Source organism: Aedes albopictus, chromosome 1 (genome assembly GCF_035046485.1).
Source record: "Aedes albopictus strain Foshan chromosome 1, AalbF5, whole genome shotgun sequence".
Lineage (NCBI taxonomy): Eukaryota > Metazoa > Arthropoda > Insecta > Diptera > Culicidae > Aedes > Aedes albopictus.
The window spans coordinates 154,316,938-154,590,951 of NC_085136.1; the positions used below are offsets into that span (position 1 = coordinate 154,316,938).

General features: G+C 40.8%; 1 protein-coding gene across 2 annotated transcripts; it reads left to right on the forward strand.

The window, feature by feature from the left end:
• The first annotated feature begins 98,688 nt into the window (after window positions 1–98,688).
• LOC115260665 (homeotic protein ocelliless) lies at window positions 98,689–239,231 on the forward strand. Of its 2 annotated transcripts, none has more exons than XM_062845614.1 (4): window positions 98,689–99,872; window positions 177,928–178,208; window positions 222,546–222,700; window positions 236,666–239,231. In XM_062845614.1, exons 2-4 carry the CDS (start codon window positions 178,034–178,036, stop codon window positions 237,638–237,640), a joined length of 1,305 nt encoding a protein of 434 aa, XP_062701598.1. In that variant the 5' UTR covers window positions 98,689–99,872; window positions 177,928–178,033; the 3' UTR covers window positions 237,641–239,231. The 2 variants fall into 2 exon arrangements, with proteins under 2 accessions (XP_062701598.1, XP_029717673.1); XM_029861813.2 differs by having other exon boundaries at window positions 98,690–99,872; window positions 177,928–178,217.
• The last annotated feature ends 34,783 nt before the right edge of the window (window positions 239,232–274,014 follow it).

Sequence of the window (274,014 nt, forward strand, 5' to 3'; positions counted from 1 at the left end):
AATTCCTGAGAAACATCTAGGAGATTTTTCGAGAAACTCTTGGAGGATTAACTGAGGAACCCTTAAAGGAATTCCCGAGGAACTTGCAGAGGAATTCCCAAGGAGCTCCAGAAGAATTCCCAAGGAACTCATTGAAGAAATTCTCGAGGAATTCTTGAAGGTATTCTCTAGGAACTTTTGGAGGAATGCACGAAGAACTCCTGGAAGAATTTCCGAGGAACTCCTAAAATAATTCTCGAGGATCACCTAAAGAAATTCTCGAGGAACTTCGGAAGGAATTCCCGAGAAACTCTTGGAGGAACTCCAGGATGAATTCCCGAGTAACTCCTGGAGGAATTCCCGAGGAACTGCTGAAAAAAAAAGATTCGGCAAACTCCTGGAGGAATTCCCACGGAACTGAAAGAATTCCTGAGGTACTCCAGGTGGAATATCCGAAGAGCACCTAGAAGAATTCCTGAGAAACTTTTGAAGGTATTTCTGATGAAATCCTGAAGAAATTCTCATGGAACTTCTAGAGAGATTCCCGAGGGACTACTGGAGAAATCTTAAAAGGCTTGGATAAATCTTCGGACAAGTCTGCGGAAAATTCTGGATGAAGCTCTGTTTAAAATTCAAACAAAGTTCTGGGGAGAATTTCCGAAAAAAAAAACCTTGGTAATATTCTAGAAGCAACCTCTGTTTTTGGAGATTTTTGAAAAAATAGAATAGGGTCTGGGACCATTTGGGCAGGAGCACCTATTTTGGGCACTTGCTGCTATAACTCAGTCAATTTTGAACCGATTGACTTGATTTTTGAAACACGATCAGGAAGGCGCAGTATCTAGCTATGTGCAAAAATTCAAGTCAATCGGTTTGAAATTGATTGAGTTATAGCAGCAAGTGCCCAAAATAGGTGCTCCTGCCCAAATGGTCCCAGACCCTACTCAGTTGAATTTCCAGAGGAATTTTGTTGATGAAAATTTTATTTTCTATAAACAATTGCTGATAAGAAATTAATTCAATAGTTCAGCATACTTCCTAAAATTTCCATGAAATGGTGGTCATCTAATTTGATTTGTATTTTAACTAAAAACTGCTTAAAAGTTTCCGCCAATATGAAGACCGAAAAATTATAAATTAGTAAGTTTAAAGTTTTAAAAGTTTAAAATTTCATCTACAAAAATCATAACGCATTTCATCTGAAATTGTTCCAAGATTTGAAATATTGGTTTAGAATAACAACATAAATAAATATTATTTTTCAGCTTTCAAAAGTCTTCAAAAGTCTTCACAAAATTTAAAATGTCTTCTATATGTCTTCACAAAAATAAATGTCTTCACAGAACTTCAATTGTCTTCAATTTGAAGACATGTCTTCACATCTGGCATCCCTGCTGTCAAATCAAAGTAAATTTATTGCAAGAATACACTTTTAAGCAAGATGACCACAAAAGCTACTGGTATGGAGGTGGGTTTGTTGCAGAGTTGGTTGTCTTGTGTTATGCAAAATAGTTTTTTGAATGATGAAAAAAGTTTTATATAATCAATGAAGTTTGATTTATTGCGAGTTTGTATAAGAAAACGAGAAGTAATGGCGTTTTCGCGAGTTTTTCTGTGAGAAAAGCGGTAGACATGTTTTGATTTGCGAAGAAAAATTTGTTTTGATGCTTTTATTATTCATATTTTGTTGTTTTAAACAGTAAATGGTAACAAAAATAAATGTTCAACCCAACAATATCATGCACATCGCTACAGGTTTCAGAAATTGATAATCATTTATTCGGTTAAATGACTATTTTTTCCACAATTTCATCATATTTTTGAAGGGAGATGCTATTTTTGTAAGTTTTACGTATATGTTCACCGAATATTTTTCACGGCACGTATTTCACGAGTTATAAAGCGCAAAACTATCTTGTCTAAAAATTGCGTCAATGGCATGATATAATTAAATCACAACTTCTAATTTTGAGAGATAATCCAGTCTTGAAATTGATTTGTGTTAGGGCATTTTTTTATGGATCAGCTAAAGTTTTCGATCAATAAATACGATTAAACTTTTCCTACTCTGAATTGACTGCCAATTTAAACTATCAATTTTATAAAATGCTTATAGTGACTTCACGCTACTCTGTTAAACCAACACAAATCATTTTGAGCAAAACTAACAAGCTTTGTAGAGTTCTTCGCACCATATCTTAACAGTATCTTGTAGCGTGGGCCAAATCGGATTCATAAGTGTTTTGTATTTGTTTTATGATAGCGCTGGAGTAAAAATAGATTCAGCGTTAGTTTTATTGAGTTGAACTTGTGATTTTCTCCAAGTAAATGATAAAATAAAAATTGTTACTTGGGTACTGATCACTCTTCTCTTCTACTCTCGTCTATTAAAAAAAATCTTCTGTTATTTTATATTTTTATTTATTCATAATAATGACAATATTTGTCTGTTGATTAGATTTATTAAGGCGAAACTGGAAGCATTTTCTCATTTTTTCGGTTTTTGATTTTTTATTGAATAATAAAGCAATATTTTCAAAACCGGTTTTCGTACACATGTAGAGTATGGATCAAGGTATCTCCTGATTTTTTTTTTTTTTTTTTTGAGATGGAAAATGTTTTCCATTTTTGCAGAAACCATTTTTTTGTGAAATTTTGCTCAAAAATGGTTTCTGTAAAAACAAAATTTTTTCACTAAGGACTGTATCAGAAATTAACTATATACCGTCGTTGGGGTGAGAATGGGTCAAAAAAGGATACTCAAAGATTGTTTGTTAAATAACAAATGCAATTGAAGTCGGAATAACTTTTTATTTGGTATGTATACTCTTCTATGTGGTAATGATAGTTTAGCAAGAAAGTATCACATTACATGAATTGCTTACTAAACTACAAATGATTGAAAATTGACCCAATCTCACCCCTTAGAGGGGGTGAGAATGGGTCAAAGTTTTCGAAGTTGCCTATTTTAGAATATAAATTCATTTTATTGATCGTATCTAGTAAAACTACTTTAAATACAATGTAACCATGACGAATGAAAACTTAGGTAATTTCAAAAGATGATTAATTCTCCTAAAAGGGCTAATACAACCGAAAAAATGGTTGAAATTTTATAAAATAACGTTTGTATGTTGTATCGTCATTTTAGCCACCATAATCATCATCATTTAAAGTTTCAATCTCCATGAGAGGAGAGGGGTGGATTACAATGAGGGAGGGACGCATTAAAAGATTGATTGAAAAAAAAAACATGATATTTTTAGTATAGGTACTGTATAAGAAATGATTAACCAAACCCTCCGTTATAAACTCTTATGTGCATGATCATTGGCCTCTATATTGCCAAAGCAAATCACTTCATCTCAAGATAGAGGGTCGTTCAAATATTATGTTACACAACATTTCACATTATTAGACCCTCTCTCGCTATTGCGCTAAATGTTATTACATTTAAACGGATTTTTTAATAAATTTTATATGAGTTCTAGCACAACGGTAGACTTATTCTTCTTTCATTAGTATTTTTATGTATTTTATGAATGATCCTTATATGGCACCCTTAATTCAAAAAATTCAAATTAAATATGTAATCAATAAGCAATCTCGTATGCCACAATTCGACGTTCGTTCGCTTTTCGACTTTGTGCTTTATTACCGGTTAACCGTTAACCGGTTTAAATTTTATAGCCCCCGTATTTCCTGGATCCCACTACCATCTGGTAGTTTCACGATATTTACTTAAAATTTCAAAATGAGTGGAGAGGAAGAACGCTATTAAGTCTATTTTGTTAGCTTTCGATATTGCAGTACACTAAAGGCTAGATGATGATTAGAGGAGCTGTCCAAACGCATGGGTTTATTGTTATAAATGATTTTAGGCACTAAACCTATGAATACACTCGCTTGACACTTCTTCGACATATTTTCGAAAAAAAGCGTGCTTTTATGATGATACGGTAAACATGGCACCTCTTTAACGACAAATGGGGACTGGATAACAAGTTGAACTAAACTAAACTTAACTAAAAGGTTATGTACACTCGATAACTTGCTTGACCCAATCTCACCCCCATTCTTAATATTTAGACATAGGGCCGAAAATATTGAATTTTTTAATAAAAAGTGCATTGGCAGCCCACTTTTTTCGTTGCATCAACCAGGTAATACCTACAGCTAATAACTTATAAGAAAATTTATGGTTAGGTGCTTCTGTGAAACATTGCGAAGGAGAATTTTTTTCAGGGTGATTTACTAGTAGTTTGATCATATAAGTTTAGCCACAAATTTAACAAAAAACGATTATTGCTAAACATCTTATTCTGCATCATGACGTGTAAAAACATCTCCTCTTTGAAATAACATAAAGTTTTCTATATAGATTAGCGATAGTTGATGAGCTATTTCAAATTTTATGTTTCTCCGTTTTGACCCAATCTCACCCCCCAGACCCATTGTCACCCCCATCGACGGTATGTTCAAAACATCCTAAAAAATAATTTATTCAAGTTATAAATAATTTTATTTTTGGAGGTACTATATAAATTCTCAGAAAAAAGGAATGGCACTATTGCTTTTGTAAAAATAATTATGGTCATCAATCTCAAAGTTTAAACGCATGATCTTGAAATTTTGGACACTTCTTAAAAATTTGAAATTGCGGAAAACATGAAAATTTTTTTGATTTTTTAAAATATATTAGCGCAAATATATTCTTCCCCAGATTGCTCATAATATAGATAAAAAATTTTTTTCAAGAAAAAAATCGATTCCATTTTAGCGAAATTCTTAAAAATAAAAATAGGTCATTTTTCAGGGATCCTATTTTTTGATGCTCATTCAAAGCACGATTACGCAAATAAAAAATACATCAAATTGATGATTCAATTTTTTTTATTGGAAATGTTTTTAAACTTTACGACGAGGTAGCTTTAGTGGAGAACGGAATTGTATAACCTTTGAAGATATTTAAAACAGACTGTCAAAGTTCGACAAAAAATTAGTGTTTTTTTAGGATTAAATGTTGAGGGTTTTTCGATCATAAATATTTTTTTTTTAAGTTGGTGTTCAGTGAAATGTTATGTGTACATAACTGCTAACAATAATTAATATTTTTTGGATTTTTCGCCGTACAAGTTTTATTCGCTACAGGTTATTGAAACGCTGAAAAATCTTTAAAAAACAACAATTTGTCCAAAGCTTTAATTTGTGAGATGTATTCATTCCACAATATTTTCAATAATGCTAAACATTTTTCAATTTTTTTCAGGCTGTTCAAAACTTGACTGTATTGTGAAGATTTGATAGAAGAACCGAAATGATAAGACCAAACATGCTTCGAGATAGAGCATCCTGAATGTTTATAGTTAATTTCCGATACACTCCTTACAAAAAAAAAATCAGAAGATACCTTGATCCATACTCTACATGTGCACGAAATCCGATTTTGAAAATATTGCTTCGCTATTTAATAAAAAAAATCAAAAACCAAAAAGTGAGGAAATGCTTAACAATGCCTTGAGGAGGCATTGTTAAGCATTTATTAAAAAAATCAAAAACCAAAAAGTGAGGAAATGCCTTGACAAAAGTAAAAAAAAATCTTTCATTCATTGCAATTCTATCCAATTCCATTGAATTCTTTTCAAATATAATTAATTCCATTCAATACTTTTCAATTCTGTACAATTCTATCCAATTCTATGCATTTCTATTCAATTCTAAACCCGCCGTCTCCGGTTTGGCGATCCATAGCCTTAACCACTAGGCTAACTGGAGACCCCGACATCGCATTTCAGATCATAAATTTGCGGTTGTCAAGGTAAGCACTTTTTTGTGCACTGTGCCGCACATTTAAATCGAAATTGTAAGAAAACGATAAGAGCTAGAAGTTTGATGTCAAAGAACGAATTGCAGAGTGGAACAGAGGCCACAACTTTGCCTAAAAAGAATGTTAATTTAATATTCGTTTTTCAATGACAATTGACAACAACAAATTGAAAAACTCTACTTTCGAGCTATTTGTTTTAGAAAACTTTGTTATTTAACCAAACCAATCGATTCAAAGATGCCATTTGATAGAAAATTCAATAATCTTTCGATAAGGGTAAAAAAACTGCGTTAAGCTTCACCATTTTAAAGTTTTAAGCCAGTTAAGGCAATAATAATAAAAAACATGGAAAGTTCAATAACTACGTAACGGTTGAGATTTGATCACATGCATAGAACACTTTTTTTCACTATTTATGGTTTTCTGTCACCCTTTTAAAAGTTTGCACTCACGAACCTAACACCCTGTATATAAAAATGAGTATAAAGTCCATTTGAGGCAACAAAACTCACGAACGGATGAACCTACCAATGTCGTGTTCGCTTGTTATGCACTACAGCCAGCGTGCATGATATTGGAGCTGAGGGGCCAAATCCACATTGGCGTAGCTAGAGGGGGGCCTGGGGGGCCAGGCCCTCCCCCCCCCCAAATCCGACAGGCCCCCTCCAGAAAATTTTCATGACTATATATGCAAATAAGAAAAAAAAATCTGAAAACCATTGTCGTGGTGACAAACATAGATCTATAATAGACATTTATTTGCCATAATACAGGGTGTTTGCTTCCTGATTGTACATATTTTAGGGGTAGCTAGAGGACCTCGAGTCATGAAAAAGTGCCCAAGGAACATGGGGTCGGAAATCACTGCTAAGTGAGTTATTCATAATTCGATGTTTTTAAAAACGCCAAATTTCAAAGACCTGTAACTCAGCGATCTTTGATCAAAACGCAAAAGTTTTTTTATGAATCGAAAGCTTGAACCTTTGGGAATTTATGCTTCTTGGACAAAAACTTGATCAAAAGTCTTTTTCATTCATAAATTTTGAAATGTTTGTGGTGTAAGCCCACAAAACAGCTTCTTTTTTAGCTATTATTGATGTAATTTATAGGAAAATAAACTTAACTTAAAAAGTGTTCTTCTACAAAATGTTGTTTATAAAATTTTCTAACAATCTCTCTTTGGGACCAACATTGAATGATTTGTAGTTTAGCCACAATACTTAATTAAAAGTTGTGTAGAAAAGTCATCGAATTGCGAAAATCATCGCACCGATTTCACTGAACCGTGCTTTGGCAGCACTTCCCTTTTGGTACTCAGACGTACTCTCCCGAAAGGCAGGCAAGAGAAGCGAAGGCCAACCCGCACACCAATCGAACGGTTGTCACACGACCAACCAACTCACTCAGATTGGTGCTATGTGTAATCGTGTATGATAAACATTGCACCAATCTGAGCGAGTTGGTCGTTCGTGCGGAAAGTTGGCGTAGTATGTAAATTGCTCAACGCCGTGGTTATCGTGCATGCGAGTAATGCGCGTGCCTTAGAAAGCCGCATCGAATCCCCGCTAGAAAGAATACGGTGACGCGGCGACTGTGTGGCAAAGGAAGCGCACAAAATTGTAGCAAGTTAGTGCTAGCCGCAGCAGTACTAATGACGGCCGTGGTGAGACTGGTGAGAGGAGAGCAAATGGTGAACGAGCAACGCGGGGTGTTTAAAATCCTTTGCCGTTTTTGGATTCCTCGCACTCGCAGTCATACTGCGGTGCTGATCGGGTGGGGTGGTGTGCGCTGCCGAGTTTTATTAGTATTTTTTTCACAAACTTGTTAGAAATTAAAACCATTTAATGTTTTTTTTTCTCTAAATTGAAGATAGATGCTCTGCGCTCATGAAAGTAAAAATGGGCTGTTGTTAATTATAGGGTCTGTTTGATATGATGAGGAAGCAAGAATCATAGACGTGCTCAAATTTATCATTTTATTCTTGGGAACAAATAATACTGGGGGCAATTTGAAAGAGGATGGGATGTTAGGGTTACATGGATTTTTAGGAGATGTCAGGGTGCATTCCAGGGGATGTTTGGATTTTCTAAGATCATGTTGGGATTTTTATGAGATACTGTAACTTGGGGCAGTTTGAGAGGCTGGGAATAGTTTGAGGATTTTTTGGGAGATGGGGTGCATCCCAGCGGATGCCGGGGGTTTCTAAGGAAACTTCAGTGTTTTTATGAAATACTGAAGGCAGTTTGAAAAAGGCTGAAATGTTGAAACGAGTTTAAAGGATTTCAAGTGACTGTGGGGATTTCTATTTTTTGTTTGTTTGTTTAAGACGATTCGGGCAGCTTAAAAAAGCTGGGATCCTTTAAGAGTATAATGGATGTTTAAAAGATGTCGAGGAGCATTCCACATGTACTGGGGATTTGAAGAAAAAGTTAGGATTTTTATGCGATACGGGAACAGTTTGAAAAAGGTCTGTACATTCGGAATTTTACGGTATGACGGTAAATTATTTTAGTAATTTTTAGCAGATGTTAGGAAGCATTTTTAAATTGCTAGGATTTTAAAAACATTCTTTTGGCAGTTTAAAAAAGCTTTAATGTTGAAAAGAGTTTAATGGATTTATTAGTAGTTTAATGGAATTCAAGGGGGTAAGGGGAAAGAGGGGTTGGTATGGTGTCAGTTTGAAAATGGCTGGGATCTTTGAGAGTTTAAGGGATTTTTGGAAGATTTCGGGTGCATTCGAAAGGATGATGAATATATCCAAGACAACTTTAGGACTTTTGAAGTTACTGGAAGCCGTCAGGAAAAAGCTAGGAAGTTTTTTAGAATTGAATGATATCAGGAGAGTTTGAGCTACATTTCAAGGGATGTAGGAGATTCCCAGAAAAAAAAAAATGATTTTCATCAAATGCTAGGGGCATTATGAGGAGAGCTGAGAATTGTGAAAAGTTTTGGGGATTCTAGGAGATATCGAGGTTCTTTTCATGGAATGTTGGGGATTCATAAGGAAACTTTAGATTTTTATGAAATGCTAGGGGCAAATCCTTAAAAGTTTTAAGGATTTTAGGAGATTTCCAGGTTCGTTTTAAGGAATGTTGGGGTTTCATAAGGAAACTTTGGATTTTAATGAAATGCTATGGGCAGTATGAGGAAAGCTGAGAACTTGAAAAAAGTTTAAGAGTTCATTTTAAGGAAAGTTGGGGATTCCTGAGGTAACTTTGGGTTTAAATGCTAGGGGCAAAATGAGGAGAGCTGAGAACTTGGAAAAAGTTTTAAGGATTTTAGGAGATTTCCAGGTTAATTTTAAGGAATGTTGGGGATCCATATGGAAACTTTGGATTTTTAAGAAATACTAGGGGCAAATTGAGGAAAGCTGAGAACTTGGAAAAAGTTTTAAGGATTTTAGGAGATTTCCAGGTTAATTTTAAGGAATGTTGGGGATTCATAAGGAAACTTTGGATTTTAATGAAATGCTAGGGGCAAATTGAGGAAAGCTGAGAACTTGAAAAAAGTTTAAGAATTCATTTTAAGGAAGGTTGGGGATTCCTGATGAAACTTTGGGTTTAAATGAAATGCTAGGGGCAAAATGAGGAGAGCTGAGAACTTGGAAAAAGTTTTAAGGATTTTAGAAGATTTCGAGGTTCATTTTAAGGAATGTTGGGGATTCATAAGGAAACTTTGGATTTTAATGAAATGCTAGGGGCAAATTGAGGAAAGCTGAGAACTTGAAAAAAGTTTAAGAGTTCATTTTAAGGAAGGTTGGGGATTCCTGAGGTAACTTTGGGTTTAAATGAAATGCTAGGGGCAAAATGAGGAGAGCTGAGAACTTGGAAAAAGTTTTAAGGATTTTAGAAGATTTCGAGGTTAATTTTAAGGAATGTTGGGGATCCATATGGAAACTTTGGATTTTTAAGAAATACTAGGGGCAAATTGAGGAAAGCTGAGAACTTGGAAAAAGTTTTAAGGATTAAGGGAGATTTCCAGGTTCATTTTAAGGAATGTTGGGGTTTCATAAGGAATCTTTGGATTTTAATGAAATGCTATGGGCAGTATGAGGAAAGCTGAGAACTTGAAAAAAGTTTAAGAGTTCATTTTAAGCAAAGTTGGGGATTCCTGAGGTAACTTTGGGTTTAAATGAAATGCTAGGGGCAAAATGAGGAGAGCTGAGAACGGGGAAAAAGTTTTAAGGATTTTAGGAAATTTCGAGGTTAATTTTAAGGAATGTTGGGGATTCATAAGGAAACTTTGGATTTTTATGAAATGCTAGGGGCAGTATGAGGAGAGCTGAGAACTGGGAAAAAGTTTTAGGGATTCTAGGAGATATCGAGGTTCTTTTCATGGAATGTTGGGGATTCATAAGGAAACTTTGGATTTTAATGAAATGCTAGGGGCAAAATGAGGAGAGCTGAGAACTTGGAAAAAGTTTTAAGGATTTTAGAAGATTTCGAGGTTAATTTTAAGGAATGTTGGGGATTCATATGGAAATTTTGGATTTTAATGAAATGCTAGGGGCAAATTGAGGAAAGCCGAGAACTTGGAAAAAGTTTTAAGGATTTAAGGAGATTTCCAGGTTCATTTTAAGGAATGTTGAGGTTTCATAAGGAAACTTTGGATTTTAATGAAATGCTAGGGGCAAAATGAGGAGAGCTGAGAACTTGGAAAAAGTTTTAAGGATTTTAGAAGATTTCGAGGTTAATTTTAAGGAATGTTGGGGATTCATATGGAAATTTTGGATTTTAATGAAATGCTAGGGGCAAATTGAGGAAAGCCGAGAACTTGGAAAAAGTTTTAAGGATTTAAGGAGATTTCCAGGTTAATTTTAAGGAATGTTGGGGATTCATAAGGAAACTTTGGATTTTAATGAAGTGCTTTGGGCAGTATGAGGAAAGCTGAGAACTTGAAAAAAGTTTAAGAGTTCATTTTATGGAAAGTTGGGGATTCCTGAGGTAACTTTGGGTTTAAATGAAATGCTAGGGGCAAAATGAGAAGAGCTGAGAACGGGGAAAAAGTTTTAAGGATTTTAGGAAATTTCGAGGTTAATTTTAAGGAATGTTGGGGATTCATATGGAAACTTTGGATTTTTAAGAAATGCTAGGGGCAAATTGAGGAAAGCTGAGAACTTGAAAAAAGTTTAAGAATTCATTTTAAGGAAGGTTGGGGATTCCTGATGAAACTTTGGGTTTAAATGAAATGCTAGGGGCAAAATGAGGAGAGCTGAGAACTTGGAAAAAAGTTTTAAGGATTTTAGGAGATTTCGAGGTTAATTTTAAGGAATGTTGGGGTTTCATAAGGAAACTTTGGATTTTAATGAAGTGCTAGGGGCAGTATGAGGAAAGCTGAGAGCTTGAAAAAAGTTTAAGAGTTCATTTTAAGGAAAGTTGGGGATTCCTGAGGTAACTTTGGGTATAAATGAAATGCTTGGGGCAAAATGAGGAGAGCTGAGAACTTGGAAAAAGTTTTAAGAATTTTAGGAGATTTCCAGGCTCATTTTAAGGAATGTTGGGGATTCATAAGGAAACTTTGGATTTTAATGAAATGCTAGGGGCAAATTGAGGAAAGCTGAGAACTTGGAAAAAGTTTAAGAGTTCATTTTAAGGAATGTTGGGGATTCATAAGGAAACTTTGGATTTTAATAAAATGCTAGGGGCAGTATGAGGAAAGCTGAGAACTTGAAAAAAGTTTAAAAGTTCATTTTAAGGAAGGTTGGGGATTCTTGAGGAAACTTTGGGTTTAAATGAAATGCTAGGGGCAAAATGAGGAGAGCTGAGAACTTGGAAAAAGTTTTAAGGATTTTAGGAGATTTCGAGGTTAATTTTAAGGAATGTTGGGGATCCATATGGAAACTTTGGATTTTAATGAAATGCTAGGGGCAAATTGAGGAAAGCTGAGAACTTGGAAAAAGTTTAAGAGTTCATTTTAAGGAAGGTTGGGGATTCCTGAGGAAACTTTGGATTGTAATGAAATCCCAACTAACAATCACACATTTAACAGGCACCATTATGACGAATTAATTCAGCATAGTGTTGAATAACATTTGAATTATTTTCACGTACAACCTATGTTCGGGTTTTGTTCACACAAATTTGGAGAAGTTATAAAGCATCATGTTGTGCACCAACTTAATTTTTTGTTGTTCAAAGCGTTTTACAAATGACAAGAAAGTTGTTGTTAAGCTTTGGCAAAAATGACTGAAAATAAATAAAATGCAAAAATGTTGAACTCTCACGAGAGTAATGATTTGCTCTAATGTTGAGAACACCTATTATGAAATAAGAATTACATATAAAATTACCTAAATCCGGATTAGAACTCGAGACCTGTAGATTACCAGCCGCATGCCTTTCTGTCTGCGCCATCCTAGAGATGGTGAGATGCAGCACCCAAAGCAAAACATAATCTTCCCATGACTCAATAATGATCACTCCTGAACTTGTGTTCAGCAGTGGTGAATTAGCACAGCACGTGGTAATCAACTGAACAACGCCTCATACTTCAACAGCTGTTCAGCGCAAAACACGTGTTTTCCATTCTGATTTCGCTGTCAGTATTTTTATCGCACGGTGAGAAAACTTGTATCGAATGCGGCCAAAAAGTGTTGGTCCTTATTGATGATATTGTTTCCAGACGAACTAATTGCGATATGAATATGTTTTTATTTTTTTTTATTAAATGTAAAATGTAAATGTGAATGTATGACAATATGTGGTGCGGTATGGTGTTGGACATGGTACATTCACAGCATCTGTTCAGGTAACCTACTCATGCTCAGTCGAAGATTAGTTAAGCATTTTTTTTATTTATGCTTTTGTCATGGAATCTTGATATTATGTTCAATAAATAGTGCATAAGGATGTTTAGGGATACTTGAAATGTGTCGAATTCTGAATGCTGTTTGGTTATCTAGGTGACTGTGGGAACAATATTCAGTAAACACGACAGCACTGAAATGTCAAATGCATCGATTAAAGCGTCTCGTACAATCGAACTGCTGCGGAAGATAAAAAATATATAATAATTAAGGTATAAGATATCTTGTTACAGACTAATAATAATAAATAAATGCCTCATTTTTACGTTGATTACGTCTCTTGGCACTCAGTGTTAAACTACATAATTCTGTTTTATTTTATGTGATTCGTTTATTATTTTGGTTCTTTAATAACTTGGTTGTCTAAACAGTTTTAGCCATGATTTATCCCTTAATCCGAACAAAGTTCCGAGTCAAACTATGACGGGCTGAAGGCGTTTATTTGACAAGTGAAAAGCACATTGTTCAGGAGTATATGCTTATCGATACATCAGCTTAATAAGATGCAGGCAAATGTTTTGTTAAACTCTTTTGTTAAGGAATCAATGCTTGTCGAATAAATTTCTTGTTAAACTTTTGAAAAGTGTTTAATTTATCATTGTTGATACCGATGAGGAAAGTCGAACATTGACTATTTTCTCAATTGAAAAATCATTTAAACAGTAATGTGTAGAGCATAATTTTTGTTCAGCTATCATTACCATTATTAAGCAACAATTCAGCAAGCTTGCTTGTTTATGACTTGCAATTGTTAGTTGGGATGCTAGAGGCAGTATGAGGAGAGCTGAGAACTTGGATAAAAGTTTTAATGACTCTAGGAGATTTCGAGGTTAATTTTAAGGAATGTTGGGGATTCATATGGAAACTTTGGATTTTTATGAAATGCTAGGAGCAAATTGAGGAAAGCTGAGAACTTGGAAAAAGTTTCAAGGATTTTAGGAGATTTCCAGGTTCATTTTTAGGAATGTTGGGGATTCATAAGGAAACTTTGGGGTTTTATCAAATGCTAGGTGCAGTATGGGGAAAGCTGAGAGCTTGGAAAAAGTTTTAAGGATTTTAGGAGAACTCGAGGTTCATTTTAAGGAATATTGAGGATTCATAAGGAAACTTTGGATTTTTATGAAATGCTATGGGCAGTATGAGGAGAGCTGAGAACTGGGAAAAAGTTTAAGGGGTTCTAGGAGATATCGAGGTTCTTTCCATGAAATGTTGGGGATTCCTGAGGAAACTTTGGATTTTTATCAAATACTAGGTGGAGCATTTACTTATTTATTTATTTATTTGTTTATTTATTTATTTATTTATTTATTTATTTATTTATTTATTTATTTATTTATTTATTTATTTATTTATTTATTTATTTTTTATCTGTTTTAACGAGATTTGTAGCCCTAGACTAGTTCATCTCGGGACCCACGATTTATTTCCCTTCCGAAGGAAGAGCTCACATTTTGCGAGTTTGTCGGGAGTGGGATTCGATCCCAGGTCCTCGGCGTGATAGTCAAGTGTTCTAACCCTCACGCCAGGTCCGCTCCACAGGTGCAGTATGTGGAAAGCTGAGAACTTGGAAAAAGTTTGTAGGATTTTAGGAGAACTCGAAGTTCATTTCAAGGAATGTTGAGGATTCCTGAGGAAACTTTGGATTTTTATGAAATGCTAGGGGCAAATTGAGGAAAGCTGAGAACTTGGAAAAAGTTTAAGAGTTCATTTTAAAGAAGGTTGGGGATTCCTGAGGAAACTTTGGGTTTTTATCAAATGCTAGGGGCAAAATGAGGAGAGCTGAGAATCCGGAAAAAGTTTTAGGGATTCTAGGAGATATCGATGTTTATTTTAAGAAATGTTGGGGATTCATAAGGAAACTTAGGATTTTTTTTATGAAATGCTAGGGGCAGTGGATTTTATGAATTGCTAGGGGAAGTAGGAGAAGAGCTGAGAAAAAGTTTTAGGGATTCAAGGAGATACCAAACTGTTTTCATGGAATGTGGGGGATTCATAAGGAACTTTGGATTTTCATCAAATGCTTAGTAGTATGAGGAAAGCTGGAAACTTGGAAAAAGGTTAAGAAATTTAAGCAGATGTTGAGCTTCATATCAAAGGATGTTGAAGATTTCTAAGGAAACATTAGACTTTCATCGAATGCTTAGGACAGTAAAAGAAAAGCTGGGAACGTGTTAAAAGTTTTAGAGATTTAAGGAGATGTCAATATCTCCTTGAATCCTTAGATTTTTTCTTAGTTCTCAGCTTTCCTCATACTGCCCCTAGCATTTCATAAAAATCCAAATTTTCCTCCGCATCATTCCATAAAAAAGCTCGATATCTCCTAGAATCCCTCAAACTTTTTCTCAGATCTCAGCTCTCCTTATACTGCCTCTAGCATTTCATAAATATCTAAAGTTTCCTCAGGAATTCCCATAATTCCAAAAAAGCTCCATTTCTCCTAGAATCCCTAAAACTTTTTCCGAATTCTCAGCTCTCCTCATTTTATCCCTTGCATTTCATAAAAATCAACATTCCTTAAAATGACACTTGATAACTCCTAGAATCCTTAGAACTTGTTTCAAGTTCTCAGCTTTTCTGAAACTGCCTCTAGCATGTCATAAAAACCCAAATTTTCCTCAGGAGTCTCTATCATTTCATAAAAAAAGCTCAATATCTTCTAAAATCCCTAAAACATTCTCCAAGTTCTCGGTTCTCCTCATACTGCTCCTAGCATTTCATCAAAATCCAAAGTTTCCATATGAATCCTCAACATTCCGTAAAATGAACCTCGAAATCTCCTAAAATCCTTAAAACAATTTCCCAACTTCTCAGCTTTCCTCATTTTGCCCCTAGCATTTCACAAAAATCCAAAGTTTCCTCAGGAATCCCCATATTTCCATAAAAAAAAAGCTCAATATCTCCTAGGATCCCTAAAACTTTCTCCCAGTTCTCAGTTGTCCTCTTACTGCGCCTAGCATTTCATAAAAATCCAAAGTTTCCATATGAATCCCCAACATTCCTTAAAATTAACCCCGAAATCTCCTTAAATACTTAAACTTTTCCAAGTTCTCTGTTTTCCTCATTTTGCATCTAGCATTTGATAAAAATCTAAAGTTTCCTCAGGATTCCCCTACATTCCATGAAAAGAACCTCGTATCTATTAGAATCCTTAAACTTTTTCCAAGTTCTCAGCTCTCCTTATACCGCCCCTAGCATTTCATAAAAATCCAAAGTTTCCTTATGAATCCCCAACATTCCTTGAAATGTGCCTGGAAATCCTAAAATCCTTAAAACTTTGTTAAAGTTCTCAGCCTTCCTCATACTGCCTCTAGCGATTCATAAAAATCCAAAGTTTCCTCAGGAATCCCAAACATTCCTTGAAATGAACCTCGAAATTTCCTAAAATCCTTAAAACTTTTTCCCCGTTCTCAGCTCTCCTCATTTTGCCCCTAGCATTTCATTTAAACCCAAAGTTACCTCAGGAATCCCCAACTTTCCTTAAAATGAACTCTTAAACTTTTTTCAAGTTCTCAGCTTTCCTCAATTTGCCCATAGCATTTCATTAATATCCAAAGTTTCCGAAAACCCTTAAAACTTTTTCCAAGTTCTCAGCTTTCCTCAATTTGCCCTTAGCATTTCATTAAAATCCAAAGTTTCCTTATGAATCCCCAACATTCCTTAAAAGAAACTCTTAAACTTTGTTCAAGTTCTCAGCTTTCCTCATACTGCCTCTAGCGTTTCATAAAAATCCAAAGTTTCCTCAGGAACCCTTAACATTCCTTGAAATGAACCTCGAGTTCTCCTAAAATCCTTAAAACTTTTTCCAAGTTCTCAGCTTTCCTCATACTGCCCCTAGCATCCAAATCCAAATCCCCAAATCCAAAGTTTCCATATGAATCCCCAACATTCCTTAAAATTAACCTCGAAATCTCCTAGAGTTATTAAAACTTTTATCCAAGTTCTCAGCTCTCCTCATACGGCCTCTAGTATTTCATTTAAACCCAAAGTTTCCTCAGGAATCCCCAACATTCCTTAAAATAAACCTCGAAATCTCCTAGAATCCCCAAAACTTTTTCCAAGTTCTCAGCTTCCCTAAATTTGCCCCTAGCATTTCATTTAAACCCAAAGTTTCCTCAGGAATCCCCAACCTTCCTTAAAATGAACTCTTAAACTTTTGTCAAGTTCTCAGCTTTCCTCATACTGCCCATAGCATTTCATTAAAATTCAACGTTTCCTAAAATCCTTAAAACTTTTTCCAAGTTCTCAGCTTTCCTCAATTTGCCCTTAGCATTTCCTAAAAGTCCGAAGTTTCCATATGACTCCCCAACATTCCTTAAAATGAACCTCGAAATCTCCTTAAATCCTTAAAACTTTTTCCAAGTTCTCAGCTTTCCTCATTTTGCCCCTAGCATTTCATTAAAATCCAAAGTTTCCTTATGAATCCCCAAACTTCCTTAAAATAAACCTGGAAATCTCCTAAAATCCTTAAAACTTTGTTCAAGTTCTCAGCTTCCCTCAATTTGCCCCTAGCATTTCATAAAAATCCAAAATTTTCTTATGAATCCCCAACATTCCTTATAATTAACGTTGAAATCTCCTTAAATACTTAAAACTTTTTCCAAGTTCTCAGCTTTCCTCATACTGCACCTAGCATTTGATAATAATCCAAAGGTTCCTCAGGAATCCCCAACATTTCACGAAAAGAACCTCGATATCTCCTAGAATCCCTAAAACTTTCTCCCAGTTCTCAGCTCTCCTCATACTGGCCCTAGCATTTCATAAAAATCCAAAGTTTCCATATGAATCCCCAACATTCCTTAAAATGAGCCTGGAAATCTCCTAAAATCCTTAAAACTTTGTTCAAGTTCTCAGCTCTCCTCATACTGCCCCTAGCATTTCATAAAAATCCAAAGTTTCCTTATGAATCCCCAACATTCCTTAAAATGAACCTGGAAATCTCCTAAAATCCTTAAAACTTTTTTCCAAGTTCTCAGCTTTCCTCAATTTGCCCCTAGCATTTCTTAAAAATCCAAAGTTTCCATATGCATCCCCAACATTCCTTAAAATTAACCTCGACATTCCCTAAAATCCTTAAAACTTTTTCCAAGTTCTCAGCTCTCCTCATTTTGCCCCTAGCATTTCATTTAAACCCAAAGTTACCTCAGGAATCCCCAACCTTCCTTAAAATGAACTCTTAAACTTTTTTCAAGTTCTCAGCTTTCCTCATACTGCCACTAGCACTTCATTAAAATCCAAAGTTTCCTTATGAATCCCCAACATTCCTTAAAATGAACCTGGAAATCTCCTAATATCCTTAAAACTTTTTCCAAGTTCTCAGCTCTCCTCATTTTGCCCCTAGCATTTCATTAAAATCCAAAGTTTCCTTATGAATCCCCAACATTCCTTAAAATGAACCTGGAAATCTACTAAAATCCTTAAAACTTTTCTCCAAGTTCTCAGCTTTCCTCAATTTGCCCCTAGCATTTCTTAAAAATCCAAAGTTTCCATATGAATCCCCAACATTCCTTAAAATTAACCTCGAAATTTCCTGAAATCCTTAAAACTTTTTCCCCGTTCTCAGCTCTCCTCATTTTGCCCCTAGCATTTCATTTAAACCCTAAGTTACCTCAGGAATCCCCAACTTTCCTTAAAATGAACTCTTAAACTTTTTTCAAGTTCTCAGCTTTCCTCATACTGCCCATAGCATTTCATTAAAATCCAAAGTTTCCTTATGAAACCCCAACATTCCTTAAAATGAACCTGGAAATCTCCTTAAATCCTTAAAACTTTTTCCAAGTTCTCGGCTTTCCTCAATTTGCCCCTAGCATTTCATAAAAATCCAAAGTTTCCTTATGAATCTTCAACATTCCTTAAAATTAACCTCGAAATCTCCTAAAATCCTTAAAACTTTTTTCCAAGTTCTCAGCTCTCCTCATTTTGCCCCTAGCATTTCATTTAAACCCAAAGTTTCCTCAGGAATCCCCAACCTTCCTTAAAATGAATTCTTAAACTTTTTTCAAGTTCTCAGCTTTCCTCAATTTGTCCCTAGCATTTCATAAAAATCCAAAGTTTCCTTATGAATCTTCAACATTCCTTAAAATTAACCTCGAAATCTCCTAAAATCCTTAAAACTTTTTTCCAAGTTCTCAGCTCTCCTCATTTTGCCCCTAGCATTTCATTAAAACCCAAAGTTTCCTCAGGAATCCTCAACCTTCCTTAAAATGAATTCTTAATTTTTTTCCAAGTTCTCAGCTTTCCTCAATTTGCCCATAGCATTTCATTAAAATCCAAAGTTTCCATATGAATCCCCAACATTCCTTAAAATTAACCTCGAAATTTCCTAAAATCCTTAAAATTTTTTCCCCGTTCTCAGCTCTCCTCATTTTGCCCCTAGCATTTCATTTAAACCCTAAGTTACCTCAGGAATCCCCAACTTTCCTTAAAATGAACTCTTAAACTTTTTTCAAGTTCTCAGCTTTCCTCATACTGCCCATAGCATTTCATTAAAATCCAAAGTTTCCTTATGAATCCCCAACATTCCTTAAAATGAACCTGGAAATCTCCTAAAATCCTTAAAGCTTTTTCCAAGTTCTCAGCTCTCCTTATTTTGCCCCTAGCATTTCATTAAAATCCAAAGTTTCCTTATGAATCCCCAACATTCCATGAAAAGAACCTCGATATCTCCTAGAATCCCTAAAATTTTTTTCCAGTTCTCAGCTCTCCTCATACTACCCCTTGCATTTCATAAAAATCCAAAGTTTCCTTATGAATCCTCAACATTCCTTAAAATGAACCTGGAAATCTCCTAAAATCCTTAAAACTTTTTTCCAAGTTCTCAGCTCTCCTCATTTTGCCCCTAGCATTTCATTTAAACCCAAAGTTTCCTCAGGAATCCCCAACCTTCCTTAAAATGAATTCTTAAACTTTTTTCAAGTTCTCAGCTTTCCTCAATTTGCCCCTAGCATTTCATTAAAATCCAAAGTTTCCTTATGAATCCCCAACATTCCTTAAAATGAACCTGGAAATCTCCTAAAATCCTTAAAACTTTTTCCAAGTTCTCAGCTCTCCTCATTTTGCCCCTAGCATTTCATTTAAACCCAAAGTTTCATCAGGAATCCCCAACCTTCCTTAAAATGAATTCTTAAACTTTTTTCAAGTTCTCAGCTTTCCTCAATTTGCCCCTAGCATTTCATTAAAATCCAAAGTTTCCTTATGAATCCCCAACAATTAACCTGGAAATCTCCTAAAATCCTTAAAGCTTTTTCCAAGTTCTCAGCTCTCCTCATTTTGCCCCTAGCATTTCATTAAAATCCAAAGTTTCCATATGAATCCCCAACATTCCATGAAAAGAACCTCGATATCTCCTAGAATCCCTAAAACTTTTTCCCAGTTCTCAGCTCTCCTCATACTACCCCTAGCATTTCATAAAAATCCAAAGTTTCCTTATGAATCCTCAACATTCCTTAAAATGAACCTGGAAATCTCCTAAAATCCTGAAAACTTTTTTTATGAAATGCTAGGGGCAAATTGAGGGAAGCTGAGAACTTGAACAAAGTTTTAAGGATTTTAGGAGATTTCCAGGTTTATTTTAAGGAAGTTTGGGGATTCATAAGGAAACTTTGGATTTTAATGAAATGCTAGGGGCAAAATGAGGAAAGCTGAGAACTTGGAAAAAGTTTTAAGGATTTAAGGAGATTTCGAGGTTCATTTTAAGGAATGTTGGGGAGTCATATGGAAACTTCGGACTTTTAGGAAATGCTAAGGGCAAATTGAGGAAAGCTGAGAACTTGGAAAAAGTTTTAAGGATTTTAGGAAACGTTGAATTTTAATGAAATGCTATGGGCAGTATGAGGAAAGCTGAGAACTTGACAAAAGTTTAAGAGTTCATTTTAAGGAAGGTTGGGGATTCCTGAGGAAACTTTGGGTTTAAATGAAATGCTAGGGGCAAATTTAGGGAAGCTGAGAACTTGGAAAAAGTTTTGGGGATTCTAGGAGATTTCGAGGTTTATTTTAAGGAATGTTGGGGATTCCTGAGGAAACTTTGGGTTTAAATGAAATACTAGAGGCCGTATGAGGAGAGCTGAGAACTTGGATAAAAGTTTTAATAACTCTAGGAGATTTCGAGGTTAATTTTAAGGAATGTTGGGGATTCATATGGAAACTTTGGATTTGGGGATTTGGATTTGGATGCTAGGGGCAGTATGAGGAAAGCTGAGAACTTGGAAAAAGTTTTAAGGATTTTAGGAGAACTCGAGGTTCATTTCAAGGAATGTTAAGGGTTCCTGAGGAAACTTTGGATTTTTATGAAACGCTAGAGGCAGTATGAGGAAAGCTGAGAACTTGAACAAAGTTTAAGAGTTTCTTTTAAGGAATGTTGGGGATTCATAAGGAAACTTTGGATTTTAATGAAATGCTAAGGGCAAATTGAGGAAAGCTGAGAACTTGGAAAAAGTTTTAAGGGTTTTCGGAAACTTTGGATATTAATGAAATGCTATGGGCAAATTGAGGAAAGCTGAGAACTTGAAAAAAGTTTAAGAGTTCATTTTAAGGAAAGTTGGGGATTCCTGAGGTAACTTTGGGTTTAAATGAAATGCTAGGGGCAAAATGAGGAGAGCTGAGAACGGGGAAAAAGTTTTAAGGATTTTAGGAAATTTCGAGGTTCATTTCAAGGAATGTTTGGGATTCCTGAGGAAACTTTGGATTTTTATGAAACGCTAGAGGCAGTATGAGGAAGGCTGAGAACTTTAACAAAGTTTTAAGGATTTTAGGATTTCCAGGCACACTTCAAGGAATGTTGGGGATTCATAAGGAAACTTTGGATTTTTATGAAATGCTAGGGGCGGTATAAGGAGAGCTGAGAACTTGGAAAAAGTTTAAGGATTCTAATAGATACGAGGTTCTTTTCATGGAATGTAGGGGAATCCTGAGGAAACTTTAGATTTTTATCAAATGCTAGATGCAAAATGAGGAAAACAGAGAACTTGGAAAAGTTTAAGTATTTAAGGAGATTTCGGGGTTAATTTTAAGGAATGTTGGGGATTCATATGGAAACTTTGGATTTTTATGAAATGCTAGGCGCAGTAAGAGGACAACTGAGAACTGGGAGAAAGTTTTAGGGATCCTAGGAGATATTGAGCTTTTTTTTTATGGAAATATGGGGATTCCTGAGGAAACTTTGGATTTTTGTGAAATGCTAGGGGCAAAATGAGGAAAGCTGAGAAGTTGGGAAATTGTTTTAAGGATTTTAGGAGATTTCGAGGTTCATTTTACGGAATGTTGAGGATTCATATGGAAACTTTGGATTTTGATGAAATGCTAGGAGCAGTATGAGGAGAACCGAGAACTTGGAGAATGTTTTAGGGATTTTAGAAGATATTGAGCTTTTTTTATGAAATGATAGAGACTCCTGAGGAAAATTTGGGTTTTTATGACATGCTAGAGGCAGTTTCAGAAAAGCTGAGAACTTGAAACAAGTTCTAAGGATTCTAGGAGTTATCAAGTGTCATTTTAAGGAATGTTGATTTTTATGAAATGCAAGGGATAAAATGAGGAGAGCTGAGAATTCGGAAAAAGTTTTAGGGATTCTAGGAGAAATGGAGCTTTTTTGGAATTATGGGAATTCCTGAGGAAACTTTAGATATTTATGAAATGCTAGAGGCAGTATAAGGAGAGCTGAGATCTGAGAAAAAGTTTGAGGGATTCTAGGAGATATCGAGCTTTTTTATGGAATGATGCGGAGGAAAATTTGGATTTTTATGAAATGCTAGGGGCAGTATGAGGAAAGCTGAGAACTAAGAAAAAATCTAAGGATTCAAGGAGATATTGACATCTCCTTAAATCTCTAAAACTTTTAACACGTTCCCAGCTTTTCTTTTACTGTCCTAAGCATTCGATGAAAGTCTAATGTTTCCTTAGAAATCTTCAACATCCTTTGATATGAAGCTCAACATCTGCTTAAATTTCTTAACCTTTTTCCAAGTTTCCAGCTTTCCTCATACTACTAAGCATTTGATGAAAATCCAAAGTTCCTTATGAATCCCCCACATTCCATGAAAACAGTTTGGTATCTCCTTGAATCCCTAAAACTTTTTCTCAGCTCTTCTCCTACTTCCCCTAGCAATTCATAAAATCCACTGCCCCTAGCATTTCATAAAAAAAATCCTAAGTTTCCTTATGAATCCCCAACATTTCTTAAAATAAACATCGATATCTCCTAGAATCCCTAAAACTTTTTCCGGATTCTCAGCTCTCCTCATTTTGCCCCTAGCATTTGATAAAAACCCAAAGTTTCCTCAGGAATCCCCAACCTTCTTTAAAATGAACTCTTAAACTTTTTCCAAGTTCTCAGCTTTCCTCAATTTGCCCCTAGCATTTCATAAAAATCCAAAGTTTCCTCAGGAATCCTCAACATTCCTTGAAATGAACTTCGAGTTCTCCTAAAATCCTACAAACTTTTTCCAAGTTCTCAGCTTTCCACATACTGCACCTGTGGAGCGGACCTGGCGTGAGGGTTAGAACACTTGACTATCACGCCGAGGACCTGGGATCGAATCCCACTCCCGACAAACTCGCAAAATGTGAGCTCTTCCTTCGGAAGGGAAATAAATCGTGGGTCCCGAGATGAACTAGTCTAGGGCTACAAATCTCGTTAAAACAGATAAAAAATAAATAAATAAATAAATAAATAAATAAATAAATAAATAAATAAATAAATAAATAAATAAATAAATAAATAAATAAACAAATAAATAAATAAATAAGTAAATGCTCCACCTAGTATTTGATAAAAATCCAAAGTTTCCTCAGGAATCCCCAACATTTCATGGAAAGAACCTCGATATCTCCTAGAACCCCTTAAACTTTTTCCCAGTTCTCAGCTCTCCTCATACTGCCCATAGCATTTCATAAAAATCCAAAGTTTCCTTATGAATCCTCAATATTCCTTAAAATGAACCTCGAGTTCTCCTAAAATCCTTAAAACTTTTTCCAAGCTCTCAGCTTTCCCCATACTGCACCTAGCATTTGATAAAACCCCAAAGTTTCCTTATGAATCCCCAACATTCCTAAAAATGAACCTGGAAATCTCCTAAAATCCTTGAAACTTTTTCCAAGTTCTCAGCTTTCCTCAATTTGCTCCTAGCATTTCATAAAAATCCAAAGTTTCCATATGAATCCCCAACATTCCTTAAAATTAACCTCGAAATCTCCTAGAGTCATTAAAACTTTTATCCAAGTTCTCAGCTCTCCTCATACTGCCTCTAGCATCCCAACTAACAATTGCAAGTCATAAACAAGCAAGCTTGCTGAATTGTTGCTTAATAATGGTAATGATAGCTGAACAAAAATTATGCTCTACACATTACTGTTTAAATGATTTTTCAATTGAGAAAATAGTCAATGTTCGACTTTCCTCATCGGTATCAACAATGATAAATTAAACACTTTTCAAAAGTTTAACAAGAAATTTATTCGACAAGCATTGATTCCTTAACAAAAGAGTTTAACAAAACATTTGTCTGCATCTTATTAAGCTGATGTATCGATAAGCATATACTCCTGAACAATGTGCTTTTCACTTGTCAAATAAACGCCTTCAGCCCGTCATAGTTTGACTCGGAACTTTGTTCGGATTAAGGGATAAATCATGGCTAAAACTGTTTAGACAACCAAGTTATTAAAGAACCAAAATAATAAACGAATCACATAAAATAAAACAGAATTATGTAGTTTAACACTGAGTGCCAAGAGACGTAATCAACGTAAAAATGAGGCATTTATTTATTATTATTAGTCTGTAACAAGATATCTTATACCTTAATTATTATATATTTTTTATCTTCCGCAGCAGTTCGATTGTACGAGACGCTTTAATCGATGCATTTGACATTTCAGTGCTGTCGTGTTTACTGAATATTGTTCCCACAGTCACCTAGATAACCAAACAGCATTCAGAATTCGACACATTTCAAGTATCCCTAAACATCCTTATGCACTATTTATTGAACATAATATCAAGATTCCATGACAAAAGCATAAATAAAAAAAATGCTTAACTAATCTTCGACTGAGCATGAGTAGGTTACCTGAACAGATGCTGTGAATGTACCATGTCCAACACCATACCGCACCACATATTGTCATACATTCACATTTACATTTTACATTTAATAAAAAAAAATAAAAACATATTCATATCGCAATTAGTTCGTCTGGAAACAATATCATCAATAAGGACCAACACTTTTTGGCCGCATTCGATACAAGTTTTCTCACCGTGCGATAAAAATACTGACAGCGAAATCAGAATGGAAAACACGTGTTTTGCGCTGAACAGCTGTTGAAGTATGAGGCGTTGTTCAGTTGATTACCACGTGCTGTGCTAATTCACCACTGCTGAACACAAGTTCAGGAGTGATCATTATTGAGTCATGGGAAGATTATGTTTTGCTTTGGGTGCTGCATCTCACCATCTCTAGGATGGCGCAGACAGAAAGGCATGCGGCTGGTAATCTACAGGTCTCGAGTTCTAATCCGGATTTAGGTAATTTTATATGTAATTCTTATTTCATAATAGGTGTTCTCAACATTAGAGCAAATCATTACTCTCGTGAGAGTTCAACATTTTTGCATTTTATTTATTTTCAGTCATTTTTGCCAAAGCTTAACAACAACTTTCTTGTCATTTGTAAAACGCTTTGAACAACAAAAAATTAAGTTGGTGCACAACATGATGCTTTATAACTTCTCCAAATTTGTGTGAACAAAACCCGAACATAGGTTGTACGTGAAAATAATTCAAATGTTATTCAACACTATGCTGAATTAATTCGTCATAATGGTGCCTGTTAAATGTGTGATTGTTAGTTGGGATTTCATTACAATCCAAAGTTTCCTCAGGAATCCCCAACCTTCCTTAAAATGAACTCTTTAACTTTTTCCAAGTTCTCAGCTTTCCTCAATTTGCCCCTAGCATTTCATTAAAATCCAAAGTTTCCATATGAATCCCCAACATTCCTTAAAATTAACCTCGAAATCTCCTAAAATCCTTAAAACTTTTTCCAAGTTCTCAGCTCTCCTCATTTTGCCCCTAGCATTTCATTTAAACCCAAAGTTTCCTCAAGAATCCCCAACCTTCCTTAAAATGAACTTTTAAACTTTTTTCAAGTTCTCAGCTTTCCTCATACTGCCCCTAGCATTTTATTAAAATCCAAAGTTTCCTTATGAATCCCCAACATTCCTTAAAATGAACTCTTAAACTTTTTCCAAGTTCTCAGCTTTCCTCAATTTGCCCCTAGCATTTCATTAAAATCCAAAGTTTCCTTATGAATCCCCAACATTCCTTAAAATGAGCCTGGAAATCTCCTAAAATTCTTAAAACTTTTTCCAAGTTCTCAGCTCTCCTCATTTTGCCCCAAGCATTTCATTTAAACCCAAAGTTACCTCAGGAATCCCCAACTTTCCTTAAAATGAACTCTTAAACTTTTTTCAAGCTCTCAGCTTTCCTCATACTGCCCCTAGCACTTCATCAAAATCCAAAGTTTCCTTATGAAACCCCAACATTCCTTAAAATTAACCTCGAAATCTCCTAAAATCCTTAAAACTTTTTTCCAAGTTCTCAGCTCTCCTCATTTTGCCCCTAGCATTTCATTTAAACCCAAAGTTTCATCAGGAATCCCCAACCTTCCTTAAAATGAATTCTTAAACTTTTTTCAAGTTCTCAGCTTTCCTCAATTTGCCCCTAGCATTTCTTAAAAATCCAAAGTTTCCATATGAATCCCCAACATTCCTTAAAATTAACCTCGAAATTTCCTAAAATCCTTAAAACTTTTTCCCCGTTCTCAGCTCTTCTCATTTTGCCCCTAGCATTTCATTTAAACCCAAAGTTACCTCAGGAATCCCCAACTTTCCATAAAATGAACTCTTAAACTTTTTTCAAGTTCTCAGCTTTCCTCATACTGCCCAAAGCACTTCATTAAAATCCAAAGTTTCCTTATGAATCCCCAACATTCCTTAAAATTAACCTGGAAATCTCCTTAAATCCTTAAAACTTTTTCCAAGTTCTCGGCTTTCCTCAATTTGCCCCTAGCATTTCATTAAAATCCAAAATTTCCATATGAATCCCCAACATTCCTTAAAATTAACCTCGAAATCTTCTAAAATCCTTAAAACTTTTTCCAAGTTCTCAGCTCTCCTCATTTTGCCCCTAGCATTTCATTAAAATCCAAAGTTTCCTTATGAAACCTCAACATTCCTTAAAATGAACCTGGAAATCTCCTTAAATCCTTAAAACTTTTTCCAAGTTCTCGGCTTTCCTCAATTTGCCCCTAGCATTTCATTAAAATCCAAAATTTCCATATGAATCCCCAACATTCCTTAAAATTAACCTCGAAATCTTCTAAAATCCTTAAAACTTTTTCCAAGTTCTCAGCTCTCCTCATTTTGCCCCTAGCATTTCATTAAAATCCAAAGTTTCCTTATGAATCCCCAACATTCCATGAAAAGAACCTCGATATCTCCTAGAATCCCTAAAACTTTTTCCCAGTTCTCAGCTCTCCTCATACTGCCCCTAGCATTTCATAAAAATCCAAAGTTTCCTTATGAATCCCCAACATTCCTTAAAATTAACCTCGAAATTTCCTAAAATCCTTAAAACTTTTTCCCCGTTCTCAGCTCTCCTCATTTTGCCCCTAGCATTTCATTTAAACCCAAAGTTACCTCAGGAATCCCCAACTTTGCTTAAAATGAACTCTTAAACTTTTTTCAAGTTCTCAGCTTTCCTCATACTGCCCATAGCATTTCATTAAAATCCAAAGATTCCTTATGAAACCCCAACATTCCTTAAAATGAACCTGGAAATCTCCCTTAATCCTTAAAACTTTTTCCAAGTTCTCAGCTTTCCTCAATTTGCCCCTAGTATTTCTTAAAAATCCAAAGTTTCCATATGGATCCCCAACATTCCTTAAAATTAACCTCGAAATCTTCTAAAATCCTTAAAACTTTTTCCAAGTTCTCAGCTCTCCTCATTTTGCCCCTAGCATTTCATTTAAACCCAAAGTTACCTCAGGAATCCCCAACCTTCCTTAAAATGAACTCTTAAACTTTTTTCAAGTTCTCAGCTTTCCTCAATTTGCCCCTAGCATTTCATTAAAATCCAAAGTTTCCTTATGAATCCCCAACATTCCTTAAAATGAACCTCGAAATCTTCTAAAATCCTTAAAACTTTTTCCAAGTTCTCAGCTCTCCTCATTTTGCCCCTAGCATTTCATTTAAACCCAAAGTTTCATCAGGAATCCCCAACCTTCCTTAAAATGAATTCTTAAACTTTTTTCAAGTTCTCAGCTTTCCTCAATTTGCCCCTAGCATTTCATTAAAATCCAAAGTTTACTTATGAATCCCCAACATTCCTTAAAATTAACCTGGAAATCTCCTAAAATCCTTAAAACTTTTTCCAAGTTCTCAGCTTTCCTCAATTTGCCCCTAGTATTTCTTAAAAATCCAAAGTTTCCATATGGATCCCCAACATTCCTTAAAATTAACCTCGAAATCTTCTAAAATCCTCAAAACTTTTTCCAAGTTCTCAGCTCTCCTCATTTTGCCCCTAGCATTTCATTTAAACCCAAAGTTACCTCAGGAATCCCCAACTTTCCTTAAAATGAACTCTTAAACTTTTTTCAAGTTCTCAGCTTTCCTCATACTGCCCATAGCATTTCATTAAAATCCAAAGTTTCCTTATGAATCCCCAACATTCCTTAAAATGAACCTGGAAATCTCCTAAAATCCTTAAAACTTTTAAGGATTTGCCCCTAGCATTTCATAAAAATCTAAAGTTTCCTTATGAATCCCCAACATTCCATGAAAAGAACCTCGATATCTCCTAGAATCCCCAAAACTTTTCACAATTCTCAGCTCTCCTCATAATGCCCCTAGCATTTGATGAAAATCAATTTTTTTTTCTGGGAATCTCCTACATCCCTTGAAATGTAGCTCAAACTCTCCTGATATTATTCAATTCTAAAAAACTTCCTAGCTTTTTCCTGACGGCTTCCAGTAACTTCAAAAGTCCTAAAGTTGTCTTGGATATCTTCATCATCCTTTCGAATGCACCCGAAATCTTCCAAAAATCCCTTAAACTCTCAAAGATCCCAGCCATTTTCAAACTGACACCATACCAACCCCTCTTTCCCCTTACCCCCTTGAATTCCATTAAACTACTAATAAATCCATTAAACTCTTTTCAACATTAAAGCTTTTTTAAACTGCCAAAAGAATGTTTTTAAAATCCTAGCAATTTAAAAATGCTTCCTAACATCTGCTAAAAATTCCTAAAATAATTTACCGTCATACCGTAAAATTCCGAATGTACAGACCTTTTTCAAACTGTTCCCGTATCGCATAAAAATCCTAACTTTTTCTTCAAATCCCCAGTACATGTGGAATGCTCCTCGACATCTTTTAAACATCCATTATACTCTTAAAGGATCCCAGCTTTTTTAAGCTGCCCGAATCGTCTTAAACAAACAAACAAAAAATAGAAATCCCCACAGTCACTTGAAATCCTTTAAACTCGTTTCAACATTTCAGCCTTTTTCAAACTGCCTTCAGTATTTCATAAAAACACTGAAGTTTCCTTAGAAACCCCCGGCATCCGCTGGGATGCACCCCATCTCCCAAAAAATCCTCAAACTATTCCCAGCCTCTCAAACTGCCCCAAGTTACAGTATCTCATAAAAATCCCAACATGATCTTAGAAAATCCAAACATCCCCTGGAATGCACCCTGACATCTCCTAAAAATCCATGTAACCCTAACATCCCATCCTCTTTCAAATTGCCCCCAGTATTATTTGTTCCCAAGAATAAAATGATAAATTTGAGCACGTCTATGATTCTTGCTTCCTCATCATATCAAACAGACCCTATAATTAACAACAGCCCATTTTTACTTTCATGAGCGCAGAGCATCTATCTTCAATTTAGAGAAAAAAAAACATTAAATGGTTTTAATTTCTAACAAGTTTGTGAAAAAAATACTAATAAAACTCGGCAGCGCACACCACCCCACCCGATCAGCACCGCAGTATGACTGCGAGTGCGAGGAATCCAAAAACGGCAAAGGATTTTAAACACCCCGCGTTGCTCGTTCACCATTTGCTCTCCTCTCACCAGTCTCACCACGGCCGTCATTAGTACTGCTGCGGCTAGCACTAACTTGCTACAATTTTGTGCGCTTCCTTTGCCACACAGTCGCCGCGTCACCGTATTCTTTCTAGCGGGGATTCGATGCGGCTTTCTAAGGCACGCGCATTACTCGCATGCACGATAACCACGGCGTTGAGCAATTTACATACTACGCCAACTTTCCGCACGAACGACCAACTCGCTCAGATTGGTGCAATGTTTATCATACACGATTACACATAGCACCAATCTGAGTGAGTTGGTTGGTCGTGTGACAACCGTTCGATTGGTGTGCGGGTTGGCCTTCGCTTCTCTTGCCTGCCTTTCGGGAGAGTACGTCTGAGTACCAAAAGGGAAGTGCTGCCAAAGCACGGTTCAGTGAAATCGGTGCGATGATTTTCGCAATTCGATGACTTTTCTACACAACTTTTAATTAAGTATTGTGGCTAAACTACAAATCATTCAATGTTGGTCCCAAAGAGAGATTGTTAGAAAATTTTATAAACAACATTTTGTAGAAGAACACTTTTTAAGTTAAGTTTATTTTCCTATAAATTACATCAATAATAGCTAAAAAAGAAGCTGTTTTGTGGGCTTACACCACAAACATTTCAAAATTTATGAATGAAAAAGACTTTTGATCAAGTTTTTGTCCAAGAAGCATAAATTCCCAAAGGTTCAAGCTTTCGATTCATAAAAAAACTTTTGCGTTTTGATCAAAGATCGCTGAGTTACAGGTCTTTGAAATTTGGCGTTTTTAAAAACATCGAATTATGAATAACTCACTTAGCAGTGATTTCCGACCCCATGTTCCTTGGGCACTTTTTCATGACTCGAGGTCCTCTAGCTACCCCTAAAATATGTACAATCAGGAAGCAAACACCCTGTATTTCAAAGCTGGTGCTGCAATAGGTAATCTTGAAAGTATTCATGATTGAACTTCTTAAAGATTTATCGGAGATAATTGTAAAATAATTCCTGGATGACTTCTTGGAGAATTTCTTGGCTTCTTTGTCCCTCTAGAATTATCTGAAAGAATTCCAATACCAATCTCTGGAGGAATTCCTCTAGAAATCCTTCAAATTATTCAAAAAATCTACAAGTAATCCTAAAAACAACCCTGGGTGAATCCCTGAAAAGGATTATGAACAGATTACTGAAATTTTTGAACTAACCGCTGAATATTTTTTTGAAAAAATCCCGAGAGAAATTTAGGAAGAAATCATTATAGGAATTCCTGCAGGAATCCCTGGAGAAATTTCTGAAAGTATACCTGGATCAATCCGAAGAGCAATTAGGCGAGGAATTTCAGGAAAAAATATTTGAAGAATCCGTATCAAAAATCCCTGTAGAAATTACTAGAAAAAAAATTAGATGAATCCTTGGAGGAATTTCTGGACGCATTCCTGGAGGAATTCTTCGAGAAATCACAGGAGGGATTTCTAGATGTATTTCTGGAGGAAGTCCTGGACTAATGCCTGGAGCATTGGGGGATTTTTTTTATTATCGTACAAATTGGTACGAAGGTTCTGAAGGTTGATCAAATTTTTTCATAGTTAGGGATCATATATATATATGAACAAAAATAAAATTGAAAAAAAAATCAGGGTCGCCTAATTTTTCGGAAAACTCCAGTGGCAAACAAACATTTTCCACAGACACCACCTTCTTTGAAAAAACATAACTCAAGAACGAAGCATCGTGGAAACATTTTTTTTTGTGAAATTATAAGCAAACTTTCTCAGCAATTCCTAGATGTATTACTGGAGGAAATCCTGGAGAATTTTCTGGACAAATTCCTGGCGGAATCTCTGGAGAAGCTAATGAAGAAATTTCTGAAGGAGGCATCCCTGGAGAAGTTCCTGGAGTAATGCCTGAAGCATTAAAGAAATTTCTGATGAAATCCCAAGATACATTTCTAGAAGAATAAACAGAGGAATTTCTGGAGGAATTACTGGAGGAATCTCACGGAAGAATCCTTAGAGGAATCCCTGAAGGAATTTCTAGTATATTCCTGGAGGAATTTCTGGTGGAATTTCTGGAGGAATCCGTGAAATAACTCCTGGACAGATTTCTAGAGGAATCCCTGGAGTTCAAATTCATGGATTAATTCCTGGAGGAAACCTGCAAGAATTTCCGGAGGAATCCCTTGGAAAATTTCTATAGATTTTCCTGAAGAATCTCCTGAAAGAATATCTGCAGCAATCTCTGGAGGATTTGCTATAGAAATTCCTGGAGGAATGCTGTTGGAATTTTCGAAGAAATTCATGGAAGGATTCCTGGATCAATTTCTGAAGAAATTCCTGTAGGAATTCCTGAAGAAATACCTGGGGTAAATCTTGGTGGAAATCCTGGAGGAGTCCCTGGAGAAATGCTTGGATGAAATCCTGGAGGAATACCTGGGATAATTCCTGGATAAATTCCTAGAGAAATTTCTGGGGGAATTTGGAGGATTCCTGAAGAAATCCTTGAAAAAAATCCTAGAGGAATCTCAAAAGGAATTCATGCAGGAACCCTTGGAGGAATTCTTGGAATAATTCCTGTAAAAACTCCGGGAGGAATGTCTGGGGGAATTTTTTAAGGAGCCCCTAGGAAATTCCTGGAGAAATTTCGGTAGTAATTTCTGAAGGAATTCCTATATGAATTCCTGAAAGACTTTCTGAAGGAATTCCTGGGGTATTTCTGAAGAAACCTCTTAAGGAATTCATTGAAACATTCTTAGAGAAATTATTGGTAAGAACCCTGGAGGAATCCATGGAAGAACCTCAGGAGGAATTCCTGGAGCAACTTCCGAACAAGTTCCAGGCGAAATCCCAGCAGAAATTTCTTAGGAAATCTTGAGGAAATTCCATGGAAGAATTCCAGGAGGAATCCCTTAATCAACTATTTGAGGAATCCTTCAGTGAATTCCTGGAAGAATTTTTGGAGGAATTCTGGAAGGAATCCATGGAGAGATTTCTGAAGAAATTCCTAAAAAAAAGTCCTAGAGGAGTTCCGAGAGGAATTTCTGGTGGAGTTGCAGGAGAAATTTCCAGAGGAATTTCGGGAAAAAAATCCTGGAAGAATGTGTAGAGGAAACTGTGGAAAAGAAATTCCTGGACTGATTCTTGGAGGAAACCCTGGAAGGATTGCTGGAGGAATTCCTGGATCCATTCTTGAATAAATTCCCGGAGGTATTCCTGAAGAAATACCTGGGATAATTCCTGGTGAAATTCGTGGTAGAACTCCTGGAGGAGTCCCTGGAGAAATGCCTGGAGGAATACCAGAAATAGTTCTTGAATTAATTCCGGAATGAATTTCTGGGGAATTTTTTAAAAGAATCCCTTGAAAATTTCTTGGAGGATTCCTGAAAAAATATTTGAGGGAATTCCTAGAGAAATTCAGATCTAAGAATTATGGAAATATATCTTGGATTAACTCTGGGAGGAATACCTGGGCGGAATTTCTTAATGAATCCCTGGAGGATTTCCTAGATAAACTCTTGGAGAAATTGCGGTAGTAAATTCTGAAGGAATCCTGGAGGAATGCCTGGATGTATCCCTATAGAAATCTCTGGAGGTACTTCTGGAGGAATGCCTGGAGACACCCCTGGATAAATTCCTGGAGACATGCCTGTATCAATTTTTGGAGGAATCTCTCGAAAAATTCCTTAAGAAATCCCTGGAGGAAACCCTGGAGAATTACCTTGAAGAATCCCTGGAGAAATTCCTGGACTAATACCTGGAGCAATCTCTGGATAAATTCCTAGATGAATTTCTGGTGGAGGTTTCAGAAGAATTCTGGGAGGGACCTCTAGAGGAACCCCCGTAGCAATCCCTAGATGAATTCCTAGAGAAATCCTGGGATGAGTTCGTGGAGTAACTCTGAGGAGTAATTTCTGAACCCTCTACGGTCTGTGAAGATCACAAGAGGAACCCCTTGGTGGAACTCTGATCTGGCGGAACTCAGGAAACAATGTAGAAAGAGTTGGAACAGACGACGTTCGGCTGGTTCGGAGGCTTTCAGGTCGGCTCGCAAGGCCTACAGGAAAGCTCTCCGGTCTGCTGAACGATCCGGCTGGAAAAACCTTTGTACAAATGTTTCCAGCTTGAGTGAAGTCAGTCGGTTAAACAAAATCCTTGCGAAATCTAAGGATTTCCGGGTGAACGAACTTCGTTTGCCAAATGGCGATCTGACTTCCTCTGATGAGGAAGTTCTGGAATGCTTATTCAGCACACACTTCCCTGGATGTGTGGATATTACATCTTCGGATGATCCTGATGTCTTTTCTTGTAGTTATGATTCTTTAGCTTCGGCTCGGAGTATTGTAACTATAGAATCGATTGAGTGGGCTCTTAATAGCTTTGCTCCTTTCAAATCTCCTGGGGCAGATGGGATTTATCCTATTTTGCTTCAGAAGGGATTTGATTATTTCAAACATGTTTTGAAAAAACTACTTGTTTGCAGTTTTGCTACAGGGTATATTCCCAAATCCTGGAGGGATATTACTGTAAAGTTTATTCCGAAAGTGGGTCGTGCGTCGTATGAAGAAGCAAAGAGTTTCAGACCTATCAGTTTGACCTCTTTTCTTCAGAAATGCTTAGAACGCATTGTGGATCATCATATCCGTGATGTTCATCTGGCCAACGTGCCTCTTCATGTGAACCAACATGCCTACCAATCTGGTAAGTCCACTGTGACTCTTTTACACAAGGTTGTTTACGATATCGAGAAAGCATTCGCTCAAAAGCAATCTTGTTTGGGTGTTTTCTTAGATATCGAGGGTGCCTTTGACAACGTGCCTTTCGATGCCATATTGGAAGCCGCACGGAGTCATGGTATATCTCCAATGATTTCCAATTGGATTCACCAAATGCTCAAAAACCGATATCTCTTCTCGACATTGCGTCTAGCAGGGATTAGGAAATTGAGTGTTTGTGGATGCCCCCAAGGGGGAGTCTTATCACCGCTTTTGTGGAATCTCGTAGCAGATACGCTATTGAGGCAACTCAATAATAGCGGTTTTCCTACTTATGGTTTTGCCGACGACTACCTAACATTGTTAGTTGGTATGTGCATCAGCACCCTTTTCGACCTGATGCAAAACGCCCTTCAGGTAGTTGAGGGTTGGTGTCGCCAATATGGCCTTTCGGTTAATCCGAGTAAAACATCTATTGTTCTTTTCACGGAAAGGCGAAACCGTAATGGCGTTCGACCTTTGCGTCTCTTTGATTCTGAAATCGATGTGACTGAACAGGTAAAGTACGTTGGAGTCATTCTTGATTCCAAGCTTTCCTGGACACCTCACATTGAGTTCAGAATCAAGAAAGCTTGTATGGCCTTCGGGCAATGCCGGCGTACTTTTGGTACAACTTGGGGTCTAAAACCCAAGTATATCAAATGGATTTACACAACTGTGGTTCGGCCAATATTGGCTTATGGATGTCTTGTGTGGTGGCAAAAGGGTGAAGTGAGAACGGTCCAATCAAAATTAGGCCATCTCCAAAGGATGTGCTTAATGGCGATGTCTGGAGCGTTCTCTTCAACTCCTACGGCAGCGCTAGAAGTTCTCTTTGACGTTGCCCCACTACACATTCATCTCAAACAAGAAGCCCTTTCTTGCACTTACCGGTTACGGGTACTCGGTCTACTAGAGGAAACTCCTGTGAACCGCAGTTCAACACACACCTCGTTGTTTCCACTTTTGGTGAATTGGGACAAAATTGTCCTTGCTCCAAGTGATCTTACAATTGCTTGTAATTTTCCATATAGGACATTTTCCACGAAATTCCCTTCCCGGGAAGAGTGGACATCTGGTTATCTGGAAAGAAGTATTTCAGACGGCATCGTATGTTACACTGATGGCTCCCTTCTCGAAGGTCGAGCAGGTGCTGGTGTTTATTCTCGTGAGCTAAGGCTGTATCAGTCTTATTCACTTGGTAGACACTGTACCGTTTTTCAGGCCGAAATCTTTGCTCTTATGTGCGGAGTGCAATCAGCACTTCAGCAGCACGTAATGGGCAAAGTAATATACTTCTGTTCAGATAGCCAGGCTGCTATTAAAGCACTTGCTTCGGCCAACTCCAGGTCTAAGATAGTTATCGCTTGTCGAACTCAAATCGAGGAGCTGAATTCAGCCAACGCTGTTCACCTTGTATGGGTACCTGGTCATTCTTCCATCGCTGGAAATGAATTGGCTGATGAGTTAGCTCGCTCTGGAGCATCACATGACTTCATTGGCCCTGAGCCAGCTATTCCGATATCGAAGTGTTGGATTAAGCTTCAGATTCACACCTGGGCTGTCACTCAACACAGACAATATTGGAATAGTTTGGAGTCATGTCGTCAAACCAAATTGTATAGTGCTGAGCCATCTCTACGGGTGGCGAAGTATCTAACTAATCTGTCTAAGCAGAATTGCAGCATGCTGGTCAAAGCATTGACTGGCCACTGCCGACTCAGCTATCACATGGCGAATATTCAGCAAGCTGATTCATTTGCCTGTGATAGCTGTGAATCCGATTATGGAACTTCGTATCATTTGATATGTAACTGTCCAGTTTTCGCGCAACTGCGTTTCCGAGTATTCGGTAAACACTTATTAAGTGAAACTGACTTCAGAAACCTGAATCTTCAGGATATTCTGTTGTTCTTAACCCGCTGTGGTAAAGAGCTATAGGCTCTCTTTCGCTTTATGCGTTATTACAGTGCCCTTTTCAGGGCGCTGTTTGAACCCATTGTGGTACGCTTGTGCGTTAGTACCCTCTTCCAGGGTATTTTTCCTATTTCCCTACCTGTCCCTATCCCAATCCAAATCCTTTTTCCTTCCTTTTCCCTCAGGTAGATGATGAAATAGGCTGTTATTTTGGCGATGGCACAAATGTCCCAAATGGAGGATAACGTGCCTCTGGAGCCGGCCTTCTGATACCTGGAGCAATCTCTGGATAAATTCCTAGATGAATTTCTGGTGGAGGTTTCAGAAGAATTCTGGGAGGGACCTCTAGAGGAACCCCCGTAGCAATCCCTAGATGAATTCCTAGAGAAATCCTGGGATGAGTTCGTGGAGTAACTCTGAGGAGTAATTTCTGAAGAATCATCTTGAAAAATTCCTAGAGGATTCCTTAGAGAAATTTCTAGAGAAATTCTTGGAAGAATCCCTGGGAAAAATTCTTGGAAAAATCCCTGGAGGAATCCCTGAAACAATTTCTGGAGGAAACTCAGGAGGAATGCCAGGAAAGTTCTGGAAAAATTCCTGCAGAAGGTTTTGGACAAAACCCTTGCGGACTCCCAGGAAGTATTCCTGGATAAATTTGTAAAGGAATTTTTGGGGAAACTCTGTGGAACTATCCCTGGAAGAATTCCTGGAGGAATTCTTGAATGAATTCCTGGAGGAATCTCGAGAGAAATTCTGAAAGCAATAACTGGAGGAATTTCTGAAGAAATTTCCTGGAGAAATTTCTAGTTGAATTCCCAGAGGAATTTTTGTAGGAATTCCAGGAGGAATTGCGGTAGTAATTTCTGAAGGAATTTCTATTGGAGTTCTTATTGGAGGATCAATTCTGAAGGGATTCTTGGGGTAATACTTTCGAAACCTCTTGAGGAATTCCTGGAGGCATCCTTAGAGGAATTTCTAGAGAATTACTTGGAAGAATCCCTGGGGGAATTCTTGGAAAGAAACCTGGAGGAATCCCTGAAGCAATTTCTGGAGGAACCTCAGGAGGAATTCTTGGAAAAATCTTTATAGGTAATAATCTCTAAGTAAAATTTTCTAAAATATTTTCAGGAATACATTCCTGCAGAAATACTTCGAATTATTCCAGATATAATTATTGGAGCAATCTCTAGGGGAATTCTGGAAGGCATATATGGAGAAATCCCTGTAGAAATCTCTGAATACCTGCAGAAATACCTTCCGGTGAAATTCCTGAAGGAAACCTCGAAAAACGCACTGGAACAATTACTGTAGCTGTTGTAACCGCTAAAGATATCTCAGGACAAATCCCCGAAAAAAAATGTCTAGTGGAATCCCTAGATGAATTCTTGATTGAATTTCTGGAAGAAGCCATGATGGATTCACTGAAGCAAGCTATGGAAAAAAATCTTGGAGGAATTGTTCGTACCATATAGTTTACGAAACTATGAACAAATCTAAGACAGTCATTTTGTTTACCCAAAACTACAATAGAGTAATGCGGGGCAAAAGTTCGCACGGGGCAAAAGTTCGCAGTGGGTCTTTTTCTGAGCACGAGTTAAGAACCCAAACAAATCTGTATGGGTTAGACACATAATCAGGTCAGTTACTCGTCAATAAAAATTGGAACGATTTCGTTATGGTTTGGCAGAGTTATGCGAAAAAATGTGTTTCTAGGTGTTTTGATAGAATTTTTGGACCTTTTGGAATAAGAATTTGTAGTAACAGGAAGAAGAAGAATCACATAATCTTTTGATGTCGGAGAATTGTTATTCCATAGTAGTTCGAGAGCCGCACTCGAATAAACAATATACTACTAGTGCTTCTTGCAGAAAGGGACATTGTTAAAACCTCGACAGTGGGGCAAAAGTTCGCAGTAGCTGTGGGGCAAAAGTTCGCACTAGATTTCTGAATCAAGCACATCAATTTAATTACAGAATCTTTGAAGCAATGATGATTTCGTATAGATTCTTCTATATATGTATAATATGTATGCACCCTGAAATCGTTCCGGCAGGGGGTTTGAACTTAGTTTTGTAAGAAGTTCCATTGTAAGGCAAACACTATGTTCACCAATTTAAATCAAGAAATGAAAAATGGCTAAAAACATTTTAAAACATTTTCTTAGTCATCCTTGTCGTGTCTTTTCGTATGTTTCTGAAGTTCTTATGTTTCTTTACTTTACCGGGGCCTTTCATAGCTTAGTTTGTAAATTGATTGCTATAACTCATCGCCATACTGACGGGGATAAGATTCGATTAGGTCCCGTTCAACAGTTTTGCTGCATATTTGTTTTTTTTTCATGTATTTTCTGCAACACGTATCCCTATGATTACCCCACAAAGTATTTTGACAACTTCAGTAACGCTGGAAAGGACAGCTCTTAGTTAATAGTTGTGGAAGTCTTCATAAAACACATTCTATACATAAGCTGAACACCAGGTCGTATTCCAGTTGGGCCGTAATGCTAAGAACAGAAAGAAACAGATTTCATGGCTAGAAAGAAAAGACGAACATGAATTAACATGGGATAAATGAACATCACACCAAAAAACTACCCTGTACAAGGTGCGAACTTTTGCCCCGCATAATGCGAACTTTTGCCCCCACTATGGGGCAAAAGTTCGCATTGGAGTACTTGTTTTTAAAATTGTATTACTAAAACTACAAAAGAAACGCGAAAAAATCTAGTACTACAATTTGAAGGCAACATGATAGGAACCCGTTTAACGAAGAAAAATGATATTGTTTTCTTTTCGTTTATTAGTTATTTTGTGAAGTCTGTTAGGTGCGAACTTTTGCCCCGCATTACTCTACCGATTTGCATATTCACATATCGGGCGCGCATCCCGCCTAAAATTCATCTCAAGTCAGGCCCCCCCTGGGCCCCCTACAGGAAAAAATCCTAGATACGCCAATGCAAATCCACTGTAGTTACGCGCATGCCGATCAGCATGGTTCTTACACGGTTCGAGTCGAATTCATATTGGCTGTGTTTATATGTAGAAAAGGTTGCGAAAATCAACTAAAAAGTAAGAAAATTGATAAAAAAAACCCTAATTAATCCACCTAGCGGTGATGGCGCCTTTCTCGTGCCTTCGAAAACACATTTCAACACAACTCAAGTGACATGTTGATGGATATTGCACTTTCATACATTCATGGCATCAGAGACCATATCGTTTATCTGGTTTTTGATTTTTAAGCCGCCGTTTAGGATTAAAGTCTGGCAGCTTGGAAATTCTGGTCGCTATTTTTGGACTCCAGACTTCTTCCCCATATAAGATACACCCATATTGTACGGTTTTAGAGCCCAAAACTCCATTAAATAGAAGTCATTTTAAGTTTTGAACTGTCATCTTGGATTGTAGACCACCATCTTTGATACTCTGTTTGTCATTTTTGGAGAAAAGATTTCTTCTCCACCATTGCATGGTTTCAAGTCCTAAAACTCCATTAAACAGTCGCCATCTTGAGTTTTGAGACGCGATCTCGGATATTTTGGTCGCCATCTAGGATATTTTAATCGTCATTTATGGACTTCCCACATCTTTCCAATACCAAATATTGCATGGTTTTAAAGCCTGAAACTCCTTTAAACAGCCGCCATCTTGAATATTAGGATGCCATCTTGAATTTTGGACCGATATCGTGGAATTTCTGGTCTCCAGTTTTCATTTTCGCATAAAATTCGTAAACCATGCTAAAAGTTACAAAAATCGCCGCAGTTTGATAAGTCGCATAATGGGGCTTGGTTCAATTTTATATACGGCCAGTTCCACCGGTGCTGATCTGAATCACTGGTATGGCCATAACTCCGGAACGCCTCGATCTATCCGTATCATTTTTAATAGCAATACACAATAGACTAGATCAACAAAGTCGATTTTTTGGAACACAGCTTTTTCGATTCCTTTTGGCATCCAAAACAACAGTGCAAAATTAAGGAGCGATTGGTTGCGTTCCCGTATTCTGCATTGCGATTGAAATTTGTATGGAATTTAGTATGAAAAAACGTGTTTATTTTTTGCATTTTTCTCCTAATTTGATTTTTTTTTGTCTAAAACGATCCAACTAATGACGTTGAAGTATGGCCTAGCCTACATGCTGAAAAACTTTGCCGAAGACCGCAAAATAATCCGACACTTGTGAAAAAAGTTATAACGTGCAGATTGTCCAGTGGTGCTTAACATTTAACATGTAAAGGAATAACATCAATAAAATCTCAACTTTTGGCCTAAGTTACCGAAAAAATAACTTTTTTCACAAGCGTCGGATCACTTTGCGGTCTTCGACAAAGTTTTTCGGCATATTCTAGGCTATACTTTAACGTAATCAGTTACATGGTGTTAGACAAAAGAATTCAAATTGGGAATAAAATGCAAAAAAGTACGTTTTCCCATAATAAATTCCATACAAATTTCAATCGCAATGCGGAATACGGGGACGCAACCAATCGCTTCCAAATTTTGCACAGTTGCTTTGGACGCTAATACAGATTGAAAAAGCAACGCTTTTTCAGCTCCATACAATGTTGACCCACTCTAATACACACATACAGACATCATCTCAATTCGTCGAACTGAGTTGATTGGTATATATGACTTGACCCTCCGAGCCTTCTATCGGTCTGCACTTCAGTGTAGGAGAAAGGCAAAATTATACTTTCGAGCTTATTTGCTTTAGAAAACTAAGTTATTTAACTAACCCAAAAGATTAAAAGATCTTTTTTGAAAGAAAATTTATTAAACCTTCGAATGAGGGTTAAAAAGCTGCGATAAGTTTGACCATTTTCAAGTAATAGCCAGTTTGAGGCATGCAAAGTAAAAATCATCTTCTTCTTCTGTTTTTCGGCTCGACGTTCGCATTGGAACTTGGCCTGCCTCTCTTCAACTTAGTGTTCTTAAAGCACTTCCACAGTTATTAATTGAAGGGCTTTCTTCGCCCACCATTGCATGAATTTATACATTGTGTGGCAAGTACAATGGTACATTATGCCCAGGGAGTCGAGAAAATTTTCCCAACCGGAACGGGAATCGAACCCGCCGTCTCCGGATTGGCGATCCATAGCCTTATCCATTAGCCTAACTGGAGACCCCTCTATCACTCCTTAAAAAGTTTGCATCCACCCATCGGGACCCCCCAGAACCGGTTCCGGAACACTACCGGTTCAGATATGGTTTGATACTGTTTTCCAGCTAACCGTTCATCAGGTTACCGAAAATGCCGCTGTTTGATGTGTCGCATGAATGAGTTATGTTCAATTTTGGCCTCTAATATTTGGCCACTTCCAGCGGGACACCCAGAACCAGTACCGGAACACTACCAGTTCAGATATGATCTGATACTATTTTCCTGCTAGCCTTTCATCAGGTTATCGAAAATGTCGCTGTTTGATGTGTCGCATACATGGGTTTGGTTCTCTTTTATATTTGGCAACTTCCGGCGGGACATCCGGAACCGGTTCTGAAAAATTCCTGGTTCTGATATGGTCTGAGACTATTTTCCTGCTTAGGTAATCGAAAATGCCGCTGTTTGATGTGTCGCATGAATGAGTTATGTTATATTGTATATTTGGCCACTTCAGGCGGAACTCCCAGAACCGGTTCCGGAGCACTACCGCTTCAGATATGGTCTGAGACTGTTTTCATGCTAACCGTTCATCAGGTTATTGAAAATGCCGCTGTTTGATGTGTCGCATGCATGGGTTTGGTTATCTTTTATATTTGGCCACTTCCGACGGGACATCCGGAACCGGTTCCGGAACACTACCGGTTCTGGTATGGTCTGAGACTGTTTTCATGCTAACCGTTCATCAGGTTATCGAAAACGCCGTAGTTTGACGTGGTGCATACATGGATTTCGTTATCTTTTATATTTGGCCACTTCCGGCGGGACATCCGGAATTGGTTCCGAAACACTTCCGGTTCTGATATGGTCTGAAACTATTTTCCTGCTTACCGTTCATCAGGTTACTTAAAACGCCGCTGTTTGATCTGTCGCATGAATGAGTTATGTTCAATTTTATATTTAGCCGATTCCGGCGGGGCACCAAGAACCGGTTTCGGAACACTACCGGTTCAGATATGGTCTGAAACTATTTTCCTGCTAACCGTTCATCAATTAACCGAAAATGCCGCTGTTTGATGTGTCGCATGAATTAGTTATGTTAAATTTTATATTTGGCCACTTCAGGCGGAACACCCAGAACCGGTTCCGGAACACTACCGGTTCAGATATGGTCTGAGACTGTTTTCATGCTAACCGTTCATCAGTTTATTGAAAATGCCGCTGTTTGATGTGTCGCATGCATGGGTTTGGTTCTCTTTTATATATGGCCACTTCCGGCGGGGCATCCGGAACCGGTTCCGGAACACTACCGGTTCTGATATGATCTGAGACTATTTTCCTGCTAACCGTTCATCAGATGATCGAAAATCCCGTGGTTTGATATGTCAAATGCTTGGGTTTGTTGCATTTTCATGTCTGGCCCAAGGTCTGGCCCCTTCCAGGGGTACCGGTCCGGAACACCTAAATGGCCATAACTCCGGAACGGCTGGACCGATTTGAACCATTTTCAATAGGAAACAATGGGACTGTATGCCGCGTCGAATGAACCGTCGGTCATTGAAATCGGTTGAGGTTTACTGCCAAAAAGTGATGTGAGTTTTTTGTACACACACATACACACATACACACACACGCACACACACACATACACACATACACACACACACAGACATCACCTCAATTCGTCGAGCTGAGTCGATTGGTATATGTGACTCGACCCTCCGGGCCTTCTATCAAAAAGTCATTTTTGGAGTGAACATATAGCCTTTCCAGTACACTTAGTGTACGAGAAAGGCAAAAATCGGAAGGAAATCAACACGATCGAAATTAAACCAATCGAGAGTGCGGTGCTGCAATGACCTCAATAGTTATCAAGTCACTACAACTTCGCAAGACAAAATTTGCCGGGACAGGCGTAGTTTATAATAATTAACGATTTTTAACGATTCTATACAATTCTGTACGTTTCCAAATGTTTTTGTTGTTGCAAGGCGTCTCAGAAGGATTCCATGTGGCCTCAGAAGTGCTTTAAGGGGTCTTAGTGGAAGTTCAGGAGGGTTTCAGGGGCATTTAAGAGAGTTTTAGGAGGTCCCGGTAGATCTCAACGGCGTTTCAAGGAGGCTCCAGCTGGTGTCTAGGGCACTTCAAGGTGTCTCAGGAGCATTTCAGGGGGCTTCTAAGTGGCCACAGGGATGCTTCTCAGGGAGTTCCAGGGAAGATCTCAGGGCAACTTAGAGGAACATGAGATTTCAGGGGGTACCAGAAGGTCTCAAGGGCATTTAAGGTGATCTCATGGTCATCCGAAAGGGTTTTAGGGGAAAGAGACGAACCAGCCAAGGGCTGATAGTCTCTCTAATAAAGACAAATCAATCAATCAAGGGTTTTAGGGGGTTTTCGGAGGCTACCAATGAGATCTGTTGGGGCTTCAGGGGCATTTCTGCAGGTATCATGGGGGATCCATGGGGCCTCAGAGGCAAGGATGGAAAATAGTGGAGATTAAAGCTGAGCACATTACAGCACAAACACAAAGCAAACCTACTCGTGAACAACAGAAGCCTGAATATACTCGTACTTCTTCACTCGCGAGTTAACGAAGCTGGTATGCACTCGTCTTGATTCACGAAGCTGCTCTTAGCATTTCTTAGTTTAATGAAAAACACATTTACACGGCCGACAATTCTGCTTTCCAGGAACAATGAAGCACAAAACATTACTTTCTGATGCTTAAATACATGCTTTGCTATTGAAATCGCTCCACTAGTTCTTCGCGAATAAAATATCATGAGTGTTTTTGTTTTGGTTCAAACTCATGAAGCAAGCGAATGCGAATAAACTCTCACATGGCTTACTCTCGGAACCATGAGTACCTAAGGTTTTGTTGGATTTTCACTCGCGAGTTGCTTCACGATGCGGGCAATTCCATCCCTGATCAGAGGCATTTAAAACGGTCTCAGGGAGTTCCGTGGGGCCTCAGGAGCGCATCAAAGGGCCCCAGGGGCGTTTCAAGGAGTCTCATGGGCGTTTATGGCGGCCTCAGTGGATACCAGGAAATCTCAGGAGCATTTCAGAAGGTCACAGGGGGTTTCATGGAGTCACATGTGAGCTCAGGGCATCTAAGGATTTTCAGGGCCTTCTCATGTGGTTTTAGAAGGTTCCAGGGGGTTTCAGGACCGCTTCATGGATGTCTGGGGTGTTTCAGAACGTCTGAGAGGGTTCTAGGGGGCTCATGGATGCCTCAATGGGTCTTGAAATTGGGCGTTGAAAGAGGCTTTCAGGTAGCCTCAGCGACGCTCCTCAGTGTGTCCCATGGAAATTTCAGAGGGTTTCAAGGGGGCACTCGGAGATATCAGGGTCATTTCAAGGGATCCTAGAGAGTTTCAGCGGTTACCATGTGGTCTCAGGGTCGTCTCACGGGTTTCAGTGGGTTCCCGGGGGCTCCAAGGAGTATCAGTTTCAGGGGGTCGGATAGAAAGTAATGAAATATCAGGGTGGATAAAAACATAAGCGAGCGTAAAGAAAAATTGAACGGAATTTGAAATAACCAGAAGGCCATTGTTGATCAACACAATCACAACAACGATCTACTTGCCTAAAGTCCTGGTCCTGACGGCTCAGAAACAGTAGTTAGATAAATACTACTTCCCCTAACCCCTATACAGCAAAACGATCGTGGTCGCGATCTGTTAAATATTGTTCGGCTATATTTTCAGCTCTAACGATCGGTGGCACTTTCTCAACAGTTCCTTCAAGATTCCGATAATCTATATCTATATATATATATAAATGAGTTTGAAGTTCCTTTGAGGCAACAAAACTCAAGAACGGATGAACCGATGAGCATGACTCTTGCACGGTTCGGTTCGTGTTGGTGGTGGCTGTGTTTATATGTACAAAAACTTATGAATATCAACTAGAAAAATAACAAAATTGATAAAGAACTGATTTTCCATGAGCTGCGAAGGAAATCAACACGACCGAAATGAAATCAATCTAGAGTGCGGTGCTATTTTGAGCTCAACAGTTGTCAAACCACCACAACCGGGCAAGACAAAGTTTGCCGGGACAGCTAGTAATTTATAAAATTTAATGCGATACCTTACAATTGTATTCGATTTTTCGTTTCCATATAATGTTACACGCTGTTTTACGACTCTTAACGGTTTTTTTCTGGATGTGCACTATTTTGTACGATTTTTAACGAATATACATACATAATCGCAATATATACAACAGCCATTCCATAGAAAAACAAAGTAGTGCAACTCCGATCATCGTGAAGCTTGGTTTGTTTGTAGTTCATCAACAATAATTAGACCCGTATTTTTTTATTTCGTCATTAGGATGACCAATTTTCAGATAGGGTGGTCCTGAAAATCAAGGTTTATAAAAACTAAAAAAAAAAAACAAAAAAAAACCATAACTTTTAAACCAGTCAATCTATTTTAAACTTTTTTTTTGTTTGAAAGCTATTGAATTCTAGTTTCTAGGAAAAATACGTTGAATGGGATAAATTGACGCAAAAAATTTGCAAATATATTAGTTTTTTAATGTTTTCAAGGCCTCGAGACCAAAGAGGTACGATAGTTTTATATTTTGATCAGAAATTTAAAAAATTTGGCATAACATATAAAAAAATCAGAGATGTATGTTTTTTTTTAGTTTTTGTTATACGATTATTTGCAGTTATAAATAAATGATGCTTTACAGCATTGTACTATACTAAACGATTTTACGGCTATCTACTATTCTATATGATTCTATGTGATTTATATGATTTTAAACAATTTTGTGTTATTTCAAACTGTTTTGATAATTGGCAACGCAGTCTTTATCAATTATAACACGTGTTTTATTATAGAAGCAGTCATTTTTGCGCAGGTATGGCGTCTTCTTCAGGGGAACCTGCAATTATGATTATAGGTTTCAATAAATTTCTGATCTCCAGTAACATTTTGATGACAAATTAGTTTTGTAGAGGTTTTGAAAACCGGCATAAAATTCCTTTTATTTTGCTTTTGTTATGTTTTTTAAGAATCTCTTTTAGTCCATTTGACTAAAAAATCTTACTTGAGATGAACTGGTAATTCGAATTTCAATGAATCACTATGTCCAATTTTTTCCGATGATTGGAAGCCATACAAACCAGAATTAGCGACATTTTTGCTTTCTTGAATGTTGGAAGTGGTTGCTGTGTACTACTGTATCCTGACTACTTCCAACGCCGTGTTTAACGTATATTTATTTGATTGATTTGTCTTTAAGAGACTTTCAGCCCTTGGCTGCCAAACGTATATTTAAGAAAAGTATCGGAAATAAAAGAAACAAACGTTACAGTATCGGTTTTGTGCTGTAGCCATAACAAAATTGACAAGTTATACTGAAATTTCATCTTATATAAGTTATCGGTACATTATGTTAGTAAGAGATGAGGCCAAAATTAAAATTCTAAGATTAGAATGAGGTCACCTTCACTTAGTATTATGAAATATTTGCGTGGTCTAAAAGCAAAACACTTTTCTGATTATTAGGATGCGTACCAACGTTCTCGTTTCGTTGGTGTCAGAGGGTAACGGATGAGAAGAATGTCGCCAGAAGCCGGATGCTGGTGGCTGGGACCCGGCAGAGCAGGGAGCGATATAGGGAAGCGAGAGCAGCCGAAAAACGAATGCACAGCAGAAAGAAAAAATACCATGAGGAAAATGTGACTGATCAGGCGCTGGAAAGTATGGAGCAGAATAATATGCGGAGGTTTAACGAAACTGTCAATGGCGTGCGGAGAAAAACAGCGCCTTCTCCCGTCATGTGCAACGACCGTGCAGAAAACTTGATGACAGACAAAACAATGGTGACTGCCAGGTGGAGAGAGCACTTCGAGGAGTTGTTGGACGGTGGGAATGGAATGGAATGGAGCGACAGACAGAATTCGAGTTGACGACGACGGACGAGCTGTGGAACCTCCAACGCTAGACGAGGTCAAGACAGTCATTAGAGGGCTGAAGAACAATAAGGCTGCTGGGATGGTCGAACTCCCGGTCGATCTTCTCAAGCACGGTAGTGAGCAGCTGTATCAACTCTTACACCGTATTATATTGAATACATGGGAAGAGGAAGAACTGCGTGCTAGTTGGTTGGATGGTCTCATTTGCCCTCTATACAAAAAAGGGCGTCGACTGGAGTGCGCGAATTGAAGAGGAATAACACTTCTTAATTCAGCGTACGAAATTTTGTCGGAATTCTGTTTAACAGATTCTACCCCATTACCCCGAATGCCATTACTCCGAATAGGCCATTACCCCGAAAGCCATTACCCCGAATGGGTCATTACCCCGAACGCCACTACCCCGAAAGCCATTACTCCGAATAGGCCATTACCCCGAAAGCCATTACTCCGAATGCATATTTTAAAATGGGTTATTCTGATAATGGATTCGCTGGTTGAGTCACGACTGCGCCCCGATTAGTAAACCGTGTTCGTTCGTTGGGGCAACTGACAACTGATATCAATGCTCAAGACACAGTGACAAGAAATACGTCACGAAACTCTTACATACTTGCATAAACGTTTTGTATGTAGGAGCTGCGATGCGATGGTAAAGGATATAGGTAAACGGGGGGCTTCCTTTTACCACTTTCTCAGTTTCTTTTTTCGCACTTTCAATAAAATTGTGAAATAAAGTGAACGTTAGGAAAATGTGGCTCAACACCCTATGATTATTACACTGTGTTTCGCAAACCCACTGAGTAGACGGCGGTAGTGAGCAAATGTCAAACAGGAGCAAAAACGACGCAAGCGCCATGAACGACAGATTTGCGAGCCACAAAATATTTGAATAGTCCGTTGAAAAAGGAAACGATGGAAAGTGAGTAGAGCGAGACGTCTGTTTGTCTGTGGAGCAGCCATTGTTGAAAGAAGGAAAAATTCAATATTAATACATACTGACAGTTTTAATACCAGAAAATACATTTTTAAAAAAGAGCTTTCAAACAAAATAGAGGAATAACACGTGTTAGATCTGATCTTGTATGAGATAAAGCTTTCAGGGTCCTTATCTTTAGGCTAAAAAATAAGACCGATTGAAAAATTGGCCTCAAAAGAACAGCGTTTTGCTAGAAGAAGGCAACATCTCTAAAAGAGGAATAGACGGTTTGGTAATCAAACAACTCTGTAACAGTGTAACTTAAAAAAAAATAATATCACCTTTTTGAAAAGAGAAAAATGTAGTTAATACATTGACCGCCAATAAGGTCTGCAAGGGCATAACTAAAAAGAACAGCCTATAAATAGAAGAAGGGCAAATCTCCTATGGGACCATTCGTAAACCACATGGCTACCAAACAACTCTATAATAAGCCCTCTATAATAAGCCGAAAACAGCCCATTTTTCAAAGAAAGAAAATCACCAGATGGAATTAATAGATTTGTCGCCAATAAACCCGGTAACGATGTAGCTAGAAAGAACAGCCTATAAATTGAAGAAGGGCAAATCACATTTAGAGTTGGCAGTTCAATTTCCAGTATACTATATAGGTGTACCTAGAAAAATAGCTTCTGATAAAAAGATGTAGTTAAGTCGCCAATCAAAAAAAAAAAAAACAATTAGTACAACGATGGCTCTACTTTGGTAAGTGAACTGAACTGAAAATCAGAATTCCAGTCAATTTATAAGTGCCGCAACCGAAAAAATATTGAGAAAACAATTTTAGGGCTTGATGTTCTGGAAACTGATCATCAACTGTTATGAGTAATAAGTTAATATGTCAACTGGATCGCTGCAGACAAGTATCGCCACGAACATTGAACGGAGTGGCTATGGATCAGTCGAATAGCAGGCCTCGGAAGAACAGTTTATTCTCAAAAGAAAGAAACATAGCAGATCAAATTGTCATTTCGGCCACCAATTAATTCGGAACAATTTAACTTGTAAGAACAGCCTATTATTCAAAGAAGAACAAATTCCCTATGGAGTTATAAATTCGTCTGCAAAAAAAAACTATATAATATTCTTGTTATGACCGGTACCTGCGATAGAGACCGGCCAGACATGCACGCGATACGGGTTAACACAATAGACGGGTGTGTGATATGACCGAGTAAAGAAACGGTACGCGCGCGTTCGCAGTCAGTTATAAACTGATTTTATTATACTTTTTGATATGGCTGAGCCAGCAGCCAACATAGAACGTTAGGGTAGGTCACCACAGTTCTCCCCCTTTTAGAGTGAGAATACACTAAACAGAAAACATAACAAAAACTTTCAGGAACAACGTAGAATCTCGAACACAGCAAAACAGTACTGTTGTAGACAACACAATCTCGGTAAACTAGACACCGAAGATAAACATCAAATAAACAAACTCACTGATTCGAAATCAGTAGTAATAAAACTCCTCGTCTCTTCTGAAACGCTTGACTCGCCTCGAACGGCGTAAACTTCCTTTATGACGATCCGAGCTCGATGATATTCTCGATGACGGTCCTTCCATCGGGTCAACCTGGTCAGCTTGTTGAAATCCCCTGTCAGGAACTCCACGCACCAACTCTTCATCCAACATCGCTCTTGGTGCAGCTTCTACTGGACTCCGATCTAATACACCTCCGGAACCATCTCGACTGTCATTAAACTGGTAATCACGATTATTCCTAAACACAAAAGAATCTGCTGGGAAACCGTAAAAGTCTTCAGCATCGTCAGAATCACTCTCTACGTCGTCCTCTCTAGTACGTTTTCTGGTGTGACCATTCTCCTTACCCCTCGAAAAAGTTACATACCGTCGACTCTTGTCTTTTCCAGCCTGCTTCAACTGATTACGGTGTGCCAGATACACACGACCTCCTACTGAAACTTGGTAGGTATGTAGGGAAACACACTTCAGGAATTTGGCTTCAAGCCATCGTCTGATGTCAGTTGTTCTAAAATTTTTGTAATAAACGATGTCTCCTGGGCACAACTTATCTGTCCAGTCAGGCTTACGGTAATCTTTGGTAACTAGCTTAGGATTTTCCACACTTACAGGTTTCGTCACAAGGTTCTTAAAACTATTCCTTGGATGGATCAAGTCCAACAGCGTCTTAGGTTTAAAACTAAACAACCTTTCAGAAGGAAACTTGCTGTCTTCTTCCAAACACGAATTCCGGTAACCAAACAGAAAGTACGAAACTAAGTCCTCGGTACTAGCACTGCTCAACTCTGGATCCAACAAAAACTTCTTCAAACTCTCCTTGACAACTCGCACCATGCGCTCAGCTTGACCGTTGCTTGATGGATTATACGGTGGACTCTTCATGACTTTCACTCCATGTCTCTCCATAAAATCCGTAAACTCCTTCGAATTGAACGGTGGTCCGCCATCAGTAACGACTACATCCGGTAACCCAAACCTAGCGAAAACACTCATGAACGTCGAGTTGACTTTCCTGACATCTGCTCCATACTTCATGTATTCTACTTCCAGCCATTTGGAAAAACTGTCTACAATGACCAGGAAAACCTTCTTGTCGAAGTAGAAGAAATCGGCGTGAATGCGTGAAAACGGTTTTGTAGTAGGGATCCAAGGTGAATGAGGAACTTGCTTTGTTACTGCAGAGCGATTCCAAGCAACAGCATCAAAATTAAGGAAAATTTTTAATTCATGATTTTCTATTGAACTGAAACTTTGCACAGTTTTTCAGTTCCATCTAAATCGCCATTTTTCGATATCAAATTTTTATTTAGAGCCACGACTAACTTTTCAAAAGGGTGTATGTGAAAATGGTTCAAAAATATTCAAAAATATGCACAGCAAAAACAGATTGTTCGATTGTTATGAATTTTTCAGCAAAGTTAGATAGCTAAATGGTGATTTCTAAGAAAATATACACTGTGAAAAAAAAATCTATTTTATCATTGAAAAACATCATTTTTGTCACAAAAACTCAAATATCTCAAAACCCTATCTTTTTACCAACTTGAATTTTTTAGGGAAAACGGTCCATTGTATTAGCAATCTACCATAAAAATTTGGTGATGGTAAACTAATAAACAAAAAAGTTATAACATTTCAAAAATTTCACAATTTTTACATTTAGTAAAAAAAATTTTTCTGAGTAAATTATTTCGGCCGGGAATCGCGATTTGATGCTGATTTTATTGTTCAGCAAAGTTAGATAACTAAATGGCGATAACTAAGAAAATATACACTGTGAAAAAAATCTTTTTAACATTAAAAAATATCATTTTTGTCACAAAAACTCAAATATCTCAAACCCTATCTTTTTACCAACGTAATTTTTTAGAGAAAACGGTCCATTGTATTAGCAATCTACCATGAAAATAAACAAAAAAGTTATGACAATTCAAACATTTCACAATTTTCACATTTAGTAATAATTTTTTTTAGTGTAAATTATTTCGGCCGGAAATTGAAGTTTGATGCTGATTTTATTGTTAATGGCCTTGGCGTGAGTAAAACAAGTTGTTTTTATTATATATTATATATACATATAATATACTATTTACAGTAATGTTCCGATTTTATCACGCCCTCCGCGCATTAGTCGTTTATTCATTAATTTGCTGTTACATTTGAGGACAACAGTTTTCCCTCTTCTTCAAGATGAATGTTGAAAGCGTGTTTTGCAACGTTAAAAATATTGAAATGGGTATAGATGTTGAAGAATATTACAGGGCATTTTTGAAAAGGGGCGTAATTAAATTGTTTAAACAGATGTCGCTGATGGCAATTTCTCAGTTGTTGTCGTTTTCGAACTTCCTGCGCCCTGCTTTACCGATGATATACAGATGGCTCGTTTGTCAAATTCTAGACGGCAGGACGTGCAATAGACTATTCCCGTCTGACCTAACCCCCCTTTTTTATATTTTTCTTCAAAAGACAATTGCTTTTGATGACTATTACCGCTTTCAGATTTTTTTTATATGCATTCCTGATTTTCATACAAATTTTCAAAAACTGGGAAATTCACCACATTTTGAAATAAAAATCACCATGCGAAGTAATTTTTAGCTGTTTTTGGCAACCCTGAAAAGGTGAACTTTTTTTTTCACCTCAGAAAATAAGCAACGTCTGGGACCCCTTTTTTTGTTGACATTTAGAAATGTCAGTGCAGTTTGGTTCAATCGATTTGATGTTTCAGGATTTCATCAGGATCATGGTAATTTTCACCGTGATCAGGAGTAACAGCAACGGAACTTGAGCCGGCCGGCTGCTTAAACGGGTGTTCAGTGTGCCATCTCCGTGATACTGGTGGACTTACACTAACCGGGCAGAAATCGCCGGTTGATGTGGATTTGGTGGTCGTGGACAAGGCGAAAGACTGCTACGCGCTTCGCCTATACAGATGTACGGCTACCTCCAGCGCGAACCATAACAAGTTACTGGTAGTTGCTGTCACGGTCAATGACCCCGGGTCGAACTCTAGAGGATGCTTCCATCGACGTTCCTTCGCAGTCCGTGCATCTTGAAGACGGAAATAATCGAACGGAGGAGGAATACCTATTTTGTGACGGAAAATTCGCAGAATAATGGTGTGATAGTGGTACGGAAAGAATCCGTTAATGATTTTACGGGAGCAGGAGGAGGAGAGTTAGCGATGTACGAACGGAGCTGTGTAGCTGGAGAAGGATGAGAGTATTGATTTTTAACGTAGAAAGTTTGTCATCTTGTAAAAGATATATCAACCCCTGAGACTCAGATCAAACCTAGTTAAGTTGCATGAAACGTCTTTTTAAAGTTTCTTCATGTTTTGATGCAATGAAGTTGCTCACCAAATTCATCAGAAATTTCTTCCAGGGGTTTGCTTTTTTTGTTTGTAGGAAATTTACTTGGAATCGTGATTTTGAAAAATTATACATTTTATTCTTTCAAACTTTTGATTATCCGTAGGTTGTTTTAAAATAGCCTCTGAAGTATTAGTATGTTTTTTTGCATTAACCCCTGCATCCCACAATAGTTTCACCTGATTTTTTTTTCATTCAGTAAGTTTGATCAAGAAATTGATTGTTATTGTAATTTTTATCAAAATAAATCATAAACTTGTATCGACAAGCGACTTATCGTAATAAATTTTCAATTTGGACACTTTGGGATGTTTAACGCCAATGCCCTTTCTTTCTCGCCCCTTGCCGGCTGTACCATTCCGTTTGTCCCTACCGTTACCTTTTCACCTTTTCTCCTCACTTAATACCACCAACGAATGCCTTCCGTACTTAAACTGCAGCTCGTTTAGAAAAGCCCTAGCCATCCTGAAACCGTTGCTGTTACGTGATCGTGATGTACCAACCGCAGTTTAAATTTTAACTTGCCTACAAACTATATTTTAGGCCGGTAACCTCAGCACGTATGGGTCCAGGATTGTTATGTACTGCTTCCGGGTCTGGGACAGCTTCAGTCCAAACTGAATCACAATCGTATGGATGTTCTTTGCTTAGGCCTTGGCGTAGCATCGCTCCAGTCAAACGGATAAATATCCATTAGGTACTGGGTGCTCTGTGTCTTGTCCGTTGTGTACCGTCAAGGCACCATTCACCGTGGATCTAAGAGGATTCAGGGCAAATAAGGGCTGTCATTTGACACCAGTCTTATAAACATTGTTGGTGCCGCTTTTAATTGCCTTCATTATAGGTTAAAATTAAAGCAATATCCACAGAAGTAGAAATTTTTTCACAAAATTTGGTGATATAGTACAATTAGTAAAGGGTAGTAGGGTCGCCTAATTCCGTGGTAGGTCACCATCCACCGTGGTAGTAGGGACCCATTCACCGTGTATGAGAAATTTTATTCTACTTTGTTTAAACATGATCAAAACAACCCAGCCAAGGGAATTTTCTTCGTTTAAATTCATTTCAAGTAATAACTTGCAAGATTTTATTACAAAAACGAATGTTCAAATTTTCGATTTTTTTTCTAGATATATGGGACAATATGGGGCACGGTGAATGGAGACCATTGATTTTTAGGGTACCCATTTACCGTGCCTTTTTGTTTTAATTAAAAAGTACGAGTAATCGTACTTTCTTGTTGAACTTATTTCGGTAATGCAAAATACATACCTGATAAGTGAATTTAATTGCTTCTTAGTGGAATAAAAACGTTACTACATTTAGTTTATCGCTTAAATCACCTTAGCGCAGTTTTCGTTTTTTCACTACGAATGCAGTGAACGAGCAGAAACCCGCTTCATGTAAACACACTTTAGTGTCAAAATGATACTTATAAATGTTTCTAATGAGCGTTTTGACATGGTAACAATACATTAGTGTTGTATTGGTGAAATTGAAGGGAAATTGTCATATCATTCAATCATAATATGGAAATAATGAAAAAATATTCGAAGGCACACGGTGAATGGAGCCCCCACGGTGAATGGCGACTTGACGGTAGTATATTCTTCCGTATTTGGAGCGGATCTGGTATGATGGTTAAGATCCGTGACTATCACGCCGCGACTGGGATCGAATCCCACTCCCAACATACTGAGTGTGAAATTAGTAGTTTACGCAACAAGCTGCAAAATGAAGATTTTTACAGCACGAGTCGTACATTTATCCAACGAGGCTTGCCGAGTTAGATAATTACGACGAGTGCTGTAAAAATCAGGTTCTGCACCGAGCTGCGTACAACGTTTTCTTGCAATTTCATGAATTACCGCTTGAGGATAGTTTTTCACGAAACTTTTTCATCTAACTGCACACTGATGTTCATAGCCATGTTTAACCATTTGAAGCCGGAATTTTTCCAAGCGTTATTGTACAGTGTTTTCGACGTATTTCAGTAGTTTGGCTCTCAACAGCATAAAAAGGGTAGAATATGATGCAGAATATTTTTTTCTGGATATCCTAGATCATCCAAACTGTTCTTGAGTTTGGATCCTGAAGTCTACGGGTGTAACGGTAACTTCTTTCATTATACAAAGCGATTTGTATTCTATCATGTCCAGTAAGCCTTCTGAAAGTTCAAAAGACAGTATTAGATCTGTCGGGATATCCTAGGTCATCCAAACTGTTTCTGAGTTTAGATCCACGGTAACTCACCAGGGTGCGATGACGTCACGTTTTCGATTCCCGCATCTTGTACTAATATTTAGGGAACCCAAATGCATTATCAATGGGGGAACCCAATTGATGTTGGCTGCAATCAATCCTATTGGATGGGAATAGGGATGTCATATACGTGCGGTAACTTCTTTCATTATACAAAGCTACGCTTTGTGGTTTATCATATCCGGTAAGTCTTATCAAAGTTCAATAGACAGTGTCAGATCAGTCGGGATATTCTAGGTCATTCAAACTGTTCTTGAGTTTAGTTCCTGAAGTCTGCGGGTGTAACGGTAACTTTTTGTCGAAGCTACGATATGTAATCTATCGTGTCCAGTAAATCTTCTTCAAGATCAATGGACATCATCAGATCAGCTGGGGTCATTCAAACTATTATGATACCTAAAACCTAGCATCTACAGCAATGGAAGTTTCTATTTTGTCTATATAGAGTTATGTTTCATAATCGATTATACTTACTAGAGCTCACAGAATATAATCAGAGACATTGACATAGTTTCGGGATATTCAGAATCGTACACACTGTCCTGAAATATATTACATGGAGTCTACTGCCGTAATAATATCTTTTTTGCTGTTTTGCGTTACACATCAAGTGCAGGCCTGAAGCTATGGTATCCGGTGTACTTTGGTTGATCTGGAATATCTCAAAAGTATCTTGGAATGACTCATGAAATGCCAGGAGGATTACAGATTACAGTTGAATGAGTATATTACAGTTCATTGTGAGAATAACTACTGTTACTGTCAAGTGCCAAACTTCAGGACAGTTTGGAAGACTCCCAAAGGTTTATAATAATATCTAGTAGACTTCAGGTTGGTCCAAAAACCGCGATGAACTATGCAACGCTACTCAATATATCAGATATGTTTGTTGTTACGAGGGTAGACCTGATGTTCTGAATTATAAGATAGTTTGACTGACCTGCAATATCCCTATGGAGAATCTAAATGACATTTGAGGTTTCAAGAGCTTCAAGGATCCCTGCAGATTATGCAATGCTATTATTTATGGCAAAAACATACAATTATACTTGTAGAGTTGGAGGGCTTCATTATAGGGCAGTTTGGACGACCCTGAATGTCTCAAAGGTTTATAATAATATCCAGTAGACTTCAGGTCGGCCCAGAAACCGATTATGCAACGTTATTCACTATAGTAGATATGGCTACTGTTACGAGTGTAGACCTGAAGTTCGGAACTCCAAGGTAGTTTGGCTGACCTGGAATATCCTTATAGTGTCTATAAATGACTTTATAGAGTTATAATCTTCACAGACCCCAGTGGATTATGCAATGCTATTATTTATGGCGAAACACATAAAATTATTCTTGTAGATGTGAAGGACTTCACTATAGGATAGTTTGGACGACCCTGAATGTCCCAAAGGTTTATGAGAATATCTAGTAGATATCAGATTGGTTCGCGGTTGATTATACAACGTTACTCAGAATAGCAGATATGACTACTGTTACTAGTGTAGATCTGCAGTTCTGAACTCCAAGGTAGTTTGGCTGACGTGGAACATCCTAAGTGTCTCTAAATGAAATTTGTAATTTCAAGAGCTTCACGGATTCCAGTAAATTATGTAATGTTATTATTTATGGCGAAAACACATAAAATTATTCTTGTAGATTTGAAGGACTTCACTATAGGACAGTTTGGAACACCTAGAACATCCCAGAATATAAAACACCATTTGATCTTCTTGACGACGGGTCAATGAATACATATGAACCAAACCCATAGCCAAATTCAGTTTTTAGAACACCTGGTATGTGAATTATTTCGTTTCTCCAAGCTTCATGGTGTTCAGGTTGTCAATGAAGCCTCAAATACAAATATTTCCATTTTTCGTTAATAGAGGACTCAATTTGCAACAACTTTGCCGTAGTCAGTGTTCTGTTTTATTAACCCTCCTTTGGCATTAGGGTTATTTTTGACCCAAACCGTACACTACGTCTGCGAGCTGCTGTCAAAAAGAAGGTTAAATGTGTGAATTTATACAGCCGTTTTTATGTTGGGGTCTTATATGACCCCTCCGGCTCCAAAGGGTTAAGAAAGTCTGATCATAGCAGGTTATACCACCGACGAACCGACGTGACAGTGGTGTTTCAAAACTGTCCCCCCTCAATTTAACGGTCGATCAGCAAAGCGAGCGAACCCTTCTGTCAAATCAGCGTAGACGCGAACCTTTTCCTATGTTAACACACGAGGGTTTGGTATCAAGCTAGCTTACCAACGCGGGCCGTTATAGAGGTGGCGATAGTGTTCGGCTATTTTTCATCATGGCGTCGCGGACAACAAATTTGAATTTGTTTGTTCTAGCTGTCACGTCGGTTCGTCAGTGGTTATACTGTGCAGTTGTCACAATTTTTCAAAACTGCGTCCAGAAAGCATTAAGATTGATATAAACTGAAAACAGTGCTGTAATAGTTCATTACGGAACGCAAATACAGTGCGGTTATGAACCATTACAGCACTGCTAATTTCGTGTGGGAAAGTAGGCCTTTTCCTGGCAGATTTGCGTGAGGTAAAAGAGCCTATTACCATGAGAAATTGCAAAAAGTTTTTACAGTATGGCCCATAAAAAAATGCGATAATATTATTTTTCGCTCTTCGGTAATTTTTGACGTAATACTTTCAATTAATTCAGCTGTTTCAGATAAGGCGGCAATAAGGAGGTGGTTGTCATATGAAATATCTCAAATTTGTGTCAAAATATGCATAGGTTACGTAAATGGGATACCTAATAGTTGCCAACAATTAATAAAATAAATCAATTCTCCCTCCCATTTCTAGGGCTTAACAAATTAGGATAAAAACTTTTAAATACCTACATTTAAATCCTACAGAAACATGTATGCACCTTTAAAAACGCTCACATTTGGAAAACTTTTTGAAAACAATATCAGATGCTCAGGAACCAAAAACTAAAAAAAGTGCTTTTCTTTAAATCAAATTTAATTGAATGTGACTGGGAGCAATTAAACGAAACATCAAGAAATCCCATTGTAATTTTGCATACAAACTTTAGAGGCACAAATCTGTCGAACGAAGCATCGAACCAAGCCGCACTTGTTTATCCTGGCTTTCCGCACTTGCAAGAAGAGGAAACTTTTCCAAATTGAGCGCATTTGTTTACGAATTTTTAAAATTGGTGCTCTTGAAAACGTGAGTAGGGGTTCAAGGCGGCCATTATGGCAGCCATATTTGTATCCTCTGATGTTTCTCCTTAAAAAATGCCACCTGGCGCGTGGACGTTTTTGAGATCCATCTGTTCAACGTAATTTTTTCAAATGAATATGATTTAAATGAGCCAATGTTTATATGGCATTGTTAGATTAATGTATCAACAAAGATTTTTAAGTACAAGATAACCCACTCTGGCATTTTTCATACTATCGGTTGGCGAACAGATTCGTTCGACGACAACGCCACATGCAGCGGGAAATCGAACCATTTGAACGAAAATAATCGAGGTAGCTATGGTTTTTTTTGCTGCGTAGTAGACGTCATTTGAGAGAGTCGGAGGTTAACGTTGCAAAAAGTCAAAATCCTTTGAAACAGACCTTAAAACTCGTTTTGTTTCTGGTGTGTATGGGAATTATCTTAAGCTTTTTTTTATAAACCTTTATATTGGTTGATGCACGGGGTGAGGTCCGGATAACTTACACTGTGGTGATCATCAGAACACTCACTGAATTAGAAGTGCCGTGATAATTTTCGATCTGCGTTCTAACATCAAGATTAACATTAAACCCTACCGTGCTATTGTTGATGCTGGTTATTCTCGTTGTACCAACAAAATTAATTGAGGCGCTGTAGACTTTGGCCAAGCCCTTCCGCCCCCAACAGAGTCTTCGTAGTTTATGGACAGGCTCTGAGTAGGGACTTCACTGATCTCGGTTGGGATGTGAGTTTTTGCTATGCCAGACGACTAGTTCTGGTCACGCCAAAGCTTGGTGTAAGCATTTACATAAAACTAATAGGAGAGTAACACATTTCAATCTGGTCGCAACTTAATGTTGTTGGAATATCCCTCGATAAAGTTGTCTCAAGGGAGAAACCCTTGTGGAACATGGGCTGGAAGAGCTTTTTTCTGTTAAAACAATTTAATGTTTAGTAAGCGACCCAACGTTACCAATGTACTTTCAAGGTATAATCACCCAATGTAACCCAACGTGGCAAACTTCCACAAAAAATTGCATTGATGTATCCCACACACTTGGACGTGGCACTGCGGAGCACCAAGAAAATGACGTCTGGAGCTCGTTCAAAATTTTCGTTGTTTATCCTTTTCTTTTTCAATCATAGCCACCCGTCGGTTTGCGGCAGTAAATTAGTTCGACCGCGAGTCAAGCGTGTCGCTGCTGTCGGTAAAATGCGTTCGCCAATTCAGCGCCAGAGTGGGTCATATTCTTAATTTATTATATTTGGTATCAACTATACATATTATGCAATAGATAAATGCGAGACTTATCGGTTGGAAGCAGGTGAACAAAACTTCATTGGTCCAGAAAATATCAAGTATCTTGAGACATACCCACTACGTTCTTATTTAGAATTCTAGAATCTTATCTTAGATCAGCTGATTCTTATAATGTTTTATCAGTACACGACAAATTTTGTTCAAATCTGAATGGCAAACGCCTTTTTTGTTCAATGTTTGGTCATTAATTAATTGGATTTAAGATAATAAAGATACAATCGAACAATGTATTGAATATTTGGAAATTTACAGCGATAATTCAGGGCGCTCATTATGCCCCACCTACTCCTAATTTGCATCGATACATTTTATATTTCTTCTACATGAAATAAACGCGTAATAATAATAATGGCTTGCTTTTGAGAATGTAATAGATAAATAAATAAATAAGCTACTTTCATCCTGGGTGTCTTAAATTAGATTACTTTGACGAGTATAAATCCTCTTTTTGGCGTTCCTCGTTAGTTTCCATGAAAAAAAAATCCTGGACCGACCGGGAATCGAACCCGTCACCCACCCACGCCTTTACAGCTGTGGCTGTAGAGGCCCTTACCAGTATAAATCATGCAGTACATAAAAAGGTCGACTCCAATAGCAAGCTTCGATTCAACGAAAGGAAATAGTTCCAAGAATCTTCGGTAAAAAGAATAATTGTTATCGACGAACCACCTTCGTCAATGCTATGGTCAGATCCTCGTTTACGATCGGCGTTGTCAGTAGGTGAACATGGATAACCGCGCTTCCGTCGTTAAGTGCACTATTGCTGGCGGCGCTGACAATGTTCAACTGATACTGATGCATCATAAGACTGGCATGCTGGAGGTTCCCTGGTTGATGGCAGCTTCATGGGTGGCGGCGAGTACTGTGTCGATTCTGGCTGCGATAGTGCTCCAACATGGCATCATTTCTGGAAGGCGGAAGCAGAAATGGTGATGAAATTTTATATGCACTGAGTGGCTTGCGGATAAATTTTCTCACAATTTTCTCATACCTATCTTACAAATTTTTTAGCCACAGAAAATTCGCATGAAATGCAACTTATTCTAGGTACCTAAACTGCCGTGAATCGCATATCTATCCTATTTGCATAGGAAATCCAACAAAGATGGGACTGATATGCGATTCACGGCAGTAAATAAAACCATTAAAATTTATCATACCTATTTCGAAACGTAAAAACACAATCACTCTCATACTTGTTTCTGGACGTGCCTATCACACTTAAATTCAGAAATTGATCTCGGTAAACGGTTTACCGAGAATCCAACAGCTGATATCTCGGTAAAATATTTACTGATTCTCGGTAAAAATTTTACCGAGATTTCGGCAAACCATTACCGAGTCTCGGTAAACTTTGCCGAGATCTCGGTAAAAAGTTGGATTACCGAGATCTCGGCAAAGTTTTGACGACATCTCGGTAAAACTTTTACCGAGATTCAGTAAAAAATATTACCGGATTCTCGGCTGTTGGATTCTCGGCAATCCGTTTGCTGAGGTCGGCGATTTAATTTAAGTGTGATCTGCAACGTGAATAATAATATACGTTCGAAAGTGGGTTTAAAAAACAATAATCAGTTTCAGTTGTATTTTTATTTTAACTTACGCACTTGTTCAGCTTCCTGCTGCTGACGAGATTTAATCTTCGCGAATTGCCGTTGAAAATGGTCAGGTTGTCGAATTCCAGCTCATCTCTCGCAAATGGTAGGATTCCCGTAGTTGTTGGAGATATTCTTCCTCGATCCGCTGACAAATGGCGTTGTGCAGTTGTAGGACCAATTCCTGATCCTGTTCCTCCCGAAATATACCATTGAATAGATATTTTCCGTTCTGAACTGGCCGGACCCCACATTGGAACCAGATTAGAGGTCAACGGAAACACCGACATGCGATCGTTGCTATGTTTTGCTTGAGTAATGGCATTTTCTGATCCGCGAACGTGAACTAGCAATGGATCAGCGTAACACTTTCTCCGTCGGATAACAATGGCGACCGCCCCTGTAAAGCCCCAACACAGTTGGCAGCAACACCAGTCAGTCTCGGAACAACGGCTCCTGATTATCATCCACCAGCTGTTGCAATACAGAACACTTCCATCGGTTGTTCAGTGATTAAACTGACCGCTCCTGGACTGGAGTGATTAAACTGGAATCCGCGGGAACTGCTCGCCATCGATTCGGCACTACTAAATAGTCAAGAATAGTCAAATTTTGACTTATTTTAAACAACAAATAACGCAAATAACTTAGAATTTTCGGATTTGGCTGCTAGAGGCTGGTAGTCAAGCAATCAAAACAAAACAAATTTTGACAATCACGTTGACGGTTCGCTGAGTAGAAACTCACCACATCGCTGCTGTCGCACCATAGCGGAGAAAGGGGTTTCATGGACATTGGGGTGAAATAATAAATAGGAGACCGTGGGGAAAAGTGTTACTTCGCAGGTTTTTCATTGTTTTTCAATAGTTAGAGGCCTCAAAACACATGGGTTCCTTGGGAAAGTTTGCTCAATAAATTGTCGGAAAGCCGTAGAGCACATAACAAAAATTCACGGGAATGGTCTATTGCGTAATTTTGTACACAATGTGGACATTTGGGCATAACCAGTCTCTTTCAGTTTATCTATGGTGCTTTCGGTGAGATTTCGTAACTCTTTTGAACATTTTTTTTCATCAAACGGTCTACAAGAGAGCGTTGAGTTGAAGACCTTTGAGAAAGCGACTGTTCATCTTGTTCGTTAGATTATAATAAACAAAATCACTTATTAATTTTAACTTACTTGTTTGGTGTTGGTGGCTGAAGAAAAAAATTACTATACAATTTTTAATATTCATAGCGGTAGTATTTTTTTGTTTTTTTCGGGAGCATTGTCAGGTATGTATACAGACAAACAAACGTAACACTGGCGAAATTTTCATTGACCACGCCTTCAACGATCATTTTGAATCTTGGTTGTGGCTTTCATAACAAGAAGAGCGCCCATCGTTTTTCTTTGCGTTTGACGTTTCACACTAGCGCCTTCTGATGACGATATTGCACAACGCAGTGTTTCGTGAAACATTTCCACCAGCTGGTGATAGTGTGAACTGGGCGATGAATTTTCACTAAAATTGTTCTAGGCGTTTCGTCTGTTTGTCTGTGGTATGTACCTCTTATGCATTTGTTGTTGTTGAAGTTACTCGCATTCTTCCGATCATAAAGTCTGTTCTCTACACACTTAATTTTGATTACCGAGTTCGGTAATTTTTTGACGAGATTAAAACTGCTGAGCACCGAACTCGTTCAGCAAAAATGCATTGTTTACCTTTTCCATACGATTTTGACAGTTGTTTTACTGAGCCTCAGTAAAATCGATTACCGAAACTACCGAGATCGTACTGCTGTTATAATCTCGTCGAAAAAGTACCGAACAGGCAATTTAGAAATAAGTGTGTAAGAGGGATTTTTTTTGCGGATAAACTAGACGTATACGCGTATATAAAACTTTTATTATACAGCTTTTGTCTCAAAAATAAATTCAATTCCATTTTTCTTATAATCAACAGCTTTTCAACACTATCAAGGGATTTTTTCACCAGTCACGTACAATAAAAAGTATGACAATCTCAATATTTTTGATCACAACACTGGATCGCGTCTAAGTTTCAAATAGATACTATAGTAATTACGAATAATCAAACTAAAGTATCATGAAAACAACTTGTTTAATTCAGGCGGTAGCCTTTACAATAAAATCAGCATCAAAATATAATTCTCGAAATAATTTACACAGAAAAAAATTTTTTTTTGTTACTAAATGTAAAAATTGTGAAATGTTTGAAATGTCATAACTTTTTTGTTTATCAGTTTACCATCACCAAAATTTTATGGTAGATAGCTGATATAATGGGCCATTTCCCCTAAAAAATTGAAGTTGGTAAAAAGATAGGGTTTTGAGATATTTGAGTTTTTGTGACAAAGATCATATTTTTTCAAAGTAGAAAAAGAAATTTTTTACAGTGTATATTTTCTAAGGAATCATCATTTAGTTATCTAACTTTGCTGAAAAATTTATAACAATCGAACAATCCGTTTTTGCTGTACAGCTTTTAGAATATTTTAGAACTATTTTCGCATACACCCTTTTGAAAAGTTAGTCGTGAGTGAATATGAAGGTTTAATATCAAAAAATGGCGATTTATATGAAATTAAAAAACTGTGCAAAGTTTCAGATATTTTTGAAATGGTCGCTCAGGATCGACTGACATGACACCGTGGAATTCCTCTGCATTCGTTTGACAACAAACACTGCATGACTTAACGAAACTCTCAATATCGCTGTTCATGCCGTACCAATAAACTGTCCTTCTGGCTAACTGTTTGATCTTGGTAATACCTGAATGGTTCTTATGCAACAGCTTCAGGATCGGCTTTTGTAAACTTGCTGGTATAAACACACGATCTTGGTACAATAAACATCCATCGACTAACTCCAAATCCTGATGATGAGCATAAACATCCAACAAACTCCGCTCCAACTTCCTTGGCCAACCATTTTTCAGGTAATAAACAATCTGCTGTATAAACTCGTCCTGCTTGGTTTCTTCTGCAACTAAAACATAATCCAATGGTAGCTCTTTGGAAACATTCAAACTTTTGATGAACTCTTGTTGTAGTGAAACTGGTACTTCTTCTGGTAAAGGAAATCTTGAGCAAAAATCTGCGTTACCCATTTTTGATGACGGCCTGTAAACAATGTCAAAATCGTAGATGTTCAGTTCCATTACATATCTCTGCAGACGCGTCACGAATAAACTATTCTTTCCTTCCTTACCAAAAATTCCAATCAACGGCTTATGGTCTGTATACACAGTAAACTTTTTGCCAAACAGAAACTTATGAAACTTTTTAATGGTACTCACAACGGCCAACGCTTCCAAGTGCAGTATCGGGTAGGATTTCTGTGCTTTTGTTAAACTGAAGGAGGTAAAACTAATGGGCCTCTCTTCTCCATCTATGTCATGTGCTATGACTCCACCTAACCCGTAGCTACTAGCATCCGTCACGACAATGACAGGCTTGCATGGATCGAAAAACTCCAACAGGTTTGACTTCAACAACGAGAGCTTACAGTCTTGAACACACTAGTGCACTCATCAGTCCAGACAAACTTAACATCTTTCCTGAGTAAACGATACAGACAACTAAGGCGAGACGACCAATTGGGAATAAACTTACCGTAGTAATTGATTAAACCCAAAAATGCCTTCAACTCGGAAACATTATTCGGAACACTGGCTCTGCGAATCGTTTCCACCTTCTCTGGGCACGGCAACAAACCTTTCTCCGTCAAAACATGACCCAGAAATGGCAAACTAGTAACAAACCATTTGCATTTTTGCAGATTAACTTTTATATTGGCATTAGAAAGTCGCTCTAAAACCAAATAAAGTTTCTGTAAACAGTCTTTCTCGTCTTTCCCTGCTATCAATACATCGTCGAGGTAGCAGTAAACTCCGTCAATACCTTTCAAAACCTGATCCATGACACGTTGAAAAATCGCTGCACTTGAAGAAGCACCTTGTGGTAAACGATTATACGTAAACAAACCTTTAACCGTATTAATCACCATTAGCTTTCTCGACTTTTTAGACAATTTAAGCTGTGTATACGCTCCTGCCAGATCTAGAGAACAAAACACTTTAGCTCCAGCTAAAGATGCAAACATGTCTTGCGCCAAAGGTAGAGGATACGTGTTAGGGATTATGACTTTGTTGATCGAGACTTTACAGTCAATAACCATCCTAATGTCACCGCTCTTCTTCACAACGACGATCACCGGCGATGCCCACTCACTCGCATCGACTGGGGTTATGACGCCATCCTTCTCCAAACTGTCCAGATGCTCCAAGACCTTGTCCTTCAGCCTTAACGGAACGTCGTAGGCGCGTCTAAAAATCGGTGAATGATCTTTCAAAACTAGATCCGCCTCAAAACCTTTGATTGGGGTCGATAGGGACTTATCGAAAACATTGGGAAATTTGCGCTTAATATTCTCTAGAAACTGGTCATGAGAAACTGCCAATTGATTGATACTACGAGTTGCAAAAACACTACGCCAACTAGGTATAAACAAATCCAACCAATCGCGTCCAAGCAAAGGTATAAACTTGCTCTCACTTTGCAAAACTATCAGATTAACAACTTCTGATTTTCCGTTCAACTCAACTAAAACTTGTATTTGTCCAAAAACTTTTAAACGACTTCCATTAATCACGGCTAATTTCTTGTCACACACTTAATTTTGATTACCGAGTTCGGTAATTTTTTGACGAGATTAAAACTGCTGAGCACCGAACTCGTTCAGCAAAAATGCATTGTTTACCTTTTCCATACGATTTTGACAGTTGTTTTACTGAGCCTCAGTAAAATCGATTACCGAAACTACCGAGATCGTACTGCTGTTATAATCTCGTCAAAAAAGTACCGAACAGGCAATTCAGAAATAAGTGTGCACACGGTTCTATCGGTATGTGATCGAATTCTTCCTCGTACGTTGATGAATCAATGACGGAAACTGCAGCACCACAATCAACTTCCATTTTTAAACGAATACCGTCAACGTAAACTGTTCGAAAACACGGCTCATTGATCCTGTTGACTGAAAATGTTAAACAATCTGTTTCCTCATACGACAACTTTGACTCGTACGTTAAACTATTGGAAACATTTGATTTTTGTGGGTGGGCTACTGAAGAATCGACAAACTTTACCTTAGCTCTCTTTCGATCGAAACAAAAACGTCGAATATGTCCATCTCTGTGACAAAAACTACAAAACAACTTGCGTGATTGTGAAGTAAAACTGTTGTTGTTAATGTGCAAAAGTGATTGCTTCCTATTGCTGGATAAACTACGATTAAACTGTTTTTCTGAAACTCCTTGGATTGAACTGTCCTTCGTGTCCGATTGTGTTCCATCAAACCGCTTCCGTAATGCATCCGTAATTTCTCCAAACGAAACGTCCTTCAAGCTCCTTCCTTCGAAAATCTGCTTCAACTCGCTGAAAACTTGAGTACCACACGAAGCCAGGAACGAAACTTTTTGTTTTTCCAAACTGTAAACTCCACGATGCAAAAACTCACGATTTAAATCCTCCAAAAACTTCTCAAACGGGATTGATCCGGGAACAAACGGCTTGACTTGACTTGTAGTTGTAGTTGACATAGTTCTTTTAAACAAAACAAACTCCAAAAACAAAACAAACTTCAACTTATTGATTTTTTTCAGTGTAAATCATAAACTCTAAACAAACGTTTGATTTTTTGTCAGTGTAAATCATAAACTGTAAACAAACGTTTGATTTTTTTATAGTGTAAATCATAAACTATTGAAACTAAACAAACGACTGATTTTTTACAGTGTAAATCATAAACTGTCGAAACCAAACAAACAAACAAACTTTAGCAAACAGACTGAAACAAACTTTTTGTGTGCATGGAGCATAAAACTGATTCCTTTAATTTGCGGGACAACTCTATTTCTCGCAACATCCAACATACAACAAATTCAGGCGATGCAACATTCACCGCGCGACAACGATCTTGTATCGTCAAATTGTATGTCGCAAACTAAAGTTGTAGCAACAAAAAACTATTAATCAACACAAACACAAACTCGTTTGATGTTGATAAAACTGTTTCGTGGATGTGAAACGGAATAAAGATAAACAAAATGAAACTTTTTCTATCGCTTGCTAGGCGAAAGAAAATGGATCGCAAAACTGTTTCAATGTTCCACAGTAAGCATGCAGTTTTGGAACTTTTCTCTGCTTTATTTCTAGCTTTACATGCACTGCCTATGATCGCATAATTGTCCCATATGAATAGGAAACCCAGCAAAGATGGGACTGATATGCGATCATGGGCAGTGCAGTACTTACGTGAACCTTTCAATCAAACCTGTGATTGAGTGTGAAACGGCGATACCAACCAGATCAGCTGCTCCTCCGACGGCTAACAACTCCGTGGAAAACACACACAAAAACAACTAATTAATGGCAAGAAACAGCCAACTGCTTTCACAAAAGCATAAACTATTCCGGTATTGAAGCACTCCGGAATTCTGGAACCACTCCAAGGCACACACAAATCACACCGGGAATTGTTTTTGGTTGCTTTCCGACCGACCGAACGACAACGCGAAACGCAATTAATTTCAATCGCGAGAAAAAAAAACACCACCTCGTTCGCCACTGTTATGACCGGTACCTGCGATAGAGACCGGCCAGACATGCACGCTATACGGGTTAACACAATAGACGGGTGTGTGATATGACCGAGTAAAGAAACGGTACGCGCGCGTTCGCAGTCAGTTATAAACTGATTTTATTATACTTTTTGATATGGCTGAGCCAGCAGCCAACATAGAACGTTAGGGTGGGTCACCACAATTCTAACCACAATGAACAGCCTCTGATGAAAAGAAGGAAACATGTCTATAGAGAAGTTAACAGTTTAGCGGCCAAAAAAATCTGCAGCAGTACACGGTTGGACACTAAAACTCTAAAGAACAAACTACTTTTAAAAGAAGACAAACATTTGAAGAAGTGCAGATTGGCCAGCAGCACAACTGTTAGCCTACATTTTATGAAAATTATGCTAAGTACAGCACATCACTTCTTGATGACAGTTTGCATTTACCCTCATGCCTTTCGGCCTAAATGATTTTTTTTGGTCGAATGGCTGGAAATTTTTTCGGTCATTCTCACCATCAAAAAGCATTTGTTTGACATGGTCTGGAATAAGTACATATTCAGTACTAAATGATGTATGTTTAAAACGAATGTTGTGGGGGTAGGTTACTAGGCGATTGGACAGGAAACTTCTAAAAGAAGGGTAAATGTCAGATTGAAATACTTGTAGTTTTCAAAGCATTAACTATAAGTTCAAAAGAACGGCTAAGTTAAAAGAAGGAAAATTTTCGAACAAAAGCTTGGACAGCTAAATTTCGGTCAGTCCATGCTATGATGGACGATCAATGGTCCGTTGAAAATAACAGGTAACGTTTGAAAGAAGGTGAAATTTCTAATTGGAATTCAAGCAGTAGTTTCTATGATAACAGTTATACTGATATATCAGAAGACACTCAAAGACACAGCCGATATTTAAAAGAAGGAAAAAAATATTATTGAAATATTCACTGTTTTATTGTCAATCAATATTATTGAAGAAGATTTCGAAAGAACAGCACGCTTTGCAAGAAGGCAAAATACTGATGAAAATATCAATTTGATAGTTTTTTTAACTACCGTTTTTCAGGAAAGTGCTATGAACTCACAATCCCATCATATCGTCACATTATTTCTGTTCTCCTTCAAAAAACCTTATCATTGTTGATGACTATTTATCATAGTGATCAATGTGATCATAATAACATTCCTAGAACACTTACTCGTAGGAATATCCTATGAAAGAAGAAAAACTGCTTGATGTACAATATTAGGGTTATTCACTGAACAGATTAAATAACTGCAAAAACCATGATTAGCTGTTTATTGAAAAGTTTCATGTAATTGCAAATGAAAGAATCGAAGATTGCCTTGGTAATCTCAACTTTAAGTAACTCAGGATTATATTTAATCAGCGATTTACGCTGTTTATAGGATTTAGAAATTTCATCACTAACAAATCACATGAATACATAACGAGATAGAATTAGCCTATTGTTAAGAGCAAAAAATATCTTTAAGCAGTTAGAATACTTAAAAGCTCCTTTCATAATAAATTAGAAAGAACAGCCTTTTTTCAAAGAAGGGAAATCTTTGATTAACATGCTTGCATTTCTATATGCATATTTGTATCAGCTGTACAGACTCACATCATATTTTCTCACACTACCTCAAACCTAACGTTCATCGTTGAACGAAATTGAGTGCCACCTATACAAGTGTCTCTCTTATTACTGACTCATTTTTACAATGTTCATTAGCATGGGACACGCTTGTATGGAAAAAATAAATCCTCGCTCCAGTTGACTTTTTAGATCCCATTTAGGTCCCATATGAACTGTACAACATTTCAGGACAATCGGTGAAACTATAATTTAGCGCAAGCGGTTCAAAGTTTGCATAGGATTTACTATGAGAAAAGTTATACTTTCAAACAAAAAATCCCAGAGGTCGCCCTTTGTCTCCTTAATTCTAATATTTCAACGCTTCTTGTAGAAAAATCATTTATGAAACTTTCCTTCGAAGACCGCAAAACGATTGGGTGCTTGTAGAAAAAGTTATTGATTTATTACCAATTAGTTTTCTAACTGTTTTGTTTTATCAGCAGCACTGCTGCTGGCGTTGTTGCATGGGGTGGCGGGAGGCATCACCACCCCCAGAAACAGCAGCAGCCAAGGCAGCAGCTACAGTGCTGCTAATAAAACAAAACAAAAAAACGTTCGTGAGATATCTAGTCGGTAATAAATGAATAACTTTTTCCACAAGCATCCCATTATTTTGCGGTCTTCGAAGGAAAGTTTCAAAAATGATTTTTCTACAAGAAGCATTGATCGATTTAAATTAAGGAGACAAGGGGCGACCTCTGGGATTTTTTATCTGAAAGTGTAACTTTTCCCATAGTAAATCGTATGAAAACTTTGAACCGCTTGCGCTAAATTATAGTTTCACCGATTGCGCTGAAATTTTGCACAGTTCATATGAGACCTAAATGGAATCAAAAAAGTCGACTGGAGCGAAAATTTGATGTTTGTCCCATACTAATGTTCATCTATATCCGATTGCTTTCTCTACCAGTTCAATCAGATATTGGTTCTCTCGCTTACCGACTAGTCGTTTTTCTTCTGACTCAGTTTAATTACAATGGTTTCTAGCGAATCCGAAACGTATCATAGCTTCTCCGATGGCGCAGAATATTCTACCCACGAAAATCTGTCTCTAAAAACCCGTCGTTCATACTGCCGCATCCGCATACGGTCAAGTTCAGAATCCGATGATTCTACGCTATCTTCGAAACACCAGCAGCCAACAATCAAACACCACGTGTTGACCAATGAGGTTATGTTTAACAAAACTATCATGGAGGGTAAGTAGATCGCATAAACTCAAGATTGACGTAATTTATGAGTATATTTGTCACCATTGAACCAGATCCAATCACACGGAAGCGAACAATTGGATTAACATCCGACTCCGATGGTTCTGGGGAGCCAGATAACCAGAACGAAAATTCTAGACTGTCTCAAAGAAAACGTAAAAGGTTGCACAGAAAAAAGTTCAGGAGCATGATAATGCATAATCGACGATCTTCTTTTGCACGGAAACATGCTGATAAGAATGAGGCCCCGAAAACTACGCCATCAACAACCACTGATGAACCCACAGCAGGTGACACATCCGACCAGCATATCAAGTTTCTTCGGACAGTGAGAGGAAAGCTAAAATGTTGCTGCGATGGATTTACATACCATCTAAACAAAAAGGTTTGGCATTTTATTTATTCTAACATTTCTAGTTTATTAAATTCACTGTTTACGCTAGACTGAAGATACCAAATATTGGGACTGCTAGCTACGCAGAACACCTGGCGCTGCTGGACCATGCGGTGGTCGCGCTATAACACGTGGCACGGAGCAATCAACGTTCATCATTACCAAAGAACATAACCACGAACCAAGCTCTCTGCGAGTCAAGTCCGCCGATCTTCGATCAAAGTTAACAGATCGGGCCATTGCAACATCAGACAAACCCGAAAAAATCATGCGAGATGTTTCGGAATCCACAGTACCCGAGGTAATCGCAGGAGCATTATATCACAATTTTCATGATTCGCTTCACAACACAAACACTCAATTCATTATCTTTTCAAACATATACACACCCATTGTTGTTTTGATCAAAACTCAAGTAGTAGTATTGTCGTTTGCACACATTAGCAATAGAAGCGGATCATCCACACATCTCTATGTCATAAAACAGGAATAGGGGAACAAAGCCCAAAATGCCAAGATGGGATAAAATGGCCCAACTCATAAAATCATTCCTGAATGGGACTTGATCATTACTATAGGTGAATGGTGTCAAGATATGTTTGCATCGAACATTCTTCTAGAAGCTAGGCCACCAAACCCACGAAAATTATTTTGATTTCCCAATGAAAACTGGCAACTTCCGGTTTTTCGTGCTTACAATTAAGGTTTTCTGGTGATTTTGTTACCAGCCAAGTGTTTCCAAGGAGATTGAGACACACATGGAGACGCATGGTTGTTGATGTCTACGCTTTCCATGTTAGGGGTCATTCAAATATTACGATCATCGTTTTGCGGAGAGGGGGGTAACACTCCATTTATTGAGTACACGAAAAAAGCGGACAGAGGGAGGAAAAGGAGTCGGAAATGCCCGAAAACTGATGGACGTAATTTTTGAACGTTTTCATGAAGTGGCATCTTACCCCATGGCAGATGATCGTTTTGCACCACTTCCGTTTTACGAATCAGTTTTTGAAATCGCTAAAAATCGATGAAAATGCAATAGTTTAGTGAATAGTTTTGCTGAAGTATCGAGCAAATATTGTCTAGCTGCTGTTACCACTTTGAAAGCCTAACAAATGAGACTAATTATCATTGAAAACGATGAAAGTTTGAAAAATGGCATTTTACCCCACTTGACCCTACTCACACGTGCATCGTTTTGCTGAAATACTCAACAGGTTCAAGCATCGCTTAGTCGTAATGCTCAGCGTAAAATTATCCAAAGACGCAGGAGAGGCGATATGCCGCAAGACCCGGAAGATATTGGCGATTGGGATAATATAGACGACCGCTACAAACTAAATCTAAATGGTGAACCGTTTCTGCGACGTGTGCTCAACACCAAAGATGGGCCGGTGCTCATATTTGTATCCCATAAACAGCTGCAGCTTTTGTCAAAAGCAGAAGTATGGATTATGGATGGAACGTTTGTGACAGCGCCACGTAGCTTTAAGCAAATTTTTACCATTCACGGCAGTATCGGTGATGCAAAATCGCGACGATTTATTCCTCTCGTGTGCATGCTGCTGCCCAAGAAAAACGAGCCGACATATACTACGGCGCGCTCCCAGCTTCTGGAAATCGCTGAGGAGCACAGCCTGGAGTTAGATCCAGAACTAATTTTAACCGATTTTGAACTCGCTGAGATCACCACGGCCAGAGCGTTCTTTCCAGAAGCAGCATTCCATGGCTGCTTCTTTCACCTTAACCAGAGTCTGTTTCGGAAAATTAAAAAACTCGGGCTGCAGCGTGAATACGGGAGGAATAAATCGATAGAACTGTCGTTCAAGCAGGTTGTGGTCTTGGCCTTCTTGCCAGCCAAAGAGGTGCCAACGGCTTTCAAAAAGCTACAGAAACGTTGTCCACCTGCTTTGAAGGACTTTTTCCGATATTTTGGCGAATTTTATGTAAATGGACCACCAAAGAAGCGAAATAAGCGACCAAAGTTTCCGCCAAGATTGTGGTCGGTGTACAAAAATGTGTTGCGCCATCTTCCTCGAACCTCCAATTGCATCGAGGGATGGCATACGAAGTGGAACGGACTTCTAAGAGCGGACAACCCATCGTTTTACACTGTTCTGAAACAGTTCCAACTTGAGGAGCGCAATGGTAACGTTGAGTTTTTACGCGTTTTAAAAGGCGAGTCCGAGTCGAAGTGACGAAGAAAGGATATAATACGAGATGAGAAGCTTGAAATACTCGTTAAATCCTACAATCGAAGAGCTGACCAAATTGACTACTTGACAGGTATCGCTTTACTTATGATTAACACCTAGTTTAAGCTATTTTGTATATTTATCAATAAACATTTTGTTTTTATTTGTGCTAAAAATTGAGAATAAAGTATGAAAAGAAATTACGCAATAGGATTTTCGGGGTAATGACCCATTCGGGGTAATGGCATTCGAGGTAGTGACCCATTCGGGGTAGTGGCTTTCGGGGTAGTGGCGTTCGGGGTAATGACGTTTGGGGTAATGGGGTGGAGCCGTGAGACCGATTGAGGAGTCCTTCGTCGGCGAATATCAGGCGGGTTTTCGTAAGGGCCGATCAACGACGGACCAAATGTTCACCCTGCGGCAGATTCTCGATCAATTTCGGGCCATGGAAGAGGCGTTCATACCGTCCGATCACGGACACTAGGTTAACAACAGAAGGGCCTACTCCTTCCTCTGAAGGTGTGCCAGCAGCAGAGGATTACACTCCGGTGGAGGAAAGGAAAAATAATCCTGATAGGGTATGTGTGCCATCAATAATCTCACGCTACCATTATCATCCTATTCGAAAACAAGCGATTACTGCACCGATTGATTCCATTCTTTTTGTTTTCATGGGTGCTCACTTCTAACAAAAAATACAAAAATAATAAACAAAACAAACAGTGTTTCAATCCTTTGTTTTTCGAGCAAAGTGTTCTAAGGCTGGTTTTGTAATCTTCCAGAATTACCATTTTCTGACAACTTCAAGCAATACCAGTTTATATTCCAACTTACCGCCCAGAGTAGAATAATATAGGGTATTGGTTCCCTTATTAAGCATGTGGCTCCCATTTTCATCCTACGAAAAGCAAAGGAATGAAGCACTGTTTGTTTTGTTTCTTATTTTTGTATTTTTTGTTAGGAGTGAGCACGCATGAAAACAAAAAGAACGGAATCAATCGGTGCCGTGATCGCTTGTTTTCGATTAGGATGAAATTGGGAGCGTGAGATTACTGATGGAACACAAACCCTATTGAAATTAATTTCGATTTTCAGACACCAGCAATTTCGACAGAATTCAATAAAAGCATTATAAATATTTCATATTATTTTATGAATTCTTTCTCTCGCAACACGGCGCGGCAGCACCGAAGTTACCGATCAACCTTCTTCTCCAAGCATCCAAAACGTGTCCCCAATCAGACACCTCCATTATTCGAGCCGGGTGCGAACGACCCGCACACACTTTGAAGAGGGTGTACCCATGATATTGGTACGTACGTAACTTATACCTACATGTAGCGCTAGATATGCATGTCGCCTGATGTTGGCTCAGGCTGCTGTTGGCTGAGAGTTGAGTCGGGTTCGTGACCGTGTGATGCAAAGCACGCCGCGCGCACACGGTAGCAGTTTTGAATAAATTAAAGCGAAACTTTGATTACCTCGTGCCGTGCATCACCTCCCCCCCCCCCCTGCGCACCAGTCAGTGTTGGGTTGGGGAGCTCCTTTCGGCATGATTGGTCTGTTCCTCTCTGGACCATTCCCAACCAGCAACCAAGCCTGGTTGATGTGCGGCACTTGGGATTAATGCTGAAGGAGAAGTCCCGTCTAGAGCTGGCGACGGACGTGGATGGTGGTGAACCTAAATTGAACGAACAGCACCTTGGTCGCCGCTTTGGCGGTCGCTGGCAATAATTTACCGTAAGAAGGAGTGAAATTTATCACATTTCACGTATTTTGGTGTATTCTTGTTCTTAGTTTCATTCTTCAATCAAAAATGCATCTTCAAAGTGCACGGAAGAAGTCCGCAAAGATGTCTAGTTAATGCTCCATTTTGATAACTTCCATTTTCTAACTTCTATAAATGTAACATTTGGAACTTAAGGTGAGGTTGAGGAAGATTGAGTCCACTGAACCCTCTCGAACTCCCTTGAAATGCCTTGCAACCACATCTGAACCTTCCAAAAACTTATCTGAATCTCTAAAGCCCCTCTGAGACTCTCGGGAACTTCTCTCAAATTGAATCCCATTGAAACCCCTCTAAGATCCTCGTGGACAGAAGCCCCCTAAACCCTCTGCAACCCTTCTCAAACCCACATTACATCCCCCGTGAACTTTTTTTTTTGTCTGTATTAACGAGATTTTTAACCCTAGGCTAGTTCATCTCGGGACCAAAGCTTTACTTCCCTTCCGAAGGAAGAACCCACATTTTGTGAGAATGTCGGGAGTGGGATTCGATCCCCCTAAGATCTCTGAGAACTTTTGAGCACTCCTGAAACTACCGGAAGTACCGTGATTTCGGGTGAAATTGATCACTTTTCACAGTTTTTGGCTTCTAATTTTTGAGTTGTTATCAATATGGTCAAACTCAATGCTTTAAAACAAGTACTACCACTTTTTCTGCAACTCATTTTATTGCAATAAATATCATTTAAAATAAAAAATCAGAAATTTTAGTTTCGGGGTGAAATTGATCAGTCAGTGAAATGTCTTTGTAAGTTCTGAAAATACATCTTCCATATGAATTAACCACCCCAGAATGCGAAAAGCTTTGTAAAACTTTTACAGGTTTAGTAAATTCTTAATCATTTAAATTTTAAGTTTAACAAACCTAAAGCAAACGCCTAAAAGTATGCAATTTTCATACTAAACAAGTCATTACTTAAGAAAAAGTGCAATTGTATGCATAAATTTCGATATTTATAGAACTTTTGATGACGAAATCGGGTTTTGCGAACACTTGGCAGCTATAAACATTCATTCGAATATTTATCCCATGTGCGATACAGCTACGGTAACAAAAGTTTGAAAGTGTCTTTCAAATTCGCCAAACACGCAGTTTCGGAAAATATTAAATTTAATACAGAAATATGTGACTAATTAGCTGTAAAACATGTAAACTCATCATGCAATAACCCTTGAGCTAGATGATGGTCATTATCTACAAATTGTTTTGAGTTCCTTTCTGAAACCCTTCTATGACCTCCGGGTACTGCTTTTAAACCCCAGAAAACACCCCCTGAAGCTCCCTAGAGTCCCTCTGAGGGCCTTTGAAATCAACCGACACGCTTTGAAACTTATCTTAAGACCCACTAAGTTCCTCGTAAGTTGCTCATAAACTCTCCAGGAGTTCCTTCAAATCTTCTGAAAACTACTTAAACACCTTGAAACCTCTCTGAAACCCTCAGAGAGACCTGCGAGTTTTTTTATATAGTCTCTTATAGTGAAAATCGTTACATCCCCTCAAATCCCATGAAATGCCATGATATCCCTCTAAAATCCTTTTGAGACCCCTAGAAACTTATATGAACCCCTAGGGAGTCTTATTGAAACCACAGGGGGCACCCCTTAGACCCACAGGATTCCTCTAAAACCCCTTGATATAACACTCCTGAAGCCTCCTGAAAGCCCTCGAAGAGTCCGATAAGCTTATTTTTCAAAATTTAAAATATTACCCATTGTCCTAAGTGTTTTACACGTAAGATGTAACACTGCACATTTATCAATTTCAACCTGAATAATTTCGCTCATATCTACGGTACCGCCTCACGCGACAGAACAACCAAAGGGCGAAACTTTTTCGTGCATGTGTGTATATTCGGGTTCTTAGCATCACTACTAGCTCCTCCACTCCACAGCGTGGTGAGTTTTCGTTGGTTCATAAAATCAGATTAAAGCTATCTCCCGTGTGGCTGATGCGAGCTAATAAAGCTCTAATCCTGGAGTCAATAAGCGCACCAATGTGCTACTGTTTTGAGGATGGTCGGATACGGTTCGGATGCGGAGAATATATCCGTTGCAACAGATAACCACCACCGTCCAGCAGGTTCTCACTTCTCACCGCTCGAGTCCGGTACCACCCATGTGTTGATTGTTAAGATACATAGTTGAAGAATTAGTGGGATCAATAAATTGTTGGATTCCTTTAGAAGTTATGGTAGGAACTTGCTTATGCATATTAGAATGTCTGGCGGATGCAATGATCTGTTATGATATGAGGCAATATTTCTAAGGTTAAACGTTTGATAGGAGTTTCGAGACCATTTATTCTAATACAAATGCATATTTAAAACGGGTATCTACCGAAAATGCAGATATCTAGGAAATTGTATGTTTCAGTAACATTGTTATTGAGATAAGAATGTGATGTACTGACAAGGTGCCAAAAATAACTATTCGATTTATCGCGTAATACCCGCAAAAATATGTTATGCCATGTCATTATCATCGCAATTCTATGAAAAGAAAGTATAGGCGATTTTTGTCGGGCAGGTATATACATAAGCCATATAGTGGAAGTCTATTTTGTTTATGTTGGCATCTTGGATTTGGATTATCATTTAAACACATTTCCGGCTTCTCTGACAGCCTCACCACTCCCTTTGGCATCTAAGGTCGAGACAAGGTTGACACCAAGCCTGCTTTCCACTGCATGTCAAGTATCTGAACCAATACCCCGTGCATCTAAATTTGATCTCTTGAAGGTGAGAGCATATCAGCTAGCACACAGAAGGACATACTGATACCGGTATGACCACGGACCCATATCGCAACGGCAATTAGGTTGCGGGTGTGTCCAAAAAAATGGCGGCGGTATGGATGATGGGTAAATATCCCGTCCAGAGGTTGTTGGTGTATACTACCTACGAGGGCGCCGAAGTAAACGGAGGATTGGAGCAGCACGGATAGTGCGAGGCCTGACGAAACCCCCCCCCTGCTTGCAAGTCACCCAGAAAATGGCCCTGTTGTGACTTCGTAAGTAGATGGACGATGCCAAGCAGATTCACGTGCGACTCGTGAGGACTGCAGCACGGTAAAGGCTGGGTATGCTGCGCAATTCAGATCCCATTGTGATCCACTATCCTCTGCCCAGCAACTCCTATCCCTACCTCCACGCGGTACCGGCCAGAAACTACGAGCAACCTTAGGGAAGATCGGGTAACCAACCCCGGTGGGAACTTTGGTCGTAGGCTGACAGGGAAAGGGGGGTTTGCTTCGGTAAACCTGAGCGTCTGTTCTCCAGGAGGAGCGGCTCACAACAGCGTCTGATCCCCATGTTAGGGGCGGCTGATCTACGTCCGAGTGCCAGGGAAGGACTCTAAGCTCAACTGTGCACTATGGTCCTCCGGAAAGTAGGGGGTTGGTGTCAGGCCCTACGACCCAGCCGTAAAAAACCATTGTAACGGAAAATCAGCAACAGAATAATACGAACCGAGACCAACGGCAACGACCCCAGCGAACAAAAAGGACTTGCGATTGGAAACTCGGTACGTGGAACTGCCGATCTCTCAACTTCATTGGGAGCACCCGCATACTCGCCGATCTACTGAAGGACCGCGGGTTCGGCATCGTAGCGCTGCAGGAGGTGTGTTGGACAGGATCCATGGTGCGAACGTTTAGAGGTAATCATATCATCTACCAGAGCTGCGGCAACACACGCGAGCTGGGAACAGCTTTCATCGTGATGGGTGATATACAGAGGCGCGTTTAGGTTGGTGGCCGATCGACGAAAGAATGTGCAGGTTGAGGATCAAGGGCCGATTTTTCAACTTCAGCATAATAAACGTGCACAGCCCACACTCCGGAAGTACTGATGATGACAAGGACGCATTTTACGCGCAGCTCGCTGCCCAAGCCACGACGTCAAGACCATCATAGGAGATTTGAACGCTCAGGTAGGCCAGGAGGAGGAATTCAGATCGACGATTGGTAAGTTCAGCGCCCACCAGCAAACGAACGAAAACGGCCTACGACTCATTGATTTCGCCGCCTCCAAAAATATGGCCATACGTAGCACCTTTTTCGAACACAGCCTCCCTTATCGTTACACCTGGAGATCACCACAGCAGACAGAATCTCAAATCGACCACGTTCTGATTGACGGACGGCACTTCTCCGACATTATCGACGTCAGGACCTATCGTGGCGCCAACATCGACTCCGACCACTATCTGGTGATGGTCAAACTGCGCCCAAAACTCTCCGTCATCAGCAATGTACGGTACCGGCGACCGCCACGGTACAACCTAGAGCGACTGAAGCAACCGGATGTCGCCTCAGCATACGCGCAGAATCTCGAAGCCGCGTTGCCAGACGAGGGCGAGCTCGATGAGGCCCCTCTAGAGGACTGCTGGAGTACAGTGAAAGCAGCCATCAACGACGCAGCCGAGAGCATCATCGGGTACGTGGAACGGAATCGACGGAACGAATGGTTCGACGAAGAGTGCAGAACGGTTTTGGAGGAGAAGAACGCAGCGAGGGCGGTAATGCTGCAACAAGGGACTCGTCAGAACGTGGAACGTTACAAACAGAAGCGGAAACAGCAGACCCGCCTCTTTCGGGAGAAAAAGCGCCGCCTGGAAGAAGCGGAGTGTGAAGAAATGGAACTGCTGTGCCGTTCCCAAGAAACACGGAAGTTCTATCAGAAGCTCAACGCATCCCGCAACGGCTTCGTGCCGCGAGCCGAAATATGCAGGGATAAAGACGGAGGCCTCTTGACGGACGGACGTGAGGTGATCGAAAGGGGGATGCAGCACTTCGATCAGCACCTGAACGGCGTGGAGAACGTAGGCACGGGAGCCCACGGCAACGGATGGAACGACGACGCCAGTGCAGCGGAGGACGGAAATGAACCAACTCCCACGCTGAGAGAAGTTAAGGATGCCATTCACCAGCTCAAAACCAACAAAGCAGCTGGTAAGGATGGTATCGCAGCTGAACTCATCAAGATGGGCCCAGAAAAGTTGGCCACCTGTCTGCATCGGCTGATAGTCAGGATCTGGGAAACCGAACAGCTACCGGAGGAGTGGAAGGAAGGGGTAATCTGCCCCATTCACAAGAAAGGCGACCATTTGGAATGTGAGAACTTCAGGGCGATCACTATTTTGAATGCTGCCTACAAAGTGCTATCCCAGATCATCTTCCGTCGTCTGTCACCTAAAACAAATGAGTTCGTGGGAAGTTATCAAGCCGGCTTCATCGACGGCCGGTCGACAACGGACCAGATCTTTACCGTACGGCAAATCCTCCAGAAATGCCGTGAATACCAGGTCCCAACGCACCACCTGTTCATCGACTTCAAAGCGGCATACGATAGTATCGACCGCGCAGAGCTATGGAGAATCATGGACGAAAACGGCTTTCCTGTGAAGCTGACTAGACTGATTAAAGCAACGATTGACGGTGTGCAAAACTGCGTAAGGGTTTCGGGTGAACTATCCAGTTCATTCGTTTCTCGCCGGGGACTGCGACAAAGTGACGGACTCTCATGTCTACTCTTCAACATCGCGCTGGAAGGTGTGATGCGACGAGCCGGGCTCAACAGTCGGGGAACGATTTTCACAAAATCCGGTGTGTGCTTCGCGGACGACATGGACATTATCGCTAGAACATTTGGAACGGTGGCAGAACTGTACACCCGCCTTAAACGCGAAGCAGCAAAGGTCGGACTGGTGGTGAATGCCTCAAAAACAAAGTACATGCTGGTAGGCAGAACCGAAAACGACCGGATCCGTCTGGGTAGTAATGTTACGATAGACGGGGATACTTTCGAGGTGGTGGAGGAATTCGTCTACCTCGGATCCTTACTGACGGCTGACAACAACGTGAGCCGAGAAATTCGGAGGCGCATCATCAGCGGAAGTCGGGCCTACTACGGGCTCCAGAAGAAACTGCGGTCGAAAAAGATTCACCCACGCACCATGTACAAAACGCTAATAAGACCGGTGATCCTCTATGGGCACGAGACATGGACCATGCTCGAGGAGGACCTACAAGCACTCGGAGTTTTCGAGCGACGAGTGCTAAGAACGATCTTCGGTGGTGTGCAGGAAAACGGTGTGTGGCGGAGAAGGATGAACCATGAGCTCGCTGCACTTTACGGCGAACCCAACATCCAGAAGGTGGCCAAAGCCGGAAGGATACGTTGGGCAGGGCATGTTGCAAGAATGCCGGACAACAACCCTGCAAATCTGGTGTTTGCAACGGATCCAGTTGGCACAAGAAGGCTTGGAGCGCAGAGAGCACGATGGGCGGACCAGGTGGAGCGTGACTTGGCGAGCATTGGGCGCGACCGAGGATGGAGAGCGGCAGCCACAAACCGAGTATTGAGCGATTCCAAGCAACAGCATCAAAATTAAGGAAATTTTTTAATTCATGATTTTCTATTGAACTGAAACTTTGCACAGTTTTTAAGTTCCATCTAAATCGTCATTTTCCGATATCAAATTTTTATTTTGAATCACGACTAACTTTTCAAAAGGGTGTATGTGAAAATGGTTCAAAAATATTCAAAAATCTGCACAGCCAAAATGGTTCGTTCGATTGCAATAAATTTTTCAGCAAAGTTAGATAACTAAATGGTGATTCCTAAGAAAATATACACTGTGAAAAAACATCTTTTTTAACATTAAAAAATATCATTTTTGTCACAAAAACTCAAATATCTCAAAACCCTACCTTTTTACGAGCGTAATTTTTTTAGGGAAGACGGTCCATTGTATTAGCAATCTACCATAAAAATTTGGTAATGGTAAACTAATAAACAAAAAAGTTATAACATTTCAAACATTTCACAATTTTCACATTTGGTAAATATTTTTTTCTGTGTAAATTATTTCGATCAGAAATCGCAGTTACATGCAGATTGTATTGTTCAGCAAAGTTAGATAACTAAATGGTGATTCCTAAGAAAATGTACACTGTGAAAAAAAAATCTTTTTTTAACATTAAAAAATATCATTTTTGTCACAAAAACTCAAATATCTCAAAACCCTATCTTTTTACCAATGTAATTTTTTAGGGAAAACGGTCCATTGTATTAGCAATCTACCATAAAAATTTGGTGATGATAAACTAATAAACAAAAAAGTTATGACAATTCAAACATTCCACAATTTTCACATTTAGTAATAATTTTTTTTAGTGTAAATTATTTCGGCCGGAAAGCGCAGTTTGATGCTGATTTTATTGTTAATGGCCTTGCGTGAGTAAAACAATCTGTTTTTATTATGTATTATGCATATTATATGTACAGTACTGTTCCGATTTTATCACGCCCTCCGCGCATTAGTCGTTTATTGATTAATTTGCTGTTACATTTGAGGACAAGTGTTTTCCCTCTTCTTCAAGATGAATGTTGAAAGCGTGTTTTGCAACATTAAAAATATCGAAATGGGTATAAATGTTGAAGTATATTTCAAAGCATTTTTGAAAAGAGGCGTGATTAAATTGTTTAAACAGATGTCGCTGATGGTACGGTGGCATGACTCTCTGCACTTAGCACTTCTGGCAATTTCTCAGTTGTTGTCGTTTTCGAACTTCCTGCGCCCTGCTTTACCGATGATATACAGATGGCTCGTTTGTCAAAGTCTAGACGGCAGGACGTGCAAATGCGTAAATTTGTATTCAATTTGGGCATAACCAGTCTCTTTCAGTTTATCTATGAGATTTCGTAACTCTTTTGAACATTTTTTTTCACAAGCGGTCTACAAGAGAGCGTTGAGTTGAAGACCTTTGAGAAAGCGACTGTTCATGTTGTTCGTTACATTATAATAAACAAAATCACTTATTAGTTTTAACTGACTAGTTTGGTGTTGTTTGCTTGGACGAAGAAAAAATTTACTATAAAATTTTTAATATCCATAGCGGTAGTATTTTTTTGCTTTTTCGTGAGCATTTTCATGGTATGTATTATACAGACAAACAAACGTAACACTGACGAAATTTTCATTGACCACGCCTTTAACGATCATTTTGAATCTTGGTTGTGGCTTTCATAACCAGAAGAGTGCCCATCGTTTTTCTTTGCGTTTGACGTTTCACACTAGCGCCTTCTGATGACGATATTGCACAACGCAGTGTTTCGTGAAACATTTCCACCAGGTGGTGGTAGTGTGAACTGGGCGATGGATTTTCACGAAAATTGTTCTAGGCGTTTTGTCTGTTTGTCTGTGGTATGTACCTCTCATGCATTTGTTGTTGTTGAAGTTACTCGCATTTTTCCGATCATAAAGTCTGTTCTCTAAGAGGTATTTTTTTGCAGATCAACTAGACGTATACGCGTATATATAAAACTTTTATTATGCAGCTTTCGTCTTCAAAATAAGTTTAATTCCATTTTTCTTATGATCAACAGCTTTTCAACACTATCAAGGGATTTTTTCACCAGTCACGTACAATAAAAAGTATGACAATCTCAATATTTTTGATCACAACACTGGATCGCGTGTAAGGTTCAAATAGATACTATATAAGTTATGAATAATCAAACAAAAATATCATGAAAACAACTTGTTTAATTCATGCGGTAGCCTTTACAATAAAATCAGCATCAAAATATAGTTCTCGAAATAATTTACACAGAAAAAAAATTTTTTTTTGTTACTAAATGTAAAAATTGTGAAATGTTTGAAATGTCATAACTTTTTTGTTTATCAGTTTACCATCACCAAAATTTTATGGTAGATAGCTGATATAATGGGCCATTTTCCCTAAAAAATTGACGTTGGTAAAAAGATAGGGTTCTGAGATATTTGAGTTTTTGTGACAAAGATCATATTTTTTTATAGTAAAAAAAGAAATTTTTTACAGTGTATATTTTCTAAGGAATCATCATTTAGTTATCTAACTTTGCTGAAAAATTCATAACAATCGAACAATCCGTTTTTGCTGTACAGCTTTTAGAATATTTTTGAACTATTTTCGCATACACCCTTTTGAAAAGTTAGTCGTGAGTGAATATGAAGGTTTGATATCGAAAAATGGCGATTTAGATGAAATTGAAAAACTGTGCAAAGTTTCAGATATTTTTGAAATGGTCGCTCAGGATCGACTGACATGACTCCGTGGAATTCCTCTTGTGGCGTACTATTGTTGATTATGTCTTATCTTAATGATGTTGAACAAATAAATGTATGTATGTATCGTGAGGACTGCAGCAGCGGTGGAACCTGTGAAAGTAAAGATTACGAAGTCTACCCAGACGGAGGACTTCGCTTTCGCAGGTAGTCCAAAAAGTGTGGTGGATGCTACTACTCGTGATAAGCACTCACGCAGAAGCGATTAAGGCAGCCGTCAGGGAGCTATCTGGCGGTGCCCGCAAGGCCTGAAAGATACTAACTGCGTCGGACCCCAGTCAGGAGTCCCGGAAAGCTGGGAAGGGTGGGCCTGAAAAGGCTGGCCCGTCCCGGAAGGATGGGACCGTTGTTAGACCCTCAGCAAGCACAGAGTAGGGAGAACTAAAGGGAGGACCTCCCTTGCACGAAGGTCGAGCTGAAGAAGAAGATAAAGCCACGGGTCGAGGTAGCTAGGGACGTCAAATCAAAGCGTAAAAGAGTAAAGGCCAAGCGCGAGAAGGGCGACAGGCTCGTCATCAAGACCGAACAGTCGAAGTACTCGGACGCTTTGAATGCGATGTGAAGCGACGCCAAGCTCGTGGATCTGGTAGCCGACGTGCTCAGTATCAGATGTACTCGTCCGGGCGAGATGATGCTGGAGCTGAAGTGCGATAAGGAGCGCAAGGGCGCCGCCTACAAATGTCTGGCGAAAGAGGTCCTTGGTGAAGGGCTCTCACACAAAAGGCTACTATGAAGATGAAAAACCTAGACGAGGTCACCGAAGTGGAAGAGATCGTAACGGCACTGACTGCGGCAACAATGCGAAGTGCAGGTGGTAGGCTACGGAAGGTGGGGTGGTGCGTATATCATCTGACGTTTCTCGAGCCACCGGAGGTTTATTTCAGGTATCTGGAACCAGGACACAAGTCATGGGACTGCAAAGGTTCTGATAGAAGCAAACTGTGTACGAGATGCGGCGCCGAAGATCATAAGGCACAAGGCTTCACGAGTCCACCCATTAACCCGATTTGTACCGGAAATTCCGTGAACAACAGGCATCCAACGGCTGGCCTTCAAGAAATCCGCAGTGAACAAATCGCAGTGCAGGTAACGCAGTTAAACCCGAACCACTGCACTGAGACGCGACTCAGCAACTGCTTTGTCGGGTGGTTTTTGACTGGGAGATGGATTTCACCAGTTTAGCAGACCCATACCAAGTACCCGCGGCAACGGCAACTAGGTCGCGCATGGGTCCAGAAAAATGGCGGCGATATGGACGACGGGCAAATACCCCGTCCAGGAGTTGGTGTATAATACCTATGAGGGCTTCGTGGTCACCAAAGTAAACGGGGACTTCTTCTGTAGCTGTAGCCTCCGCGGTGTCTGATCGAGCAGTTCACGCAGATGTTGGACCGCATGACGACCGTGCTAACAGGGCGAAGGGCGGTGGTAGTAGCGGGTGACTTCAATGCCTAGTCCGTGGAATGGGGTAGCCGTTTTACGAATTAGCGGGGTCAGATCCCGCTAGAAACACTTGGTCATACAAGGTGTCGACCACGCTAATGTCGGTGCCAAGAATACTTTGGTCGGAACGGTGCGGAGTCCTTGTAGTCCTGGCCTACCAAGTAGTCCAAACTGGAGAGTAGACGTTAGCTACACTCACTGAGATCACCGTACGGTTCGTTACAGTAAGGAGTGTATCGGAAATTAACTATAAACATTCAGAATGCTCTATCTCGAAGCATGTTTGGTCTTATCATTTCGGTTCTTCTATCAAATCTTCACAATATAGTCAAGTTTAGAATAGCCTGAAAAAATTTGAAAAATGTTTAGCATTATTGAAAATATTGTTGAATGAATACATCTCACAAATTAAAGTTTTGGACAAATTGTTGTTTTTTAAAGATTTTTCAGCGTTTCAATAACCTGTAGCGAATAAAACTTGTACGGCGAAAAATCCAAAAAATATTAATTATTGTTAGCAGTTATGTATACATAACATATCACCGAACACCAACTTAAAAAAAATTATTTATGATCGAAAAACCCTCAACATTAAAAAAATGGCCTATCCTAAAAAAACAACTAATTTTTTGTCGAACTTTGACAGTCTGTTTTAAATATCTTCAAAGGTTATACAATTCCGTTCTCCACTAAAGCTACCTCGTCGTAAAGTTTAAAAACATTTCCAATTAAAAAAAATGAATTATCAATTTGATGTATTTTTTATTTGCGTAATCCTGCTTTGAATGAGCATCAAAAAATTGGGTCCCTGAAAAATGACCTTTTTTCATTTTTAAGAATTGCGCTAAAATGGAGTCGATTTTTTTCTTGAAAATATTTTTTTACCTATATTATGAGCAATCTGGGAAAGAATATATTTGCATTAAAATATTTTAAAAAAATCAAAAAAATTTCCATTTTTTCCGCAATTTCAAATTTTTAAGAGGTGTCCAAAATTTCAAGATCATGCATTTAAACTTTGAGATTGATGTCCATGCAAAATAATTATTTTTACAAAAGCAAAAGTGCCATTCCTTTTTCTGAAGATTTATATAGTACCTCCAAAAATAAAATTACTTATAAATCGAATAAATTATTTTTTAGGATGTTTTGAACATATATAGTTAATTTCCGATACACTCCTTATCAACTACAACACCAGCAGGCAGCGGGTAGAAGAAGTGGCGGTTAGGCCAAGGCCAAGCACTTGCAGGTGGAAGACATCATACTTCGACGAATGGGTATTTAGGGAGGCGCTCTGCCGTGAGCGAAACCTACTCGGTTTAGACGGCGACCAGCTGATAGCGGTGCTCTCTCATGTGTGCGATGCGACCATCTCTAGGTGAGTCCACTGTAGAAAAACTGGGAGACCACTGGCTTACCAGTGGACTCAGACGGTCGCGGATCTGCGCCGCGCCTGCCTAAGGGCTAGGCGGCGGATGCAGCGAGCATGATCAGAGGAGGAACGGAACGAATGGCGGGTGGTATTCGTTGCTTTGAGTGTAGAATAAGCAACTAGTTAAAATACACAAAAATAAAAACAAAAAAAAATATTCGTTGCTGCAAAAGCCGCGCTTAAGACCGAGATAAGAGCAAGCAAAAAGGCCTGCTTTGAGGGTCTCTGTCAGAGTGCTAATGTGAATCCGTGGAGTGATGCCTACAGGATCGTGATGGCCAAGACGAGAGGTGAAATGGCTCAAACAGAGCAATTATTATTGGGAAAAAATACTTCGGAAATACTATATTGATTTGCTAATACATAATTATTAGTGTTATTATGCATTTACTCACAAAGTTAGGCATTTGAAATCTATCATGAAAAAACAAAAAAGAAAAACGATGACAATTCGACTCCCGTGCTAACAAATAATCTATCTGTTATCGGCGCGAATATGTGTGACCGGCGGCGGTGGCACTGGCACTCCGCCGCCCCATGGTTATGATTTTATCCATTTTCACACACGTCGTCACAGCTTTGTTCACCAGCTTACGGTCACGGAAAGCTGTTTTAATTAATAATGAACTTACGAATTTTATTCAATTTGGAAAACTTTCTCGTTTGTGCTTCCATGGGCCGTATCTTTTGTTCGATTATATCGGTCGGGTTGGATGATGCATGTGTGATGCGTGGGGGAGGCGTTAATTATTTTTTGAGTGCTGCTGTGCCTTTCAGACATAATCGAAGAGAATCATAAATGATTGAACCATTTTTGATACTTTCAGATACCAAATTAATTGCGAAAAATAATTATTTCATATCATAGAAAGCATGGAAGCAATCCATCTGGGCTTATGTCGTTGTTATGAGACAGTCTTCTTGTAAATAGTTTTTTTGAACTACGGCATAAACTTTTGATAATTAACCAAAAAAGTCAAAATTTTTATTTCAATCATCAACATTAACAAATGCTCATGCAAATTATCCACTATTTTAATACAAATATATGTATAGAGCAAAAAACTGCAGAGAATTTAACGAGCAGTTATTTTGGAAAGACCTTTCCGATTAATTCTATTCTATTTTATATCCCTTTCGTGACGAACCAGCACATATGTGCTGTTGAGTGGTAACAGTTTTGCATATTTTTTTCATCTGTTTGGACTTTGTTTCATGTGATGTAAACTATTTCAATAATTCAGCCATTACTTATACTCGAATGTGCGCAAACAAACTTTAGTTTACGTTGCCTGTGCAATTTACCACAACAAAGTAAACAAAAAGTGGGCAAAAACCGTAAAACATGAAAAAAAATGTCTGTCGCATATTTTTTTATTTCCGATTCATCCACGTAGCCAAAACTAGAAATCGAAAGATAAATAGTAGTTGTTTTAAATGAGGAGAAATAATTGTTGCTTTTTTGGGAAATCTGAGAGTTCTAGAGAGCCAAAATTGAGCAATTTGAATGGAAATTTCACTTTTTTGCGCCCCGTCCCGAAAGGGGTATAAATAAATAATCATACATCTTCTATTATTCGCTATTTATACCATCCTTCCATCTATCAAAAAGTGTTTTGATTCTGGACGATTTCTATGTTGATGGTTGGACTTCTATAGTAAACATGCTGCAATGGACTTGTCCAGGTATATATTGATGAGTGGGGCTATGTTATTGCAAGCACAGTAGACGTTCGATAAGTGCAACATGTTTACGTTTCACTCACCGAATGAAATTCGATAAGTGTAACAACTGACAGACGGCACGTAACTGTCAGTTGCTGCAGAATGCAACCAATATGTGCATTCGAAAAACATCGCATTGCGACAAAAGTACATGCTAAAAACATCGCATCGTTATTGACATTTCATTCTGACGGATAGTGGTGCGATGACTGCAAAATTGTTGCACTTAGCGGACTTGCAGTTAAAAATCATTGCAGTTAAATCGTTTGCACCGAGCGAACCTCTACTGTAGTTGCGTCATCTGCAATGACGATAGATATACTTATTTCTGCAACTCCATCTACTATTTCCGTAATTGGTGAGTATTCATGCTATGCTTTGCTAATAAACAATGCAACTCAATGGATCGATTCTGTTAAATAATATTCCTAGCCATTTCACTATTCTACCTCTTCACATCCCGTGTAGACGTGAACTTCAAAGGTCACCATCTACACGCCCATTTTCCCCAAAAACTTTCAGTAGACAATAGCATCTGATTAACCTTGAGACGTAGAGGTAGCGACTTTGCTGCGGTCATATAATACCGTCCATGACAATGGGGTCGATAATGGTGAAACAGGCAATTTTCATACATTTGAACCATTAAGCGATCCTGGTCAGGCTGCTAAAATTAATCGGTAGGACGCGCCTGTGCCGTAGAAGTTAAAATTTGCATTTCGGCTGCAGTAAATGGTGTTTGTCGTTAGGTTAGACAAAGACAGCTCATTCTTCGGATGAATTGACTTTTTAATCCGCCTTAATCCTTTACGCACCTTTATAACATAAACTTTTGAAAGAATGATGCAATGCGTCTGGCTACCTTGGGTTGTACGACTTTTATGGCAGCAAAGAACATTTTTGTCAAGAATTTTTATCATCGTTTGCTAATTAAAAAGTTCACATATAAGTTTTTGGGATCTATTTCTATTTTCCAATCAGCACCCTGCTCGGTATTTGCTCATAAGCAATTCAAAAAAAGTTTAACCTGCATACAATCGAAATCAAACAAACGAATCAGAATGCTCCCGTGTTACGTCTCCGCTGTAACCTTTGCGGATGCGACCACGGACCACGACGTTCTCTCCATTCTCTACACGCATTTACATAAGTCAGGGGATTAATATCAGGCAGGTAGGTATTTAGAGTTCTCGTTCGCTCTGGTTCGTTAGCGTGAGTGACCGGTTCAGATTGAACCAAATAAATCTAGCTCCGGGGCGATGCAGCAGCAACCTTACATTGGACAAAGATGATGCTGCTCTTCGGGCTTTAAATTCCTTCGTTGAATGATGAGTGGAGAATGTGAATGCTCTAGCGATGGCACAGCGATATGCGTAGGTTCATCACAAACAGTAGCTAAATTATATCTTTGGAGAGGTAATCACGTTAATTGTGTTATATGATTAGAAAGGTATACACGTTAGCATTAAAACACACATTTTTACGGAGCACAAAAAAGTGAAATTTCTATGGAAAATGCTAAAGTTTGGCTCTTCAGAACTGAGCCCATTTCTTTGTGTGTCAGAAAATGTCCTTCCTTGTTTTTCAAATTTTATTAATGATGTACCTACGGATCATCGGATCATACAAAGTCAACAGCATACTCGCCGATCTACTGAAGGACCGCGGGTTCGGCATCGTAGCGCTGCAGGAGGTGTGTTGAACAGGATCCATGGTGCGAACGTTTAGAGGTAACCATACCATTTACCAGAGCTGCGGCAACACACGCGAGCTGGGAACAGCTTTCATCGTGATAGGTGATATGCAGCGGCTCGTGATCGGTTGGTCGCCGATCGACGAAAGAATGTGCAGGTTGAGGATCAAGGGCCGATTCTTCAACTTCAGCAAAATAAACGTGCACAGCCCTCACTCCGGAAGCACTGATGATGACAAAGACGCATTTTACGCGCAGCTCGAACGCGAGTACGACCGCTGCCCAAACCACGACGTCAAGATCATCATAGGAGATTTGAACGCTCAGGTATGCCAGGAGGAGAAATTCAGCGCCCACCAGCAAACGAACGAAAACGGCCTACGACTCATTGATTTCGCCGCCTCCAAAAATATGGCCATACGTAGCACCTTTTTCCAACACAGCCTCCATTATCGTTACACCTGAAGATCACCACAGCAGACGGAATCTCAAATCGACCACGTTCTGATTGACGGACGGCACTTCTCCGATATAATCGACGTCAGGACCTCTCGTGGCGCAAACATCGACTCCGACCACTATCTGGTGATGGTCAAACTGCGCCCAAAACTCTCCGTCATCAACAATGTACGGTACCGGCGACCGCCACGGTACAACCTAGAGCGACTGAAGCAACCGGATGTCGCCTCAGCATACGCGCGGAATCTCGAAGCCGCGTTGCCAGACGAGGGCGAGCTTGATGAGGCCCCTCTAGAGGACTGCTGGAGTACAGTGAAAGCAGCCATCGACGACGCAGCCGAGAGCACCATCGGGTACGTGGAACGGAATCGACGGAACGAATGGTTCGACGAAGAGTGCAGAACGGTTTTGGAGGAGAAGAACGCAGCGAGGGCGGTAATGCTGCAGCAAGGGACTCGACAGTCGGGTAACGGTTTTCACAAAATCCGGTCAATTTGTGTGCATTGCGGACGACACCGTCCCGTATAACCATGGCGGGGCCTTAAAGAACGTTCCTAGCCTGTGCCCAACTTAGGCAACTAACTGGGTGGCAGTAGGTTCAGATGAACAAACCTGATTAACGCTGATTAGGCTCTGGGCTTAGTCCCTATAAGGGCCTGGACCAAAGTTAGGGTGGCCTGCCTGCTTGCATAGATAACCACCAGGATCATTGGGGACTACTTCATTTGCAGTGAAGGATATGCTCTACCCGAGCAAAGTCTGACAGCAAATCGAAAACAAATTTTGATGTTGTGATATTGCAAATTATGATTACTCAGGTTGATGTCGTTTTGGTCGTTAAAACGGTTAAAACAACAAAAATGAAAGCAGAAAAATGTTCCTGTGAGAGCAAGTTGAAAACAATTCCTGCTATCAGTGATGGCAAATTGATTACTGCTTTTGCTATCAGTGTGAAAAAATGGATAAATCGTTAAATGTAGAGTTTTTTCCAATAATATGGAAACCTAAATGCAATACGTTAATTGCACTGATGGTATACTGCCCCTATTCGCATAACAGTCCCATGTTTGCTGGGTTTCCTATTCACATGGGACTACGGGCAGTATATCACTAGATAGTTTATACAAGGTTGCCTAGAAGTTTTGAAATGACTTAAAAACTCAAAAACATTTATAATAATTTTGAATGACAGCAAAATGATATCAAAATTTGAAATCGAAATTAATCAAGATAATTTGACATCAAAATATGATATCAATGTGCTGGTGATTACAAATCGTGTTTTCGATTTGCTATCATTTTGTTGTTAGACTTTGCTCGGGTTAGGGGGACCCAACAGAAATGACAACTACTGCTAAATCCAACAATGTGATTGAGAGTGGGAAGACAGGGAACGGCGTTGAACCCTTTCGCGCAAGGAGGACTGATAAGATCGTCACAACGAGGGTCTGGTGTACCCACCAACGAGCGGATGGCAGGAGGTTCACAGTATATTATGGGCATACGAGATGGCGCAGCACCGGCCGAGGAAGCGTAGATAACAAACGTGGACCTAACGCGGATGCTGCACCGCAACAGGAGTGGTCTACCAAAGGTGTTGGTAGTCGCTGAACAGCTGGACGAGCTGATCGGCTACACGAGCTGGCGGACTACCACTAGCAAGGACCTGAAACAGGACCTGTCTTCAAATCGCTGGCTCTGGCCAAGAAGAAGTATTGATCGGCTGATGCTATCAAGGAGGAGCGGTCCACCCAAACGGACAGCTTCTTCTTTTCTGGCAACGCAACGATGCAGCACGAAACCATGCAGCTCGTCGTAGCCATAGCGGAGAGGTAAAACCGCCTTACGGCTCGAGCTGAATGGTCGAAACCTGCAGAGGAGATGCGACCCAAGAAGCGTCTGGCAATGACGGGCTATAAGTCAAAGAGGAAGAAGGGGACGGCCAGGGTCCCCGAGCTGCCAAATCGGTTCCGAAACGCATAAGGGCAGAGAAACCAAGCCCCAAGAGGCCAACCATAACAGGAGCGGTGGCCAACCGGGCCAAGGGAAAGAGAGCCCTTGGATTACGGTCGAAAAGAAGAAAGTTATGAGGAAAGTAAAGTCAACCTGAAAACGCGAACGGAGCGAACCGTTGGTCATCAAAACCGAGGCAGACACGTACACCGAGATGCTGAAGGCCATGCGAAGCGAAAATCGTCTCTCACCGCTGGGCGCGGATATAAAAAGCATCTGACGCACCAAGACAGGAGAGATGATGCTAGTGCTGAAAAAGGAGGCGGATAAAAAAGGCGCATCCTACAACCCAAGCAACACGACTTGTTGCTAATCCAGTAACAGCAACCTTAGTGCAATTTATTCACTGTCCGTATCACGGACGACAGAACACAATTGCTTCTTCTATGAAACCCAAAAAGCGCAGATTCTGAATTCTTATGCAACATAAACGAGGAGGAATGATAAAAAAGTTGGGAAAAGATTTTGTCCAGACTCGAACCATGGACACCAGGGGTATTATCTACTCACCTTACATACTACACCGAAAGCTCTGTGAGAGAATCGATGTTCAACACACCATAAAAGCTACTGAAGTTACTTGTTACTTTATTGCACCTTCTTTGTCACAAGCTAGAGAACTGTCAAAATGAAAAGACACGCAAGTTTTCTGTAACGCATATGGAACCTAATCTGAACAAACAAACCAGAGTTAGATGTTTCATGCATGTCACATAACACATTTAATGTAAGCTGACTGTATTATCACTTGCGAGCAACATGTAAGCTCCGCCTCCACAGATCCATGTCAAACACGTGGTAATTTGTGATTTCTATGAAACAAAGCCGCAACTTTACGGATTTCGGAGTTTAAATGCAACTCAACTGACAAGATGGAAGTTTCGTGTGCTTCTAGTGCAACTCATTTAGACCAAAGCATAGAAAGCCACAATCTGCATGATGTTGCAGGTGCTGCTTGGGAAAGCACTATCCCAGGAGGTACTTGGCGAAAAAGTACAGGTAAGAGCCGAAACAGCGGAAGCAACTCTTCAGTGTAAAAACCTGGACGAGATGGCCGTCGCAGAGGAGCTTGCAGCCGTAATCAAAGAGCAGTGCGAGATAGATGTCCCAAATGCATCGAAAGGGCCCGGTTGGCACGCAGATTGCCACGTTCAAGCTCCCCGTGGGGGAGGCGAACATGGCGATTGCAGTCGGAAAGATCAAAGTAATTTGGTCAGTGTGCCTGCTCAGCATATACGAGCCACCAGTGGCGTTCGTCAAGTGCTTTGAGCAAGGATGCAGGTTACACAACTTCACCTGAACCAGTTGCTGTGGCAGTCAGTCTCGAAGTCAACTACAGACATCGCCTTACTAGCTGACCCCTACCACATCCCCCCGATACCGGGAATTGTCTAACGGATAAGGCTCAGCATCATTGATGTGACCTTCTGGAGCCCGGGTCTTAAACCTTGGCTCGGACTGGAGAGTCGACGATGGATACACGCGCAGTGACCACCTGGCTATTCGATACAGAGTGGAACACGGAGGAAGGCAGTCACAGCCAAAGGTCATCGACCGCCTTTGGGGATGACTGACCTCACGCTTCAATAAGGTGGTATTTGTGGAGCGATTGCTTATTAAGGGTAACACCGACGGTCTAGTCGGAACCCTGAGCCGTGCATGTGAGCTGCAATGCCATAACGATCCCTACCTAGAAATGGACGGAAAGTGGTATACTGGTGGTGTCCAGAAATCGTAGAACTCTGCGCATCCTGCATAAGAGCTAGAAGGAGGGTGCAAAGAACTCGCACCGATGAGGGTAGAATAGAACGAAGTGAGGCCTACTAGATGGCTAAACTGGAACTGAACAAAGGGAGTAAGGCGCTTGAGCGGGCGTGTTTCGAAAATCTCTGCCAGGCAGCCAGTGGGGTGATGTCCACAGAGTATCAGCGGTAGCTGGTGGAACACCAACCAATAGAGAGTACTAATGTACGCCCCCCTCCCTTCCTTCCCTTCTACTGGAAGTCATCCCTGGTGTCGGTCTGCTAGGTTGGATCCTAGCCCGTGGTTGGAAAGGGGTCCCCGGTACGGGCCAAGGTAGGTTGAGACCCCACTCCTGATAAGGCCTGAGCTTTCAGCTGGTCAAATCGCGTTGCACGCAATTATCAGTTCTTGATGCTTGCTGAACGACGGTTGAGCGTGGGCCTGGTGGTTGATCCTGCCCGCCTTCCGAGGAGTGGTACGGACCACTCGGGAAACTGGCTAAGCACCAGCATGCTACCTTGAAGGACTTCCCAAAGCGAGTCATCGATGTTCATTTCTGCAGGCTACGCAGCTAACCTCGAGAGTGCGATGTGCACTAGTCCCTCTCTGAAGCAATGCTTTTTTGATGATTTCGGAGAGACGAAGGGTTTGGCGGCCATTGGGATATTCTTTAGTTGGTCGAAGAAATAGTAGTCCTGCACTATCTTTCGTGTAGAAGGCGGTTTCTTACCCTACACTACCTGGACCTCTCTGTCCAGGTGTCGAGCGCAGATTATCCCTTTGCACCAAAAAAAAAAGCTCTAGCTTGGAGAGTGGAAACGTGCTTTGCTCTAAGGAAAGTTCCATCTTTGAATGTCTAAAGTTGCTGTATGGTACTTATCGGGTTGTCATAAGAAGGCATGAAACGCAGAGTGATCGCTGGGTGAACCAGGTGGAGCGAGTATTAGGCGGGAGTGAGGATGGAGAGCGGCAGCTACAAACCGAGTATTCTGGTTTACTATTGTTGATTATGTGTTATCCTAACTGAGATGTTTTTCTAGTTAATTGGCCGAATGGAATTATAATTGGAAACATTTATCACATTTCTGTAAAGCGCGAAGAGGGTGAAAACTTAATTCCCAAAACAGATATTCCAAACATGCTCATACTTAACATCCTAGCATGTCCTAACTATCCTGTGTAGTCATTGTTATCAATAATTTTATATTTGATTTGAAAGTGATTAAACTTGACATTTAATATTTGACAACACAGTCGAGTATGAATACGACACAAGAGTCTATATTATTGAATAAAAAATGACATGTGCATGTAGGTTCATGCACATGCTATTCAATATTAATATTATAATGGTCAGGACAATCACCAGAACTTCGTTCGTCGCAATATGTTGATAACTTTTATGGACCAAACAACATTAGTAGATAAAACACGGTAGAATGTGACCAATCAATCAACGATAACAACATAAAAGGTAAAATTTGCAAAGATCGTGCTTTTATGATTACTCCGAAAACGATCATTAATAAATGACAAACAAAAAACAAAGACAGCAAAATATGAACTCACTTAGGTATGGAATAAGAAGGAGGTTTCTATCTGAGATGTGGGACTGTACATGTAAGTTTAGTTGTTGTTTTCGAGGCCGTGGCTTCTTTACTACTACCACAGTTCAATATAATTTTAGCGTGAGCAGGAGATTTTATTTAAATTTGAGAGATTCAATTCATCTTCACAATTCCATTTCGCTTTTTAAGAACAATATTATGTAAAAAAAAATCTGTTAATAGCACATAATGTTATCAATTGAACAAGCTCTTAGAAAATCATTCATTTTGGGGCAAAAAAACAACCGGAAAGCTTTGTCCACTCCAGGCTACAATAAAGTACATAGAAGTAATATCAGTTTGAGGAGAGAACTTGAATTCAAGGACATTAAACATCTTTAGTTCAAATTCCTCATTTACATGTTTGCAGAATTGGAAAAACTGTTATATCAACTCTGTAAAATTCGACTTAAAATTACACAAGTGTGAGAAATACCACCTTTCAAGGGACAGCTTTCATGTTAACTTTAGGTGACGTTTTTCTTTGTCATTGGTATACACATTTGACATATAAAACACTCAGCACACCGGAGAAACTGCGATACCACTAAACACAATGCAATCTCCTCTGAAGAAAGGATAATCATTAACTTTTACCCCCGTTTATCGTCGGTTCATTTGTAAAACAAATGACGCACAATTACCGACGCCAATGACTTTCCATAAACGTTCCTGCTTTACGACAGGACCATCTCGAGAGCAAAGTCAGCCGCTTCGCCATCCCAAACTGCAAATGTTAATTTAACAGCCATCCTTTTTGACAGATAATTAGGTAAACTTTGAACTTAACGTTCCACCACAGAGGGCGTGAACCAAGCCGTCGTCTCCTATGGCCGGTAAATCCTTTATGACCCCCAATATAACGACCCAACACAAGCTCTAACGTATTTGGTTCAATGTCACCTTCCTACCTGGGGATCAACGGGGAACGCATTTCGAGCTGTACGCCGCTTATCCTGAAATTCTTTCTATGTACTATCATAGGACGACGAGCCCAGTAGAGCACCCATGGGCCATGGCTGGCCGCTTGACAGACGAATCGGCCATTCGAAAGGACGAATCCAAAAGCGTTGAATTATTGATTTTTCCACATTTTCCAGTTGAAAAGTTTCCAATGGAACTTTTTTTTTCAATTAACGATTTAAAAATCTAATTATTCAGCCAGTAGCCGGGAGCAATCTAATTCCATCATGGAGAACGAACGGGACGGGCACAAAGCGAACGGAGCAACGAAATCAATTCACTCCTCTCGTACCGCGCTCGTAGCCTTTAGGCTGGCTGGGGGCAGCAGTAGCACATCAAAAATTTTACTTACATTTGCCCTGTTTTCAGCAGTGTCCCCTCTACGGTGAAAAACTGTGGCTGTAGTAATACGGGTGCTCCGTGCTTGATGGTTCCCAAGTGATGCGGATATTTTTTATACTTTTTCCCGGTTTTTTAGTAGAACAACGAGTAGAATTGGTCATACTCAGACCAACAATTTCCCAATAAGCTCTAAGTGATCCTAAAAATCATTTTTTTTTAATATTAAGGTAGCAGTTTGTGTTTACTTCTAGGTATAAGGTTCGACCGCAATGGTCAAATTGTGTATTTTTCCTGAAGACCCACAATATTCGAAGACGTTTTGCACTTCACCTTCGACTTAAAACGAAAAACGTGTGATATCTGCCATCAACAGCATGACAGTTCATTTCCCATTCATTTATTGAACAAAAAACCATCAAAGATTCATTGATTCATGTTCTATTCATACATAAGAGGTGGATCGTCAATAAACCAACTTGGGACCAGCTGAAATGTTCCATCGTTCGCTCGCTCGATAGCGATGACGACCACTATGTGTGTAGTACACACAAAGACAACTCAGAGGTTTCTCTCTTGAAAAATTGAAAGTCTGGCTGGTGTTCAAATCGTTTTATTTTTTTCGTTTGTCGTACGCCAGCAACGAAAGAGAGGAACGAACGGTGAGGTGAGCGAATGCTCCGGGAGCGAGAGTCGTCCGCCAGGAAGACAAAAAACTTTTCTACTGGATTGGCGAGCCCGCACACTCATACAGCTACGAGCTGAAGAAGGCACAGCCAAACTGAAAAGCGGGTTGTTGTTGGTGGATTGTTCTAAGGACGATGAAGTGAGATGCGGCGCGCTCGTTGCCCGTTCGAAAGGGTGTTTCGTGCGAGATGGAAGAGGATGACTATAGTTGCAAGGAACCGGAATGTCTCGCTGGTGTGGTCGTGATACCTGCTGGTTTTCGGCTGGGATGTGTTTGTGAGACGGCAATTCTTCTCCGGTGCCTTTCATTGAAAAGTTATGAGGTATGGTTTGTTTTTCTACTTAGTTAGATATAAACATTCGTAAGGAGTACATGTGCACAGCGGATTAACATTAATTATAATTTTTATTGTTGTTTGTTTAATTAATAACAATAATAGGTGTAGTGCGTAGTGCGCGAGGCCAGTGTCGTGCGAGAGCTAGTAACCGCGAGAGTTTAGAGTGTACGCGTCCGCTGCTGAGCTAGACCAGCAACAAGCCCGGCAAGTCGAGTCTCGTGTGTCCGCTGATCCGGCTTAAACGTCACGCTCGATCCGCTCCGGCCGTCGATCAGCTGTTTAATCCTCTCCCGCGGGTTCGCTGTTTTGCTCCTAGGGATCACTGGCAGACGTATCGGTCATAGATCGAACACCTAATCGGAGCATCCTTTGCCGTGTTTTGAAATCTACCCGAGTGCGGTGATACGCATTAACTTGGATAAGGCCAGCATGCTTAAGCCGTTGTAAAGGTGTGTGAACAAGATCAACAGAAGCGGAACGAAACGATCACTATGACCCAAGTGCAGTGCTAATTACGCAAATCAATGAATGGGCCAGCCGTGTAGAGCAAGTGATATCTGATGACACCTCCTGGAGTTCAGTGATAAAGTGTCACCTAGGAACGGGTTGTGGGTTGATAGCTAAACCCCCAAAAAAAGAGTTGTAACAGTGTGTTGCTAACAACCAGTAGTGCTGTGAAGTGTGATAAATCAGTGAGATCAAGTGTTTCCCGAACAAACCCCAGTGAGAATACAGAGAATTTTGTGGTGACCAGTCCAGAGAAATAGCCGTGAAAATTTTTCCCTTCGGAGAGCTGCATTCGTCGATCGGGAGGTGAGTTCAAGTTTTACGTATTTCCAAGAAGAACGATACTCATCGCGCCCTGGCGGTTGGCGCCCGTCGGACTAGTATGGATTTCTGGGGAATCGTCAACACGCAAAGCAATTTGACCGCAGCCGCCGATAATAATGCAAGCTATCATGTCAGCGATTGCGGCGGAAACCTGTTGACGGATTAGTGACGAAGTAATTTGAGTGGAAGTGATATGTACCTATTGTTTTGATTCGCTGCGTTGATAAGCAAATATGATCAATTGTATTGATATTTAACTTATCGGGCAAATAGGCCACACATCTTTCGCAGAGCGTTTCTTACTTTACGCTACAGCTCTATCACTAAGCGGGGGATTGCCTCTGCGGTCAATCATACCAGAGAATGTATTACACACTGCGTTAGAGAAGTTTCAATTGGACGATTTATTTCCAGCAGTAGGGTGTAATACCATTTGGGCAGGGAGACCTATTTTGAACATTTTCAATTGTTACTTGATCAGTTTCATGTCAGTTGATTTAATTTCTTTTTGATGGCCTAAGGGATATTTCACCGTGTATAGAATTTAAGACAAATGATATTGAAACGACTGAAATTAAATGGAAAGTGCTCGAATGGGATGCATTCCAAAAGGGACCCACGCCATATTGTGTGTGAAAAACATTTTATTTGTGCAAACTATGGATTTCCTGTTATCTTTAACCACATTTGCAACAAAATAGTTTTTATAATTTACAAGAAGACATAGAACAGAGCATTGTTTGCATAACAACTGCAACAATGCTTTAACATAATTAAACGTTATGAAAATAGTCACCACTGGACTGCGCCCTCAGTCGTCATTAGTGCAAAATTAATGACGAAAGTGCGCGATTGCATCAAATCCAGTTGATGTGTTTGGCGTACTATTTCTTTGATTTATACTGAATAAATGCTCTGAACACACCGAGTTGATATGTTGCAATCGCGCACTTTTATTTACGTTTTCGTACTGCAATGATTTTCAATTTTGGAATTGATATAAATTAGAAAAAAATGCAGTTCCAGTAGTTTTTATTTTTAGTGCAAAGTCTTCGGTACAACAATCCGTGTAGTCAGTTAATGGTTTTTCAATCAAGTTAATGGATAAAAGTAGCGTTTATTATATTTTTTGAGTATTCATCCCCATATATTGCTACTGGCGGTATAAAAATGTTTCGATTCGGATAAAAATCCTACGAAAGCTTGGAATTTACGATTGGATACTCATTTCGAGTTAAAACGAGAAATATGGATAGAATTCTGGTTATTCCGATCAATACTAGTAAACTCCGGAGAAAACGTGATTTAAAGAACTTTTTCAGGGAATAGAATATTATTCAGAGATTAGTTTAAGAATTTATTTGGGATTCTTTCCAGAATTCGTTCCGAAATCCTTCTGAGGATTTCTCCCGAAATTATATTCAGGATTATTAAACGTATTCTTTCCAGAATTCCCCCTTGGATTTCTATCACAATGCTTTCTTCAAATTCTTACTCAGTTTCTGGCAGATTTTATCTGGGGATGCTTTCTGAATATTCACCGGAGTTTCTTTTGGTATTTCTCCAGTAGGTTCACCGTTGTTCTTTCCGGGGTTCCTAAGAGTTGTTCCAAAGATGTTACAGGGTTTTCTCAGGAGTATCTCATGATTTTTTTTTTCAAATGTTTTCTCGGATTTTTTCTTGTCGTGAGATTTTCTCCGGACATAATTACAAAATTGTCCCAAAAGGTTTAACTTATTATAACTCATAATTGGTACAGTTTTCCAGTAGTTTCTTCCGGGATTTTTGTAAGACTTCTGTAGAAGTACTTCCAGGGACTGATTTATCTGGGAAAACACTTGAAGTTTCTCATAGGATTTGTTCTTAGATTTCTACCGTAATGTATTTTTCAAATTCTTACGCAGTTTCTTGTAGAATTAGTCCTGCGAATTCTTCCGGAATTTATCTGTATAGTTTTCCAACAGTTTCTCCTGATATCATTACGAAGCATTTGTAGAATTTCTTCTAGGACATAGATTATCCGGGATTTTGCTAAAAGTTTCTGGTGGGATTTTCCCTTGAATGTCTCCCAAGTAACAATTTAAATTCCTTTTAGATTTGTTTATTTTTATGGAAGCTTTATCATAGCATGAAGAATTCATGAAACATTTATGGTTGTTTTTATCAAGAGAAAATAATCTCCGTTCGTATGCGGTTTTTAAGTTTTCTTCAAGTTAATTTTGAAAACTCCGCATAAAACAACTTGATTCCCTAAGGCATTTGATCTTATTATGAGTTTTAAGACGTATTTGAAGTTATTTTTAACACATAACATCAACAAACTTTATTAAAAGTATATGCTTCGTTTATTCAAGTACAATTCATCTGAGTTATTCTCCTTTAAAAACTTCTTAAAGCTTTCAATTCTTGAGCTAGAGCCACTAGTCTGGAACAAGAACTAAGCGGAGTAATAAAATCTTATTAATTCAATTAATAAATTATGCAATAAATTGGCTTTTTTATGCAAATATAAACACTCAAACATTTTTGCTCACTGTTAATTTTGCCGTTTTGATGCTCAAAAGTAATCATATCGACGAAATATTCATTTTATAGCCAATCAAAAATGCGAGTAGCTTGCTGAGGTCGGCCAACCTTCAGCCAGTTACTCACACAGGCCACAGCAGCTTGAATCGAAACTAAAATGGGTACTTACTGTGACTCTTCTCGTGCGTATGCTAAATAGTGTAATATGTACTAGTAAGTTTTAGAAATGCACTTATTAAATAGACGAAATTATAATAGAATTGGCAGTTCCTGAAGCAAAATGTACAGAAACAACTTTCTAGCTCCAAAAAGGTAAACAAACAATTGTCGAAGGCTGTTACTCTTGAATAAAACGAATAAGTTTCATTTAAGACGAACAAATCTGCCTTAAGATCATCACTAGTAAAAACAATCTTCAATAAATGCTGTAGATTTCATGCAAGGTGACTTGGTTCCATCATTGTTTTGAGGTGGTTTGGATTAAAGGTAATAACAATTGATGGCGGCTGCATGAGTTTTGTTCGCCTGGAACGGCAGCCATGTTTAGAAAGAATTGAAAAAGTGGCGTAGCCTTTTGTTTTTACAGGAAATTTATGTCTTCGTATATTAATGAATGATATTATTTTTGAGGCGCTTCGTTATTTTCGTATGTTTTGGGTGGCATATCAACGACAAAGTGGGTATGGCACGGAAAATTTTTATTCCCTGTCATCAATGATCTGTCAGGCAATTTTGATGCATTAGCCATTTCAATTTGATGAAAATTAATTCGCAGTTCAATTAACATTTCATCCATGAAACAAAACTAGTTCGCATCTGCATAATGCTGAGGTAAACGATTTCATTTATCATGCACTATTAGCATTTTTGAGAAAGACAGCTAAAAGATCAACATGCTTCAAGCTATTCTTGTTAAAGTTTTATGAAGTTCTTATAACCAATCATCAGTGTTAGTACATAAATACAACTAGTTTCAAAGCAGTCTTCAAAACCAGTCTTGAAGATCTCCTGAAGAGTGGGCCAGATTAGTCTTATGCATAGTTTATACCTATTTTATCTCGAATTTGCAGAACAAAGAGCTTTATAGCTAAGTTTTATTATTCAATCTTAGAAATTACTTCAGGATTGCCACAAAAGTATAATTGTTACTTGGGCTGCCATAAATCCTTCTTCTAATTCTTACACAGTTTCTTACAGGTTTCTTCCTACGATTTTTCCCGCAATTCTTCTAAGTGTGTTTTCTGAATATTCACCGGAGTTTTTTCTGGATTTTCCAGCAATTTCTCCAATGACTCCATCCAGGGGTTTTCCGATGTCCTATCCGGGTTTAGTGAGAGCTGTTTCTGATTTTTTCATAGAGTTTCTACAGGAGTATTTTCAGAATTTTTACTCCTATGTTTTCTCCATATTGTTCCTCGAGCTTCTCGGGGGATTCCTCCCGGATGTACTTACAAAATTCTCTCAAAAGATTTCTCTGACTGTGTTCTCGGGAAAACTTTCCAACACTTTCTACCATTTTTAGGATTTTTGCACGGCTTTTGCAAAAGTTCTTCCAAGGAATGAGCTATCCGGGATTTCTCTCATAGGTTCCTAGCGTTCTTCTCGGAGTTCCCCTTTTTATTGGAGACTGCTCGTAGATGTTTTCTACTACGAGGAAAAGCCTAAAATACATATATGTAATAAATCTCGAGAAGAACTCAATGAAAATCATAACAAGAACTCCTGTAGAAATCCCGAACGAAACTCTGAATGAAACCCAAATCCGATTAGAAATTCTTTTGGAATTCCATTCGCCATTTCTCTTGGAGCTCTTCAATGAATTTCAATCGGAGCATCTCTTGGAATTCTAACAAGATTCTCCCCAAGTTGTTAATCGCAATTCCATCGGAAACATCTCCATGGGCTCTTCCCATAGTATTTTTTCTAATCTTTAGGAATTCCTTCCTAACTGGCATTCCTTCCGCAATGGCGTCAGCAGTTCCTCAAGGTTTCTCCTGGAAAAATTAATCTAGGAACTTCTCAAAGGATTCCTCTTAGGATTTATCATATAGTTTCTCATGAAATTACTGCAGAAGTTCCTCCCGGTTTTTTCGTGAGTTTTTTTTTTCCGGTAAATCTTTCAGAGTTGTACGTGAAATCTCTCCGGGAGTTTGCTGTTTTAATTCCCCCTATTATTCACGTGATTTCTACCAGAGTTTGCCTGGATATCATCATATTATTTCACAGCTCCATCTTGATTTTATTTCAGCGATTTTGCTCCCGCAGTACCACACGGAATCTCTCTTTACATAACCTTTCTTGGGATTTCGCTCAGATGACTTCTATCTGATTTTTGTTTAATAGATTCTCCTAAGATGGGGGAAGGGGCTGGTATTCTCTCTAAAAGAGTTCATGAGGAATTCGGAACAAAGCCAGGAGAAATCAAAGGAACTATCTAAGAATCGAGAAGGATTCGCAAAGAATTCTTAGAAAGATTCTTACTAAATTCTTGGAATCCTGGAATGAATTTCTAGGGAAATCCCAGAAGGGATCTCGCAAGAAATGTCCCGAAGAAAATCCGAAGAAATTTCTGGATAATTTCCGAAAAAATAAATAAAAAAATCCTCCGTAGGAATGCTTAAAAATATCATAGAAGGAATCTCGTGATGAAAACCGGGAAGAATCTCGGTGGAAGTTTTGAGTGAAATCGTGGAAGAAATTTTGGTAGAAATGATGGAAGGAATGCAGGCACGAAACCCTGGAAGAGTTGTTTAAGTAATCGCGGAAGAGCTGCTAGGAGAACACCGTATGAAATTCATGATAGGATATCGGTTTCTTTATTATGTACGCATATAAGCTTCCATTTTCGCCTTATTTAAACAAAGGCCTAACGCGCTAATTGTTTGGTTCATCTTTTTCTATATTTTTTGTCAGTACCAATCGGTGCTGTATCGCTTGTTTTCAAATTTGGAGGAGTTTAAGAGCGTAACATTTCTAATTGATTTGTGGTTCTATTTATTCAAATGTACATCTCTCTCTCTCTTCTTGGCGTACCGTCCTCATTGGGACAAAGCCTGCTTCTCAGCTTAGTGTTCTATGAGCACTTCCACAGTTATTAACTGAGAGCTTCCTCTGCCAATGACCATTTTACATGTGTATATCGTGGGGCAGGCACGAAGATACTCTATGCCCAAGGAAGTCAAGGAAATTTCCTTCACGAAAAGATCCTGGACCGACCGGGAATCGAACCCGTCACCCTCAGCATGGTCATGCTGAATACCCGAATGTACAGAAATAAGTTTAACGAATAATCCCGTAAGCCATTCAAAGAGGAATCCTGGAAAAAATCTATTGAAATCTTTAGAGGAATTATGGGAAAAACATTCAAGCAAAACTTTAAACGACTCTCAATCCCTCGAAGAGTTCTTGAGATGCCAAGCATCTTCCATTATTTATTAGCGTCCGTATAAAATTATTGGGTAAGCAATGTTTTTTTTTTGCTACAGCATTGACGAGTTAACCCTAGTAGGATGTTGGAGTCAGTATGACACAGAAAAGCACGTACCGAGGTTTACTCATAATCTGCGAACATGAATGCAGAAAAAATCACTAAAAATATAAAAAAAAATATTAATATTAATTTTTGAAAACAGGTGATATTATCACCGCATTGACAAACAAACAAGAACGCTACAAAACACATTAAAACACATTAATATTGATTACCGTCAATTGGGGTGGCATTTGCCTGGAGGCTAACTTTGGGCCAAAAAAAGAGAATGATATCTCGCTCAAAATACTAACATTAATTAATGATTGTCAAAGGTGGATAGTATATGGTAAAAATAACTTGCGCTTGCCATCCGGTGTAAAAAAAGTAACATTTAGCTGATTTTCCATCATGAAAAAGTAATGTGAATCTTATGGCCAGCAGTACTGGACAACATTGTTGTTTTAAAACACCCAGTAGAACACCGAACATGTATAGTTGTACAGTTGTATATTTCTTTTTGAAAAGCAATATGAGTTTTCTTTGTTTTGTATACTATTTTGTATGAGAAACTTATTAATTCGTGCTGTAGTATACATAATTCACTTTGAGGGTAACTTTGAGCCATATAAAAGTAATGCAATCAGTACAAGAACCCTACAACTGAGAGTTTTCACGATATTTTCTCACATTGAACTATTTTGTTTGAATTTTTATGTTTGGCCCTATGTCACCCCCTAGAAGGGGTGAAATTAGACCAATTTCAGTTAAGCTATATCGTTGTCAAAATCAAAGTTGAAGCATTTATACTTTAAACAATCCTGAATAATACAGGGTGTTAGGTTCATGAGTGCAAACTTTTTAAAAGGTGATAGAGGACCATAAATGATGAAAAAAATTGTTCTACGCATATGGTCAAATCTCAACCGTTGCGTAGTTATTGGACTCCCCATGTTTTTGACTGTTATTGCCTTAACTGGCTATAACTTTAAAATGGTCATACTTATTGCAGTTTTTTTACTCTTATTCGAAAGATTATTGAATTTTTTATCAAATGGCATCTTTGAACCGATTAGTTTAGCTAAATAACTAAGTTTTCTAGAGCAAAATAGCTAAAAATAGTGTGTTTTTATTTGTTTATGTCCATTATCTTTAAAACATGCGTAATAAATTAAAATTCTTTCTTTGGGAAAGTTGTGGCCCCTGTTCCACTCTACAATTTGTTCTTTGACCTCAAACTTCTAACTCTTATCGTTTTCTTGCAATTTTGATTTAAATGTGCAGCGCAGTGCGCAAAAAAGTGGTTACAATGACGATTGCAAATTTCTGATCTGAAATGCGACGTTTAAATCGAAATTGCAAGAAAACGATAAGAGATAGAAGTTTGATGTCGAAGAACGAATTGTAGAGTGAAACAGGGGCCACAACTTTGCCAAAGAAAGAATTTTAAATTATTATGCATTTTTCAAAGATAATTGACAAAAACAAATTAAAACACACAACTTTTAGGCTATTTTATCTAGAAAACTTAGTTATTTAACTAAACCGATCGGTTCAAAAATGCTATTTGATAGAAAATTCAATAAACTTTCGGATAAGGGTTAAAAAAGTGCGATAAGTTTGACCATTTTAAAGTTATAGCCAGTTAAGGCAATAAGAGTGAAAAACATGGGGAGTTCAATAACTACGTTACGGTTGAGATTTGACCATATGCGTAGAACAATTTTTTTCTCCATTTATGATCCTCTAACACCCTTTAAAAGGTTTGCACTCAGGAACCTAACACCCTGTATACAGGGGATGGCCAAAATGTTTGGGATAGGCAACTTTTTTTCTCTCACAAAAAAGTTCAACATGCTATAACTTTACATAAATTGCATAAAAAATCTTAAATTTTGACTGTTTTTTTTTTTTTATCTGTATTAACGAGATTTTTAGCCCTAGGCTAGTTCATCTCGGGACCCACGCTTTACTTCCCTTCCGAAGGAAGAACTCACATTTTGCGAGTTTGTCGGGAGTGGGATTCGATCCCAGGTCCTCGGCGTGATAGTCAAGTGTTCTAACCATCACACCAGGTCCGCTCCACGTTTTTTGACTGTTTGTCAACCTATTATATGTGCATCATTGGTACAAATTTGGGCTCGATTGAATCATTTTTCGCAAAGTTAGAACCGTTCGGTTAAAACACTATTTTTTAGACAACTCATTTTTGAGCTATCATATTTCGGAAACCAGTGAACCGAATTGAATGAAATTTTGAACGTACACTAACAATATACAAATGCTTCACAAACTATTAAAACATAGATACTTCTTGAACGTTGATAAAAGTTATCATGGATTGATAATTTTTGGATTTTTCTAGAAAAAATGTATTTTTTTAAGTGAATGTCAATAAATTTTAGTGTTGATGTCCAAAGATTGTCCACTTCTGTTCTCAAGTTATCTTTATACAGATATATTAGAGCCTATTTAGATTAAAGGAAGAACACATTTAGTAATTTTTGTGTGGTATTGTAAATTTGACTTATTTTCCCCTATATGGGTAAAAATTTCAACCCGGTATAACTTAACTCGCCGTGAGAAAATATTACATTTTATAACGTTGTATTAAGTAGAAATATATTGTCGATAAACGTTAAAAAATTCATTCAATTCGGTTCACTGGTTTCCGAGATATGACAGCTCAAAAATGAGTTGTCTTAAAAATAGTGTTTTACTCGAACAGTTCTAAGTTCGCGAAAAATTATTCAATCGAGCCCAAATTTGTACCAATGATGCATATATATCTGGTTGATAAACAGTCAAAATTTGAGATTTTTATATGCACTCTATGAAAAGTTACAGCATGTTGAATTTTTTTGTGTAAGAAAAAAAGTTGCCTATCCCAACCATTTTGGCCACCCCCTGTATATTGAATTAAAAAAAAAAGATTCTTGAAATCCAACAGGTAATGAAAAGGCAGATCAAAATCAAATGGCTAGGAGACAATAGACACTACGATTCTCGAGAAAGGCCAAAACCTATCGGCCGAAACGTCGAGATAGTAGAAAACAATCCCTTCTCGACTAAAAACTAAGAAAGCCACCCGAAACATAGATCAATCATCCAGTCGAAACCCTCATACATATAACCAAATAACATAAAAATGAACGTGTGTACTGAACTCCAGATTGATTTAGAGCTTAAATATTGTTGTAACGACTTACAAAGGAATGGGCTATGCAATTTTGGCCCAATGACACCTCTACTGACGGTAGCTAGCTAGTCCAGTGATCAGCTTCAACGTGAGAAAGCACTCCAGTACGTCAATTCAAACCTTTTAAATCAATACAATAAATATCAATCCAACTGATGAAACTTCCTGCGGATATTAAAACTGTTCTTTCCACAACAAATATTCATTCAAGATTCAGTCACCTGTTTCAATATAGTTTTCTCATCCTATACCAACTACCTTTTCCATTCACCAGCCAGCACTGAGAAGAAGTTCTCACAGTGCTAGTGCCATAATGGACCAAAGTGTCACTATTCATCGACGTCGACCCTTTGTGCACGGATGTCAAACTCATTGAGCTCATCACGTCGGAGTTCGTCGGGGCCGTCCAGTCCAGTCAGTAGTGGTCATCATCGGTGATCGAGGTCGCCTATTCTTCCTATCCGAACCATTCTTTCGCTTCAACGTAACTTCCTTTCAAACACAACGGCAGCGCGGTTCCCAACTTGACTTGGCCTCAAAAATTTATTACGTGTACGAAAAAAAGAAAACCAAATTCCTTCCACACTCCTCGGCTGCCGCCGCCGCCACCGACCCGGTCCAGCCTCGACTGTGTTCCCTTCCGAAATATTTCCTCCAAGATCGTGTGACTCACAATAGATACTGCACCCTTACGTTCGTTCGGGTCGCCCCGGTACGTTCCTATACCTGGATGCGGTGTGCTCGCAGAGCTGCGGCCCACAGGCCATGGAGATCTTCTCGTTTGCCTCCTTCGCATCGCACACAGTGCTCTTAATCAATGAAATATCAATCAGATTCCTCTTCTTCTTGTTCCCCTTCGGCAACGTCGCAGTCGTCGATCGCGTTCACCACTCATTTACCCGAATCGTCGTATACCTATACGATTGGACCGGACAGTCCCGTCGGTTAGTTTCACACTTTTCAAAAATTATATGACTTTGATTTCCCGTTCCGTCCCGCCGCCGCCGCCGCCACCGAGGCCGCGCCACCACCGTGGTCCACCCCGTTGATAGATGGTTCATTCATGAAACAGCACACTCCTGCTCGTTCAGGTCCAAGACCGGAATGGGCGACCCGGGTTAGGGGAGACTGGGATGAGGTGATCATTTTAGGAGATTGAAGCCTAAGCAAAGTGAAGCAAACAATGCAACGATAACCGTACACATCGTAGTTGCTATTTCGTGATTGACCACAACAATCGAAGTTGCACAGAGGACCAATGAATGGTGCTTGGGACTAGCTACACACTCTCAATGTGCACAATTCGAGAGCCAATAACGGCGCCGGCCACGTTCCTATGGTCATCGGGAAAGGGAAGAAATGTTAGTTCGACAACCGTTGTTACGCGTTCTTCTTATTCTTCTTCTTTATGGCTCGACGTTCCCACTGGGAATTGGCGTGCCTCGCTTCAACTGAGCACTTCCACAGTTATTAATTGAAGGGCTTTCTTTGCCTACCATTGCATGAATTTGTACGGATAAGGAGAGTTCGACTTTTACGATCTACAGGGGATAGACAAAATGATCGGGACAGGCAAAATTTTCCTTTCTCAAAAAAGTTTCAAAAAGCTGTAACTTTTCGAAAAGTGCATCAAATATTCTCAAATTTTCACTGTAATTTGGTCAACTAGTTGTGTATCAGTGGACAAAATTTGGAAAAGATCGAACTACTCTGCACGAAGTTATAAAGATTCTAGAAAAAGGTATAATTATCCGATAGCCAACTTTGAGCTGTTATATCTCCGAATTCAATGAACCGAATGCAATAAAATTTTGATCATTTTTGACTTATATAATGAGCTTTAAAAAACTTTTGACGTAACCTAAAATTGTTGACACGGAAGAAAATTATAACAATTACATTATTTTTCTAATAAAATACCAAATTTTCTTAAATTACAACATCGTTTCAAAATTAAAGATGTTAATAATAGTTCATATAAATTCCCTCTAATTGTCTTGAATACAGATATGTTTTGAAAGAAAGTAACAGCATAGGCGGCAATTAATTGGAAAAGTAATAAGATGCATATTAAATATAGACCAATTTTCTAAAAAATCATAAAATTTATGAAATCGCTATAACTTTTTCTCTTGTTTATAATTTCAAGTTAAGTCGAACGGTTTTCAGAGCTCATTATATAAGTCATAAATGGACAAAATTTCATTGCATTTGGTTCATTGAATCCGGAGATATAACAGCTCAAAGTTGGCTATCGGATAATTCTACCTTTTTCTAAAATGCTTATAACTTCATGCAGAATAATCCGATCTTTTCCAAATTTTGTTCACTGATACACAACTAGTTGATCAACTTACAGTGAAAAATTTGAGAATATTTGATGCACTTTTCGAAAAGTTACAGCTAATTCGACATTTTTTGAAAAGTGAAAATTTTGCCTGTCCCGATCATTTTGTCTATCCCCTGTATAAAGCTACTAATTTCGGCACTGCAGTCTTGGGGAATTAAAACGATAGTTTAAGATTTTTCCCTGACTGAATTAGAGCGAAGAGTGCCCAAAATAGGACCCCTGCCGAGATGGTTCCACTTTCCTACCTCTGGACACCATATCATAAAACGCCATCACAGATCATCTCTAATTATTAGCTATTTTTCATCTGATATGACGGGAATTAGCGCAAAGGACGAAGTAAATTTCTACCAAACCCTTTGTTTACAGACTTGCAAATTGAAATCCATTTAGGTAACGTTAACTAAATGGAGAGACCTAAATATATTTTACCTAAATGGAGGTTTTAGTGTACCTGATACCCTACTAAATATGTTTTCCCTATTCTTTCTTGCGACATTCCAGCTCACTGAAATCTGCCGTATTTTATACGTTTTAATGGTATCGTGACTTCACATTATTTTCTAAGCATATAACTACCCAGCCAATAGAAGCCTTTGGAATCTCCAAACATTCCTCGGACGTCCTCAAACGAGCGATTTCTCCAGAGCTTGTAGATATCTTTTGTCGGAAGGAATCATTGGCATTGACATCATGGTAAATTCAGAACACCGTTCGAAACAAAGACACCTACCTTGTGGTTATGTATGCCTGAAGATGCACAAAATACTAGACAAATTGCGGTTTTGTTCCGTGCTCGATTCCAATAAATACACTGCACAATCTATTTAAAAATTTTGGAGAACATTTTGGCCGCAATATTTGAGGACACATTCTACCGTGCCTCTACATCTTTTTGACGCTTTTTTTTGTTCAGAATGTTCACTATAACTCGTAAACTCGACCGTAATCCTCCCATATTATTGCATATTCGGATTCCTTGTAAAACTTTCAATAAGTATGATCTGTTGAACAGTTAGTTTTCATTGAAAAAGAACCGTCGTGCGGGACTACTATTGAAATGCGGGGCTACTTTGGACACTTTTGAATATAGATTTTTTGAATTCAAAATATGGTTCAAATCTGTTTGATGTCTTTGGGACTATCATGAAGCAATATGTTCCCCTTCATTTGGATGAAATTGTTTACCCTTCTTAATTGCTTGTCAGGACGAGAAAAAACATCGAATAAACTGAATAAAATATTTATCACGTCAGGGATGTTTTCGATCACCTGGCAATCGTTTGACTCATTTGTCCATAACTCAGTTCAGAAACCTTGTACTGATTGGGTAACCAATATAATTTGGACCCCCATATATTTTGGACCCCCTGTGTCCTTTGATCACAACTTACACAGGTTTAATGATGAGATGACGGAAATTTTTAGGATCATTCGCTAAATAAGATCGCTCTGCACGGGCAGCAAGCATTTCCTCACTGGAAATATCCTTATTTGCCTTGAAATTATTTTTTGCCAATCTCGTCATCCGAGCGAGTGTCGCATCATGTTTACAAAAAGAGAATGCGGTGCTTGACTCGACTAAAGTACAAGACACTGACGACGACCTTACAGTTGAGGTCGAAATACGTATCTGTCAAAGGATGCAAATTCTTAGTGGAATTCAAAGGAACCGTACTTAACCCGATTTTCTTTTTATTTACAGATATTCCCCTAACAAGCCCAGGTTAATCATCATCATCATCATCATCATTATGTGTAAATACCCTCTGAATCTGTTTGTTTTTGAATTAAAATCAAACCAATGTCCTCTAGGGGTCCAAAATTCAACCGTTACCCTATATGGTTTTCGGCAAAGTTGTAGATTATTATTTTTCCTACAATTATCACCACGGACGCCATATTCTAACTCTTATATATACGGCGTGAGGTTTCACGGTCGAATTTACGAGTTATAGTGAAAAATCTGAACAAAAAGGTGTCAAAACGTTGTAACGTCACGGTAGAAAGTGTCATAAACAACGCAAGCTCTCAGCATTTCCTTTTTTTCTTTTTTGACAAGAAGGCGACGTTGTTGCTGCTGGAACAAAAATGCTGAAATTCCAGAAAGCCTGACCAGTTTGCTGATTTTCAGCTAACGAATCCAATTTGCTGATTTTGCAGTAAATCTGTTTTTGGCGATTGTTATTCAGTAAAATATGTTGCTATGATTCACGTATGGGATCTTTAGGGTCTGTGTCAATTGGCGAATTAAAATTAATTTTTACTTAACCTTCCAGGACGCGCGCCATCAGGCAACCGAAACTGCACCGCGCTCGCGCTGTATACGAAAAGCGAGGTTTTTTGGTAGTGTTGTACTTTTTACAACAGCGCGCGCGCTGAAGGGTTAAATTTGACAGTTCAACACTTAAACTTGACAGTTTTCCTAAGGAAATAATTATCGAACTGTCAAGTTTAAGTGAAAATTAATTTTAATTCGCCAATTGACACAGACCCTTAGTGTCAAAGTGATGTTGTTTCTTTAGTTTTTTCTTTGTCAAATATTTGACCCTGTGTACTTCAGGTCATAGTAACATCTTTATTTAAGACTTTTTTTTATTGATCATTAGGTTAATTCACCAATTGTTGAACGTATAGTACAAGCATTTTTTTTTGTTTGCTTTTCCGCGCATAATTCCACTTAAGTTGAAAAATATCCAGTGAACGTCTTGTGGATTCCTTATACTTCACTTTGAATTTGTATTCCCTTAAACTCCATTTTCTAAGAGAAAATAGAACATTTGTATGGGAAGTCTGTTACCCAAATGTTGAACGCTTCCTTGAGCTAGCTCATCCTAATGTTGGACGATACTCGCTAATTGTTGAACGGTTCAAGCTTTGTTAGTAATTGGTGACGTATAACGCGACATAAACCTATCATTGATCTCTTTTTATTTTGGCCACCAAACCCAACATAGACCCTACAGTTATCTGATGTGGATACAACAGTGGTCAAACATTTAATAAAATTTTACCCGACATCCGCTAATTTTTCACTCTGGCGGAATTTTTCTGGGTTTTTCATGTTTTGTGGCCAGTGAGTCATTTGAGTGACAATTCATCCAAATGACAAGGAATCGCTTCTCATTTGAAGAGAGCTCTAGTGTACTGGTATTGTTTTAAACATACTAGATGCAAAAAAAAAATGACTGAAAATATTTGACTATTGAAGAAAAGAATGCCTTTGGAAGCACCTGAAACACTCCTGGATACCCATCTCAAGCTACATTTTGATGACCAATTACTCTTGTAGAGGTTTTGAGAGCCCTCATAAAACCTAATTCCTTTTATTTTGGTTTTATGATGGCTCTAAGAACCTCTTCTAGTCTATTTGACTAAAAAATGTTACTTGGGAATTGACCCACTCAACCCTCTAGTACACCCCTACAACGACCCTGAAACCAATTGCAAACCCATGGATCGCTCCTGAATCCCGCTGAAAGGCCCTAAAATACTCCTGGGACCATCTTGACACTCCGAATTTCTCTGGAAAACCTCTGGAACGCCCTTGAAACCCATTGAAAACCCCTGAAATCTTCCTGAAGCCCTCTGCAACACCCCTAGAACGCCCTCGAATCCCCATGACATGCATGATTAGGTAAAATGAAAAAAAATATCTGACAGTCATGCTAACATCTTAGATTTTGCCAGTGGTCAACAATTGGATCCTAGATGCATAATGATAGAGTGTTAAGAAAAATCTTTTTTCAAATGAAATTATTGCTGTGTGCATTCAAAATGCAAATATCAAATGCGGGAGCACCAAATGCGGTAAGATTTTCTAACAAGTAACCCGATGTCAGTGAGAGCTTTCGAATCCTAGGTTGGCGGTGAGATTGGCTATGGTTGCTACGTTGTCTTTGGTAACATGTGTTTCCGCGCTTGAAGCGCATTTGGGCACCGTTTGCATCTTGAACGCACACAGCAATATTATGAAAATGTGATTTTAAACAATGCTGAGCTGTTAAGGTTGAAGGATTCGTCATTCATATCACCGTCATCATTGAATTTTTCAAAAAACACATGTTCGTTATGAAAATCTATTCACTGTATTCCAAATAGGGAATGGAATACAGTGAATACATTTTCATATTGAACTTTTGTGTTTTGAACGAGAAAACTGCTTTCGAAAATTCAATGATGACGGTGATATCAATGACGAATCCTTCAACCTTAAAGACATCCTTTCAGTTCTTGTAACTAGGTTGTGACTTTGATATTTGTGGTCGATTTGCCAGAAAACCTTATTTCGTTACAGCCATTTATCTTAAATTGTGCAATTTTCGTGTAATCAGCGGTACAAATTATCAAATCAGTATTTTTGACGTAAAATATGTATAATGTTGTAACTTAATTGGAGCAATATCGTGACACACATGTATACGCATCTACAACATACGTTTACATAGAGCGAAAAATACTTAAGTTAGATTTCAACTAAAATTTTCAGAAACTGTTCAACATTTGGGTAGTGTTCAACAATTAGCGAATTACCCTACTATTTCAAGTTCCCTACTATTTCAAACTTTCCTAGCTGAATATTACCTGAATTATAAAGTATTTCCATTATGGACTGAAGTGGTGTATATTCTCCTTGTCATGTTACACCAAACCTCATTGGAAATGATACTCGAAATCATGAGTTTTCCATTCAAAACTTTAATAATCAAAACTTTCATTGATTGCATCGTAGGCATTGTAACGATTAGTAATACCCCTGTTCGCGTACAAAGTACATGCGAATAGTACATCGTCCCGCCACCTATACGTCAGCTTGTGCTTTCTCACAGCATCAAGCAATTACGATCCTTCCATACTGCTATCATCATGGCCCCCATCGGAAAGTGCGATCTTTATCTTCCGGCAACCTTTCAATATGGAGACACCATGTATAAAAGCCGAATGATAATCGTGATCGGGTCTCTTTCTGCGACATCGACGCCATCATCATCATCGGCGAAAAAGAACCACAACAAACCAGAAATTAATCACCCAACCCCAATCGCGTAGTCATTAAAGTTTGAATTTGTAGTGAATTAGTTTTTATCAATAAATAAGTAGTTAAGGTTAATAATAAGTGGACTGAATAAAGTTATGATGTGAACTTACTTGTGTTAAACCAATATAAGTGTGTAAAGGTGCCTAAAAAGAAATGAAGAATAACTTACCTTGCGAACCAAATACGTCCCCGTCGTGAGCAGTGGTGAACTTCTTTTGAGCACAGAATCGCTGTTCTACTTGAGATATCGACAACCCCCTTAGCTGGTTTGTGAGAGTTTTTCGTGGCCTTGCATAGTATTCGTGAGTTTGTTGAATAAAATTCAGGAAAGTGTTTGTGTTGTGTGTTTCCACTTTTTGTATTTGCTGGTCATCCGAAAAGGACGCAGCTATCAATAGCATGTACCACCATCCTGCAATATTCTTCACCAGATGGCCCTAGCTGGTAGGGGATGATGGTAGCAAAAGGATGCTTGAACCTAGGATAGGCCATTTGCCTAAGTGATCCGTAGCAGTGAAGTTCACAATAGAACCTGCAAGAAGTGTATCATAGATATGTAGAGCAGGTGTGAGAGATTCCAAAAACACAGAATCCTGTAGTTTTGACCACAAACCAAGAGGTGAACCCTAATCCCAAAATAGGTCATCCTCACCACGAATTTCTCCACGAAAACTTCATTTTTGAAATAGAAAACTGTTTCGGATTTTCAATGATAACGATGTATGTATATCAAGGATGATTTCTTCAACCTTAAGAAGGATTGAGAAGAGTACTCATACACTCATTTTAGAGTCCCTTGTTCGGTTGTTCAAATTTAGGTTAAAGTTGGAATTACTGTGAACTTTCAGTGGCTACTCAGTTTTTCTTTTCTTGAAACGGGTTTATTGTATTCCCCCAACATTTCGGCACTTAGGGATGGTGCCTTCATCAGGGGGAAGTGGTTATCAGTTAGTCATAGGAATGTTAGCTAATTTTGTTTGATTAGCATTAGCATTAGCATTAGCATTAAGCGAGTCGCACAAATTCGTAGGTGGTACAGTCCTAGACCGCTGCTGTTATGAGGGTTGCCTTCTTCCCGTCTGAACCAAAGCACAAAGATTTGGGACTAATCTCTGACTCTTAGACAAGACTGACGCAATCCTCCAATAGTCGAGCACTGTCCTGGCCACGTCCTTGCGACTGCTGAGGAATGGGAAAGGATGGTTAGTTTTGGACACCTATGAAAAATGTAGACAACTCTACGATCTCTCAGGCCTAGGTGTTGTTAGTGGAAGGGTAAACTCCAAAGGATACGCTTGGTCAACGTTCAGGCACACCATTGTTAGTCTTCTTCGAATTAGTTGTCTGCCCGATTAATCATGGTTTTCTCGTCGTCTTGGTGGCATTTGGTTGAATTACTAGATTCTTCGGTTGATAATCAACTTGGTAGCACTGCTGTTAGCTAATTTTGTTTGATTTACAATAATGTTCTCGTTTTGTCTCTAGTGTTTCGGCTGTCAAGAATTATCCTTAAAAGCTGTTTGAATTGCCGAATTTCAGCACAGCTTACTCGAAGTTTTGGTAAACATTGCTGATGAATCGGTAGAGTTTATCGAACGCTTGGTAATGTTTTTGCTAAACTTCGGTTATGTTAAGATGAACCGTTAATCTGAACTTTTTCCGAAATCAGAACTGCTTGAGACTTTTTACGGCATCATCAGCATCGGCAGCCATGTTGGATATGTGGCTCGAAATTTCAAAGTGGTCATTCTAAGCCACCAAAGCGAATATTCGTATGAAAAAGTATCATCTTATTTGCTCACTCGCAGTGATTGTGATGATAGCTGCGTTACCGCAGAATTGTCGGTTTTATATCACTTCAAAAACGCAAGGCAAACAATCTTTGAAAAGGAAAAAAGTCAATGAATTGTTTGAAAGCTTAGTGATGCATCATAACACCTTAATACGGTACTTCATTTTAAAGTTTTAAGTGTACATACCCTACAACAGTGCATCAGCATTGAACCAAACAGTATCGAGGCAGTTCGTGACCAATTCAAAACATCGACTCAAGCTTACCCAGCCTCCCCTATACGTGGACAATAACGACAGCTACTTGGAAGTCTTGACTCTTGTTGTCAAGATTGATTGCTAGAGTTGGAAGTTTTTTTTTGCTTCCTCTCCTTCTCTCTGCACCGTATCGACCCGACCTGGATCGATTGATTCTCATGTAGGTATGAAGCGAGCTCTACTCTATTGGGGCCTTTCGATGCACGCTGATTGGGATCAAAACATGTGTAACTAATTTTTGGCAGACTGGCTGTCAATGTGACTCGAACGCACGAGGCACGACTGCCTAACTGGCATTTTACGACTGATCAAACAACGACACAAATTAGTTCGTTTTGATTTGCTTATCGAGAGGCGTCAGGGTTTTAGAACAGTCAGTCAGCCAGCAGCCAGCCAGTCACCTGCACTTTGGAAAGGTGAATTTCCTCCGAGTATCGGACAATGTTGATTCGACTAAAAGGGTCACCCGAAAAAACCGTCATTCATGATCGAAGTCAATCTCCGTCCGTCCATCCGACGACTGTCTGGTGGACGGGGACACCGCCGCCGCCGCATGCAAGAAATGGCGACGAGGCGGGCATTCGGTCGGGATCGTGAATTTTCTTAAAACACGAATCTTTATGAGTGCTTAAGTGCTCTTTATCAAAAATATATATTTATATTCGTGTGTATACGAAAGTGGAGGAAAAAATGTTAGCGAACGGAATCATACACATCACCCCGTCGTCGTCGTCGTCCGTCAGTCAGGAACCTCTCGGTGGAGTACCTACAACGGCTACAACACACTCGAGCGGGAGACCTGCGGCGAAGACTTTTTGGTTCACCGGTACTCTCCGACATGTGAGGCAGCTCCGAACGATTTTTTATTGTTGTTCTGTTCATATTCATGAGAGGCTATGATAAAATCGCACATTCGTATTTTTTATTGTGCGTGACCAGTCTGTGCTAGGAAACCAAATGGTGACAAACCGATCGAACCCAAACGGGAAACGATCGATTTCTTGGCCACCCTAGCCGATCGGAGAAGAGACTGAGGTTGCGGCTTTTACAGCCACGGTTTTATAGCGATCCGAGTTCTTAATTTTTCACAATTCACGATCGCTAAGTGCGTCGCAGAGATAAATGCCTGCCTGCTGGTGAACCGGGATCGTCACCGAGAATCGTAAAAATATCAATAATTGGAATATGAAGGCCCCCTTCTTCAGCCAACCGATCGATCCATCACAGCACATGAAAGCACACACATTTGCCTACGGTATAATATGTTAAAACACTTATGGAACAACATCATTATTATTCCATTTTTCCGCTGCGCGCTTATCTTTATGCATAATTATGTCATTTTAGACACGATACTGAAATGGAAATATTTGTCGAACTTCTTGGGGACTTCCAGCGTGCACTGACTGACTGGACTTTGCTGGCTGGCGGCAGCCGTACCGGTTCATGCGCCGTCGTCGTCGTCGTCGCAGTCGTCGTTGATCGAGTGTTTGCTCGGTTGTTTAGTTGTTTTCGATGGTTCTTCTCCTCGTGCATCCCTCATGTTGATTCTTCCAACATACCTACCGACCAGCCGGTTGCTGATTGCTGGCTGCCAGCCAGTGGACAATTTATAAGACATTAGGCAGAGGAGTTCAATCTTGAAGCATGGGATGCTCTTTCGGATGGGCTCTTCCTGGTCTTTGCCGCCACCAATTCGTCGTTTGGCGATACTATTGACGCCAACTGTCAGTAACAGTTGGATTGGAATCGTTTTTGGCAATTTTAATATTGGTACATATTTTAAAATTTTATTTTTCTTGCCATAGATAGTGGACTGGAACGAAGCCTGTTTTTCGGCAAAGATTTTTCATAACTCTTTCAGAAGTAATATCAGAGAACTTATTTCAAGCACTGTATAATTACCAGGTGATAGTCAAAATGCGTCAACAAATTTCCCTCTTTGCTACCTTGAACGAGCGACTGAAGCAACCGGATGTCAACTCAGCATACACGTAGAATCAGGTAGCGTTGCCAGGCGAAGGTGAGCTCGATGTGGCCCCTCGAGAAGACTACTAGAGAACAGTAAAACAAGCCATTAACGACGCAGCCGAGATCACCATCGGGTACGTGACAAGGAGTCGACTTAACTAATGGTTAGACGAGGAGTGCAGAGCGAATTTGCTCGAGAAGAATGTAGCGGGGGCGGTAATGCTGCAGCATGGAACCCGATAGAATGTGGAACGATACCAACAGAAGCGAAAACAGCAAACCCGTCTCTTTCGGGAGAAAATGCGCTGCCTGGTTCAAATGGAGTGCGAGAAAATTGCACTACTGTGCCGTTCTGAAGAAATACGGAAGTTCTACCAGAAGCTCAGCACACCTCGTTACGGCTTCGTGTCGCGAGCTGAAGTATGCAGAGATACTCTAGGAGGTTGGTTTCTCAGTATTGACAAAAATAAGAAATACTGCTGTCCGACGTTTCGGTTCGTTTGGGACCTTCTTCTGGGTCTCGAATTTCACAATTTTTTTGTTAAGTGGGGTTCTGTGGAACGCGTAAATGTCGGTTCAGAGTTTTACCTCGCCAAAACGGACGGTGTCGGTGTAAGCCTAACCGTGGAAAAGCTTTTGTTCAAGTTGAGCTGGAATCAAATATCCGGCACTTGATCTAGCACTAGCTCTTTCACTGACTTTAAGACGAGACTGACGCAATCCTCCAATAATGGTTGAAAGCTGTCCTGGCCACTTCCTTGCGACAGCTGAGCGATGGGAAAGAAGATTAGTTGGACACCTATGAAAGGTATGTAGAGATCTGTACGTCCTCTCATGCCTACAGTCGCCACGGAAATTTGGGTGTTGTTAGTGGGAGCGTCTAGGGGAGCGTGAAGTTTAAAGGATACGTTTGGTCAACGTTTAGGCATCCAAACGATATGCAAGAACACAATCACCAAATTATATGAATTCCAATACTCTCCAGACGAAACTGTTGACTTCCATGTGCATCTCCCGGACACCCAGGTATCAGTAGGTCGGCTCCAGAGGCACGTTCTCTTCCATTTGGGAAATTTGTGCCATCGCCATGAACACGAGCCTATTCATCATTTACCTGACGGAGAAGGGAAGGAAAAGGGATGGGACAGGGGAAAGGACAGTTAAGGGAATAGGATCGTCATACACGCAAAAGCGTACCACAATGGGTTCACATAGCGTCCTGAAAAGGACACCGTAATAACGCATAAGCGTACCACAATGGGTTCAAACAGCGCCCTGAGAAGGGCACTGTGATAACGCATAAAGCGTAAAGAATGCCTATAGCTCTTTACCACAGCGGGTCAAGAACAGCAGAACGTCCTGAAGATTCAGGTTTCTGAAGTCAGTTTCACTTAATAAGTGTTTACCGAACACTCGGAAACGCAGTTGCGCAAAAACTGGACAGTTACATATCAAATGATACGAAGTTCCATAATCGGATTCACAGCTATCACATGCAAATGAATCAGCTTGCTGAATATTCGCCATGTGATAGCTGAGTCGGCAGTGGCCAGTCAATGCTTTGACTAGAATGCTGCAATTCTGCTTTGACAGATTTGTAAGATACTTCGCCACCCTTGGAGATGGCTCAGTACAATACAATTTTATTTGACGACATGACTCCAAACTATTCCAGTATTGTTTGTGCTGAGTGGCAGCCCAGGTGTCAATCTGAAGCTTTACCCAACACTTGGATACCGGAATAGCTGGCTCAGGGCCAGTGAAGTCATGTGATGCTCCAGTGCGAGCTAACTCATCAGCCAATTCATTTCCAGCGATGGAAGAATGACCAGGTACCCATAGAAGGTATACAGCGTTTGCTGAATTCAGCTCCTCGATTTGAGTTCGACAAGCGATAACTATCTTCGACCTGGAGTTGGCCGAAGTAAGTGCTTTAAGAGCAGCCTGGCTATCAGAACAGAAGTATATTGCTTTGCCCATTACGTGCTGCTGAAGTGCTGATTGTACTCCGCGCATAAGGGAGCATCCATTAAGTACGTCACTCCAAAATTGGGAATTTTCGACCCCCCTCCCCCCTTCGTGCGGGTTTTTCCTATACTTAATACATTGCTTGTCACACTTTCACGCAACCCTACTCCCCCTAGGACCGTGACGTACTTAATGGATGACCCCTAAGAGCAAAGATTTCGGCCTGAAAAACGGTGCAGTATCTACCAAGTGAATAAGACAGATGCAGCCATAGCTCACGAGAATAAACACCAGCACCTGCTTGACCTTCGAGAAGGGAGCCATCAGTGTAACATACGATGCCGTCTGAAATACTTCTCTCCAGATAACCAGATGTCCACTCTTCCCGGGAAGGGAATTTCGTGGAAAATGTCCTCCTATAACCGAGTATCCATAGGCGGTAAGTACAAGATAGTGCTTCTTGTTTGAGATGAATGTGTAGTGGGGCAACGTCAAAGAGAACTTCGAGCGCTGCCGTGGGAGTTGAAGAGAACGCTCCAGAAATCGCCATTAAGCACATCCTTTGAAGATGGCCTAACTTTGATTGGACCGTTCTCACTTCGCCCTTTTGCCACCACACAAGACATCCATAGGCCAATATTGGACGAACAACAGTTGTGTAAATCCATCTGATATACTTGGGTTTTAGACCCCAAGTCGTACCAAAGGTTCGCCGGCATTGCCCGAAGGCCATACAAGCTTTCTTGATTCTGAACTCAATATGAGGTGTCCAGGAAAGCTTGGAATCAAGAATGACTCCAACGTACTTTACCTGTTCAGTCACATTGATTTCAGAATCAAAGAGACGTAAAGATCGAACACCATTACGGTTTCGCTTTTCCGTGAAAAGAACAATAGATGTTTTGCTCGGATTTACCGAAAGGCCATATTGGCAACACCAACCCTCAACTACCTGAAGAGCGATTTGCATCAGGTCGAAAAGGGTGCTGATGCACATACCGACTAACAATGTTAGGTAGTCGTCGGCAAAACCATAAGTAGGAAAACCGCTATAATTGAGTTGCCTCAATAGCGTATCTGCTACGAGATTCCACAAAAGTGGTGATAAGACTCCCCCTTGACGGCATCCACAAACACTCAATTTCCTAATCGCCGCTTGACGCAATGTCGAGAAGAGATGTCGGTTTTTGAGCATTTGGTGAATCCAATTGGAAATCATTGGAGATATGCCATGACACCGTGCGGCTTCCAATATGGCATCGAAAGGCACGTTGTCAAAGGCACCCTCGATATCTAAGAAAACACCCAAGCAGGATTGCTTTTCAGCAAATGCCTTCTCGATATCGTAAACAACTTTGTGTAAAAGAGTCACAGTGGACTTTCCAGATTGGTAAGCATGTTGGTTCACATGAAGAGGCACATTGGCCAGATGAACATCACGGATATGATGATCGACAATGCGTTCTAAGCATTTCAGAAGAAAAGAGGTCAAACTGATAGGTCTGAAGCTTTTTGCTTCTTCATACGACGCACGACCCACTTTCGGGATAAACTTTACAGTAATATCCCGCCAGGATTTGGGAATATACCCTGTAGCAAAACTGCAAACAAGAAGTTGTTTCAAAACATGTTTGAAATGATCAAATCCCTTCTGAAGAAAAATGGGATAAATCCCATATGCCCCAGGAGATTTGAAAGGAGCAAAGCTATTGAGTGCCCATTCAATCGATTCTAAAGTTATGATACTCCGAGCCGAAGCTAAAGAATCATAACTACAAGAAAAGACATCAGGTTCATCCGAAGATGTAACATCCACACATCCGGAGAAGTGTGTACTGAATAAAATTCCAAAACCATCACCATTTGGCATCCGAAGTTCGTTCACTTGGAAATCCTTAGATTTTGCAAGGATTTTGTTCAATCGACTGGCTTCACTCAGACTGGAAACATTTGTATAAAGGTTTTTCCAGCCGGATCGTTTAGCAGACCGGAGAGCTTTCTGGTAGGCCTTGCGAGCCTACCTGAAAACCTCCGATCCAGCCGAACGTCGTCTGTTCCAACTCTTTCTACGTTGTTTTCTGAGCGTCGCCAGATCAGAGTTCCACCAAGGAATTCCTCTTGTGGTCTTCAGCTTCTTCAAAAGCTTCTATGATGAAGGCCGTTGTAGTATCAACGGCATCATCTAAATCACTTGGAGTGTCAATTGATGGTGAGTATCCATGAAAATTGGCTGCAACCAAATCGGTAAAGAGATCCCAGTTGGTTGACCGGGGGTTCCTAAAACGCAAAGTTTGCGAAATAACATTCACATGTTCAAACAAGATGTAGCGATGGTCAGATAAAGATTCTTCATCTGACACATGCCAATTGGTCAGCTTGTGACTAATTCTGCTAAAGCAAAGCGTTATGTCTAACACTTCCTCTCTAGCAGATACCATGAAGGTTGGGCGGTTGCCTATGTTAAGTAATCCCAGATCTGTACTACTTAAGTATTCCATCAAAATGGAGCCTCTCAAATTTATATCTGAGCTGCCCCAGATTATATGGTGAACATTAGCATCACTACCAACAATTAGCGGAAGGCCTTTTGGAGTGCAGTATGCAATGACTTGCTTGAAAGCATCCGTAGGGGATGGTTTATCATGCGGTAAATAAACCGAACAATAGACGTATTTCCTGTTGGGGTTTCCAACAGATACATCGATTGTGATAGCACATACAGCTCTAGTAGTAAGTTCAACGTGTAGCAACGATTGCGTTGTTGACAAGCACACATACTCGAGGCATGACACGTGAGTTTGCCATTTCATTTTCACTGAAAGTGGCAAACACCGGATTCACAAGGTTTCCTAGATAGATATTCCCCTAACGAAAGTAAGGTTCTTGGACTAACGCCACTTGGACTGTACCATTTTGCATAAGTCTACAAAGATTGATCGTTGCTGTTCTTTAGTGCTGAAGATTGATCTGAGCTATCCTAACCGTAGCCACTACCCAAACTAGGCAAGATTAAACTCTTAACAATCACAGCACAAAAAAGAACAGCAACAATAAAGCCAGATCGGTATCGATTTGAGTATGCCAAAGGCGAGGATGCACAGAATACACCGTGTAAAACGCATAATGCGAAACCATATAGGTGAAAATTTAAACTAATTAATAATATCTTTATAATCCTGCCCTTATTCAGCCTCAAGTATGCGATTGAAGATGGGCAGCTGATTGTCTCGGAGAAACACAAGGTCCATCGCACTATTGCTCCGCCGGTTAGCGCAGTAAGGGCGAAATACTGTGGAGGGTGCCCTAGTACTCCACAGGCTCCGTTTGCGATTAGGTTTTTATAAGACCCCCCTAACCATTCATTCCTAGGCACGGTAAGCGTAAAGCCGCATAACACCTTGAATTAGGGGTCACCTGAATAGTGGTCTCCTACCACTGGAACAGGTGGTCCGTAGTGCTATTCTTAGCCAGTTGAACCAACCGCTACCGACACTACACAGCTATCTAGGCTGATCGGGAAAAGAAGTTAATATTGGTGATCAACTTCATACGGGCCCGAAAAGCCGTCATACCCTTGGTCATACCCAGCCCGGATACCCAGCAGCAATACCATAACAAAACACGAACATTACGCAAAAATGAAGACTTATTCCTGCACTCCGAAGGAAATAAGTCTAACTAATGTTAATTTGCAAGCACTTTTCGAGGTGAAATTTACGAAAGGCTGTTTCTCAATTCGACCGACCATACTCTAAACAACGCAGAGCAAAGAAAACGCGTAACGGTTTCAAAAGCGCAGCCGCTCGCGCGCACAGCCAGCTACGATCTCTCTTTTCTCCTCACGTGGATATATTCCCGTAAATTTTTAAATAATCGTCTACACATAGATTTTCCTAATCAAATCTTCAAGCGTCTGGTAGTACAGCTTTTGCTGAGTAGCATTATAATGTTTCATTACGTAACAGTTGCTAAGCTTTTGAACCTTTCAAGGTTGATAGCCGTGCTCAAAACTTACTGACTACGAGATAGTGATAATATTTGAAGTTTGGTCCTTTGGAGTACCTCATGTCAATAAAATTCCAGAAATGGTTACCTTCCACTAGGCAGGGCATGGTCTATTGAGTTACAAGTTTCGCCATCTGAATGCATCCAGGTGTACTTACGGATGTTATTGCGTGCAAAGTAGGTGCAAAACCATTCCTCTTACACAGTTGTGTCTTTGGTTTGCATGAGCTTCCTTTTCTAGCTTTCGTTATTGATCAAACATGCTTAAAATTCCCGGAAATTCCAATGACATCAATAACCTAAAACTTCGCATTCCTGTACCGGTTATTATAACAATAACGGATAAGCAACACCCATAGCCTTCTAATGGTTAACCGCGTTTCTCTGACTAGGCTAGACCACCGCATAGTTCCAGCAAAGCACACCCGCTACGATAACGTCCAGCTGGCCGCCTTCGTCGTTTTCAGCGCAATGCGCGAATATTTGACCGATAACCGAAAAATTTGCCTCCGAAACTTGGTTTGCATTAGACGCGGGACGAAAGAGACCGCGTCAACCGCAAAATGGATTTTATTGCCCCCTTCGAATGAGGATGAGTCTCCGATTGCGGGCACGAGTCAAGAAATGGAATCAATTTTTCTTCTCGCTCGTTGTCCACACCGCGAAGCCAACCGGCGATGACTGAGGTTTATGGAATCCGTGCGGTGAAGAAGCGGAAAACTAAATCACCAGAAACGACCTACCGTCGGACGGCTAGCACGAGTCAAGCTTACTGCTATTAAGAGCCCCCAGGAGAGGACGGGGAACATTCAGGCAATTTGTAGTTCTTTAAGATCCGCGAGCGAGATAACAGCATCGAAGTGAAGACACGCCTAACCCAAAATGCACGAGACGAAGTGAAGCTTGTGGAATCCTTAGAGAACATTTGTCAACTTCGAATTCCGCCAAATTTCTGTTTTGCCTGTCCGTTCAGGCTGAGCCGCGTTTTACATTTATGTTCAACAGAAATTTGGTCGAAGTTGAATAATAATATCAAGAAAACGCAAAAGCATTTTGGCACCAAACCACTCCGAAGGCACACTTTTCGATGTTCACGCAAAAAAAGTCGTCAGAGATTGAACGAACGAAACAAAAAAAGTGTCGCCAAAGTGTTGCCTTTGAAGATCCGCAGCTGCGGTTTGTGTTTTGCTGGCTTCAGTCTCCTTCTATTCTACCTCTGTCTGCGATGTAGGTACACACTCTTCCCGATCTTTTTAGTGGCTATTAATCGTTCGCTGATCGGCTGTCTAATGGATATATTTATTTTTGTTCCTCTTGCTTGCTTCACGCCTCGATCCGCGGGTCCTCCTACGTACTCTGATCGAGCGGCCGCAAGAAAAAAAAGCTCTAGAGTCTCAAGAGCTTTTTACTCGAATCACTCACTTCCACTTCACTCTCTTTATCAAAAATCATAAAAATAGACATCGTTGGTGGTTTTCAGTTTCGAGTCCCCCCTTCTGCCGCGCAGGTCCCAGTCCAGACTCTTTGCACTTTGGTCGTGGCGGGAAGAAATGTCACAAGAAGTGTAAGTATCTCGCCGAGATGATTTTTTAAGTGTTTCAGACCTTAAGTGGCCTGGCTCCTCGCGAATCGCTCCACTCTCTCGGTCGCTTACCCATATATTCCCCGTGTGTTTTGATTTTCTGCTTTTCTCCTCTTTCTACCTTCACACTAATTTGCTTCGATATCAATTATTGAGTGGATGTCAAAATATCACACGAAAATTGAAATTTCTTCCACCCGGCCGTCTGTTCGCTCCTCGCTTGGGCTATAGTGTGCCCCAGTCATTCCGAGTTCGGTCAGTTTGGCCACCACCGCGCTGACACCTTTGTAGACCCACACGGCGAGCCGTGTGTCAATTTACGAACCTTTCCCATTTCTTCTTCCGTTACTTCCAGAGTGAGTAGAGAAGACGATGTGCGTTATTTAACCTTCTGTTCTTGTTTCTGAATCGGTGTCATGTTTTGATGCTCCAATCTTTGTGTACCATTATGGGATTCTCCGGCTGCAGCGAGCGAGATCGACCCTTTAATGGATCTCAAACTTTGAACCGTCGTCGTCGGAGCTGGTGTGCTTGGTGTGTAAGGAATGTGTCCGATGTGATGTCATCGGTTCAGGTTTTATTGTTCTCGACCTTTTGACAGGTTTGGGAAATTGGAAATGTCACTCAATTTTACCATTTGGTTTGGTTTTGTATTAAATGGAGACCTTAGAATGACTGTCCTGTTGCGATGAAGATGATATGACTTTGACTAGTTTTTTATATGCTTTTAGAATTTTGAAAGCCATTCGTTAAGCTTTTGTATAGCAAGAAAACCATGAAACAATAAAAAAAAATATTAGAAAAAATAAATTCACTTTAGCAGTCAAAGAGCAATTACAGGCTACATTTGCTAGGCTTTACTAGGAACATTGTTCGAGCGGTAAAGTAGATAATTAACATACTGCCAATAATCCACTGATAATAATCAGTTGTACACTAGTGGTTTATACTGTAAAACCTAGAATAATGAATGAACGACAGAAATGTCAACTCTATCCAGAGGTAGAATGTATTCCGTGGAAATTTTGACTGGATTCTGAGGAGCTTGCTTCTCAGTACTCTTGAAGCCTCAAGAAATTTCAAGTAAACATCCGATAACAAAAAAAAAAAACAGAAATTATAAAAAAAAATAAACCAAAAAAATGATTTTTATATAACAATTAATATTCCACCACCACATTTCTTGAGCGGATCTGATGTGATGGTCAAATCACGTGAACCGGGATCGAATTCCATTCCAGACTGTCTCACAAAATGTGAATTCTTCCTTCGAAGGAAGGAAGATCATTAGGGACTTCATAAGGAAGTTCGTTAATTAAGTTTATAAGAATTATTTCAGTTCAAAGGCAAGTTTTCAGTAAGAGTTCTCGGAATAAATATATTGTTTACTAAATCAATTACACAGCGCAACATTTTTTTGTCTCAAGAGCAAATGTGCAATTATGTGTCTCTGATAAATTTTGGGCCGCTGAATGCGAATCCGGGCTCAGATTTGCTCCAGCACGTCACAATTTTAAGCTATACCTCAATTTATAGGGCATATTATGCGATTTTGGGCTTTTTTGACTGCAAGCCATTAAGGGGTCGTTCAAATATGATGTCCAACGGTTTTGGCCATTTTTAACCCGCCTCCCCCCCTCATCTGTCACATTGTGTCACACATTTCCAACACCCCCCCCCCCCTTGGGATGTCACAAATGTGAAGCATAGAAGAAAGGTTAATGTGGTTAAACATGTTTGTGTTTCATTTCTGCCTTGCTTTCATACATATTCAAAGATCATCTGTCCATGGATTATCGAAATGCGTTTCCATAGAAATAACTGGTAACGCTGAGTCAATCATATCGTACACTGGTATTACTTTGTCAGTTATATCGATTTCGTTTTCATCCAGCCATTGGGCTTCCCATTCGTCATCGTCATCCAGAGAAACCTGAACTTCCTCATTTCGCTTTGATATGATCTTCCTGGGTCGCAGCTTTCCTTGGCGAGACTTCTTATGTACTGAGCATGCTTTTCCAAGAGAACGCCGGACGCAAAATAAATCCCACAATCCACGCAAGTTCGCTCCTTCAACTCCGAGACTACCGATGGACAAAATAGTCATAGTGTTGCAAAGCGCATAGTAGATGTGTGGTGCTGAGATGCCATAGTAATGGATGGCGAATAAGACAATGGAACAGGAGCGGGTAAGAAGCGTCGCTGTATGTAGCTCAAATAAGAGCTTCTGAATGTCGGACAACAGCTTTCGTCAGTACATTTTACAATTTGTAACATGTACTGTGACGAACGGACATGCTCTGCCATCCAATTCGCCGATTTACCAAGAAGCTCGGTCTTGTTTATTTCTGAATTATCTCCATCAATAAACTTTGAGATGACTTTATGCTCGTCTATTACTACTGAGCTAAATATCTCCGCTAATGTTCCACCTGCAAATTTGAAGTTTTTTCGTTCCAATTCCACATCCACCGTTCTACCTTGGCCATCCAAATGAGTTCCGTAATGGTTATGAGGGAGCACAACTCCAGCCAGTTCCTTCGATAGTGGAGCCATTCTGCGTTCCACAGGATTGTAAGCACTACGGCCAGGTGCATTGGTACAAATAAACAATGCATCTAGCTCCAACCGTAGAAAATGGTGCACAGCAATTTCGATTGTCTTCTGAAATCTGGGGTTCTCGTCCGGTCCACCATCGGTACTTACAATGAGCACAGGCTTCGGCTTTCCGTTTGCAGTTCTGAGGCATGCTTCGAAATCCGGTAGGGTGTACAGATGTTCGAAGTCTGGAGCATGACTGTATGCTGTCGATTTATCGTGCTTCCCAGAACGAACGGCAACATAAGTCGGACCCGAGTATGTTACCGCTTCTTTATCGCCAAACTCTCGTTCCTTGATGATTAAACCAGCATACACCGAAGGAATAAGCTTGTGGCGATCTGCGACAGCCCAATCATGATCTGGCAACCGTACAGCGTAATCCATATGTATCAGCAATGGTGCTTGTAAAGTTGCTGCCGTAATACCCAATGGAACCCTAGCTTTATCGTCTTGACTTACCTTTGCAACCTCTGAGGGACCCAAAAAGGAAGCCAGTTCATCAAGAGTATTCATGGATGCCGTACAAAACCTAGTGTCCCAATGGAATTTATGTAGATTTTTCCCTGCTTTGGCAAGCTTCACTGGAACGGTTTGAATGTGTCGCTTTCCCTCAATGGTATTCCTGTTCGTGGTAGAAGCCGGTAATATACTGACGATCTGGACATTTCGAACCCAGCCGACTTCAATTCATCTGTCAACTCATCCAGCGTTCGAATGCTACGTAAGGTTTCAGATCTACTAAAAAGGGTATATGTCATAGTATTTTCATGCATATATATTTACCTCCGTCTCTCATCAGCTGATGCTCCGTGTTGGGCTAAGTCTATCAGTGTCTTCAGAAATTCTGGCTGATCGGTCTCAATTGGAGGTCGTCCTTTATCTGGTCGCAGTTTCAAGCGCTTCACAAGCTCAGGATTTACTTCAAATTCTTCTTGAAGGGCTTTTTTCCTCTGCAATCTGCTGTTCCTTTGCCGTTGCAGATCATTCTTTTTCTTTTGCAAATCCTTTTCTAATGCTATTTTCTGTATGCAATGATCGTCCAAAGTTTTCTTCTGAATGGCCGACAACATACCGTTACGTTCCCTGATGAGAAGACTCGAAATCTCGCCATTGGTAATCTCCAGTTCCTTGCAAATCGCTTCCTGCTTGGCCCCCCAAATTGAGGAGTGTTCAACTTGAGCGGAGTTAGTGAAGATGTCGATGGCACTGATTCCGGAGTTGTCTCTATCAATTTACTTGGAGGAGTAATCTCAACATGCTCATCTTCATTGCTGAGCATTGCATGAGCATTGCTTCAATGCTCATTCTTCATGCTCATCATCTATCTTTTTTGTCGACTGGCTTGAAAACCCCCAACAGTGACCCTTTGGGCTTTGCAGCTTCCGATTTCAGCTTCCTGATTTTCGATTGGAACAGATCCTCGCAATCGGATTGGCTCTTTATCTTTCTCCAAAACATATGCGCTGCTTCTTGGTTCGCCTGCCGGCTCCGTAATGGGAAAGCACGGCAATATTCGTCGAACAGCTGCTGAACCATTTGGTTTCGATTCATCTATAATAAATATTAACTAGTTGAATCAACACTCTGCTTTCGTTCACTTACCTCGACTTGGGAATTGTAGTTTCGAAGTACAGAAAACCCCACGAGAAAGTCGCACAAAACGGAACATAACACTTTTCTCAAGCCAAAGCGAAATTGAATGTTTATAAACAATGAATTGCAATCAGTTCGAGAAACGGAGCGTGACAGATGCGTGTTTTTGTTGACGTTTTTTTCAGCCATTTGATACACTGAAACAATTCGGCTGTTCGTTTCTGTTTTTTTTGCAACTGCAAATGAAAGAATTGTTCAATTGTAGTTGATTAGACCTTTTATCGGACGTCACAATTTTCATACCCCCCCCCCTCCCCCTGTCACAAATTGCCACAAAATACACCCCCTCCCCCCTAAGGAATAGACGTCATATTTGAATGACCCCTAAGCATGGAAATATTTTTTTAACCAATCAAAGGATAAATTGGTCAATTATTTCGTTTTACCAAATCATAGTTGATAGATTTAAGCATTTTATGACAGTATATAAACTTACTTGCAACTTTTGAGGGTGACTTGTATTGGAAACATCGTACCTAACATAAATCGCTTAAAACTATCAAATTCGATTCGGTAAAACGAAATATTTTGCATTAGTCGTTAATTTAGATATTAATTGACCAATTTATCCTTTGATTGGTTAAAAACATATTTCCATGCTTAATGGCTTGCAGTAAAAAAAAAACAAAATCGCATATTTTGCCCTATAAATTGAGGTATAGCTCAGAATTGTGACGTGCTGGATCAAATCTAAGCCCGGATTCGGATTCAGCGGCCCAAAATCTGCTAGAGACACATAAGTTTGCTCTTGAGACAGATAAAAAGTTTGTTTTTACGCAGTGTTATTTAAGGCTCATGCGTTAACAAACATAACGGAGCCTAATTTAATTAAAACTTTAAAATTTCATTTTTTTGAACTTATATACTTTGTAAGTTTTGGGGAATCTGAATCTCGCGGTTTGGGGTAACAGGAAAGGATAGGGTGAGGGGGCTTTTCGTTGACACGTGACAGCATGGTGTGGCGTATGGCTTCTGGTCAAACGTAGAGTGACAAACAATCTGTAACGATACATACAGACGATTTTCGAAGGGACACGAAGTGGACAAGTGGAGCAACAAGATTGGTATATCAAACGAAGACTTCAGCTTGTTTCAAGAAGTCGTACACAAGCTTCATGCATTCAAGATCAAGTTTACCCAACACATCACTATAATGTCTTCCTTTTCTTGTTCCCCTCGTGCTCTGAGGGATGCACATAAATCGGATCTGGCAATACCGTATTCAGGGCATTCCCACACAGCACGGCAGATATCTTGACAGCCTACACTACAGTTACAGCGATTACTATTTGTGAGCACTATTTAATAGTCTAACTCCTTGAACCATGACGTCTTCAATACCTGTGGGAGAATTGAATGTAACCACCTGCCCAATTCCCCTGCATCCCATTTTTGTTGCCAACTGATCAAGGCATGCCGACGAGCAATTGAAAAAACAATCATTGAATGCGATACGGGATTGTTCTTTGATAAAAGACATCACGTTCTAGTTCTAGAAATCATAAATATTTGATGAAGTAAACCAAAACCGAATCAGTTGCAGTCAAATGAAATGTGAAAGTCACTACATTTATAAGTACGCTTTCCCTCAGGCAGCGATTTGAGATCGATTACCAAAAACTTCCAGTAATTTGAAGCATATCGGACGCACATCCATCACATTTCGACACAGCAAATCAATCACCAATCGAACCTTCCACCGAACGCCATTATGTTTTCTCCGTGCTCCGTATTCGTGGCTTGAACAACTCCCGGGCAACCGAACCGAAGAGGCCAATTTTCCACACTCGAACGATTGCGTGAGAACCCTCCCCAAAAATTAAAAGCCAACTAACCCGAAAGTAGAGGTACCACTTACGCGCGCGAGGAGAAAACAGCCCGGACAAGCGAGAAACTGCGTCGCCGTCGTTGTCCATCTCCATCGTAAAGTGCTTATTTCCTTCTGTTTGCTGTAGAGCTGCTTCTTGCCCTCTGGCACAACTGCACATCGCCGGCGTCATTAGCTTTAATTACACAGCGTTAGTTCCACACGGCCCTCTTCGCATTCAAAATGGCGCACTTGTGGAGAATGAGTCAGCTAATGCTGAACCGAGAGGCACGTCGGCCGCCGGAGAGGCGATAGAGCAAACAGCCTCCACAGAAATTGCATCTACCAGAACCGAGACAGGAATCGGCGGTGTCGAGAAACTTATAACTAGCTTCATTGAGGACAGCAGACACGGTAGCACCGGCATGATCACATGTTTAAATTTAAAATTTGAATGAATTGATTAAATTTTACACGGTTCATTAATTCTGTGGCCCTGTTGCGATCGAATCCGCGTAACTTACGCCGGCAACAGATGAACAAAGGGGAAAAATCCGAACAAAATTGTTCAATGGCCCCCATGATCTCCTTTTCGGCCCCCATACGCAGGTATGACGACGCCGCCACCGCCGTCTCGCCGACGAGGGTCCAGTCCGTGCCGGTAAGAAATGAATCTGAATCATAAAAGCAAGAGCTACATAATTAATTATAATCCTCAGTAGCTGCCCGGGATCATAAATATTTATTTATTTTTATTTTTATTTATTCTTTCACTCGCCTTCCCGAAGTTCGCTGCCAGGGTTCCTCGGGAGAGCTGACTCCAACGCCGATGAGCTTCTTGCGCGAATGTTAACCTTTTTGGTCCGCGGAGAATGCGTCCGTGGATGATCAATTGCATTTAAATTAATCTTAATTATTAGATATTTTTCATTCGCTTCTCCGACGCGACGGCTCCCGCTCCAGCATCGTTCCCGATGATCACTTCGAGTTGCGGTACCTTCCCGCGCACCCAGCCGAAAGAAGTGTTTGACCTTAAACAAACAATTGTTCCGGCTTGGCGATGACCGCGCGTTGTGGAACGCGCATTTTTCGAGCTCTCGGCCCCCAAAAGAAACATCCGTCGGTTGTCGGTGTCGGACCAGGCTGGCGGTAACCTCTTTGACTCGGCGTATGACGGCTTTCTCGCTTGTCATCCAATTTAATCGCGGGAGTACGACGAAGGCCAGGTTGGGACTTCAATTAACGGGAAGCCGACTTTGAGAAGAGCGACATCTACCTACTTGAAGCGCGTGGTTCCCGAAAGCGCGGTCGGTGATGGTGGTCCGCCACGGCGGGTTTGTCGTCAGGTGCGTTGAAATCTCCACAATGGTTTTGCAATTTCTGGTAGCTGCTTGTGACGGCTACCTATTTGGGTCTCGTTGAGAAAATGGATGTTCGGTGTGATATTTATCGCTGTTGTGGTGGATCTTTCTTTTGGACTATGATCGTGCATTCGGTGGCAACACGGCGATGTGTCTAGCATTAGTTCAGTGCTTTGTCATAGGCGTTACAAGGCATTGGCGCACCTCTAACTCCGATGCACAGAAGAAATCGAACGGTGTTGTAGAAAGGTACACTACCTGCAGATCGTACAGATGGACCACATTCACAGAAGTTGACGATGATCATCCGCTCGAAAACATTGCCGGAATCCTCGGCTGGTTCGGTATACCTAACTCTGTCAAAATCACGACTTGGCTGGACCATCTATGGGAGCTATTATCTTGAGGACTCTGAAACCTCTTTTTATGCCATGGGTTGGGAGGGCCAAAAATTTAAAAGGGCATAAAAAAATTGAATTTTACGGATACATTAAATCAACGCTTTAATGAGAAAACGTAGTTCTTTAAAACAGATCTTTCTTCCGGGTATTTAAGATGGGGCCAAGGAGGTTATTCCAAGGGTATTCTAAGCATTTTCTGGAGCGTTTCAGTGGGTTGTATCAAGGTATTTCAGGAGCCTTGTGTGGTCATTCCGACAGGTTTCTTTGGAATTACGGGGTTGCAGGGACGTTTGAAGGCATTTCAGAGAGTTTTATGGCATTTCAGGAATGTTTAAGGGCGCTCCGAGCAGATTTAGGGACGTTTGATAGCATTTTAGAGACATTTCAGATTATTTGAACCATTGTAAAGGTGTTCCAAGTTTCAGGGGCTTGATTACGGCGATTACAAGGGATTTTCAGACGAATTCAGGGAAGTTTCAAGGTAATTCAGGGACATTCTATGGGGTTTACAGCGTTTTCAATGGGATTACGGAGATCGCAGGAGCGTTTCAGTAGTATGAAGCAACACAGGGAAACCCCTTCAACGACCTTGATATCCCCTGCTACCCAAGAAACATTCATACGATCTACAGGTACCCATCGAGACCCAATGAGACTCCCTGAAATGCCCCTGAGATTTACTTGAGCCCCTTGAAATCCCCTGAAAGCCTTTGAAATGGCCCTGAGACCTCTTGGTACCTTAGATTTCCAGATATCCTTTGAAACTCCCATGAGACCCCCGGATGCGCCCGGAGACCCTGTGAAATCAACTTGAAACACTCTGGGACCCACTGAAACCCCCTGAAACGACCCTGAGATCTACAGGTTCCTCCTGAGAATCCCTTTAACATTCCCGAGGCCAACAAGTACCCCAGGGACACCCAGGAAAAACGTCCAAGCGTGTGGTATATACTGATGTTGACCATAATGACTCAAACTAACCCGGCAAAGGCTCGTTTCGGATGTAGCTGCATATGTCAACTGTCAGTGGCAACGCAATTCAGAAAGATCAGAATCTCCGTTTGTATGCACCAGATGCGTAACGATGACCACACGACCTGCATTTCTTCTAGTAGATAATGTAACTGATTTCGAACCAAGTTCATGCATCGTTCAAGTGATGACCTTCAGAGCATGTTGCTTATCTACATACGGTGCTGATACTGATACATTAGAAGGAACATTTAGCCACCGCTGCAGTTATTGTGAAGCGACATTTTGTTCACGATATGCTTGTAAGCGTAGAGCTGCCAAGAGACGAAAGGCTTCTAAATCCGAAATTTTGCACCCAGCTCTTGCACAGTATTGGCGAAGCCTTCTACGGCTGAGACAAGTTTCAGCAAGGATAGCTTTATTAAGAAAATTCTCGGTATGTATTAGAACCCGTTTGCATACCGTTTCCCTGTCTGGATTACGTCGTCCTAGGAAACGGGACGTCCTGCGCTGCAAACTCTGATAATGATTTTCAACAAGCCAGGCTTCATTGGTCATTTCCTAATGGTACTGAAAACCCACTCGGGAAGACCACTCGGGAAACTAGCTAAGCGCCAGCATGCTACCGTGATGGACTCTCCAAAGCGAGTCATCGATGTTCGTTGCTGCAGGCTACGCAGCTAACCTTGTGGGTGCGATGTGCACTAGCCCCTCTCTGAAGCAATACCTTCTTGGTGGTTCCGGAAAGACGTAGGGTTTGGCGACCATAGGAATGGTTTAGTGGGTACGAGGAGAGAGTAGTCCTGGATTTTACTTTTGTTGTAGAAGACGGCCTGTCAGACCTACACTACCCTAACCTTCTGTTAGGGTGTCTGTTGAGCAGATTATCCCCCTATGGTTTAGAAGGAAAAAAAAGGTACTGAAAACGCTTTTTATCCGTCTGAGATGAAGTGATCTCCGATGATAATGAAGTTCAGCAGCACACTATTGTAGACGCAAGTGAAGCTGACTTTACGGTGGTTGCGAGTGCTCAAAAGGGGTCAATCGCCAAGTGTACGCTATTAGAGTCCTACCACTGATGAAATCAAGTTCCATGTTGGTTCTATTCTGATCACCGTTTTATACGAGACTGAAATTGGATTCCAACTATACTAAACGTGGCGGATGAGGCATCATAAAGGGGATTTGAAATAATGTAGTCGCTGGTTCTAATGGTCGGAGTTCTATTGGAAATTGGCCTACCTCTAAGCTTCTACCACGACATCTGATTCTCCATACGAAAGTTGATGTCGACCAATCGATTCTGGAATTGACGGAGAATGCTTTGTTTCACTGGCTATGCACTCTACTAGGTTCGAATGTTCAGGATAGGTTCATGTTCAAAGATATAGGTGGTCAAAATCTAAGAGATGTCCAGAGCTACTTTTACCGCCCAACTCAGTTGGCTGCTCTTGCAGAGTTAAAATTACAGCCTTTTCGAGGAACAGAAACTCGTAAAATCCGGACAACTATTTGTCAAGGAGTAGACTTTTTTTTCTAGAATCAATTTTCCTTCCTTGATCCTTCGTTGATCCTCCGTGACTTCCACAACAGTAGGGAAGTGGAACCATCTCGGCAGTAGTCCTATTTTGGGCACTTTTCTGCTATAACTCAGTCAATGCTGAACCAATCGACACAATTTTTGGAACGCAATGAGATACTCATAGTATCTAGCCATGTACAACAATATTTCAAGTACATAAATTGGTTTGAAATTGACTAAATTATAGCGAAGAGTGCCCAAAATACCGGCCGCTGCCGAAGTGGTTCGCTACCCTATCAACCTTCAGAAGAATAAAACTAGCATCAACTAAGTGCGTCAACACTGCTTGATTCCGAAGCGAAAGGCAGCATACATAGCTGCCTCCGTTACATCTCGCCACCTGTGCACGGCCATTTGGAAATGAATGACTTCGATCCTATGGTCGTCATTGTTAAACGCAGTTCTGAAAAGCTGTAATATAAAAAGGAGTAATGGCAACTTGCCTTGCCAACTAGAGTCTGGGACCATTTGGGCATGAGGACCTATTTTGGGCCCTTGTTGCTTTAACTCAGTCATATTTTAACTGATTGATTTGATTTTTGGATCACGATCAGATATCTACAGTATCCAGCTATGATCAAAAATTCAAGTCAATCGGATTGAAATTGACTGAGTTATAGCAGCAAGTGCCCAAAATAGGTTCCCCTGCCCAAGTGCTCCCAGACCCTACCACGCGCAATCTTCTGCATCAATCTGATCAGCTTCTCAGGAAAGCTGTTCTCTCCAATTTTTCCGTAGCATTGTGCGGTCAATACAGCCCTTTCACTAATTCGCTCGCTGTTTGGTTTCCAAAATTCTAGCAGACAGGTGACCAACTTTTATTTCCATCCTGCACTGACGAAGTCATTTCCTCCGTTACCTTGCCCCCTGTGCCTACGTTCTCCTCTCCGTGCAATTGCTTATCCAAGTGTTGCTTGCACCTTTCATTCACCTTACATCCTTCCGTTAAGAAGTTCCTTGCCGTTATTCCTGTACATTCGACTTGCGGCAAGAAGCCACTGCGAGATGTGTTGAGAGCTTCTGGTAGGGCTGTCATGTTTCTTGAGAATTGTACAGCACTTCCATTTCCTCGCGCTCCGCTTCGACCAGGTGACTTTGGTTTTTCTCGCGAAAGAGGCAGGTCTACTGTTTCGGCATCTGGTTGTATTGTTCAACGTTATGCCAGGTTCCATGCTGCAGCATGAGTGGGCTGTGTTTTTCTCCTCCAAACTCACTCTACACTTCACGTCAAAACATTCGTTACGTCGACTTCGTTCAACGTACCTGATGGTGATCTCGACTGCGCCGTTCATGGCTGCTTGGACTGCACTTCAGGAGTCCTCTAAAAGGGTTAGATCAAGTTTGCCCTCATCTGGCAACGCTGCCTTGAGGTTCTGCGCATTTGCTGAGCCAACTCTCGTTTGCTTTGACCATCACCAGGTAGTGATCGGAGTCGATGTTAGCGCCACGATAGGTCCTAAAGTTAATAAGTCAGAGCAGTGCCGTCCATAAATCACAGTGTGGTCGATTTGTGATTCCATCTGGTGATGATCACCTGGTGTAACTGAGAGCATTGTGTTGGGAAAATGTGCTACGTATGGTCATGTTTTTGGCGGCGGTGAAATCGATGAGTCGTGGATCGTTTTGCTTGTTAGCTGGCTCACGATGAGCTTCCCAATCGTTGGGCTGTATGCGCCCTCCTGAACCATTTGAGAGTTTAATGTGTACAAAGATCTTGACGTCGCGACTTGGATAGCGATCGAACTCCCGTTTCTTTGTCACCATTAGTCACCATTTGTGAGTATGGGTTGTAAACATTAATTATCCTAAAGTTGATGCATCAGACACCTGAATTCGGTATTTATCAAGCAAACGAGCCTTTTCAACAGTCTATTCTTCATCATAAAAGTGTTTAACTGGAAATACGAAAGTTATTGTTTTCCAACGGAGCTTGTACCAACCTGTGTACGCTCCTGTCTGAAACCCCCATTGAAGCTGACTCCCAAGAAACGGCCGCATAAAACTGCGTCCAAGTGAAAAAAGCAGAGTAAGTGGCGCGACCACTAGTACTGATCAACCCAGCAAAGGGAGTCAGCCTTTGCCAAGCACCTCCAAAACAACCGCGCACCGGTCGTCGCGTCGGTGTGCGGTGGACGACAGAGGTGCTTGACAGTAATCAAGAAGATCGCACGTCGGTCGCTCGGCTTGGCGGCTACGACTCTGTGTGTCGTCCATGTGCCGTGCCGTGCTGGCTGGATGCTGGATTTCTCTGTATGAGATTGTTAACGGCTATGCGGCGGCAGCCAGTGGCGGTGGCGGTGATTTTCAAAGACCACTATGGCAATGTCAGCAACAGCGCGGTGACGCAGCGACAGTGACTCCATCCATACACGGTAGTTGCTCGACAGGAGGGAAGGAATGGGACGGAAGTAGCCTGACGCGAGTGCGTCGGAGCAAGATGGGAAATATTATAAATATCTATATATGAAAAATATTGTTATTATTATTATAATTTCAAACTGGTTTTCTCGAATGCCCTCGCTTCAGTGCCCATTTCCCCTTTTGAGCAGCAAAGGGGAACTCGGAAGAGATTCTCGGATCGGGAGTTTCGCCGTTTCGTGTGCCTCCTGTATGTTATCAAAATATTCTGCCATTCCCTTGTTCGGCTGCGGCTCAACGCTGCCAACGGAGGACGCGAGAAAGAAAAAGCTCTCTGTCTACATAAATAATAATAAAAACGAGAAATAAATTAAGAAAAATATGACGATATTATACGCTACTGTATTCATACTTTTGCTGCGTGGCCGAAGGGGGAGGTACAGGGGAGGACCGGGGTTAGGGCGAATATTTTTATTGCAAGTGTTGATGCTCCTGCAGCTCACCGAACACCTAGTAGAACAGCTTAACGAAGCAGTCCGAATCCTAACGAAGAAAAAACATCGAAAACATGTACGCGAGGTGTGAAACTCTAATGGCATAAAAGTCCAGAAGCTGGTCGAGGAAATTAGAAATTCACCAACGGATGGCAATCGGGGAATGGCATAATTGGATATTTTTATTATTATACCCCCGTGCTTCGACTGCCGAGGAAATATGGGTAGCACCCAAATTCCTCAAAATCCTCCGAAATCGATGATCACAAAAGACGCTGATACCGCCACGACTCACAGTGGTTCAAGCAACACCCATTTATGGCAAAAATTTGCCCCTTTTCAGGAGCGTGCAATCCGTTTCGAAGAAGACACAGTCACTCTTGGCAACAGTTCATTTCTCCTCCACTGTGCAGCGGAATCCAGTTCGTCCCCGACGTACACGATTCCAATCGGGAGAGAGCGATAAAAATAATCGTAAAAATAATCAACGATCATCAAGATTTCGGTAGATACAAATTTTTTATCGCCTTCGAGCTAATTTTTGTCCGCAACGGTCATCGGTTTTCTTTTTTATTCACTCGGAAATCTCCGAACGGCGAGCAGCATCAGGAGAAAAAAAAAATGCGGTAGCACCTTCTTTGCATATTCTAACGATTTAACAGCGGCTCGTCTCGCGCGCTCGGAAATGCCGACGACTACCTACACCTACCGAACAGCGACAGAAGCGATATGCACCCCACTGTGACCTCCCGGAGGGCGATGTTCGGCGGCCGACACTTGCCTGGAAGCTGCCAAAAATGTTGACCACGGTTCGAGCCCCGTAAAACTGACAGTCTTTTAATTGAATTTATTAGTGCCGCTTCTGGCCGGCCGGCCAGTATATTGCGCGGGTGCTTCTGCTGCGCGTAGTTCTCAATGTAATGCGCGGAGTGCACCGCGCGAGGCACTTAGGTCCGACACTTTTTCGTCGGCATTTTCTTGACTGACCGCGCCAAGGTGATGAAATGCGTAGTGGAATCATATCGCTGCCAACCCGTGGAATGTCGACCAGTCGCAGCTGGACGGACGGGTATTCTGAATTTTCGTTAGTGTCATACTGTTGGACAGGTGACAGGTGGAACGGAAACTATGGAAATCAAGCTTTGAGTTGGAGCAAGGAATGTGGGGTTTGTGAAGTATTTCAACAACTTACGTTCTAATCTGTGCTACTGTGTTGCACTCGAACTTGTGTTGAAACTATTCGTTGACTGCGTGGTCGTCTCTTCAATTGACTAATTTAAATAATAAGTTTTAGTGACAAGCTTACGAACGATAGAATTGTTTCCATTCCTGGGACTACCATAAGATTATGCTTCGAAGGGGGGTAGTGCAGTTCGCACCATCGAGCTAATTGCCTAAATAGTCTTGCAGCTATAGACTGCACGACTCGCTCTGGTAGGAGAACGCCAAGGTATAGTACAGCCGTATTGCCAGCTTTCTATATATAGCATTACCCCATTTCTTATGCCCTCGGAAGGCGGAGCAGAATCGACACTACGCCAGCTACCCGTTCTACTACACTGTCAGTCTCAAGAACTGATACTGCGTGCACCGCGATTTGGTATCCCCCTAGCAGAGGCCCTATCAGTTTACACCACAAAACAACGCGTCAATATGGGTCTCTCGTCTATCCGGAACTTTCCAAGGGCGCTTTTCCTTACCACGGGCTTTGATCCAACCTAATAGGCAACCGCCTTGACAACAACAAGCCGGAGTATCTTCCGCGCGGCCAACTGCCCGGTAGAAGGGCGGAGTTCAACTGCAGGGTACGGGTACGACCCGCGTGGGCCTTCAAAGCCTGAGATCACATTTTGGTTGCTACTGACACATATACTCCTCGAGTTCACGCGTAACCTCCTCCATAGGTACGCTGGAGCGCTAGGGACCATTCATGAACCACGTAGATTGTTCGGGGGTAGGGGGTCTGAACCAGTTAGCTTTAGCGTCCAATAAGAGTGCTAGGCCGGTAGGAGTTACAAGCGGATAGTTGGTCTTTTTTAAGAGGCATGTAGTATTCTCTGTAACTGCTTTTGCCGCTTTGATACAGAGGGTCAGAGGAAAGAGCTTCGATATAATCCAAATACTGCTGCTGTAGTTGTAGGGGAAAAAGCGTTGATAAAGCTGTTCATACCTAGACTCCTAGACGATCTTAAGTTGATACAGTAGGAGCCTGTCGATAAAGGGTATGGCTACACGAATCCGGACTTACCGGTTGTTGCTACGATGCATAATATTCTAGCATAACATGTAAAAGGGCCTAAGTGCTTTTTTCAAATAAACATATTTTGGTCACTGTAGGGTCCAACTACATCCAACCATGAACATTAACACCCTTAACAGATAGCTCGAAGATTGTTCTTTCTGATAAGAGTTCGATGTGCGTGGGTGGATCGAAATGGAATACAGCAACCGAAACAAGTTTGTTTAGGCTATTTTCACATGTTAGGCTAGACTTGAGATTGACTTTGACAGTCGTAGTGGGGTTTGAAGGTCGGCCCGCGGGTGATGGTGTTTCCGAGATTTTTTGAAGTATTTCGACTGAGATTTTATGCATAGGAGCATAGATTGCATCGTTTACTTTTGGAAGCACGGCCGCTGACCCCCCAGTTAGCCAACTGTTCTAAGACGAAAGGCGCCCAAACCCTGTTAAAGGTCTCAGAGGTATCCAGCAATATTATCTTGGTGCAATGGTTTTGATTTGTAGCCTCCTGGAGAATCTCACAACGGGTCGCAAAGCATTGTATCGTGATCGAAATGAGTGCTGCGAGTGGTCTCTACCACTGCATAGCGACAGCGACAATGAGGACGACAGTGATGGCGAATGGACAGTAGCATGCTGTATTCGGGTCGGGTTGCCATGTTTAGGAATTGGGACGACGCAGCTCTTCCAGGTGGCTGATCAGCTCTAGGAGGGATAGTTTGCCTCAACAGTAACCTCAGCGTAGGGTAGCCGACGTCATCTGTAACGACTGATTGGCCACTACTAGGACTTCCAATCCGGTAACCAGAGGTGCATGATCGGTTGATTTCCGACTACAAATGAACTGGTTCTGCAGCTTGAGCAAAACCAACATGGAAAGCCTCAGGAAGCATGGGTGCTGGCATGATTTTATTATTTTCCTTGTCTTGCCTTATGACGCTTGTACGTAAGAGCTCTATCCACCACTATAAAGCAGTCTTGTGCACCATTACCATCATAACACAAATAAGAACAACATAATCGATTGTAACAGATCGTCGCAATGCCGCTTACCAACACATCCGAGACAAACGCATTGGAATGATGTGAACAGCCACCACCTCATACTTTGCGAATCTCAATAGTAGCCTGACGCACGTTTCCCACGCTCGAACGCAAAAGTTATGATACACACTGCTGAATGACCGTCATCGAGTCTTACCCGAATGAAGGTAAATTTGCTAAGTACCAGTGCACGACGCTACAAACACAAATATAGTTCGTCATATGAATATGAGTGTGAGGAGTAGAACGAAAATTCATGCAGTCAGAGCTTCGTGTTTCGTCGTGTGTTTCTAGAAGAAAAGACGATCGCTGCTGTTGGATGATATTGTTTATACTGCCTGGAACGATGGTTATATTGATTAGCTTTGGCGTAGTTCGTCCCTGTTTTGATGGCCTGTGTTTGCCACTTAGAGTGAGTGTCACTGTGAGGGCCGTTAGGCATTATCCATTATCTTGAGACTGCAATGTTCATGCACAGAGCAATTCTTAAAATGTATCAAATCTTTCACACAACCAGCAATATCTGCTGAGTCCTCCAGTTCCACAAAGACAATTAGACAAGTACTTCGGTGGACCGTCGTGCACTATTCTCGATATATTTCAGCATAATTTAATCACAATTACTCTTCATGATGATTTGTTGGTCATCTTCTTCGACAGCCAAACGACTCCCCGTAACAAGGGAACCATTTAGGGTCTGCGCACCAATCCGCTGATCAAACCGACCGCAAAAGATCCCCACCCTGACAGCTACCACACGCTTGCAATCACCCGGTCGGATCTTGTGTGTGAGTGTTTGATTACCGCTGATCAGATTAGACGAAATTAATTTAATTTCTTAATGTTATTAATGACTGGCGCTGTTTCGTGCGGGGCCACTTCCAAAGTTCGGGCGACTTCCTCGCGTTGTTCTTGTGACGACTGTGAGTGTGTGTGTGCGCGTTTGTGCATCTACTGTACACCTCCCGACTGCGCAAATGAAGGAGGAGTCGTTTATCTTTCTCACCTCTGATATCTGATTCAAATTACATCGATTTAAATACATTCGGACGGATTGGGAAGGATTGATTAAGTGATTATCCGTGTCTGCTCTTTCTTGCCGCGGTCAGTCTTCTCGGTCGCAGGGCGGTGCGCATGCCAGCGCGCCAGCAAAGCCGACGGGAGTAGGGACCATGATGTTGAAGACGAGTCTAGGGAGGCGAGCGCGAGCGCGCGGAAGCCATCCAATGCTGGCCGCGGGGTTTCGAGGGTAACAACGGTAGAAGTTATGATAAAGCGAGGCGCCGGCCAAGATTTATGACGGGCCGCCGCTGAGTCAGCAGCGCGTTCCTGCAACGTGCCGCCACCGCCGAGCCGTGTGATGAGTGAAAAATGATACCCCGGTGAAGGTGATTGATTTGTCTACTGCCGTGATGCACTCGACGACGTAGAGGTAGAAGTACCTTGGCTGACCGGTAGCCAAATTCCCGTTGGAACTCTCGGAGCCGGGAGTACAGCAGCAGCCACTTTGCAGGTACTCAAACGTGTCCGAAAAGCAATGATTAGATCTATAATCCTTTGCGAAAAATAATATCCACTGCGGGTGGCCACGTTCAGCACCGAACTGTCAAGGGACAAACGTGAGGAATTCAGAATTTTCCTTTCATCACGTCAACGCCCTCAAACGCAAAAAAAAGTCTCACAGCCGAGATAAGCAAGCGGTGTACCTGCCTAGACCACCCGGCATCGCTTCGCATTGTAGCTAGCTGCGCTGCCAGGAAAAAGGAGAATACCGGACCCATGGAGCTACGTATACTCTCATTACGAGGTCACCCACTCGAGGGCGCAATCAAAAAATCACATCCAAGCTCAGTTCCCGATCTCGGTTCAATAGGTGTATAGTACGATCACATGAATGGAAACGACGACGAGTACGTCTCTACCTAGCCTCGCGCAAGTATCGTGCGTTAATTTTGTTTTCTTGGTTGAAGGAGAGGAGAACAAGCTCTTGAGATGGATCTCAAGTGGCATTTTGATTCTGCGTTGATGGTGGCGCGGGGCTCTCGACTCTCGAGGCTGCGCCGTTGCGGCTGTTTTGGTGAATATGTAGTGGGGTTAACCGCTTGCACGTGTGTAAAATAAGAAGAATTCACAACTTACGTGCTGGGATTTCCTTGTGGCTGATGAATTATTCGCACATCGTACGAAATCTGGCTCACATTTTTAACAGAAAATTTGATTATTTAGACTCGAATTTAGACACGAAATAATCTTTGATTTGATCGAGATTATCATTCGCTCAGCGAGCATACCTTTTCCACCTTTGTAAAAGTATAAAAATGCATGTAACTTTATTGTTTTTGATGGCATTTTTGCCTTTCTCGTACACTAAGTGTACTGGAAAGGCTATATGTTCACTCCAAAAACGACTTTTTGATAGAAGGCTCGGAGGGTCAAGTCGCATATACCAATCAACTCAGCTCGACGAATTGAGGTGATGTCTGTGTGTGTGTGTATGTGTGTGTGTGTGTGTATGTGTGTGTGTGTGTGTGTGTGTGTATGTGTGTGTGTGTGTGTGTATGTGTGTGTACAAATAAACTCACATCACTTTTTGGCAGTAAACCTCAACCGATTTTAATGACCGATGGTTTATTCGACTCGGAATCTGGTCCCATTGTTTCCTATTGAAAATGGTTCGGATCGGTCCAGCCGTTCCGGAGTTATGGCCATTTACGTGTTCCGGACCCCTTGGAAGGGGCCATACATAAAAATGCAACAAACACATACATGCGACACATCAAACTGCGGCATTTTGGATAACCTGATGAACAGTCAGCAAGAAAACAGTCTCAGACCATATCTGAACCAGTAGTGTTCCGGAACCGGTTCCGGGAGTCCCGCCGGAAGTGGCCAAATACAAAAGTGAGCCACATCCATGCATGCGATACATCAAATTGCGGCATTTTGGATAACCTGATGAACAGTCAGCAAGAAAACAGTCTCAGACCATATCTGAACCGGTAGTGCTCCGGAACCGGTTCCGGGAGTCCCGCCGGAAGTGGCGAAATATAAAAGTGAACCAAATCCATGCATGCGACACATCTAATTGCGGCATTTTGGATAACCTGATGAACAGTCAGCAAGAAAACAGTCTCAGACCATATATGAACCGGTTGTGTTCCGGAACCGGTTCCGGGAGTCCCGCAGGAAGTGGCCAAATATAAAAGTGAACCAAATCCATGCATGCGATATGTCAAAGCGCGACTTTTTTGATAACCCAATGAAAGGTTGGCATAAAAAAGACTCAGACCATATCTGAACCGGCAAGGTATCAGAACCGGTTCCGGATGTCCCGCTGGAAGTTCATATATAAAAGTGATCCAAACCCATGCATGCGGCACATCAAACTACGGCATTTTCGATAACCTGATGAGCAGTTGCAACAAAATAGACGCAAGCCCTATCAGTGTGTTACGGAACTGATTACGGGTGTCCCGCCAGAAATGATCAAATGAAAAAGAGAACCAATACATGCGACATATCGATGACTTATTCAGTAACAAGATAAACGGTAAACCAACAAATAATCTCAGACCATATTTGGGAGAACCGGTAGTGTTCCAGAACTGGTGGCAAGACGAGTAATGCGTCGGAAGTGGTAAAATATAGAAAGGAACTAAACCATAGCGGCGTTTTTGATAATCTGATGAACAGTCAAAAAAAAAATAGTCTCAGGCCACAGTAGTTCGGAATCGGTTGCGGGTGTGATTTGATAGAAGTGAACCAAAACCATGCATGCGATACATAAAATCGCGGCATTTTCAAAAATTTGCCGAACGGTTAGCAAGAAAATAACCTCAAATCACATCAATTTCCGGCTTTTCAGGTCACGTGATAAACAGTTGACAAAAACATAGTCTAAGACCATATTTGAGACTACCGGAATCAGTTCCAGGTGTCCCGCCGGAAGTAGTCAAACGTAAAATTTAACCAAACCCATGCAAGCTGCACATCAAATAGCGGAATTATAAAGGTTAACAATATAAAGGTTAACAAAATAAATAGAGTCGGGGCCCGTGGCGTAGTTGGTCACACGTTCGCTTCATATGCGGATGGTCATGGGTTTGATTCCCAGCCCCGGCACTTGCAATTTTTCGTCAGTTGCTTTTCCCCCGAGAGCAACTGACACTGACCCTCTTCTGAGCCCCATGGCTCAAACGGACCCGGATACCTGGATATCGGCGAACTGCTACTCATAATGGACCCCCAATCGGACTGGAAAGGAAGAACGGCCATCCATCATCCTTGTGCTCATCATTCTACCATTTAGAGTAGAAAAATGAAAGCAGCAGAAAGGCAACCAGTTCGATAAAGTAGAATAGAATATACATCTAGGCGCTGTACACAATGTAAGTGCAGCTGTCAAATGAAATCGCTCACGTAGTGCCCTAGTGGACAATAGAGCTGTAAATTAGGATAAATGATTAAGAATAAAAAAAAAAACCCTAATTAATCCACCTTGTGGTGATGGTGCCTTTCTCGTGCTTTTAAGTATCCTTTCAACAAAACTCAAGCGACATGTTGATGACATTGACATAAATACAAAATAAAAACTGCTTGCTAAATCAACTCAATATGGATACATTTTATATTAGCATTACATCCAATATTCAGAAAATATAAGACAACGATCCAAAATTCAAACCAAACAAGTGTCATGAAGCCGAAAATTTTTGAAACGTCATTTTAGATTTTTCGGTCATTATTTTTTGACTCCGGGTATCTACCCCAACTAAACTAAACGCCATCTTGAACATTGAGACACCACCTTGGATGTTCTGGTATTCATTTTTGGAACCTAAAATTACATGAAATAATCGCCGTATTGAATTTTGGCATGTCGTCTATGATTTTCTGGTGACCAGTTTTGGACGAAGACCGGCATTCTTCCCCATTCCAATTATAGTCATATTGCAGACCTTGTGAAACAGTGCACAGCTTGGGTTTTCTGATCACAGATTTTGAATTCTGGACATGTTTCCATACAACACATGCCCATAATGCAAGAATTCAAAATCCTAAAAAAAAGGCGCTAACTTGAATACGGGGCATTATCTTGGACTTTGGACCGCTATCTTGGATACTCTGGTGGACTCCGAACATATTTCCCATACCAAATACACTTATTTTACATAGTTTTAGAGCTCAAAATTTCTTTAAACAGCCGCCATCTTCTGTTCAAGGATGACACGATCAAATTCTTATTTTTCCATTCAACGTTGACCCATCCTGCCATAAATTTACACCTTAGGAATCTGAAATGGTGCGATTTGATGAAACCTATTCGTCACTGTTGTTCATGCCGAATGTTTATCAGGCCATTAAACAAAGCCACGATTTGATTTTTCACATGAACGTTGGTTCTGCTACACAACGGCGCAGTATCATAACGTCCGAGGCCATAAAGTCCCAGGACTTTATGGCGCATTTTTTCGGGGCATAAGGTCCAAACGTGCAGGTATGTCACGAAGTCCAAGGAAAGAAGGCACATAGGATATTATGACGCACCCAAATTTTGGACGCTATTTCGCAAAAAAAACGCGACTTAACGACCGGGACAGTATGGCCTCGGACGTTGTGATCCGGCCCCCTACACAACAGCTAGTCTTATGTGATCTAAAGCTATTTTCTTGTTAACCGTTTATTGGATAATCTAAAAATCTGCGATCTGATGTGTCGTATGCAGGGATGCCAGATGATTTTTTTAAAAATCTGTATCGAAATTTTTAAAAATCTGTATCCCATACAAAATTTGGGTGAAAAATCTGTATCCCATACAAAAAAAAATAACAAATCTAGCTCAAAAATCTGTATTTCATATTAAATGAAATCTGTACGGATGCTCAAAAATCTGTATAATACAGATAAATCTGTATATATGGCATCCCTGGTCGTATGTATGGGTTTGGTTCATTTTTATATATGGCAATTTTCGGTGGGATACCCGGATCTGATTCCATGACACTAACGGTTGTCCCAAATCTGGTCTGAGATAATTTTATTGCCAATTCTTCACCTTTACCCAACCACCGCAATTTGATATATCGCATGTATGGGTTTGATTCACCTTTAATTTTAACTATAGATAGTAGAGTAAACATAGATCCGCGGACACCGCTGACCAAAATGTTTCAAGCGTGTAAGTAGTAATTTTCAAGAGTGTGACGGTTGAATATGACGTCATGCGCTCCATTGATGTTGTCCAAATCGTGACGTCATGCTCGTTTGGATACAGATTTTGACATTCATCAACACGGATCTATGTTTACTCTACTATCTATACTTTTAACCACTTTCGAAGCCACAGCCGAACTCGCAACACTACCGAGAATCTAATGTGGTCTGACCCTTTTTTTTCATGTACCGCATCCATGGGTTTGGTTAAATTGTACATTTTACTACCCGGATCTGATTCCAAGTAACTACCGGCTGAACCAAATATGGTCTGACACTATTGTCTTGTTAACTGTTCATCGGTTAACCAATAATGCTGCAAATTGAAGGTCTCACATGCAGGGTTTGACCATTTCGACGGGACTCTCGGAACCAATTCCGGAACACTACCAGTTGTCTCTAGTGTGATCTAAGGCTATTTTCTTGCTAAGTGTTCATCAGGTTATCGCAAAAGCCACGATTTGATGTGTCACATACCTGAATTTGATTTACTTTTACATTTGGCCTGTTCCGGCCACTCAAAACCGATTCCGAAACACTTGCTGTCCGTTCATTAGGTAATCGAAAAAGCCGCTATTTGATGTGACACATGTATGGGTATGTTGGGCTCCTTCAGATTTGACCACTTCTGCGGGAGCCCCGGAACCGGTTCCGGAACACTACTGGTTCAGATATGGTCTGAGATGATTTTCCTGCTCATTGTCCATCAGGTCATCGAAAATGCCGTGGTTTGATGTGTCGCATGCATAAGTTTGGTTCAATTGTATATTTGGCCATTTCCAGCGGGACGCCTAGATCCGGTTCCGGAACACTACCGGTTCAGATATTGTCTGAGACTGTTTTCCTGCTTATCGCTCATCAGATTATCTAAACTGCCGTGGTTTGATGTGTCGCAAGCATGGGTTTGGTTCAATTGTATTTTTGGCCACTTCCAGTGTGACGCCTAGAACCGGTTCCGGAACACTAGCGGTTCAAATATGGTCTGAGATTATTTTCCTGCTCATTGTCCATCAGGTCATCGAAAATGCCGGGGTTTGATGTGTCGCATGCATGGGTTTGGTTCAATTGTATATTTGGCCACTTCCAGCGGTGTACCTAGAACCGGTTCCGGAACACTACCGGTTCAGATATGGTCTGAGACTATTTTCCTGCTTACCGCTCATCAGGTTATCGAAAATGCCGTGGTTTGATGTGTCACATGCATGGGTTTGGTTCACTTGTATATTTGGCCACTTCCGGCGGGACACCCGGAACCGGTTCCGGTACATTACCGGTTCAGATATGATCTGGGACTATTTTCCTGCTTACTGCTCATCAGGTTATCGAAAATCCCGTGGTTTGATGTGTCGCATACATGGGTTTGGTTCAATTGTATATTTGGCCACTTCCAGCGGTGTGCCTAGAACCGGTTCCGGAACACTACCGGTTCAGATATGGTCTGAGACTATTTTCCTGCTTACCGCTCATCAGGTTATTGAAAATGCCGTGGTTTGATGTGTCGCATGCATAGGTTTGATGCATTTTCATATCTGGTCCCTTCCTGGGGTACCGTTCCGGAACACCTAAATGGCCATATCTCCGGAACGGCTGGACCGATCCGAACCATTTTCAATAGGAAACAATGGGACCAGATTCCGCGTCGAATGAACCGTTGGTCATTGAAATCGGTTGAGGTTTACTGCCAAAAAGTGATGTGAGTTTTTTTTTGTACACACTCACACATACACTCCCGTTCAAAAGTTTGGGGTCACCCCCTCAAAAACATGTCATTTTTTTAGGCCCATATTTCCGCCAATTTGCGTCCGATTTCAAAACCCTAGGTTTCATTCAAAAGATAATAAGTCAAAGAAACTTTGAACATGATTTAAAAGAAACTTTTTCAAAAAAATTTGTATGTAAACTTAACACAAAGTTGCCAAATTTTCTAAAAAATGAATATAAACTTACGGCAGTGTCGCTGGAAGTTGGGTCGACCAAATTTTAAGATGAGAGCGGTAATATGACCCATTTTCTATTAGCTTTTAACTGCTTTTAACAGAACTTAGTTAAAAAATCTAGAAAAAAAGTTATTAAGTAAATTGATCCTTGATGTCATCGACCAAAAGTTTGGGGTCACCCCTTAATATGATGTATCGGCCAAAAGTTTGGGGTCACTTTCGTAAAACATGGAAAAGTGATTTGGTGATATCTTCGTCATCTATAGTTCAATTTTAATTATTTTTGGCTTATTTCAAAGATAATTAACTAAATTTACGTTTGATGTCTTCAACTTAACGTATTTAACGATTTTTGTATATAAAAATGTTATGTTAAGTTAGCACATTTTACCACGTTTCAAAAAATGAGGCAAATTTACGTTAAGTTTTAGTATGTAAATTTCAACAAATATGTGTGGTTCAATGTCTATGCAGTAAGTATCATTCATTTTGTTTCAAATAAGCCAAGAAGAATTAAAATTGAATGAAAGATGACAAAGATATCAACAAATCAATTTTCCATGTTTTACGATAGTGACCCCAAACTTTTGGCCGATACATCATATTGAGGGGTGACCCCAAACTTTTGGTCGATGACATCAAGGATTAATTTACTTAATAACTTTTTTTCTAGATTTTTTAGCTAAGTTCTTTTAAAAGCAGTTGAAAGCTAATAGAAAATGGGTCATATTACCGCTCTCATCTTAAAATTTGGTCGACCCAACTTCCAGCGACACTGCCGTAAGTTTATATTCATTTTTTAGAAAATTTGGCAACTTTGGGTTAAGTTTACATACAAATTTTTTTGAAAAAGTTTCTTTTAAATCATGTTCAAAGTTTCTTTGACTTATTATCTTTTGAATGAAACCTAGGGTTTTGAAATCAGACGCAAATTGGCGGAGATATGGGCCTAAAAAAATGACATGTTTTTGAGGGGGTGACCCCAAACTTTTGAACGGGAGTGTACGCACACACACACGCACACACATACACACACACACACATACACACACACAGACATCACCTCAATTCGTCGAGCTGAGTTGATTGGTATATATGACTCGACCCTCCGGGGCTTCTATCAAAAAGTCATTTTTGGAGTGAACATATAGCCTTTCCGGTACACTTAGTGTACGAGAAAGGCAAAAAACAAAATAAATGTCAAAGCGATAAATCAAATTGTGGCTTTTTTGATAGCATGTAAACGTTGGGTAAGATTATAAATGAAGAAATGATCAAAGTCTTCATATATGCGAGAGAACGAAATCGTGACCAAAGCGATCTCTTCAAATCACACCATTTCAGATTCCTGCGGTGTAAATGTATAGTAGGATGGATCAACATTTTATATAAAAATATAATTTAATCGCGTCAACCTTATACAGGTTTTCAATCTCCAATCTCCTTATGCTTCTAAAATTACTGCTCACAATTTGGGTGCGGCTGGTTGAGCCCTTACTATTCTCATTGCGATTGAAATTTGAATGGAAAATTTACATTTTCTGCATTTTCCTCGTAGGAAGGTCAAATTTTACATGAATCGTATTACCAATGATAATAAAATATAACCTAAAGTGTGCTGAAATAAACATTGGCGAAGATCACAAAGTGATTTGTGATTGTGAATAAAGTTAACCTTCTTCAAGCATTAGCTGACGCTCACCCCGCTGCCGTAGTGGATGGAATGGGGTCACAATGACCCCAATACACGACTAGGGTTAAGGTGGTCAAGCAGTCAACTGAGAGGTCTGATTTTTCTGCTCTGTTTTGTTGTTGAACATAACATCGGAATATGTATCATCAATAAGTTTCGAAAATCGATGATGGTTTTATTAAAATTGTTTCTAGTGTAAAGTGTTTTCAGGATTCAGGAACATTTTGGCTAACGTCGAAGAAAAGTTTATGAGAACATATTCGACGAGAAAGGCACTATCACCACTAGGTGGATTAATCTGGGTTTTTTATATTTTCATTACTCTTGAATCTTCTAATTTCTGGTACTGGAGGACAAAGGTGCCTGGTCCACATAGTCCCGGAGTTATTCGATATTAATTGTTATTAATTTATATAAATTGTTTTATGCAATTTAGTATCATTATTTATATTTTATACAACTCACTTTGGTATCATAATGGCCAATATTTCTGAACTGATTCATTATGCAACTGAAATGAGTTGCATAATGAAAAATAATTTTATAATGTTCATAATGTAACTCATTTGAGTTGCATTATGAACATTATGCAACTCAAATGGGTTGCATTATGAAAAAAATCATTGCATAAAATTTTGTATGGAACTCGTTGTAAAACTCGATTTTTTCAGCACTCTTCGTATTTATCCAACTCGGCAAGCCTTGTTGGATAAATGTACGACTCGTGCTGTAAAAATCATCATTTTGCAACTCATTACATAAATAACTATTCGAATTCCCACCAGAAGAATAACCCATCTGACCATTTGCATTATATTTCGCCATTTTGGCCTTATAGGGCCAATATAGAGTTAATCAGTTCTATCCTAGTATTAAATTGGTACGAAAGGCGATTAACAGTGCCATATGGTTACTTATGAATATTTTCGGCAAAGTTTTTCAATAGGATGAGGACTATAGCTAGTAAAATGATCTTTAGAGTGCGTCCCGAAAACCTGAACAGATAGAAGCATGCCGCCTTCGGCAAAGTTGTACAGTGGATTAAGAACTACCTGGTAAGAATGACCTTAGTTTGGAATTTATTCACTAAATGGTGCATAGCATCAATAAATTCATGCTCACATGTCTCGGAGCTAGAAAGATGGCGTCTCCGGAAAACTTGTTCAACTGAATAAGAACTAGCTAACAGTAAATGACTTGTTCTAAATTCGTTCGCTAGATCCTGAATAATCTGAAGAATACCATATTTCATAGGTTCCCAAACATCATGTCTCGACCCCCCAGCTACTTGCAGGTTCGTTTCTATTTTTCTACAAAAGCACTGGGGGATCGCAAGAATTGAATTTGGGCTTCGATGCCTCATTCAGTTATAATGTTCTGCAGGGGAAATGTTTGCTGATCATGGTATTTTGGTTCTAAATTTATCCACTACCAGGTTGATGTTGATAGGTGTTATTATAATATATAAGGAAGGTAATGGCAAAAGAGGTGTTAAGAGTCACTGGAGGAATTGAGCAGAGCAAAGGCCAGGGATCTAATCGGCGTAAAAAGAGGATCCAAGTCGAGATTTAGGAAGGTTTAATAAGAGTTGGCTAAGGCTGGCAAATAGTTTTTTCCACAGTGGAAGAGGAGATGGGGCGAAAGGGTTCACACAGGCCTAATAGGTGAAGCAACAGGGGAAAAATGATGGTCTTTAGGAGGTTTAAGGGAAGTACCTAACGAAGAGTTTTTCAGTCTTTCTTGAAAAAAAAACTGGGAGTGGATTAGTTGAAGGTGGATTACGTTGCCTTGGACATCGGTAAAAGGAGACGCTCCAAAAGTTCAAGGATATCCAAGAGTGTTCAAGGATCTAAGAGTTGAAGAATATAATAATTGATCCATGGACGCAGAGATGGCTGTCGGGCTATCAGAAGGGTATAGTGAAGAGCTTTGTGGTCAAAATGGTATTTTAAGTGAGAATAGGGTGCTCAAGGGGGGTTCTGTTTGTTTTTTTTTTCTTTTCATTGCATGTAACATAAGACTTACATCTGTAAAGAAGGAAGGAGGGTTCTATGGCATTTGAGGATTAGCCAAGTGAAAGAGGTTCACGGGGCAACTAGGAGCCTAAAGGGCCGTTCATAAACCACGAAGACTTTTCGGGGAAGGGGGGGGGGGTGTTTCTGGCCAACGTCTACGCTCCATACAAATTTTAAGATTTCGGATGGACAAAAGTCTACGAGGGGGGAGAGGGGTTTGAGATGCCCAAATTTTGGTCTACGTGGTTTATGAACAGCCCTAAAGTGGGTTTAGGTGGGTTTCTGATCGCAGGCTTCATCAAAAGCCGAGCGATGAAGGGCAGTGGTGCTTAAGGTACTTATGGATTTTGAAAGGATTTCAAGACGATCTCAACAAGGTTTTCATGGATTTCAAACGGCTCTGAAGGAAGTTTTGATAGGATTTAGAGGGATTTTAGAAGAGTTCCACATGAATTTTATTAGTATTTCAGGGAAGCTCCAGTTAGGTCAAGGTGGAGCTGACCCACTAAAGGTGAAGATGAATAAGGTGGCATCAAGAGGGCTCAAGGAAGCTTCGGGAGGTTCATGAGGGGTTGTGAGGCAACTCAGGGTGGGTTTTCATGAAATTCTCTTGAAACTTCATAAACCTACTCTGAGGCTACCCTATACCTTTCAGAAACTATCGTTTGGCCACCGGAAGTTTCTTGAAGACCTCCTGAATCCTTCATAAGGGCTGTTCATAAACTACGTAGACCAAAATTTGGTCATCTCAAACCCTCCTCCCACCTCGTAGACTTTTGTCCATACAAATTTTAGAATTTGTATAGAGCGTAAACTTTGGCCAGACCCCCCTTCCCCCAAAAAGTTGACGTGGTTTATGAACGGCCCTTTAGGCTCCTAGTAGCCCCGTGAACCTCCATGAAAACCCCTGAAACCCTAATTATATCCAAAAAGTCCCTTTAAGCTCTTCAAAACACTATGGAGCCCCTTGAAGACCTTAAATACCACTTGAAATTTACTATAACTCTTGGTACCTCTCGAAATCCCTTTAAAACCCTCATGAACCCCTTAAAACCCTCTAAAACTCCCCGTAAACCACCCCTGAAACTCCCCTAGGACACAAGAATTCCCAAGCAGCATACATATCATAGAAGGGTATCGACAGCGCCGCTCTTTGGTCTCATAGGAGCTACAGCTATGTCATTCTTATCCAATGTTAGAATAATTTGACATTGACCCGCGTGTAACTAAAAGCCGGCGCTGCCGTGATTCTAGAGTAACATTTGAGCTGCTTGAGTTCCCTTGAAGCACCCTGACATCCACCCAAAACTCCCTCTAGGAGACTCCATATCTGGAACCCCCTTAAAAACTTCTTCCCTCTTAACCTCTATGAAATCCGCTGAAATCAAGTAAACTCTTCAAAAAGGCTTGCAGATTTTCACTCAGGAAATCCTCCGAAAATGTCATAAAGAGTTCCGTAAGAAATCACTCTTGTTATGGGATCAGTTGTTCTTGCAAGACAAACCTGCCAAGGTTCTATCAGCATTGTGTAACTAAAAATTGAGATATTTCAAAATAAATGAAAAATTAGGGAAATTTGAGTTTGTGTAACGAAATCAGCTATGCATCACTAGTTATGTCATCATTCACGACTTGTGGGCTTCCCTTGTGAGATTTACATGATTATCATGATTTCTACCACTTTCCAATCATGAACAGCTCATCGCCAAAAACATAATTGTCAACATCGTATTCATGCATTCTACAAAACGATATTATGTTGTCGACAAATCGAACAACAACGTTCGATACGTGTCAGCATTTACCGAACAAGCTTTTTCCTCGCCATAGTTTATGGCCCTTAAAACACAAGCACATCTTAATTTCATTGCCTTGTTTTATTGGCCCATTTCGACTGATCGCTTTGTGCTTCTACGCTGCCCGCTGGCAGCAAGATCAATCAACCGCAGTCATTTGGAAGATGCGTGGTTTCAGGTTTCCAACCGGAGCTTTTCCACACCGGATCGTTTCGGGAAGAAATTTATGCTTGTTTTTGGTAATGAGGTGTGAAAAGTAATAAATTCGAATCCGATCCGAAACCGGGCACGATTCGATATATTTCTGTTGTGCTCATCATGCATCTAGTCAAGTGGGCGCCTGTACGCATTTTGCCTTGTCTAGAGGGTTGAAGATTTAGAGCAGGTGATCAAGTCTAAACACGGAATGCACTACCTTTTCTCTACTGCTTGCTACTGCAGCATTAACTAACGTGTATCGTTTGGACTCACGATTTCGTTTCGTTGCTGGTTGTGGAAGATCGACTTCGATCGAGCAGCGTGGAGCGAAATCTTTCCCTAAAGCCCACTCGTTTTAATTGAATTATACACGCAGTTTGAAATGAACTTGATTCCAATTTGGAATCTTGATTTTACCTCCACCCGCTCACCGGTTCCTCCTACGCTGGCTGCTACCACATTCAGTTGCTGCGCCTGGTTACAACGGCCCCGGACGGGAGTCAGAGCAAACAAACGACCTCGAATCCGTAACGAATCAATAAAATATTCATGAAACTCTTTTCCACCCCCTCTCCCCTGTCGCTCCTTATACTGCCGTCTCGAAATTCCAAAATTATCAAAGTTGTTTTGCTTTCCGCTTGCTTCTTTCACATCTCACGGTGTGTCTGGTGGACAACATTAATTTAAAAAAATCGGTATCGCTAAGACACCCGCCAAACGAAAGCTAAGAGTCCCCCCTTTCATTTGAGGCTTAAATAGGAAAGTTCTATCGGCGGTTCTAGAACATTTTTTTTTTTTTGAAAAAAATATGATATTTTTGCCTTTCTCGTACACTAAGTGTACTGGAAAGGCTATATGTTCACTCCAAAAATGACTTTTCGATAGAAGGCCCGGAGGGTCGAGTCACATATACCAATCAACTCAGCTCGACGAATTGAGGTGATGTCTGTGTGTATGTATGTGTGTGTGTATGTATGTGTGTGTGTATGTGTGTATGTGTGTGTACAAAAAAAACTCACATCACTTTTTGGCAGTAAACCTGAACCGATTTTAATGACCGACGGTTCATTCGACGGGGAATCTGGTCCCATTGTTTCCTATTGAAAATGGTTTGGATCGGTCCAGCCGTTCCGGAGTTATGGCCATTTAGGTGTTCCGGACCGGTACCACAGGAAGGGGCCAGATATGAAAATGCATTTAACACATACATGCGACACATAAAACCACGGGATTTTCGATAACCTGATGAACGGTAAGCAGGAAAATAGTCTCAGACCATATCTGAACCAGTAGTGTTCCGGAACTGGTTCCGGGTGTCCCGCCAAAAGTGGCCGAATATAAAAGTGAACCAAACCCATGCATGTGACACATCAAATAGCAGCTTTTACGATAACCTGATGAACGGTCAGCAATAAAATGAAATCAGACTATATTTAGGAAAACCCGTAGTATTCCGGAACCGGTTCCGTGTGTCCCGCCGGAAGTGGCCAAATGTAGATGGGAACCAAACCCATGCGTGCGACACATTAAATAGCAGCTATTTCGATAACCTGAAGAACAGTAAGCATGAGAATAGCCTTAGATCACAGCAGAGACTACCGGTAGTGTTCCGAAACCGGTTCCGGGTGCCCCGCCGGAAATGGCCAAATATAAAAGTGAACCAAACCTTAGACCAAACCGCATGCGACACATCAAATAACGGCTTTTGCGATAAGTTGGTGAACGATAAGCAGGAAAGTAGCCTTAGATCACAGCGAGACTACCGGTAGTGCTCTGGAACCAGTTCCGAATGTCCCTCCGGAAGTGGTCAAATATAAAAGTGAACCAAACCCATGCATGTGACACATCAAACCGCGGCGCTTTAGATAACCTGATGAACGGATAGAAATAAAATGGTTTCAGACCATATTTAGTACAACCAGCAGTATTCCGGAACCGGTTCCGGTTGTTGCTGGAAATGCATAAGAGAGCCAAACCCATGCATGCGACATATTGAATCGCGGCTATTTTGATAACCTAATGAACGGTTTGCATGAACACAGCCTTTGATCACATCAGAGACTACTGGTAGTGTTCCAGAATCCATTTTGTATGTTCCGCCAGAATGACCAAAATGTAAAATGAATCAAATCCATGCATGCACATCATTTTTCGGCTTTTCAGAAAACCTGTTGAACAGTTAGCAAGAAACTAGTCTCAGACCATAAGTATTTAAAACAATAGGTACAGTCTTGGAACCGGTTCCAGGTATCTCATAGGAATTGGTGAAAACAGCGATAAATATGTGTAAGAGAACAAAATCTTTACAAAACTGAAGCAGGCTCAACGAATCACACCTTTTTTCTAATTCCTGTTTAAATCGCATCAACCTCGAACAAAATTTTTCAATCCCCTTTTGCGTCTAAAATTACTGCGCAAAATTTTGATCCGACTGGTTGCTCCTCGCGCTCTGTGATATGGTTTAAATTTGAATTGGATTCAGTATGAAAAATTTCACTAGCTTCAATTTTTTTTGGTCAAATTTTATGAATCTAGTAACCAGTACAGTGTGCAGGAAAAAGTTTATCAAAGACTGTAAAGTGATTTTTTGTTGTGAAATAAATTATATTTTAGCTTGTTATAAAGTCTTGGTATTGATCGGCCTCCAGTAATAGTAAAGGTGGTCATGCAGTCAACTAAGAGGTCTGATATTTTTCAGCTGTCTATACATTGACCATAACGTTGGAAATATAGGGAAATATGTGCCATCAATAAGTTTCCCAACGATGATGGCTTGGATAAAATTCTTGCTTTTATAAATAAAGTATTCACAGGATTCAGGGTGCTTACGTCGACAGAAAGATCATGAGTACATATTCGACGAGAAAGGCACTATCACCACTAGGTGGATTAATCCGGGTTTTTCATTTTATTTTTTCGAAGAACACATTTATGACAAAACATTGTTTTTCCATTACAAGCATGACTTTCCGACGATATATTTTTTAAATTATGTTTATTATTCTACCCATAAAAACATTAGTCCCATGTGAATGTGAAATTCAGCAGATGACAGTTTTGTGTTTGTGTGGACAGTGTGGTAAAAGTACTAGAACAGTGAGTAAAAAATCGAGTTATATACTGTTCTTTTGAATTTCAATAATGTGTTTGCATCCTATGACAAATGCGTATATGTCTTTAGGGTCTCGTATTTAACTGATGCCAGCAGGTCACCAATCGACCAACTTTACAGCACATACCGTCATTTGGTTCTTCAGATTTATGCTCTTGAAATTTGATTTCGTCATATATTCTCCTGAAACAGCTTCTTAATTTTAATGCGCGTCTGGTACTCATGACATATGTTTTCTTTCGTCTTCTTCTTCTTATTCTTCTTGGCGTAACGTCCCTATACAGGGACATAGCCTGCTTCTTAGCTTGTTCTATGAGCACTGTAGGAGATATAATAAGAATAAATTAAGTTGTTCGATTTGTTTGAAATTTTCTAATTTTATCTCCTACAAGCACTTTCACAGTTTTTAACAAAAAACTTCTTTTGCCAATTACCCTTTTTCATGTGTATAGTGTGTGATTTGCACGAAAACGCTGCATGCTCATTTAAGTCGAGGAAATTTCCTTCACGAAAAGGTCCTGGACTGACCGGGAATCGAGCCCGTCATCCTCAGCATGGTTATGCTGGATACCATCGTCTTTGCAGCTGAAACAAATAATCGGTGAACAAAATCGGTTTACTGTTCTGGTCACTGGATGACGTCGGTTTCCATTTGGATGGCAGTTCATGAATATTTCAGAGCTTCATCTGATCAGTCTGTGCAAACAAGTTGCTTTTCTTTGATCATCTCCCTGTAGCATCTAGAACACAACTGTAACGAGCAATTTCTTTCTGCGTCATCGGTAGTAGCGCTAGACCTGCCAGGTTTGCCCTTCATGAGAAGTTGTAGTTCTTACAGCACTACATATTTCACAAACAAGGGCCGCAACTCCATGTAGAAGGTTTCAAATAATATTTAAACTCATAGAGAGTAAATCTAATTGGTATAGGGGAATGGAACCATCTTGGCAGGGGTCCTATTTTGGGCATTTTTCTGCTATAACTCAGCCAGTTTTGAACCGATTGACACAATTTTTGGAACGCGATGAGATAAACACGTATAGTATCTAGCCGTGTACAAAATGTAAAGTCAATTGGTTTGGAATTGACTGAGTTATAGTGGAGAGTGCCCAAAATACCGGCCGCTGTCCAAGTAGTTTGCTACCTTATTCTCACCATTGAATCAGTTAAATTTAAATGAGCAAGTCCGAACTTTTTTGTGGGGTACATAGTACTAACTGCTATCTTTGATATCTTTCAGAAAAAGTTGTTATAATATCGATAACCTGCAAGTAGAAACAAGAACAAGTTAAGACATTTCCAATCCGTCTGTATTATGTATGTGATCAGACATATGTACTTTAATGTAAAACAAGCATATATGCCAATAAAGCTGTAGAATTAAATGAAAAGTTGCTAACTCGTCTATAATGCCATGATGCTATCAGAAGATCAAACCATTGATAACCGACAGATTATCACATTGTTCTTAACACAACCGTTAGACATGTAGCATTGATTATTCTTTTTTTGTCAGTTGAATAAGGCTACCTGTTTACCTAGATATACGGTTACTAATATATTTTTTTGTCTAATTACCCGTTATTAGACAATTTTTCTAAACAAACCTAAAACTGTGAATATTAGCTGCACTGAATATTAACACAATACGTACTCCTTGGTTTGGTTTTCCTCGTCACTTAGGGGTTTCTTGTCGTAGTTGTTTCTTTAAAAGTAAGGAGCTATACCTAACTACAATAGACTAAATTAACAAAAAATGTTTAAGTCTTACCTTACCATAAAGGTGCACAAATTGAACAAATACCGGCATGTGATAATTCTATCCGAGCCACGCCTTACAAGAATATAAGACAGACCTTCACGTTGATTAAATTGGTGTGGAATTCTAGATAGTTTTAATCATGTTTTAGAACGATTTAAATTGCATCATCAATAAACATTCAGTTTTCCGAAATGCATTACCTTCCAAATGTTGTACCGCGTGACCCGAGCTACTTTGATGTATGTTTTATTTTTGTTGACATTACTCGGCCTACTTCGATCGTAAAACTTTTAAATCATGAGACACTGTCAATAAAAACTAAGAAAATTGCAGCTGCAATAACTACTTCCACATATATAAAAGGCGAAGTTTATTTGTACATTTGCCCAAATACTGCTGAAATTCTATTTCAACTGCTTTTAATATTTTTTTTTTGAACTTTATGTCTAAGCAACATTTTGTAAGGGAAATATTTAATTATTGATTTGACCCGATTACTCTTTTAAAAAGACAATGGGCGACCTCATACATGCCCATTTGGTTATACTCAAGGATGAAAATAGAAAAAAAACACAAGTCTCAGGGATAGTAATATTTGAAAAAAAAAAATTGTTCTAGACCCGCCGATAGAACTTTCTCATTTTAGTCTCAAATGAAAGAGGGGGCCTTCAGCTTTCGTTTGGTGGGTGTTTTAGCGATACCGATTTTTTTAAATTAATTTTGTTCTACCAGACACACCGTGATCTCCTTACTCTTTGATGTTCTGCTAAACCGAGAAGCAGCAGCACCACCAACACAAGCCGCTTAAACAGTTGAAATTCTTCCCTGGCGCGGTTTTGGCGCTAACGAGTCCATCAACCCATCAGTTGAACCCTGGCGCGGATCTTTCACCGATCAGCAGCCAGCCAGCCAGCAGCTATGGTCACCTGCGAGTGTGCATGATCATTAAAAACGGCACTATCACTCGCGCTTTATCTATAACCAGTCCTAGGTAGTCGAGTGGTATGTGTCTCCTCGTCCAGTCCAGCTTCCAGTTGAAAGCCCGAGGTCGTCAACAACAACGTGTCTTCGGTTTGGAACCTCGACGTCATATCGACGATGACGACGATGACGACAGACAGTTGTCCCCGAAAAACTCACCGAAACTAACTTAATTTGATTGTCCAGTGAAGTGTTGAAGTGCAATCCCGTGTAAGCTGGGTTGATAGGGTCACCGAAAATCAATCATCTTTTTTTGTTGGTTGAGAAATTAGTCAATACCGAAGATGATTCATACATTGTTGTGAGTGGTATGTGAGGGGTCGGTCAACTTCAATTTCAATACCTTTCTTCTATTGATAAAGGTATGAAAATGAGAAGGTTGTTTGCCAAACATTAGGTTAACATAGGGCATCAGTTGTAGAGCTTTTTGCGTTTTTTCTCAATAGTTTTTTTTTATTCAAAACTTGATTCCGCTCGTGGAATGTCGCTGACAAAGTTGTCGCAGCACCAAAGGTGACAAAATCAATCATTAATATTGGAAGAAAAAAAAAAACACATCGTAGACCATTAGAGGTTGAGTTTTGGAGTCTAGTTTTGTGTGGCGTTGAATGTCGTATGCGAACGCATGTGAAATGTCATGATGGCAATAAGAAGGCCCCACACCGGGTAATAACGAAGGCAAAGATAAGAACATAGTCGAAGCAAAGAAGCCGAAATCCATGAGTAAACGGTATGGAGCTATGGAGCAACTAAATGGAGCTTCTGCAAACTTACAAAAAAGTTCAATGCTTTATAGAACTTCAAGGTCAACTTCAAACAGTCCTTCAGTTCAGAACATGGGATCTATATCGATAGCAGATCTGTGTTTGGCTATAAAGAGTTACGTTACTTAGTGAATTAAGTTTATCAAATGCCATGGAAGATCCATGGGCTGCGAAAAGGTGAGTTGACAATGAGGAGCATTCAACATAGCTCTGGTCCACAGAAGCCACCTCATGCTTCTACGGATCATTCGATGACGACCACCAGCTAAATAGGGGGCATCCATTTAGAACGTCACGCAAAATTTGGGAATTTTAAACCCCTCTCTCCCCCCTTCGTACGGGTTTTTGTATACCTAATGCATTACTTATCACACTTTCTTGATAATCCCCCCCCCCCCAAACCCCTATGAGCGTGACGTACTTAATGGATGCCTCCTAATGTGCTTTGCTGAAAGTGCAGCCTGAGCACTGTTGTACTTCTGACTTCAGCTAGATAGATGAGGTATGTCGGTGGGAGCTTAAGATGGCGTTTCTTAAGCGAAGCATGTTCTAACATCAGTGAGGACTCACCACCTTTGGCATCGCAAGGTGACCGAGCATCATGTGCGCTGCACACGAACTGTTCAAGCGGGGTTTGCCTAGGCGTGGCGGGGGTTCAGCAGTGGGCTCTGCTGGGCCTCTTCAGAAATACCACACATCCGGAAGCATCAACCCTGTTCAAGCGAACCGGCACCGCTTCCAAAGTGCCATAGCCTAGTCAGGGGTGCCTCGGGCACATCAGGAGCGATGTCAGTAAGCTCCTGATTACGATATACTGGCGCGCGACGATACTGGTCAACGAGATGGTACACTCTAAGAGGACCGCGGAGTAGAGGAGTGCTGGTGGTGACGGCATTCTATCCTCTTAGTAGGGCCGGGTGACACTGACCTGAAACGACGGATGGGCTAATGTCGGAGCCGCCTTCCGTCCCATAAAACCTTGGCAAGGCCTTAGAGTACGTTCCCGAACTGTATCCAGCTTAGGAAACTAACTGGGTGGAGGTAGGTTCAGTTGAAGTATCCTGATTTGCGCTGATCCTGGCTCTGAGCTCAGGTCCCATAAGGGCCTGTGCCAACCCGTGGGTGGCCTCCCTGCTTGCATAGATAACCACCGGGATCCTTGGGCGACTACTTCAGTGGCAGTGAGGGATAGCGGCTCTAAGGGGGACCCTTACAGCAGTGATGGAGACGTATCTAATTAGGGAATCTGAGAACGTGGAGGGTGAGGTGATCAACCCGTTCGCGAAAAGCGGACTGGTCAGATCACCAACGCAGGCGTCGAGGGTAGAATCCCCGCAAGTGTCGGAGTACGGCACTCCGAGGGTCGGGTCGGCAATAGAGGACACGCAGATGAGTGGAGCCGAGCTCACGCGTGCGCTGACTCGCAATAGGGATGGACTTCCGAAGCTGCTGGTGGTCTCCGAACAGCTCGACGAGCTGATCGGATACACCAGTGGGCGGAACAACATCAGCAAAGACCTTAAAAAAGGTCTGCTGAGGCTCCGCGATTCGGTCGCCCAGGCCCGGAGGGAGTACGATCTCCTGTTTGATCGTAGTGCGGGTAGAGAGGAGAGGTCCACGCAAACGGACCGCTCCTCCACGGAGAGTGTGTGCAAGGTGCAGCCAGGTGGGGCTGCAGAGAGCGGAAAAATCTCGGCCCAAACCAAACGGCCGAGATCGATGGACGAGGAGCGGCCGGTGAGTGGCAAACGCCCGCGTAGTGCGAGCAATGCCAAGCCGGTCGCGAAACGGGCTCGGGGCAAAGAGCCGAAACCCCGAGGCGAGACTGCTAAGAGCGGTAGCAGTGACCAACCGGTCCAAGGGAAGGTGAACCCTTGGATCACGGTTGGCAAGCGCGGGCGCGTAGAAAGGGAGAAGGTTTTGAGCAAAACCAAGGCGAAGCCTGCGCGTAAGCGTACCAAAGGCGACGCACTGGTGCTCAAAGCAGAGGGCAATAGCTACGCAGAGGTGCTGCGGGCTATGCGGAGCGAGGTTCGTCTCTCGGGACTAGGTGCGGATGTTAAAAGCATCCGGCGCACTAGGACTGGAGAGATGATGCTAGAGCTGAAGAAGAATGCCGTTAACAAGGGCTCTTCCTACACGGCTCTAGCGCAGGAGGTGCTTGGTGAAAAAGTGCGGGTGAGGGCTCTGACGCCGGAGATGACCATCCAGTGTAAGAACTTGGATGAGATCACCACCGCGGAGGAGCTCTCTGCTGTTCTTAAACAGCAGTGTAATGTGGACGCGCCATGCGCATCGATCCGCATGAGGCGAGGCCCAGCAGGTATGCAGATCGCGACGATCAAGCTTCCAGTCGGGGAAGCGAAGAAAGCGACTGCTAAGGGCATGGTCGAAGTCGGATGGTCGGAGTGCCCGCTCAGTGTATGTGAGCCGCCGGAAGTGTGCTTCAGGTGTTTCGGACGAGGCCACAAGTCGTGGGCATGCAAAGGCCCGGATAGGAGCAAGCTCTGCAGGAGATGCGGAGTAGAAGGCCACTTCGTCAGGGAGTGTAAATCGGCGCCAAAGTGTCTGATTTGCACGACGAACAAGGGCCATGTGACGGGTGGGCCTAAGTGCCCAAGCATAAGTGGACGTAACGGCCGAAAATGACGCAAGTCACGCAGTTGAACCTGAATCACTGTGAAGCCGCGCAGCAGCTGTTGTGGCAATCCGCCTCGGAGTCGAGTATAGACATCGCGCTTCTTTCGGACCCATACCGCATCCCCCCCAATAACGGGAACTGGGTTGCGGATAAGGCCAAGAAAGCGGTGATCTGTACGACCGGTCGGTACCCGGTCCAGGAGATAATCTCCACGACGTGCGAGGGCTTCGCGATTGCGAAGATCGGCGGAGTCTACTACTGCAGCTGCTATGCCCCACCTAGGTGGCCGATAGGTCAGTTCTCGTCCATGCTAGATTCGCTGTCAAGCGCTCTAGCTGGACTGAGCCCCTTGGTCATCGGTGGGGACTTTAACGCGTGGGCGGTCGAGTGGGGCAGTCGCTCTACGAACGAGAGAGGTTGGGCTCTACTCGAAGCTATGGCGGGATTGAACGTTGAGATCGCGAATGTCGGCAGTGTAAGCACTTTTAGCAGAAACGGTGCGGAGTCCATCATTGATGTGACCTTCTGGAGCCCAGGGCTTAACCCTAGCTCAGACTGGAGAGTTGATAACGGGTACACGCATAGTGATCACCTGGCGATTCGATACAGTATCGAACAGGGCGGTAGACGGCAGCAGTCGAGGATAACCGACACTCACCGAGGATGGCTAACCTCGAGTTTCGATAAGCCAGCATTTGTGGAGTGGATGCTCATGGAGCAGAATACAGACTACTTGTCTAGCGACGGTCTAGTTGGTACCTTGAGACGAGCGTGTGATGCGGCAATGCCGAGGCGATCCATACCCAGGAATGGACGAAGACCGGTGTACTGGTGGTGTCAAGAAATCGCGGAGCTCCGTGCATCTTGCCACAGGGCAAGGAGAAGGATGCAGAGAGCCCGGACCGATGAGTCGAGAGCGGAGCGAGAGGTGGCATACAGGGCGGCAAAGTTGGCACTGAACAAAGAGATCAAGGCGCGTAAGCGGGCGTGCTTCAACGATCTCTGTCAGACGGCCAACACAACCCCCTGGGGTGATGCGTACCGCGTAGTCATGTGCAAAACGAAAGGCACATCTGCACCACCGGAACGCTCTCCCGCGATGCTGCAGAGGATCGTGGAAACGTTGTTCCCGCACCACGAGGTGAGACCATGGGCACCCACACCACAAGACCATCCTGGTCCGAGTGAGGTTCCCCCAGTGACGAATGAGGAGTTAGCCGCAATTGCGAAATCACTTAAGCTGAACAAGGCCCCGGGCCCGGATGGCATTCCGACGGTGGCTATCAAAGCGGCCATCGAGGCTAGCCCTGACATGATCAGATCGGCTATGCAGAGATGCTTGGATAGAGGCGAGTTTCCGGAGAGGTGGAAAAGGCAAAAGTTGGTTCTACTGCCCAAGCACGGGAAGCCACCAGGCGACCCGTCGGCTTATAGACCAATTTGCCTCCTGGACACGGCCGGGAAACTCCTGGAGCGGATCATTCTGTCAAGGTTATTGGTCTATACCGAGAGGTCGGACAACGCGGGGCTATCAGACAGCCAGTACGGGTTTCGCAAAGGTAGATCGACAGTGGATGCCATTAGGTCGGTGACTGGATTGGCCGAAATTGCGCTGCAGAAAAAGAGGAGAGGCATACGGTACTGCGCGATCGTAACGCTAGACGTTAGAAACGCCTTCAATAGTGTAAGCTGGGCCGCCATAGAGAGCGCCATATCTCGCTTAGGTGTCCCGGCTGGCCTAAGGCGTATTCTGGGTAGTTACTTCCAGAACAGGGTGCTGATTTACGACACCGAGGAAGGCCAAAAACAGTACAATGTCACTGCAGGTGTACCGCAAGGATCCATCTTGGGTCCGGTACTGTGGAACGCGGCATATGATGGAGTACTGAGGCTAGCACTACCACCGGGAGTAAAGTTGGTTGGCTTCGCCGACGACATTACCCTGGTGGTATATGGTGAGTCGCTCGAAGAGGTGGAATTGACGGCAGCGCATGCGATTGACATAGTGGAGGGCTGGATGAGGTCGAGGCAACTGACACTCGCACACCACAAGACAGAGGTGGTGGTGGTGAACAACCGCCAGTCTGCACAGCAGGCAGTGGTCACCACGGGCGGGTGCTCGATCGAGTCCTGTCGCTCACTGAAGCTCCTTGGAGTCATGGTCGACGACAAGTTGAGCTTCAGTAGTCATGTCGAGTATGCTTGTAAGAGGGCGAGTGTAGCGGTTATGGCATTGTCTAGGATGATGTCAAACAGTTCGGCAGTTGTCTCGAGTAAGCGAAAGCTGCTCGCGTCAGTCGCGGTGTCCATACTACGGTATGGCGCCGCCGCATGGTCGAACGCGCTCAAGCTGCAGAGGAATGTTGACCGACTGGAGAGTGTACATAGGCTGATGTGCCTCAGGGTGGCCAGTGCATACCGGACTGTCTCGAAAGACGCGGTATGCGTGTTAGCGGGCATGATGCCGATAGCACTGGTGTTGGCCGAGGATGTTGAGTGCTACGATGAAAGAGGTACGAGAGGTGCGCGACGAAACGCCAGAACTTCGTCTATGGTGAAATGGCAAAGAGTCTGGGACTCTTCAACAAAGGGTAGGTGGACACACAGGCTCATACCGAGCGTGTCCCGGTGGACGTGTAGACCCCATGGCGAAGTGAACTTTCACCTGACACAATTTCTGTCGGGCCATGGGTGCTTTAGGTGGTACCTGCACAGGTTCGGGCATGCAAACTCACCCTCATGCCCGGAGTGTGCAAACAGGGCGGAGACGGCGGAACATGTACTCTTCGAGTGCCCGCGTTTTGCGGAGCAGAGGTCGAGCATGTTAGAGGTATGCGGCAGGGATACTACTCCCGATAACATTATTGAGAGGATGTGTACGGGGGTGGACGAGTGGAATGCCGTGTCGAACACGGTATCCACAATCGTGCTCCACCTCCAAAGGAAATGGCGGGCCGACCAACAGTTAGTCGAGTTGGCCCCCTAGAGATATGCCGAGTGTGATGGCTGACAGATGAGCGAGAGTGCGAAAGCACAGTCCCCCCCTCCTCTACGAAGTAATCCCTAACGGGCGTGCCGCGGAGCAAGGTCAGGTAGTGCAGAATGTGGTTTTCCTACGGTGTTGCTAACCAACAGGTTTCCTCATTCTATAAAAAAAAAAAAAAAAAAAAAAGATAGATGAGGTACGTCTCGATCGTTTACTCAATAAGGAGTCATGGCTCAACCTACTGTTCTAGAAACCGAAAAATGAAAAAAAAAAAAACAATACAGTTATGTAAAATCTTGGTCTATTAGAAATGAGCAAAAACGAAGAGCTGTTAGCAATGATTTTTGGCAACAATGATATGTTTCTTGGTGATTGTTCTTCCTTACACCTCTTCCACCACACCTGGAGAAAGATAGAGTAACAAAGGAACGCCAAAGCTGCCATAGGTCGAGCGAAAATACGAGGAGCCAAAGCTTCACCCCGGCTGCGCTTTCTGGGTGGTAAAGAGGGTTTCAGAAAGCTTTAGGGCAATACCAGCCATGCTTCTTAGGGTAAGATGGGATTTCAAGAGCATTTCAGGAGATCTCTGGTACATTCATAGGGTTCACAGGGGCATTTCGAGGGGTTCCAACCAGTTTCGGGGGGTTCAAAGGGTTTCATGCGCGGTTCAGGAGGGTTTCGAGGCGCTTCAGGGGATCCGAAGAAGTTTTAGTAGGAGTTTTAGAAAGTTTTAAGAGATATCAGGGGGTTTCAGTGGGTCTCAAGAGAATTCAGAGGGTTCTGGGGCGTTTTATGTGGTCAACAGATTTCATGGAATTTAAGGGTTGATTAAGAAGGTCTCAGAAGGATTTACGAAGGCTTTAGGAGCTTTTCACGGAGTCTGAGGTGTTTCAGAAGATTTCAGGATTTTTTTAGGGGGTGCTTAGGAGCACTTTAGCGGAAGTTTCAGGAGGTCCCAGCGGCGTTTTAAGGGGAGTCTGAGAAGGCATCAGGGGCCTCAAGGGCGCGTTTATGGACCCAGGGGCATTTCAGTGTGGTTTCAGGAGCGTTGCAGGGGGAGTTCAGGAGCGTTTCAGAGGGGTCTCTGCAGCGTTTTAGGCAGAGCTGCTCTCTGTCAATACCAATGGTAAACAAAACGCCGAGTTTTGTGGGTCGATTACGTGCGCTCCTTTCATTATAGTCCTGATATTGATCGGCCTCTAGATCGACCTATAGTGACATGACTGACCTAGTGTAGCTCTGGTTCCAGGTAGCCTCTGGGTGATAAAAGTGGTTTCTGTGGCTATCATTGAAGGAGGTCTTGGAGGGCTATAAGTGGGTTTTTAGGGGCATTTCAGGAGGTCTCGGTGGATCTTAGGGGTATTTTAGGGAACCCATGAGATTCCAGGGGAGGCATTTCAGGGGATCTTCGGGGTTCCAGGGGATGTTGAAGGTTTTATAGACATTCTGAATCTTTCATGTGCATTCCAGCGCAATTCAGGGAATCTCGAGGATTCAGGGACGTTTTAGGCGATCCAAAGAGGCGTTTCGGGGGTGTTTCAGTTAGGGCCTTGGCAATCGAAATTTTACTGAATTTCGACAAAAAAAAACAACTTCAGTCATGGCAGCACCCATGAGTGGCACTGACACCAAACCTAATACGTCAAGCATCTAGCTAAGACTTATCAGAGATTTACCCGGCCGATCTTGGCAATCTGATTTAAAGGTTCATGAAGTTTCAGGGAGTTTCAGAGGGTCTCAAAACCAGTGTGTAAAAAATTCGAAGGTTCAAAGTGAAGATTGACATTCTCATTTTTTCATTCGTGTTTGTCCACATTCATTGTCATTCAATTCTCTGTCACAAGTGCGCACGTCGTAAAATGTCCAATTTCTGTTAGCAGACGCACAATGCGGCATAATGGACAAATGGAGCAGTAAATTAGTATTCTAAATAACTACTGTACACAATACACATGTTTTGAGGTGATTGGAAGAATAATCGGGAGTTACGGTCTTGTTATATTTCTTAGTGAAAATTGCCAGTTACAGAAAAATGAATGAATGAGTGAGAAAATTCATTCACCAAAATGAATTTTATTTTGAGAATTTTCAGAATTCACGGAGAATTTCACTCATTGAAAATGAAAATTTTAAACTCTGCTCAAGACGATTAAGAGGATTCTGGGGCGTTTCATGTGATATCATCCGATTTCAAGGGCATTTTAGGGATTTCAACGGCGTTTCAGGGGTCTTTGGAGCGCTTCAGGGTTTTAGGGGGTCCCAGTGATATTTTAAGGGATCCCAGAAGGATTCAGTGGGTCTCAGAATGATGGATGGTGATGGAGGGCTTCAGGGGTGTTCCAGAGGGTTCCAGGAGCAATGCATTTGATGTTCATGAGCGTTTTAGGAGGTTATAAGGGTGATTCTGGAGTTTCAGGGGATTTACAGGGGGTCACAGTGCCATTGAAGGGTTTCAGAAGGATTCAGAAGGCTGAAAGGACGTTTTTAGAAGCGGTTTTAAGGGGATACATAAACGCTTGAGGGAGTCTCAGTAGCGCTTCAGGCAGAGCTGTGCTCTGTCACTATCATTAGTAAACCAATCCAATTCAGCGTGTACTCCTTCCATCATCGTCTTGATATTGATTGACCTAAAGGGATAGAGAGGTGGAGCAATGTCAGTAGCCAGCTGACATGAATAATCAAGAGCAGCTCTGATTTTAGGCAGTCTTGGAAGAATTCACGGCCGTTTCTGAGGTTCTTAGGTGCATTTGAGTCTTCCGGAGCTCCAGGTGAAGTCTCAGGGTATCCCAGGTGATCAAGAGATTTCAGGTGGTTGCAGGGCTATTTCAGGGGACTATGAAAGTCTCGTGGACCTTCAGGGGTCTTAGGGACATTCAAGAGCATTTATGGAATTCTCGAGAAAATTCAGGGGAGTTTTAAGTGATCTCAGAGACGTTTCGGGGGTGTTTCAACGGTATCAGGTACGGCTCTCTATAGCATTCCAAAACGTACCTTAAACCTCTTGAAAGGCTTCTGAAATTGAAGGCTATTCTAAAATATCTATCAACTCTTCCTGTGACCCTCTGAAATCGCCCTGGAATGTCCCTGAAGCGCACCTGAAACTCCTTTAAACCTTTACGAGGCCTCAATTAAATTCTCCGGAGCCCCCATAATGCCCCAGAAACCTCAGGAAACGCACTGGTCTCACCCAAACCCACTGAAGCAAAACCTGTTTCAATAACTAGCTCATTCAAAGCATTTACTTACTTTATGTATGAGTGTGTCGACGATTGCATAGTTGACTGTCATACATGCTCGAGGCATGGTACGCAAGTTTAGAATTTCAAAAATATTGTCAATTTAGTAATTCTTTCGTCTTCACTTCACATGCTCATTTCGGCTACGTTTTAGAAGACTGATTTGATGGTATTGTCGTGATGATATACTCTTACAATGATGTTTCGAGAGTTTTGCCAAGTATTGGAAAAAAATGACATCAAAAAGACTTTACGATTGAACATTGCATCATCGTCGCCCTTTGTCTGAAATTCAATCACCAAAGCAATACATAGTGCTCTTGAGCCTTCACGCTATACCACCACCGAGTGCGAAAAACTCAATTTCTCTGCCGATATATCTTTGCGATCGACTGTTTCCAACTGCCGACCGGCCGACCGGGTTCGGTAATAAGAAAAGGACTACAAAACCATCACAAAGACGCACACAATTTTACGCCTCCGTGCTACTGAATTGAGCACCGAATGGATTTTTTCTTCTTTTTTCTTTGGGTATTTCTCGCCAAAAGCAAAGAAGCATCCCTTTGAGGGTGAGAGTAGATCAACTAATTTAATCCTGCCAGCCAGCCAGTCAGTCAACCATCCAGCCAACCAACCCGCACCCGGCCTTGCGAGGACGAATTGGGAAAAGATCGTGCAGAGAGCGAGCGAAAAGAACAATGAGCAGCCTAATTTCTATCCATGGGACGAGGCAGGGGGTACCTTCACAACCTCCAGGATCGGATTATCCTTTCTCGTTCTTTCTCCTTATGCGTATGGGCTTATAATGGGCCCGGGATGCGCTGTTGTTTGTTTTCAGTATGCATGTTAACCGAAGCTCCCTCAAAGAAGAGGCCTCGGCCGGCCAGACAAACCAAACCAAACCAAACCGAACCGATCGATATCTTCCCGAAGAAAGGGGGCCGGAAAGGTCGATAAACATGCGTGTAACGATAATAAGTGACTGAACAGCCAGCAGAGCCCGCGTGAGTGGCAGTTTGTTTGGATATTGGTTTTTGTCGAAATTTTTCGGGAGTTGCGGATCAATGCCCGGGACCGGGGCTTCTACATTGGACGACGTCGAGAAAACGAAGAAGTGAGAATGTGATAAACTAAAGAGACAAACCTAGTCGAGATAGCCGCAACCGCAAACAAGCTCCACTAGGCTGAAGAAATGGCAGCATTCAGGATGGAGAAGGTGAATGGACAGCAACATAAATAATCCATTAAAAGGCACCGAAAATTTATAGAATATTTGTCACTATTTTTCCTTCTATCCCCGGGCCCGATCTGCCTGTGGTCGGGGCCTTTGGGCACATACCGATGAGGAACGCACGAGGCACGGAGATAGAGCGAGGAAAGAAAAGCATTCCTAAGCCTCAATAATCATCAGCTTCAGCTGATATATGTGAGCAATTGTGGTTATAGATTTTTAATATTCCATCTAATATCTACACGAGTCTTTTGTGCTCATTTCTGGAGCCTTTCTTTGGCCGATCGCCACCGCTTGCTTCACCAACCCTGCCAGAGAGTCGTTAATTCCAAAACGAACCGCTTCGGCAATTTTCCAGTTTTTCTGTTGGTTTTTCGAAATTTCTCCGCCGGACACAACTGAATGAGCAGCTAATTTCATAATTTAGAATATGTTCGGCTGCACCTTTCGCCGTCGTATTTTTTGATGGCATGTGCTTTGACACCGCACCACCGGTGTGTGGAAATGGATCCTGCTGCACTTGGCTGGTTGTAGTTCGGTCAGTTTTGGAAGGAAATTGACCAGTAGCACCCACACGGATTGGATTCCGGATTGGATTGAGCGTGAGAATATTTTCTAGATTCAAAGGATTATATATTAGGTTCTTGGTTTCGATTGAACGATTTCGTGGATTGCAGCAGTGGGTTTACTTTAAGGCGTTCGATATGGTTATGGGCCCGTGACGACATTGTACGTTGGGATTAGCGGACGTGTATAAATACTGGAATTGGATTAGTGAGCCGTTGGTATGCATGGGAAAAGTGACTGAATGAAGTGATGCTTGTCGAAGATAAACAATTCATAACTTTGGATTTTAATTGTATTTTACTTTATGATCTGGGATATGAGATTTCCTTATTACTTTTCAAGCAGTACCTGCAGCTTAGACCTGTTCACTTTTTTTGACCTACCCGTGTCACATCAAATTATCAATCTACATGCAAAAACAAGTCTTCAGTCCAAAATTGAGCCAAATTGATAAAGGTTTAGAGGTGTATCAAATCGATTTTGTGTTTTTTCGAGCATTTTCACGAAAATGTACTCCAATATCCAGAAAATTGCACCGAAAAGGTACAGAAAACACCGTTAAAATATAGTTGGAACAATACTCTACAACTTTGCCGAAGACACTACGGTGTTTAAATTGCTTATTTCAAAGTTATTCAACAATTTTCGTTAAAAAATCCCGAAAAAATACAATATTTTTACGGTTTTTCATATAAAAGTCATGTAAATTTACATTGTTTTAAGTGACTAATTTAATTAGCTATTGCTCCTATGTGTTACGAACATTTCGTCCATACATCATTTTAGTGTAGGAATTTATTTTCATTGACTAATTATCAAAAGTTTGTCAAGTTGATACTAAAAATGGCATAGAGTTGCCAGCACAAAATTAAACAAAGTTACCCATGATTAAAACGTCATTACATTTCTTTGTTGCATCTGCATCAGTTTTAATTTGGTGTAGATGGTTAAGCATAAGACTGCCGATTCGAAGATTCAAGGTTCGAGCCCTGGAATAGGATTTTTTGCGTCTCGATCCAGCTATAAGTTATTGAGACTACACTCTGCATCTCATTGCAATTTGGCATCATAGCCTTGTTTCAAAACCGTAGAGTGCATAGTAAGAATGAGGTTTCCCTTTATCGTGTAGTTGTGTAGCTTGTGGCTAGATAGATGCAAGTAAGCTCCGTAGTTGTATGATAAATTTTGCATCCAGAAGCAGTTCCATCATCGTATTGAATTGTTTTAGCTAAATTAATCGGTATCAAACAGATACCCAATATTTCGTCCAACTGATCTCGTCGACACGATTTCTTGTCAACAAGTAAACTAAATATCTAGCTAGTTCTGGAATGGGCTTAATTGGCAGGTCCCGATCATCATTATTTGGGAGATTGCGTGTGAGTCATGGGCCATGGCTCATGGCAGATTCATCATCCTAACTGCTACAAAGATAGAAAAAAAAGTTTATTATGTATTTGAGCTTGAACCTGGGACCTTCTGATCCGCAGGCTCGAGCCTTATCCTCTGCGCCATTTCTGATACTTGAATCAAAAGACATTAGAATACGATGGCATGACGTTTTAATCATGGGTAACTTTATTTTAATTCGTGCTGGCAACTCTACGCGATTTTTAGTATCAACGTGACATACTTTTGATAATTAGTCATTGAAAACGAATTCCTACACAAAAACGATATATGGACGAAATGTTCGTTACACAAAGGAGAAATAGCTAATTAATTTAGTCACGTAAAATAATGTAAAATTACATGACTTTTTTATGTAAAATCGTAAAAATATCGTGTTTTTTCGTGATTTTTCAACTAAAATTATTGAATAGCTTCGAAATAAGCAATTTAAACACCGTAGTATCTTCGGCAAAGTTGTAGAGTATTGTACTAACTATATTCTAACGGTATTTTCGGCACCCTTTCGAAGCAATTTTCTGGATTTATGAGTAAATTTTTGTGAAAACGGTTAAAAAAACACAAAAGCGATTTGATACACCTCTAAATCTTTATCAATTTGGCTCAATTTTGGACTGAAGACTTGTTTTTGCATGTGGGTTGATAATTTGATGTGTCACGGAGAATCGGAGAAAAAAAGTTTCAAAGTGAACAGGTCTACAGTGCAGCTTTATGGACGTGGCCAGAGCAACTGTCGACTGTTGTTAATTTGTTCCTCCATGTTACCGCTAATCAAACCTTAAAATCTTATCCTCCACTATTCTCTCTCTCTCCGTTCTCATTGCAGCCCCGGAAATCCTACAGCACCAGCGCCGCCGCCTGCCATCATCGGTTCCCCAGATCAGCAGCAGCAAAAAATTAGCACCGTGGCGCTACACTCGACTGAGGCCCTGATGGCGGGCTTTCTCAAGTCAACCGATCTAGGTCCGCACGGTCCGCACGGATACGGCAGTTCGCACCATCCGCATCATGCCCATCCGCACGGACCGCTGCCGCCCGGAATGCCTATGACATCGCTTGCCCCGTTCGGCTTGCCCCACGGGCTCGATGCTGTAGGATTCCCGCAAGGTATGTGGGGTAAATATTCGCTTTTTTACTTCCTTATTACTCACCCGCTAGTCAAGTAAGACCGATTTGTATGATCAACGAAAGGACACCGGGCCGCGTTGCCGCGCAGCAAGCCAGTGGCGTTCACGGTCGCTAGATTATGGGCTCCGGAGCTGTGGGCAGTGATTTCTCGAATAGTGTGCTAGATAGGGCTTTTAATGAATCGAATTACGGATTTTATAGTTGGGATACTTCGATTACCAAGCATCATAAGCTAAAACGTCACTAAGGGTGACAAGCAGTCTTGTAAACATTCGACATTTTTCACTACCTTCATTTCGTTGCCGCAGTCGAGTGTCAGCTTGCTTTGTTACATTCGTGCGCTACCGTTACCTCTAACACACAACAAGAGCGGTAAAACGAAGTTCAATAAACATAAGAAAGAGTCAAATGGAAGTCGTATGACACGATGACATTTGTCTAATTCTAGCTTTTCACATAGATTTTCAACCAATTTCCATTATGAATGTTAATATTTGTTTATTCTTGCATGTTGCATAGAATACGACACACATATGGCCAACACAGGTCTCATCATCGAAGAAGACAGGAATAGCAAAAACCGAACCATCTCCCGAAGACGCAATCGTGGTGAAGTGCATTCGTTTGACATTTTTGTTTCGTACGGTAGTTTGATTGCTTGTGTTGCAAATGTCGGAGTCAAAGGAGGCCGAATATCAACGAAAAGGTTCCAATGACTGTGATCTCTAACAAGACTGGTAGGGAGGGATTGATAGTAACATAGATCAATGATACACTTTGGTAAGCGATGTGATTCATGCAACCGTACAGTATACACACAAATGTGTCACCTCACAATTTGGAAGAATGGTGAGACCATTAACCTTCCGTAACTCGCGCGGTTGACTACCTGCGTCATCACCACGCCAATGCTGAGTACAAAAAGCGAGATTTTTTCAACGTGTTGTACAAAATACAACAGCGCGATCGCTCGAGGGCTAAAATTTATGCAATGAACAAGATTTTGCGTCACCTCTCAAATGGGAGGACGTCGCCAAAAAATAGATATTGACGAAATTTAACGGAATTCCGCGGAATGTCTAATAAATTTCTTAAACAAATACATAGTGTAAATGTCTATAGCATAATTTGTGAGAGGTTCATAAAAATATTGAAAATCGGTTGAAAATTAAAAAAGTTATGGCACTTGAAATAAAACACCTTTTTATAACTCGAAAATTCAACTATGAGGCAATTGCGCCGTTGTAGACACAAATATCGCTTATATCTTGATCACCACCAGTTGCGAATCTGGTTCGGTAGAATATTTCCCCATATTGTAGTATTTAATGAACCACAAACTGCTCGATTCGCAGAAACTGTTCAGCTCGTACAGATCCTGGTTTTTGTTTTGGAGCAGATTTTGGGTGAGTTTTCCCAGCGCTATGTTTTTGCAGCTGGTCGCTGGTTTCAATTTCAGCCAGATCTGATGGTGATTTTTAGACAGAATTAGATATTTTATCCTTTCTTCGACCCTCCCCTCAATTAAACTTATTTACCATTAAGTATTTGTTACAGAATTTTTGCTAGAAATGACTGTGAGCACAACACTTTATTTCGTTACAATACCATTAACGACGGAGTGCATCTGCCGATGTCAATCGCCGACGAAACTAGATCTGTTTTCCGAACAAAAGCGTTGCTAAGCACCCAGGTGGAAGATGCTCCGAGAATGTAACGCTTCCAATCGCCATGATCTGGATTTCATGAAAATGGTTGCTCCAAATCATGAAAGCGGTAGCTCAAATTAAGATATCATGATTTACGATCATGATTTCATAATTAGTCAACTTTTATAGTTTAATGATTTGTAAATCACGATTTCTGAATAAGATTTGTTTCCGTGCACTATAAGCGTCCTAATGGTAAAAATTCTGTATGCGGCGCTAATATCAAATCCACATGAGGCTGCGGCGATATGGCCGCAGGAGACGCACGCAATACAGACGCAATGTCGAAATGGAAAAGGTGAAGCCACATCCTCCTGCAGCATCACTATTTATCATCCATATTCTTACAAAGCCAATGAGGTGATGCGTATGCGTATAGTGGAATAATGTCGCGATAAATATTATTACGATTTCTGGCCACCTCAGTTGCCATTATGCTAACTTTTGTTTTGATATGAACGGCCTGAAGGTTGCTGCGACGCTGCTGGGTGGGTGAAATATCCGGTCGATTTTGACACTGCGTCTGTATCGCGGGAATCTCCTAGCGGCCATATTGCCGCCGGCCAATGTAGATTTATTATGAGCGTTGCAATAAGTGACACTATAGGGGATGAGAGTCTTTACTGCTCATATTGATATATTTGTCATTGGTGGTTAACATGGGCAGTTTATGAAAACGCAATTCGCGCCACCACAAACACGTAGTATCAATTCGCATAAAATTGATGTAACTGCAAAATTCCGCGGATTTGTTTTTCAAAAATTTCGTTTCGTTTCGAAAAATACCGAGTGAATTCGGATTTCGTATCGATCTCACGAAACATTTTTGAATTCCGTTTCGTTTCGATTCGCCTTGAAAAATCCCATATCGCATACCCTTAATATTTTCACGATTTCGATTTAAAAATTTGTCACTCTTTCAAAATTGCTACCAGTTAATAATTATAGCATTTTGATATTGATTTTTCATTTCTAAATTTTGAACAAGGATAGAAACCTAGTGATCATGATAGGATCCCAAATGTGTCGCGGTTGGTAGGCATCGCGCGATCACAGCAACAACGATAGAATTTTGCCTTCAAGCATGGGGCCGGATCACAACGTCCGAGGCCATACTGTCCCGGACGTTAAGTCGCGATTTTTTGCGAAATAACGTCCAAAAGATTGGATACGTCATAACATCCTATGTGCCTTCTTTCCTTGGACTTCGTGGCGTATCTGCATGTTCGGACGTTATGCCCTGAAAAATGCGCCATAAAGTCCTGGGACGTTATGATACTGCGCCGTCAAGCATTCATAACAAACCATGTTCCGCGAATAATGAATAGGAATAGGAATAATGATAACTTTTGAAATTTGGGCAATGTTTTCGAAGGGTTGTATCTAAATTGGACATCCATATCTGGAGACACTACATAGTTTCTGGCCAAAGCCTACAACGGTCCTGACAAATTTTCAAAATATTTTTAGAACGAAAATCTAGAAAAAAAAGGGGGAGGTGTCTGAGTCTACGTAGTTCATTGAGGCAGCCTTACCTTGATTGGCTGTTTGCCAGTCAAATGCTGTTTTAGCTAGCACGGTTAAAAGCTCCATTATCAATCTTACTAATATTTTTTATCCACAAACTTATTTACTGTAGATTTGTTTGATTTTCTTTTGTGACTTCGTAGTTGTCATCGTAAATCTGTTATTATGTGTGTTGTTTTTTAATGAAATATCACAATTTATCGAAAACTTGTGTCTTGATATTGCTAGTGGCATCAGAAGCACTGCAATTTCTTGGGTTTGTGCTCACGTAAGAACTTTAACTACACCCACGGGACACGATACGTATCGTGTCCCGTGGGTGTGGCATCAGAAGCTATTGTTTTTTTTTTTTGAAGATCCTAAGCAGAAATCTTTAGCAGATCTGTAAGATAAAATCTTCACAATACTGCTAGAAATTCGCTGGTAGAATGTTTGAAGAACCACCTAGAGATTTTACAAAACGACATCTTAGCTGAAGTTTTTTTTAAAGACGGACACGTTTAATGCATTTCGGTGAGCTATTTGCTCTTTGAATGAAGCACGACACTAGACAACGTACTAGCAATGCAACGCCCAGTGGCACAGCCGAAAACTTTTCCTGACAGCTGCGGCGGGAATCGAACCCGCGCTCCTCAGCACGATGCAACTAAAGGCTTGGTGACCTTAGCCGCACGACTATGAAGCCACAAGTTGCTTTGATTTTTTTCGTGTGGGTCAAATGTTAGGCATAAAATTGGGATGCAACAATTTCCAGCATTTGGATTGGGATCATGAAAATCTGCTAATTCTATTGAAGTAATGTCTTGATGAATTTGGACAAATTAAATCAATTTCTTGGAGTAAATTTCCAACAGATTTAAGGTGCATGCCTTTCATTAACTTGGTCACTAGTTTTTGGTCATTCACTATGAAGTCTTTATGAACTAAAACCCTGGAAATGTTTCTGACGGAATTTCCTTAAAATATTTTTGTTGAATGGCAGAAACTAAAGCTTATTTTATGAACAAAATTATTCAACACTTTTTTTTTCCTCGAATTTCGACTGTTGGTGATTATGTTGGAAGGGGAATGGCGTTCAGTCTTTGGAGGAATAACTCAAAAACTATCTTCTGGGTATCTGTGGACAATGGTTTGATTTATGTTGTGTTTATGTTTGTGTTTATATTACTCACTAACTATGCTCCGTTTTGTCGTAAGTATGAGCCCACAGCATAGGCCACATTTGTCCCAGACGTTACGTATCGCTACAACAAGAATTCTCATGAGTACCAGGCAAGCATGCTGTGAAAGTAAACTTTCCGTCTTGTTTTACTTTCTCTGCCGCCGGCGGCGGATGGATGGATGAAATATCCAAAAAATATCCGAAAAACTATCCGGGCCCATTGTCCACAGATTCCCAGAAGAAGGCGCAATATAGCGACCGAAACGTCGGATGAAAGCTTAATAATTCGTTTTTGAGTTATTCCTCCAAAGACTGAACGCCATTCCCCTTCCAACATATGCTAGATTTCTTCAGAGTATTTCAATTCATGACTTACTTTACTGAATTAGAAAGGATTTTCTCAATAAATTACGACTATTGTTTTTAAATGCCACTATAATACAATAACACAGTGTAACAAGAATTAACTTTTGGTCTGTATCAAGAGCAAACTTATGTGTCTCTGACAGATTTTGGGTTGCTGAATCCGAATCCGGGCTCAGATTTGCTCCAGCACGTCCCAATTTTGAGCTATATATCAATTTATAGGGCAAAATATGTGATTTTGGGCTTTTTTTTACTGCAAGCCATTAGGCATGGAAATATATTTTTTAACCAATCAAAGGATAAATTGGTCAATTAACATCTAAATTAACGACTCATGCATATATTTTATTTTACCAAATCGAATTTGATTGTTTTAAGCGATTTATGTTAGCTATGATATTTCCCAAACAAGTCACCCTCCAAAAGTTGCATGCAAGTTTACATACTGACATAAAATGCTTAAATCTATCGAATTTGATTTGGTAAAACGAAATATTTTGCATGAGTCATTAATTTAGATGTTTATTGATCAATGTATCCTGTGATTGCTTAAAAAAAATATTTCCATGCTTAATGGCTTGCAGTCGAAAAAGCCCAAAATAACATGTTTTGCTCTATAAATTGATATATGGCTTAAAATAGTGACATGCTGGAGCAAATCTGAGACCGGATTCGGATTCAGCAGCCCAAAATCTGTCAGAGACACATAAATTTGCTCTTGAGACAAAAAAAATGTTGCGCTGTGTAATTAACATTGAATAAAAGGAATTATCCCACATTTTCTCCACAAATTTCACGAAGAATCGACCAAATCAATTTTTCAGAAATATACAACAAATTTATAAAGGAATGATTCATAAAAAGATTGGAAAAAGGATGAAAATTGAAAAACTTATGGCACTTGAAGTTTAAACACTTTTTTGTTACTTTTACGTTTACTTTTTGTGGCTCAAACTTAGACGATTTTCTATTTATATCATTGAAATCCAAAACAACTAGGGAGTTGCAGGTTCAAGCTACTTTTGAAAAATAAGCCGCGGCCAACACTTTATCCAAAGATTTGTTTCAAAAATCTTCAATTTTTTATCTGTAGGAGGAATTACAATGTGTAAAAAATGTCTGTTGAAATTCCATGGATGGATGTTCTTTATAAAACCTCGTCAAGTGTTAAAAGATAGAGGTGGACCCAAGGATGTTGCTTCTTTTTTATAATTTCGATGGTTCAATCGAAACAAGGAGTACCAACTACAAATCATGCGGTTACCTTCACTCAGGCTTTATCGGGTTTTTACTGCTTGATTACTATGTTTCAAAATAATTGACGTAATATTTGGAATATAAATTGCAATATTATAAAAAGTTTGTGTGTTAATCGTGAAAGATGTAATTATTAACCTTCACGTACCCGACCCCCAACATCTCATTTTCAAAATGCTGACATTTCGTCAATACTCATCCAATTTTTTTGAAGTCGCCCTCAATCGATCATAAATTAGAACAAGTTTAATACACCCAAGTGGCCATGTAATATCCGGAACTATTCCGGAGATATTCCGGATTGTACTGGGGTCAGTGACGGCGCCGAAATGGCTAAAAATGATTATTTCGTGTGTTATTTTGTCTGAACCATCGATTTTCAGCGGAATTTTCATTGCGAACAATAAAACACAACTGCGATAACCAGATTTGAATAAGTGGACCCATCCGGATCACCGTGACAGGTTCCGCGGGGGCCTCATTGGGGACATTTATGGTTTTCATCCAAAACATGTCGTGTGACATATCACACTTCATGATTACGAGTGACTGATTCAAAAACGTTACCCTGAAGTCTGTATCAACTAATATGGCCACCCCGGAACATCTAGCATAAGTTCCACGGGGATGACATCGGAGACATATCAGGTTTGCAATCAAAACATGCCGTGCGACGTATCAAACTTCATGACTTCAAGAGAATGGGGCAGAAAAAGTTGACTGAAGTATGTTGTTACTGATGTGGTCGCTCCGGAATACCTGAAACAGGTTCCGCGGGGGCCTCGCAAGCACAATAACACACAGGAAATTATCACTTTTAACCATTTGGCCAAACAGACACTTCCCCCACCCCCTGACCCCAGTACAATCCGGAATATTGCCGGAATGGTTCCGGATATTACATGACCACTTGAGTGCACCAAGTTATGATCGATTAAGGGCGACTTCAAAAAAAAAAATCGGATGAAAATTGACGAAATGCCAGCATTTTCAAAATGAGTTGTCGGGGGTCGGGTAAAGCCTGTATCCGCAATAATCGGGACACAGAAATACACCTGTAACTCTGCAATAGATACATTAAAATTGCTCAAATTTGGCCTCATAACATCTTGAGATGTGTTCATTTCACCTGCAAAATATCATGTGGATCGTTGCAGTACTTTTTGTTGTAGCGATGAAAGAATGAAATGTGCGCCATTGAATTTTGTACAGACCCTAGTTTTGCTTGCCAGCGCTGTAACTTTTGAATTTGGCGAAGAAAATGGCTGAAATTTTGAACACAAACCTCTCAATCTACATTTGTTGCTTAGGCAAAATTTCAAAAAAATCGATGCACTATCAACAATGTTATAGTCGAAACATGTATTGGGACTAAACGTGATTTTAGCTCCTCAGACAGCAAACAGTCTGCACCCTTTATTGTTCCGATTGTACTAATGAAAGTACTATATCAATAATCATCAAATTTTGCAGGCATAATATACACGTTATCAACTATCTTCTGTAAAAATTTCATGAAAATTGGCAGGGAAATTTAAAAATTATGAATAGGCAAACATCACACATGAAAAACACGAAAATTTTTCACTAACACTCACCCCTATCAACACCAGTAACTTTCAAACCAATTGATCAACGTTGATGAAATTTTGCAAGAAAGTGTCTCTATAAGTATCATAACTGCTAACGAAATTTTATAATTATCATCACAGAACTTTGAACTGTAGCGTAATAGAACCATCTATTATGCGAATGAAAATTGGTCATGATTGTACAAAATGCTTAAAACCACGTCTGTTTGTTTTTCATCCACAGTTAAAAGTAATGCATCGATTTTTATGAAATTTGGCACACATAATAAACATACACCAAAGAGTTCTTGGTCAATGTTTTGGCAAATTTTACCGATTCATTACAGAGCTACTGCCGTACTTCTGTGTCCCGATTATTGCGGATACTGGCTTTATGTGAAAAAAGTTAAAATGATGTCTCGTTTCTTTTATGAGTTTATTTGTAGTTTTCTGATGAAAATATCAGCTCATTAAATTATTCGAAAACGATTGCGCTGGTTATATAGTTTCTTTGAAATATCTAGTATTCCAATTGAAGAACTAAAAGGTTTGGATAATCAACATTTTTTACGCTAATTACATTTAAGTATTTCGTAAATATCACATTCCCATCAATAAGCATATATTCTATACCTAGCACACTATCCGGGGGAACACTGTCCATTGCGACGGACCAATCGCAAACCAATGCAATCACATTCAGCCCTCTCCAGCCGCGGGTAAGTGCTCCCGCGCACACAAGATTCTCAATTCGATTCGGTAGTCACACAAAAATGTGAAGAGGATTAAGAGCTACTCTTCTGCTACCACTCTGCTGCGCCGGCAAACGGTTCAAAACTAGTAGCGCTACACGTTTCGTTAATTATACAACACAAGAGCCCGTCGTGATTGATATGTAATATTAGTTTTAGATCTTGTTAGTTTTCCTACCCATTAGGAACCCATTTTTGTCATTTATTCCCCCCCTAGCTGCTGCTGCTCCTGAGGATCGCGCCGCCGTGCGGTCCCTTATCTTTGAGAAACTGAACCGAAAACGTGGCCATCGACCATCGTGGTCACTCTGGAGCGTGTTGTTGTTAGTTATTGCTGCTGGGACGGGAGGAGAGCATCAGATCACGCTCCGGTGACTTTTCTGACAATAATTCATCTGTCATTTTTCTTAAAAGCATTCCCGGCATGACGAGGGGTCCCAACTGCTCTTGCTTTCCAGATTATTGATACCGTCGTCCGTCGCGTCGCTGCCGCCGCCGCATCGCATCGTCGGTCAGTGATCAAATACCACGCGTTGACGGACGACGAGCAATTCGTGGCCCCGTCCGTCCGGCGGGGTCCGATGGGAAATTTTGTCCAGAAGCTCAGCTGGCCGCCGGCCGCGCCGCCGCGCCTGGACAAATCGGAGGGAGGTAGGGAAGATTGGTTTTTGATATGTCGATGACGTGGTTTTGCCGCCGCCATAGGGCAGTGTTATGAAATATTCACACGATCAGCGCGAGAGATGGGTGCGTTAATTTTTTATTAATACCATTAGAAGAGTGAGTGAAGAGCGGCGGCGGCGGCGATTGCGGCTAAACTCAGACGTATCAACTTTCATTCGCGAGGCCAAATGAACTACCGGTGCTGCTAACTGGTAATTGGTCCTGTTGGGCCGCCGCAACCCAGCTCAAGCCGAGTTTTGCGAGCCACGGCTTTTTGGCATGGGGTGCAACACAAACAAATGATAAATTTAATTTTGATGTGATTTTGAAGATTTTGTCTTGATGTGTCAGTCCCACGATTCGTTAAGTTCGTGGGCTGAAAGCCCCGAACCGCAGTAGCTATTTTTGATTATAATTACTTCATTCGAAAAGTTCCGCTGCGGATGAAAGGACCGAACAACGCTGATGAACGATGAAAGCAACATGGATTGTGAATTAGGAAAAATTGCGTTAGTTAGGTATTGTTGTTTCTGGAAGATAATGGATGATATTCTATCGAAACTACCTGCTATGCTCAAATGAGTTGATTGTCGATAATTGCTTCGCAGAATTGATAAATTATTTGAAATTCTGGTTAAAAAGTCACTGTGGTTTCACAATTTATTAAAAAGTGTTTCGTGGAAGCAATATACGGATAAACTCATATGGAATTCAAATAACGAATGCTGCTGGATCACGATTCATCTCCCCACAGTATAGAACTAATTGTTTAAATAGCTTCTAATATATCAGCTAAAAATGTACACATATTCTACTAACCGAACTGGAATGTACTGTTTTCCATGAGGATGGCACTTATAAAAACACATAAAACCTGTATCCGCAATAAACGGGACACAGAAATACAGCTGTAACTCTGCAATAGATACATGAAAGTTGCTCAAATTTGGCCTAATAACATCTTAAGATGTGTTTATTTTACCTACAAAATTTCATGTGAATCGGTGTAGTATTTTTTGTTGTATAAATGAAAGAATAGAATGTGTGCCATTGAATTTTGTACAGCCCCTAGTTTTGCTTGTCAGCGCTGTAAACTTTTGAATTCGGCAAACGAAATGGCTGAAATTTTGAACACAAACCTCTTAATATACATTTGTTGCATAGCCAAAATCGATGCACTATCAACAATTTTATAGTCGAAACATTTTGGGACTGAACGTGATTTCAGCCACTCAGACAGAAATTGGTCAGCATCCTATATTGTTTCGATTGTACTAATGAAAGTGATATACCAATAACACTAGTCTACAAAATTGAAACTTTTTTCACGCACTTTGACCATTTGTTCCATTTCTAATGGAATTTGGCCCGCTGATTTCGAATCTGACTTGAGAATTCCTGTAACACGTACTGTTTTTGAGAAAAATAGGATTTTATTCACAAAATTTAATATGTCATAGAAAATAAAATCACAGACAAACAGACGTAGCACCTTGAACGGTTTTCATGGAAATCCATCGCCCAGTTCACACTACCATCCCCTGGTGGAAAAGTTGCACGAATCACTGTGTTGTGCAATATCGTCAACAGAAGGCGCTAGTGTGAAACGTCATTTAAAATGATCGTTAAAAGCGTGGTCGATGGAAATTTCGCAAGTGTTACGCCTGTTTGTGTGTGATAAAATATTGGTATTTTAATTTTAAATTTTTCATCTGCTCATTATAACTAATAGCTATATTCAATAGATTTTGATCCACTGATTCTTAATCAGACCTAAGAATTTCAGTAACACGTAAACTTTTTGAGATAATACGGTTTTATTCACAAAATTCTATATTTTCTATTTTCAATGAACTATTGTCTTTATAACTTTATTTTATTTATCATCTGCTCATCTTAAGCAATATTAATATTTATTAGTGTAGTAAACACGTCTGTTTCAGATTTGAACTAATACAACAGTGACATTTATTTCTCATCATCCAAAGCTCAGCCTACTACAATTAGATTTTCATACACTGCCTCGGAATCTGACCTAAGAATTTCAGTAACACGTATTTTTTTTTTAGAAAAATAGGGTTTTATTCACAAAATTTCATATTTTCATACAAAACAAAATCTTGTCTTTCTAATTTTGAATTTTTCATCTGCTCATCATAACCAATAGTTATACTCAACAAATTTTGATCCACTGATTCAGAATCTAACCTAAGAATTTCAATAATAATTATTTATAAGATTTTTATATACTGACTTGTTGAGAAAAATAGAATTTTATTCACAAAAGTCCATATTTTCATAGAGAATAAACTTTTCTCTTTGCTTTTTTTTATCTGCCAATCATAACCAATATTTATATTCAATAGGTTTTAATCAACTGATTCAGAATCTGACCTAAGAAGTAACACGTAAAATTTTTGAGAAAATATGGTTTTATGCATCATATTTAATATTTTCATGGAAAATAAAATATTGTCTTTATAATTTTATTTTATTTTATCTGCTGATCATAACCAATATTTATTTTCAATAGATTTTGTTCCACTGATTCAGAATCTGAACAAAGAATTTCAGTAAGATTTTTTGAGAAAATAGGGTTTTATTCACCATATTTCAAAAAACTATTGTCATCATAACTTTATTTATTGTATCTGCCAATCATAACCAATATTTTTATTCAGTTGATTTTGATCCACTGATTCAAAATCTAACCTAAGAATTTCAGTAACTCGTGAAATTTTTGTGAAAAATGTAGTTTTTTCACAAAATTTCATATTTTTAAAGAAAGTAAACTATTGTCATTACAGTTTAATTTTTTAATCTGCTCTTCTTAACCAATATTTATATTCATTAGATTTTCATATACTGACTCGAAATCTGACCTAAGAATTTCTGTAACACGTATTTTTTTTTTGAGAAAAATTGGGTTTTATTCACAAAATTTCATATTTTTATACAAAACAAAATCTTGTCTTTATAATTTTGAATTTTTCGTCTGCTCTTCTTCTTCTTTGTGGCTCTACGTCCGCACTGGGACTTGGCCTGCCTCGCTTCAACTTAGTGTTCTTTGTGCACTTCCACAGTTATTAATTGAAGGACTTCCTTTGCTTGCCATTGCATGAATTTGTATATTGTGAGGCAAGTACAATGATACTCTATGCCCAGGGAGTCGAGAAAATTTCCGCGACCGGAACGGGAATCGAACCCGCCGTCTCCGGATTGGCGATCCAAAGCCTTAACCACTAGGCTAACTGGAGACCCCATCTCCAGTTCTCCATCTCCATCTGCTCATCATAACCAATAGTTATATTCAATAGATTTTGATCCACTGATATATAATCTGACCTAAGAATTTCAGTAACACGTAAATTTTTCTAGAAAATATGGTTTTATTCATCATATTTCATATTTTCCATGGAAAAAAAATATTGTCTTTTTAATTTTATTTCATTTTATCTGCTGATCGTAACCAATATTTATTTTCAATATATTTTATTCCTCTGATTCAGAATCTAAACAAAGAATTTCAGTAAGATTATAATCAACAAATTCACTACCACAACCATTCAACATAATCCACTACCTTCTGTGAAAAATTTTCATATAAATTGACAGAGAAACGTAAAAGGTTTTTAATAGGCAAACATCGCACATGATAAACACGACAAATTTTCACTAACACTCACCCAACACTATTGATCAGTAGCTTTCAAACCAATTGATCGAAATTGATGAAATTTTGCAAGAAAGTATCGCTATAAGTATCGTAACTGCTAACGAAATTTCATAATTATCATCACAGAACTTTGAACTAGCGTAAAAGAACCATCCATTATGCGAATGAAAATTGGCCATGATTGTACTACATACTTGAAACAACGTCTGTTTTTTTTTCATCCACAGTTAAAAGTAATGCATCGATTTTTATAGAATTTAACACAAATAACAAACATACACCCAAGAGTTCTCAGTCAATTATTTGGCCAATTTCACGGATTCATTACAGAGCTACAGCCGTACTTCTGTGTCTCGATTATTGTGGATACAGGCTTTATATACTGCTTCGAGATTCTTCCGCCAAAGATGATCCTAAGCACCCACCGCTCGAACACTTCAGTGCTTGCATGTCCTCCTCCAGCGTAGTTAAGGACTCGTGCCCCTAGAGATCCACCAATATAAACAGCGTTTTGTACATGGTGGTACATTTGGTGCGAGGGTGAAACTTATTCGATCGCAGATTCTTGTGGAGCCCATAGTAGGCCCGACTTCCACTGATGATGTGCCTTCGCACTTCGCGGCTATCGTTGTTATCTGACGCAGTAGACGAAGTCTTCCGCCACATAGAAAATGATCCCGTCTATCGTAACACTGCTGAAAATCGTGCCTTTGCTGTTGAATCCGGCTGATCGCATAACACCTTCCAGGACGATGTTGAACAGCAGCATGATATTCGAACGAACTTGATAGATTCTTTCTAAACCTTTACGCAATTTCTTACACCGTCTATCGTCGCTTTGATCAATCTTATGAGCTTCCCGGAGAAGCCGGAAGTTCTCGCACTCCAACTTGTACCTTACTTGTAGATGGGGCAAATGACCGCTTCCTTCCACTCCTCCGGTAGCTGTTCGACCTCTCAGTTCCGGACTATTAGCCGGTGCAGGCAGGTGACCAACTTCTCCGGGACCATCTTGATGAGTTCAGCTCCGATATCATCCTTACCAGCTGACTTATTGTTCTTGAGCTGCTGGAAAGCTTCCTTAAACGTGTGTGTTGGCTCGTTGTTGCTCCCTGCTGTCAATTTCTCCCGTTGCCTTGATACTCCATGTCTACGCTCTCTGCACCATTCGGGCGTTCGTCGTAGTGCTTCTTTCGATCATGTCAGGTCCGTCAATTAAGATGCTCCCCTCCTTATCCCTGCGCAGTTCGGCACGAAGCCTTTGCGGGATGCGTTGAGCTTCGGATAAATTCCGTGTTTCTTGTAAACTACACAGCAGTTCCATTTGTTCACATTTTCGCTTTTTCCAGGCGGCGCTTTTTCTCCTGAAAGAGATGGGTCTGCTGTTTCCGCGTTGTTTTATATCGCTCCACGTTCTGCTGGGTAGCATACTGCACCATGGCTATCCTCGCTGCGTACTTCTACTCCAAAATCTCTCTATACTCATCGCCGAATCAATCGTTCTTACGGCTCCGTTCGGCATACCCAACGTTTCGGTCGATTTTACTGGCCTTCGACCATCATCTGCGGACTCTAAAATATATTAAACATTTAAAAAACACACAAAACCAACTAATTAAATTTCTTACAATCTTCCAGCCGTCTCTTAATCGTCTGATAGTGACGGCCATAACTTTACAAACATTGAAATACATACAAATTACATACATTCTATCATTACATGCATATCAAGTGTCATTGGTAGTCGTTTTTAATTTCGTTATAATCGAGTCGTACGCCGTCTTATAGTTTGCAGAGTCTATCTGTTTGTTCACAACATTTTCGTCACCTCTTATTTTAATGTAAAAAGTTTCTGTTATTAGTCTTGTGTAGCTGTTTGTAACTTTGTCAAGTATTTTTGTCTTGTCAAAGTCGAAAACATGCCCCTCTTCTATGGCGTGTTGTGACAAACCAGTACCAGATATGTTTTTTGTTCTAATGTTATACTTATGTTGGTTAACGCTTGCACAGAAATTGACTTGTTTCACCAATGTACGGAATTTCATATACTACATTTATGTTTTTGACCTTTGTTATTTTGTCTTTGGTTTTTGTAAATAGAACATCTTTAATTTTGTCAATGAAGTTGTCTTTGAAATATGATATTGGAAATATTTCAACCCTTTGTTTAGAGTAGGATGAAACTGGAAGCGTCCTGCTGTTCAGACAGGACAGTTCCCATATAACTCTAAATCTTTTCCAAATGTTCCCGAAAAATTGTAGCACTCATGAATACCAATGATGAAACCAAATTCTTCCACTCACATTCGAACGATACGTGGTGTAGTGTCTAAATATGACCTCCCCCTCCTCGCCGGTGTATTTCCATTTTTCTAACATCAACAATAAAGGTTGGTAACAACGGAGCGCTCAGCACGGAGGAGACCCACCAAGCAACAGCATCCACTCCACAGCAGAAGAAGCCTGCAAACAGAAAGATAAACCGCTTAACGGGGTGGCACCCGAAATATTCTCCTCCCACTGCGCTGCTTGGTTTGTCGTGCTGTGCTGAGCGAGCTCTGTGTAGCAAGAAAAAGGCCACATTCAAGCAACACAAAAGAGGGCGAACCCCATTTACCATCGAGGACGACGACGATGACGACGAGGAAGACTGCGACGACTCGTGCTCAGAAATTACCCACGCCAAAACAGGGAGAACAACAATCATAATAACAAATGAACGCGCTCTGTACGCTACAGTAACTAACGCAGATAATGTGCTACTGTGGCGATGCTGCTGCTGGCTACATCTACATTTGCAAGAGAAGAAACATGGATCGATTCACTTTCAGTGAAAGTGAGGTTTTTCTTACAAATTGAGATTTTCCGGGAAGTTTTTTTTATCTGTATTAACGAGAGTTTTAGCCCTATGCTAGTTCATCTCGGGACCCGCACTTTACTTCCCCTTCCGAAGGAAGAACTCACATTTTGTGAGTTTGTCGAGAGTGGGATTCAATCCCAGGTCCTCGGCGTGATAGTAACGTGCTCTAAGCATCACACCAGGTCCGCTAAACGTTTTTCCGTGTAGTTCATCAATGGACGTTGTTCAAAATTGCGCTAAAATTTCGGGAGACCTATCCAGAAGGTCTGTATACGTTCAAATATTACGTAACACCAAAGTTAACGATTTCGGAATCCCTCCCTTTCCCACGTAACAGATTTGATTTGATTTCTGCATGGAACGTTACACTACGGTGACCGCCTCCCTCTATCAATAACATAGCGTTGATTAGGAAGTACCCCTAAGGTTGAGAGTAGTCCGAGATGGCTAAAATCCCTTACGATGCAGTAAGGTTGAAATGACCTTTTTTAACACGTTCCTGGCTCTAACGATGGCTAGCTACATGATCAATACATGAGTTCTATAAGTAGACAAAAGGAGAGCAAGTAGAGCAAGTAGGAAGATAAGTTGTAGAAATATGCGGATCTGGGTTTGAACCCAGCCTTCTGCATACGAATCCGAACCACGTATCAATCAAAACTGTACGCGAACGCGAACATCTTGAAGTGGAATGGTACAGATCATAAAGCTCTATTCAGGAAGATATCAATATTTTTCCGCAAAAAGCATCCCCCAACTTGTTTGCCTTGGTACAAAAAAAAGTCCTCCTTATTCTCGTCTCGATTATAGGCTACAACCCGAGCTATTTGAAGTACCCCATCTTCAACCGACGGCTACGACGACATTCGCCTGTGTGTCGACTGGGGCAGGATAAACACAACGGCAAATGGAACCCTATTCCACGTTGGTTGCATCGAAAAGCAACGGAGATCCTCCACCGAAACGTAGCCAAAGAGACTACAGAGAGGGGACGGCACAAGAAAAACGTCATTTATATTTTATGATGATTCCTATCTTCAGCCACAGCGAGGGACTGGCTGGCTGGCATCAGCAGTAGCAGTGGAGCGGAAAAATGGTGGAAAACTGGCAAGAACGACGAGAAGCGAGTGGTTGTAGGCTGCTGCTTTTTTACGTACGTTGGTTAGCAATTTATAGTCTCTTCTTTGCACGCCGAGTACCTAGTAGTGGTGCCATGTCAGGAGGGAAGTGTTTCGGGTCCGTTTGCTCCCCCTACATCTGCTGCGCGTGACTGCACTCTGCCGCCACGAGGAGAGTGGAAATGTGTCGGGTCGTTATTTGTTGATGGGTTTTTGTATATTTCTCTGCTCTACGTATGAGTCCGTGCAACTGAGCACGGTCTCCATGTTGTTTATTGTGATGTAGGCATAGGTATTCTTGTCCGAAGAGAGTGCGAGTAGGCAAAACTTGTCAAAAGGTGCTTAATACATATGGAAGCCATTCCATGAAAACCTTGACGAATGTTTTGGGGACATGTAGTTTTACATTGCGTGAATTACTTTCACGCAGAGGTACAAAAACACTTTGTTCTTTGACCATGTTTTGCAATCAACAGATGCATTGTTCTAAACTAGGCTGGCTATTGTTGTTTTGAATCCTGAAGCGAGTAAACATATCCAGCATTGTTTTCAATATAGAATTCAGGTAAGGTGTATGCGCTAATTCTCGTCATATCAGATGGAAAGGAGCCAATAACTAAAGATATTCCAGCTTACCTTTGCCAACGACTCATTAGATGGAAGCGAAAAAATGTAATCTGTGAATAACCAGCCCATATAGCACAGGAAATTGAATATTTACGAAAAATTTCACGTTTCAATTTCACTCCACTTACGACATCACATTTTTTTTCGTTTTGCGTATGACGAAGGCAACCGAACCAAAGCAGCAACTGGCCGAATTGTTCGTCATCACCGTTCTATTTTCACTTCGCCAGATTCACTTATTGAGCTGACCTGCAGTGCACACCCCACAAAAGCTCTGTGCCACTTCAAAGTTCGATTTCACTGCTGCAGAATGTAGCAAAAGCTGCGCAATTGCTTGAAATAAATTGCTTTTTACCGTCGGTAAATTGTACACAACCAGTTGTCTTCGTCCCAGGCTGCTGGAAAGGACAAGATCCCGGTGGAACTTCTCAAGCACGGAAGCGCGGAAGCGAGCAGCTACAATAATCAACCCACTAGATTATTGTAAAGATTTTGGAGGATAAAGGATTGTCCATCAGCTGGCTGGATGGCTATATATGCCCAATCTACTAGAAAGGACACTGACTGGAGTGTGTTAATTGTCCTTTTAATTTCGGCATATGCCACGTGAACTGATCAACAGATTGAGACCTCTTAAGCAGTCCTTTGTCGGCGATTGTCAGGCCGATCAACATTGAATCACATGTTTAATCTGCGAATGAACCTAGACAAATTTCGGAAATACAACTGGCAGACTCACCATCCGTCTGTTCATTGATTTTAAAGCAGCGTACGATTCAGTGAAAAGTAATAAGCTTTGGCAGATAATGTCAGAACAATGGTTTTCTGTCGAAACTAGTTAGGCTGATTCGCGCAATGCTGGATGAATCAAAATCAAGTATGCGGATCGCGGACGAAGTGTCGACCTCGTTTGTGACATTGGATGGATTGAAGCAGGGTGACGCGCTTTTTCAAAGTTACTGTTCAACATTGTACTCGAAGGAGCGATTAGGAGGTCTGACATGCAGTGGAATGGTAGGTACTATCATCATATGGTTGCACATCGTCACATGGTCGCACGACTTTGTGGACGATATTGACCTTCTCAGTACCAGGTGCCAACATCAAAAGTTTAAAAATCTGTAACTTTGTCAAATTTCATCCGATTTTGATGAAAATTTTACAGAAAATCACAAATGAGTTGAATTTTAGACATATGCTATGGAACCATAAAAGTTCACCGTTGTTCCGGATTTAGGCCGGAAAAACCTGGGGTACCCTAGGTACCGAAACAGGGACTTTTTGAGAAAAACACTCGAAAACGTGTTGAAATTCGCAACAAATCAATTAATTTTAAATCTTTATTCAAGCACACCTGTACATGCACGGTTCTGCGACAGTAGAACATGTTCCGGCCGCGTAGCAGGCCGGAACCGGTTCCGGTAGGGACCCAAAGGGGACACTTTCTGAATTTCACAGAACCACATCGTTCGACGGCTCAAAATTCATGATTTTTCATGTGGATCTCAATAGGCGTAGTGCCAATGTCCAACAAAGGATCTGTCCACTTCCGGATATTCCGGAACCGGTTCCGGTAGGGACCCAAAGCGGATACTTTCTGAATTTCACAGATCCACATCGTTCGACGGCTTAAATTTCATGATTTTTTATCTAGAATCTAATAGTCATAGTGCCAAAAGAGGACACTTTCTGAATTATAAGAACCACATCGTTCGACGGCTCAAAATTCATGATTTTTCATCTGGATGTCAATAGGCATAGTACCGATGTTCGACAATGGTTCTGGCCACTTCCGGATATTCTGGAACCGGTTGCGGTACAGCCCCAAAGGGGACACTTTCTGAATTTCACAGAACCACATCGTTCGAAGGCTCAAATTTCATGATTTTTTTATCTAGATGCCAATAGTCTTGGTTCTGGTCACTTCCAGATATCCCGGAACCGGTGCCGGTGGGGACCCAAAAGCTACACTTTCTGTAATTCACAGATCTACATCGTTCGACTCATAGTTCATAATTTTTCATCTGGATATCAATATGCATAGTGCCGACTGTGGACAATGGATCTGGCCACTTCCGGATATTCCAGGAACGGTTTCGGTAGAGACCTAAAGTAGACACTATCAGAATTTCACGTAAGCCTCTCAATCGATGTTGTCAAAATTCATGATTTTTTATCTAGTAGCTAATAGTCGTAGAGCCAATGATCAAACATGGTTTTGGCCACTACCGGATGTTCCAGAACCTGTGCCAGTAGGGATCCAAAAGGAACACTTTCAGATTTTTACGTAACCTCATCATTCAACGGTTCAAAATACATGATTTCTCATCTGAGTATCAATAGGCATAGAATAGCACGATGGCCAATAATTGATTTGACCCCTTCCGAATATTCCAGAAACTAAGCCAAACTCAAACGAATCTGAAGGGGATTTCCAGCAACAATACCAAGAGATATTCATAGAAGGAGCTGTAGAGAAATTCTGAAGGAATCCCTATAAAAAATCTCAGCCTGAATTTCTATTGGAATTCATAGTTACAGTAGAGACTACTGCATGAATCCCATATAAAATATAACATGAATCCCAGCCAGAATTTTAAGAGATAAACTCTAAGAGAGGAATTCCTGGAGGAATTCTTGGGAAAATCTCTGCAGGTATCACATGAGGATTTTTATAAGAAGAAGGCAGTCATTCTTGCGATTTTCCAAGCGGAATTGGTGTTGAATTTTTTTTTGGAAAATGTCTGTAAAAATCACAGAGGGAACTTCCCTAGAAGAACTACTGAAGGGATTCTTATACAAATCCGTGAAGAAATGCCAAGATCTCTTGAAGGAATCCATGGAAAAATCTTAAAAAAATCCACTTGACGTGTCTCCATAAATGCCTGATGGGAGATTCTTTATGAGAATGCTCATCCAGAGGCTTCTCCAAATATTCCTATACAAATCCGTACTGTGATTGTAAAATTATTCCTGTGATTGTTCCCAAAGAATTCCATCCGGTCATCCAAGTGCATTCCACCAGAAATTCCTGAATAAATACCAGCAGCATTCCTGCAGAAATTTGCCATGATGATTTCCGCAAGAATACTTAATTATCAAGTGGTTCACTAATCAAGTTAGATTCTAAAATTAAAAAAAAATCTGGATGATACTTATTACAATTATTTTTAAATATCTGCAGGAATCACAGGATGCTTTTTTTTGTAGGAATCTCATCTATAATTACATAGGAAATTACAGCAACAATATTTGGAGGAGTTCTAGTATCGCTCAAGGAATTTGTCCAATAATTCTCATGTGTTTCCAGGGATTTATCAATGGACTCCGCCAGGAAATCTTTTTGTTTTTTTTTCATATTGAGATGCAGGCTCTGTTCCACTTAGAGCGTTATTCCAATAAAAAAAAACAACAGAAGGAGGTAAATTTCATCACAAAGAATAACTTAATAGAACGCATGAAAATTCCTAAAAAAATCCCTAGGAAATGTTATAACAAAAAAATTATAATTTCAAGGGATCATCCACAAAAAAACGACACAATTCTGGAAATTGAGCACTCGGTGGCCATATCCAATAACTCCTAAACGGTCTAAAACTGTTGATAATCAGTATAAGATGGTGGGGGAGTAAATTTTAATGGAAATAGAATGAATTTAATTGCGAATGTATATGGAAAATACGCTGTATACCAAAAAAAAAAAAAAAAACAACAACCATTTTTATAAAAATCTGACCCAGTGACCCACCGGAATAAATCTGGCCACAGGGACCATTCCGACGTTCTCTGTTCACTTTCACAAACTAGAAATATGTATGTACGAGTAAACTGTAGAAAATATATTCAAATTCGTTGAGTATTTACTAAAAGTAGTATAAGTTCGTTTGCGCTGACCCAAGCCGATATGGGTTAAAGCCATAAACACATATAAAATATTATCAGCAGTGGCGATTATCTTACCTCAGATGTACCTGTTCTACGAGTACTAATTTTTAAATTTTATGAATAAATGAGCTGTTGTAGGTTTAGATTGATGTAAAATAATGATTTCAAATATTTTCGTTTTGTCATTGATCATAAATTCACCGCAATGACTGATTTCTAAATCGTAGCACAGGTAAAAAGTGAGGTTACGAGACTCCTGATTATCAGTACCTGGTGCAGTTTCAGCATAATCCATACAGTTGAACTACCGAATTATTGAACGATTTGTCATATTTTTTGTAAACAAAAATACATTCGCATTAAAGGGTTTAATATTTTTCAAATAAAGGATTTTATTTTGGGGACTTTCTGCTATAACTAAATCGATTTCAAAAACTGCGCTGCGTGGCTCTTCGGTGACACATGTGCTGCTTAGGATGACTAATGAATGGAAGAAAAGTCATGCATTTTGAGCTGTTGCACGATGGGGTTACGTAAAATTCTGAAAGTGTCCTCTTGGATCCCTAGCGGAACCGATTCCGCAACATCCGGAAGTGGACAGTTACTTGATAAAAAAAATCATGAATTTTGATTAAACGAACGATGGGGTTATTGATAGTGTTCTATTTGGGCTCTTATTGGAATCCCGGAATATTCTAAAGTGCCCAGATCTATTGTCCGCCATTGGCACTATACCTATTAACATCAAGATGAATACTCATGAATTTTGAGCCGTCGAACGATGTGGTTCTGTGAAATTCAGAAAATGCCCCCTTTGGATCCCTACCGAAACCGGTTCCGGAATATGCGGAAGTGGTCCGAACCATATTTGATCATTGGCGCTATGACTATTGGTTTCTAGATAAAACATCACGAAATTTGAGCCGTCGAACGATGTGGCTCTGTAAAACTCAGAAAGTGTCCCCTTTGGGTCCCTACCGGAACCGGTTCTGGAATATCCGGAAGTGTTCAGATCAATTATTGGCCATCGGCACTATGTCTATTGACATCTAGATGAAAAATCATGAATTTTGAACCGTCGAACAATGTGGTTCTTTGAAATTCAGAAAGTGTTCTCTTTGGGTCCCTACCGAAACCGGTTCCGGAACACCCGGAAGTGGCCAAAACATGTTTCGATCATTGGTACTATGGCTATTGGCTTCTAGATAAAAAACATGAAATTTAAGCCGTCGAACGATGTGGATCTGTGAAACTCAGAAAGTGTCTGCTTTGGGTTCCTACCGGAACCGGTTCCGGAATATCCTGAAGTGGCCAGAACCATTGTCGAACATCGGTACTATGCCTATTGACATCCAGATGAAAAATCATGAATTTTGAGCCGTCGAACGATGTGGTTCTTTGAAATTCAGAAAGTGTCCTCTTTTGGTTCTTACCGGAACCGGTTCCGGAATATCCGGAAGTGGCCAAAACTTTTTTTGATCATTGGCACTATGGCTATTGGATTCTAGATAAAAAATCATGAAATTTAAGCCGTCGAACGATGTGGATCTGTGAAATTCAGAAAGTGTCCGCTTTGGGTCCCTACCGGAACCGGTTCCGGAATATCCGGAAGTGGCCAGATCCTTTTTTGGACATCGGCACTATGCCTATTGAGATCCACATGAAAAATCATGAATTTTGAGCCGTCGAACGATGTGGTTCTGTGAAATTCAGAAAGTGTCCCCTTTGGGTCCCTACCGGAACCGGTTCCGGCCTGCTACGCGGCCGGAACATGTTCTACTGTCGCAGAACCGTGCATGTACAGGTGTGCTTGAATAAAGATTTAAAATTAATTGATTTGTTGCGAATTTCAACACGTTTTCGAGTGTTTTTCTCAAAAAGTTCCTGTTTCGGTACCTAGGGTACCCCACGTTTTTCCGGCCTAAATCCGGAACAACGGTGAACTTTTATGGTTCCATAGCATATGTCTAAAATTCAACTCATTTGTGATTTTCTGTAAAATTTTCATCAAAATCGGATGAAATTTGACAAAGTTACAGATTTTTAAACTTTTGATGTTGGCACCTGGTACTGTGAAGGTTGATCTCATCGTCATCGGTCGTAGGGCAGGAGAGGAAGCTAATGCTCCTTTGAAGAGAGAGACAGCGAGGATAGGCTTGACGATTAATTCTACCAAGACGAAGTATATGACAGTGGGTAGAGACAGAGGCAGGCCACGTAGTGTTAGTGCTGAGGTAGCAATTGATGAGGATGTGTTTGAAGTTGTTGCATATTTATTTTATTGAACACTTGTGGCAATGACAACGACGTTTCCTATGAAATAAAAACAAAAGCACATAACATAAGTGGAACTCTGGCTCAAGAAGTTGATGCCTTTCCGATTACGTACACTGGTATACAGGGCATCGAAATGTCAAATGCGTTATAACATTATTGTCATACCATTTTTCAGCATGTATACCATTTTCCATTGCTATGAAGTAAAACAAAGACTTCATAGATCTAGATTGGCAGCACGAGTGAATCTTAAAAAGGACATACATTATGATGAAACTTTGTAAACTCAAGTCAAAAATACGTTTTCTAGCCTTAAATATGAAGGGAGATCGATATGTGAAAAGTGGATGTGTTATTTCGAAGATTTCAATGAATTTAGGACAAAATGAATAAGTGAATTTCGAGCAGCTAGTTTTGCGCATATCTCAGATGCCAATCTTCGTTCCTGTATTCTTTGCCAAAACTGGAATACTGGTTGGATCAGCTGTTTTTTGTTTACGAAAATAAATGACAGTTCGACGCCTTTTATAAAAGATATAACAGTTTCGCGTGCTGGAAAAGGATACAACTTTTTCCTTCGCTCTGACCATGGAGTTCCCTTTATGTTATGTGACAAAAGTCTCACCTAATCTTGTTCATAGATAATTAGAGATGAGAGGAGAGTTTTTGAAAAAGTTAGTCTTGTATTACTTTTTTTTTAAAAGGATTTTTCAATGTGTTTTTTAACAAGGCCGAAATCATTGCTACTAAACTAAATCGATTGCACTAAGAGTACTTGTAAATTTTATGCGTTCACATTTTTGTGAAACCTTGATTGGGATGTGGTACAGCTAGTCTGGAAATGATTCAGTTTCAAACGTTCGATTTCTAGTTGAAAATGGGCCATCCAAAAACCACGTGGTCACAAGGGGAGGAGGGGGTGGTGTCTGCCGAAAGTACCTTGTGAACGGTCAGGTCAGGTACAAGGTCCAGTTTGCCTAAAATTCTATGTCACATATTTCGCTTCTAGCAGAAACAAAATAATACGAATACATAGATTCAGGAAAGGAAAAATTCGGGTGATTTTATTGATAATAAAGACTACCCAACTATTATGATACCACTGATCATGTCCAGCTAACGTAGCTCATCACCAAGTCAGACTAAATCTTTACAGATCATTTATTAAATGTGTGATCTCCCGTTTACATTCTTCAAAAGCTGCCCCTTTTTTCTGAGGCTTTCATTCTGTAAAATTTCCAGCTAGGGAATCGCGCTACTTGGGCGGTGGCTTCTATATTCGTCTGTTTTCCACTATAACTCAGTCAATCTTGAACCAATTGACACAATTCTTGGAATGCGGTGAGATAGGTATAGTATCTACCCGTGTACAAAATTTCAAGTCAATCGGTTCAAAATTGACCGAGTTACAGTGGAAAACAGACGAAAATAACAGACGAAGAAAACCACCGCCCAAGTAGCGCGATACCCTACTTGCTTGCAGAGAAATTTAAGACGAATTTTCTTCTTTGGCCGCAGGAATGTGTCTTGTCTCTCTCTTCAAACTAGTGTTTTTGAACACGAACCGTCAAACGGGGTTACTTGCAACAGTGGCGTAACTTGCATCACGAGGCATACAATTAATTGTAACTACTTTTTTCATAATAATGAAAGCTAGTATGCTCCACCATTTCGGTTAACAAAATTATGTGTACCAAAGATTGTTTTAGTGAAACAATATGTTTGTTTCTTTGTTTATTGTTCAGTTACACTGTTAAAATGGTTTGCTAATTTTTTGCCATAAAAACAAGTATGTAAATTGTGCTTTACCTCTCTCCTATAGTAAGTGCGGTAAGTCTAATGACCTTGCTTGCAGTTAGGGTACCTAATAGTAAGCTTAGCTGAACGATTAAAGTTTGATAAACTTAACGACTAAGTAATGTAAAAAATCATAATCATATTCGACACTACGGGGTAACTTGCAGCAGATAAAATTAGTAAAACTTTCTTTATTTTTTTTCATTACAAGATATTTCAGATGGAAGTAATCGAAATGAATCATTAATTAATTACGTGACGTGTCACGTTAACTCAATTTTACCATTTTTTATACGTGACTTTCAAACCTTTTTAAAGACTTCTATATTTTGAAACTTTATTCATGTTTTACCTTCATGAAACTTTAATTCAGTTTATGAATATTCTAAAACAATCACCAACATAGAATGTCCAAATTGACAGCTTTGAACTTTGTAAATAGTTGAATGGGTGTATTAATCGTGTTATTTTAGCTGAAGTAGCCAAACACTATTTAATACCGAAAATTATCTAAAGATGACTCGCCTTTTCTATCCAACAAATTACATTTAGCATTGGTGACATTTTGTAACTATTACTGAGTCATGAGGTCCATCAATATTTTATATTTGAGGGACGTAAGACCTGCAGTGAACGATATACACTCTTATAATAACTACCAACCCTTTGATAAAAAATCATATTTCAATTGGTTAGTATACATCTTTTCAAAGCATTTTTCATGCATTACACCAAAAACTTATAATATGACCAAGAACTAGAATGTTAATGTAGTTTATTGGTGGCTAACTTAGCTTCATTTCGTGTGTCGCAAGTTACCCCACAAATGGGGTAACTTGCAACAAGCATGTATTTCACATCTCCTGTCTAGGTGGCAACGTATTTGAGTAACTAAAGTTCTGCATAGTATTCTACTCGTATTAATTAGTGTACATAATGCTTTACAGTATGTTTGTAATGTTTAGATTTCACGAAACCATGCAAGACCACGGTGGGGGAGGGGGGGTCTAAAATTCAGGAAAAAATGATCACGTGGTTTGTGGACAGCCCCAAAAGTGATCACAATTTAATAGCCGAATTCATTAGTTGTAAGAGTTTTGACGCGTTATTCGTGTTCAGAAGATCAATATTCAATGGAGAAGGCAACTTTCTATTCTTACCGATGTTCAATTGTATGATGATCAATTTCGCCCCAAAGTGGCATATTCAAAATTTTGATTTTTTAAGTTATTTACCCTAAAGTTCAAATTTGTTGAACAAAATTCTGCTGCGTAGTTTCATAGAGATCTACCCCCCAAGTAACACACTTGTCACCGAAGAGTCACGGCGGCGCAGGTTTTTGTTGCGCAGAAGTTACTATGACTTACTTCTAGCAAGTAAGTATTTATTTGTTAGAAGTAAGTCACAGTTACTTCTGCGCAACAAAAACCTGCGCCGCCGTGACTCTTCGGTGACAAGTGTGTTACTTGGGCCGGTACTGGTTTTGCAGAAATTATTCTGCCAATATTTGAATTGCTACAAATGTTATCTGTTAAAGTTGTTTTAAAGTGATCAATTTGACCCCGGGTTACGGTACAATGCGTAGTTCATGCGACGCCGCCAAAAGCCATCGTCCAATTCACCGCCGAGTATTGTTCGCAGTACTTCACGTTCGAAGACTCCAAAGGCTCTCCGATAAACTTCTATCAACGTCCACGTCTCATAAAGCAACCGAAAGTATCAGAGTCTTGTACAACGCAAGTTTTTCCTGCGTTTGCAGTTGGTTTCGCAGACCGAAAAAGGCCCGATTTGCAGCCGCAATCCGTCTTCTTACCTCGCGGGCAACATCATTATCGCACGTCAATAGAGTACCAAGATAAACAAATTCGTCCACAACATCAAACTTTTCACCATCTACTGGTTATCATGACCGGACCGACGTTGACAACCAGCAATCATGTACTTGAACTTTGTTTTGTTAATCATTAGTCCAATCCTCGCAGTCTCCCTCTTAAAGTTAGGAACGCCTCTTCCACGGCCCGACGGTCGATATCGTCCGCGAAGTCCACAAGCATATGTGACCTCGTGACAATGGTTCTGCTCCTTTGCACGCTAGCTCTCCTTATCGCTCCTTCCAGTGCTATGTTGAACAGTAAGTCCGAAAGAGTATCGCCCTGCTTCAGTCCATCTAAGGTTAAGAACGATGGCGAAACTTCATCCACAACCCGTACACTTGATTTAGATCCGTAAAGCGTCGCACGAATCAGTCTAATCAGTTACGCCGGAAAATCACGTTCGATCATCATCTGTCATAACTCGTCAATCGATGACGAAGACCGCCAGCTAAGAGTTGTGTGCTTAGTTGGTAGTGCAGCTTGGACACTGTTGTCCTTCTGACTTCAGCTAGATTGATGAGGTACGTCCCGATCGTCTGTTTATCAAGTAGGTGCGGCTCAAACAACGTCAGCTCTGGCATCCAGTCGCTGAATAAGAAACGCTGTATCTCGTTAGCTATACCTAAGGTTGCAGCCCCATCATCATGATGTAAGCACCACAACTCCGGTAAGGTAGCCTGTCGAAGCCTTAACACCACGAAAAATGAAGTTAGAAAAAGAAAATGCAAACAATACTCTTGGAAACCGATCCGGCAACGAAATAAGGACTATCAATGGAAGCTCGGTACCTGGAACGTCAGGACCTTAAACGAATCTGGACTTTTTGCTCGCGAATTGCAGAAAGTTGGTGTGTGCATAGCTGCTATTCAGGAAGTGGGGTGGCCCAAAGCTGGTGAACGGGAATTTAGGGTGGTGGACCCCGTCGCCAACACATTATTCCAATATAACATCTACCACAGCGGCAGCGATAAGGCGATAAGAAAATAGGGTCGGTTTCATAGTGAACGGGAAACAAATGAAGCGAGTTATCAGGTGGAAGCCGATCAACGAGCGGATCTGCGTATTGAGGATTCTAGGCATATTCTGCAACTATAGCCTGATCAATGTCTATGCGCCGACCAACGACAAAACCGATGACATGAAGGATGCGTTTTACGACCCAGCAAACACACGATCGTATATGATATTACATAGGATGCAAAAGTGGAGGCGATATAAGTACTCTTTACACGCGGGTAAATGGAAACATGTACTTATATGGCCTCCACTTTAGCATCATATGTTACATCGTATACGAATTTGTGTTACCTGGGGAATGCCTTAACAAGATCTATGAAGAATGCCCAAAACACGAAGTCATCGGTGACGCCAATGCGCAGGTCGGAAGAGAGGACTTTTTTCGTCCAATCATCGGTACGAAGAGCTTTCACTTCGTCACTAACGACAACGGCCTGAGATTAATCCTACTGCTAGGGGGATGGCCGCTACTAGCATCTACTTATTTTGCACGCAAGGATTCCGCCAACATACTTGGAGACATCCAAACGGCAAAGTTTGCAACCAAATCGACCATGCGCTGGTAGATAGTCGACACTTCTCGGACGTCATTGATGTTAGAACTTTTAGGGGTCGCAACATCGACTCAGATTACTATCTCGTTGTTAGTAGGATATGAGCTCGCCTCGGTAATCAACCGTGTCGAACTCTAGGAACCAGCGATTGAAGTGTTTCGACATCCTGCGGTTTTCAGTAGATGGCGCTGTGGCTGACTATAACCGGAAGCTGGACGAGCGGATAAGTGTAACCAACGAGAGCGATAATCTAAAAACTTCTCGGGTGTCTATCCACGAAGCGATGAGTACGGCAGCACGGGAGGTGTTAGGCACTGCTCAAAGATAACCTAGGAACGGATGGTTCGACGAGGACTGCCAGAGGATAACGGACGAGAAGAACGTTGCCAGAAGATGGTGACCCGGGAAAGCAGGGGACAATATAGGGAAGCCAGAATATCCGAAAAACGAATCGACCGCAAAAAGAAAAAAGAACATGAGGAAAATGTGATTTCTCAGGCGCAAGAGAGTATGGAACAGAAAGATATGCGGAGATTTTACGAACCTGTCAATGGCGTGCGAAGAAAAACAGCGCCTTCTCCCGTCATGTGCAGTGATCGCGATGGAAACTTGGTGACAGACAGAACAATGGTGGCTGCCAGGTGGAGAGAGCACTTCGGGGTATTGTTGAACAATGGATGTGGAAGAGCAACATACAGAATTCGAATTGACGACGACGGACCAGCTGTGGAACTTCCAACGCAAGACAGCCATAGAGGATTGAAGAACAACAAGGATGCTGGAATAGACGAACTTCCGGCCGAGCTTCTTAAGTACGGCAGTGCGCAGCTGTATCAATTCTTACCGGCCGTATTATATTGATAACAGCACGTCACAATTTTGAGCTATACCTCAATTAATAGGGCGAAATTTGCGATTTTGAGTTTTTTTTTTATAGCAAGCTATTACAGGCCAAACTTTTCAATAGGTCCTATCTGCATTTGAGAGCCTCTCTTTATTCACTTTCTCTTTCAATTATTGCAATGTAATGCTACACTTTTCAACTATTTTTGTAGACGATTGTTTTGATCATCATTCAATTCAACGAGACAATTATAATACAAATAAACAGCTGAGATATTAAGGAAAAAGAGGGAAACCAAAAAGAGCCTCTCTTCTGCAAATGTTTGGCCTGATTAAGCATGGGCATATTGTTAAGCAATCACGTAAATTGACCAATTTACCTCTAAATGAACGAATCATGCAAAATATTTCGTTTCGCCAAATCTAATTTGATAGTTTAGTTAAGTTTGGTTGATAGTTCATGTTGTCAAAAAAATGAGAAAATTGGTAAGAACACATACCCTATTTTTATTGTTTACAACTCTGAAACTTTAACAATTCTGTGCAATAAAAAACTCTACATTAAAAAAAAAACAAAACAAAAATAGCTGCATTGTACAGCTGCAAAATGCCTTCCATCTGTTCCTGTCGTCCTGTGGCAGACAAAAACAAACGACATATCAAACCTCAGCCCGCCATGTTCTTTGTTTCGATCACGATCACGCATCTGGCCTCCGAATAGTATGTAGCAGCCAAACAAAAAAAAAATATGTCGTTCGTCACTCAGCCACAATTCCCATCCGACGGCAACGGCAACAGTCGAACCCATATATCGAACGTGCTCTGAGGCGTGATTTCGAATAATTTCATTTCGCCCTTCAGCTTTTCCGAACTAGCACAACAAAGCTACACACACACGGGGCTGCTGATAGATATCCTGGGGTGATCCGACCCTTCAAATTGCATCCACTGCGTTTTGATCAGTGACAAATTGTAACTGTCATTCGCTGTGCTGGCATAGGTAGGTATATGTATGAACGTGTGGTGTGGCCATGAACAGCAAACAGGATCAAAAAGTTGCTTTATTACCCCGGGAGGGGTTCTTTTCGATTCACGTTGGTAGCACTCTGACATAGGACAGACACAGCGTCCTAGCCAAATTATTCGGCAATGCGAAAACCGTGGGTAAGGGTACCTCTCGGTGTCCTAGTGCTATCCTACTGTAGGGGCTGAAATTCTGCGGGGTGAAATGGGAGGGCGAGTGGCAACCAACAACAGTCGCTGCAGCAAAAATAACAACACGACATTCACATTGGCAGGCATCAGACAGAGACATATCGCTTCGCGAGAGAGCCCGAATGAGCAACGACGACGCCATTTCCACAGGGATAATGCAGATTTATGACAGTTTCGGGCTTCATCGTGACTGAACGGTACCCGTGGACGGGTCGTTTTTTTTTGTGTAGTCGGTTGCTGTTTTTAAGAGAATCTACCTTTGAATCTGGTAGAAGTTTATGGGTAATCGATTGTTTTCTAAAAGGTTATAGTAAACCTATAATGCACACCTTGTTTAACTACAGTGATAGACATTCGTTTAGCTGAGGCTAAAAAATTTTCAAAAAAATGTCAGGAAACTCATACAAAAGATTTTATGATAAAACTTTTTTATCGTAGTGATAGTATATCTAGTACTGTTTTATAAAAATGTGATTACACTGAAACAAGAACGAGGGTAAAAACCCATCAATTGTCATTTTTTGCCTAGACATTCGTTTAGCCGAATTGATTTTTTTTTTTAGAATTTCATAATAAAAAACTAACAAATTTCGAAAAATATCCAATAAAGTCATTTTGTATGGTGACCTGCATTATAGATCGACTTGTAAATCATGAATTAGGTCGTTTTTGGAAGTGTTGCCATATTAATTTTGCATGCATCTCATATAAATATGTCATATTATTGTAAATGTTTCCAAATTGAGATTTGATGTAGTTATTTTTATCGGAAGTGTTTCAAAAGAATGCAATGAAAGTTTCATGACCAAAGCAGGTTGAAAATTTACGAAAAACAATGTTTTTTACAGAAAAATATAACGCAAACCATCAAAAAATCACGTATTTAAGTATTGTTTTGATGAAACATTATGGTTTCACTTGCATAAATCACAGCGTTTACTACTATTACGTCTTGTAATAGCTCCCAATACCTTCCAGACTGTATTCTGGCTGAAATAACATATATTGGAGGGCTCATATTTCGAGAAATGGCACTGAAAGTATTCAAATTTCTAGCATGAACTACTTGTTTCATAATTTAGACATTATTTTCAAATAAATCATGTTTAAAATGAATGTGGTTCACAACTAAGACTCATTTATAATATATTTCTCCAGATTGAATGAAATAAGTCAATTGTTTGACCATATCTTGCATTTTTGTATGAGCATCTGCTTTTAAATAAACAGGGTACAACAATTCTGACACTACTTGCAGTTCTTTCACTTAGTAGACTTCTAACTTATTTATTAATGCTAGTATCAAACAGGTATACTCCACAGGCATTAGGGCACGTCTTTATTTCAATGCAGAATTATTTATTTTAGCTTTTATCAATCCCATTTTAAAGTTAAAACAATTAAAAACTAGTATACTTAATTTTTTCATGACATTTTATGTAATAATTTGAACATTTCTAACAATAATTCTGTGCCATATTTTCAAAACTGCTAATCTAGCTTACGTTTGAGTGTTTACAGATATCATTTTTCTTAAATAAATTTGTTTATCGTCGCTTCTCCTTATCGGGACATTTTTTATATTTCTCTGAATTTCACAAATAAACTTTTAAGGTCAATTATCTTGCTAACACGTCATAAACTAAATGCCTTGGAGTATACCCTCGAAATATATTCACGAAATTGCAAAAAAACTATTGAAAACCAATTTTTCATTTACCTTGGCTAAACGAATGTCTAGGCAAAAAATTACATTTGAAGGGTTTTTACCCTCGTGTTTGTTTCAGTGTATATGTAATAATAATCACATTTTTATAAAACAGTACTAGATACACTATCACTACGATAAAAAGTTTTATCATAAAATCTTTTGTATGGGTTTCCTGACACTTTTTTTGGTCTCGGCTAAACGAATGTCTATCACTCTATGAAAATGCCTAATTAATGCAACAGGGTGCATCTTAACTGTGATTCGGTGCTAGGAGAAGTTGAGACCCAATAGCTTACTTGGTACCTACAATGCAAACTGTGTTTGTTATTTTGGTACCCATCATTACTTCCATCATTCCTATAACTCATTTCATACATTTAAAAATATTCAGCTTTTTTGTGATTTCAACCTTTGGAGAACTCAGACTAATATAAAATACGATTCCATTGTTTCAGCCTTAATTTATCCTTATTCTAGAAGGATGCTCAACATATGGTATGTCATAAACGAAACAAAACAAATAAAGTAAAAATATAAACAAATAAAAAACGTAGGGACTGAAACCATTTGTGTAGGGGGACCTGTTTTGAACGCTTTCCGCTTTAACTCAGTCAAACTCATACCAAATGACACGATTTTTTAACACAACTAGATACAGTGTCGATAGTTCATCTTTTTTTCTGAAATAGGATAGAAATCTACTTTGTCATATGCTCTAATTTCCGTCACATCAAGCGGGAAATTTCCAAGAAATTATTACAGATATTCCAACTGATCTTTGCCAATGGCTCATCAGTTGGAAGCAAAAGATGTCAATAACTAGCTTTTATAGCACAGGGGCGAATAATTACGCAAATTTTACTCTCCACTTACAACTTCACATTTTTTCTTCTCATTTTGCGTTAGCCGAAGGCAACGGCACCAAAGCATCAACTAGCTGAATTCAAGCCTCACTTTACCAAACACCGTATGTAACATATGTAAACAAAAAAGAGATTGTCACATAAGGAGCTAATTTTCGTTGAGAACTACTTGTAGCACTCACCTTTGGGGTTGATTTGTGAAAAAATACCCGGCTTTTTCACGTTTCAGGTATGCGAAATGCATGAGTTGCTATGGGAACAGTGAACTTCCCCTTTGATTTTCTCCGTTCATGGATTTTGTTAGATACGGTGTTTGGTAAAGTTAGGCTTGAGTTGTTCTTCATCACCGTTCATTTTTCACTTCGCCAGATTCGTTTGTTGAATCAACCTTTAATTCACACCTCACAAAAGCTCTGTGGAGTTTCAAAGCTGGTTTTCACTGCTGCAGAATGCAGCAAAAGCTGCTCAATTATTCTAATCAATAGCTTTTCCCATCGGTAAAATGTTTGTTCACAGTTGTCTTCGTCACATAAAAGATGTAAGCAAATGTGTGCGTGGATTTTCTACATACGAAACGTCGCATTTTACAACCACAGAGAATGGTTTCTTCGTAACACTGTGATGGCGTATTATGATTTGGAGAAAAATTTATTGAAATATTTTGGTCATTATCCTAAAGCTACATACTTCGGATATTGAACCATTCTGCTTAATCGTACTTCGAATATACGATTTATTTTGGATTGCGAAGATTTTGACCGACTTTTCGAATAAACTGACCGTAGGCGTTTCCTAATCATGACTCCTATGTACCAAAGTGTCTAGTCCACAACTATTTTGGGCCAACCTTAATTTAATTCCCGGCACACCGTCTGCCGGGAATTGAATTCAGGTTGTGCCCCAAATATTCGTGGACTAGATGGAAATAGAATTCGAAGAACAATTATTCAATCTTTTTATTTTAAATAAATTGTTGTTCCTTCACAATAACGTGCTTGGTCCGAGCTGGGTTATCCGGGCATCGCAGCCAGCTGGATATGACCTTCCAGGTGAAAGATTGCTGACTTGATCAGAAAATACTCCATGCTCCGTAGATCTTGTTTTAAATCCGTAGATTGATGCCATCGCTGGCACGCTTTGGGCAGCAGTCTTTCATATCGAACAAGATCTTCCAAATTATCAGCTTCATTATTTCCCTGTATGCTGTAATGATCTGGAGCTCACATGAAGGTGCATCCGTTCCGGCTCTTGTACCTCTTGTACGCCCTGAACAAAAGGGTGTTCCTTGGTTGAGGGCCTTGACCACGCTGGCTGAATCCGAGACAATGAGTAGAGGAGTGTTACGGGCGTGAGCAATCGTCGTCGCCGCATCGGAGAAAACAGAGCATTGACCTTTTAGCAGATCGAACTCATTGTTTGTTTTCGCTGTGTATTCCTACGCCAAGAAGACTGATTATTTTTATCCATCGTTATAGCATATTTCTGTTGCCCGGTACTTCTATCTTATTAGCGCCTCAACGGAAGTTCATTTTAAATAGATCACCCACATCGTCGGTTTTTCGCCAACCAACTTCTAGAACCGACCCGATAGAGTTCGGCCTGGTTGTCGAGAAAACCAATACACATGTCTATCAACAACACGGTAACTGGTTGCCACAGGAAGTCTGAGTTTTATCGGGAGTGTGCCAGCTTAGGCGCAGGACGCCAGGGCAGGTGTCGACGATAGCAACTCCGATACGATTCGTAAGGCAACGTTGAAGAATGGATCAAGGGTTTTGAAAAGTTCTTCCAATGCTTGCAGGTAATCTCAATTTTGTAAAGGATTCGGCTAAATACAATTACATCAGTAATTCAGAGTTGGGACGCTCAGTCACTTCATGATCGTTTCCCAGATAGCAGAAGAATGCCATCGGCGTAGACCAAGATATACACTCTTACTGGTGGAGAGACCAACCAGCCAAGGGCTGAAAGTCTCTTTAGCCCTAAAAGGGATGCCTGGGGTCCATTGGACCCCAGGCGCCTTTCAGAGCTCGTCTTTGATGGAACACACTCAGCGAGGTGACGAATCTGCGGCCATGAAGGTATCCCTTTTAGGGTAAAGACAAATCAATCAATCAACTCTTACTGGAAGAACTCTGAAAAACCTGTTAATTTTAACCAGAAAGCCATCAACGAGTCCTAGGGAACTCTGGTTTCTTCAGTATTTTGAAAGGTAATCTCCTACATCAACCTAAAAAGCTAGAGCTTGATGGAATGGAGATACTTTCCTGTTACACCCCAACCAATGAGTTGTTGCAAAATATATGACATCCAGGTCCTGTTGTAAGTATTTGACAAATCTAACGACGCCAGTTCCACCAAGCTGCCATATGCGATCTTTTTCCAGCTCTGAAGGCGTGCTACCTGTGATCCAAGATAAAACTGAATCAACAATACCTATTTCTCCATAGTACACGCTTCGTGGCTGCCGTTCTCCATCCTTGGTCACGCCCGAAGGTCGCCAAGTCATCTGATCAGCCCATCGCGCTCCGAGCCTTCTTGTGCCAACCGGATCTATCACGAACACCAACTTTGCATGGTTGTTATTCGGCATTCTTGCAACATGCCCTGATCATCGTATTCTTCCGACTTTTGCCACCTTATGGATGCTGGGTTTTCCACAAAGTGCAGCGAGCTCGTCTCGTGGTTCATCCTTCTCCGCGACATATCATTCTCCTGCACATCGCCGAAGATCGTCTTTAGCACTTGTCGCGAGGGGGCGGTCCAGAATGCCGAATTGTTTAAAAATCCATATTCACTAAAACTGATGTGGTCAGGGCGTTAACAGTGTGCACCCAAAATAACCAAAATTGGCATTTTATAATATTTCGCTTCCCGAGGGGGCGGTCCAGAATGCCGAATTGTTTAAAATCCATATTCACTAAAACTGATGTGGTCAGGGCGTTAACAGTGTGCACCCAAAATAACCAAAATTGGCATTTTATAATATTTCGCTTCCTGAGGGGGCGGTCCAGAATGTCGAATTGTTTAAAAATCCATATTCACTAAAACTGATGTGGTCAGGGCGTTAACAGTGTGCACCCAAAATAACCAAAATTGGCATTTTATAATATTTCGCTTCCTGAGGGGGCGGTCCAGAATGTCGAATTGTTTAAAAATCCATATTCACTAAAACTGATGTGGTCAGGGCGTTAACAGTGTGCACCCATAATAATCAAAATTGGTATTTTATTATATTTTGCATCCTGAAAAAAAAATTTTTTTTTTTTGAACTGAAGAGCTGGTTACTCAGTGAGTAATTTGGAGTAACCACGATGACACCACTGCCCGAGGGGGCGGTCCAGAATGCCGAATTGTTTAAAAATCCATATTCACTAAAACTGATGTGGTCAGGGCGTTAACAGTGTGCACCCAAAATAACCAAAATTGGCATTTTATAATATTTCGCTTCCCGAGGGGGCGGTCCAGAATGCCGAATTGTTTAAAAATCCATATTCACTAAAACTGATGTGGTCAGGGCGTTAACAGTGTGCACCCAAAATAACCAAAATTGGCATTTTATAATATTTCGCTTCCTGAGGGGGCGGTCCAGAATGTCGAATTGTTTAAAAATCCATATTCACTAAAACTGATGTGGTCAGGGCGTTAACAGTGTGCACCCATAATAATCAAAATTGGTATTTTATTATATTTTGCATCCTGAAAAAAAAATTTTTTTTTTTGAACTGAAGAGCTGGTTACTCAGTTAGTAATTTGGAGTAACCACGATGACACCACTGCCCGAGGGGGCGGTCCAGAATGCCGAATTGTTTAAAAATCCATATTCACTAAAACTGATGTGGTCAGGGCGTTAACAGTGTGCACCCAAAATAACCAAAATTGGCATTTTATAATATTTCGCTTCCCGAGGGGGCGGTCCAGAATGCCGAATTGTTTAAAAATCCATATTCACTAAAACTGATGTGGTTAACAGTGTGCACCCAAAATAACCAAAATTGGCATTTTATAATATTTCGCTTCCTGAGGGGGCGGTCCAGAATGTCGAATTGTTTAAAAATCCATATTCACTAAAACTGATGTGGTCAGGGCGTTAACAGTGTGCACCCATAATAATCAAAATTGGTATTTTATTATATTTTGCATCCTGAAAAAAAAATTTTTTTTTTTGAACTGAAGAGCTGGTTACTCAGTTAGTAATTTGGAGTAACCACGATGACACCACTGCCCGAGGGGGCGGTCCAGAATGCCGAATTGTTTAAAAATCCATATTCACTAAAACTGATGTGGTCAGGGCGTTAACAGTGTGCACCCAAAATAACCAAAATTGGCATTTTATAATATTTCGCTTCCTGAGGGGGCGGTCCAGAATGCCGAATTGTTTAAAAATCCATATTCACTAAAACTGATGTGGTCAGGGCGTTAACAGTGTGCACCCAAAATAACCAAAATTGGCATTTTATAATATTTCGCTTCCCGAGGGGGCGGTCCAGAATGCCGAATTGTTTAAAAATCCATATTCACTAAAACTGATGTGGTCAGGGCGTTAACAGTGTGCACCCAAAATAACCAAAATTGGCATTTTATAATATTTCGCTTCCCGAGGGGGCGGTCCAGAATGCCGAATTGTTTAAAAATCCATATTCACTAAAACTGATGTGGTCAGGGCGTTAACAGTGTGCACCCAAAATAACCAAAATTGGCATTTTATAATATTTCGCTTCCCGAGGGGGCGGTCCAGAATGCCGAATTGTTTAAAAATCCATATTCACTAAAACTGATGTGGTCAGGGCGTTAACAGTGTGCACCCATAATAATCAAAATTGGTATTTTATTATATTTCGCTTCCCGAGGGGGCGGTCCAGAATGCCGAATTGTTTAAAAATCCATATTCACTAAAACTGATGTGGTCATGGCGTTAACAGTGTGCACCCAAAATAACCAAAATTGGCATTTTATAATATTTCGCTTCCCGAGGGGGCGGTCCAGAATGCCGAATTGTTTAAAAATCCATATTCACTAAAACTGATGTGGTCAGGGCGTTAACAGTGTGCACCCATAATAATCAAAATTGGTATTTTATTATATTTCGCTTCCCGAGGGGGCGGTCCAGAATGCCGAATTGTTTAAAAATCCATATTCACTAAAACTGATGTGGTCAGGGCGTTAACAGTGTGCACCCAAAATAACCAAAATTGGCATTTTATAATATTTCGCTTCCCGAGGGGGCGGTCCAGAATGCCGAATTGTTTAAAAATCCATATTCACTAAAACTGATGTGGTCAGGGCGTTAACAGTGTGCACCCAAAATAACCAAAATTGGCATTTTATAATATTTCGCTTCCCGAGGGGGCGGTCCAGAATGCCGAATTGTTTAAAAATCCATATTCACTAAAACTGATGTGGTCAGGGCGTTAACAGTGTGCACCCAAAATAACCAAAATTGGCATTTTATAATATTTCGCTTCCTGAGGGGGCGGTCCAGAATGTCGAATTGTTTAAAAATCCATATTCACTAAAACTGATGTGGTCAGGGCGTTAACAGTGTGCACCCAAAATAACCAAAATTGGCATTTTATAATATTTCGCTTCCCGAGGGGGCGGTCCAGAATGCCGAATTGTTTAAAAATCCATATTCACTAAAACTGATGTGGTCAGGGCGTTAACAGTGTGCACCCATAATAATCAAAATTGGTATTTTATTATATTTTGCATCCTGAAAAAAAAATTTTTTTTTTTTTTTGAACTGAAGAGCTGGTTACTCAGTGAGTAATTTGGAGTAACCACGATGACACCACTGCTTGTCGCTTGAAAACTCCGAGAGCTTGCACGTGTTCCTCGAGCATGGTCCATTTCTCGTGTCCATAGAGGACCACCGCTCTTGTCATCGTCTTGTACATGGTGCACTTGGTGCGTGGGTGAATCTTTTTAGACTGCAGCTTATTTTGGAGCCAGTAGTAGGCACGTCTTACACTGATGATGCGCCTTCGAATTTCACGGCTAGCATTGTTGTCAGCCGTCAGTACGGAGCCGAAGTAGACGAACTCCTCCACCACCTCGAAGGTATCTTCGTCTATCGTCACAATACTACCTAGACGGTCCCGGTCGTGTTCGGTTCCGCGTGCCAGCATATACTTTGTTTTGGACGCATTCACCAACAGTCCGACCTTTGCTGCTTCGCGTTTCAGGCGGATGTACAGTTCTACCATCTTTCCAAATATTCTGGCGATAATGTCTGTGTCATCCGCAAGGCCGGATTCTGTGAAAATCGTACCCCTGCTGTTGAGCCCGGCTCGTCGCATTACACCTTCCATTGCGATATTGAAAAGTAGCCATGAGAATCCATCACCTTGTAGCAGTCCCCAGCGAGATTCGAATGAATTGATAGTTCAGCTTCGTGTTCGTCCATGATTTTCCATTGCTCTGCGCGGTCGATACTGTCGTATGCCGCTTTGAAGTCGATGAACAGGTGATGCGTTGTGACCTGGTATTCACGGCATTTCTGGAGGGTTAGCCGTACGGTGAAGATCTGGTCCGTTGTCACCGGCAAATGACCTACAAGCCGTCGATTCATCGGGAGAAGTTTTAGAGCATCGGGTAAGTTATATCATCCAACCTGACGTTCTTGCCTCTGGCCTTCCAAAGGGCGAAGGTTTGTAAGGGTAGTTAAACTGCTGTCCATGATTGGGACTCACGCCAAAACTGATGGTGGATGACGTGGCTTCCAGATGGGGTCAAGTTAATAATCTTGGACTCAATCGATTCAGGGCTGCAAATAGGTTAGGAGAGCATCCAGCATAGCTGTGGTCCTCACAAATCCCTACCTCATGCTTCCACGGGTCGTCAATCGATGACAAAGGCCGCCAGCTAAGAAATATGTGCTTAGCTGGTAGTGCAGCTTGGGCACTGTTGTCCTTCTGCCACCAGCTAGATTGAGGAGGTACGTCCCGAGCGTCTGTTCACCAAGAAGGTACGGCTCAAACAGCGTCTGTTCTGGCATCCAGCGGCTGAGTATGAAATGTTCCTCCTCCGAAAACTATACCTAAGGTGGAAGCCCCACCATGGTGGAGGGACCTTAGCCCAACAACCTGCTGTTCTCGAAACCCAAAAACAGTTACAGAAACCGAATATGAAAGATAAAGAACAGATTCAACGGCAAAGACTTTTAAGGCAAAACAACGGACAATAATTGGAACTTGGAATCCTAGCCCGGCAGAGTAAACCTGCACAACTATCCAAAGAGGCGTGCCGTTTGAGGCTTGAGGTTCTAAGACTGAGCGAAGTTCTTTGACTGAACGGTTGGCGTCCGAGGTGAACACGCTCCTCGTCACCGTGGAGTTAGTTTCCTGCTCAGGGCTTATGCCCACGCTGCACTCTTGGAGTGGAAACTTATTTATGAGAAGATAATTGTAGCCAAATTCAAAACACGGGTTTAGAACCTTACCATGATTCAATGCTACCGATGCTGCCGAAATGCAAACCAACCGATGCTGCCGAAATGCAACCGATGCTGCCGAAATGCAAAACAAAGAGAACGTTTACAGCCAACTGAATGCTGTCGTGGATACGGTTTCAAGATCCTCATGGGCACGAAGGTTGGTTCCGACAACTCGGATTGTGAGCACGTCATGGGTTGACAAGTCCCAAAAAAATGACCACGTGGTTTATGGACAGCCTCTTAGTAAACCAAAAAGGGTGACCTGACTATATGCGATAATTGGCGGTGCATCATGTTACTGTGAATCGTTCTTAAAGTCCTCTGCAAAGTCACCCTTTACCGGATATAGGAGAAGATTGACACAATTCTCCGACAGCAGCAAGCAGGAGTCCGTGCCAGACGATCCTGAGTGAACCATATTTTCACACTCCGTGGAGCAAATCCCAAGCAAATTCCAAGAGTCTCTCTACCTAGTCGTGGTTGTGTGTTACGAAAAAGCTTTCGACCGCCTCAATCATGAAAACATGTGGGGAGCCCTGAGGCGCAAGGGTGTCCCTGGGAAAATAATCGGCCTCATTAAAGCACAGTACAGGGCATTTTCTTGCAGAGTGCTGTACAACGGTGTTTTATCTGATCCGAACCGGATCGTTACTGAAGTGAGGCAAGGATGCATACTATCACTGCTACTGTTCCTCATCGTAATAGACGATATCCTGGTAGATGCGATTGACCGTGAACCAAATCGTGGGTTGCTGTGGCCAAGTAACGACCGATGATGGCACCAAGATCGACATAGGTGCATGGTTCAAGAAGGCGAGGGCTGCTTTTGCGAGTTTAAGAAATGTATGAAAAAAAAAACAGTCAGATTGGCCAACGCACCAAATTCCGAATTTTCATCTCGAACGTATAATCTTTGCTGCTGTACGCCAATGAAACTTGGTGTATATCAATGGAGAACACTCAACGGCTACAGGTCTTCATCAATAGATGTCTGCGGTATATAATTTGTGCATGGTGGCCTCACAATTGGATATCCAACGCGGGACTCCATCGTCGATGTCATCAAAAGCCGATAGCAACAAAAATTCGGAAGCGAAAGTGGAGGTGGATCGGTCACACTCTATGCAGGGGCGGATATGAAATCTGCAAGCATGTGTTAGATTAGAACTCAGCAGGACATCGCAGCAGAGGATCATGACGGTTGATGGATGGCAATCGCCCAAGATAGAGATCTTTTAATTTGGCCCTCTGCACCACCATGGATGCTCAGGACTAAAAGTAACTCATCTGTCAACAGCATATCCGAGTGAACAACCGGCCATCAGCCCATCAGTTCATCATTCCAAAAAAGGTTTCTCAAGGAGCCATGACTGGACTAGAACCAGGTCCAGTGCACAAGTACGTAGCTTCGACGGGGTGGATTTTAGGGAAAGACTTGCATATACCACTAAAAGCACATTGCACCCCAAGGCACTCCCGTGTAAGTCGATGCTGTACGTAAAAGTGTTTGCATAACTTCAACGCGAAGATCACCCACCGAATCGCAACTGACAACTCCTAGCAGCCCAGCCGCTTCGTCGCCGACGGCACAACTATGACGATTGCTGTTGTAACGCATTCGAACAGTCAAAGGATAATCTTCCGAATGCCCGGCGGCGGCCTAATTTTCCCACCCAGTGAGGACGCGGCTGCGAACGTTTGGTGTCATGTTTTCATTGCAATTACTTTTTCCACTTTAATTGAGATGCTGAAGAAATACCAGGTCGGAGCCCGCTGCGGCGTTTTTCCAGCAATTTCCCTCAGATATATCTGGGGACGATGTGCGAGGGTGGCAAATTAAGTGTAAATATTTGTCTTTCGCACCCACTGTTAGCTCTGTTGAAGCTGAAGGATTTTAGTGCTCCTTTCGGGGTATGTTGTTGTTTGTGGATAAATACCAAAAGTGCTGGCGGAGGACGACCCTCTCCCCGTATGGGTGCTGGAAATTTGACCAAGCAGAAGTGACGGCGGCAGTCAGCGGTGGTGGTGGCTGTAATGTGACGAGTCACGTGGCCTAGGGTTATTTGTAAGGTTTTTTTTCCTTCGCTGCCGTTTCGAGTAGGTAATTGATATTTAAACAGAACGACACAAAAAAGAGCAAAACAAACCAAAACTATGGTATGGAAATCCACGGCGGCAGCGCGCGGCAGGAACGAGAATGGAAAACACATATATCCACTAGTATGGGACAAACATCAAATTGTCACTCCAGTTGACTTTTTAGATCCCAATTAGGTCCCATATGAACTGTACAAAACTTCAGCGCAATCGGTGAAACTATAATTTAGCGCAAGCGGTTCAAAGTTTTCATAGGATTTACTATGGGAAAAGTTACACTTTCAGATAAAAAATCCCAGAGGTCGCCCCTCGTCTCCTTAATTGAAATCGACCACCGCTTCATGTAGAAAAATCATTTATGAAACTTTCCTTCGAAGACCGCAAAACAATTGGATGCTTGTGGAAAAAGTTATTGATTTATTACCGATTAGTGATCCAACGAACGGCTTTTTGTTTTGTTTTATTAGCAGCACTGTAGCTGGTGCCTTGGCTGCTGCTGTTTGTGGGGGTGGTGATGCTTCCCGCCACTCCATGCAACAGCGGCAGCAACAGTGCTGCTGATAAAACAAAACAAAAAGCCGTTCGTTGGATCACTAATCGGTAATAAATCAATAACTTTTTCCACAAGCATCCAATTGTTTTGCGGTCTTCGAAGGAAAGTTTCATAAATGATTTTTCTACAAGAAGCATCTGTCGATTTGAATTAAGGAGACAAAGGGCGACCTCTGGGATTTTTTGTTTGAAAGTGTAACTTTTCCCATAGTAAATCCTATGCAAACTTTGAACCGCTTGCGCTAAATTATAGCTTTACCGATTGCGCTGAAATTTTGTACAGATCATATGGGACCTAAATGGGACCTAAAAAGTCGAGTGGAGCGAGGATTTATTTTTTCCATACAAGCGTGTCCCATGCTAATATCCACCTATCCAGTCGATGGAAATCAAGTGTAAGCAAATTCTCTGCCGCCGTCACCGTCGCTGTCGAGGACGAAGCGCGCGTTCACCGGAGGAAGTGAACCTTAAAATTGAAACTTGATAGTTTTCCGATTTGGTTTGTGTGGTTGCCGTATTTGGATCGGTTCAAGTCATCAGGGCTTCCACACGTCTGGCATTCGTTGGGCTTTGTTGGTGCGATCGATAAGTGCACGTTTTTTATGGCTATCGAGGGTTTTGTTTATTATGCAGGAACTATACTGGCTTGTGAGTGAGGCTAACGGTCAGTGGCAGGTTCGACGACCCGAGATTATTGTGAAGAATGCCTTGGGAAACTTTTACTGGTTGCAGTTCTGGACATTATCTGACAAATCTTACCGTTCCATATTATCATGATACACTTCAAATTCGTAGATAGATGTAGAATAGTATAGATAAGATAGATTGTAATCCGCGCCTACCGTTTAGCTGGTTGATCCACCTTACTCACATGCACCCTCCTCGGTCTGCTCATTTCTTCATTTCAGGTGTAAACCCACGGAAGCAGCGGCGAGAACGAACGACCTTCACCCGGGCTCAGCTGGACGTTCTGGAGTCACTGTTCACGAAAACGCGCTACCCGGACATCTTCATGCGCGAGGAAGTTGCCATGAAGATCAACCTGCCCGAATCCCGAGTACAGGTACGTCCAGCCTCGATTCCTAACCGGAGGGAGATCCTGCAAAACAAATGTTTTTCCACTTTCAACCGTCGTTGTCTCAAAAACACCCTTACACATTTACCCTGTGGGAAATTTTCCAACCAAAAACATATGCACGTGTGCGCGCGCCAGAAAAAGCAAACTCCATTTGACGTTTGGTGACATCAAAAATTGATACACACAGTCACTGGCGCTGGATGCTTTTCCCTCGGAGAGTGCACCAAATGGATCCGGTTGTGCGCGGGTCGTTGTGCGATGTTGATTTAATTTTAATTTTTAATCAATTTTCCATTCCCCGCAACCGAAGTGAGCGGTGGCAATCTTGCAACGACGCGTTCCTAACCTCATCTTTTCCGCAAGTTTTCCTCGACGACGCCAGAGAGAGAGGGTGAATAATAGAGTGGAAAACGAGGATTTGTTATTCATGACGATGGGTAAGACTCTATTGTGGACGCAATTGGGGAGGAAGAAGTCTGATATCGAGTGAAAATGGGTGCTAGATTCTGGAGTGAGAGTTCTTGAATTTCACCGTCGGGTGACAAGACAAATCAAATTTCATGACTGACTGGAGCTTGATAATTGAAAAACATTTATTAATTTAACTATTTTACTGATTATCATATTGATATAGAGTGATGTAAGATACAGACATATTTCCGAGATATCCATGTCTCGAAAACAAGATATTGGTGACGCATCTTCCTCCTGCTGCGAGGGTGACTTTCTCGATAAACGACTGGTTGCACATTCGGTGTTTCGTGAACGCCACTCGCACTGTTCGTTCTAACGTCTCGAGGTCATTCTTGGTCCATTTAGCGTTCTGCAGTTGCAGGCCAACAGGGACACAACAAACGTGTTGATCACCTTCCTGTTGTTGTCGGATGACAAAAGCTTCTCAGAACAAAGCTGACACGATGCAATATCATGTCCTGTAGTTTCTTCTTGGGCGTATGGCTTCAAGTTTAGGGAGGTCAAAGTATTTGCACGCTTCGCCTACAACCATATTCCGAATCTCTCCAGTTCGTTGACGCGAGAATAGCTGGCATCTTCTACTTAACCCCGGTGAAGATAAATCGTCTGGTATTTGTCAATTCCGAACTCCATGTGGATGTTGTTGTTGATCACTTGCACAAGCTGCAATTGTTGATGCAACTTCTGTTCTGATTCCGCTAGCAGCTTCAGATCGTCCATAAAGAGGGTGGTTCATTTCTTTGACGGTTTAGAGCTGAATCAAAGCTGTTTCATTGGGCATTTCTAGGTGATGGCGTTCACGTTTACCTTGTACAACTGCAGTACCTACTTAGGGAAGGTACGAGTGCAGTATTGAATGAATCGTACGCCGTCTTGTATTCGATGTGCACCAGCTTCCTCAGCTTATCGGTGGCTTGACCCACAATCAATGACTGCATCTATGATGGCCAGATCTTTGCTGTCTAGCGTGCTTTTGCGACACTCGTTTTGTTCTTCAAGCATCATGTTCCTGGCATCGTAGTGGTCTTCTATCATTCTCGCTACATATTACCAATATGGCAGCACTTTGTAAAGATTCGACAAAAGGAGCGTTATTGATCTGTACTATTTGAATCTGCTGTGCTTGGACTTTTGACAGAAAATATAGCTACATGAGGTCTCCTAGCACTTTGAATCCATCTTTCCAGCTATCCGTTGAAAATCGTGAGACCTTTATAACAAACACTCCAACCAAATCTCATTGCCGTAGTCTTGAACAGCATTTTCCCATACATGCCATCGGGGACCATCGTCCCATAACTGTATGATGTCACTAATCTCCGGAAAGCCTTCTCCAAAGTCAGGCTTGTCGTACCGGATACGGTTCTAGAGCTCGATTTCGTTTGTGTTAAACATCCAGTTTTGCTCCACCCGGTTCGAATACTCTACCTAAAATGTTGACTTTTGTGAGATGCAGTTCTGCAGGCTTGAAAATTTCAGCAACATGCCGTACTAGCCTTGTTGAAAGATTCTCCTGATTGTACTACGCCAATCGACCAACCTTCTGTCAGCAATGTCATCATTCACTTCTTCAAACGTGGCATGCATGCGGATTTGTGTGTGTGTGCTATCGTCACCGTCTCCTTGCGGGTGCGCCCTCAAACCCAGTGTCTTGTCAACAGCTACCGCAGCTAATTACAGAGTAAGTTCTATACGGCCTCCACGTAATGTGAAAAAATGTCCTGGATTATGATGCTTACTGCACTTATTACCCGATAGAAATTCTGCAGCTTTGGTACTCGGTGCCGGGACACGGAACTACATGCCTGCTGTGGCCATGTGGAGCGCAAGTTCATCACGTAGCTGCTGTCGTTGCATATCTACTGTTGGTCTTGGAGCAGCGGGTGTTGTTGAATTACAATTTTCACTTGCGCTCAAAGCATCCAGCTTAACATAACTACTCCTCGACATGTCGCCTTCGATCTAACCCTTTCCTCTTACAATTATCTCTACGGTTCCAGCTTGATGTACAGCACCTCTGCATCGGTGAGCATATTATGAGACATAATTTCTCACTGCCGTGCGTACAGCTTGGTCAAGTCCTGCTAGTTTGCCAAACTAGTGCAACTCTCGTTGAGCATTTCAGATTCAATGTTCATCTCGCTCGTCCACATGATGCTCTGTAGCTGTGGGTAACTGACTGGCATTGATCAACCACTTCAACATTATTGGAAGGTGCAAATAGGCCTGGGTGATTGCTGCAGTTTCTGATATGCGTTCGTCAAACGGGTTGTTCCTGGTAATTGCAAGGACGCTCTTGCATACATCTTCCAGAAGCTGATCGTTAGCTCTGTCGTTCGCGCTGGGACCAGTTGAAGCTAAAGTTAGGGTTCTTTCTCTGATCAATCGCATTCTTCTTGTCCATTTTTCCAGGTTGGATACACTCTCATTCCCGGAAACTTCGGATACTGCATTGACATTTCCTCCAGATAACTGCACCATAACTGCAAACAAACTCACTTATATCTGTCGTTGTGATCGCCTGGCCGAAACACACTTGAACACTCTAGCTTTCCCTCCATTGTACTACAAAAAGCCTCATCATTACTATGGTCAAACATCTCAATCTTTACTCCCTTCAATAAGCCTAATCAAAAGACGTTTAAAATCAGCTGATTTTGGGAGCCTTCGACAGTTTTGCTATGAAAATGACAGTTCAGCGTTTGCACCTTTGTTCGACAGTTCTAAACAGTGGCATACAAGGACCTGTCAACTGAAAACGCCTATACACTTTTTTGTTTGTTTTGACATCTCTATTTCCCTTTCGTATTCCTTTTTCCGTCAACTTTCCCGTAAATCGTTCAGTCATTTACACAGCCTCATCGGCCAAAAGAGTCTCAGATTGCGAGATGGATGGGAGCTTGGTGCGTCAAGTGCTGCCAGAACACTAACTGTAATCCATCACATTATATTGTCATGGGTTAACCATCCCCAGAGATAAACAACAACAAATAGATTTTTGTCTGCCTGTTACATTTTGTATCTGTATCGCTGATTGTTGAAACTGAATCTCAAGACGTTTGCCGTCTCTAAAGTAAAGTGACCAGACGTCCCGGATTGTGCGGGACAGTCCCGGATTCAAGCTAATCGTCCCGCATTGTAAAGTGTCCCGGAAATGTCCCGGATTTCAACAATCGCTAGAATATTTTTTTTATTTATATAAATGTTGAACTGCTCCTGTTCTTCTTCAAAGCAAACTTTAGACAAACCTTTAAATTACTTTTGATTCGGAAATCAACGCGTCACATTTTGCTTGATTCTTGTAAGCTATCTGCTAGGGAATTAAATGGTGTTATGCCACAACTTCCGTTTGCGTTTTTTTTTCAAAAATATTTATTGAAAATTTTCCCGAAAAACGATGTATACGTTCTTGGACTAATATAGAACTCGTCAGATAAAATCCCAAAAGAAACATGCCAATGGATTCGTGGAAAAATAGTTAATCTTTTAAAGTGAGCATGAATTTGAGTAGGATACTCTTGAAGAATTCTTAAAACATTACTTTAAGAAGGTTTTAAACATTGGCAGAACAATTTCAATGAACAAAGGGGAAAGGACTCGTCCAGAGAGAACACCTGGAGGAAATACTAAAAAATGCCTTAGTAACCTCTTTGGGAAAGTTCTCGAGAAACATTGTTGATATTTTTTCAAGATTGACTTGAATCAGCCCTTTCCAGATTTTTTCGAGAAATTAATTTAAAATTCTCGAAGTATTTTTCCTGTTTTTAAGGGTTGCTCCGAGAACACCCCTACAGCTATTATCTTGGAGTTCCTGGGAAGATCCCCTTCCAGCAATTTCTTTCAATATTTCAATTGGAATTTTTCATAGAAATATTCATGCATTTCAAAAGAATTAACTTGAAAATTTAAGAAATGTATATCAGGAAAACACAAAAAACACGGAAATCCATTCACAAGGATCTTCAAAAAAAAACTAGAAGTGATCCTCAAAGATTCTTATCTATAATAATACAATTTCTCCATGTATAAGTATGTTATTTTCCTATTTTGTCCTAAAGTTCTTTGATTCGTAAAAATCAATGATTCTTTTCAGATCTTGACGTTTGTTACAAAAAAATTTAAGAATAATTTTTAGTTTTCTATTCGTTACGTCTACAATGTGGATTTTGATATTATTAGTTTTTTTTTTATTTTTGGGTTACTGAATCATTAAAAAACTTACAATTTAAGCTAGGTTGAATTGTGTCCCGCATTAGAGCAAAATATATCTGGTCACTTTACTCTAAAGTGAAAGTATTCTTCAATTAGTCTCGCCTGGCTCCGGCACGGCTCACCATTAGCCTCACCCCCATCAGTCTTACTCTTATGGATAAAGCCCTTCTTTATGATCTTGTTTCGACCCGGGTCAATGCTAATTTCTACCAGCATCCAGTCAGTCAGCATCATGTAGGTATTGTGTTTGCAAATAAAAAAAAAATGAAATCGCGCACTCGGGAGCTATTGATTTGTCGTGGCCAGACTGTCGTCGTCATCGTCGTCGTCACGGCCACAGAGTCTCGGAAAAGCCGCGCATTATAATTCCTTTTATGGCGTGGGGCTGCTATGTCGCAGACAATCGCAGCCGAAGATAACCATAACCATAAATATTCCAATCGACGATCTGTTTCTAACGCTGCTAATGCTGCCAGGTCGGCGCCAAAATGATTCGAATCTCCGACCGCCACCATCTGCACTATATAGGTTGGTACCAATGGTACCAAACCAATACGTTTCGGTAGGGGCTAGGCGGCTGTATTTGCGCATCGGATCAGCTAGAAAAATTGATCGATTTCGGCTCCCTTGTTACGAACCGCTCCCGGTGAACGACCCGGAACAACCGTAATAATTGCTTGGGTAAATACGACCGCTCCCGAAAGCAGCCCGTATACCGAAGAAATGCGCTGCGCTGCGCAGGGATCAAAACAAACAGCAATGAGTTTGCGAAAATCTTGGCACGGAGTATTGTTCGTGCTGCGCCGGGCGGTTGGCTCGGTTGGCTCATGTTGCGTGCTCTATCTCCGACGGGCTTTTGTGTTGCAGCAGCAGCAACAGCACCCTCCAAGGAAGGAATAGAAGGTGATAATGGGATGCCTTCTCAGGAACTTTCTCGGAAATTTTGCTTGTTTTTTTTTTTGCCGAGTCAGGGTCGAAGTGATTGATCATCACCACGTTGTTGGTCAAATTACTGCCCTGGAGGATGTTCCGGCGGTCGGTTTTGTACTTTGAATAACGGGCGAAGATTGAGAATAGATTGAGTTGTACCTTCGTATTACCCTACATCCATCGTCGATGGTGTGTTTTTCCGGGCGGGGTGTTTGTTTTTACGGAAGCTGACAGTTATTGTAATCGCTCGGTTTGTTTGCTTTATTCATGTGAAATAGGAGTTTGGTCAGCTGCTTGTCATACGATAATGTTTTTGGATCGTGCTGCCGAGGCTGGAAAAGATTCATGACTGTGTATTGTGCATGGCGTTCTTAAAATATTGTCATAAAGCGAGATACGCTTTTTCTTTTTGAAATAACATTCGCTCTGAAATAAAGCCTGCTTGTTCAATGAGCACTTTCACAGTTATTAACTGAGAGTTTACTTTGCCAATGATTATTTTTCATGTATATATCGTGTGGCAGGTACGATGATAAGAATTTCCTTTACAAAAAGTTCCTAGACCGACCGGGTATCGAACCTGTCACTCTCAGCATGGTCATGCTGTAAACCCACGGCTTTACAACTGTGGCTATAGTGGCCGGTGAGTGTCGCTTCTATGGACGGATCCACGAAAATGTTGAGGGTTTCTAAAGATTGCTCATACATAGTTTCGGTAAGCAGTTTTGTCTGGAGCAGTTCCGGGTATTCGATAGTGTTCTGGAATTCTGCAATTCAAGCGCTCTGTCGAGTTTTCCTCCAGAAGTTTCAAATAGAAATTTCTACATGGTCTCCGTGGACTTGAGGAATGTCGCAGTATATTTCTCTAAAAAATCAACTCCGTTCAGAAGTGTAATTAGGGATTCCCCTCCTCCGTAGTTTAACCGGAAATACAGCCAAAAAGTTCCCTCCCCATGGATATTCGATCTTGACGCGATGGGAGGGCTTAACCCATTAGCACTTTGTGCGCCAATTTATTCATTTCTGATTCAGCCTTAAGATAGATGTGAATCTGGTTTAAGAGCTGAGCAGAGGTGAAAAAATCGGCCGTAAATGCTAATGGGGACCAGAGGAGTATCCGCAGTGAGCCTATCACAATTTCCAAAGCAATGTCATAGTTCAGCTTGCATAGACCCAATATTTTAGGAATTTGCAGTTAGATTTTGAGGAGCGTTACGTAAAATTGGGTGTGGGTAGTATCTGCGTTACACTTACTACTCATCATTATTGCTCTAGGAATCTAGAAGACAATTGACGCTAGCAACTGAAGCTTCGGAAACGTGTGTCTGGGGAACGAAATGTTGTATGTATAAAGTTAAAATTTTGACATTTTGTCAAGCTAATTTTGATTAGTAGCCACTGGCTCTAGCCAGTAAATATTTCAGCTTTGTACATCATTCCGTTTGCCAGATGTGGTTTTAGGAGGCTTCAGAGTTTGAATCCGGATAGTCCAGTCCGACCTGTACTGTATTATCAGTAATTTTCAACGTAATAGCCATCCGAAAGACCATACGTGTTTTTGTTTATTTCCTAGTTTTTATTGTGGCATAACATAACAGGTAGGAATTAGGATATAAAGACGTTAACGACATGCCAGGATTACAACACATTCAATTAAATTGGGATTTGAATTTTCTTGGGTCTAGAAAAGAAGGTTTAGTCTTTGAATTTTCATTTTTTTTTTATTTAAATTTAGACAGCTAAAATGATTTCATTGTTTTGTTATTTATTTATTTTCAAGTCAAAATTAATTTGCATATTTTTCATCTAAAAATAACCAATCAAACCCTTCCCTTCCCACAACTTTAAACAACTATTTCTATGCCGAAAGAAGCGCTTGAACAAAAAATATTGCAAATTGGCTGAATTTTTAGCAATCAATGAACTTTGTTTTGTTGTAAACCAATAGGTCCTTGATTGTTTATCAATAGTTCTACTATTGAAACAAGTAGTTAGTAGTTGGGTTAAACTTATGAGGTTACAGTCATATTCTAAAAATTATTGCATCATATTTATCTAATTCCGTTTGTCCAGATTTCGTCGAAAATCGATGGTGCTCTCTACTGCCGTAATTCTGCAAAGTGACGTAAGCGCCATTCAAAATGTCGATATTTTTTGGTATATTAAATATAATATCTGGTGTAAAAATAACACTGTGGTATGCCTGCTGTATTAGAATGCAAGATCTAGCCGTAATCTATCATCTATGGAAAGAAACTTAGAGGTTGAGCAAGAGTTTTATGCATAATAACCAAAAAATGGGCCAAAACTATCAATGTCGCTTACGTCACTTTGCAGAATTACGGCTAGAACAACCATGGGAAGTGGAGGGTTAAACCCATGTTTCATTGAATTTCGCCGTATTATTTGCATAATTGTGTCAAGTCCACTCCAATTCCTTCCCCCAACCCATACCATTACCCCTCCGATGGTGTTCATGTGGTCCGCACGGACTATTACGGCCATTACCCCTCCTTGATCTTCGGCTTTGGATTGACTTGCGCTCTTATTGCCCCACCAAATGCTGCAAAATGAAAATAAAATGAAAATGAAATACAGCCAAAAAGTTATACCAGAAACTCTTCAAACAGTTCTGCCGGAAATTTTTCTAGGAGTCCCACAGGAATTCCTCCAAGATTTTCGCAGAGTATAAAGTCCTCTGAAAGATCCACCGAGAATTTATCCAGCAGTTGCAGCAAGAATTTCTCCAGAAGTTCCGCCGGAAATTTCATAGGGGTAGAATCGGAAATATCTCCATGAATTTTTCCGAGAATGCCTCCAGAAATAACTTCAACAATATTCCACAATGTAGGGGCTCCACCGCGAATTCATCTGGTTTTTCGAACGAGTTCATGCCTCTTGGCGAGTCCTCGGAAACTCTATAAGATATACCTCCGTGATGACTTCCGGATATTTCTTCGGGAATTCTTCCAAAAATGTCTCTGAAAATTAAGCTAAAAGTTTTTCCAGGAACTTTTTCAGAAGTTCCCCCGGAATGCAATCCAGAAGTTCCTTCGATATTTGTTCCAGGAATTCCTCCGGGAATGGTTCCACAAATTGTTCCGGAATTTCTACAGTATTTTTTTGATAGTGGATAGTGGATTTTTTCCAAGTAGGTTCTTCGGGAGCGCTTCCACTCATTTGGGAGCTAACTTAGGAATTGTTCCAAAAGTTTCTCCAGGAATTTTTCCACTGTGATCTTTATATACTAGAAGTTTCTCAGGAAATGATTTCCTAGCTATTGTTAAAGTTGGAAGGGTTGGCTTTGTTGACATCCAATGATAGGGTCTTGCTGAGGTTAGATTGCAGCCGAGGAGCATTTGGCCAGGTCATTGAGCTTAGGGGAGACTGGGGAGACTTGATCCCTTTTTCTTAATTTGCCTGTAAGTTTAAGAAAAACACAAAACTAGATCCATTTTTCATACAGAATGGCAGGTAAACATCTATTGCAAGTTTATACACAACAGAAGGACTTTAAATTATTGTTAAAGTTTTAAAAACTGTGTTTTATGGAAGCATGTCTTATCATGTATTTTTCAAAAATGGGTCAAAATTGATCCCCTTTTGAGCACATGGTTAATTTAAAGGGAAAATAACTCTAGAAGCTTCCTATTAATTTTCTTTTCAAGTTTTCTTGCATTTTTATGCATACGGTGTGTTTGAAATTATAAGATTTCCCTAAATTGTTAAGGATATGCCGTATCTTGAAAATGGGGAGACTTGATCCCCCTTTTCATGGTTTGTACAGTGACCCCACAATTTATGAATCGGCAAAAATGACCACAGTTTATGGATCACTCATTTGATCAACACGGTGATTCATAAATAGTGTACAAAATTAAGGTGATTCATCGGTGTGGGGTCACTGTACTAAAATAATATTTATCTGACACGTTTTATCATTGAATATACTAGGATTCCGAGTAAATAGAGGCTTCTAAATTGATTTTTATTTTTCACATGTATAATGTGTGTGTAATCCTCGAGGGATCAAGTCTCCCCATGTCACTGTTGTATACACTAAGCTACATTAATTGAAATATTAATATAACAGCCTTATTTGGATAAATACGTTTGATAGTACTTTATTCATACTATGTGCTGTGAAATTTTGACAGGATTTGGTTCAATTTTCACAAAGTTATTGAGATTTTTTGGAATCGCCTAAAAGATTTCTGAAAGACTGAAAACAAACCATCAGCCATTAAAAAATAATGCAACACACAATTAAAATTAATTGTAGCCAAAACATTGTCGTCTGTGCAGATGTCGTTCTGGAAAAAATATGCTAGAAGAAAACTGTTTTTGATTCCGAGAAAATATGGGGGAACAAGTCTCCCCAGGGATCAAGTCTCCTCAGTCTCCCCTACTGTGCATTTCAGAGCGCCGTTAGACTAGTAGGATCACATCATCAGCCAAAATCGAAGTCGTTCATATACTCACTCTATATTTATAGTGATCGACTGTCAGAATATTTACGTTTTTATCCCACTTGTCCAATGGATGCACGAGGAATACGCTCACCTATTTACTCAAAAACTGTCAACAATAGCTTGTTCAACGATAGACACATATGAACCGTTATCCACGAATGCGTACGGTTATTTCGTTATTTTGTTGTGAAGCTCTTCGCATCACTAGTAGCGGCTATAACCTTACTCCTGTTCTTGGTGAACGCCTTCAAATAAACCACCGGAATGCAGTACCCAGTTCAACTTAATGTAGGTGGGCAGATTGTTCATGAGTTCATGCGAAATGATAGAGTCGAAAAACTGATTATTTGGTCACTCTACTTGCAAGTTGCCACTCAAAATTTGGACAGCTATGTTAAACTGAGTCATCGCCTTCTGTCTTTTCCATTCGAGGGCAGGTGTTCCTCTAACCTTAGCGACCAGATTGTGAACGATATATTCCGGTCTTCCGTAGAATATTTGAAGACTTGATTGGTCCTATGGCAAAGTGAACGGGTGAAGAGAAAACTGCTATTGGCTTCCTTGGTGACACCTATCAGCGATCGTTGTAAATGTAGTAGATATTTTAAAATCGGTGTAACCAGCAACATGCCGCGGTAGAATAATGGTTGTGGTTACTGATGAAGAGTGACTAGCCATCCGATGGGATCGCCACTCAATAATGGCATTTCTCTGGAGATAGTTCGCCTCGTTGTCGACTGTTGAGGAGTCGATACCTAAACCATTGACTTATAGTTAAGCTGTTAGTACACAGGGTCAAATATTTCTCAAAAAAAAAAAAAAAAAACCAATGCTCAAACATCTTGTTTGACTCGATCGAATTTTCATTAGTGTCAAACTGATATTGTTTCTTGAGTTCTTTCCTTGTTAAATATTTGTCCCTGTGTACTACTGGCCTTAACTATAACTAATCCGATGTCATGCTGTCTTTTCAGCATGGCTTTGATGTTTTCGCAGACATGGCTGTCCTGCTCGGATGGCTTGTACTGCTGTGTGCAGCATAATTGTCACATGTTCTATGGGATGGGAATCCCTATTAACATGGGACAACCATGCTGCACACGTCAGTGTAGTTGAGTTAATTTCTTTTCATACTACTGTTGGTATTTAGCACCTGACGTCGTATGTCACAAAAATTTTGCTACTGCATCTCGTTTGTTTCGCGCTACCGTGATTTAGGCGATCTATGAACTTGTTAGTATTCGATTTTCATCCAGGCTGCGAAAATTTCGATGTTAACCAATAATGATAGAAGTATTTGTTTAGGGATGTTGACTTAGCGGTAGACCTCGCACTGCTGTGCACCGAATTGATAGTTTGCATTAACGTCTTCGATTACCGGGTTGCCTTTGCCCTTGCTGGGAAGAGAGAGATTTCATAGTTTCAGCTTGAAGTGCTGCAGCGATACCACGACCGGAGGGTTTTCTGAGCTCCAGGTTGACAATCCGGTAGACAAGACACACACACTCCGGATTGTTCTGGTGAAAACTGTTGACGGTGTTATGGCTTCAAACCGGTAGAACGTGAATCGATAGGAGGGTGGCCGTCGATCTACGCTTCAACCTTTTGTCTGTTGCTTGCCTGGCTCCGGCTGCTTCGTTCATTTCTTGTATTCCATACGTCTTGACCCTGTTGCAGCAGTAACTCATGCTTCCGAGAATAGAAATACATTAGAACTCCAATGGCGCTGTAATCAGTTTTCTCGTTAATCATTTTAATAACTTTTATGGTAATAATTAATTGTTTGGAAGTATCCATCTCGTAGAAGATCTAGTTTCTAAGTAAACAAAATGTATTTAACACATCTAGTACCGCTACTGACACCGTAAGGTCGTGACAAACTAGGTGTTAGTCCCACGAATAGTCGCGACATTGGACTTATGTGGCTAGTTAATCTAATCTTCCGAGCAAGGTATTATTTTCCCTCTGCAGCTTCTCGTTTGTCTCCTTCATCTATCTTTCCCCGGATGCACCTTTTATTCTGCAGCTCGCCGGAACCTCGAAGTACTAGACTAGCAGGTCACGGAACTAGCCTCCGTTGTGGGCACACAAGGCCTCTTTTGCTCCCGGGTCCCTATGCGTTGTAAGTGTGGGGAAGTTTTTGGCCATCGGCGGTCCTGAGGAGTGGTAACATTCGCTTACTATGTACCTATTTAATTCCCGTCTGTTCATCATCATAGGGGGGGGGGGTCTTGTTTACTAATGCGACGTGACAAGCATAATTGGGAGCGTCCAGTAATCGGCCCCACGTATTACTTGGTGGACCGGCGAAGATGAAGCTGGACTCCTAAACTCGAGGCAGAGTACAGGGCCTGGTGCGATTGGCTAGAGATCACGAGACACTTATTCTTCTTCACTATTCCGGCAGATGCTGCGGTGGAGCTCCGTCAGAACTTCAGGAAGCCATTGTTTCACGTGACCAAGCGATGGTGGCAAACAGCCTAAGACTTGATCCAGTCTTGTCTGTCCAGATTCCAAAAAGGGCGGAATGGTTCGATTGTATTGATTATTCCTCCAACCAAAGGATTCACCAGTTGAGCTCCATGTTCATAGACACATCAGCAGCAACTTGCTGTTTCGCGACTTGAAGCCGATCCAACCCGATCTTGTCTCTTCTCAAACAAAAAACAACACCTTTTGCGTTTATTCATTTCCGCTTGACATTTAGGTATCTGAGCCACCGCCGAATGCGTTAGATCATCCACTGTTGTGGAGGCGATAATACTATTGGAATGGGCCATTACTGTCCACATCAGATCAGAACTACAATTGTGGAGAGTTGCAGTTTAGTAACAGTGCTTAAAACATATTTATTGAACTTCGGCTTTCTTGTCACTCGAAACTGAATTCTCTTGAAACAAATTTGAACTTTCACAAGGTAAATTTCTGTTTTAGCAAATCTGGCAGCGAACTTCGAATATTGAATCACATCATGAGTACGAAACCCCAAGCTGAACAAACTTGCCTACATCAAGGATAAAAGATTATTTATGTATCCCATCAGCAACTATTAGCAACGTCATTGAGACATAACGCCCGCACTCCTTGGGGATTTTTTTCCACCCTCTTCGAACCTTCGGGCCCCTAGTCGGAACGGGATCGAACGGGAAAGTCACTTTTGCGAAAAAAAAAAACTTCCAGCTGTGCGAGGAACCGCAGAACGTCCCCGCATACTGAGAGGGGACGACTGCGCATTGTGCCTATAGGTTCGTAGCAGAAGAGAGCCGAACGAAAAGGTAATGATTTCGTAATCACGTTTTCATTACCCGAGTGAATAATCCTTCACGAAATAGCAACGGCGGCGGAACGGCTCGGAACGAGGTGGTGCGAGGAAGGGAATCGGAAAAAGTGGGAATTTCGGGGGAGGAAAATGTAATAAAATCAAATGAATTGAAACAAATCACAGTGCGGTATTATAACGAGGGACTTGAAATGTTTGTGCCACTTTTTGGCGGTGGGGGAGGAAAGTCATTCAGACTGGCAATGAGTAGTAGCGTATCGTCTTACATTGCATTGGCAGGAGTGGAGGGAAAGAGCGCGAACAAGTGCTTATAGGGTGGGAGGGGAGATATTGAATTACCTTTTGTACTTTTAAGAGTTCTTTAAACTCTGCGGCAGTGCGCCGTAGCTTGATGCTGTGAGCAGAACATCTCGACGTGTGGCATTTCGTTTGAACCACAATGTAGGATTATTAACTTTGTGCATCTGTTGTATTTCAGTATTACACACCGATCAAATCTGTTCGAACACTTCAAAGTGGGATAATTGTATGGATTGTTGTTAGAATAGCAGTAGGTTCATGATTTTTCTTTCTCTCTTGCAGGTATGGTTCAAGAACCGACGGGCCAAGTGTCGGCAGCAGCTTCAGCATCAGACCTCCTCGAACCTCAACAGTAGCAAAACGTCCAGCAGTTCATCCAGTTCGTCCACGCGGCAATCCAACGCCGGTTCTTCATCGTCATCAAACAATAACAACGCAACAGCCAGCGGTGCCAGTAGTAATAAGTCTTCGTCGATCGCCAATGCGAACAATAAGCCCACGATCAAACACACGCCTATGAACAACCACAATAGTGCGTCTAGCGGTGTCGGCAGTGGGGGCGGAGCTAACGCCAGCAATACTGGTCCGAGCAATCATTCGAGCAGTCATAACGGTGCTAGTCTAGGAATATCCCATAGTAATGCCTCACCGATCCTTCCCATTACGCCATCAACCTCGGTGAGTCCACCGATCAATGTGATTTGCAAAAAGGAGCAACCGTCCTTCCACCACGCCGCTAACAACGAGTCGATGAAGGCTGCTTCTGGCTATGATCTCCTGAAAGACCCCGAGTTAAGCCTATCTCACCACACGCCAGCCTATGTAAACATCAACTCTCGGTTAGGTCAGTCATTGGGCTCCGGTGGGGCAGGCGTGTCAAACGGGACCTCTGCGGGTAGTCTGACGCCTCTAGGATCAAGTTCATCGATAATGACACCATCACCTCCAACCACCCCGCAAACCTCACATAATCCCCTGTCGTACGTGCCAAATCACGAAACGTACAATTTCTGGCACAACCAGTACCAGCAGTATCCGAACAACTACAACGCGCCATCCTATTACAGCCAGATGGACTACTTCCAGAACCAGAACCAGAGCAACTACAACATGGGCCACAGCGGTTACACGACATCGGCCAACTTTGGGCTGGCATCGACTTCGGCCCTCACCGGACCCATGGGAGGACAAACGTTCAGTCCCAATGGGTTAGATTATATGAATCCCCAGGACAAATATGTAAACGGTATGGTGTAAATGAGCCCCGGGTTGTTAATCATAAGTTCCCATATCACACGACAACGATTTAGTATTGGGGAAAATGTGTTGCCTTAATTTGTTTTTATTTGCAAAATCTGTACGGCGACTGATGGAGAAGGAAGAGTGTTTCCTTCAACTGGACTTTATTCCTTCATTTCCGCATTTACTAATTTAATTTCAAATTCTATTGAAATGGTATAAAATCCTATCTAACAATTTTTATTTTTTCGTGTTGTTTCAAAGATATATCTCTTATGTAGTCCACTATGTTGCAAGAAATACAAATTCTTCCTTTCTCTGAGAAGTTGTAGCGTCGTATTCAAGGTTTACCAATCACCCCCAAACAAAAAAAAAAGCTATCACATTCCAATTCCGCCAGTCTTCTCACAACCATATCATATCGAGCGAACGATAATCAACCGGCTCGTTACCCTACTTGTTTAATGTTATTACTGCTAAACTGTGTTTGAGTTGGTCTTTTCAATTCAAGAAAAACCATTTATTTATTCGTTAGGCTGCCATAGGACGGACGAACAAGTTGGAACCTTGGTAAATGAAACTTCGGACGTTTCTGGGGGCTTCGACAGTTAGTGTAAAAAGAATCATAGTGAATCAATCAAAATTGAGGATGAATCGATATCAAATTGTTCATATCAGTATTTTTTTTGATAGGATCAAAAAAGTGAACGCAAGTATTTAAAACAAGTGAAGCGAAGGAAGGAAAGAAGAACATCATACATCGATTTGCAAGCGCCAAATGTGTTACAAAAGTCTCCTTATAAGAAAATTTAAACAATGCAAAAGTTTATCGCAAGCAGGTGTCAGTCCATTTGTGGAGCTCGATCTGCTTCAAGCAATTCCCGCACCATCACCATGGACGAGAACCAAGTGTAACACATCATGCAAACATACAAAAAACAAACTGATATTAAAAAAATGCTCACTCGTGTGTAGGATAGTTAAGGCACCGCTGAACAAACTACGGTGAGAGAAATTGTGCAATTTATGTTCGAGAAGGGAAAACAAAACGAAGTGATGATGGGATAGGGGTTCTTTACCAGTGGGCATGATTTTGTGTGCTCAGTATTCGCGTATTCTCGTTTCCTCTCGCCAGTTAGCCGAAATACTCAAGCAAGACTTGATTCGTTTTATTAGTGTTTGCTGAAAAGATATTTTTTTCAGTCATATTTTTTTAAAACCATCATTTTAAAGCCACTCCATTGAAATGCATGGAAATGCAAATGGAAAATCCACGATAAGATTTTAGGTAATACTTAGCATTATACGATTAAATGAAAATAAAGAGCCCTTCAAAATGCTATATAGTTGTACATGAACCGCTGACTTAGAGATAATGTAAGCAAATGCGCACTCCCGTTCCCAAGGGAGATCGCTAACAAGAGGTTATCGAATCATGAAGCATGCAAAAAAAACTCAAAAGCAACATAATGGTTACACGACGAGAGAAAATGATTGCTAATTCATGGATAAATAAGATATTGATCGGATAATCTCCTATTGTACATAGTAAAGCGAAATATTATAAAATTATATTATCTCAAAATAAAAAAAATATGAAAGTATATTACACGTTCGTCTCATGAATTATTCCGAAAATATTGGTTCATTTTTAATCCGCCAAATTTCACCTCAAGTGCAGGATGCAAGCCATGGTAAGAAAAAAAATGAATCTATGAGAAATCCTAAAAACGGGTTAGTTGTTCCAGCATTCATCCAAAAAACCAATTGGCCCAATTCTTGTACTTTTAACCTCTTCATCGTTTTCAAGGGGTTTCAGGGAATTTAAAGATAATTTCCGGGGTTCCTGTGGACTCTAAGGGTTTTTTTTTCAGATACGGCAACAAAGTACGGATACAATGACAATAACAATTTACATTCAACACACAATTTGACGTTTCACTAAAGCTTTAACACACAACTTGTACAAAAACGTGTATGCAAGTGATACAACAAGACATGCGCAATTACAGTGTCGTTCCGCAGTATTGGCATGGGCGAACAACAGGAGACATCACCGGCTACGCGTATAGGTTCGATGATTCCCCCCTCTTCTTTGCTCGGTTTTCATTACCTCTCTGTTCGAGAGTTGTACGATGTACGATGATATTTTGCAAAAAAAAATCAGTAAGAAAGGCGTTTCCGTATGCATCGGGGTTTGTGTCTACGCATTGCAAAGGAGATGGATCGTTCAAAGGCCGAATGTTACAGGCATGCTGGGCTTACCCAGAGAAATCCCAAAGAAAATCTCGAAGTAAATCCAGAGGAAGCTGAAGGAATCCCTGGAGGAATCCCTGAAGGATCTTCTACCACAAAATGATCCTGGAGGAAAACCTGATGGAACTTCTCGGAGAATCCCTGAAGATGTTCCTGAGGGAATTTCTGGAAAAATTCCATGGAGGAATCACTGAAAGAGCTACAGGTAAAACACTTAAGGAACCCCTGGAGGAATCACAGAATGAGCTCCAGGAGCAATTCCTGATGAAACTCATATAGAAATCACAAACGAAAGTTCAGGTGGAATCACTGGATTAACTTCATGAAGAATTCCTGAAGAAAATTTTGGAGAAATCTCTAAACCGTTTACAGGAGTAATCTGTCAAGCAATTCCAAGAGAAGTTTCTCTGACGGTATTTCCGTAAGAATTTTCTAAAGGATTCTATGAGAGAGCACTTGAATTAATTCCTGATGGCTGAAGAATTTCAAGAAGACGTTCCTGCATGAGTTCCTAAAATAATCTCACCAGCAATTACAGGAGTAATTTCTCCAGAAAACTTCAGAAGAAATCTCTCGAAGATTTCAAGAGAAAATTCCCGAAGGAATCCCTGAAAAAAATAACATGCAATTATCCACGATGCATTGCCTCATACATCATTGAAGAAACTCCTGGAAAATTTTCTGAAGGATTTTTTGGAGGAGTCTCTTATGTAATTCCAGAAAAATTCTCAAGGGACGCCAGGCAAAATTTCTTGAAGAATTGTTGAGGAAATTTCCTAAAAAATCCTCCAAGGAACTCCTGGAGGAATCTACGAAGGAGTGCCTGGGGAAATCCTGGAAGTATTTTAAGAATAAATTCCTGAAAAAAATCTTGAAGAAATTTTTCCGGTAATTCCGGAAGAATTTTCTCAAAGAATTCCATGAAATACCCCTGAAGAAAATCTTGCAGAAATCTCTGCAAAATTTCTGACAAAATTGCTGAAGAAATCTTCGAAGGATTTTCTGAAGGAATTCCTGAAGCAGTTTATGGAAAAAGTAACTGAGGGAATTCCTGCGAAATTCTCACAAAAAATTTATGAACAATTTCTGCAGGAATTCCTGGAGAAACCTCTCAAGGAATTCCAGTGGATATCCCTCAAGGAACTTCAAAAGAATTTCTTCAAGAGTGTTTTCTGGGGTTCGGGTTCTCTTTTAAGGATTCTTCCAGGAACTTCTTGATTTGTTCTCAAATTCCCTCAGCGATTTCTCAAGAAACTCGTTTATGGATTATTACAGGAACCCCTTAAGGTACCCCTCCCTGGATTTTTCTAAAAATATCTTGAAATTTTTATTACGCTTAGAATTTCTCGAGAGGTATTGTAGATTTGTCCAGGAACTGTTTCAGAGATTCTTCGGGAATTTCTCCAGGAGTATCTTTAGAGATTTCTACTAAAATTGCACCAGGATTTTTCAGGATTTAATAAAGAAATTTCTTCAGGTATTCAATCAGCAAGATCTTATGGGATTTCTCCAGGAATTCATTTATGAGTTCCTTCAAGGAATCATTTAACAGCTCTATCAGGGATTTTTTCTGGAGTTCATTTAGAAATATCTTCAGAAAGTTCTTTAGGAATTCCTTTAGGAATTCATTCAGGAAGTTTTTCAGCGATTCTAAGTGGAACTTTAAGAGCAATACCTCTTAACCCTTCAGCGCGCGCGCTGTTGTAAAAAATACAACACCACCAAAAAACCTCGCTCGTCATATACAACGTGTGCGCGGTGCAGTTTCGGTTGCTTGATGGCGCGCGTCCTGGAAGGTTAAAGCTTATTGTGGAATTCATTCAGAAATTCCCTCAGACATCCTCTAGATGTTTCAAATTCCATCAACTATTCCTTTAAAAATTCCATCAGGGATTCCTTCCTGCAGGAATTTCGCCAGGAACTCTTTCAAATATTTTTTTTATGAATTCACTGAATTCAAAAAGAAATATCTAGAATCCCTGAAGAATCCCTGAAATAATTTCAGGGTAAATCATTGAAGGAGTTCCTGGACAAATCTCTGAAAAAATCTCTCAAGGAATTCCTGGAAAAGCTCACAATAAATTCAAGGAGTAATCCTTGAAGGAACTCCTGGAGAAATCCCTGGAGAAGTTCCTGAAGAAATCTTCGTATTAATTCGTGGAGGAATCCCTGAAACAGTTCCTTGAGAAATTCCTTAGGGAATTGGACAAGAAATGAGCAGAAATTCTTGGTGGAGTTACTGGAGAAATATCTAGAGTAATCCCTCAAAAATTTCCAGGAAAATCCCTGAAGAAATTCTTGAAGGAAAAACCACTGAAGGAGCTTCTGAAGGAATATATAAGAGAGTTTATAAAGAAGTTCCTAAAAGAATTCCAGGCAAAATACAAAAAAAAAATATTAGAAGAAATTTCTGTAGAAATCCCTAAAGATTTCCTGGAGAAGTCCTTTTAGAGGTCACTGAAGAAACCTATAAAGGAGGGCCTGTAGAATTCCCTGCATGAGTTCCTGGAGATATCTATGAAGGAGTTTTGAGGTAAAAAATCCCAAAAAAAGATACAGGGGAAAACTCTTCAGCAACTCCAGGAGAAATTCTTTACAGATTTGCTGGAAAATCCCTTCAGAACAGCTATGGCAGATTATGCACGAATACGGATTCCCAGATAAACTGATACGATTGATCAAGGCGACGATGGATCGAGTGATGTGCGTAGTTCGAGTATCAGGGACACTCTCGAGTCCCTTCGAATCTTGCAGAGGGTTACGGCATCACCAGTCTTTCGTGCTTGCTGTTCAACATTGCTTTAGAGAGTGTAATTCGGAGAGTGGGGATAAACACGAGTGGAACGATTTCACGAAGTCCGTTCAGCTGCTTGGTTTCGCTGATAATATTGATAATATAGCTCGTAAATTTGAGACGACGGAAACTTACATCCGACTAAAGAGTGAAGCCAGGCGAATCAGATTCAGATCAGATAAGACCAGTCATTAATATGTCGAAGACAAAGTACATAATGGCAAAGGGCTCCAGGGAGGAATCACCGCGCCCATCACCCCGAATTTATATCGACGGTGATGAAATCGAGGTGGTTGAAGAATTCGTGTACTTGGGCTCACTGGTGACCGCCGACAACGACACCAGCAGAGAAATTCAGAGGCGCATTGTGGCAGGAAATCGTGCTTACTTTGGACTCCGCAGAACTCTACGATCGAATAAAGTTCGCCGTAACACGAAGTTAACTATCTACAAAACGCTGATTAGACCGGTCGTCCTCTATGGGCACGAAACGTGGACCCTACGTGCAGAGGTCCAACGTTCCCTTGGAGTTTTCGAACGGAAGGTGTTCCCGGGTAGAGGTAAAATACTGACGATCAAAACATGATATTGGTTTGATTGATATAAGAGATAAAAGATCAGAAAATAATATCTGAAAAATGTTCCTGGAACATCTGAACAATATCAAAATTTGATATTTCAAGATCATACGAATAGCTCGTTGCCATTGATTAGATCTTACAAAATCTAAATATGATTTGATGATGATGTTCCGGGAGTAAATTTTTGATTTTATTTTTAGATCTTTTATCTCTTATGTCAATCAAACCCATATCACTTTTTGATCTCCATATCAAAATATGTTATTATTGTGCTCTTTTCCTCTACTCGGGTTGCGTACTATCTACGGCGGAGTGCAGATGGAAGACGGGACTTGGAGAAGCCGAATAAACCACGAGCTGCATCAGCTGCCGCAGAGTTCGGAACTGGAGACAAATAGCCATGGACCGAGTGGAATGGAGACGGCCTTTAGCAATTTTCGGAGCAATTCAAGAAGAAATTCTAAGAGAAACTACCGAAGAACTCCCAGAGGAACCATTGAAGGAGTTTCTGAGGGGATCCATGTAGATGTTTATAAAAAAAAAACTCAAAAATACCGGCAAAAATCTTACAAAGAATACTAGAAGACATTCTTGAAGGAATTCCTGCAAGAATCCCTCAAGAGTTTCTGGAGAAAGCTGTTCTTGAATGAGTCCCTCTAAAAGTTTCAGAAGAAATCAATCAAGATATTCAAGGAGAAATCTTTTCTAGGAACTCCAGGAGAAATCCCTCAAAAAACTTTAGGAGAACTTCCAGGAGAAATACTGGGGATGGCACAACAAAGTTCAACAAGCTGTTACTTTCCATAGAATGAATAAAACATTCTCAAATTTTGACTGTTTGTCAATCTATTATGTGCGCATCATTGGTACAAATTTTGTGTTCGATTGGTTAATCTTTCACAAAGCTTAAACCATTGTCGTAAACACTATTTTTTTAACTACTAACTTTTGGGCTGTCATATCTCCGAAACCAGTGTATAGAATTGAAAGAAGCTTTGAACGTTCATCAAAGTCATCATGGTTGGATTATCAACAATTAAGAATTCCAGAAAAAAATCTCAAAAAAAAATAAGGTTTTTATCCACAATTATGAAACCTTTTTTTTACTCGAGAACCATAGGAAATTTCGCCAAGTATATTTTTCTTCAAGATAACTACTTCAATCTTATCATACAATTTCACCAAATAACAAGCTTGGTTGAATGGCTAAATTTTGTAATGTTTATTCATGGAATACAAAAACAGCATGCTATTTTTTCCCAGATATGCTAGAAACGGTTCCGGTAGGGAAAAGCAGGACTTTGTAGAACCATATGCTGCGACAGAGTGCAGTTATGTGCTACTGCTACACGAATTTCACAAGTATTCAAACAAACGTCATGCTAGAAGCAAACACATTCTTTCAATGCCACCTTCAGAAATTTCTTCAAGCATTTATTCAAAAACTTCTCCAGGGATTGTTTCGGAAATTCCTCAAGGGACTTCTCCATGAGTTTCTCCTTCGTGATTTCTTCCATGAGCATCTTGCAGAGTTCCGATAGTGGTTGTTTCAGGGTTTGTCTCAAAAAATGGTTCAAGAATTCCTCCCACGATTCCTTCAGAAATTTTTACAGATACTTCTGCAAGAATGCATCGACGAATTCTTCCAGAATTGTTTCCCTAGCTTGCTTCGGTGATGCCATCATTGATTGCTCCAGAGAATTTTTCAAGAATTCCTCTATGGGTTTCACCAGACCTTCCCCCGGGAATTTCTCCTGGGAGAGGTTCCTCCAGTGTTTTTTCTGTGCTTTTTTCGAGGATTCCTCCAGGAATTTCTACAGGGATTCCCAAAGGAATGTCGACAGAAATTCTTTTAGGTAGGGTAGCAAGCCACTTGGGCAGTGGCCGGTATTTTATGCACTTCTCGCTATAGCTCAGTCAATTCCAAACCAATTATACGTATCTCACCGCGTCCCAAAAATTGTGACAATTGGATCAAGATTGGATGAGTTATAGCAGCAAAGTACCCAAAACGGGAGCCCTGCCGAGATGCTTCCACTTCCCTATCTCTGCAAGTATTTTTTCAGAGATTTCTTCAGGGATTCTCCTTCAAGTATACCACTAGAGATTGCTCCAATAATTCAATCTGGAATAATTCGAAGTATTTCAGCAGCAATATCCTCCAGAAATCCATACAGGAAATCTTACCGAAGATTAGTTAAAAAAACAATCCATGAGTTCCTTAAAACATTGTACAAAACATTGTTTTTGGAGTCCGTCCAAAGATTCAAACAATGATTCATCCAAAAAAATATTGCAGACATTGATTTCTTCATATTTTTTTCCTACAGAAACTCTTCCAGGATTTTTTTGAGAAAGTTTTCTTGGGATTTCCTAAGGAATCCCTCATGCGACTGCTTCCGGAATTCAGTAACTCCTGCAGGGATTCCTTCAGGAACTGCTACAGGGATTCCTCAAGGAGTTCCTCCACGATCTTTTCTCAGAATTCCTTCAAGATTTCTCTAAGGATTCTATCTGCAATTTCTTCAGGAATTTTTACTGGGATTCCTCCAGCAATTTCTCAAGGGATTCTTCCACGAATTTGTAGCCCTCATTAAATACTTTCTCTCCGTGTCACTTGTAAGTCACAAACGGATGAAAGTTTCTATTACTTTCAAACGCTCAGAGCGCCACCTCGACGTGAAGCGAGATACTGCGTTGCACGCGTATAACTTTTGAGTTCCACCAAGCGATCTCATTTAACCATGCCCACGTAGAAGTACCGAAATATTGGGGGAAAAGATAGGCACAAAAAAAAAACATCTCAAAAACAGCCCACATTTGATAAGCCTGTGGGAGCGAGAAAGCCTCAAACTAAGCGCGCAGGAAAAATGAGAAGACATTTATCTCCACCAGCATCCAATACTTTGTATTGTTTGATGCGATCAAAAGAAAAGGGATCGCGTGATCATCTCCGGGGTTTGTGAATTTAATTTGGTGGAAATTGTCAACTGGAGCTGACCTATCTCTGCTCTGTTGTGAAGCCCAGGACAAGTGAAGACTCTAGTAACGCTAGAAATAGTTGTGAAACCCAAAAGAGATTGTTACCTTTGGTGTTAAACAGAAGAAGTAAGTCAGTTGAGTCTTAAATAATTTTCCTTTTAAAAATAATTAAAAGTATTTGTCAGGCTTAAGTGGATCACGTGGTTTTGATCAACCCGAGTGAGGAGAAATTGCTCTGCTTGTGATTAATTCTCCAGGTAAGGCTTGTTTGACACACGTGTTTTTTTTATGACACCATAGTTTACGATGGAATTTAACACGTTGCTAGGTAGAAAACCCCACTGCGCAACGTGGGTGTTAGTTGGGAGTCGCCATCTTGGTCCAAACCTACGGCACAGTGCGGTGCCGCTTTGGGTTGGTGAATTTTCCATCCGTCTGCTGTGAGACCGGTCCAAATTAACGCCGTGAGACGGTTATCGTTTGTGCTTAACGAAGCTCGACCGCCCACCAACCCACCACCCAAGAAAAACTCGCCCAAGAACATCGCCGGCAACTTCAACGCCACCACGTGGCCGGATTGGCAAACCGACGAAGCTACGAAGTGGAACGGTTCAGTAACGGTTGCCCTCGTGACACGAACCTCACGCCAACATCGTTAGGCCGTCACGCCGAAGCAGAATAACCACGGCCCACATTGGAGTAAATCTCATCAAAACCTGATCATAAGTGGAAAAACTCAAAATGAAGTAATTGGGGTTTCCGTTGTGTTTTTGCCAAGTGTAGTTATCGTGTAATCGTTTGACAGCTAAGCAGCGTACAAATGTTTTGTTTACGCTTATCAGAAGAGGTTAAGTGAAGCTGAAGTTTAGCCGTTTTCTTTGATATAACTCACAGCGCGTGCTAGTTTTGACCGTACAAAGTGAATGAAATTTATAGTCAATCAATTCAACGATGCAGTTTGTTAAAGAAGGTTAATGTTGTTATTCTGTTAATTTGAAACTCAAACAAATTGACGTTGAATTCACATACAATATATGAAAATATTGAAAAAAATATTTGATGGAATCCTTTACCGTACATTCAAAATGAAATAAGTTGATTTTCCGGCTGTTTCCGGAAAATCTGCTTTTAGTGTATGATAAAACTATTGTTCCTCTTGCAAATGCAGAAAGAAAACCTCCCGGATGTTTCCGATTTCAAAAGTTGCAACACTTTGAAAAAATCGTGATAATTATATTATTATATGATATTATTTGCCTTAAAACAGTATTTGGCCCTCTGAACGTATTTTTGCTGAAAACTAGAATTCAACAGCTTTCAAGCAAAAAAAAGAAGTTTAAAATCGGTCAACTGGTTCAAAAGTTGTGATTTTTTGAAAAATTTTAGTTTCGAAAAATCTTGACTTTTACAATCATAAAATTGGTCACCCTAATGACGAAATAAAAAAATACGAAAACTATGAAATACGTTTCATTACTAATTTGGGTTGCATTTGGGTTGCGAAAATGCGTCAAAATAATTTTGATCAGTTTTGGTGTACTAGGTGCTCCACTGTGCGGCCCTGTGAGAAATTGCGCCGCGTTGCTGACGGTCACCGAGGACTGGATGCGCACACGTGCTCACTGCTGGGCCAATCGTCGTTGCTTACTTATAAAAATTTTGAAATTTGATTAAAAATTTCAAAATTTTTATACTGTTTTAATAGTTTTGCTTCTTTGTTGCCATAGAAAATAATACTTAACGATGCGCTAAAATAATTTAACTTAGATTTTATTTAAGTTTGAATTCAGTTTTTTTTTATAACTTTAAAACGCTAACTCTCTATTAGTCATACTAGTTTTGTTGTGCGTCTCATTCTTACTAAGTGCTGTTATTGCACCAAAAAAACCTTTTCAACGTTGCCGTAGTTTCGAAACCATTTGCAATTAACATAATTTTCTTAATCTATACCGATTTAACTCCAAAAAAAATTGGAAACAATGCAAATCCAACCGATTTTAATCCAATAACCTCAATTATTTTTGAGAATACTTTCACTCTTCCATTTTTTACCCGTATAACAGTATAACCCCAGATTTATCTGAGAAATCGAAAGCAAAAGGTTTCAAAACTAATACCAACATTTCTTATAGATATAAACACTATTCCAAGGCCTCCGACCAAATTTACTTATTGCCATTCAAACTTTAACGAACGCATCAATGAATGGAACAAACGCATTAACAATGAAGCGTTTGACTTAAAACTTACATTTTCAGAACCGGGTACTTAACGAATCTACACGCTAACCTGAAACTACCCATCGATTGGGTCGATTCTACCCGGATTTTTATGTTATTAGCAGCTGTCAAAATCCGGGTAACCGACATCCCATCAAAAGAGTAACCTTTACCCTGATTATGGGTAAACGAATCTTCGCGGAAATCTCGATACCCAATTTATCTTGTTGTGTGTAGACGTCAACATCTGGGTAAAGATCAGGGTAAATGGGTGTTGGATATTTTTTGCATTTTCCGTGGCGGCGTCTAATCCTAGTCTAATCCAAAAAAGGAATCCTTGGAGGAACTTTTGCTAGCGAAAACCGCAAACTTTTGACTGGTAAGTAATAATTATTCATATTCTTCTATATGAAATCATGGTGTAGTTATTCCAATTAACCTATAAAAATTTCAGGGATACTGCGCCGCTTACCCGGATATAATAGAATTGGCCATGTTTGTCGTAATAACCCGCGCCCGACGTAGTCGGAACGAGTAATCGTTGGTCACCTGTAATGGCCACAGGTATGTTTTTACCGACTAATCGATTATAATAATAATAAAAAATCTTTAATTACATTTTTCTAGGAATTAAGGATCTGTCCCAACTGTGAAAATTCACACAAAGGCTCGGCTCTTCTGGTGCCTGTGAGACTGGCCACATTCAAAGTTGGATCATCTTTATTGTAAAAGGAGCCGTTTTGTAGGAAATTTATTTATACTTGTTTTTGATATATGAATAAATCGCTTTTGTGTTTTATTTTGATCTTTTTTCTTCCGGCGGAATGATTATATAAGGGGGATTCCATGGGGGATTCGTATTGAGCATGCTTACTCATTTATATAAAAATGGGTAGAGAATACCCTGATGAGAAACGTCTAAATCAGGGTAACCGTTACTCGGATTTTGCAACCAACACCAGTAACCCAGATTTGAGTAAAGGTACCTTTACCCACTTTAGAGTAACTGCAGTTTTGCTCGATCTGGGTCGCTTTGACATCAATCTGGGTAGCTGGGGGTTAGCGTGTAAAATGAAAATCTAAATTTTGCGACCGTCACGAAATTATGAAAGATTTTGCACGCTAATAACTCAGCCATTTATTGACCGATTTTTTAAATTTTGCCATCAAACAATCGCAAAACTATGTCCCTTTCATGTCAAATAGAGAAAACTATTGATTTTCAACAGCAAACTATTGAAAATTGCGGAAAAGTGAACCTATGTTTTAATTTTATCCAGCCAATCACGAGCGAGCACATTTTTTGGGTTTTCTCGCTTGGTATATAAGTTATTGTCTTCTTCTCATCTTCCATCATTCTTCCGCGACACCTCGAGGGGAACGCATCGGAGGACTGCTAGCCAGTTTCTCCGTTTGCTTCTCCCTTCAGTATGCTTTGGCAAGCCGAGCGTGGTGGTCGTCGGCTGTTGCCAGTCGTCGTCGCGTCGCCGTGCGCGTGCGCGGTACCAGTTGGGCCGCCAACCAGACCAGATCAGCTCTGCGAAAACTTTCTTCATTCTGGCTTCATCGGGCGTCCGGGAAGCGCAAGCCAACATTGGAATCAACAAAATTACACCGCTGGATGCGCTTGCAGTAATACTGCAAGTAAATTAAAACAGCCCTTGAAAGGGCTACGAAAATGTCCCACGGGAGTGAATCGAATAATTTTCTCAGGAGGAAAGCCTCCTTCAGTATGTTTTGCCTAGGCGTGCGCGGTGGTCGTCGGCTGGCTGATGCTAGTCGTCATGGCAACGCCGTGCGCGGTACCAGTGGGGCCGCCAACCGGTTCACACCGGATCGGATCTCTGGTAAAATTTTTTACATCGGGCGTCCGGGCAGCACAAGCCAACATTGGAATTAACATAATCGTGAAACGCGCTTGCAGTAATACTGCAAATAAATTAAAACAGCCATTGTAAGGGCTACGAAAATGTCCCACGGGAGTGAAACGAATAATTTTCTCAGGAGGAAAGCCCGGGACACATAAGTTTCAATCACTATGAGCGCTGTGTGAAAATTGAACTGCGCTTTGTCGCAACAATGAGATATTCAATTCAAAATTTAATGTGCGAAAATTGTGCTAGGGTTGTTTGACAAGGAAAACATTTTCTTCAACTCAGATGATGAAGAAATTTTCATTTTGATGAAATGTATTACTCAGTGTTGCCATATTTCAATGTGTGTAGGTCTTCGCAAAATTCTTAAATGTTCTTTACAATTTTGCCGAAAAATTTGCATGATTTATAGAAATTATTTGTTAAACATTATTATTGTGCTGATCGATTTGCAAAAGCTCAATCAGATAATTATAATTCGAAAGCAATTGGTATGCATTGTGCAATAATCTGTATGGCATCACTAATTTTCACCCCTCTTTCATCTAACCAATCACGTGCGAGAGGGGAATTTGAACTTCTTTGCCGTACAGCCGTCTAGTATATAAGTTATTGCCTTCTTCTCATCTTCCATCATTCTTTCGTGATACCTCGAGGGGAACGCATCGGAAGACTGCTAGCCAGTTTCTCTGTTTGCTTCTCCCTTCAGTATGCTTTGGCTAGCCGGGCGCGGTGGTCGTCGGCTGTTGCTAGTCGTCTTCGCATCGCTGTACGCTGTACCAATGGGGCTGCTAATAAGTTCACACTGGATCAGATCTCTGGTGCGGCAGGAGCGGAAACTTTCTTCATTCTGGCTTCATCGGTCGTCCGGGCAGCTTTGCACAAGTCAACAAAATTACACAGCTGGATCACGGTTGCAGTAAAACAGCCCTTGTAAGGGCAACGAAAATGTCCCACAGGACCAGGAGTGAAAGAATAATTTTCTTAGGAGGAAAGCCCGGGACACAAGTGTCAATCACTATGAGCGCTGTGTGAAAATTGAATAGCGCAACCATGAGATATTCAATACAAATTTGTTTAAACTGTGCTAGTTGTTTGGCAATTCCGAAAACATTTTCTTCTTTTCAGATGATGAAGAAAATTTCATTTTGATGAGATGTATTGCTTAGTGTTGCCATATTTCAATGTGTGTAAGTCTTCGCAAAAATCGTAAATCTTTACAATTTTGCCTAAATTTTTGCATGATTTATCGAAATTATACAAATATTCAATGGGATAATTATTCAAAAGCATTTGGTGTTTTGTCGTATAGTAGCTCAATTTTCTGTAAAATTGGTTCAAACAGTTCTTTAGAAGGCCAAAAATTTTCTGAAAGAGGTTACGATGAATTTTCCGAGAAAGTTGCTACCGCCAAGAATTTGAAACCAACTACATCAAAAGCATTCTGTGGAAATCAAACCGCATCTTGTCGCAGAAAAGGCAACATTTCTCTAGTGCGCCCTTTGCACTATTGCATTCCTTTTCATCATAACAAGTGTTTGAAAATTGAGACTATCAAAACAATTATTCTAACAAAGCCTATCATTGTCGCTGTTCTGACATTTGCTGGCAGAACAACGAAATTATTGATGACACATGTAATATTTTTAACAAATTCTTGTTCAAACAGCCCTTTTGAGAGCAGTTTTAAGAAAGAGTAAACGGTAGATTTTCTGACAAAGTGACGCTGGTCACATAAGTGTCAAAACCGCCGAATTTCGAAAACTGCTCCTAAACTAAATGCAATAGCTTGTCTTATCATCTGGTCGTGTCACCGAATCTGGCGAGTACGCTTTCTTCTTGTGTGTACACAGTATATAGCTATAAAGGAATTTCTTCAAACTTTATTTATAACAACATTTCCAACACAAATCCCCAGAATCCACCAAAATCTTGTAGAATTTACATTGTTAAAATTAACGGTTTTCAAAACCATTAGCCACTACAAATTGTTTTATTGATCCAAAGAAATTGCATAGTAGTCCTTTGTCGTTCATAACAAACTGCTTTACGTAGTTTACGTCATGCGGTTGTGTCTTGTACACACCCCTCTGATTTTTTTCTTTGTGTTTTCGTTCGTACTTGAGTGGAACGCTGATGGAATAGTGAAAGGTCGTCGGTCGTCAGTGACAAGCAGGGCGCGGAGGCTGAAACATGCCGCATTTCGTCGTTCCCGCGTTTTCGTATTTTTCTTTGTGTTTTTTGTTCGCACTTTGTGTAAACGATCGACGATGGCTCGGTGGCAAGAGACCACATTGCCCGCATCGTGGTGCTCTCGTCCGTCGTTATTCCGAGTTCGGAAATGCTGAGACCAAAGCCAAACAGAAAACCAGCTGGTCAGGATTATCCGGTGAGTTCGTTCCTTGTTATTACTTTTTATATTTGAACATGACATATATGGGGATTTCGGAGGGGTAGCCTAAGGAAGTTAAATGAACTGGTTTCCGGGCAAATGTTCGTGGGGTGGCCAGACTTTGTCACGAGATAACAATTATCATGTTGTTTTCCGAAGGTCTCCAGTGAATTTAGCTTACCCTGCTACAACAAACCATCAGGTAGATCATTCCGTTCCGGTATGACTCTGCAGCCATAGGTAATCGTTGCGCTGATGGTGGGTACACAATCATCATCATCATCATCATCATCACTAGGAGGTCGTAATGTTTAGATGGTTTTAGACACTCAACTAGTTCCGGATGTTTAATTACTCTATGAGTGTTTTCATGATGGAAATCAGTTGTCTGAGTTTATATTCTCTTACATAGCTTGTTCTTCTGCTGTGGTTGTGTGCTCATTCTTAAGTTCCAGCTGGAATTTGAATGAACTGGTTTCACAGGGGTGAAGCAAAGGTCGACGACTGAGGAATAAACAAGCATCTCGAAATCGTGACAGGCCGTGGCACCACGAAGTGTGTTTTATAGGCGAGCCGATTGTTTTGCACTTTCCGGACAAAGGTGCTGTCATAGCTGAGGAACCTAGGACCTTTTAAGAAACGAGCCATGAAATGTTCCTGGTATTCTGCGACCTTCAAGGTCTTCCAGAACGTAGGTATTTGTGCCAATCTTTTCCAGAATTCGGGCTTTCGAGAATTTATTGCCAAGCTTTCCAACAAAGTTTCGAGCTTTGTCAGAAAGGTGCATGTCTTTTTTATAGACGACATCCCCCTGGCTGAAGTCATGTCGAGCATTGGCTCGTAAGTTATAGGGTCGAGAATACCTTTCATAGGCCTTATGGAGGTTTTCTCGAACTATTTCAAACAGTTTTTTCGTTTCTTCGCTCATTTGTTGGGGTGCACAACCTTTTTCTGGGTTCAAATATCGGAGATGATCGTATTCTTGGCCGTTACTTATCATGTTCCGATGGAAATTAATGAAATACGGCGAGAAGCCCGTACTGTCATGTACGCTTGTACGAATAGCCATGGCAATAGTGTGGATTGATTCATCCCATTCACGATGATCTTTCCGTTGGTTAAGGGCACAGCGTATGGCCGTAACGATGACGCGGTTTACTCGCTCGACAGGGTTAGGGCTGGGGTGATATACTGCGAGGTTCTAGTGGCTAACCCCGTATTTCTCAAGAAGTTTTTGAAATTGACTGGATTTAAACACCTGAGCATTGTCTGAGATACAGACAGACGGTGCACCAAATAAAGTGAACACCATGTTCTCGAGAAACATACACACAGCTGGTGCAGTTCTTAAACATTGAACAAGTACAAACTTTGAGAAAAAGTCTGACACAACAAGGAGCCATATGTTACCCTTCTTCGAACGAGGGTAGGGTCCAAGAAAGTCAATAGATACCATTTCCCAGGGCCTCGTGCATTCTTTGGGTTTTCCGCAAAGGGGTCGGGTATTCTGGTTCGGAATTTTTGATTCCTTACAAACTTCGCAGGAAGCGCAAAACTGTTTCACCTCACTACTCATTCTTGGCCAATACCATCGTTCGCGTATCTTCGCAAGTGTTTTAAGGTACCCTAAATGAGCTTCCCGGTGAATGTCTTCAATTATCTTCGGCCGATCTAGTTTAGGGACCAATAGTTTCCATTTCGAACCCGCATCTTCGGGAAGGGTGGTGTTTGAAATGTACTTGAAAATATGACTGTCTAAAATTTTAAAATCTTTATATCGATCGGGAGCATTTTCGATCTGTCTTTTGAGGTCACTAATGTAGGGGTCTGGAAGGCTGGCATCTATGGAACTGACACAGCGGGATAGAGCATCGGCTGGCACATTTTCAGAACCTTTCTTGTATTGCAGCACAAGATCATATTTCGATAGCTTTAATGCCCACCTGGCGATTCTAGGCGATCGGGATTCTATCGACATAGTCTGAAGGAACGTCAGGCTCATGGCATCCGTTCTCACCATGAATCGGCTGCCCTCGACAAAATGTTTGAAATGTTCGATTGCCAAGAGTACGGCCAAACATTCCCGTTCCGTAGCACTGTAACGCTTCTGGGTGCTGGACAGTTTTTTTTGAAAAGTAGGCGATAGGGCGTCGTTCACCGGCCAATTCCTGAGTTAAAACGGCACCTATGGCCGAGTCGGAGGAATCGGTTTCGATGATAAACATCAATTCAAAATCTGCATTAGCCAGAACAGGAGCGGAAATGAGAGCATTTTTAAGTCTTTCAAAGGCTTGATTTGCTTCTGGGGTCCAGACAAACTTTTTTCGCTTCCCCTTTAGCAAATCTGAAATGGGGGCCGCAATTTCAGAATAATTCCTTATGAATTTCTGATAAAAAGCTCCCAATCCAAGGAGGCGTCGCACATCCTTTACAGAACACGGTTGTGCGTAATCTAATATCGGTTGGATTTTAGAAACATCCATAGATAGACCCTCGTCGGAGAGAACATAGCCGAGATATTGGATTTTTCTTTGACAGAACTTGGACTTCTGGAGATTGATCGTAAGCCCTGCATTTTGTAACCGACTCGCAACGATTTTAATTAATTGACAATGATGTTCAAACGATAACGAAGTAATGATGATATCATCTAAGTACACGTAAACAAATGGTTCTAAATCGTGTCCCAGAACCTTGGTCATTAACCTAGCCATCGTTGCCGGTGCATTTGTAAGCCCAAAGGGCATTACAACAAACCTGAACAAACCCTTCTTAGTTCGGAAGGCCGTTTTGTCCTTGGCCGTTTCCGTGAGACTAACTTGGTAGTATGATTCCGAGAGGTCTATCACAGAAAAGTACCGTGACTTTCGAATCCTCTGGAGTATTCCAACCATATTCGGGAAGGAAAAATCGTCTCTTTTGGTACAAGAGTTCAGCCGGCGAGAGTCTAAACAAATTCTCCATTTCCCATTCGATTTTTTTATTGGTAATAGTGGATTTAAAAATTCCACTGGTCCAGAGCATTCTTCAATCACCCCTAGTTTGCGCATCCTCTCTACTTCTTCATCAATTACCCGTTCTACTGTTGGTGACCAACGGTACATGGGCATTCTACGAGGTTGAGACCCTGGAATGAGGTCGATTGAATGCTCTAGTACTCTTGTCCGTCCTAAGCGACCTTCATTTGTAGCTGGTAGCTCACGAACGGCTTCAAACAGTTCTTGCTTTTGTTGAGCGGTCAGATCGTGTTCAGTATCAATGTCAATTGGACTTTGAAGCGATGTTGCCGGTATCTCAATTGTCGGTATTTCCAGACTTTCATCGAAGTCAACAGGTTCTGGGAAATGTTCTTGGGCTATGGGCTCAATCTTAACACAGACTGCATCTTCTTCTTCAGAGAAAAAGTTATCGGCCCATAATAAAGGACTATTCGTTTCTTCGGCAGAAACGGAAAGCAACTGCATGGAGTTAAGGGTTGTCGGGTTTTCAGGTATCATTAATTGAAAATTGAACCTATCTAAGAAGTCAACTCCCAATATTAAGGGCTTTGTCACTTCGGGTACAATAACAGTAGGTACGATGCAGGTCTGATTACCGTAGGTGTATGGGATATTGGCATACCCCAGACAAGTATACTCGGTATTATCGGCAGTTTTTATCCGAATACTACACCTCTGTATTTTAAATCCTAATTTTTCAACGAGATCTCGCGAGTTGATGATCGTAATCCCGGCTCCCGTATCCGCTAACCCTTCAATTTCCTTTTCCAAAATTTTGACACTTAAATGCGGACAACGTCGGAAACAAGTATTAATGTTATAGGTTTGGCCTAGATATTGATATGTTTGAATGGGAACTTCTTCCGTTTCCTTTTCAGGAGGTCTGTCCCCGTGGACTCCTGATTTTATTCGTTTTTTGGTTCCGACTGAGAGCTGTCACGAGATTTCAGATGATGGTTCTCTGGACATTTCGAAGCAACGGTGTCCGGACAACCGCAAATATGGCAGAAAATACCCTTCTTCCAACTACACTCTCTCCACATGTGCCCAGTTTTTCGACAATTCCAGCACAACAATGTGTCTTCGTTTTGGATACTTTTCAACCTACTTGATTCGGGCTTCGAAAAACCTTTCTTCAAATTCTTTGCCTGGAGGGCTAATAAACAAGCCTCCTCAGCTTCTTCCGAGTCCTTATCGGAATCATCCTCGTGTAAAATTGCATTCAACCCTACTGGTTTCGCTCGTGGGGCATATAAATTAGCCTCCAGAGCATCGAAACGATAACATAATTGAGCGAGATGTTCAATCGAGTTAACGGGCTCTAAAGCTAACCGTCGTCGGTATGAAAGTTTCATATTTTCGATGATCAGGTCAAACTTTTCTTGTGGATTCATTTTACGGGTCATCCTTTGAGCCATAGCCTCCAAATCGGTTAAATATGCACTGAACAGTTCGTTGGGTTTTTGCTTTCTATTGCGCATTTCTTCCCGAATAAATTTATCCCGATTCGGGTTATCGTACCTCATTTTCAAGTACGACAAAAGAGCGGCCCAGGTCGTTAACTGACTCTCATATGCAGTGAACCAAACATATGAATCATCTTTGAATAGTAAGTGAGCATGCATGCGAAGTTCATCCGACGTAACCTGATAGGATCGACTCAAGATTTCTATCTGACGGAGAAAGTCAATGACCGGGACTGGATTAGAATCGCCTGAGAATTTTGGCCATTTCTCTATTATATTACAGGTTTGGTGGGGTAACCGACGACGATAAGAATAGTTCGAGGCTCCCCCAAAATCAACTGTAGGCGAGAAGAGGTGCCCACCATTTCCCCTGTCTAAGTTTGCTCGAGCTTCGCTGGGTCGTCCATTTCTTGTATTGTCACTTACTGCTCGCAGATTCTGAACCCAGTCTCGATCCTCATCTTCTAAAACATTAACGGAATGCATTCTTCTAGGTAACGATGTATGTTGTGGATTAACGTTCGCCGGCCGACTAGGTTCCTCTGGCATACGGCCTACAGTATGAGCTACTCCGGAGTCCCGTAGCCCAAGATTGACGAACTGTTCGGCCACATCAGGACCAATTGGTGCAGTGCTCCTTTTTTCGCGAGCGAGAATTTCACCGACACACGCTTTGACGTATCGCTCAATTTCTGATACATGAACATATTCATCCAAATTCGCCGGTGCGGCGCCTACATTCCTATTTTCCGGGAAGGTATTCAGCAAACCCCAGTCTTCTGATTTCATTTTTGAAACTTTAGGATGGGTTTGACCTGCCAGGTCATTTGGAACCATGCTTGGAAACGCTGGCGTTTCCCTTTGATCATATACCTTGAGAGGGGGAAGTAGCTTTTGTTTTGGTGACTCGTTAATGGCGGCTGGCTTTTCACCTCCGTTAGGGAATGGAATCGCTGGTCCGTTGCCTATGACTTCCGTCAAGGGTCCAGACCAGGTTTGTCTTTCTAGTCCTTGCGAGAGAAGTGGACGCTGAGCTAGTTCGTGCGAGGCATTAAACCTCCTTGACTCAATGCGCTTCGGAATCACTCCTCCTTTAGGTCCATTTTCGATTGATCCTTTTGGGGTACCTTGAGATCCGGGAAGGGATTTCATACCCTCCACAAAACTAATCAAATCCTGATCAACGTGATGGTTCGAACTTGTACCTCCACCAGCTGCTTCGTCTCTCCAACCTTGACAACTTTCCGGGTTAGTAGAGACAGCAATGGTCTTTGGAAGGGCTTTCCGTATACGCATTACGGGAATCTCTTCAGCAGCTGTTTTAATGTCAATGTTGTAATATTTCAAAACCATCCTAACAATAGCGTCCAACAAGGTTTCCTGAACACGTCTTTGTTCATCGGTTTCCGGCAGGTAACGCCGAATCCGCTTGTGATAGTGCACCAGTCTAGAGAAACACTTGAGGTCATCGGTCTCCAACCGTTTCTCAATGTCTCTTAGTTTTTGAGGAACGATATCAAGATCGTTTTCTAAAGTGAACGACGATTCAAGTTGAACATTTTCATCTTCTGGTTGGCGCAAAGCCAACCGTAAAGATCGATATCTGGCGTCCAAAGGACCCCCGGTGGGGCAGCCATGAATTGCAAGTTCATAGTCTACTTCCTCGTCCTCTAAATCTTTCGCATGAATACGGTAAATTTCCATTGTATTCAATTACTTTAATTCAATGCACCACTTAAAATCAGCAACTAATCCTTAATCTAATGTAAGAAGCCCCAGAAACCAAAAAAAAACTATCAAAACCTAAAGAAAAACTTATCAAAACCAATCCAATTCAATTCTTAACCTAAACCAATACTACTGATAGAATTTTTAAATCTAGACGCAGAACAAAATGTATGTACAAAGAGAAAAGAAAAAAAATCCAATGGCTACACTTCTAAACCAAGTTTAGAACTAAATTATTATCCAAAATTCAAACCCTAACTTTCAGGCCCCACGTTGGGCGCCAAAATGTAACGAATGTTAAGCTTCCAACAATCAGCAGCTTGAGCGCCACTCTCGTAAAGAGAGGCTGCTGTTGCAATTTAAAGTACTCGGCTAGAGACTCTTTTCAAGGCGGGCTGTTAAGGCTCAAACACCCGAATCCATTTAGCATTCCCACCCAGAAGACCAAAAAAATTGGGTCCCTAATCCGATTTTTAAAATAATGAGAGGAGATCTAGTCACCCGCAGCGGTGTAATCAATCAGTTAAAACAACCCGGTACACCCAGATGGAAACGTCAACTTTCACTTGGGAACCTCTGATAGACGGAGACGAAATTCTGGCAACAAAGTCGAGCTAGCTTGTATTCAAGAAATTCGAGTAGTTCCCTGCCTATCAGTGACGTCACTTCTTCCTTCTAGGTACAGTTTTCTCTTAATTCTAATCTGACCTGTTATTCTTTCCGTAGGTGGGCACGTGTTGGGGGGAGCGGAATCAATCGTTTTCGGTCCGGCGTTACCGGTATAGGCACTTCGATTGATTCCGCTCCCCCCAACACGTGCCCACCTACGGAAAGAATAACAGGTCAGATTAGAATTAAGAGAAAACTGTACCTAGAAGGAAGAAGTGACGTCACTGATAGGCAGGGAACTACTCGAATTTCTTGAATACAAGCTAGCTCGACTTTGTTGCCAGAATTTCGTCTCCGTCTATCAGAGGTTCCCAAGTGAAAGTTGACGTTTCCATCTGGGTGTACCGGGTTGTTTTAACTGATTGATTACACCGCTGCGGGTGACTAGATCTCCTCTCATTATTTTAAAAATCGGATTAGGGACCCAATTTTTTTGGTCTTCTGGGTGGGAATGCTAAATGGATTCGGGTGTTTGAGCCTTAACAGCCCGCCTTGAAAAGAGTCTCTAGCCGAGTACTTTAAATTGCAACAGCAGCCTCTCTTTACGAGAGTGGCGCTCAAGCTGCTGATTGTTGGAAGCTTAACATTCGTTACAAATTTCTTCAGAGATTCGTCCAGGAATTATTCCAGGGATTCCTCTGGGAATTGCTGCCCTAAAAATTTATCCAGGGATTCCGTCAGAAATGCCTCTAGTGATATTCTTCTGTGATTCTTTCCGGAACAACTTATTTTAAAAATTCTTCCAAAGATTCCGCAGTTCCTTCTGGAGTTTCTTCAGGAACTCTTCTAAGGATTTCTCCAGAATTTCTCAAATAATTCCATCTGCGATTTCTTCAGAAATTATTCCTGGTATACCTCATTCCTTAAGAAATTCATCCACGATTTTTTTTTTCAGGAATTCCTCTGGGAATTCCTGCAGGGACCATCCAAGAATTCCTACAATTCTTTTTCCAGAGATTCCTCCAAGAAATCATCTAGGGTTTCCTCAATGCATTCCTTCATGAATTTCTCCAGGCATTCTTCCACACATTCCTCCAGTAATTGCTTTCAGGATTGTTCCAAGAATCCCACCAGGAATTCCTACAGAAATTCATCCAGGAATTCTGTGAGGGATTTCTCCAAGGATTTTTTCCAGAGACTCGTACATGAATCCTTCTAAAGATATCTCCAGGAACTACTTCAGGGAATACTCCAAGAATTCCATCAGGAATTCTGCAGTATTCTTCCAAGAAATTTTCCAGGCATCCTTCCAGGGATTCCTCCTTTGATTCTTGCAGAGATTTCTCTAGGATTGTTTTCAGCGATTCCTCCAGGAATTCCACCAGATATTCCTCCAGGAATTGCTTCAGGGTTAGTTGAGTTGCTTCTGGAATTCTTTCTGGAATTCCTCCAGAAATTCATGCAGGCATTTCTCAAGGAATTAAACAAGGAATTCCCTAATAAATTTTGTCAGCAATTCATCCAAGAATTTCTCCAGATAATTCTTCAGGGATTACTTCAGAAATTCTATCAGGATTTTCTCTAGGAATACCTTCTGGAATTTTACCAGGAATTCCTTCAAGAAGTCTTCCAGATCTTCCTCCAGGGACTGCTGCATAGATTCATCCAGAAATTCCGCTAAAACTCCTCCAAGAGCTTCTTCAGGGATTTTTCCACGTATTTCTCCAATGATTTCCCAGGGATTTCTTTAGAAATTCCACAGATAACAGACGTTTATGCTTATATTGGCAATGTGTGTAAAAATGCTCAACTGCCATTTTGTATGTAACGAGCAGCTGAGACTCATGTGGCAATCATTTAGAGATGGCGCAGTGATCGATAGTCAGTAATCGCTTTCAAGATTGCATGCACTACGCAATTTTACACTCAAGATTGTATTCGATCTTGAATGAAACTGGAACTTTGAACTATTCTTGCATTCAAGTTCGATGTAATGTCGCAATAAGTTGAGTAAATGGCGGTAGTGAGCCAACGTATATCGTTTTGAACATTTACACAAGATTCTGCGAAAAAATTGTACTAGCATAAACATCTGTTATCTGTAGAAATTCCTTCGAGGATTTCTTCAGGATTTTTTCCAGAAACTTCACGAAATGTTTTCAGAGATTTTCCCAGGGATTCCTCCAAAAATTATTTGAAGATTCCTCCAGGAAATCCTCCAGAAGTTCCTGTAACACCTTCAGGAATTTTTCAGAAAATTCCTCTGGAGATTCCTCTAGAAAACATGCAGTAATTCTTTCAAGAACTCCTCTATTGATTCCACCACGAATTCCATCATGGATTCTTCCAGCAATTCCCACAATAATACCCCTAGGAATTTCTACAGGCATTCCTCCAGGACTTCATCAATAAATTCTCCAAAAACCCCTCCAGGAATTACCCCAGGATTTTTTTTTCAGGAGTTTCTTCAAACATTTCTCCAGGAATTGCTCCTGGAGATCCTTCAGATATTATGTCAGCAATTCCTCTAGGGATTCCTCCAGGTATTTCTCCAGGAATTTCCAGGAATAGCTTCATGGATTCCTCCAGAAATTCCTCCACGGATTTTCCCAAGAATTTTTCCAGGAAATCCTTCGAAAAAACCTCCAGGAAATCCTCCAGAAGTTCCTCCAAGGATTCTTCTAAATAATCCTTTAGGAATACTACGTGCTAGGAGCGCGGGTTCGATTCCCGCCGCAGCTGTCAGGAAAAGTTTTCGGCTGTGCCACTGGGCGTTGCATGCTAGTCCGTTGTCTAGTGTCGTGCTTCCTTCAAAGAACGAATAGTTCACTGGAAGTAGTAAACGTGTCCGTGTATTTAAATACCTTCAGAAATTCTTCCAGGAAATTATCCAGGAATACCTTTAGGAATTTTTAAGGGATTTCCTCCAGGAATTCCTTCAGAGATTCCTCCAGGGATTTCTTCAGGGATTCCCCCAGGGATTCTTTCATGAATTCCTTCGAGGAATTTTCATGGGATTTTTTTTTCAGAAATAGAGATTCCTCTGGAGATTCATCCAGTATTTTTTATCAAGAATTCCTCTAGAGATCCCTCAAACAATTCCCACAGGAATACCTATAGAAATTCCTCCAGGATTTTATCCAGGAATTTTTCAAGGAACTTCTCGAGGAAATACCCCAGGAATTTCTTCAGGGATTCCTCCAGGAATCGCTCCTGGACATCCTTCACAAATTATATCAGCAATTCCTTCAGGAATTTCGCCAGGAAATCTTCTTGGGATTTCTTCAGACATTCTTCCAGGAAATTCCCCAGGAATACTGTCTGGAATTTCTTCAGGGATTCTTCCATACATTCCTCCAGAGATTCCTCCAGGAATTGCTTCAGGGATTCCTCCAGGGATATCTCCAGGGATATTCCCAGAAATTCCTCGAAGGGTTCTTCCAGGAAATCATCTTGGAATTTCTCCAGGGATTTTTTCAGAAATTTCTCCAGCAATTCCTTCCAGAAATCCTTTTGGAAATTTTTTCAGGAATTCTTCCAGGGATTGCTCCAAGATTTCATCCTAAGAAATTTCTCCAGGAACTCCGGCTGGGTCTTATACTAGAATTCCTCCAGGAATTATGCCCGGAATTTGTTCAGAAATTTCTCCACGCATTTCCCCACGATTTTCGCTAGAGATTTCTCCAAAAATTGCTTCGGGAATTCCTCCAAGAAATTCCTTCAGGGATTTCTTCAAGAATTCCTCCAAGGAATTCTCCAGAAATTTCTCTAGGATTTCTTCTAGGATTTCTTAATTACATCTCTTCAGAAATTTATCTTGGTATTCCTCTCATAATTTATACAAGAGTTGCTCCAGGTATACTCTCAAAAGTTCTTCCAGGGATTCCTCCGGGAATTCCTCCAGGGATTTGGCGTGTTTCGGAATCTCCCAAAAAATGACCACGTGGTTTATGGAGAGCCCCATATTTTCCTCTATGAGGGTGAAAATGTCAAACCGGTATAACTTTATTCATTGTGACAAAATATAACTGGGATTTGACGGCTACGCAGTCTTAAATCAAAACCAGTTGTTATCTAACCCGACATTTCGACACTTTGGATGGTGTCTTCTTCGGGGGAAACTAAAATAATTATATTTTTTCTTATTGATTGCGACTGTTGTTGATTTTTCCCTACTCACGATACGTTTTTTGTTCAATGTGATTTTGTCTAATTCTGTCTGGTGGTGTTAATGTTGGACATACTGTGGATTACATAATTTGTGTTAAATGTTACATTATTTGTCTTAATTTTAAATATGATGTCTTGCTGTTCAGTTTTTGTAACACTAGTTAATTTTTAGCGTAAATACTGTAGTCGTTCTCGTGGCTAATGAACATTTAATAGGTTGATAAACAGTCAAAATTTGAGAATGTTTTATGCACTCTAGGAAAAGTTACAGCTCGTTGATTTTTTTTTTGTTTGTGAGAGAATAAAAAAGTTGCTCATCCCAAACATCTTAAGGAATTCCTAAAAAATCCGTGACGAATCCCTGAAGGAATGTTGGAGGAATCGCTGGTGAAATACCTTGAGGAGTATCTGAAAAAAAAATTAGAGAAAAAGTGCTCTGTGAATAAAATTGCGAAATATAAAAAAAAACAGCGGAGAATCAAACTTTGCTAATAAAATCCAAAGGAAAACTCTTGTAAAAATAAATCCTTAGAGTGACATGAGTATATCTAGTTTAAAATTCGTAGTGGTAGCACATTCAGCAACTTGTTTACTGAAGTACGATTTAAAGCATTGACTGCACTAGCATGTCTACCAAGATGTCCAAATTTCGAAATATCAAACCATAAAACAGCAACCGAGAAAAGCCATTAGATTGCGGTTCGTCCCACCATGAATCAAAATTCACCATGAATCAAATCAAAATGTTTAAATTAAGTGTAAAATGTTCAAATCAATTATCATCCAACCCCTTCGGCTCATTTTTCCTAGTCTTTGATCATTTGGATCAATTTTAAAATCAAACTACGAGTCTGTCACGGTGTACGATAATTTGATTTTAGATTTTTTATTCTTTCAAACATTCAGCCACGCTCTCACTTTATTTCACCGTCCTTTGGCCCACATGCAAGGGAGAGGAGCCTAGCTTTTCTCCTTTCGTTCAAACGGATTGCGCTTCGTTTGCGCTCTTGTTTATCAATTTCGGTGGATTACCGCGGAGAAAATCCCCTTTTATTCGCTCAGCAGGATCAGTTTGGCCTTTGATTTTGATTGAATCGACGTAATTAATTAGAAGCACCGAGCGGTCTAGTTGTGCGTCTGCCCGCAAGTGGTTGGTCCTAATGAACTCTGGAGCCAATCGTCTGATGAGTGTGAATGTGTAGCAAAACCTACGCTGAAGACGAACTTTAACAGATGAATGATGAATACGCTTTCACTTAACATGATTAGCCAAGTTTGGAAAATTTTGAGGTCTTGCATAGCTAACAGTTGCATTAATCAACCACCAAACAGGGTAAATTTTATTAGTTCAACTATTTACATTTCTTCAGCAATAGAATGGTGCGTGGAATGACGTCCTCCGCATTCCAAAACTAACCAACGTAAACAGAAAACCGGTGAGCCATGATAAAGAAATTCGTTCCCTCCGATACATCCAGAAGAAAACATTCGATTTGCATGACAAAACTGTCATGTCCATTTGTCATTGGTCGCGGCCGGCTTTCCGTTGAAATAGCCATTCTCCGCGCTGCGTTCATCGATTTGTGAAGTAGCTCCGGAGAGAGAAACATTCTCGAAGAAAATTAACCGCCACCGATCATTATTGGTAATTTATTCTTTTCACCACACGCAGTTGGTGTCCCGAGTTGGGACCTCAGGTTGGCTGACCAGCAGCGTTCTTTTTATTTCAATTTCTGTCACCTTTTTTTGCCTCGCTGGTTGACGGTTCTTCCTTGACTTCACTGCTGTTAGTTGATCGAAACAGCGACGAAGGTGTCGAATTGGAAAGGGTCGATCGGCAGATGATTCTTGATGAAATTTTAATGAGGAATGCCGAAATGACCTCATCGCGCTGATGGTTTGACGGTTGGAGGCGTTGGATGAATCAGTCGAGGAGATCAAGAGGAAATGCTATGGAATTTGAAATATTTGGGAAATGCGTTTTGGTAGGTATGAATATAAATGAAGGGTGGGCATTAAGGTGGCCCATACTTACAGGGGGTCGACAAAATGATCGGGACAGGCAAAATTTTCCCTTCTCAAAAAATATTCAAACAGCTGTAACTTTTCGAAATTTTTACTGTAACTGGATCAACTAGTTGTGTATCAGTGGACAAAATTTGAAAAAGATTCTAAGGGCTATTCTTCACGAAGTTATAAAGATTCTAGAAAAAGGTATATTTATCCGATAGCCAGCTGTTATATCTCCGGATTCAATGAACCGAATGCAATGAAATTTTGACCATTTACGACTTATATGATGAGCTCTGAAAAACGTTTGACTCAGCGCCTCAGCGACTCAGCTCTGAAAAAAGTTTGACTTACAGCGTCACCTAGCGGCAAAATTCGAAAACTTGAAATTTCTGCATACATTTGGCCAAGTTTTCCCATACAAACGTCAAGCGTTTTGAGCGCCCCCTTAGGCTCAACCGATTTTGCTCAAATTTTGAACGTAACTTCTGGGAGTCCAAAACAAATCGTATGGAAAATGTAAACAATGCATTTTTGCTGAACAAGTTCGGTGCTCAGCAGTTTTAATCTCGTCAAAAAATTACCGAACTCGGTAATCAAAATTAAGTGTGAGTAGAACTGCCTCATTCGTGGGCCTCCCCACATCCCCCTATAGTGTTACGTAATTTGTGTTCGAAGCCAAATGGAACTTGGCAGTTCTACCAGAAGCTCAAAGCATCCCGCAACGGCTTCGTGCCGTGAGCCAAAATGAGCTGGAATAAAGATGGGAGCATCTTGCATGACGGACGGACGTGAGGTGACCGAAAATGGAAGCAGCACTTCCATGAGCAGAGGACAGAAATGATCCAACTCCCACGGTGAGGGAAGTTAGGGATACCATTCACTAGCTCGAAACCAACAATAAGGATGGCATCGCAGCTGAATTCATCAATATGAACCACCTGTCTATATCGGTTGATAGTCAGGATCTGGGAAACCGAACAGAGGTAATCTGCCCTATTCGCAAGAAAGGCAACCATTTGCCGATCTCTCAACTTCATTGGTAGCACCCGCATACTCGCCGATCTACTGAAGTACCGCGGATTCGGCATCGTAGCGCTGCAGGAGGTGTATTGGACAGGTTCCATGGTGCGAACGTTTAGAGGTAATCATATCATCTACCAGAGCTGCGGCAACACACGCGAGCTGGGAACAGCTTTTATCGTGATGGGTGATATGCAGAGGCGCGTGATCAGTTGGTGGCAGATCGACGAAAGAATGTGCAGGTTGAGGATCAAGGGCCGATTCTTCAACTTCAGCATAATAAACGTGCACAGTGTACTAGGCCTACTTCCACATCAACATAATTAATCAACATTTAAATCCATATAGTCCAAACGCATATCCAACAATGCAATTTACACATTATTGGTTGACTTGAGTTCGCTACCGCGGTGCGCAAGCAATGCTGAATAATCATAACATTGCAGTCGATGAATACGCGATGGCAAAAACCTCAAATATTGATATTCGTCTGCACTCCGTCCCAGGCGCCTCTTTCGTTCTCGCTTTAACTCATTAGACTATAGGAAATAGCCAACCTTAAATCGATGTAATAAAACATATAAAAACCCAAGAACCTGAAATACAAGGCAGTCTTTTGACGACAATCGACTCTAGCTTTTCAATGCGAATCACCGACCTCTGGCCGGTAGATCACCGCACACTGAAGAAGCCCTGGAGGCAAGGCGATTCCAAGTCCCAGTGACGGAAGAACACCGCCAACTGCTCAAGCTAATCGATACCGTGTAACCGTCGCGTCACGGAAGTCTTAATTATCACGTCTCGATAATTAACAGATAGCGAGACCTATCTGAACAGTCCACACTCCGGAAGCACTGATGGTGACAAAGACGCATTTTACGCGCAGCTCGAACGCGAGTACGATCGCTGCACATTGGAGTAAATCACATCAAAACCTGATCATAAGTGGAAAAACTCAAAATGAAGTAATTGGGTTTTCCGTTGTGTTTTTGCTAAGTGTAGTTATCGTGTAATCGTTTGACAGCTATAGCAGTGTCCAAATATTTTGTTTACGCTTATCAGAAGAGGCTAAGTGAAGCTGAAGCTTAGCCGTTTTCTTTGATATGACTCACAGCGCGTGCTAGTTTTGACCGTACAAAGTACCGTAATCCGGGGTAACATTGATCAGAATTTTCGATCTTTCTTGAATAATTCTCTTGTTAAAGCAAATGTTACATGTTTTATATTTTTAAAACAAGTACTGGCTCTCTGATTATGTGATAAGCTACTCGAAAAAGTATTGTAAAACTTTAAAACATGTTTAAATAGGCTGTTTAATCTAATTTTTGATTTGGTTGATTTGGGGTAACATTGATCATGTCAGTGAGCAATGTTCATTTGTGTTGAAGATACCCTTACTTACTAAATTCGGAGTCGCTGATTTCGAATATGTTGTCCAAATTCTTACAAGTTATGTACTTTTTGAGTTATTTTAAGATTAAAATCCTCTAAACTGCGTATAACGCCTAAAGGTAGGCAATGGCTTAGGGATTGATGGCTTACTTTTAATAAATCATATATTTTATTGCAAAAGAGCATTTTCATAAAAGTTTCGTTGATTAAATCGAACTCTAGGATATTATTTTGAAGTAATACAGTGATTTCGAAACTCATATTGCTTCTAGTATTCATGCCAAGCATGAATGTTTGACCATGTATCTCATTGCGCTACAAGACACAGTTATGGAAAAATCGATTTATTTCAATGTTTATGAAATTCAATTTTCAAGAATTACATGTCATTTAATAGCATAATAACAGCAGATTACGATAAACCATTCGATAGCAGTAACTGATTCAATGTAAAATGCTTGTTTGAACATTTCATGAGGTCGGTCAAGCCGATCAATGTTACCCCGCTGATCAATGATACCCCGTATTACGGTAAATGAAATTGATAGTCAATCAATTCATTGATGCAGTTTGTTAAAGAAGGTTAATGTTATTATTCTGTTAATTTGAAACCCAAACAAATTGGCGTTGAATTTACATATAATATATGAAAATATTGAAAAAAATATTTGATGGAATCCTTTACCGAACATTCAAAATGAAATAAGTTGATTTTCCGGCTGTTTCCGGAAAATCTGCTTTTAGTGTATGATAAAACTATTGTTCCTCTTTCAAATGCAGAAAGAAAACCTTCCGGATGTTTCCGATTTCAAAAGTTGCATCACTTTGAAGAAATCGTGATAATTATATTATTTTATGATATTATTTACCTTAAAACACTATTTGGCCCTCTCAACGTATTTTTGCTGAAAACTAGAATTCAACAGCTTTCAAGCTAAAAAAAAAAGTTTAAAATCGGTCAACTGGTTCAAAAGTTGTGATTTTTTGAAAAATTTTAGTTTCGAAAAATCTGACTTAAAATTGGTCACCCTAATGACGAAATAAAAAAAATACGAAAACTATGAAATACATTTCATTACTAATTTGGGTTGCATTTGGGTTGCGAAAATGTGTCAAAATAATTTTGATCAGTTTTGATGTACTAGGTGCTCCACTGTGCGCTGTCCAAGCCACGACGTAAAGATCATCATAGGAGATTTAAACGCTCAGGCAGGCCAGGACAGACGAACGAAAACGGTCTACGACTCATTGATTTCGCCGCCTCCAAAAATATGACCATACGTAGCACCATTTTCCAACACAGCCTTCCTTACTTCTGAAGATCACCACAGCAGACGGAATCGCAAATCGACCACGTTCTGATTGACGGACGGCATTTTTCCGACATTATCGATGTCAGGACCTATCGTGGCGCCAACATCGACTCCGACCACTATCTGGTGATGATCAAACTGCGCCCAAAACTCTCCGTCATCAACAATTCACGGTACCGGCGACCGCCACGGTACAACCTAGAGCGACTGAAGCAATCGGATGCCGCCTCAGCATACGCGCAGAATCTCGAAACCGCGTTGCCTGACGAGGGCGAGCTGGATGAGGCCCCTCTAGAGGACTGCTGGAGTGCGGTGAAAGCAGCCATCAACGACGCAGCCGAGAGCACCATCGGGTAAGTGGAACGGAATCGACGGAACGAATGGTTCGACGAAGAGTGCAGAACGGTTTTGGAGGAGAAAAACGCAGCGTGGGCGGTAATGCTGCAGCAAGGGATCGGACAGAACGTGAAACGTTACAAACAGAAGCGGAAACAGCAGACCCGCCTCTTTCGGAAGAAAAAGCGCTGCCTGGAAGAAGCGGAGTGCAAAGAAATGGAATTGCTGTGCCGTTCCCAATAAACGCTGAAGTTCTACCAGAAGCTCAACGCATCCCGCAACGGCTTTGTGCCGCGAGCCGAAATATGGTGGGATAGAGACAAAGGTCTCCTGACGGACAAACGTGAGGTGATCGAAAGGTGGAAGCAGCACTTCGATGAGCACCTGAATGGCGTGGAGAACGTAGGCATAGGAGACCACGGCAACGGAGGAAACGACGACGCCAGTGCAGCGGAGGACGTTAATGAACCAACTCCTACGCTGAGAGAAGTTAAGGATGTCATTCACCAGCTCAAAACCAATGAAGCAGCTGGTAAGGATGGTATCTCAGCTGAACTCATCAAGATGGGCCCAGAAAAGTTGGCAACCTGTCTGCATCGGCTGATAATCAAGATCTGGGAAACCGAACAGCTTCCGGAGCAGTGATAGGAAGAGGTAATCTGCCTTATTCACTATAAAGGCGACCATTTGGAATGTGAGATCTTCAGGGCGATCACTATTTTGAATTGCGAGCCGGGTTGGGATTGAACCCAAGATCCTAAGACTTATAAAGTGAACGTGTGACCACTCCCAGTCAACCAGTAAAAGGTTTTCGATGTCGATCGATATCGATTGGTTTTGAAACGATGACGATCGCTATCTATTCATGTAAACAAAAGAGTGTAGATATCAAGATGTAAACCTATTAACATTGTGTGTAACGAGCGAGAAAACTGCAACACAAACTCAACTGTAAATACGCAAAGCAAAACTATCAAAGGGATCGATGTTTAAATCTTCTCCAAAAGTTAACACATCAACGTTTCCCACCCGGAACGGCCCAACCGCCAAGCATCATCAACATTATTAGTCAAATATTTGTCAAATCATTCCGCACCCCTAATCGGAAGTTGTCCTTGCAAGAGCCCAATATCATTTGTAAATGATACATTTTATCATTCCATTTCCACCCCAAATCAAATAGTCGCCGGAAAGCGCCGAGGGAAAACTGCCGGAAAATCCCATAAAAATCAAAAACACTCGTTAGTTTGCTTTCAATTAAGCCACTGCTGTGCGCGCCTCCAAGAGCGTCAGCACCCTCACTGTCTCTAGGAAAACACTGCAAATTGCTCGAATTTCTCGAGGGTAAGTTCCTGCCTGCCGGCGAAGGAACCGAAGCTACCATATCGCACCCTGCACATCCCAACGTGATAACGACGATGTGTATTTCTCTACGGTACAAACGATATCACCACTCACCGACTGTGTGGGACATGGTTGTGAATTTGCCACTGACTGTGGTAACGGTAGTGAACACTAATATTATATGCGTGTGTTATAGTTCCGTCCTTTGGGAGCAGCTCTTCGGATCAAAATCCCTACATTGAAAGCCCGCCACAGGACCGGTTGCTTATAGGTTCCTACGGACAACGCATCTCTCAAACTGGAGAGATGCGCTGCTTGAGATAAAGCAGAGATTTTGATCCCTTTTAGATTTCATTTAATTTAGTCAAAACGGAAACGAGAGGGAGATGACTAGGAACACACTGAACAGCACGGCATTCCCAAATGGCACAGTAGTCGGCAAGCCAGGGCCAAGAGATAACGCTTTCCCCCATTGAGAGGGTGGAAAATTGAATCAACTTGTGTCGTGCTTGGGTTGAATTGCTTGCCTACGACTGATTCCGGGGATTGAAGTGAGTGGAACAAATAGAATTTTGATAACGAGCTAGACGAATACGGTGCAATCGGTAGGCAAATTGTTACTTTAATTTCTCGCTCATTAACGAGGGACATCTGCTCTGCATTTGGATATTGGTATGCAGATAACATACAGGGGAGAATTGTGATTACCAAAGGCATCAATGTAGTGTATTGGTCTTGCCAAATACGACGAGTATTGCTAATTTTTCAATTATTATTATGTTTTTCGGTTTCATGATTCCGGACTCCGCATTGTATTATCGTTTATTTTTAGGTAATTAATTTCATTCAGTTAGTATTACATCAAAATCAAGACAAAACTGAATCAACAATATTTCTCTATAATACACGGTTCGTGGCTGCCGTTCTCCATCCTCAGACACGCCCGACGCTCCACCTGATCCACCCATCGTGCTCTCTGCGCTCCATGCCTTCTTGTGCCAACCGGATCAGTCGCGAACACCAACTCTGCAGGGTTGTTGTCCGGCATTCTTGCAACATGCCCTGCCCGTCGTATCCTTCCGGCTTTGGCCACCTTCTGGATGCTGGGTTCGCCGTAAAGTGCAGCGAGCTCGTGGTTCATCCTTCTCCGCCGCACACCGTTCTCCTGCACACCGCCGCAGATCGTCCTTAGCACTCGTCGCTCGAAAACTCCTAGTGCTTGCAGGTCCTCCTCGAGCATGGTCCATGTCTCGTGTCCGTAGAGGACCACCGGTCTTATTGTCGTTTTGTACATGGTGCATTTGGTGCGTGAGTGAATCTTTTTAGACCACAGCTTCTTCTGGAACCCGTAGATGATGATGCGCCTCCGAATTTCACGACTCACGTTGTTGTCAGCCGTCAGTAAGGATCCGAGGTAGACGAATTCCTCCACCACCTTGAAGGTATCCCCGTCTATCGTAACATTACTACCCAGACGGATCCGGTCGTTTTCGGTTCCGCCTACCAGCATGTACTTTGTTTTAGAGGCATTCACCACCAGTCCGACCTTTGCTGTTTCGCGTTTCAGGCAGGTGTATAGCTCTGCTACCGTTCCAAATGTTCTGGCGATAATTTTCATGTCGTCCGCAAAGCACACAAATTGACCGGATTTTGTGAAAATCATTCCCCGGCTGTTGAGCCCGGCTCGTCGCATCACACCTTCCAGAGCGATGTTGAAGAGTAGGCATGAGAGTCCGTAATCTTGTCGCAGTCCTTGGCGAGATTCGAATAAAACTGAATAGTCCGTCCGTCAAGTGGCCTCCGTGCTTATCCCTGCACATTTCGGCTCGCGGCACAAAGCCGTTGCGGGATGCGTTGAGCTTCTGGTAGAACTTCGGTGTTTCGTGGGAACGACACAGCAGTTCTATTTCTTCGCACTCCACTTCTTCCAGGCGGCGCTTTTTCTCCCGAAAGAGGCGGGTCTGCTGTTTCCGCTTCTGTTTGTAACGTTCCACGTTCTGTCAGGTCCCGTGCTGCAGCTTTACCACCCGCGCTGCGTTTTTCTCGTCCAAAACCGTTCTGCACTCCTCGTCGAACCATTCGTTCCGTCGATTCCGTTCCACTTACCCGATGGTGCTCTCGGTTGCGTCGCTGATGTCTGCCTTCACTGTCCTCGTCGAGCTCGCTCTAGTCTGGCAACGCGGCCTCGAGATTCTGCGCGTATGCTGAGGCGACATCCGATTGCTTTAGTCGCTCTAGGTTGTACCGTTGTGGTCGCCGGTACCGTACATTGTTGATGACGGAAAGTTTTGGGCGCAGTTTGACCATCATCAGATAGTGGTCGGAGTCGATGTTAGCACCACGATAGGTCCTGACGTCGATAATGTCGGAGAAGTGCCATCCGTCAATCAGAACGTGGTTGATTTGCAATTCCGTCTGCTGTGGTGATCTGCAGGTGTTACCAGTGTTGGCAAAATCTCGCTCTCACGAGTCAAACGCCGAAATCTCATTTGCTTGTTAAACGAATCCAAATCAATTTAAACGACAATCTTTGTTGTTGTATGGAAGGTTTTATCTTGTTCTGTCATCCTCTCCTCTTCTCCTCTTCTTGGCGTAACGTCCTCACTGGGACAAAGCCTGCTTCTCAGCTTAGTGTTCTATGAGCACTTCCACAGTTATTAACTGAGAGCTTCCTTTGCCAATGACCATTTTGCATGTGTATATCGTGTGGCAGGCACGAAGATACTCTATGCCCAAGGAAGTCAAGGAAATTTCCTTACGAAAAGATCCTGGACCGACCGGGAATCGAACCCGTCACCCCTCAGCATGGTCATGCTGAATACCCGTGCGTTTACCGCCGCGGCTATATGGGCCCTGTTCTGTCATACAATCCTAAATACTTCATTGTAAATAATAAGACTACCA

Coding starts and splice junctions, on each gene's coding strand:
- LOC115260665 (XM_029861813.2), top strand. CDS start 178,034: ATGGCGGGCTTTCTCAAGTCAACCGATCTAGGTCCGCACGGTCCGCAC. Junction 178,218..222,545: donor ATTCCCGCAAGGTATGTGGG/GTAAATATTCGC, acceptor TCTTCATTTCAG/GTGTAAACCCACGGAAGCAG. Junction 222,701..236,665: donor TGCCCGAATCCCGAGTACAG/GTACGTCCAGCC, acceptor TCTCTCTTGCAG/GTATGGTTCAAGAACCGACG.